We start from the raw sequence: 288,358 nt of genomic DNA on the forward strand, positions 1-288,358 counted from the left end.
GCCCATACACCTGGCAAGTACCGGCTGCTTATACCTATCGAAACGCACGAACAAGATATATAATGGACGTGACTTTGAGTGGTCGGGTTAATTACAGAACTTGGTTAGCTCGTGACGTTGTATCTCAGAAACAGTTCTCCATTTCCCGATGGATATTCGATGAAGCCTCTGCAAGCGATGTCTGAAATCCGACATCTGCAGGGTGTCTAGTAAAAAAGCTCGTTCAATTATTGCTGAAATCAGTCCAAGTTTTGCGTTTATCAAAGTACGGTAACATCTTCGAGCAGCCTGGACGAATCATGATAGCGGTTCGCTGCCGACATTGGTATCGATTGTAAACCGAATACGCCGCCGTGTCGTTCGTTATCGTTTTATCGATACACCCGATGTATTATTCACCTGCCGACTGACGGTGAGGCGAAGTGAGTAATCCGGCTTGGGAAGGAGGTAATGATCAGGGCACGTAATAAGATTGCCTTCCGGGGGGATGCCTGATAATTTTTGTTGATTGGAGACCACCGCCCACCCGACGCTGAGAGCACGTAGCTCCGTTATGCATGACATCGCACCGGGGAAAGAAGTTTTATGACAATGACTCTGCAGGCCAGCGCTGCACAAGCCGCGAGAACCGATTCTTTCGTCAAAGAGAGAAGGGAGGGTAGTAAATTTGACAGAATGGTCACCACCGGGAGACGTGATACATCCTAGCGAAAAGATACGAGTCAAATATCGAGAAGGTGTAAACCCAGGTTTTACGTCGGTTTGTTGCTGATCTCGATCCCCGTTCACATCGTACATTTTCAACGTACACTTTCCGCCCTGGTTCCGCCGCAACTATGCACGTAGGTTTATACAGACGTAGCTGTACTGAAACGAATGGAGAGCGTGACAATTTTACCCAAATGTTACATTTGATCAGACTACTTTGATGCTGGACATGCGCTTCAACTGCTCAAGTTCGTTAGCTTTGAACTCCAGCGCAGGCTGCATACACTTTTGAAATTCGTTAACTTGCGGAGAAGTGTGATGCAATATTAGCGAAACCCACCAAGACTCGAGATCAGAATCCAGGTAGATATCACTCTATTACTCACGTAGTTGTAAATACTTTAGCTGCACTCTCTCAAAGTTGGCGGTACTTTTCCAATCGTAATCCGCATCCAATCCTGCATGGAAGCTCTGACACAGTTGCGTCAAGCTTATTCGTGGCATGCATGAAGATTTTACACACATATACACAGACGAGCACAAACGATTCCGAAAACGGGTTTCAGGACGTGGATATTTCGGCGAACTGGTGCCCTCGGGAAGTTCAATCACTTACCTACAGTGATTGCGCGATGGATTTGAACTATTCAGTTACTACCGAATTGCCAATAAGGAGCTCGAGCCGGAGTACAGCATCCATGCATTTACTTAGAGTCAGGAGTTGATTGAGTTCTGAGCTAAGAATAAGTTGTTCGGTGAATATCGGGTGTCTGTAATTATTCTTATAATTATACCAACGATATACCCATACTGTTAATAAATTGGTAAATATTGTATGCATATCAAGTTAGTGGCACACCTCTTCTCTATCTCGAGAGCAATTTCTCACTATTTTTATTCCTAGTTACATCACTCCGTCAATTATTTCCAGACAAGTGGAATCGAGTTTTGATTCAGTCGTCCGATATAGAGCAATTGCGAGTGTCGCAGCTGACGAACTTTAATCAAGTTAATTGCAGCGGTCTTGATTGAAAATGTCCGGCCCAAAGCATATTTAAAGGACAAATATCGGTACTGACGATGTTTACACCGAGTGTAAATAATCGAGTGCGGTTGGGATCTGTTTACGATAAAAGTGCGGGCAGGATTTTCGTCGGGAGAAGCATGTAGGGTAGGTATATGCGTATAATGTGGGTAGGAGAGGGAGAAAAATTGAGGATGCTGCGACACCCGTAGTGAGTACGGGGGTAACGCGGATCACGAGGACGGGGAAAGAAAGTTTCTCGCCCTCTATTGTTGACTGTAGAATCCCGAATAGAATTATTGTTATTTTTACGAGGGTAAGTTTTCCACCACTAAGCAGAAATCTATAACAGTCAAGTCAAAAGTTAGCTCTGTTCGTTCCTTCCTCTTTTCCACCATCCTCCGCATCGCGGATCCTACATATACCGATATATCGACCCTCTCCGTCTCTTATTCTTCCACTGTTGTTGTCCACCACGCAGCAGTCCAAGTTAAAAACTATCGGGAAAGATAGCGAAAGCTATAGGCCATTAAAACTTTTATTTGCAGACAGTCTGCGCTGTATGATTTTATTACGATTCTAACCTCCAGACTTTATCGAGATATCTCGCTACAGGTATATCCATTATACATATAAATTAGATAGCGAAGAAAATAACAACAACGCGAATAGACGACGGTGGTTGTAATTATTCGCTTTATAATATATCGAAGAAAGATTAATAGGACTTTTGGAAGGAGAATAAAACTCTGGTCTTCAACTTTGCCATCTTGTTTCTATTCTCTCGTATTTTTTCTTCCTCTCTTTGAGGCTTAAGCCGAGATACATGAGATACGGGACGAATCGAAGAAGCGATTGAAAATGGCCCTCGCAAAATGATTCCGATGGTCACGTACGACGAAGAACAAACACGCGATGGACCGACTTGGTCCAAATGTTCGCCAAGCATTCGCTACTCCAAGTGTTTGCGGTTTCAATCGAGGCCAGGATAACTGAAATGTGTTTTTGATAAAAATACATCTCGGAGAAGTTGGCGCCACCGAAAGAGGGTACGCGTCTGCATTCGAGGCGACCGCTGTTCAAACCTGAGGCGATTTGTAAGTAAGGAACTTGTACGATATAATCGGCGATAAGGAATGTATCTTAGTATTTATTGAAGAGAATTATCTCGTCATCAATTTTGCGTGTTAGTTACTGATTAATCAATGATCGGAGCCCAGAGTAAGGCTGAGATCTAGTTCGTGATCAACTTACATCAGGATTTTTAAATCAGATAAACGATAAAATAGCGGGTATAAGTGTACATGGACAAATCTGGTTCTTACTGCATACTGCAGACCTTCGATACACGTACAAGCCGCCTACAACTGGATACTTAATTCTGTTACTTGCGAGTCTCGTTTACCTCGTAATTCGAACATTGTTTATTTATAGAAGAAACTCCGTTTGACGAGACGCGATGGTCAGTTTCCCGTTCGGATTTTAATTAGCCTGCACAAATCGTTAGACCGATAGTGCTTTTGAAACGTTTCGCACGGTGATCTCTGGAGCGCAAAATTAAACCGACCCCGTTCCGCAATGCCATTTTCACCGATACTTGTCGATGCTCTTCAATTCCAATAATTACCTTCTCGTAAATTTTTGTCGAGTGAAAAAGATAATTGACACCTTGTAACTATTACACTTCGTTTTACGAGCCGGAATTCATTACCTCGTACATTGGTGCGTGAAATAAGCACGTAAATTATAAGTGGATTCGATGGCATTAGGAATGTAGATGGATAGGGCATGATAAACAGTGAAACTGAGAGAACTAGGCCGACTGGCGGTTTGTTATACACACATTTACACAGGCGTTTCATCCATAATGAGAAGATGGAAGTAAATATACCCACATACCTATACATATACATGTACACGAGTAAATTCGAGCGTGGACATAATTTCCATATGCATTCACGTGCCGAATAATACGTAACGTGTTATAATTATATTTCACAGATGCGTTGGTTGCACAGGAACTATACATATATGTATAAATACACAAGTATACCACGCTGTATAAAAGCGCGCGGAGCGTATAATTCGGACTATTTATTGGCCCTCGTTTTACTCGCCGTATAGGAGTAAACAGATTCTCGAATTCATTATGACGTCAATAAGGGAATCCCGAAGTTCCGGCAGAGGGGCTACCGAGAATAGGTATACAGTTGGATCTGTTCCGTATACATACATACATATACATATATTGTGCAAAACTAAATTAAATTCCGCGCAAGCTCAAGACAGTCTATCTTTTATCACAAAGAGCGGATCTTGGTCTAGGGGTCTTATTTGCGAGGCGAAGGAGGACCAGGAGGGTCGAAGCTCTGGGCAATGGAGCGTCGAGGAGAGGAGAGAGTGAAAGTGACGGGGCGAGGGAGAGAGAGGGCGAATTTTGATTCCCGGAGTCGAGAAATCACGGATTCGCCAATTTCTACGAGCGCGAGGGATGTTAAAATAAGCAAATGAGGAGAGTTCGGGCGCAATGAAGCTTCCGGTTTGCAGGAAAAGAAAATATAAGATTCCTGACGTCTGTCTGTTTGGAATCTGCGCGGGTATATTATAATATTATATGGGTTCCTGAGAAAAGAATTAATTTCGCTCTCTCCCTATATTTTCGCTTTATGCATAACGTCGATTTTCATCCTTATCCCATCCGTTTAACCGAGTTTTAATTAACAAACTTGCGATTGAAGTCTTATATCGGAATTTTTTCATTTCGTGCCTGATTCATTTGATTCCTGAACCTCGATTACAGTCATACTGCAAACTGAAAATTATACTGGCTTGGATCTTGGTCCGTAGTTTGGCCATTTATGACCTCTGATTGGAACAGTTTAAATGACAATTGCAGATTTCCGTTTCCTCTATGGCTCGTACCATTATAATCAATTCAGTTACTTCTCAACGAGATAAATCATTTTGCAACGCGATATTCTCGTACTGTTGGTATATTCTTCGATCAGTTTTGCTTATACTACCAAACATGAGAACTCAAATAATCCAATTTATAAGTACGGTTGATATACGTTATCCACCATGTTGCAGTCGGTTGAGTTTCGCATACAACGATTACATATTTGATATCTGAAAATTGAACATTTCAGTTCAGTAAACCCGTTTTATAAAACGAAAGTGGAGCTCCTTGCTAGAGGCTATTTCATGGAAACTACAATGGGTATGAAAGCGATTTTCTAACGAATGGATATCACTTGTGTACGAAATATGAACGTCATATATGTATACATATTCATGCTGGCAAATAAAAAATATACAAAGCCTTCGCTTCTCATTCGTCTGAAAGTCGATATTGAAGTTAAAAAAAGAACGGATAGGTATGTACCATGGGCAAACTGGAAAACATGAATGAAATATAGGTATGTGGGTACGTCGTATATTTGGACCTCTGTAGATTTAAGGACAAAGTTACACTGCGGTCCGTGGGTACAAATATGGTATGTACAACTATTGGAGACGAGTGTGAAGAACTAAGTTTGCAACATCGAATGTTTGCAACTACTCTTTGAAGGATTGGTGGTAAACAATATGTGATGAGTTTCTATCTACCGCTTAAAAACGTTCCAGGAGGATAACGACACACAGGAAAGTTCCGTTTCAAACAGAAGTGAACTGTTGAACGAACTGGACACGGATCGCGGTCATTTTATTTATAGATGTATGAGTATATTGGAAAAGGGTGGATTTCCGGTCTATGAGCGAATAGAATGGACTTAACCTAACGTGTCAGAGAGGGTGCTCTATATTCTGTATGAAACGTCTGGAAGATCGACGTCGGTTCGATTACGCCGCTTGAATTACAATGTGTTTGAACAACTCAACGCGAGGTTATTCCCGGCAAAACAGGCAAGGTGAATAAAATCATGTGCCGGGATAAGTTCTGGGAATTTCTATGAATATCCTTGTTGGGAAAAATGAGTTTTGAGGACAAAGAGTTTCATATTTTCGCCGCTAACTCGCGATGGACTGAACTTTTCTCGCTGGCATTGAATCAGTGTCTTAATCGGTTGAATAAAGGGGGATCAACTTATGTGAAGCTCAGACACGTTGCATGAACCAATTTCGAGTTGTATGTTGCAGGGTTGGGATATTCTTGTTTTCACGAATAACTGAAGAACAGTTGTATATTATTAATTGGAGAGCCAATTACTTTGGAATGATTGAGAGCGTAATGTCGGGTCCGTCGGATTGAGACTGGAGGAAGTCCGAGATATTAGTCGCCTTGTGTAGAAGTTTGAATGCCTGGAACTATTCGTCTCAGGATTAGAGTGCAGAACTATTTTCAAACTATTTGGACCCTCGGAAACGGAAGATAAAATACTGAAACGATGTAGAAACCGGTGATCGAACAAATTTTTAAAAAATACGACAAAATCTATATGTAAGATAAATCGATTGAAATGACCTTTCCAAGACTATTTCATCGCTACAGATTGAAGAACATACATCAACAAGAGCGTATAATTGACGGCACAGAAATTGAGACGTGATATTTTAGTTATTCAGCTGGACCTTTTGAGACGTGCTCGCAGCGTATTCGCGTTGTGCCCAATCAATTTCTCTCGCAAAATTACGTCGGAACGGTGCATAAAAGAATTTATTCCAGCACTTTTCAAAATCGCGAAAATTTTCGCCAAAAATGCAAAGGGGTTAGCCTTGCTTTTTTTTGGGCCGAAAAATTTTTGGTCCCAGATTCGATTTGAATGACCCTTTCCTGACCAATTGGACCCCCAGGAACTCAGGAAACGCAGCGAAAACAGCGTGGGATCGACAGGAGAGAAGTTACGACGGAAAAAGCACCTGCTGAAAAATGTCGAAAACACAGGTTCTCGTTTTTCGGCTGTAACTTTTGATGCGTTGATCACAGCGTATTGGGACTGCGCCCAATCAATTTCTCTCGCAAAACTACGTCGGAATGGTGCATGAAAGAATTTATTCCAGCACTTTTCAAAATCGCGAAAATTTTCGCGAGAAATGCAAAGGGGTTAGCCTTGCTTTTTTTTTAGCCGATAAATTTTTGGTCTTCGATTTGCTTCAAATGACCGTTTTCCGATCAATCGGACCCCCAGGAACTCAGAAAACGCAGCGAAAACAGCGTGGGATCGACAGGAGAGAAGTTACGACGGAAAAAGCACCTGCTGAAAAATGTCGAAAACACAGGTTCTCGTTTTTCGGCTGTAACTTTTGATGCGTTGATCACAGCGTATTGGGACTGCGCCCAATCGATTTCTCTCGCAAAACTACGTCGGAATGGTGCATGAAAGAATTTATTCCAGCACTTTTCAAAATCGCGAAAATTTTCGCCAAAAATGCAAAGGGGTTAGCCTTGCTTTTTTTTGGGCCAAAAAATTTTTGGTCTTCGATTTGCTTCAAATGACCGTTTTCCGATCAATCGGACCCCCAGGAACTCAGAAAACGCAGCGAAAACAGCGTGGGATCGACAGGAGAGAAGTTACGACGGAAAAAGCACCTGCTGAAAAATGTCGAAAACACAGGTTCTCGTTTTTCGGCTGTAACTTTTGATGCGTTGATCACAGCGTATTGGGACTGCGCCCAATCGATTTCTCTCGCAAAACTACGTCGGAATGGTGCATGAAAGAATTTATTCCAGCACTTTTCAAAATCGCGAAAATTTTCGCCAAAAATGCAAAGGGGTTAGCCTTGCTTTTTTTTGGGCCAAAAAATTTTTGGTCTTCGATTTGCTTCAAATGACCGTTTTCCGATCAATCGGACCCCCAGGAACTCAGAAAACGCAGCGAAAACAGCGTGGGATCGACAGGAGAGAAGTTACGATGGAAAAAGCACCTGCTGAAAAATGTCGAAAACACAGGTTCTCGTTTTTCGGCTGTAACTTTTGATGCGTTGATCACAGCGTATTGGGACTGCGCCCAATCGATTTCTCTCGCAAAACTACGTCGGAATGGTGCATGAAAGAATTTATTCCAGCACTTTTCAAAATCGCGAAAATTTTCGCCAAAAATGCAAAGGGGTTAGCCTTGCTTTTTTTTGGGCCAAAAAATTTTTGGTCTTCGATTTGCTTCAAATGACCGTTTTCCGATCAATCGGACCCCCAGGAACTCAGAAAACGCAGCGAAAACAGCGTGGGATCGACAGGAGAGAAGTTACGACGGAAAAAGCACCTGCTGAAAAATGTCGAAAACACAGGTTCTCGTTTTTCGGCTGTAACTTTTGATGCGTTGATCACAGCGTATTGGGACTGCGCCCAATCGATTTCTCTCGCAAAACTACGTCGGAATGGTGCATGAAAGAATTTATTCCAGCACTTTTCAAAATCGCGAAAATTTTCGCCAAAAATGCAAAGGGGTTAGCCTTGCTTTTTTTTGGGCCGAAAAATTTTTGGTCCCAGATTCGATTCGAATGACCCTTTCCTGACCAATTGGACCCCCAGGAACTCAGAAAACGCAGCGAAAACAGCGTGGGATCGACAGGAGAGAAGTTACGACGGAAAAAGCACCTGCTGAAAAATGTCGAAAACACAGGTTCTCGTTTTTCGGCTGTAACTTTTGATGCGTTGATCACAGCGTATTGGGACTGCGCCCAATCGATTTCTCTCGCAAAACTACGTCGGAATGGTGCATGAAAGAATTTATTCCAGCACTTTTCAAAATCGCGAAAATTTTCGCCAAAAATGCAAAGGGGTTAGCCTTGCTTTTTTTTGGGCCGAAAAATTTTTGGTCTTCGATTTGCTTCAAATGACCGTTTTCCGATCAATCGGACCCCCAGGAACTCAGAAAACGCAGCGAAAACAGCGTGGGATCGACAGGAGAGAAGTTACGACGGAAAAAGCACCTGCTGAAAAATGTCGAAAACACAGGTTCTCGTTTTTCGGCTGTAACTTTTAATGCGTTGATCGCAGCGTATTGGGACTGCGCCCAATCGATTTCTCTCGCAAAATTACGTCGGAATGGTGCATGAAAGGATTTATTCCAGCACTTTTCAAAATCGCGAAAATTTTCGCCAAAAATGCAAAGGGGTTAGCCTTGCTTTTTTTTTGGCCGAAAAATTTTTGGTCTTCGATTTGCTTCAAATGACCGTTTTCCGATCAATCGGACCCCCAGGAACTCAGGAAACGCAGCGAAAAAAGCGTGGGATCGACAGGAGAGAAGTTACGACGGAAAAAGCACCTGCTGAAAAATGTCGAAAACACAGGTTCTCGTTTTTCGGCTGTAACTTTTGATGCGTTGATCGCAGCGTATTGGGACTGCGCCCAATCGGTTTCTCTCGCAAAATTACGTCGGAATGGTGCATGAAAGAATTTATTCCAGCACTTTTCAAAATCGCGAAAATTTTCGCCAAAAATGCAAAGGGGTTAGCCTTGCTTTTTTTTGGGCGAAAAATTTTTGGTCCCAGATTCGATTTGAATGACCCTTTCCTGACCAATTGGACCCCCAGGAACTCAGGAAACGCAGCGAAAACAGCGTGGGATCGACAGGAGAGAAGTTACGACGGAAAAAGCACCTGCTGAAAAATGTCGAAAACACAGGTTCTCGTTTTTCGGCTGTAACTTTTGATGCGTTGATCACAGCGTATTGGGACTGCGCCCAATCGATTTCTCTCGCAAAACTACGTCGGAATGGTGCATGAAAGAATTTATTCCAGCACTTTTCAAAATCGCGAAAATTTTCGCCAAAAATGCAAAGGGGTTAGCCTTGCTTTTTTTTGGGCCGAAAAATTTTTGGTCCCAGATTCGATTCGAATGACCCTTTCCTGACCAATTGGACCCCCAGGAACTCAGAAAACGCAGCGAAAACAGCGTGGGATCGACAGGAGAGAAGTTACGACGGAAAAAGCACCTGCTGAAAAATGTCGAAAACACAGGTTCTCGTTTTTCGGCTGTAACTTTTAATGCGTTGATCGCAGCGTATTGGGACTGCGCCCAATCGATTTCTCTCGCAAAATTACGTCGGAATGGTGCATGAAAGGATTTATTCCAGCACTTTTCAAAATCGCGAAAATTTTCGCCAAAAATGCAAAGGGGTTAGCCTTGCTTTTTTTTTGGCCGAAAAATTTTTGGTCTTCGATTTGCTTCAAATGACCGTTTTCCGATCAATCGGACCCCCAGGAACTCAGAAAACGCAGCGAAAACAGCGTGGGATCGACAGGAGAGAAGTTACGACGGAAAAAGCACCTGCTGAAAAATGTCGAAAACACAGGTTCTCGTTTTTCGGCTGTAACTTTTGATGCGTTGATCACAGCGTATTGGGACTGCGCCCAATCGATTTCTCTCGCAAAACTACGTCGGAATGGTGCATGAAAGAATTTATTCCAGCACTTTTCAAAATCGCGAAAATTTTCGCCAAAAATGCAAAGGGGTTAGCCTTGCTTTTTTTTTGGCCGAAAAATTTTTGGTCTTCGATTTGCTTCAAATGACCGTTTTCCGATCAATCGGACCCCACAGGAACTCAGAAAACGCAGCGAAAACAGCGTGGGATCGACAGGAGAGAAGTTACGACGGAAAAAGCACCTGCTGAAAACTGTCGAAAACACGGGTTCTCGTTTTTCGGCTGTAACTTTTGATGCGTTGATCGCAGCGTATTGGGACTGCGCCCAATCGATTTCTCTCGCAAAACTACGTCGGAATGGTGCATGAAAGAATTTATTCCAGCACTTTTCAAAATCGCGAAAATTTTCGCCAAAAATGCAAAGGGGTTAGCCTTGCTTTTTTTTTGGCCGAAAAATATTTGGTCTTCGATTTGCTTCAAATGACCGTTTTCCGATCAATCGGACCCTCAGGAACTCAGAAAACGCAGCGAAAACAGCGTGGGATCGACAGGAGAGAAGTTACGACGGAAAAAGCACCTGCTGAAAAATGTCGAAAACACAGGTTCTCGTTTTTCGGCTGTAACTTTTGATGCGTTGATCACAGCGTATTGGGACTGCGCCCAATCGATTTCTCTCGCAAAACTACGTCGGAATGGTGCATGAAAGGATTTATTCCAGCACTTTTCAAAATCGCGAAAATTTTCGCCGAAAATGCAAAGGGGTTAGCCTTGCTTTTTTTTGGGCCGAAAAATTTTTGGTCCCAGATTCGATTTGAATGACCCTTTCCTGACCAATTGGACCCCCAGGAACTCAGAAAACGCAGCGAAAACAGCGTGGGATCGACAGGAGAGAAGTTACGACGGAAAAAGCACCTGCTGAAAAATGTCGAAAACACAGGTTCTCGTTTTTCGGCTGTAACTTTTGATGCGTTGATCACAGCGTATTGGGACTGCGCCCAATCGATTTCTCTCGCAAAATTACGTCGGAATGGTGCATGAAAGGATTTATTCCAGCACTTTTCAAAATCGCGAAAATTTTCGCCAAAAATGCAAAGGGGTTAGCCTTGCTTTTTTTTTGGCCGAAAAATTTTTGGTCTTCGATTTGCTTCAAATGACCGTTTTCCGATCAATCGGACCCCCAGGAACTCAGAAAACGCAGCGAAAACAGCGTGGGATCGACAGGAGAGAAGTTACGACGGAAAAAGCACCTGCTGAAAAATGTCAAAAACACAGGTTCTCGTTTTTCGGCTGTAACTTTTCATGCGTTGATCGCAGCGTATTGGGACTGCGCCCAATCGATTTCTCTCGCAAAATTACGTCGGAATGGTGCATGAAAGGATTTATTCCAGCACTTTTCAAAATCGCGAAAATTTTCGCCAAAAATGCAAAGGGGTTAGCCTTGCTTTTTTTTGGGCCGAAAAATTTTTGGTCCCAGATTCGATTTGAATGACCCTTTCCTGACCAATTGGACCCCCAGGAACTCAGAAAACGCAGCGAAAACAGCGTGGGATCGACAGGAGAGAAGTTACGACGGAAAAAGCACCTGCTGAAAAATGTCGAAAACACAGGTTCTCGTTTTTCGGCCGTAACTTTTAATGCGTTGATCGCAGCGTATTGGGACTGCGCCCAATCGATTTCTCTCGCAAAACTACGTCGGAATGGTGCATGAAAGAATTTATTCCAGCACTTTTCAAAATCGCGAAAATTTTCGCCAAAAATGCAAAGGGGTTAGCCTTGCTTTTTTTTTGGCCGAAAAATTTTTGGTCTTCGATTTGCTTCAAATGACCGTTTTCCGATCAATCGGACCCCACAGGAACTCAGAAAACGCAGCGAAAACAGCGTGGGATCGACAGGAGAGAAGTTACGACGGAAAAAGCACCTGCTGAAAACTGTCGAAAACACGGGTTCTCGTTTTTCGGCTGTAACTTTTGATGCGTTGATCGCAGCGTATTGGGACTGCGCCCAATCGATTTCTCTCGCAAAACTACGTCGGAATGGTGCATGAAAGAATTTATTCCAGCACTTTTCAAAATCGCGAAAATTTTCGCCAAAAATGCAAAGGGGTTAGCCTTGCTTTTTTTTTGGCCGAAAAATATTTGGTCTTCGATTTGCTTCAAATGACCGTTTTCCGATCAATCGGACCCTCAGGAACTCAGAAAACGCAGCGAAAACAGCGTGGGATCGACAGGAGAGAAGTTACGACGGAAAAAGCACCTGCTGAAAAATGTCGAAAACACAGGTTCTCGTTTTTCGGCTGTAACTTTTGATGCGTTGATCACAGCGTATTGGGACTGCGCCCAATCGATTTCTCTCGCAAAACTACGTCGGAATGGTGCATGAAAGGATTTATTCCAGCACTTTTCAAAATCGCGAAAATTTTCGCCGAAAATGCAAAGGGGTTAGCCTTGCTTTTTTTTGGGCCGAAAAATTTTTGGTCCCAGATTCGATTTGAATGACCCTTTCCTGACCAATTGGACCCCCAGGAACTCAGAAAACGCAGCGAAAACAGCGTGGGATCGACAGGAGAGAAGTTACGACGGAAAAAGCACCTGCTGAAAAATGTCGAAAACACAGGTTCTCGTTTTTCGGCTGTAACTTTTGATGCGTTGATCACAGCGTATTGGGACTGCGCCCAATCGATTTCTCTCGCAAAATTACGTCGGAATGGTGCATGAAAGGATTTATTCCAGCACTTTTCAAAATCGCGAAAATTTTCGCCAAAAATGCAAAGGGGTTAGCCTTGCTTTTTTTTTGGCCGAAAAATTTTTGGTCTTCGATTTGCTTCAAATGACCGTTTTCCGATCAATCGGACCCCCAGGAACTCAGAAAACGCAGCGAAAACAGCGTGGGATCGACAGGAGAGAAGTTACGACGGAAAAAGCACCTGCTGAAAAATGTCAAAAACACAGGTTCTCGTTTTTCGGCTGTAACTTTTCATGCGTTGATCGCAGCGTATTGGGACTGCGCCCAATCGATTTCTCTCGCAAAATTACGTCGGAATGGTGCATGAAAGGATTTATTCCAGCACTTTTCAAAATCGCGAAAATTTTCGCCAAAAATGCAAAGGGGTTAGCCTTGCTTTTTTTTGGGCCGAAAAATTTTTGGTCCCAGATTCGATTTGAATGACCCTTTCCTGACCAATTGGACCCCCAGGAACTCAGAAAACGCAGCGAAAACAGCGTGGGATCGACAGGAGAGAAGTTACGACGGAAAAAGCACCTGCTGAAAAATGTCGAAAACACAGGTTCTCGTTTTTCGGCCGTAACTTTTAATGCGTTGATCGCAGCGTATTGGGACTGCGCCCAATCGATTTCTCTCGCAAAATTACGTCGGAATGGTGCATGAAAGGATTTATTCCAGCACTTTTCAAAATCGCGAAAATTTTCGCCAAAAATGCAAAGGGGTTAGCCTTGCTTTTTTTTGGGCCGAAAAATTTTTGGTCCCAGATTCGATTTGAATGACCCTTTCCTGACCAATTGGACCCCCAGGAACTCAGGAAACGCAGCGAAAACAGCGTGGGATCGACAGGAGAGAAGTTACGACGGAAAAAGCACCTGCTGAAAAATGTCGAAAACACAGGTTCTCGTTTTTCGGCTGTAACTTTTGATGCGTTGATCACAGCGTATTGGGACTGCGCCCAATCGATTTCTCTCGCAAAACTACGTCGGAATGGTGCATGAAAGAATTTATTCCAGCACTTTTCAAAATCGCGAAAATTTTCGCCAAAAATGCAAAGGGGTTAGCCTTGCTTTTTTTTTGGCCGAAAAATTTTTGGTCTTCGATTTGCTTCAAATGACCGTTTTCCGATCAATCGGACCCCCAGGAACTCAGAAAACGCAGCGAAAACAGCGTGGGATCGACAGGAGAGAAGTTACGACGGAAAAAGCACCTGCTGAAAAATGTCAAAAACACAGGTTCTCGTTTTTCGGCTGTAACTTTTCATGCGTTGATCGCAGCGTATTGGGACTGCGCCCAATCGATTTCTCTCGCAAAATTACGTCGGAATGGTGCATGAAAGGATTTATTCCAGCACTTTTCAAAATCGCGAAAATTTTCGCCAAAAATGCAAAGGGGTTAGCCTTGCTTTTTTTTGGGCCGAAAAATTTTTGGTCCCAGATTCGATTTGAATGACCCTTTCCTGACCAATTGGACCCCCAGGAACTCAGAAAACGCAGCGAAAACAGCGTGGGATCGACAGGAGAGAAGTTACGACGGAAAAAGCACCTGCTGAAAAATGTCGAAAACACAGGTTCTCGTTTTTCGGCCGTAACTTTTAATGCGTTGATCGCAGCGTATTGGGACTGCGCCCAATCGATTTCTCTCGCAAAATTACGTCGGAATGGTGCATGAAAGGATTTATTCCAGCACTTTTCAAAATCGCGAAAATTTTCGCCAAAAATGCAAAGGGGTTAGCCTTGCTTTTTTTTGGGCCGAAAAATTTTTGGTCCCAGATTCGATTTGAATGACCCTTTCCTGACCAATTGGACCCCCAGAAACTCAGGAAACGCAGCGAAAACAGCGTGGGATCGACAGGAGAGAAGTTACGACGGAAAAAGCACCTGCTGAAAAATGTCGAAAACACAGGTTCTCGTTTTTCGGCTGTAACTTTTGATGCGTTGATCGCAGCGTATTGGGACTGCGCCCAATCGATTTCTCTCGCAAAATTACGTCGGAATGGTGCATGAAAGGATTTATTCCAGCACTTTTCAGAATCGCGAAAATTTTCGCCAAAAATGCAAAGGGGTTAGCCTTGCTTTTTTTTGGGCCGAAAAATTTTTGGTCCCAGATTCGATTTGAATGACCCTTTCCTGACCAATGGGACCCCCAGGAACTCAGAAAACGCAGCGAAAACAGCGTGGGATCGACAGGAGAGAAGTTACGACGGAAAAAGCACCTGCTGAAAAATGTCGAAAACACAGGTTCTCGTTTTTCGGCCGTAACTTTTAATGCGTTGATCGCAGCGTATTGGGACTGCGCCCAATCGATTTCCCTCGCAAAATTACGTCGGAATGGTGCATGAAAGGATTTATTCCAGCACTTTTCAAAATCGCGAAAATTTTCGCCAAAAATGCAAAGGGGTTAGCCTTGCTTTTTTTTGGGCCAAAAAATTTTTGGTCTTCGATTTGCTTCAAATGACCGTTTTCCGATCAATCGGACCCCCAGGAACTCAGAAAACGCAGCGAAAACAGCGTGGGATCGACAGGAGAGAAGTAACGACGGAAAAAGCACCTGCTGAAAAATGTCGAAAACACAGGTTCTCGTTTTTCGGCTGTAACTTTTGATGCGTTGATCACAGCGTATTGGGACTGCGCCCAATCGATTTCTCTCGCAAAACTACGTCGGAATGGTGCATGAAAGAATTTATTCCAGCACTTTTCAAAATCGCGAAAATTTTCGCCAAAAATGCAAAGGGGTTAGCCTTGCTTTTTTTTTGGCCGAAAAATTTTTGGTCTTCGATTTGCTTCAAATGACCGTTTTCCGATCAATCGGACCCTCAGGAACTCAGAAAACGCAGCGAAAACAGCGTGGGATCGACAGGAGAGAAGTTACGACGGAAAAAGCACCTGCTGAAAAATGTCGAAAACACGGGTTCTCGTTTTTCGGCTGTAACTTTTGATGCGTTGATCACAGCGTATTGGGACTGCGCCCAATCGATTTCTCTCGCAAAACTACGTCGGAATGGTGCATGAAAGAATTTATTTCAGCACTTTTCAAAATCGCGAAAATTTTCGCCAAAAATGCAAAGGGGTTAGCCTTGCTTTTTTTTGGGTCGAAAAATTTTTGGTCCCAGATTCGATTTGAATGACCCTTTCCTGACCAATTGGACCCCCAGGAACTCAGAAAACGCAGCGAAAACAGCGTGGGATCGACAGGAGAGAAGTTACGACGGAAAAAGCACCTGCTGAAAAATGTCGAAAACACAGGTTCTCGTTTTTCGGCTGTAACTTTTGATGCGTTGATCACAGCGTATTGGGACTGCGCCCAATCGATTTCTCTCGCAAAACTACGTCGGAATGGTGCATGAAAGAATTTATTCCAGCACTTTTCAAAATCGCGAAAATTTTCGCCAAAAATGCAAAGGGGTTAGCCTTGCTTTTTTTTTGGCCGAAAAATTTTTGGTCTTCGATTTGCTTCAAATGACCGTTTTCCGATCAATCGGACCCCCAGGAACTCAGAAAACGCAGCGAAAACAGCGTGGGATCGACAGGAGAGAAGTTACGACGGAAAAAGCACCTGCTGAAAAATGTCAAAAACACAGGTTCTCGTTTTTCGGCTGTAACTTTTCATGCGTTGATCGCAGCGTATTGGGACTGCGCCCAATCGATTTCTCTCGCAAAATTACGTCGGAATGGTGCATGAAAGGATTTATTCCAGCACTTTTCAAAATCGCGAAAATTTTCGCCAAAAATGCAAAGGGGTTAGCCTTGCTTTTTTTTGGGCCGAAAAATTTTTGGTCCCAGATTCGATTTGAATGACCCTTTCCTGACCAATTGGACCCCCAGGAACTCAGAAAACGCAGCGAAAACAGCGTGGGATCGACAGGAGAGAAGTTACGACGGAAAAAGCACCTGCTGAAAAATGTCGAAAACACAGGTTCTCGTTTTTCGGCCGTAACTTTTAATGCGTTGATCGCAGCGTATTGGGACTGCGCCCAATCGATTACTCTCGCAAAATTACGTCGGAATGGTGCATGAAAGGATTTATTCCAGCACTTTTCAAAATCGCGAAAATTTTCGCCAAAAATGCAAAGGGGTTAGCCTTGCTTTTTTTTGGGCCGAAAAATTTTTGGTCCCAGATTCGATTTGAATGACCCTTTCCTGACCAATTGGACCCCCAGGAACTCAGAAAACGCAGCGAAAACAGCGTGGGATCGACAGGAGAGAAGTTACGACGGAAAAAGCACCTGCTGAAAAATGTCGAAAACACAGGTTCTCGTTTTTCGGCCGTAACTTTTAATGCGTTGATCGCAGCGTATTGGGACTGCGCCCAATCGATTTCTCTCGCAAAATTACGTCGGAATGGTGCATGAAAGGATTTATTCCAGCACTTTTCAAAATCGCGAAAATTTTCGCCAAAAATGCAAAGGGGTTAGCCTTGCTTTTTTTTGGGCCGAAAAATTTTTGGTCCCAGATTCGATTTGAATGACCCTTTCCTGACCAATTGGACCCCCAGGAACTCAGGAAACGCAGCGAAAACAGCGTGGGATCGACAGGAGAGAAGTTACGACGGAAAAAGCACCTGCTGAAAAATGTCGAAAACACAGGTTCTCGTTTTTCGGCTGTAACTTTTGATGCGTTGATCGCAGCGTATTGGGACTGCGCCCAATCGATTTCTCTCGCAAAATTACGTCGGAATGGTGCATGAAAGGATTTATTCCAGCACTTTTCAGAATCGCGAAAATTTTCGCCAAAAATGCAAAGGGGTTAGCCTTGCTTTTTTTTGGGCCGAAAAATTTTTGGTCCCAGATTCGATTTGAATGACCCTTTCCTGACCAATTGGACCCCCAGGAACTCAGGAAACGCAGCGAAAACAGCGTGGGATCGACAGGAGAGAAGTTACGACGGAAAAAGCACCTGCTGAAAAATGTCGAAAACACAGGTTCTCGTTTTTCGGCTGTAACTTTTGATGCGTTGATCGCAGCGTATTGGGACTGCGCCCAATCGATTTCTCTCGCAAAATTACGTCGGAATGGTGCATGAAAGGATTTATTCCAGCACTTTTCAGAATCGCGAAAATTTTCGCCAAAAATGCAAAGGGGTTAGCCTTGCTTTTTTTTGGGCCGAAAAATTTTTGGTCCCAGATTCGATTTGAATGACCCTTTCCTGACCAATGGGACCCCCAGGAACTCAGAAAACGCAGCGAAAACAGCGTGGGATCGACAGGAGAGAAGTTACGACGGAAAAAGCACCTGCTGAAAAATGTCGAAAACACAGGTTCTCGTTTTTCGGCCGTAACTTTTAATGCGTTGATCGCAGCGTATTGGGACTGCGCCCAATCGATTTCCCTCGCAAAATTACGTCGGAATGGTGCATGAAAGGATTTATTCCAGCACTTTTCAAAATCGCGAAAATTTTCGCCAAAAATGCAAAGGGGTTAGCCTTGCTTTTTTTTGGGCCAAAAAATTTTTGGTCTTCGATTTGCTTCAAATGACCGTTTTCCGATCTATCGGACCCCCAGGAACTCAGAAAACGCAGCGAAAACAGCGTGGGATCGACAGGAGAGAAGTTACGACGGAAAAAGCACCTGCTGAAAAATGTCGAAAACACAGGTTCTCGTTTTTCGGCTGTAACTTTTGATGCGTTGATCACAGCGTATTGGGACTGCGCCCAATCGATTTCTCTCGCAAAACTACGTCGGAATGGTGCATGAAAGAATTTATTCCAGCACTTTTCAAAATCGCGAAAATTTTCGCCAAAAATGCAAAGGGGTTAGCCTTGCTTTTTTTTTGGCCGAAAAATTTTTGGTCTTCGATTTGCTTCAAATGACCGTTTTCCGATCAATCGGACCCTCAGGAACTCAGAAAACGCAGCGAAAACAGCGTGGGATCGACAGGAGAGAAGTTACGACGGAAAAAGCACCTGCTGAAAAATGTCGAAAACACGGGTTCTCGTTTTTCGGCTGTAACTTTTGATGCGTTGATCACAGCGTATTGGGACTGCGCCCAATCGATTTCTCTCGCAAAACTACGTCGGAATGGTGCATGAAAGAATTTATTTCAGCACTTTTCAAAATCGCGAAAATTTTCGCCAAAAATGCAAAGGGGTTAGCCTTGCTTTTTTTTGGGCCGAAAAATTTTTGGTCTTCGATTTGCTTCAAATGACCGTTTTCCGATCAATCGGACCCCCAGGAACTCAGAAAACGCAGCGAAAACAGCGTGGGATCGACAGGAGAGAAGTTACGACGGAAAAAGCACCTGCTGAAAAATGTCGAAAACACAGGTTCTCGTTTTTCGGCTGTAACTTTTGATGCGTTGATCACAGCGTATTGGGACTGCGCCCAATCGATTTCTCTCGCAAAACTACGTCGGAATGGTGCATGAAAGAATTTATTCCAGCACTTTTCAAAATCGCGAAAATTTTCGCCAAAAATGCAAAGGGGTTAGCCTTGCTTTTTTTTGGGCCGAAAAATTATTGGTCCCAGATTCGATTTGAATGACCCTTTCCTGACCAATTGGACCCCCAGGAACTCAGGAAACGCAGCGAAAACAGCGTGGGATCGACAGGAGAGAAGACACGACGGAAAAAGCACCTGCTGAAAAATGTCGAAAACACAGGTTCTCGTTTTTCGGCTGTAACTTTTGATGCGTTGATCACAGCGTATTGGGACTGCGCCCAATCGATTTCTCTCGCAAAACTACGTCGGAATGGTGCATGAAAGAATTTATTCCAGCACTTTTCAAAATCGCGAAAATTTTCGCCAAAAATGCAAAGGGGTTAGCCTTGCTTTTTTTTGGGCCGAAAACTTTTTGCTCTTCGATTTGCTTCAAATGACCGTTTTCCGATCAATCGGACCCCCAGGAACTCAGAAAACGCAGCGAAAACAGCGTGGGATCGACAGGAGAGAAGTTACGACGGAAAAAGCACCCGCTGAAAAATGTCGAAAACACAGGTTCTCGTTTTTCGGCTGTAACTTTTGATGCGTTGATCACAGCGTATTGGGACTGCGCCCAATCGATTTCTCTGGAAAAACTACGTCGGAATGGTGCATGAAAGAATTTATTCCAGCACTTTTCAAAATCGCGAAAATTTTCGCCAAAAATGCAAAGGGGTTAGCCTTGCTTTTTTTTTGGCCGAAAAATTTTTGGTCTTCGATTTGCTTCAAATGACCGTTTTCCGATCAATCGGACCCCCAGGAACTCAGAAAACGCAGCGAAAACAGCGTGGGATCGACAGGAGAGAAGTTACGACGGAAAAAGCACCTGCTGAAAAATGTCGAAAACACAGGTTCTCGTTTTTCGGCTGTAACTTTTGATGCGTTGATCACAGCGTATTGGGACTGCGCCCAATCGATTTCTCTCGCAAAACTACGTCGGAATGGTGCATGAAAGAATTTATTCCAGCACTTTTCAAAATCGCGAAAATTTTCGCCAAAAATGCAAAGGGGTTAGCCTTGCTTTTTTTTGGGCCGAAAAATTTTTGGTCTTCGATTTGCTTCAAATGACCGTTTTCCGATCAATCGGACCCCCAGGAACTCAGAAAACGCAGCGAAAACAGCGTGGGATCGACAGGAGAGAAGTTACGACGGAAAAAGCACCTGCTGAAAAATGTCGAAAACACAGGTTCTCGTTTTTCGGCTGTAACTTTTGATGCGTTGATCACAGCGTATTGGGACTGCGCCCAATCGATTTCTCTCGCAAAACTACGTCGGAATGGTGCATGAAAGAATTTATTCCAGCACTTTTCAAAATCGCGAAAATTTTCGCCAAAAATGCAAAGGGGTTAGCCTTGCTTTTTTTTTGGCCGAAAAATTTTTGGTCTTCGATTTGCTTCAAATGACCGTTTTCCGATCAATCGGACCCCCAGGAACTCAGGAAACGCAGCGAAAACAGCGTGGGATCGACAGGAGAGAAGTTACGACGGAAAAAGCACCTGCTGAAAAATGTCGAAAACACAGGTTCTCGTTTTTCGGCTGTAACTTTTGATGCGTTGATCGCAGCGTATTGGGACTGCGCCCAATCGGTTTCTCTCGCAAAATTACGTCGGAATGGTGCATGAAAGGATTTATTCCAGCACTTTTCAAAATCGCGAAAATTTTCGCCGAAAATGCAAAGGGGTTAGCCTTGCTTTTTTTTGGGCCGAAAAATTTTTGGTCCCAGATTCGATTTGAATGACCCTTTCCTGACCAATTGGACCCCCAGGAACTCAGAAAACGCAGCGAAAACAGCGTGGGATCGACAGGAGAGAAGTTACGACGGAAAAAGCACCTGCTGAAAAATGTCGAAAACACAGGTTCTCGTTTTTCGGCTGTAACTTTTGATGCGTTGATCGCAGCGTATTGGGACTGCGCCCAATCGGTTTCTCTCGCAAAATTACGTCGGAATGGTGCATGAAAGGATTCATTCCAGCACTTTTCAAAGTCGCGAAAATTTTCGCCAAAAATGCAAAGGGGTTAGCCTTGCTTTTTTTTGGGCCGAAAAATTTTTGGTCCCAGATTCGATTTGAATGACCCTTTCCTGACCAATCGGACCCCCAGGAACTCAGAAAACGCAGCGAAAACAGCGTGGGATCGACAGGAGAGAAGTTACGACGGAAAAAGCACCTGCTGAAAAATGTCGAAAACACAGGTTCTCGTTTTTCGGCTGTAACTTTTGATGCGTTGATCACAGCGTATTGGGACTGCGCCCAATCGATTTCTCTCGCAAAACTACGTCGGAATGGTGCATGAAAGAATTTATTCCAGCACTTTTCAAAATCGCGAAAATTTTCGCCAAAAATGCAAAGGGGTTAGCCTTGCTTTTTTTTTGGCCGAAAAATTTTTGGTCTTCGATTTGCTTCGAATGACCGTTTTCCGATCAATCGGACCCCCAGGAACTCAGAAAACGCAGCGAAAACAGCGTGGGATCGACAGGAGAGAAGTTACGACGGAAAAAGCACCTGCTGAAAAATGTCGAAAACACAGGTTCTCGTTTTTTGGCTGTAACTTTTGATGCGTTGATCGCAGCGTATTGGGACTGCGCCCAATCGATTTCTCTCGCAAAATTACGTCGGAATGGTGCATGAAAGGATTTATTCCAACACTTTTCAAAAACGCGAAAATTTTCGCCAAAAATGCAAAGGGGTTAGCCTTGCTTTTTTTTGGGCCGAAAAATTTTTGGTCCCAGATTCGATTTGAATGACCCTTTCCTGACCAATTGGACCCCCAGGAACTCAGAAAACGCAGCGAAAACAGCGTGGGATCGACAGGAGAGAAGTTACGACGGAAAAAGCACCTGCTGAAAAATGTCGAAAACACAGGTTCTCGTTTTTCGGCTGTAACTTTTGATGCGTTGATCACAGCGTATTGGGACTGCGCCCAATCGATTTCTCTCGCAAAACTACGTCGGAATGGTGCATGAAAGAATTTATTCCAGCACTTTTCAAAATCGCGAATATTTTCGCCAAAAATGCAAAGGGGTTAGCCTTGCTTTTTTTTTGGCCGAAAAATTTTTGGTCTTCGATTTGCTTTGAATGACCGTTTTCCGATCAATCGGACCCCCAGGAACTCAGAAAACGCAGCGAAAACAGCGTGGGATCGACAGGAGAGAAGTTACGACGGAAAAAGCACCTGCTGAAAAATGTCGAAAACACAGGTTCTCGTTTTTCGGCTGTAACTTTTGATGCGTTGATCACAGCGTATTGGGACTGCGCCCAATCGATTTCTCTCGCAAAACTACGTCGGAATGGTGCATGAAAGAATTTATTCCAGCACTCTTCAAAATCGCGAAAATTTTCGCCAAAAATGCAAAGGGGTTAGCCTTGCTTTTTTTTTGGCCGAAAAATTTTTGGTCTTTGATTTGCTTCAAATGACCGTTTTCCGATCAATCGGACCCTCAGGAACTCAGAAAACGCAGCGAAAACAGCGTGGGATCGACAGGAGAGAAGTTACGACGGAAAAAGCACCTGCTGAAAAATGTCGAAAACACAGGTTCTCGTTTTTCGGCTGTAACTTTTGATGCGTTGATCACAGCGTATTGGGACTGCGCCCAATCGATTTCTCTCGCAAAACTACGTCGGAATGGTGCATGAAAGAATTTATTCCAGCACTTTTCAAAATCGCGAAAATTTTCGCCAAAAATGCAAAGGGGTTAGCCTTGCTTTTTTTTGGGCCGAAAAATTTTTGGTCTTCGATTTGCTTCAAATGACCGTTTTCCGATCAATCGGACCCCCAGGAACTCAGAAAACGCAGCGAAAACAGCGTGGGATCGACAGGAGAGAAGTTACGACGGAAAAAGCACCTGCTGAAAAATGTCGAAAACACAGGTTCTCGTTTTTCGGCTGTAACTTTTGATGCGTTGATCACAGCGTATTGGGACTGCGCCCAATCGATTTCTCTCGCAAAACTACGTCGGAATGGTGCATGAAAGAATTTATTCCAGCACTTTTCAAAATCGCGAAAATTTTCGCCAAAAATGCAAAGGGGTTAGCCTTGCTTTTTTTTCGGCTGAAAAGTTTTTGGTCTTCGATTTGCTTCAAATGACCGTTTTCCGATCAATCGGACGGAAAAATACGTGTATCGTTACGGGCCGTAACTCTTGATCCGTTGCTCGCAACGTATTAGCACCAATTGTAAGATAGCACCACTTTTCCATTCATTCCTTGAATTTATCGAAACTCATCGGTTTACTCTATTCAGCCTATGAAACAAACTGGTGAGATTTCATTTGTAACTTATCGAGATTACGAGCATGTGACATGCGATGCTGGGTGAACTGAGGTACTGGCATTTCCCATGAGCAATTAAGTATGAATTTTCAGTCGAGGATTGTTAGTGTCACCTCAGATGTGTTGAAATCCATCACATCAGGAGTTGTGATGCATATATAATTCACCGCAATTCGGAAATGAAAAGACCGGACACGTATGCTAGTCGCGTCAAAATACCTTATGTAGTCATCTGTCACTCATGACATAAGTACGCGAAATAAATACCAGGTTAATTTTCATTACCGTTTTATCATTCTATTCCAATAAACAATTTTCATCAGAAGTGGGGAAAAAACAACCGCCTGACGCATCGCATTTCTGCAACCTGCGATACACGAATCATCCGGATCCTGCATACACCGACCTGCTGATGATGGCGGACCCTGTTTCACTTGTTGTTTACAATGAGTTTTGACGTTTACACCAGAAATGAGTTTCTCGTGTTACTCGGTATGTGAATGCAGCCAGTATCATGTCGAAATCGGCCACTCTCAGATGTTCTGCAATAAGTTCTCAACTCTACCGTCGAAACATCTCTGGGGGCGCAAGCGCACAACATTTTTCGTTTGTCATACCAAAGCCCATTAGGGAAACTGTCTTTATATTGTTCAGTCAAGGCATGTACCGATCTGAAGATGGCGGACTCTGTCTCACTTGTGGTTGACAATGAATTTTGACGTTTACACGCGAGGATTTTCTGACACCTCCGCTGTTGCAGTTCAGACTTTATAATTACCACGCCATTTTAAACGCATGACAGACGTATAAGGCTCAGTGAGCATAATGTATAGCACGTGTCATCCAGCAGTGAGTACTTATTTATCCGTTGACATCTGGAAATTCGCATGTCAGGTGTTAGAATGTGGTCAGAATAAACATTCGCTCACTTCAAAACCACTTTCTACGTCAGAGACTACGGAAATTAACTAATACGCTTATTCTTTCAGTTTTACGATATAGAAAAACTTGGCTGCACGAATGCTCTGCAAATCACGATTGCATTTCAAACATACATAGAACTGTGCGAAGGTATGGATATACTCATCGACTTGATTAAATAATTGTGATCCAACACATCAGACGAAAACATCTGGTGGCAGAGAATCTACTATTCTGAGAGAGTTTTATTTAGTTATAAAAGTTTTATCTTATTTTTTATTACGACACATGACTTCATGTAACAAAATGATGGTTGTTTGGCAGTTTCTTATACCACAATATTCGTATAATACGAATCTAAAACGATTGGTCCATTTCTCTCTGTTATTTTGGTATTTTATCGCTTAAGCATGCTCATATGTTTACTGCTAATTTGTCTTGAGGACAGAATTAAGAATGCTACTGTAGGTGTAACAGGAAACATTCCTTTCATTTATGAATCTTGCAAAATCTAAAATTTCAAGTAGCACGTTTTATTTTAATTCCTATTACTTGTTTTAGTGAAACGGTTTTGGGACGTACAGTACAAGTATAACAAATCACTTGACTTGATCTATCTGGAAGCTTGTGCAACCAAATCATCTCCATTGCAAAAATACATTCCATGGCCAGCAGTAAATGCCATATCTTTGAATCATATCGAGCAAATGCAAAAGGAATTGAAGAATGAACGGTAACTTTAGAACTTACTGGTACCATGTCTTCAATCATTTACTTGTTGCATAGAATGGACTGACAATAATTTATATTGTTTCTAGATTGACACTGGTTTTCGTAGAGGGAGACAGTACCAGTATTTATTACTGTGTTTCAGCTGGACTTGTAAAACCGGCATCGCCAGAACAAAGCAAAGAGTACAAAAAGAGGCAAGAAAAGAAAATTGAATTGGAAAGTGAAATAAGAAAAAATGCTTCAAATCTCTATGAATTAGCTACTTCGGTAGAAAGTAAAGAGAGTCAAAGCAATCCTGAATTGTCTGCAGGGGATTGAAACGCACAGTTCATACTTGAAATATAAGTCAAGCAGAAGAATTGCTCCATATAAAATTATTTAAAATAATTGCAGTCAAACAGTTTTTTTTCCTTGTATTTATTGTATGCATAATTTTTCTTGGGCATATTATAAGTTTATAAATTTTAGAGTTACCACTAAAAACTACGCAATTAATTAATATAATATTGTATTAAGCTGCCACTGCAATTATACGTATCAAATAAATTAATACTTTAAAATCATCACGTAGGCATCATGGTTATTAGTTGTTTAGTATATAAACTATAAAGTATGAGGCACATAGTACAGTTTTCTTTGTCATACAGGTATGTTGAATATTAGGGATAGTGTAATGAATGCATCACCGAACACATCTTAAGATTAAAACCTAACAATGTTATTAGGTAAATGTATGTAAAAATTGAGTAAGGAAACGTTTTTACTGTACTAGTAAAAACTTTCAAAACAAGAAGTTATATGACTATCTACAATTGAAGATTTATTGGGTATTTCATGCTGTAATTTATGTTATATACACCATACGAATTTGTTATTTCCCGAATACATGTTAATATGTGCTTCTTTTAGAGTCACGTGCAAATTATTTGATCGCGTAACTATACAGTTAAAAGTGGAAGTAATGGAACTCAACATTCAAAGTGATAAATCTTATTACTTGTTAAATAGACAGTTCAGTCATGATCGATAATTATTTAATGCTTCGTAAAATAGTAAACAACGATCAAAAAAATATGATGATTAATAATAATAAATCAATCGAGAAGATACCGTAACGTGAGTAGTTTGGTAAGAATTGCTCTAGCTTAGAAATAAACGGAAAGATTATTTGTTTCCCGGATAAGTGTTCAGTTTTGGCAGTTCAAAGTTGCGTCGATGATATAGAAGCAAAGTAGGTGAACAATGCCTGCAGAACAATATATTAGTATTTAGCTTATCAAGACGTGTTACTGTAATTATCAATAATTGTTGAAATTATTTCAACACGCATTGAAAAATTACAATTTTCTCCATATCAATGAATCGAGGTTGACATTAATACAAAAATCACATATGTATTAGAATAAACTATGTTCTTGGCAACAACTTATACTACGATTATGATTCATTATGTTGGATATGCAGTTAAAATGATTTTTCTTTTTTTTTTTTCAATTTTATTTATATTAAAATTATTTTACTTTTGACGAATACGATCGTAATCTATATCTGATCGTTTACCTTCATTTTCTTATAAAGTATAGAATGTATCCTGTGAGATGATTTCTAAAAAGGTATTTAAATTAGGCCGCTAATTAATCATACCACAGTTGCCTAATCACCGAAGGTACAAAACTGAATTAAAACTCCATAATGGGTCCATCAGATGTTTTTATGATAAAATATAACGTGAGCACCTCCTGATATTGATCAGTGTTGATTATAATATATTATAAAAATGCTTTATAAAATAGTTACCAAATAATTTTTATTTCTTATTTACCATTGTATTAATTTTTTAATGCAATAAGGCAACTATTCATCGAGATTTTCTCGAAACTATCACAAATATTTGCATTATTTTTATCGATCAATTTTTATTGTTTTTATTTACCAATATCTCACGGACAGTAATTTAAGAGAACTGAGCTTTTCGCTCAAGATAGAAAAGCAACTCCGAAATCACATTCAATATTGTTATAGAATATCAGATTGATTGGTATGAATTTACCAAAATAAGTTCTAGTTATTTAACGTGGTTCTTGCATGATTTGTTTTTTTATGAGAAAAATTTTATAACTTCATCAAAATAATCCGTAACCTTGATCATTGCTTTGATTGTCAATTGTGAAAAGTAAAACTGATACCACATAACCTGGTCCAGATTAAATAGCTTAATAAAAAAATTGCCTTTGAAATGAGAAAGACTTGTGTTTGTAACAACTAATTATATTCTCAATTCTTATATTTTATCATACTGCATAAAACATTTCTCAAGCCTGTAAATATTGTCAAAAGTGAATGTATTACATCAATGCACTTTGTAACTATGTTGGCATTTTCTGAATTAAACACATGAAACAAGCATGGACTACGTCGACTTTTTTCCCACAATTTTCGACACCTACCGTTCGAAAGTTCAATCTCCATTTGAAACCAATGCAAGAAAAATAAACAAAGCAAAAAAAAAAAATAAATAAATAAATAATGAGCGAGATTTAGAGGGTCAATTTTTACTTTAGTGCTGTGATCTTGACAGCAAAATTCAAATTGTGCATTGATCAGTTATCAAACAGGCTGTGAGCAAATAGCATAATTATTATAACTTCCGTCCTAACGAGCAAGTTTTCTTTTGGCCAATACAGAGTTTATACACATACTTTCATAAAATTGAATTATACACTTTTGCTGGTAGAAATTTTATCTTTTTATAATTCAAAGGCAATATCTCATAATAATACAATTAGAGGACTTAATTTTTACATAATCAATAATCGCAAATGTGCAACTGTAGTTGAAAAAATAATATACAATTAATTGTTGATTCATGATTGTGTGTGAATAATTATTAATTATGTCGTACACATAGGAAAGAAAACGTGCTGGCGTGGAGAATATTACATTGGAATTACCTACGTGTTGGAAGCAAATTGTATCACTGCAAAATAAATTTTGTGAATGAAACTTATAACTCTTATGCGAATGAACACTAGAAGACTACATAGTCTGCCTCTGTAGCGATTGTAGCTAGCACCAATCGGCCATGTATGTGAAATCTCTGAAGAAGTTTTGTTCTTGATCATTGAGCGGCCGAGGATCCTTGGGTGGTGTTAACTGCGGTTTTTCTGAAGTGAATTCTTCGTCAAAATTACTAACGTCTTCCACGAAATTCTGAAAGAGACAAAACAAAAAACACGCGATTAATGAAAGTAATACATTACTTACTCTATGAATTGTAAATATATTCAAGTGATTAGAACGATGATCGATACATCGATTTTTTGATAGTTTAAAATTCGGTATTGATCAAAGATGCTTACAATAACTGGTACAAACGGTGGTTTGACACGTCTTAACAACAAATCATCCCAGGAAATATTTCTGAAAAATGCCTGTTTCTTAACATCCTCCGCGTCCCTTTCGCTGCTGCCCAATCGTCTATCTGGATTCTTTCTAAGTAGCTATAAGAAAACAAGGAAATTACATCTGGGTTTACACCGCTGTAGTGCGTGCAGGGGTCTTTCAACTGACTCTTACCCTTCTCATGATTGCTATAGCCTCTAAAGATAAGAATCGCGGATAGCGAACTTCGTCGTTCACAATAGAATCGAATACTTCCTCTTCGTCATCTCCAGGGAATGGAGACTGCAACATAGAAATTCGTTAAGCTTGAGCTTGTACAGATGCTATTTTCAACAAAAGCCTTCGGTAATAATTGTCTGTCGAAGCTTACCTCACCAACCAGCATCTCAAATATAAGGACACCCAGACCCCACCAGTCTACCGCTCGAGTGTAAGAAGTCTCGGTAAGAACTTCGGGTGCCAAGAACTCCGGGGTCCCACAGAAGGTTCCTGTTCTATCCCCAAATCCCATTCCCTCTTTGCATAGTCCAAAGTCTGCTATTTTCACGTAACCTTCAGTGTCCAGCAATAAATTATCCAGTTTCAAGTCTCTGAAAGGATCATAACAAACGTGGTGACTTCGAGTTCGAGCTTCACGTATTTTGAGCTAGCCTTATATTGAAAGAAATTATATTACCTGTATATAATACGACTCTCATGCAAGTATTGCAATCCAAGAACAACACAGGCTGCGTAAAACACAGCACGTGGCTCGCCAAATACGTCTGCGTGAATGTGCATCATCAGGTCACCACCAGCTGCGTATTCCATAACGAAACACACGTGTGCCTGCAAATTGAAAATAAAAGATTCAGATCATGAGTTATTACAATATAGAGAAAGATAGTGTTAAACAATTAGAACTGATGTGTTTACCTCAGTTTGGAAGCAAGCAAACAGATTGACAAGGAACGGGTGGCGTGTTGTATTTGCAACTTCAAATATCCGTTTCTCAGAAAGTAAAGACTCCACCTCGTCCCTCGCAATGATGTCTCCCTTCTTCAACGCTTTTATAGCAAAGTATTCCCCAGTATTTCTGTACTGTGATAAAATAACTTTGCCAAAATGACCACGACCAAGAACGGATAGTAATCTGAAATTTTCTAAGGTCATTCCAGTCACTTGTGAGTGCCGCTTTGACTCGTAGGCATTGTCCTTAAACGGCATTGGCCTGCCAGGCAGCTCGTACACAATCTGGAAGTTTATATATTATCATATGAAACCTGTTACATACGTATTATAACATGTAAGTGAAGACAAGTTATTATCCAATATGTTAATTATTATCAGCCATAAGTGTGCGGCTCAATCAGCATAAGTACCTGTTAGTCACATGACAACTTTACACCTTTATTTTATTGAATACTTTGTAAAATAAAAAATAAATCAATTTCGTTCAGTTTTCACGCTATTATGATTACAATATTCTTCCGAGATTAGTAACAGCTCACGAAAAACCGCACGTTCTTCATAATTATCATACAAATGTACAAACATTACGCAGTAAGTATTATCATTGTAGGCGGGTTAAAGCAGTCATCTTTTATTTATAGTATCGGGGAGCTACTAGGCTTAATCAAATGATGGGCAATTTGGTCTGTAGTATCACAAAACTGTTAGAAAAAATACCCGTTAAGTTATTCGAAGAAAACCTATGAATCTGACATTGCAGATTGCTGAATTAGTTAAAAACAAATCCCCTTCAAGATTATTCTGTTCGACTATGTATTTACTTGAATCCGATACCCTACGAATTTATTTAAAAAAATCTTCACAAACAAAATTATTCAGTCTGACAAATTTGAGGAATTACAAAATATTTTCGAAAAATCGCACAAATGTTTTCACTTGTGAACCGTTTTATCCTATACTTGATATGATCTGCAAAATTGTTTGCACAAGAAGAAGGACGAAGAAGCTAAGAAGAAACTCGAACATGTATGGAAATTTGTATTTTACTGAAAAGATAGAATAGAAAACTTGAGCAAAATTATCCGATGAAGTCATCAACACTATTATTGATTTGAGTACTGCAAATTCTGGATGAAAAAAAAGCAAGTGAATTCTCGAACTTGTAAGCCTAGCATGGACATTACTATATATTATTTAAGGCTGTGGCCGATGATTAATGGTAAATTTATAACACATAATGAACAGCATGAATTGTATTGTAAGCAAGGATTTAAAGAAGGCTGGAATACATGCGTCGATTATGAAGAAAAAAAAAACTCTTTCACAACAAGAAAAAAAGCTCAGAAGCAAACAAATCACCCCAGTCATATTATTTACATTTTGCAACTTATCAAAGAAGATGTGGTTTGATACAATCGATAGATACTCTCCATCAAAGTTACTCATTGAAAGTTGAATTTTTCCAGAGTAACAGAGAATAGGTAAATGACGATAATACATCAATTCAATGAAAATTTGTCTTTATAAAGATTTCATCAAGATTTTTCTCATTAGCAACATACATTCCTCATGAATTTTCCATAAAGTATGAACAAGTTGGTAAGTAGTGATGCGGTGGCCTACTTTGCGATAGTATAGAGATAAAATAAAAAACAGGCAGACAAAGCCATGCTGTGTGTAGTAGGAGGCAGGTACCTCATCTTCAGGGAACTCGACGACAGGTTGGGGCGAGGGGGTGCGTGGAGAGGGTGGTGCGATCAGCACGGGGCGGGGCTCTGTCACAAGGGGCCTCAAACTCGCACCCTGAGGCCCCCCCTTCTCCTCGTTGTGCAGGAAATCAAACTCCCTTAACGCACTCTGCAACTACATTACTACCTGCTTAAATCTAATAGGCTGTGTATCGCTATCGTCGACATTTATTTTTTCCCATCAGTTTTTTTAATTTCATACGAAAATAGCGATTTTACTCAAAGTTCATATGAATTGTACGACATTATAGGAAAACATGAGCATTGCTACGCAATGTAAAATTTTATCAAAAAATAATAATATCATTTCATGTTTTATTTTTCTTCTTATTCTTTTGCGTTAATTGGTCGAATGATTGTATTAATACTGTGTTCGAATTAGGTACGTGTTAAGTTCAATAGTAAAAATAATTAGTACGCATCGTGCAGTATTGTGTAAAAGTGTTTGAAAAATAAATGAATAAAAAAAATTTCTTTGCAATATAACAGTAGCTTTGCGTTAAGGTGTAGTAATTTGCATTGGATCGTGACTTATATACAATAGTACATTATAATATGCAACTCTACAAGCCAGTGCTTGAATATCGTAAATAATACACTGTGCTGCGGGTAGTAAATCGAAAATAATTTTTTTTTCTATGCTATACATAACAGCTTAAATAAAAAGAAGATAAAATACTCAAATCTGCATGTTTGAAATCGCATTCGTATCACACGAAAAACGTTGCACATAGAGGCGACCATAAATACCGCATTTATTCACTTATAACTGTCACAATAGCCACATCGCAAACGAAAATTAATTCGTGAAGAAAAACAATCAGCGCTGGATAAACGAGACAAAAAGAAAAAGATTTTTTCCAACAGTTTTCGCATAAGTGAACAAATATCGTAAACGTTAACGATTGCGTCATCGTTTGTACAGACCCATTACAGTTTTCACGGTAAAGAGCAATAGTAAAATACGTATAATAGGCACAAGTGTTAAACTTAAATATGTATACATACCTCTTGATCTAGTTTCGGTGGTGGCGGAGGAGCTGGCATCGACGGTTTCTTGGTAATTAAGGGAGGTGGCGGCGGCGGATGATCCGGAGGATGAGGTAAAACTGGACTACCAGTTGCTATTCCCATACCCAAGGGTCGCGCACCTCCTAAACCTCCTTTATCAGGATCAGGCTGTTCTCCAGGAGTCTCTGGTTTGTCTTCGGGCCAATTTTCGAAGGACAGACGCAGTGGTTGTGGTCCTGAGAATTTTTATAGAACATATTAAGGATCATCGAACATTCGGAATGACAGAACATTATACAGAGAAACAGCAGTAATCATTAGGTGAAATATTAGCAGAATGAGTTATGTTTCTTACCAGATGGCGGACTTTCTGATCTTCTGCTGTTGTGTATCGAAGGTGTAGAACGCTTCAATAGTCTGCCCCAGGTAGCGACATTGATGTTCATTTGATTTGGACGAGGGAAATTCTTGACTTGCTGTTTGAAGATTTTTCGCTGACGTTGCAGCTTTGGCTTTCTTGAGATCATTGGATTCAGGAATTTTATTTCTGCAAAAAGTAGCCCTTGAGGTTCGAGCTGCAATGCCATACCATGCCGCACGTCGTCTATGAATTCTTCTAGACGCAAGAACTTCACTGCACACAGCGATCTCCAATCTTTCCAATAAATTCCTATTTCCAATTCTCGCGACTTGTCTAGTTCAATGGAGAACCTTGAGGAACAAAAAAGAAACAGGTAGTTCCACTGGAAAATCGCGGTAGTTGGTAACAATTATATTAACAATCGTAAGAATAAGTATTCACAATCATTCACCTCTGATCCCAAGCCTGCTGAGAGCATGGGCGCCAGTTAGTTTGAGCTACTGTTTGATTATCCAATTTAATAACTGCCATTATGTCATCTGAAAAATAAACAGACCTTAATAAAAGTTATTAAAAGAACTTTCGCGTTGAGTGATTTCGATTGAATTGACATTTTCCTGCAGTACTCACTGCTAGTTTCATCTTTCACGCTGTAAGATTTGCTCGAGCTACGCCCTGTCACTCCTTTGACAAAGCTGCGCAAATCCGGGCTAGCTGGTTGTTCTCTTCTGGTTCGACCCGGCACTTCCTCGGCCAAATCTTGACACCCCATTAATCGCACCTAAGAGATAAAGTCAAACAATTCAACGATACCTGTCAATTACTGTAAAAACTCAAATACAGTATTTTTCTACTATCGGAGGACTAGATGTTCTTGATAAATCAGACTATTTCTCATTGTCTACATTTGTTGTGATTGTGAGGTAATATGTACCTCCAACTGTCCAGTGACTGCAGCGCATCTTGATACGGAAGCAGGTACAGCTGCTCTACCTTCAAGAGGTCCACGAAAAGGTTGCAGAGAAGTGTAGGTGACAGGAACAGGACTGGCAGCCTGTACACTCGCAAGTTCTCGTTTTAATTGCGTAGCGGTAGCACTGTCAGGGGGTAATTCTTGTCGTCTGAGTTCCAACGACAGTCTGAGAAGATCCAATTTCCTGCTGGACTCTGCGAGACTCGCTTGTGCCTGTAACGAGAAATAAACTGAATATAAAAGTGACATGGCAATGTGAATCTGTACCGCTGATTTGGCAATTAGAGTGTTAACCAGCAATATGCGTAACAATTATAGACTCGCAGTATCCTGTGTAATATTAGTCACCCTATGGTTTTAGAGAGAATGAAACGGAATTAACTGCTCCGAAGGTGTTAAACAAAGAAATATCTTTGGGTTTCACCAAGTCCGATAGCTTTGGAGAAATTTGCACGAAATTTGCTATGAATGTCAATGCGAATTTAAATGAATTCACTTGAATTTCGTGAGGTTTTAATTACACAGACGTGTGGTAGATTATAAGAATGATTGACCCCACACTTTTGATTGATCGTCAATCTTTTTTTCATGCGTTAGTCTCTGAAATTACTGTCAAAGGATACATGTAGCAATATTTACTTACACAAGGTTCAAATTTATCTTGCATTCATTTCGCTATCCTGGTCAATGAATAAACGATACACGGTACTAATAAGTCTATTAATGTTTATTAACAGTATCATTATGATTAACGGTACATCGTATAGCGTGAATTAGTGTTGTAATTTTGTCGGGCGTATGTATAGAAGATCTGCACGATTTCACTGCGTCTAAAAGTTTGTATTTTGTACCGGGTAAAAAAAAAAAATAGAATCAAATAGGAGAAAAATAAAGAAAATAGCGTCAAGGTTTAATAAAAATAAAAATTGTTTAATCATACCCACGCAATTTCAACTTACAATTCGATTCACCGATACCGTAGATCGATCTGTATGACTAAAAATCGTTAGAATTTCGTGTGACTTTGCAAAAATAAGAGTATAAGAAGAAGATAATAACAGAAAATAAAAGGGGAGATAAAAATGGAACTAAAAACTTGATCCGTAAGTAACGTTTCCATGGATTACATCGTAATGGTTAACACCAGATCTCAATTTATCATTATAACACAAAATTTTATACTTTGTATCTATAGTTCGCCGTGGAGCAATAGGAAAAGTGAAAAAAAAAAAAAAAATCATAACAATACTTCTACGAAACGCCGTTTTTCGAGTTACGAGGTGCCTGAGAAATGATATCTTTATTTCTCCTAAACCAGGCTCCGGGTCGCCGTTCGATATCGCCAAGAGATCTGGACCGTCCTCTGGGCCCCGCGTTCTCCTCGAAGAACCTTCTGCAGTGCTCACACGAGCAGGATGGATTCTTCGAGGGTCCGATGTGGTGTCCGGGTTTTCTAAAAGCGCCAACAACCGCGCCAAAGACCGAAGCCTTGATTATGTGGTCGGTCTTCTCGCCCTGGGGCGTCGTAAACGGTGAAGTAACGCGCGATTCGACCTTGTCTTTCGCCGGCGAGGGACTCTTCGCACCAAAGGGTCCGATCTGGTCCCTCAAACCGCAGAAGGTTGTTTTCCCCGCGGTATCGCTCATGCAGCCACGATCCTCCGGCTCCCTGGAAGGGGCCGCCTGAACCCGTTGGGCCTCCTTGCCGGGCCTGCGAACGGTCGAGTCCCTTCTGACATGTCGTGAATTCTCCTCGCTCGAAACGAAGCTCCATCCCAATTCCGCGCTGTCGTCTGACTCAGCGGCGCTCTCCGGGGATGACCAGCCGACCTGGTGCTTGTCGAGGAACTCCTTCATCTTCCTGTTCTGCAGAAGTTGCCGCCTCTCTATCTGAGGCGAACGCCAAGTCTTGGACCGTTTCTCGCGGCTCTCCGCATCCTCGTCCCAGGCAGTTTCGAGCCTGCCGATCCTCTCGCGGTCGGACGAATTAGCGTACTCAAAGCTGTCGCAAGGTGTGAGTCCGGACTTGCTGTTCAGCAGAGATTCTACGTCGGATATCGTGTCCTTCCACGACGTCGCCGTCGCCGAATCGTACGAGTCAGGGTGCGGGTTCAGACCAACGCACGACGAGGCAGCCGACCAGGGCGTTGAGTCCAAGTCCCGGATCGCGCTGTAAGAACTAAATTGCGACGGGTACAACGAGCTTAGAACATCGTCGGTCTCATAGCCCCGGGAACTCGCCAACGACGGCATCCGCATCGGGGCCTGTTTGAAACTCTCGCAACTGAGTTCCTCCGAGCGTTTAAGAAAGGCTTTGTCGTCCTGGAGGCCGCGAGGAAGCCGCGTTTCCTCAGCCCTCGAGTGCGTCACTCTCACTCTATCGCTCTCGAATATCGTCCGCGGTTTTTCCGCGAGCCTCTCAGAGGCCTCGGACGAGTCCGAGTAGCTGCTGTCCTCTGCGTCATCTTCCTCCTCTTCTTCATCTTCCTCCTCCTCCTCCTCCTCCTCGGATCCCGTACAGTAAACGTCGATGTGCACGGTCCGCGATTTCCGCTTAGCTGTGTCCTCTTTACCCGAGGAATTAGCCGCCCCGGTTGTTCCTGATTGTGAGTCGCACGTTGGGGGAATATTTGACTTTCTACTTGTCACGTCCACCGACAACGATGACGATGACGAGCCTGGTACTTCTTTTTTTTCTTGCTAAAAATAGATCAAGGGAATTTGTACACCATTCTCGTATATGTTTTATTTTTATTTTAAACAGTATCTTTTTTTTCGTTCTATCTTGATTTGACTCATTGTCCCGTCAGTTCGACGATACCATTTTGCAAGACATGTTTCGTCAGCAGCTTTTTATACATGTTTTTTTTTCAATTTATTTTTCAAAACTTTGTGTGCTACGGTGTTTGCCAAATTTTGCGTAAAGGTGTTGTTTGAATTTTTTTTAAACCCAAAAACTCGGATCTTTACTCAATGCAGAACGTATATGAATGTCTTAAATACCTGTCAACAAGATAAGTCAGTCTAAATATCAGCTGGTATCGTCTTCTTTATTTAAAGCAATAAGGATGCTAATCTGATTTTTATTCGTTATATCATCATATTTTTGTAAACGAAATTGACTTTGACGGGAAACGTCGATTTTCTACAAAATATCTTCTGGGCGCAATATTTCATACAGAAATTTCACTGAATTGAATATAATTCAATAAAGAATGTATTTTAATAATGAGAAATAAAAGCAAAACGAATCTGTTCAAATTCGTGATTACTGATCGAAAAAGAATGAAAAAATTCTCCACAATATATCAAGAGGTCAAAGTTAGTATCGTTAACGTAAGGAAAGATTGAAAAAAGTCCATTTTGAAACTTTAAAATGATTCTAAACAAGTTAACTTTGCAAAATATGTAATTAAAACGTTTTGCCTTGCAACGGTTTAGAAAATTTCAGGCAATCCTGAAGTTTCTTTTCTTTTGTAAAATTCTTCTAGAAATGTACATCGTTACGTTAGATTACATTACGAACTTCAACCTCACGATATATCTAATCTACCAAAAATCACACTCGCGTGGACGAACAAGCATATATACGAATAAATAACAACAATACAAACAGACCTGTCCAGTCCAGAAATCGCGTTCATCAAACTTCCGCAAAAGACCAGGTGAGGTTTTCCTCCTTGATTCGTAATGCTTGGAATTGGTGCCTTGAAGTAAAGAAGAAACAGAGCTAAACGACGTCTGAGTCTGAACATCGTTAGTCTGCGAAGCAGCATCCCTGCTACTGTTGCCCGATCCAACATAATTATCCGAACAATTAATCCCCTTGCTAGACGGATCGAACCCGTGACTTCTGCCAGGCACTCTGGTGCAAAAGTGAGTAGTAAAAGCTTTCCTACCGGAAGTAATACCCTCTAGACAGTCCTCGCAGGCCTCAGGAACTGGTTTGAAAAATCCGCCTTTAGCGTAATGTCCGCACCAGCGATCCAGGCATTGCGGTTTGGGTTTGTCAGAAACCCGGGGCTCCTCGGCGGTGGATAAAACGATGCTACATGTGCTCTTGCAGCGTCTGTTGTACTGTTGACAGGGTCGTCGATGCGGTAGACTGGAGTAAGACTGAGGTGAAAACTGTTCGCTGTTGTATCCAGAGTCGGAAACGTTAACGCCAAGGTGTCTTGGAGCGGAAGTGGCAGCGGAGGTCGGACCCCCGGAGAACGGTCGAGGAGGCGGCGTCGATGTGAAGAGAATGTTTCCCCGCTGAAAGGCGTAGGAGCCGGCGGGATTCCCGTCGACGTCCCCCGGGTCTCGACCCCACTTGTAAACCATTTGAACGCCCTCGGTTCCCACAGCTTCCGGACATCCGGCGGAACTACTCCTTGATCCCGAAGCAACGGCCTGATCACCGCTTCGTCTTATCGTAACCTCGGCTCGCACCAGCCACGGGGAAGGCGTATCCGGATTCTCAGGTCGGCCGTACATCGCGGCGAGATCACCGGCTTCTATTGACCTTTAGCGGGCGGGAAGACGAGGACGAAGACGATGCTGGAGGTAGGATGATGAAGAGGTTCGTCAGGTGTCGCGCCATGCCGTTTTCTCTTCTTGGATTCTACGATGCTCGCTCCTTCCTTCTCTTTCTCCTTCCCAAAGAGAAAGAAAGACGGACAAAGACAGAGAGAGAGAGAGAGATTGCAGCAACGACTTGGTCCACCACGTCGTGTCGTCGACGACGTCGCGGTAGGTGCGTATATAATTAGCGCGATAAATTTGGATCGATGTGTATATATATATAAAGCAGAGTAGGTGGTAGGTATGATGTGTGCTGAGTCCGAATATTACTCGAAAACGGGACACTTTTTTTCCTTCGAACTTTTATTTACACGTAGGACACGCACGCGCTTGCCACAGTTGTCACTCCCTCGTTACGATGCTCCTTGTTATTATTTCAAAAACTTAATTGACGCGTTGGGTTGAAAGATGTCGCAGGTACCGTTGGTTCGTAGATTGGAAAGAAAACTTTGAATCAACAAAGAAAATTTTACTCCTTCTCCGCTAGTCCGCAGGTCTGATTCATACCCGGCACAGACTCGCGCACACGGACGGACTTGTACAGATATAACATCCTAGGGTGACATCGGACACTGGAAGCACCTGTTGCTCCTCACCGCGAACCGGGTGTAGAGATCTATTTTTGAGATCCGGTATCAGAGATTCACTCAAGAATATATATCACGGATGAAAAGACACTTCACCGAGACGATATGATACCGTCTGCCAACCGGAGTAGCTGATACTTGAACCATGAATCACTCGCACCTCAAGAGTTTCACCCTTGACGTGTATCGGTAGGCGTTGTAGGGTCTAAAAAAGACTCTAATTCTCCGAGTAACGTCGACCGAAATGCGGGTCAACAATTGTCGAGGCAACGCGTCAAAGTATTATCGTTGACTTCCGGTTATTCCCTGCGACTCTTCGCGATCCCGAACGATTCTGTCCAAGGATCTGCGGAAACTTGTGTGTGAGGAAAGAAAAAAAACTCGCGTGATAGAGAGACAGAGAGAGAGAGAGGGAGGGAGAGAAAGAGTTGTCCGTGGCGTTTTGGGAAGGGATGCAGGTCGCGTAGACGCTCGGATGAAACTAACGCGACCTGAAATGGCGTCTTCGGGGAAGAAGCGCGGGGTAGTCGGCCGAGAGTTTATTTTAAGAGCAACGCGCGCATCGGCATCAGCGTTACACGGATCTTCGAGGAGAAATCTCGATTCAGCGGCACAGCGAAGCACGGCTTACCGATATCGTCTCTACGGGCGATTAAAACCGTCTAAAGACCCGCAGACACAGTGAATTGCTCTCGTTCAATGGATGCATTCACGCTTCATGTTTATATGTACCACTCGAGACTAACGACGATCGTCATTCAAACGTGTTGAAAAGCTTGAAATCGACTAGCTTGTACGTAAGCTTCGAGATTTTTTTTTTTTTTTTTGTAGACGGATTTTCTTATATTTTCTTTTTAATTTCCATGCCGAAGAAACATCTAAACTGTGGTATCGAAGTGTAGAACGTTTTATAATATTGCCTGTTATTTTTGTGTCATTCTGCATTGTGCAGTTTACTTCGCGTATACTTTTACACTTTGCGTAAGTTGCTTCGATCAAGTGATTATTGTCAATTTTTTCTATTCGTTCTGTCTCGATGTGCAAATGTTTTTTTTTTTTTTTTTTTATCAAAACCGACCATAGCTCATTTGTTTGTAATAACTTTCGTGTATTCTGGAGTTCTCGAAGCACTGCAGGAAGTCGTGAAATATCTCTACGAAGAATCGCAATAACACGTTGAGGCAAACGAGAATTAATCGTTATTTGGTTTGTTTCCAATCTTTAAACTGTACAAATAAATTGTGCTTTTGATCTTCAATTAACAAAATATACATTTGACGTACATCTGAAAAAAATATTTCCACTCATGCAACGATTTTTCATTGATTTTCATGCCAATCAAGGAAGAATAAAAACATATGCTTAAATTAAATACAGAGCGAAATACGTTTTGTTGATTTCGATTTTTGAAATATTTTTTATGCGTTTTTGTTCAATAAAAAAAAAAATTGAAAAAAAAACCGCAAATATTTTTAGCTCTGCATATGCAGAACAAATTGCAAAGCACGAAACTTTGACGTAAAACTCAACGACGAAATCTATTTTAGACGGTTTAATTTTAGTTACCTTTGTATTGCAGGCTTCGCTTTAAATATTATTTATACTTATACATAATGTCTCGCCTCTTCTATTTCTTTCGCATCGGACGCATGCGATGGGTATAAATTTAGGTTTAATATGTATAACGACTTCAGCTTACCTCGGTCACAGCTTTTTTGTCGGCCACTTTAGCGCTCTGCAAAAGGCGAATTACGTTTTTAGCCCCCTCGACGACAGCCGCTTCGATCAAGAGCCGATGTCGCAGTTCCTCGACTCTCTCTTCCAGCGCTAATTCAAGGTTTGGCTCGTACTTATCTGTGTAAACAAAAATGCGAGATTTTTTATCGATTCGCATTATACAAAGAAACGCCACGCGAATTAGATAAATACATAGAGATTCGTCGCGTATACATTAAACTTGAAATTTTTTTTTACCATACCATTGTCGCAATGTGATATGTATAATATTAATTCGTAAAAATTTTGTTGCGGTGGAATTGCGATGATTTAATTGTTAAACACCTTTGTTTACCGCGACAATACAGACACGAAAGTTGAGAATTCTGACCCGGAGGAAGTGAAGAGGGCAAAAAAAAATATAAAAATAAAAAAATTTGCGCTTCTGTACGTTACTTTGCAACCCGATGTAATTGGCACATGCAATTTTCGCTCGGCAATAACAAAATAGATTATTACGCACGAGGCTCACTTACTGCGCAACAGTTATACATTATATATATATATGTATCTGTATACGACATATTTATAAGTTGAAACAATATAATAATATTATACATACAAAATTTCCGACTGTCACTTTCATTGAGAATTAATAACCCGTTTTACATTAGGTATACTATAAATATGACGAGACGTGAGGTTATTTTGTGTAGAAATGTTTAGTTAATATGTATGTATGTATGTATGTATGTATGTATGTATGTATGTATATATATATATATATATAATATTTCGAAATTCGATTTTGGCTTAATAAAAAAAAAAAATAATGTCTTTCTATCAAATTTTGTCTCAATTTTTACATTTGATAACGAATTATTTTATCATCTTTACCGCTTATCATTATTATCATTATTACTACAAAAATGTATAAACAGAATCACACGAGCAGATTGTGCGCATATTTTGTATATTACAGACGTGTCTTTTTCACCAAGGAAAGAAAGTGTGAAAAGACCTAATTATCCAACAGTTCCTCTGATTAAAGTAGAAAGAAGAGTAAATTTTTTTCCCAGTAGTATAAAGAGTAAAATGAAATTTTCCGGATAAGTTGCGGTGAATCATCATGGCGTCTGTAATTTCGTTGAAAATACGATTCAGTCGAAACGAAGATGTGCGTACATATATATGTCTGTGTGTGTGTGTTACAATATTTCCTCATCGTTAGATGACCTGCGTATTTAACATGTATGTATACATATTATATATTATATTATATTATATACCTATATTCACCGTAAAACGCGGCGCAGGGAACTTTGCGAAGTAATAATAGCCGTTGGTATATGAGAGATAAATATATGTACATATAATATACATCGTAAATAAGTTTAATGTCGACGACGGCAGGTATAAGGTGCGTATGCATACATATACACACATAGTCACGCATACGCACACATTTATATATACCTAAGCGAATAATCTCCCGGTATAATCGGACTGGATGATTTGGATTCAGGTTCTCAAGCGAAATGAAATGCGAAGCATAAGGCATATACGATGAACAAAGAGTCATTGACTCCGAGTAGAATCATGGATATACATACAGAGATACGTAAGTATGTATAATTATCATCTACTTGTTATCGGGGGTCAAGATCGTTAATCAAATCCGAATCGAAAATCGATCTGAAGCATGAAACTTGAATAACGAGTATACCCAACAATTTGCGAAGTATGCAGGTAGGCATTTAAAAGATCGATAAACCTACGATGTTTCTACGCAAATAATGATCTTCTCTACTTGTATACACATTAATTCAGATAAATTATACGATATTAGGTACGTATTTGTAATATTCCATCCTTTACGTATCTTTAATTTTTTCCGCACACCTGTAAATGTTCGATTCGTCTTTTTTTTTTTTGCACAGTGTCGAAAGAAACGAGAAAAAGCTTAAAACAGGACCGCTTCACGGAGTCCGGCGCCTAAACATTTCAGCCAACAGGTTTTACTTGTATAAATGTACTAACTATCCGCTATTATAGCGAGCGGGTAGATTCTTTTAAGTTTATATGCTGCCTAGATGGCACCGGAATTATTCTTATACATATAACGCAAAAACCGCGTTATTAAATAAATACAATGTATCAGGAGAAAATTGATATACATATTGTATGTATATAGGAATTACACGAGTATTAACAGCAATGATAATAAACATTGTAACGAACAATTATTATAATTAATTCTTATTCTTCGCCGTGAAGCATCAATTATGTACCATTTTTTTCCAATTTTTTTTTTTGTTACCTTTGCTGGCAGTATTTTCGCCGTTAGGTGCCGGCGAGTAGCCTCTCGTTCTCTGCTGTTTCCGGACCCGTCTCAGCTTCACAATGCGCATTCTTAAGAATTCGATTTTCGCCCTGGAATCGGCCAACATTTGCTGTGCCTCCTGCAACAACTTTTTGTCCCGATGACCGCTCGTCAAACTTTGTATCATATTTTCAGCCCCTTGTTTCACCTGTGGGAAAAGAATAAAATAAAAAGGTAATTGAAAGTCAGAATGAATTTTGAACGAATATATGTATATTAAATGTAGGTAATATACGAGAGCATAACAAGGAAGTAATAAAATCGTAAAGAAAAAACAATTTTTAGTGTACCGTTATTGTATAAAGTAACTATTATTTATAACAATCGTGTGCGGCGATAAATTTGAAACACTGCAGTAGATTCTATTTGAAATTTGTCGCTTTGTGTCCGCAGTGACTCGGTAAAATTGTCTTGTCGGGTACAATTGGGTGTAAAAAAAAGGAGTAAAAAAAAAAAAAAAAAGAGAAAAAAGAAAAAGAAAATGTGACCGGTCTTTTCTTCGGCTTGGTTTTCATTCTCGTGTTTCTTTTGCATCCACGTGCGACAATGCAGACACAGTGGATATAAACTCGCACGCCGCTTGTTCAGTTCTGTCTTTTCAGGTTTTTACAGTTAAGAGTCCGTTGCACTCGGGTTATACGTATAAAAACGTGTGCCCAGCGATGGCATAAGACGCCTAATTCGTGAAGCACAACATTTTTGCCCATAATTTTAAATTTTGATTTCAATAAAAGTATACAAAAAAAAAAAATTAAATAAATAAATAAAAATTAAGAGTATTAATGTTTGGATACCTTGAGCTCGATGTTCAATTGTTTTTCCAGTGATACGAGACGCAGATCGGTAAAAAGACCCTCCTGACTCGGCGACGATGAATCCATCGGCGACAAGGGTGTGTCTGAAATGAAAAAATGAAAGCAAACGGTTAGAATTAATAAACGATCCACGTTCTGTAAATTATAAAATGAAAAAGGAACGAAACTTGAACTATTAAAGAAAGAAAGAAGCGACAAAAAATAAATATCGATACGACTACTATGTACTATGTCGTTGATTAGTTTTCCTCAACATTCTAGATCATCTAGATCATTGATCAATATTTTCTGTCTCTTACTAGACTCAAGGAAGTTGGTGATTTAAAAACCAATTATTCTTTTGCTCAAAATTTACAAGATATTCGCATATATAATTGATTGTTCACATACTTATGAAATTTACGTATTTGTAAAATTGAGCGGTTACGTTTTTAACAGGAATGAATGTGGGTAAAAAAAAAAAAAGAAAAAAAAAGATCCGAAAATAAAACATCGATATTTATCTGCAGTTCTTGTTTACACTTTTAATGATCTTGGGTGATTCGTTAAATGAAAAAAAAAATCATACTGATTTTCGACTTAAATTTGTTGCAACATTGCACCCCGTAAATACGAGCGCCTATTACGGTGACGGATATCGGCTGCATGCAGTGTCCACGGTCTTATATACCGTGTGTCCATGAGGAAAGTGCGTAACTTACGCTCGTGCGTTAAGTCGTTCGAATTTTATTGGCTGAAAGTTACCGTCTGATTGAGCAGCTGAGGCAATACTAATCGCAACTGTCAGAAAATGTCCCTAGGAGCCCACCGTTACTCGGGAGAGGTTATGTTCGCAAGTTAGGCGCGAAGTTTTGGTAAAGTATTTTGTTAATAATGATTTCCGGATTACAGTAATAAATTGATCGTCGAAGGAATCCGACGATTTGATTGACATGATAAACGTGTGTCAGATTTATTTTACTTCGGATTAACTCCGAATCAACCAACTATTTTTCGTAACAACACCGACGGCAGTTGCAAACAGGTAACGGTGGATTCCTAGGGACATTATTTGACAGTTGCGATTGGTATTGCGTCGGCTGCTCAATCAGACGTTAACTGTCAGCCAATAAAATTCGAACGACTTAACGCACGCGCATAAGGTGCGCACTTTCCTCATGGACACACGGTATATGTATATACATATATGTATTCGACTGTGCCGAAGGGTATCTACTCTTATTGGTATAGTTTCGGTTAGTTAATGACGTCACCGCGACGCGTCGTTGGGATCAATGGAATGTGCGAGAGCGAATGAGACGGATTGCGTGCTTAAACGAGAAGAAGAGTTTCCTCTCTCCTCGCCAAACACTGTCGGTCCCTTTTCCACTCGTACGTTTGCCCGATCGTCGCGCTACGTTTAAATCGTGCCCTGAACTAATTGAGAGTAGATGCCCGCGACAAGAAACTAACCTCCGTAAACTCCGTCGGTAAAGAAGCGCATGGGAGACTTGTACGATAGGTATTGAAGAGGCAGGACAAAACCTTGCTGCTTTCACGCGAGGAGACCTCGAACTTGACTCACGGGACCGTAATAAAACGAAAAATTCCGTTCCTCGACTCGCACGCAATCTTATTTTCAGGGTTACTTCGAGCGTGAATTACGTACGTACGCTATATATATATATATACACATGTGAATACTTTTTTCCATGGGAAAGAACAACGCTGCGGGCTTTTATTCTCAGCTACGCGTAGCTGTAATATACATACCTATAGACAAGCTGTTTCACAGGTACGAAATTTTCACGTTAGGCATACTATACGTAACATTTTTTCTTTCACTTTATATTTATACAATTTAGCGTCGAAAAATAAAAAGAGTATTTATTACGTAGATAAGTTCAAACATTTTAATAAAATTTTTACAAGTTCACTGCATCAGGTACAAGTAAACGAGTTTTCATTTTAATAATTTCTTCTACCGTCACAGGATTTCTTTTCGTCTAAATGCAGATGATCATCTTAAGTTGAAAAATGTGTTCGACAATTTCGCTGTTAATCCTCACAAATTTACTGTACTATATTTTTGTTCATTCGCTTTATGACATAACTTGGAATTTCGAATAAAAAAAAAAAAAAATTGGATGTAAAAAATGTTTAATTTTAGGACATTGTTAGGTGATAACTTGGAACGATTTTGAGAGAGAGAATTTGCAACATCATGAAATATTTGCAGTACATTATTTGGAATTTAAGGAAATTTCGATCAAGATAATGACGGTTTTAGAAATTTCGAAAACGGTTGCAATTGTTGATCCAACATTTATAATATTTATAATATTGTAGCATATACGCCGAGAGCAAAATTTGCGAATGACTTCCACGAGGAAGAATTCAGCCATTTATGCACACGTAGACACGTCATAAGTATAAGAAAACGACCATGGCAAGCGTGCATCAGCGTATAGGCAACCCTTTCTTTTGCTCCGTACAGCTATAAACATTTGCAGAAAATCTCGTAGGTACAGATCTTATATTACGGCTACGGCGTTAACTGCTGCTTCGAGCAGAAAGAGACCACTTGTAAAAAAACACTGCAAATCGTGAGGCTGAAGTTAGTAACGTCAGAGTAACGATACATTGGAGGGGGTGGGGATTACTATTTTGAAATTTATAAATTTTGAAAATATGAGTTACTTTTGCCTTCTTATAATTTATTGCATTTCAGAGAATCCCAAAATTACGAAATAACGGGTTTTTCCGAAATACGAATCGTTGCAGTAACGTTATTAACTTCAGCCTCGTTGCAAATCCGTGTTTACGCCATTAATTAAGACGCGAGAAAAGAAGGATCAAGAGAAAGAGAGTCGGTTGGTTGCAATTTGGACAATAAACAAAAGTTAAAATTCAACTCCACAAACGACCGCGTAAGTACAATAGTACACTGACCTATAACACAGTGTTTACTCAACGTAATAATTGGAGTGAAAAATCAAATGATTATCTACGCGAATCAGAAGTAAACGAATACTTCATTCAATTTCCCTCTTCGACTTTGACTCCTCAACTTTTCCAATAATAATACGCCTATAATTGATTCGCCAAATTATATTATCGAAGGATTCTATTTTTATACAGTTTCAGAGTATAAAAACTTTCATCAAGTTTTAATTCTCTCTCTTATCGCAATCTTACAATACATATTACATATGTATATACACGTACTAAAAACATGACCGAACAGTAAATGTTACGATCTTGAAGTGCCGCGATTTCTGTGAATTTTGTTTTCCATCGCAACAGTTTTTTTTGTTTTTTTCTTTTTATATTAATTAATTCATTTATTTATTTTATTTTTCCTTCCTCAGTTTTTCGATTTTTTCGGGCAATAAATGGTTCGGGGATCCGTAAAAGAGTGGAGAAGAAGAAGGTCTTTGGCCCAGACGGTCGGATAAGTTTCTTAGGGTTTCTCCACATCGTTGAATAGGATAAACCAGCTGCGGTTAGTTTTTGCGTCACATTATATCTCTCGCAGTGTTTTATCCCCCCCTCCCCCCTTCTCTCACTCTCTCTCTCTCTCTCTCAACCATCTCACGAGAGACGAGAGTTACGCGAATCTCGATGACAAACGGGTTTTCGTATGCGAAAAAATTCCGGCGAGTGAGGTTCGCGGCACCCGACTCGACACACACACACACACACACACGAAAATACGATTGCGGTGTAACGTTCGAGAAACGCTTGGATCACGATCATCAAGTTTTATTATACCGCTTAGGTACGCTGATATATATTCATTTTCGGTATAATACACGTCAAGGTATAATATAAATCATACACCTATTCGCGGAATTTGGTGAAAAATTAATACACGCTGCATGTGTATTAATTTAGTAAATCGAGTGAGATTTTGAGTTGGATATTTTTTATTTTTTTTTTTACGTCATTCATTCTTTTCTTTTTCTCTTTAATTTCATTCCACTCGTCGAAAGGATCATTCTAAATTTCTAATTTTATGATGATTTTCACGTTCAAATTATTCAAAATCATATTCAAACTTGAAAGACGAGATGAGATATTGAGTGAAAAAGGCGGATACGTAATTTTTTGAACATGTTTCTTTTTTAACGTATCTATAAGTCAATACGAAAAGGAACATGTTTACGATTATTTTTTTTTTTTTTTTTGTAAAACTCATTTCGCGTTTCGATTTATATTGATCAAAAAAATTACGAGCAAGAAGCATTATACGAAAATTATATTATGACGTAACGACGTTAAATTAGAATAATAATTTTAAACAAATCATGAATTCTACTTCAAATTATACGTGTAGACTAAATACAAGAAATTAATTAAACGAATGTAGCAAACAGAAAATTTCAACATAAAATCTTATCCAGTTACAGAGACAATTCCCAATCTGGTTATATTTTCATTTATACATTATATACAGAAATTTTTTGTAAATATAGATACGCTAGAGTGATTAGAAAAAATCAATTCAAGGCCGAAAATCGCAACGGCTTGACAGAATCCGCACCGCGATTTCACCGACGTTCCAAATCCCCTCTTCTTCCCTGCTTTTTCTATTACACGTCATCCTGCACCGCCACCGGAAGTCGTGCAATCGGACAGATACATCATACCCATATACGCACATGCAGCGATCGCACCGAGACCGGATCTCTAATTCTATACAATAAAGCCTAATTATTGTATAACAACCCGTTACAGACATTCTGCATAGTTTATATAATACATACGTATAACATATGTATTTATAACACATCAGATATTTGCTGCAATTTGTACGATGAAAAATTAACGCGCCTGGCGATCGGAGAATTTGGTATTTTATGTCGTCGAAGTAACAGGATAAATGTGTGTTTTTTCCGAAGCATCATTTATCGCAAGTTGGCTCATATTTTTGTGACAATTTTCAACAATTTGTACAACTTCGTAAAAAAAAAAAAAAAAATTAGAATAGACGCACACATACAATACGGAAAGATAATTATGATCTCATCATCGGTGATTGGCTAATAATTTTAAGAAAATATCATAACGTGTATATTCGGAATTCATTTCTTTTAAACCTTTGAGTTACACATTATTGTGCTGAATCAATCTTTATATCGAGATAGTATTCTGTGGTTTTTGGGGTCGCTGATTAAATCGAATTTAAAAAATTCAAGACGGCGGATCCAATATGGCGGACGAAAAAACTTTACGCAGAGGTGTCCGGAGTCACCGATTGTATTCGCTATACTGAATTTTCAAAATCTGCTCTCAGATTCGTAATCAGTGATTTTTTTCAATCAATTTCTTTGTAACAATAATAATTTACATTATATCGCAATAATTACTCTCGAGTATTGAAAACCTATTAGTAAATACACTGTCAGAAACATCAAAAAAAAAAAAAAAAACCCGCAAGGAAATATATTGCAAAATTCTCTAAACATACAAAAAATGGTAATAAAATTGGTGGTAAGCTTACTTGCGGCTATGACTCAAAGGGTTAAATCGTGTTTCTTACATTTTCATTTATACTGCAAATATCGAGGTAACAAGTTAAGGTAATAAGATTTTGGGAATTCAATAAAATAATCCCGTCACGCCTCTCGGGCGGATCGGCGAGGAGCAAAAGTTCTCTGCACCGACTTGCATACCTTATTCCCTGCACGGCGTATAAATAACAAACTCGAAGAAACTGTGTCATGAATACAACGCACGTGCTCGAGTCGAGGAGCCATTATTATTACATAAATAGTTACCTACATGATTACATGCATGTTCGACTCTACGCAGCTTCACACAAGCTCCATTATCAAGTAACGTATAGTCTGTGATAATTAGCGACGGATGTGTTGCATAAATTTTTCTTTGAACAAAGATTCATCTTTTGCTTCTTAAAATCGGTAATTCTTTGATTTCTTTTTTTTATTTTATTTTTTTTTACTCCGAAAAGAATGAATAAATGAATGATCAGCTGCATTACACGCTTCTTCAGAATTATAAAACCGATCCAGGAAATTTATATGTTGAAAATTGTTGTTCTGTGAAAAAAATCGTTTCATATATATACATGTATGCCCTACATTACATAAAAACGCACAGATGGTTGCTCGTCATCGTTTCATTATTATCGGAAAGAGAAGTTGCGTAATTCGGATTGAGATAAGAGAAAGATGAATACACGTGAACTCGTAATGTGTGCAGTAATTTATCATCGTTCAAAACATACAACGTGACGATGACATTTATGTGTTGTGTCTACACTGTGGTTTTAGCAAAACTAGATCATATCGTCATGGATATTCTCGACATTGGTGGAGGAGGATGCCGATTTTGCAAATTTCGTGATAACAATTGAGAAAAATTAAGACAAATTTTTTTTTTTTGATTATTTTTTTTTAGTGCAGGATCTCAAAGTCTTGTTTTAATTATCCTCTACAATTATTCCGCGTTTTAAATGATGTGTGCATATAAAAAAAAAAGAACAGGTGATTTATTATTTATCCAAAGCGGTAACTGTATATATAAAATAAGAATAATCAGAATTGCACTTGGTATTTTGCTGCTTGCAGTTTCGTATTCCAACAGATTAAGGAAAATAATTCTTATAGACTGCGCGTTTATTTTAGATTTGATAATGAAATTGAATCCGCTTTTATTGTAAGTTGAAAGAATTTGATGCTTAATTGGGAGAAGAAATTCTTTGCTATTTAAATAATAAACAGTATATTAAGTAACGAAGATTGATAATTATTTGCTCGAAGCTAGTAAAAACGGTTAATTTAATTGAATCAATATAGAATTAACAGCGGTTGTATCAACCCCGTATCGAAGCTTGTTTCGTAAATACGTAGTTTTATAATATTTTACGAAAAATATTGCACAAAAGACAGGAAAAATTGTAAATCAAATCTCACATACAATTATAATAATAACGCATAATTCGATTGAAAAATGAGGGAAAATTTATCCACGAATGCGTACAATAATCGCTGCTTTATGATACAGGGGGAAAAAATTATTAATAATGATGGTGGGGACAATAATAAAAATTATAAACAATCGTTTCAGGTTAAATAAAACTGTAGGCTATGATAATTCGTCCGAAACTTGATTCGATTCGCCTGCAGCAGCAGAGTCCGGACTACGCAATAATTAACGGAAAGGGGTCGTCGGCGGATGTGACGTAATACCTGGACCACAAGGCGACACGGAAAGTGCACCAGCGGGAGGATGCATTTATTATACTGTACGTACAAGGGCGGCCACGCCTTGACCCCTTAAAATCGGCGACGAGAATTCTTGTGCATAATATGCGAATTGTTATTCAAGTATGAGAGGAAGTTTAATTGTAAATAAAAAAGGAAAAAAGAGAGAAATAAACAATTATATTGCGACTCGTAGAGTTAAATTCAAATCTGATATGTAGATATCACATATTTGAATGTCAATCTCATAATTGATGAAAAATTTTCCCAGCAAGATTTTTTTTTTTTTGGAATTTAAACATTTTGCACGATAAGATGATTTTCAATTTAAGAAATCCGAAATTTCAATAAAGAATGAATATCGAGGATGAAATTCTGATGAACAAACAATTTTTTCTTTTTCAAATTACTGGTGAAAAAAAATTTTCATAATGCACAATCGAAATTTTGCAGAAGAGAATTATTTGTCAGATTTCTTTCGACAGATTAATTTGACCGAGATAGAAAAACTAAAGACTTGGGAAAAAAAAATATTCAGTATTGACATGTCATCGCGTGGTGCTCAAAAAACACATCTTAAACCAACAGAATCGGTGTGATTTTTTTTTCTTCAGATTTTTAACAGTTTCTTTCTATGGGAATTGTTTTTGCGATTTTATTAAATAAATTTCACCAGCGGTTAAAGAAAGTCTGAAAAAAACTCGCCGGGACCCTTTTTGGTTTACAAGAACATGATACTAAAAAATGATCAAAATCGATGGGGGTGAGTTACGTGGGCTGCTAATTTGACGTGGAACGCCCCGTATAGTACATATGCATACAGCATGTGTATCAGGTATATCCATACACGTGAAAACATATCAACGCGATAATACGTACCTTACACAATTATCTCTACAGCAGGTATATAAATAAATATACTATACACACAACGCGAGTTCATAGCGTGAATCATTTGCAAAACACGTGTTTCCTTTCCGATATAATTGTGACGTAGACCTTTTTATCAGTCGGAAAAAATTCTCACATAGGACGATATTCAATCGACGATATTTATTATTATCCACCACGTATAATGTATAATAATTCTATACTGTTCAGCATGCAGATCTAGTTTCAATTTAGTACGATTTTGTAAAATTGATAATTTTGTTTTTTCTCTTTTGCATAATAGAATTTTCTTTATATATATAATATATGTATTAATTACGTAATTGACGTGAGTTCTTGATGCTCAATCGTATCACCGGATAGAATGACGTTTTGCAGTGTATTATGTCACGTGTAGCAGTAAAGTAACGTTTGCGTACCGAGGTCGTCGTAAATAAAAAAAAAAAAAAAAAGATTCGCACAACTAACGCAAACACTGTGCACTCGTCATTGTATTGCACAATGGATTATTATTATCCGTCCATCCACAAACGGACGACGACGTATGGCGTAATTAAAAAAAAGAATGTAATTAAAATAGATTTCTTTCAATCACGTAAACTTGAAGGAAAAAAAAAAAAAAAAAGATTCAATGAAACTTGAAGGATTCTAGCTGCTCGTGTGAATCCCTCGATTCATACCTGAGATGATGATCGAGAGGTATGGAATCAAAGTACCGTTCTCTGTGTGGCTGGTCTAGTCTGGTCCAACTCGACCCGAGGATAGTGGACCTAACCTAACTTGACCTAACTTAACCCTGATCAAATCTTACACGTACGTACGTATTTCATCACGTTTTCGTTCAAATGCGAAGCGAGAAGCGAACAGCCCGCGAAATTCATTCGTTCGCATTCCACCGACGAAGGCGAGAAAGATGGAATGATAAAAATAAAAAAAAAAAAAAAAAATTACCGGTAAGTGTATCTACGTCATTAGTAATTTCGCGAATGATTTTTATCCAGAGCTTTTTACTCTATTTTCATTTATTATTCGTACACGTGTAAAGATGTGTGACGCGTCATTTTTTTTTTTTTTTCATAATTTTAGCAATGTACCGTTGAAAATGTTTCATATTATTTGGTCTATAACAATATTTAGACAGTACAGGATTTAATACTTTTTGGTACCAAATTTCAGTCAGTTATAATGGTGATATTAAAATTATAAATGGAAAATCGATTTTCGAAATCTTCTCGGATATGTAATGAATGTATTCGGCATATGTATAAATAAGGAGCGGGATTGAAGTCCGGAATTTGAAAAGTTTCGAAAGCGCCGAATTCTGAATTATTTGGTGGTGAAACTTGAAGTGAAGTAATCAAACTTTTGCGAAACAACGAAGTTTCGAATGATCGGATAGCCGACGGCTCAAACTTGCAAGATTTCGAAAATTTAAGTTGCAACGAAACAAAATTCCGAAAATTAATTTTTCGACACAGTGAAATTCTGTAAGTTAAAATATACTCACACAGCGTAGTTTACTCAATGAGTGGGTGTAAAAAACCAGAAAAACCGAAAATCGGAATGACCAGGATTTCGAACGTAAAAATATGGAAAATCCAAAACAAAAGAAGATCAAAGTGGTTAAATTTCAGCAAGCCAAAAATTTACGGAACTGAAAATACTGAAAATCTTCGATAATTCGGAGTTTCGATAGTTCAGATTAAAATATTTTCTCATTTTCGCACTTTCGGAACTTTGAGCGTCGGGTTTCGGATCATTCGAAACTTCCGACGTTTGGTCAGTTCGATTTTTTTACTTTAAAGTTTCGCAACAAAAAAATGCGGAACTTGGCGCTGTCGGAACTTTTCAAATTCGGAATTTCAACCCCGCCTCATAAATTTATAAAACTACTCATAAAAAATGCCAAAATATTTATGCTCCTTTCTCGTTTTATTTCTTACTATTTACAGCTTCGAGCTTTGAGCACAAGTTTAGAAATTTATTACACGTAATTAATACACAATATCGTAATATTATATGCAAAAGAAGGAACGGGTTATTGCTCCTCCCATATATAATAATAATCTTCGACCGTGATCATTTATCCTGTGACGAGATCCGGTATAATAAACGACATTTATACGTTCGATAATTTGCAAAACGCGGGATAGCTAATTAATTAAAATAATTAATCGACCACCTATAATAAACTATGTATACTCATACAACGAATATGCAGCATATCGTATATACGTAATGTCGCTGATAATACACGATTCCTGACGAATAATAACAATAGGAAAAACAAAAACTTGTTCGTTCATCCGTCGTATTTTCATACGTACGCACGTATATCGATATCTGGATATCTTCCTGTTATACGAGACCGACGTCGCACCTTTTCCGGCATTTATGACCAGTCATGCGTTTAGTTTTAGGTCGGAGCATATGGCCAAACACAAAAATAGACAGACGCGTAGAAATATGTTACATATATGTATATATAAATAACATCAGTGTGCAACGCTGTGGTATTGCTTTGAAAATTATTCAACGGTGTATAAAATCATCGGGAGTTCTTTTCACCCTGCGTATCACGTGACGTGACGACAAGAGTGACGGGGGAAAAAATTTTTTTAGTATTCGTATGTATGCAGAATAATGTCGATGAAAGAATCGGTAATTTTCGCACAGAATCTCATATTTCAAGTTATTCCACTATTTCGGATCAAAAGAACTAGTCGCGTAACTAACCGATAGTAAAATCTATATGATTATACGATTGGAAGTCTGTAGCTCAGTAGAATATAATTCAATGAAAACCGACCCTCGAACTGACCTCATTATTACACATTCTTAAATAAGAAAATGGAAAAACAAAAAGAAAATGAAATGCGACTCGTTACGATTATCTTGTCAGTAAACCACTGATAATATTAATAGATTTTCTGTTATTGAAACGTCCGGTTTAGTCGCCTTATCGCCTCGTTGTGATATGCCGCATAAATGTGATATATATATATATAATTACAATTAGTGTAAAAAGCTTTTTTCTCCAACGACTGTAGCGTGATTTTGAGATTCGGAAAACTCTCGCTACCATAAATCGATCCAGAATTTTCAATCATACGAGAGAAAAATGATAAAGTCGTATATGTATAAACCGTTTTTCAAATTTTGTTTTTTCTGAACGATAAAACAGCGTCAAACTTTGAGAAATTGTAGGATCGATGATCAGAACGAAAAACGTGAGATAAAAAAAAATAAATAAAAAATCAACTGTAAAAATTTTACAATATGTTTCGACAAATTTTACGAACTTGGGTTAAAGACTGCGAAATAAAAATGGCAAAAACTTTCGTTATTTTCCCAAGAATTTGTAATGATTAAATTTTCTCTGGAGGTTGAACAAAAGAAAAGAAAAAAAAATGTTGAACGCGATTCGCTTAAATTGTGTATGCATATTACATATGTATACGTTGTTTTACTCGATCGTTACTCCGAAATTATTTCCTTGAATTTCAACAAACAATTTCTCGAGAGTATACATTAGGACATTATAATTGAAAGGTTCAAGTTTAATATATATATATATATATATATATATATATATATATATATATATATATATATATATGTGTGTGTGTGTATGTATATAAATATATACACAGTGTAAGCGATCTCTTTAAATAAACAAGCGTATCCGCAAATGTACACTTTCTATTTCTCTCTCTCCCCCTCTGCCTCTTTTTCCGTCCTTCTTCATCGCGTCGTCGTTGCAGATTGCCGTCGCGACTCGAGTAACGAGAAGAAGCTAACGTCTAAATCCTGCAGACCGAGTGGCCGTTAATCCCGAAGACAAATCGCAATCAAAGTCTCTAAAGAGAAGGAGAGGGGAAGATGAGAAATAAAGGAGATTCGAATTGCACGCAGCATCCGAGCCGGTGATACGGATTCAGAAACGGGTATGTCCAATATGGGGTGACACGGGCGTCTCTCGTCGCGAGAACATGGCGTGGATATAAATAGAAAACGGCGGACGAAGGAGCCACTTACTTTTAATTCAACCACTCGGTGAGCTCTCTGCGCGTAAATCTGCACGAATACAAACCGGGACAATCTCTTGATACTTGAAAATCAACCGCGCATGCGCCAAATGATTAAATCTCATTGGTCGGCGAAATCTTCCAGCAGCGATATTCTTGTCCGCGATGCAGGCGGGCCAACCTACGAAAAATGTGTACGTTTGAATTTTCAAAGAGCGTAAGCGTCAAGTTCCGACCGTTCTTTGAAGAATCAACTTTCCGAACCGATAGCAAATGCTTCCCAAACCTTTCCGAGTCGCTGCCTCAATTATTTGAGATTCTAACCTCGAAATGTCGTATCAATTACATCGCAATCGGAAACAGTTTGACAGCTGAAAACTCGGGATGGCCAGCCTGTACGATCTGACGATAAAACTCGCGCATGCGCGGTTCATTTTCAAGTTTCAAGAGATTGTCCCGATTGAAACGCATTCAAATTTCATTCATATTATTTTTACTAATGTACAAGCAACGTCATTCTCTCGCTCTCTGTTCGTTCGTGCGTGCAGATTCTTTTTTAGCCAACAAAAACAGCGCTGATTTTAATAAATTTTTTCAAAAACATACGATGCCAATTATTTTACTCCATATTATGATTATTCATTACGGTATAATTGAAGAAATTCGATGATTAAACAAACTTTTTAAAAATCGTAGATAACGGATGTTTACGAATTTGATAATATTTTTCAATCGGTGTTATTCACATCGTAATTTGCACGTGTTTGAAAATCGCACCCGTATAAATAGCAATTCTAAGTCTACAAGGGGTCCGTACATAATAACAACAACAACAATGTACGAGCTATGTATAAATATTGTACACAAAACAAGAATAATTGAGAAATAAACGAGCGCGGTTCTTCTCTCTCTTTTTTTTTATAACATACAACTGCAATTCCCGTTACTAATCACTGCTAATTATTATTTCAAATTGTTGTTATTGTTGTTGTTATTATTACTATTATTATTATCATACCGCTGCAGCCACATGAGAGAATCTTTTTTCTCGCTGGCATGAACGTTGAAAGTTGAAACCGTCCGACAAGTTTAATAAGGCAATCAGACAACGCGACATCAATTTCACTACTTCTCGCATACATGCATACGTATGCATATATATATGTATGTATACCTATATATTTATAATCACGTGTATGCACACGAGCGAAATTTTTATTGCCGGCAATGATTTATTTGTACATACAGTGCCGGCCGAAAGTTTCGGTACACAAGTCGAAATTTCTTGCCGCACTAAAATTTAAGATAGCGGATTCAAAAATGAAGATAATAAAACGTTTGAAACGGCGTTTTTAAAGAAGACAAATTTACGTTCATTTTGCATTTTTAGAAAAATTAAAAAAAATTTTTTTTGCCCCTATTTGTATTTTTGAACATGGCCGTTTTTCGACTACTTTTTAGCAGCAGGAAATCAACTCCGAACCTTAGGGAAAAAATTTCCGTCGGTTTTTTATATCGTAAACGTAAAATGGATGTGAAAGCCTACATTTTCGTTTTCTATAAAGTTTCGTACTACTTTTTATCGCCCCAATATTGTATTGTTAGCTAAAAAAAGGACATTGAAAAGAATACGAATCGTAAGTGTATAAAGATCATAAGCGTCGTCTGCAGTTTTACGGATGCACGTATATAATTAGAAGAGCTTTTATAAACACAAAATCGTGTGAACGGAAAGACGTTAAATCACGCGAAATCGAGAGCTGTTTGATGGTTTAGAAACTGGATTCGATTGTTTGAAGGAGAAAAAATAAAAGTAATTTTTTTAAAAATCCATTCTCTAGTTATGTTCGAATTAGAACACTTTAATTGCCCAAAGGCGTAAAAAAAAATAACGCAACCTATAAGCCGGATGTTTACGAAAAAAAGGAAAGAAAAAAAAAAAAAAACACATAGTAGATAAAACGGATATTATACGTATACGTGTACCTATACAACTGTCTCGGATCAATGAGTGAAAATTATTTTTATCTTCTCTTAAATAATACGAATTCTTCGAAAGATGCCAAACTCTTGACTTATTGTCGAATTTCTCAAGGATTTTATCTTTCTATTTTTTTTTTTTTTTTTTTATCAAATGTCTTAATTTCGCAACAAGTTGCAGCTTTTTTTTTGTCAACTGTCACTTCAATTATGCAGCCTCACTGTTCTTTTATAAAAACTAACATTTATTTTTCATTTTTATAATTCACTAAATCACCGTGAAAAATTGTAGAATTTCTAACGCGTAGGCTTTTCTTTCTATTCGGTTTTGACTTCCGACCAACTTGTTTAAATTCTTACAGCAATTTTTGGTGCTTGTTTTTTTTTTTTTTGTTTTTGTAAAAATAAAACCGCTATCAAACATATCATGACCATCGATATAACTGAAGTTGAAATGGCGGAAAAGAGAGGACATAAAATTAGAATTCTTCTTTGTAGGTACTTAAACTTTTTTTTCACTGTTCAGTCTGTCAATTTCGCGACCCGAATTGACTCGATAAAAATTAGATGACAGATCGGTTAGCAAAATAAAAATCTTGAAAAACATCAAAAGGAGTTGTCTCGATTGATGTGCAAGGCGGCATATCGCAATCTTGGTAAATATAAATTTTATAACACGAGATGCTTATTCTCCAAAGCTTTTCCGCACCTGTTCCAGTCTCTCAAATATTAAATTTCATGAAAAATGACGAGAAATCAAATCATCTAAAACTTATTGACGACTCACCTTGACCATTGCAGTGATTTAATTGAGGCGACGAAGGCTGTCCTTGGGTCAGAATAATTTGGCTTTCGAGCTCTTGAAGTTCGACTTGAAGTTCGCTCAGCTTGTTATTCGCCTGTTTCACGAGCGTCGCAACGTGCGCTAAAGCCTTTCGATCCGTAGCCACTAATCGTAAATTTTCCGCACCGGCTTTGATTTTCAGTTCCTAAGGTACGGTGAAAAAAAATAAAAATAAATAAATAAATAAATAAACAAATTACGTACACAATTTAAAATATTTTGCCTGCAGGTGAATGTATTGTACCATACGTAAGAAAATAAATAACAAATGGAAAAAAGTTGAAGTACGGTTTGTAATTTCTTCCGAGAGAAATAAGGGTGTGAAATTTTTTTTGAAGGTTTAACTACAATAACATATGTATTGGATAATTGGAAAGAAAAAAAAAAAAAAAGCTCTCTAGTCTTCCACACTTCCGTTCAAGTTATTTCCAACCCGCGGATTATTCTCTATTTATTTAACTTTCCTATTTGGTTTTGGAAATTTTCCAGACGCTATTAACGCTCGGTGTTGGTTTAAAAAATTCTTACTTTTCGTATCTCCCTACGAATGTGTTCCCGGAGTTCATCGAGCCGTGCTGGAAGCGGCATTTGGTCGCTGCCGCCGACTCCGTATTTGTGGGACAACTCGAAGAGTACTGGATGGCTGATGTAGTCACCCTGTGAAATATAATTGCACATTACAAAAGAGACAGAGATTTCATTTCCATCAATCAACACGAGAATTTCAAGTTACAGCAGCAAAAAGATGTATAAAATTCCATGAATTGAAAATACTCGCAGTTAATTATATAAACAAGTTTATTTGAAACGAAGTGAGTGGAAGAAGAAAAAAAAAAAATTATTTCCATATGCCAGTGAACAGACGTATTCCTTCAAATCGATGAATCATCTGCTAAGGAACATTATTTGAAATTATGATATTGTTTCGAAAGAAAAGATATTGAAAATCGGGAAGAAATCAATTATTAGTGAATATTTCAATTTTTTTAAATACACGCACACACACACCGACACGGATAAACGAACGAATTTTACGAATTAGAGGAAATTTAATCGGTATACGGAATAAAGTAAGTAATATTCAATTATTACAACGCGATATTTTTTACGTAAAATGCGAACCTACCATGCAACCTGTCGGATTAAAACAAGCGGACCAAATGGATTTCCTTCTCGGCATTTCATAAAGAAAAAAAATCGTTCACACCTGCAGCGTTGAGTTTGTATTATCAAAATTGTACTTTAAAAAGTGTTAATTCACAAGATGCTCAGATTGCCTCATCGTAATAATCACCGAATACACCGAAACCGTGTAAATATATAACATTATTACACATGAATATAAATATCACGGACTGCGCGCGTATAATAAACGAATACGACATGAACTACTTATGACGTCACTCTACAATAAGTATCCAATAACGCCGAGTGTCCTACTTAGTCAGGCACTCGGGTGTAAAACGCGGAGAGTGTATAAATTAAGGAATATTATCATTATTATTAATTTACATCTGTACTCTGGAGCGAAAAAAACGAATACGCGAAAGAAAAAGAAAAAAAAAAGGAAAAAAAAAAGAAAAAAGCGGCGCGAGAGACTTTTCGAAAAAATAACATTCACCGGGAGAGTTTTGCCGAGGCGGGTGCGTGTAACACTGTTAGGTAGTTGGGTATAAAATAACAGGAGACACCATGAAGCACCGCCGAGACGACCCAGCTTTGAAACTCGCGCACGACCCGCGATTCGGTGAAAAGATAAGGTTTTATCTGTTATCAGGGACCTCAGATAACACAGGGATTCTCATTTCGGCATATTAAGTAACGTTCAATGTATTTGTAATCACAAAACATGACTTAAATCAATGAGATGTTTGATCAATCCGAATCCACCGATAAGCACGGGTCAATTAGGGTATAAAGACCGATTGATTATAAATAGTTTTACCGTCATTGCTGTGCGCGGCGGTTTAATTAAAAATAACAACAACAACAGCAATAATAATAACAAAAATGACAACAATATGCTTTTATAACCAGCAGAATAAAATGCACGTAGTTGCAAAAATTGCACACGCTCCCACATTTCGCGTTACGTTTAGTCGGTCTAATCGCGAAGCTCTATAATGGGAGCCGATAATCGGCGTATAAACTTCTTCGAGAAAAGAAGGAGGAGGAAAGAATGATGATGACGATGATGATGTTGATGATGCCGGCACGCGAAGGTGACGCGTTCGTCGCGGCGATGACGAAATCCTCTTAAAACTATATAATTTCGAAGCGGTGATAATGAATATAGTAAATATTAAATAATGTCCTCCGCAGAATACCTTTTAAAAATCAAAACCACAATTTCGTATCGTATTTTTCGATTACACGGAGTCGTCGATAATTAGGTATTTTCATGCAGTTGTTACGGGTGATAAAATGTTTCGTTTATTTAAATATTAACCCTTTGCGTCAGGGTGGTAAGTATTCTTATCATCAATTTTATCGTCAATTTTTTTTTGTATATTCAGAGAACTTTTGAACATATTTCTTTGCGGTTCTTTTGCTATTTCTAATAGTATACTACTAGATTTTCAATACTTCAGAGTAAGTATTTCGATATATTGTTGATTGTTATGGTTAGAAACAAATTTATTGAAAAAAATCGTGAAAATTGAAGGTCTGATTCGTTTCCGAGAAAGTTACCCCTCTACGCATGTACATGTTTAACATTAACAATTATAAGACTTCAGGGTCGCTGATAACGAATCTGAGATCGGATTTAAAAAACTCAATATGGCGGACGAAAATTTCAAATCTCATCGAATACGGAGAAAAAAAATTCTGTTCGGGGGTCTTTGGATTCGCTGATTATGAATCTGAAATCAGAGTTTAAAAATTCAGTATGGCAAACGCAATCAGTGACCCCGAAAACCCCTGCATAGAGTTTGTTGACCGTATTCTATCAAATTTGAAATTTTCATCCACCATATTGGATCCGTAATCTTGAATTTTTTAAATTTGATCTCAGATTTGTAATCAGCGACCCCCAAAACCACTGCAATACTATCTTGTTATAAGAGTAGACTCAGCACAATAATGTGTGACTTACAATCAAAGGGTTAATTAACTTCTGCTTAATCGTTCTTCAAAGTTATCTAAAATCCATTCGCAAACGAAATCATATCGTATTCATAAATGGTTAATAATCGATAACAATGTTGAGGATGGAAACAATTGAAAAAAGAACAAACAAAACAACGACGCGATTTTTTCCGCAGCAATTAGCAGCTCAACTTTTTTTAATTAACCTTCCGCGCGGTGAGTTTGAAATTTGCTAACCGCGTGCGCAAAGAAAGAGAGAAATTCTTTCGACAAAATTAGACCCAACAAAACTTTACATGGCTTATCCTCCTTTTGTTGTAACGGTTTTATTAATTTTTTTCACCAGACTCGACACTGTTCAGAAGGTAAAAAAATAGAAGTAGATATACCGACGACGATAATTATTAATAATAATAATAACAAAAGTAATAACAATAGTAGTATAAGTACATTCGGACATGTGAAAATTCACCTCGTTTTAGAGAACACAAAGCGACGGTTGGTTAAATCTGTACTAAAATTAAACTGTCGACGACTGCATGGCGAAGAGAGAGAGAGCGTGAGAGAGAGAGAGATGCAAGCGCGTAGTTTTCGAGAGTTGAGTTCTCTCCTCTCTTCTCATCTCATCGCCGCCCGAGTTACACGCTTCTACACCGTATTTAATGCCAATCTACTACGTCTATGCTGCGTATAGAAATGTGAGAACTGGGGCAATGGTCGTTGCTGTCGGCTTTTCACAATCATCTGTAGTGTGCATAAACTCGACACTGTAACGGAGTGAAAACTATCCGCAGTATGCAAACTCCCAGTATTATTAACATAATGTAGCATTCAATTTATCGACAATAGCACTGCATATACGGAAAACGCCGAGAGTTATAATAATAACAACAACAATAAGAAATTCAACATTCGAGCGAATTGCAAAACGATTTTCACCGACCGTATGTATGATATATATGGATTTTCATTTCATTTACGCCAACGGATTTCAACAAGGATATTTTACATAATTCTTAGGCGTTCGGCGGCGATGAATCGGGTAAACAATTAATTGCGGTAAAAATACACGGGTAATTATACAGACATATAGACTCACGGTTATTTTTTTCATGAATTTTCATGCACGCCTAATGATGCTCGAACATCAATTAAACTTGTCATACAAGCACGTGTTTACAGGTATGTATACAATAATGATGATAATACTGGCGTGAGTCACTTTACGCAACGCTGGTTTGTAAGTTCGATGGGTAATCGGATTTGGAAGAGAGAGAGAGAGAGAGAGAAAAAAAACAAACGTACTATAATTCAATTAAGAGCAAACTTATTGTTGCGTTACGTAAAATTGCCAGACAAATCGCGTGTATGTGTGTTTTTGAATGTGTATGTAGTTTGTGTTCAATAAGCCTACTATATTACGATTATGATGTACAGGATTTGATATTATATACACTGAGAAAAATTTCATTTGTTACAGTAACTAGAAAAATTCCGTAAAACAGGTATTGTTAAAAAAAACTGTTTGAATATTGTTGGAATTACGAAAAACGAGGTACGCAAAATCGGTTTCTGAGGTTTACTCTACTTTTTTAGTTAAACAAGGCTTTAACGTCAATTCATTCTTGCACGAGCGTTAAATTTTCGGAAAAGTGATAGGAAAATATAGTAACAGTGATCGTAACGAGAAAGAATAGTAACGGATACCAGACTTTCCGGCAACAGCTAGAAAACTAATTTTCATTTTCTACCTAGAACTATATTTTTCGATTGTGGTAAAAAATGAAAATAGTTAGGGACTGAGCGATAACTGGAACTAAAAATTTCTCTCAGTGTATATATGTATAAGAGTGTTTAAAATAATTTTTCTTTCCTCCGATGCACGATTTCAACAACAGCAACGGCCTGTATGTTTTTTCATTACAAATTGAGGGAGACAAAAATTATCCCGTCGTTGAACCGTATGTTTCGTGTTACCGAAACACTTTGTTAAAGGGTCATATCAAATACTGGATTGAGACCGAAAGAGTTTGAAACCAAAGACAGAAAACAAAGAATTTCATTGGGTGAGATTGTTTCAAATACCGCTCCAAGACATTTCGTCAGATAACAAAAATTGTGAGGTTGAGACATTATTTAAAAACAGATGTATTTATACTCTGTGACTAAAATCACAAGGGCGGATGTGCCAAAAATCGAGATCTGCAACAAAAGCGCATATATCAATATGACCATTGTATAAAAAGTCGCGTGAAAGTAAAAGGTTTGTACAACTTTTCAATTGTAGTCAAATGTAAAAATAACTAAAACATGGGTCATACGCTTTTTTGTGATTTTAGTCAGGTGTGCCTTACGCCCTTATAATTCTACGATTTTTGCGAATCTTTGAGCCATAGTGGTTAAGTATCCCATCCGTTTTTTAAACATTTAGACAACTTCTCAGTTATGAATCTGAAGTAAGATGTTCAAAATTCAAGATGGCGTATCTAATATTAACTATATGGATCCACCATTTTCAATTTTGGTAATTAGACTTCGAACTCGTCATAAGCGACCCAAAGAACCCCTGGGCTCAGATTTTTGTGTAATTCAAGTCATTTAAAAAAATTTAATTCTTCATATTGGATCCGCTATTTTGAAATTTCCGAACCCGAAATCAGATTCGTGATAAGCAGCCCTAAAATCCCTAACAAAACTATATCGTTACAATAGTTTACTCCGAACAATAATGCATGACTACAAGGATTGATCATCCGTCGAGACGCATACGCTCATATCCCCTTTTGTTATTCAAATTCCAGAAGGGCGTAAAATGACGCACACGCCCTTTCGATTCTAGTCACGCGATGTGACTTATACGTCTCGCGTGTCGTTGGAGCAGCAAAGACGAGTGGCCGTGTCTCAAGTGGCGGCAAAAAATGATGTGAGAGGAAAACAAATCAATGAGAAATTAAGAAAAGAAGAAGATAATCGCGGCACGGTACGACACAGACGTTCGTTATACGTCCATGCGTGTCGGTATATCGTAGGTACGAGACGCTCAGAGAGATCGCTCCTCGCAGTTTAGAATCCCTTTCCTTCCTTTCTTTCCTCCGGACGCACCTTTCGGCTGTTGCCATGCCTCTGTTCTGTACCACCAAGGACCCGTTAGGCCTCCAGTCCTCCTCGAACTACTCGAGAGTGCCTGCATGGGCAGACATAACCGACGGAGGGTATTTTCCTCGAGATATTCAAGGTCTTAACGACTACACGCATCATACGATCGGTCAAAGAAAGCTCTTCGGTTCTTCAATCACAACGAGGTTGAAGTTAGTAACGTTATCGTAACGATACGGAAAAAATCACTATTTTCTTAATTTTATAATGATTTTTAAGGAACTAAGATTTCGAAATATGAGTGTGTTCTGTTTTATTACAGTTTACTCAACTTCAGACAATTCCAAAATGGCAGAATAACGGTTTTTCCTCAGCATGAATAGTTACGATACGTTACCAACCTCAATATGATCAATTAGAAGAGAGTGAAGTTAGTAACGTTGACTTGACGATTCATTTTTAGGAAAATCATTATTTTGCTGCTGTAGGATCGTCTCAAATCGACTAATCTGTTTTTAAAAAGCAAAGTGTATTCAGATTTTGGAAATTAAATTCTTTTAAAGTCGTTCTAAATTTTCAAAACAATGATTTTAGTTTCAATCTTTCGTTACATTAACGTTACTAACTTCAGTCTGGTTCAATCAGGGCGTTTGTACAACATCAATTTCCGTAGTCTCATCAGGTGTGAGACGCTCCGAAATTTCGGGGGAGGGGGGGGTCAATTTTCGAGACAAAGAAACTGATAATCAATTTATATATTCATGTTTTCAAGTTTTTTCAATTCCGAAGAAACCAATCCAGTTGATTCGGTTGAGAATTTTGACCCGAAACGAAGGCTTTCACACACTTTCTCGTACGGGACTTCCGGTTACAGTACGTTATAGGTAAAAATGGCGGACATAGAAACGTTTGAAACAATAATGATTTGGACAAACGGTAGATGAAAAATTGTTCAACGAAGCAGAGTCCGAATGTTTACCGCAGCTGTATCGATACTCATCGTTCTGCTCTTTATCCAGTCTTCTCATATTTTTTGGAGCGGCATTAAATCGCTGGGGAATTTTTGAGGTTAGGCAGACACCGGTCCGAGGATTATTCAACCCAGCGCAAGCCTGGTTGTGTATGCGCATGTATATATAGACAGTAAACACCTGCCTCAAACCGTTGACGATAATTCGAGATCTGGTTTATTGCGGCTTATTCGGAATTAGTCGGTAGGCGTTCGTCGATTAGATTACAGCCATAGAGCGGCCTGGAGCAACGGAGAAGGGAAATAATCGCGGTTGAATGAGTCAAGTAGTAAGAATCGAGTTACGTGTGCTTAATTATTGCGGCATATCGGAAACACATGGTGAAACTGGCGTCCGTCGATTTAAAACGATTAAACGCAGACTTCACAGTGAACGAAGTGATACGCTCCTAGACGTAAGAATTCGAGAGAAAATGAACAAGGAGGAAAATCTTAAATCCCGAAACGGAGGGCGAAGGTATAAATCGGCGGTGAAATAAGGCGAGGGCGATGTTTATGGCGGCTTGCCAGTAAGGCAGGCGTCCACGATTGCCGAGGAGCTGGTACTCACCTGATAATAGCTCGAGTCGGCCATCTTGGCACAATATTCACTCACTTTCTATCCGCCTTTTGTGCACAAAAAACACCAAAATCCATATTTAGGAGGGCGCACCGTTTTCGCACTCGGCCGTAACGGAGAACCGAACCCTCGACTCGACCCCGTGCGCACCTCGATTATCTCGCCGAGAACTATGTTATTGCTTAATCGTCGAACGACTATTGTTAAACGGGATGAACGACGTGCGGACAAAATGCCGACGCAACCGCATTCCTCCGCACCGAACCCTCGACTGATCGGCGAGCCAATCCAAGCGCGCATCATCACGAGGCGCACTTCTATCCCTACCGCGACTACACCATTGGCTACTTCCCCGCGCCAACATATCCGACACTACAATTTGAATTTATTTTCACGTTTCACTTATCTACCGCGTGTAATGCAACCTCTTCCACTTATTTACATGTGTAACATGTAACCTGCTAATTCTCTTCTGTTTACCATTTCTGCCACTTTGCGATGTCGAGCACCGTTCGTTCATTCAAGTATTAGTTTTGTTACGCGTAACGAGGATACTTCTTACCTTTATTTTAGTAAATACAAATAGTTATCTTACATTCTTTATTATTTTTTTTCTCAAACTTCAAAGTTTTCAACACCGAGTAATTTTATTTCGAAATTTTTAATTCTCGTTATTGCAATTTATTTTATTAATCTGGGACCAGGTATATGTATATCGTTACGGACCGCAATAGGGAAATTTCTTGTGTTTTTGTTTTTCAAGTTTAATAATTTGTATTTTACAGTATATAAGGATGGACAATCCATGAATTTTACACACGTATAGGCATACTGTGAAATTACATTTCCATGTATTCTGGATTGGGTAACGATTTACACGGTTCGATCAATAGGACTGGACTTACATACCTGTCTGGTTATAAAAGTGTGGGAACAAATAATATCGAGCTACTAGCTTATGTTAAAAATAATATAATAATGTAATTTCTCCAAAGTTGACGATAACTGAGCTTCTGCTATTTAAACTTGCGGATTGTAGTTTTATTTCGTTGAATTAATCAATGTTCAATCGATTACCTTCCGTTCCACTGTTTAAACTAATCTCACTGTTCTCTTGACTAACAATTTTCTGTACCCACAGGTTTTCGACCAGATTGTACGTCCAAGACATCTTTGACTTCAAGCAAATCCTACGCATACATTTCAAAACAGGATTCTTTTGAAGGACCATTGTGTCTCAAAACAAGTTTTTCACAATGAGACCTCCATCCAACAGTTTAGCGGTTTTAGGGTTGGTTTTTTGGATTGAATTAGCAGGCCACTTAAAAAAATACATCTGCGACAAGTACCTAACTGGTACTTGGAGAAATAAATTACCGACTCGAAGCAAAAATCTTGATCAAAATTGCGTCTTAAGGCCACGGACAGTTTCTCAGGCAGTTCGTTATGATCGCAGTTATAAAATGTCCTGTTTTGAGGCAAATACGTACGTTGTTTAGCAAATTTTTTTAAAACCCTGTATTGAGCAACGTTAAGAGACTAGCGCTTTCAACAGTTCCTCAGGTGTTCTTGTGAATAAGCTATTTGGATTTTGATAGTTATTTTTAGGATCATGACAACCGTCATAAAGCTGTTTGTATATTGCACCAATAACTTCAAACGATCGTCTCTGCGTAACTGTTCGATGCGTATTACTCTGTAACAAGCTGATTTGGGGTAGCAAAAGAATGTCTGGCATCACCAGAAACGCTTCCAGTTTGTTCTGTGAAAAGAAAAGTTAGAAATAATAATTCAGAAATCAGAAATTGAATTTTATCATCGTATGATCATCAGGGAATTACGTGTACCGTGAATTCTTTTACACTCAGTGGATCCATCCCAGGGATCAATGAGAGTGGGCCTTGTTCTCGCCCTTGCAGAATCGTGTATATTGGGCCAAGATTTAAATTTGCAACCAAAGAACTAGCTTGTTCAGACGTCAGAGTATCCAGCTGCGCATCTGCTTGCGCCTAGGGATTATCAACGTTAACAATGTTGTGACTTACGCTTTATAGTATGCAGAAAAATTGACAAGGCATCATTTCTTACCTGTAGTCTTTCCAGTCTCTGATCCATGTACTCGTACAAGGCCAAAGTAGATTGTATTTGATGCATACAGTTCAGAAGATACACAGCCATATCCACGGTTGGTAATCTCGATGCAGTTTCATTAACTTCTTGCAATAACGGATCGATCACGCAGGATACAATCTATCACAAAGAAATCGTAACGATATTAATTGGGTAAAAATCAGGTCTCATATTCCTGCTGTTGAAGCCAATACTAACTTGAAGCATGTCTTTCTCTCTCTCTTCAGCTATGCTGGCAACCGAGAGAACTTCGTTGAGGAGAGAGAGCAGCCTGGAAACCGATGGTGCTGGAACCAGATCGGTGCCTGGTGGCTCAGCGCGATCTCCCAAAGCAGCTCGAGTTTCTCTCTGAAGTCGAGTAACGAAACTACGTTCGCTTTGCTCCAAGAGATCGTTGAGGGTAGTTGTCAACATGCTGTCAGGCACGACTTGCGTTATTATCGCCTGATAAAATCTGATCAATGTTGTTACAGAATAAAAAACTGTTGCAGGAGCTTCCACCGCAAGGATATGTTCAACCCTGGATTTCAACGGGTGGCACAACCCCTCTGTTATATTACCGAGAGCTGTTTTAATCTGATCCGATACATCTGAAAGATTTGAATATGGTTGGATTACCATTAGCAGCTTGTCATGTTTCCAATTTGTATTTTCATTGGTAAATAAAATCTTGTGGTGTGGAGTACTAACCTGTTTTATCGCATGCTTTTACTAGCGTTAATATATTTTCTTTCTCTACCGGAATGGCCTGGTGTAGCCAGGCAAGCATGTCTCCAACGTACCGCTTTGGGTCATGAGCGTGCATTTCTATCGGATTGGAACTACCGCCAAATGCGTGGCCAAGTGTTAGCGCATCAATGAATGATCCAACCAAAATGGATCTCCTGGCAGTACAATACTCGTCTAATACGTATCTGAAATTGGTTTTTACTAGTTAACATTTGGACTGGATGTTCGCTTGACTGAACTATCTATATTATTGATTAATATCTTACTTGTAGAGAACAGGCCGATCCTCCAGCTTGCTCATTGCTTTGATTAATAGGGGAGCAAGCAGCTCATTCTCAATGTGTCTACACTGGCTTTGCGTCCAGCGATATAGCCTTTCCAATGCCGCTTCTTGGAGCAGTGTCATTCTCTGCATAACGTCTAGCGCCAACGTTTGGTAGCCAGATTGCATCAAGATTCGGCAGTTGCTATGTATCTCCTTAAAGAAACAGACTTTTATAAAATTTTCTGTGTCAAATAAGGCACTATAAAAATTGTTCATTTTAATAAAAAACAAAAGACACATTGTGGCTGATCAGTTGAAGAAAACATAGTTTTCTGATACTATAGTCATAGGTAAGACTGTATTAAAAGCAAAGTAATTTTTGCCTCACCTGTACACGATCAGCAACAGCAAAGAACTCGTTGGTAATGGGCGCTTCTCGGGAGGGGCCATGCAGTATAGCGAGTTCAGACGAAGTCAGTTGGAAGTTCTTGATAAATGTATTAGCGACATCTTGCTGCATTGACAATTTTTTGCTGAAATCACATTAATCGTAAAGTAAAATGTTTTTAATACAATTAAAGTGAATCATCACGTTCAACAGTGAAAGTTGAGCAGACCTTTCATTTTGTAACTTCGTAGTTTGATCGATTAGTTGGAGTGTCTGTGTTTTGGTGGTTTGCAACTGATTGGTCATAGTTTGGACAGAGGAGTTCATGGCTACGACATCGTCGTATATCCCATCCAAGGCGGATTTTACTTCTCTAAATGCCGATAAAAAGTCTTCGTTAATGTGCAAGCTCCTGCGCTCTATTTTGCTCCGCAAATTTCTTCGCGCGTTCAGTGTATTGTCAGTAAAAAAAGTTGACAATTCTTTGAGAGCTTCTAAAGTATCCTGGAAATATTCAAGACAAATGGATAAATAATATCGCATAGAGAAATTGGATGGGAAGAATTTTTCAACTGCGTGGTTAGGTTAGAAAAATTCTGTCTACCTTGTCATTTTCAAGTCGAGACTCGAGAAGCTTATCAACACGTTGTATCAAGATGGAGCTTCCCCCCGATACATTACTTGTGTTCATGTTTTTCTATTGAAATGTTCAATCACTTGCGGCAGGCTGTTCCTGCTTTCAGAAACGTCAACATTGTCATCACAGTGCTGGAAATTAAATGAATAGCCACGTGATACCCGATGACGTTTCGAGTCACGAAGTGAACGGAAGGCCAAAGACCGGTTTAGTTTCAGGACTAGCCATCCGTCGGTACAGAGAAACTTGGACTAGTCAATAAGAGCAGTTACCAACAGTCGGTAAGAGTCATGAAAGTATGGGAAAACGAATGATAATACCAGAGACTAAAAAACCTTTCGAATGTTTTAATTTGCCGCCAAGATAGCGACACCAATTGTATCGGGTATTGACGCCACCTTTATTTGAATTTAACGACTAGGATATAGGCTTAGAAATTCTAATGCTGCCATAGTTGGATTATGTTAATTAGGGTTAGGTTCCCTGTAGTAGCGTATAATTATTCAGCAAATTCTGTTTCTCATCAAAAATCCATTTGGGATAATTTTTTGAACAAAGTCCCACTGTCATTATTTTTCTTTTCCTATTTATTCTTATGTAAGGCTAAAACAGCAGGTTTTTTTATCATGAAAATAATATAAGGATTGATCGAGGTTTGCGAAATTAATTGATAACATTATATTTCTTTACATTACAAGTTGATAAAAATAGAATGAACATTACAAGCTCGGTTATACCGTAGTGCATGATTAGTAATCCGACGAAAACATTCACAAAAATATAAATTTACAAATATATAATTCAATAAATTAATCGTTATATGTACGCAGAATATGAATATGGCGTCTCCGAACCATGCAGTTGTGATAATCGATATTATACGTATTTACATTAACAATAATAATTCAAGATTGAAAATCATGTGATGATTCAACACCTTTTCCCAATACCAATTATAAGAAATAACCAATACATATATTATAAAAAAAAAACTGATGCAAGACAAAAACAAAGAACTATGGTCAAAGAAAGCAGACAATGCGACAAAAGCGAAAAATTTTACATCAGCGCGGAACCACGCCACGCGGAATCGAACCCGCAAGCGTTGTCGGAATCTGAATCGTTTTGAGGCGGGGGCGAAGTTACTTCAACATTGGTAACTGGAGGTGGCTGTTGTGTCAATCCGCGTTGCGGAGGATCGGTAACTTGGCCGTGTCCCTGGGGATGAGGATTGTTATTTCTTTGATGCGAATTGAAATCCTGGGCTCGTCTGCTTCGACGCTTCTTAATCGGTGCGTATTTTGGTGGCGGCATAACTTTGTGTTCCGTCTAAACATAAATGAGAATGACTAGATATTGTTAGTAATATTTTTTTTCCACAGTCAGATTCGACCGCGCAAGGTAAAAGAAGCAACGAAATTGAGTTTGAAAGAATTATGAAAAGCCCAAATATGTACGTGGCGAACCAATATGGCGCCGAAAATTTGATCAGCTGATAACTTTTGGCAAATTATGCAAATATAAGGCTGCTCGAATTTTTCTGTTTTGGTTACTATGGACTGGAAAATACTGTAACAGACTAAAAAAGATTGTCTGAATGACAATCGATTACGATTTTTTCTCAGACCCAACTTGTCGTCCGCGTCGTTACCTGTATATTGTCGGCGGATCCCCAACTTTTGTGAATCTTTTCGTTGGTAGCGCTGGCGTTGCTAGTCGCCACACCCAGGAATTGGCTGAAGGCTTCCGTCGTCCGTTTCACGCGGACGTTCAATGAGCCAATTCGTAGGAAACCAATATCTTTCTCTGCGCTCGACCACGTAAAAAGAATGTTTAACAGCCGCAATGGTATAAGTTATTCGTTCATCTTTCCTCATTGGTATGTATAATGTGAATGAGCGCAACAAAAAGCAAGAATAGAGCAAGCAAATGAATTTCAGAGTGACGTACAGCGTCGAAGCATTTGAAATGACAGAAAAAGTTTATGGTAAGTTTTACGGTACGGTAAGTTTACGAAAATTGGACTAATAAAACCGTACGGAGAATTTATGGAATTCACGGAAAAAACCTTTAATCCTTTGTCTTTTTCCAATTACCCTGATTGGGTTGATTCTTACCTGCATGTTTTTTCCTTGCTTTTATTTCTGAAATAGAATAAAAAATTATTTTCACCTATTAACATAGTGATTCGAGGAAAATCGTTAGGTATACAAAAGGCTGCGACACGAGAACTAAGCTCAGGCCATAGTTATGTACAAAGTTCGTGACGATGAACGTAGTCCACGAGTAACATTCAACGAACCTCTCTCTATACACAATACATATACAACCATTTGATGGGAATGATATGTATTAACGATTAAGTCAGCAATAATCGTTATATACAATAATAAATGTTCGATCGATCGTAAAAGAAAGCAAACATGTTATTAACATTTGATCAATTACCAAGATAAAATTTTTTATCAAGCCATTTAGTATCGATCTGTAAATTATAAGCAATTAGTATCACGCTCGCAGTTAATGCGTTAACACTCTTACACGAAAATGAAGAGTTAAGAAAGCTAATTTAGCACAGCCGATATCGCGTAATCACGGTACTAGATACGTGGTATTACACAGGTATAATCTTTCGTGTATAGATTACATCCTGTATTAAACATGTAATATTTGGCAATATAGATGCGGAGATTTACGTCATAGGTGACATGCCTGTTAGAGGATCAATAAAATTATATGGTAGACGAATACCATGAAAGCTGAGAATAAAGAGCAACGCTATATTGATACTGGATTGCATTTGGAAATTATAGAATCGTCAAATTTTTGCTTCCTTTTTCTAATTTTCCAATAATTGAGCGAAGGAAATTAAACAGCCTGCGATTATCGCCGTGCATTATTTAAATCCTGATATTTACACTTGAATTTTATGCCTCACAGTCGCCTCGCGTTATAAAGCAGCATATTTTGCTTCAGGCTCGAGAACTTTCTCCATCTAAGTACCTCGATTCTCGATGAAAATATTGAATTTTTATTTTCCAGAACTCCGTCTTCTACAGTCTCGCAACTGGCTTTATAACGAGAGACAACCGTAACTTTTTTTTCTGCGTTATTTCTACAGATTAGAGCCGAAAGTAATCGTAATTTCCTTTGCGAGAAGGACTCTTTTCGATCACGTAAGAATCCGTAGATTTATTTGAGGAGTTGTTACAGGGGATGTGTGAGGTTGAGTTATAAAAAAGATATGCTCATGCATTACTCTGCCGTATGAATGTGATACGGGGATAAAGTGTATAAGTAACTGATAATCATGCTTTATTAAATAAAATACGCAGTGTTTACAGCGTTTCAAAGGATATTAGGATCACCTAAGTGATATATGCATATATTAGTGCGTGGGTTACATACTACTGCCACTCCAGTGCTCGTCAATCGTATTACACAACACTGATATCAACTATATCAAACGAAGCGTTAAAACGAAACATTCATAACGTACATTTCTGCATCTAATTGCAGATTTGACACGAGTAATAAGAACGGAAAAAAAAACGGAAATCGCAACTACTCACACCGTTGCGTAATGTTATTAATTATGTACACTGTAGTCCGTAGTATTAATACTACTGGTAGCATTATACAAAGAGAAGGAAGAAATGTAAATAAGTATGATAGTCGATAAATCAGCAGCTCTATTGCGGTTTAAATATCAACTGGCTAAAACAAGTTGTAATAACATTATTTTCAATTCTTGACCGTGACTTTTTATAGCTTAAGTCAAGAGTAATAAGTGATTTAATGTTTATTTGTTCACTTTTTGAGCGTGTATACTTTTAGACAACAAGACTTGTAAATTCTTTTAGAAATCTCTTGGGTTTTTTTTTATACTGATTCAATATACTGCAGTATTACATACACTGAGAAAAATTTCATTTGTATAGTGACTAGAAAAATTCAGTAAAACAATTATCGTTAAAAAAAACTGTTTGAATATCGTTGGGATTACAAAAAACGAGGTACGCCTAATCATTTTGCACAAGCATTAAATTTTCGCAACAGTTACAAGAAAATATGGCAACAGTGATCGTAATGAGAAAGAATAGTAACGGATACTAAAATTTCCGGTAACAGCTAGAAAACTAATTTTCATTTTGTACCCAGAACTATATTTTTCGATTGTGGTAAAAAAAAATGAAAATAGTTAAGGACTGAGCGGTAACCGGAACTGAAGGTTTCTCTCAGTGTACAAGAAGAGCGCATAGAGCAGTGCATTATCGAATATGAATAAATAAATAAAAAAATCATGCCAACAAGGAAACAACGAATGAAAAATTGACATGGAAAATAATGACCGACAAGTTGTAGGAGGTGAATAAAAGTATAAGTATTTCTGTATATATACGTTACTTCAGGTACGGGAGCTACTTTAACCGGGTGCGACTCAAGCGTTTTACTACTATAGCAGAGATGCGCTTCTCATAGTCAACTTGCCTGAGCGTGGCCGCAGCAGTAATCCCTACAACAGAAGATTACTATTCCAGAAACCCAAGATACTCACCAAATACCCTCAACCTTTAACAAATATCAAATTAATCATGTAAACTTATTGTATTATAATATAGGTACGTAGATATTTTAGATTTGTTACAGAACTAGACAGCGTTGAAGGCATTATATACAGATATGGCTGCCTTTCGCCAACACCTGGCGTTCCGGATCCCATAAATACCCAGTTAATTACTAATTAAAATATTGTATAATATGAAAGTAGGCGTATAATAATTCGAAAATTGTTATTACACGCGCCCGCATCCCATCCAGAACACCACGTATACACGTATAATATATATTCAGGTATGTAATACTGATCGAAAACATCGATTGCGCCGTGCAGAGAATATAATCGTGTAAAAATAACGTTATACCTATAATAATGATAATACAGGTAGGTGTATAAGCACAGAGGTAGTATAAAAGAGAAAAATATTAACCAAGATCTCGCCAGTGCAACGGAAATTCGGTGAAGAAAGCCGGTGAGCGGTGATAGGTGCATGCGGGCATGGGGCGCCGGTTGTTAGTGCTTGATATATGTATAGTGCCAAGGTGGTGTAATTTACTGGTGCAGGGTGACGGGCTCGGTGCCGATGCATGCGGAAATACGGTGAGCGGCGATTGCCGTGTGTTAGTGACCGTAGGAGGGGGGAGGGAGGGAGTTGTTGAGTTTTCTCGCTTTCGGCGCATGAGACTCGCCCGCGGTAATTCAGATGCCCGCGACCTGCGCTTTTTTCTTATCTTTTCGCGAGGAAGCGGTCGGGCTGAAGTTCTTGCGGAGAAAACTCGGACCCGACAAGAGGGTCGGTCGCCGATTTTGGCGGTTCTTCATTTTCGCCGGTAAGGTAGCGCGCTTCATCATGTCGGCACGGGAGGGGAGGAGGGAGGCCGTTGCCGGCGCACGCATCGAGGCTGCGCGCAGCAGATTGCCGCCCTCCTCATCCTTCCCCCAGAATAGGTACTCACTGCGGAAGGTGTCCTGGCTCACCGCCGCCTCCTGCGACGCCAGGTACTGTCTCGCCTTTTTACCGCTGTAGTCACGAACGTCCTGATTCGCCCCTGAGGAAAAATGGAAATGAATTTATCCCGCTATTCGGATTGTGTTCTCGTCGTTCACATCGAGATTGCCACTGGCGAATGCGCCCTCTGGTGGAAAAAAAATTAAACTAATGCAACCAGGCTGAAAGCTGACACGGTTGACCGTATTTTTTCACGTGTGGATCGTAGAACAGGTATATTATCGATCACGTTTCATTAATGTATGAGACGTGAGTAATTTGAAATCCCGAACATTACGATTTGCCTTCATTAAAAGCAAAAACTTAGGTTACGTGGTGATAAGATGGCGCCAGCAACCAGGCTCTGACGTCATGAGAACATTTTCCAATGGACGAAAGCATACGAGAGATGTAGATAGAGTGGGTGAGACGTGATAAAGATGCGAAAAGAAATAGAGAGGGAAGATCGCTTAGTGCTCTTTATCTGTCTTCTACGCATGCGCAATAAAGCTTCTTCGGTGATTGGCTGATGATGAGTCATAGTGAAGAGAGGCCCATTAGATGAAACCAGACGTCTGTCAGTTTAAACAAAGAAAACGACCGTAGAAATTTGCGCAGATCTATGATCCAGAGATTTTATTATACCGATCACCTCGTTAAGTCCTCCGAGAAAAGAATTGCTGGGCGTAATCTTAACGCGGATAAGTTTTCGCGTTAGGATAAATTTTGCAAAGACCGATGAATATGAAAGAGAGTCTGGTGCTGCGCTAGGCGGCACTCTTTGATATTAATCGCGGGCCATTTAGGATCGGCATAAGACAGGTTCTGCAGCTGCCACGATCCATTGAGGATGTTACAATCTATTTTTGAGTCTAACGCTGGCCGTTGGAGCGGCAGGTTTTAGTATATTCGTGGCCTCCTGCCAAATGATCATTGATGTAATTAATTTATCACTTTTCCTCGGAGAAACGGGCAATCGATTTATATTCTCCATTTTCGTCAAACTATAATAATGGCTGTGCGCCGAATGACGAGACATTTTAGTAAATGGTGATTTCTGTAATAATATCTATATCTAATATACAAGAAATGTATAAGACTGCACTAATTTTGGAAATAATATTGATACAGAGCATAATGTAAGTGCCAGAATTCTAAAGACTGAAACGCACGAGCGGTTTTCAACCTCTGTGTGTACATTGAATTGGAAAACATGTCATGTTTCAAAGCATTCTAATGCCCGTTTCAAACCGTTTCGTTTTGTAGAATGCATTATATCCTGATATCGCATTAGAAACTAGGACAGCCAGCATAACGAAGTATATCAATATCTTGTCGGATCGGAAAACGGAAGTGAACAGTGAGAAAAACGTTTCAAGAGCCGTAAGAAAAAGTCCTTTTACAAGAGTAATCTGTGGGTTAGAGTTCTCAAGAGAAACGACGAGCAAACAATATTTGCTGACAAACGCGGCCTGAAGGCAGTGAGGATTTTATCAGGTTACGGGACATCGACGTTGTAGCGCGGCGCTAGGAGTGCCTCGTCAAATTGATTATCCGTCGACGAAAGGCAAACAGGGTAGACGAGAGAGGTGCAGAGGTGGGAAGTTTGGTGGCGGAGGCGAGGCCCAAAGGCCGACAATCAAAGTCGGGTCTAATGGGTATCGAATAGGTGGACTCGGATATTGGCCGGCGATAAGAAGAGGACGCGTAATCTGTAGCAAACAGTCGGCGAAGCTTTGAGCCAAGCCGGCAGGGCGAAGAGGGGTTCACTCTGTTTGCGCTGGGGCCAAGCCGACCTGTCAATCACTGCAGCAGCTCGCCCTTTGTCCGAGTGATTTTCAACCCGAATCAGTGCAGCAGCTCGCAGCGGTGACTTGAGTCACTTCAACACAGACCGTTGGGATTTTCACCGTTTACACGACGGCGACAACCATCGAACAATAACCATCGAACCCAACGTTTCAAACGATAGCGACGATATACTCACCGTACACTTGGACCAGAAGATTAAAGATGTTCTCGTGGTCGAACTGCATCGCTATGTGCAGCGGCGTGTATCCCTGAAAAGGAAAACATCGTCAGAACTTGGTGTAAAGAATTCACACCGTGGCGGTTCAGATTACAATTGACATCACGCTCGGTGTAATCTGAATTCAAAATAGTTAGACCAAGGTCCGACGGACAAGTTAGACACATATGTGTACGAAACGCACTCTCTGAATAACCAACCTTCCATGGCCGACGCCAACCGGCGTCGGTTCGTAACGAGACGCGTAATGTGAAGAAATGTAAAAGCCTTTTATTCATCAATAAATATTATTCATTTTAATATGAACGCATGTGGGATTTTATTTCGGCCAGACGGACGAGGAGCCTAAAGCTTAAAAGATACCACATATTTTTCATTGACTGATTGATTAAAAGTTTATTACGATCTGAATAAAAAAACACCATCGGGTAAAATATTAGTATACTGTTAGAGGAAATCTCTTCAGCTTCATGCTCATCCTCATTTTCTCTACATGTAACGAGAGTTCTTTTGGAAAGGATCTGCTTGACTATTGCAACTCGTCTAGTTTATAAGCGTAGCCAACTTAATAGGTGAAAGGTTATGGTTAACTATCACCAGTCAATCGGTCGATTCTAGGGAATTTTTTCTCGGCATCGAAGCTTTGCGTCAAGCTGCAAACACGGATGTCATCCAATGAAAATTAAGCACGTTGAATCGCGTGCGCTACGATCATGTTCTTTCAAGAAGAACTCTCGATATAAAACCCAACGTCTTCTGTCTGTCTGTCCGTATGTATTTTCGATTATAACTCCAGAATTAATGAACCGATTTTGATTATTTTTCTTTCTGTGGACAGCTACGATATCAGGTTTTAGGCTCTACTTCGTTACAATCAGATCAACGGTTTTTTTGTAACTCAATTCGAAAGGGGATCACACACTCATGCAAACCCTGACTAAACTCTTACAGATAAAGGAACGTCACGTTGAAGAGTTTACAAGGTTTCGATGAGCTCTACAAAAAAGTTCGCAAAACTAGACGGCTAGGTTTAATAGTTTTGCCACACGAAGTATTTGAAAATATTTGCGTATCGAAAACATCTTTGACACTAGTAATTGTCGCGAAAAAAACAAAAAAACAAAGCGAAATTGGTATTCAAATCGCGTTCTGAACGTATCAACCATTCAAAGGTACCGATAGTTCATTTCACGCACTCCGATATACTCGTATATCCGGATGTGATATGCGGGTGTACGTGACGTAGGTGAATGGAAAGTGAACGTATAATGCCGGAGTGAGAATTTTCAGCCTATACACGATACGCAACAAGGAACGAATGTACAGAAACATTTCTCGTACTACTTTCGTCTCTAATTCCTGGCAATTCCAAGTCTTGTGCCTCGGGGATATTAAGATCACGATATACTGCAAGACGACCGCGTTGCATACCTGCAATAAATGTATTACACATATTGCCGCACACATGCAGAGACAATAACGGCGAGTATCATTAATCCCTAATTATACAACAAATTTCGCAGCAGCACAGACCGTGCGAAACTTTGCATTTCCTCCGGATATATAATAATATCCCGTAAGGTGGGTATGTGGGTAGAAAATTACACAGAAACTCAATTAGAACAGGAAATTGCGTCTGCCAATCCTATCGGCTTTCCATTTTCTTACGCCAAATCCAGTAATCATACCCTAATAAACTTCGCTAATTTTGCACAGTTTTGCTCAAGTATAACCGTACTATAATTAATTCGGTATTTTAATGTTTCAAGAGGCTGGAGTTCTGCGAAATATCTGTCCATTTCCTATCTCTCTCTTTCTCGATCCCAATCGCATCTCTTTCAAAGCCACCGAACGACAATACGGGAAAATTGATATCCTGTCACGCGGATACGATAAAGGTGGGAAAAGATGGAATCGCATTAAGTGTCGTGCGAGTACGAGCAGCTATTGGTAACGATATTATCGGTGGAAGGAAGGAAGGAAGACAGGTGATTTTCTTCGGTATAGGTTACCGGTCGCAGAGTAGCAGCTGCAGTCTTCCGCGTCTCGTTTGACGGGCGTCGTTCGGCGTCGCGACGCTTGTACAAGTCGGTCCGAGAATCGATCGAGTTCAGAAATCGATTCGAAAATTTTCGGATCCTCTGTAAGAGATCCGCGCGTTTAGAAATGTCGCGATGATATTCCGGCCGCGTACAAAGCTCGCGAAATTAAGACAAGCCGCGCTGCTTGGTGCGTAACGCGTAAACCGCAGAGAGACGGGACCGAGATGCGTAGAATGTAGGTAATCCGGTAGGTGAGTTGCGGTTTTGTTCGGTACGCGACTCCGAATTCGTCTGCGGTTTATACCGCCGGTCCCAGGCCGATGTCCTCGGGGTTCAGGGCTACAAATTTTACCCACCAAAGAGATTTTCGACACCGAGACACCCGCGCACAGGAGTGCCGTGGCCTTCAGGTTTTAGGGTATTTTGGGTTTGGATATTTTTACTTTTCCCGAAATGGATGGGGGTCAATATTTGGATAAAAAAATTTAAGGGCTATAATATCGAATTTTTAAAAAAACTAAAGCTTAATTTATAGAATTTAAAAATGCTGAAACAGAAATATGAAGAAGTAAAAAGAATAGAAAGATCAGAGTGCCGAACTGTAGAGTCGTTGGAATTAGATTTTAGACAAGATAGATTCTCGATTATGACGTTCCACGTTCGGACCTCTTCATATTTTGACATACTGTATTCTTCGACTTTCCATATTTATAATTTTCTGTACTTGGACTTTCCACATTTTTAAATTTTATGAATAAGATTTTCCCGTCGCTTATATTTTCTACATTTTAATAACTCTACGAATTAAATGTTCACGTTTATGAAAATTCGACATTCTGGTCATTCTGTAAATCGACAATTCTAGTTTTTTTGTTTATCCCTACTCGACGAAATTGAGTATGAATGGGGCTCACATTCTAAATAGAAAGATAGAAATGATGAAACAGATAAAAAAAAAAACGTTTCATAAAGTTCCTGCGACGTTAATTGCGAAACAATTTGAGAAAATGTTTTATAATTAGAATGTTTGAGATGATCAATGTCCTATTCCAGAATGTTTTCAGGCTCATTTAGTAGGCAGCATAATTTTCACCTAATTTTTTTGTTGGATTTATAAATTGAGAATAATTGTATCTTTGGTATGAATTTATGGAATGAGAGTTGAGCACTAATCAGCTCAACGATAATATTGTACCTACGAATGTGATGGATGAAAAATGAACCCTGATTTTTTTTTCGTTTTCTCACTTATACACAAACTGCGCACATCATTTTTAGCAAACAAAATTCGATATCGGGCTACCAACTGATCGGTGAAGTGCAACAGCAGGAGAAGGTCCAGAAAGGAAGGAAAAGTTGAGGGTATCGGATTTAGCGAGAGTGGACGCGGTTAGCCGCAGACGCGAATGTATCGTCATTATTGGTTTACGCTATACAGGCTCATCGCATTAGAATGTAGTCGCTGGGAAAATAAAAACCTCGGAATCGAATTTTACATTCCCAAGTTTATGATCGACGGATTCGTCACGGGCCGTGAAGCATGAAACGTTTACCGTGTGTTTCTTGTAATTGCGGGAGGATGGAAATTGTTTGTAAGTCGGATAATTCGACGGATTGAATTTCAAACGGGAATGATGATGCAGTTGCAAAACTCACGGTTACTTGAAATATTTGATGCTGAAAATAAGAGATCTCCTTCAGAAGCGGCTGCTGCACTGTTAATTGAAACAAAACTCAATCACATAATAACTAGGCTGCATTGAGAAAAATTTCATTTGTTACGGTAACTAGAAAAATTGAGTAAAACAGGTATCGTTAAAAAAACTGCTTGAATATTGTTTGAATTACGAAAACCGAGGTACGCGTAAACATTTTGCGCTATCGTCGATCCTTTTTTGGTTATTGCAACGCAAAATCAGTTTCTGAGGTTTACTCTACTTTTTTAGTTAAACAAGGCTTAAATTCAACGTCAATTTATCGTTGCACAAGCATTAAATTTTCACAACAGTTGCAAGAAAATATAGCAACATTGATCGTAATGAGAAAGAATGGCAACGGATACTAGAATTTCCGGCAACAGCTAGAAAACTAATTTTCATTTTCTACCCAGAACTATATTTTTCGATTGTGGTGAAAAAATGAAAATAGTTAATTAAGAACTGAGCGGTAACCGGAATTAAAAATTTCTCTCAGTGTATCTGATTCGAAAGGGGCGTAAAACGAAGAATCGTTTGGTAAAAAAAAAAAAAAAAAGAAAGTGGGAAATAAAATTGAAGTTGCAGTCGCATAAGTAACGGTAATTTTTTACGTCCATTTCTTTTTTTTTTTTTTTATACCAATGCAACTGCGGAAGGGTCCCGGTTTCGAAAGTATAAGACACTTACAGGGGTTTTTCAAAGCCGTGAAATTTAGTCAATTTTAAAGTCAACGAGTATCTATATATATATATATATATATGTATATATATAACATCGGGCCTCGTTGCGCTATGGGGTATAATAATAAGACCGTCATCCCGGCGTTGTCGGGGGGTGGGGATGGGGTGAAAAAGGGGTGCACACGCGTATCCTTTTCCGAGTCCAATACCGGCGACACGTGCGCCTGCGACAAGTGGCAAGTGGAAACACCCCCGGGGGTTGGCGAGCGAGAGTCGAACGCGTATAGGGCCACCCCACCCCCACCCCCACCCCCACCCCCACCCTCGCGGGGTTTCATATATCTTTTTATACTTTTGACAATATTTTAAAGTATAGCATTGTCTGCGTTCTAAAGTAGGGGGTAAAAGGGGAGGTGGAGGAGGGGGGAGGGAATATTCTCGCGCGAATCTGGTGCAGCAGCAGCAGCAGCAGCAGCAGCAGTAGCAACGGGGCAAGTGGCACGGGGGTGCGAAAATAGGACAGCTGCCGACCGGCCACCAATATCTCGACGGGCGTATATCACAGCCACGGCAGCGCAGCGGCACCCTGCGCGGTTCTCTTTCACACAGCTTTTTCTACCTCGCTCTTATGTTATATACAGTAACGTATATAGGTATAGGTTATACGTACGCGCGGCCACGACGCGGCTTTCTGGATTTTTCAATTTTAATATATTTCTCTATAATATCTTCCAGGTTTTACGAGCCGCTAAATCATCCCGTCTCTTTCGCGTTTCTATTACCTATATCTGTGTAACCTCGCCCCCCTTTAGGTATAAAACCTACCGACTTTTACTCCACGTCCTCACTTTCGCTTGTTAAATGAAACCCCTTTCATCTACGACACACATGGGGAAAATTGTTACGGTAAGGTTTGTGGATCTGATTGACAAACGTTGTATGCTCACGGAAATTATTGAATATTAATAAATAAATACATACTTGGATGAGGAAATTACGCAGGTATAAATGCGATGTTGCATTTTGTAAATTGATAATCTATTTCTAGTATTTGAGTATTTTTTGAGGCGATCCTGTAAGGATTATTGTGGTTAAACTGGTGACGGGGTGGGGGTGAAAGACTAGAATGCCGGATTGATAGAAGGATCGAAATACCGAATTTTCAAATACGTGAAAGTTTGATTCGTAGAGTTATTAAGATGTAGAAAATTCAAGTGTGATAAATTCAAAATATAGAATGGTAATATCTAGAATCTGTAAACAATTTTATATTACAGAGACGAATTCTGACGATTCTATATTTTGGCATTCTACATTTTTAAATTCTATAAATTAAGTTTTCGCTTCTTAAGAAATTGTCTTAATTATTAAGAAGAGATTATTTCGATAAAATTCCGTCCAGTCATCGCTTTTGGTTCTATCATTTTTCTTTTAACCGAACAGTTCGACGAATCTCACCATTTCATTTATCAGTAGAAAAATGACTTGCGGCTTCGAAAGAAAAAAAAAGCAGCTGAATTTTGTCGAAACATTTTCTCGTTATCTTTATTCTACTTATTATTATTTCTAGCTTGTTCATATTTTTCCGGCATCCTCGCGATTACGAATTTTGTCAGAAATTTTCAAACAACGCGAACGAAGCGTGCGCAGCTCGAAGAAGTTTCCCCGTTCTTTGATATCCTCATCTCTTTTTCTCGAGAAAGTCGAGCCGAGTCGCTGCGTATGGTGCAAGTGCATAAAATACTGGCACCGTATATTTTACGCGAGCGCCACACGAGCGCCTTGTCGGATCTCGTTGTTTTTGTCGCGATTACAAAGAGTTGCCGATGAGCGATAAGTGCAGCCTCGCTGAAGGAATGAAAGAAAGACGCGAAGGCAATCGACGTTCGTCTCGAAGATCGGAGATCGACGACCGTATAAAGGATACCGGGATCCCCGGAGAGGGTGGATAAAATAAGGGCAAAGAAGATCATCCGCAACGAATTTGTCATCCTTAGAAATAGCGATTTATTCGCGACAATAGAACCTACGATTCTTGCGGAACAACTTAAGCGGGTTCATTAATGGCTGAATACGGTTCGAAACAAATGGCAGATTCAATTATCGTGAAAAGATGTCCCTCCAGATCGAAAGGGAACTGTATCGAGTGATTACATCGAGTGAAATCAGTACGATTACAAAGTCACTGTGAGAATTTAAAAAGTCAGTTTTTACAAAGCTTATTTTGGAAGTTCTTAAATTTTTAAAGTATACCGTTTGTAAATTATTACGCAGGACGAGTTTGATCTTCGACTCCTGAGGGTTAATCGGTTGAAATTGTCTCAAATTTAAAAAATAGGTACAAACTATTCTCACTATCAAATAATACTGCTGTAAAATATATCTTTTTTATTCTCACTTCTTCGACTAATCTTCGACTGGGCACTTTTTTCCCCAGTTAAGGCTTGTCGAATATTTCCAAAAAATTCAGGCAATCGGTATCAGGTGTCTAATCGATGTTCCAATAGTTCGCATTGCGAAATTCTTCACCAGTTAATTAGTAGAAATCGTTGGGAAAAACTCTATGCTGTCCAGAGGAGGATTAATTCCGCGGATGATATTACGACGAGAAAAATACACGTGGCAAGGTTTACGAGTACGTCGAGTTGAAGCGGCCGGCTAGGCCGGAGGGATAAATAATGCCGGACTCTAGCCGCATGCACGAGGTTCTCTTATCACCGCCGAGAGATCAGAGATCTGCGCGCCAGAGCGGCCATTATCAAAAGGCCTTTCCTTCCCTCTGGACGTTTTCCCTGTGTGCGTTATTTACTTTTGTACGTTTTTTCTTTTATTTTTTCTTTCTCTCTTTCATCTTCATGGTTTTTTTCCCTCTCGTCGTCCGGTTTTCTTTTCGGATTCCGGTATATTCCATGGTTTGTAGCGCGCCAGCTGACCATCGTTGAGATACCACAAAACGCGTTGCAATAAAGACGTGTTTCACAAGGCTTAAAAATTCCGCGCCTTCTGGCTTCGGGCGTACGCGGTGAATTAATTTTACACCGATTCGTATTTACTGTCACGTATATCGCGTTATTATTATCGAGAATCGGCAGGTGTGGAGGTAGATTTGATTCAAATCTCTGAATTGACACGATTCTTTATAAAATAAAAGTTGATTCTTCTTTTTCTTTTCGTCAGTGCTCGTTTGAAGTACAATTTTACACGTTTTACGATAACAACCGTCGTCTTGCGAATTTATTCCGATGCCTTTCAAAGCGAGCGAAAACTCTCTAAATCGTTAACCAGCTGTGACTGTCGATTACATTTATTAGGAATTATTATATATGTATGGCAGATGTATATTTGAAGAGGAGAATCGTAGAAAAACCACTCAAAGCCTTTGCCAATTCTCCTCTTCATTTAATTGTGGCTCCCTAAGCGAAGTTCTTTATTTATTATGGTAAAATTCAACCTATTCAACCACTCGATTCACAATCAAAATCCTACTTTGAGCAAGTTTTAGACGCTTCAATGGGTTAAGAAATTATATACATAGATGAAAGAATCTTTGTAACAATGTATGCACGGTCGTAAACTTCGATTATTATACGTCGTGGAAATATCCTGAAACGTCAAGAAGCTTCACATGTACGCGTTTTGAGTAAAGAAAACTTTCCTAACTCGAGACAAAATCCAAGGGGTGTTTCGCTCAAACGATTATCGCGTCAATATCATTGGAAATAATTTGTTATATCAAAAATGGAAAAAAAAAAAAATAATAAAAAATCTGCACAAGTAATCATCGGTTATAGTAACGAAATTTAAAAAAAATCGTGACAAATCATCTGGTCGAGGTAATTTCTCGTCATCACTATATAAAATTTGAGTAATCATAAAACATGTAATCACGGTGTAAATTTTTGCTCAAGCTTTTTCACCCCTTCGCAAAAGCTCCGAAAAAGTGAGAGTCCAAGATCGTCGGAAGTTGGAGTAAGACAGGAAAGACGTCGAGGTGTGACGGAAGAATCTCACAGGTGTGAAAATGTGTGTAAGAATAATGATTGGTGGCTGAGGTAGGGAAGAGGGGGGGTGTTTCATCCGTCGGAGTTGGCACCGAGGTGACGACAGCCCGACTCGGATTACCTACAACGGGAAACAGACGAGGCGGCGGGGCTGCTCGTCTCTCGATTCGAATTAGCCGGAGAGCGAAGACAGGAGGAAGACAAACGCCGAGTCGGACAAGGGCGGCAAAAGCGAGCCGGAGAATTTCCTCGGGCCCCGAAGCTCCGGGCTCCGGGCTTCGGGCTTCGGCAGATGCCCTGTTTGTCGCGCGCCGCTAACGAGCCGAGCCTTATATAAGTCCTATAAAGAGTAAAGCCGGGGACCACACACGTCTGATCCTATCAGCCGGCCGCCGCCCCCCAGACTCTCGGGACGACGACGTCGCGACGCCCCCGAGAATCGTGCACCGCGTGCCCTGCGTGGTAACCGTGGTGAACCGACGGTAGGATTTCAATCGGGGAATTAACGTCTCGATGCGTTTTCGACTTCCCGTTTTCCTCATTTTCGTAGAAAAGAAAAAAAAACGAAAAAAAAAAAACCAGTTATTGTAGGCAATCACGCCGAGAATTGAAAGTTTAGTTTTCACCGGATTTCCGCGTTTTTAAGCTTGGACAATCGCCTCCGATCATTTTCAGATGTGCTGTCAAATTTTTTGTCCCACGATGTCTCGAGAAACGAGTTACAGGATTTCAATGATTTTGGTCTACTGGTTTTTACAAACTTCGAACTGATTAGATTTTCGCTTTGATCGGTTCGGTACATTTTCAATTATTTCGATACGAAAGTTTCAAAAAATCAAATGAAAATTATGGTATCTTGAGAATGGATAAATAGATTTGAATGAAAATTGATACCGTGAGGTTTTTTGGGGAATCTAAGGTCCAATTTGCAAAATTTAAATTTGGCGTATTCAATAAGTTGCAAAAAAAAAAAAATACTAAAAAAATTTAGATAAAATGAAAATTAGTACTCGTCTGTTTGTTGGTGGGCTGATCGCAAATCTAAAGTCAGATTGCGAAATCCAATATAGCAATTCAATATGGTGGAGAAAAGTCTAAAAATATTCCGATTTTGGTAGAAATTGGTAGGTGGAGGTTTTTTTGGGGTCACGGATAACGATTCCAAGGCCAGACTTCCAAAATTTGCATTACTAGATCGATTATAGTGGTTAAAAATAAGAAAATCGTCATATTTTAATTATCGTACAACACCATTTAAATTCCAACGATTTTGAATAATCATCGATAATGTTTTCGAAGAATCGATACTATGTTTCATAAAAAATAATACTATTTGATTCAAACTTGTGTTTGACAGACTTACCCCATTCTGCAACAAGATCATCAATTGATTCGATATTCGTGGACGATGAGCGGGAGATTGGAGCGACGGATGAAACATAAAAAAAAAAAAAAAAACACAGAAATCAGGTAAATTGTAATATGTATACATGTATACTAGGACGGTCCGGATGAAGGCCTTTTTTTTAAATTCCCTCTTATCCGAGATTCCTGTACTTTTTCACTAAAAAATAGCACACGCGAAAAGGCTGGGCTGAAAAATTTTTTTTACCAGTGCCTCGAAGACGTTGAAATTTCGAAAAAAGACTATTTTCGGGAATTTCAAAATTGAGATATCCTTAAATCCTTCGATGGTTATTGTTTTGTATTACGAAACAAAAGTTTCTGTCAAACCTGACATGCGTGAGATTCTTTTTAGTGTGAAAAAATCTATGCTAAATTTCGTAAAGACTAATTTTTTCAACAATTAAATATTAAAATATTTCACTGCTTTTTACTTTTTTCGCCAAGCGTGAGCTACTTTTTAGTAAAAAAGTACAAAAAATCTCGAAGAAGCGCGAAATCTAAAACAAAGGCCGTCTTATGAACAGCCCTGATATATATCTACGTATAATAAACAATAAAAAAAACGTCAAAAATTAGAGAAAGAAATAAACAACGAAACAAATTCCAATCGAAGCTCACCGTGGTCTCGTTGACACTCTTGATGTAGTCCTTGTAGGTACCGGCGATGAGTTTAACGATGTCCTCGTTCCCGTGTTTCGCACCCCAGTGCAACGCAGTCTGTAACAATAATAGAACTCCGATGAAACGTCGTCGTATCACCGAATCGTGGTGTGAACGAAGAAAATTCGCGCGGTGGTTTCGTCGCAAGGGACGGAATGCGGTGACTCGAGTCTGTTTCTGCAGCGTCCCGACGCCTCCGACGCCTCCGTCATCGCCGAGGTAGAACATAAACGACGCCTGCGGTGTAACCGCACGGTAAAGACACGCCTTGAGCAGCTGTAGCGTATTTTCAGAAACACGCACGGAATATTCGCGAATTAAGTTATCGAGGACATCCGCGACGGATAGCGATTTTCCTTTTAATCCGCAATTTTTACTAGTCGAGGATGTTTTGTGGCCGTATCAATAATTTGCCAGATTTTGTAACGAATGAAGTACTCTTTTTTTTTTTACCCGATGTAATCGAAGAATAGAAGACTTGCGTCGATTCGAATAGAAATATATAAATATATATATTTGTTTTCTTGTTAACATCCATGTAAAAATGGTTAGGCGTACCTCGTTTTTCGTAATTCCAACGATATTCAAACAGTTTTTTCAACGATACCTGTTTTACTGAATTTTTCTAGTTACTGTAACGAATGAAAATCTTCTCAGCGTTTAAGATCTGTGAAAATAGACATCGTCTTATCCAGTATAACTAAGATCTGAAAAAATTGCAACGGAAAAATAAAGCAAAATACGTTCGACTCGATTAAGAAATTTCCATAAACGTGTAACGCGTATACAGGTATGTACATACATAACGTATGACGCATGTATGCGAGAAAAAGGAATATAGGAAGATAGATACGTCATGTCAGCATCGCGGACCGGACTGCAGGACTGCTCCGTGTCTCATTAGCGGTTGGAAAAACTGGCGTCCTAACGAGGCGACGAGCCTAATCACCGAGGACGGACATCCCGGCAACCAGTGTTTGCAGGGTGCAGAGGAGGGTGGAGGAGAGCGAGACGATCGGCGTGCGTGGGTGTCTTTTGCGACAAAGAGAGGAGAGTCTCTCGACAAATTAACGGCCTTTGCGCGGTCGGGCGAATAATAACCAGGGCGTTTTATGAAGATATGATGCCGGCGCTAATTCGCCGTCCTCTCGTAATCCGGAACACGTTTGCATCCGTCTACCCGATGACGGTGCAAGACGTGCACCGTACACTTGCATCCACGTTTTGCATACATACGTATGACAAAGTAGTCGCGGGAGTTTGGAGGAACGAAAATTGCAATTATAAGGAATTGATTGCGTGGTTAGTCGAATTGACGTAATTAAACCGGAAAAATTTCGAACATTATTATGGAATTACTCGGGCATGTTCGTTGTCGTATCGGGGCGAGACGGAATCGACTGTAGAAATGTTTCCGGATTTGTTTTTCCTTCGGGTACATTTTTTTCAGAGTTCATTGGTACTCCTTCGAGTTTATTGTATTATTGCGGGAATTCATCTATTGATAATACGTTATTAGTGTTGATTAGATACTTCTTCGTTTTTTTATTAAAATTACGAAACTCCTTTATTAACTGATTTTCAGTTATTGAGAAGATACAGATTTAGTAAAGCTGTAATGAACTACCTTCTTGCGTAAAATCCTGATTTTGTAGACCGGTGATAAAAAAATCAGTGACATTAACGGAGGTTTAAGACTATTTGAAAGTATTTTTTAAGGTTTTTTGGATTAAAGAATGACTCTGCAACTTGAATAACGTTTTTATACAAATATTGACAAATCAAGAATTAGAATCGTACAATGGAATCGGTGACGGAATCCGAGTGAATTCTTGCTACATTAAATCGTTTCGTACGAAAATTATTCCGGATTTCAAAAGTGAACACTTCCTGTCAATTAATTATACAATGCTCCAATTTTCTGAGACAGATGAAACGTAGATACTGGTTCATAAGGAGCGTAAGGTTTCTTGCGCTTATATTCTGCTTGTTTCTCATTTTCACTGAAAAATTGTTTTAGCATCTTCCTTTACAACTAGCTAGCGATGCGTCGTATGGAAAATTCACAGACACATTTTCGTAGAAAATTGAACGCTCTATAAAAATTATCTCTTATCATTTTATGATAAAACTACTCGTGCAAATGTTATTTCAGGTGAAAAATTATTTGAGGACATTTAACAAATTACTTCACTTTTTTGACACACCTTAACATATGTATAAAAATTTATTCATGATATTTCAAAAATTCAAAACGTAAACAAGTGAAAAATGAACTGAGTGCGATCTTTCGCATAACGTAAAATGCTCATTTTTTCACAGAGTCTTTTTTTTAACCTGACCAAAGTTTTCACGGGTTGCCATGGTGGAAAATCGCAAATTAATTTTATTTCCGAAACACCCTATTATATACACATACATTAATTTTCATTTTCAACAAAATACCTGTAACTAGTAGATTCTATTTGAAATTAACAAAATACATTTGAAATCACATCAGTTCTACGCCTGCGACGAGGTACGAAATATATGTAATATTTAGTCACGATTTCATCACGTCGTGCTGTCAAATACCTTATATATAACCGGGTTTCATTTACTCCTCGTAAACGAATCATTGAAACTCGGTATTAGCGTCAATAACCTAAATTCCCGACGAAGCTTCCGGTAAGTCGCGGGAAATCCGACGAATAATTTGAAAATACGTAACGCAAAATTGACGCGGCCAATTAAATTTCGCTCGACCGTTTCCTTCTGAAGGAGAAAGGAGAAAAAAAAAAAAATAAATAAAAAAATTCGCATCGCGAGTCGAAATAAAGTCAAGAGGTCCGCAATGCGAGGATAGATGGAGAGAGAACCTTACGAAAATCGTTACAGAGCAGCTGCATCGAGGCGTTCCCTTAATTTGTGAATACCACGTCTTCGAGTATTCGGCAGTCCCGGTATGCGTCCCAGCTGATCACCCCGGGAAATAAGTACGAGAGAATATAAGGGAGGAAGTCGGCAGCACCCCGCGTGCACGGAGGCATCCAGGAACGGTCGTCTTGCGGCGGTCGGCGCTGATTAAGCGAGAGCTGGAGATGTATGCGAGCGATATAGATATCTCGGAGGAGGAATTTGCGTTGAATTAGCGTATAATCGGCGGGCCGATCTGCCCGTGCGGAATCCGGCCTACGGTTCGCTACACGTGTCCCGGGGCTGTATTCTCCACCGCTAACACAATATTTAGTGGTTCGTTCTGATCCTCCCGGCGAGTTGCGGCGGGCCCCCGGGCCCCGATTTGGACCGATACTTTATTCTCCCAGGGCGCGGGTACCGAGTCTTTTCGAAACCGGGAGCCGCCGCTCGGCAGCCCCGCGACCTTTGCGCGGCATATACGCTGCGTTGCTCCGTCGAATATTCCCGAAGCGGTATTTCCTCCGACGAATCCAAGAGATGCCGATCCGCCTTGGATTCTTCGTCGGGGCACGGGAATCGGTAAGCGAGCGAACCGCTCGAGCGGCGGAAAACAACGCTGGATCGCCACCGAGATGCTGTAATAGGACGCGTAATGATCGGAAAGCTCGAGTGCTCGCTGATTACGGTATAGCTTCGAGTTATTGCGGTACGAAAGTGACCGGCTATTTATATTTATATTTATAAGGCAAGTGTACCAGTTGTAGACCTTCTTTTTTCGTTGTATCTGTTTGATCCTTAGTCATGAAATTACCAAAAAAAAAATTGCGGTGTCTAACTCTCTAGCAATAGGTTTACAGTCGTCGAAAAATTTACAATTTGTCCCGTTAATTAGGTAATTTTGGGAAATAAAAGGATCAATAATCGAGTCTAAATGTGTCAATACCTGGTACAGTTACTTCATATCAACTTGTACGTGTACGAAGTGGAGAACAATGACTGATGATGAGTGTTTAAGTGTATTCTTCAATGGACTATAATTTTATGAAAATCCATCACTCGCTACCCGATGCTGAATTTCCGAGTTGACCACAAAAATTGTTCTATAGTAGTTCGACCAGGCTAATTTTAGTCCGTTTCAATATCGCCACTTTTAAAAGTGTAAGCATTGCTACACCGATTCTTCTTCTTCTTATTCTTGTTATTATCATTACATTCCTGGTACCAGATGCAACATAAGAACAATTCGTGATTCAAGTCTGAGTTAGGTGCTCTTGATTCTAGATTTTCGGAATTTGTTGAAATTTCGCATGCAGTTGTAGCACTCGTTACTTTTCAAAATTCGACCAACTTTCGGCGAATTCGATTTAAAATATCGGGAAATGCCAGAATCTTCCACATTACGTAAGTATCGGACGGCCCGTCGTGCGCAGCGAAAAATTGATGTTCTTTTTGCTTCGGTGACCGCTTCTACGATCAGTAATCGGATATCTAAAACATGACACCGATCTTGATTTCTGACGTTTTGCATTTGCAACGCTTTCTTCGACGATTCGTATCCGCGCGTTAATTCAAGATAAAATCGACACCACGGTTCGTGGTTCCATGAAGTCAGATTTGACATTTCTGTAAAAGACAGCCGTACCTACTTCACCGTGTTCTTTGTGTCGTAGGAAGAGGCGATCGTTGGTCGTACGGCATCGTCCGCACGTATTGGCCGGCGATTCAATCGCAATTATTCCAAGAAGTTGGAGAGAGTGGCGCGTGCCTTCCTCGTCTCTTCTTGAGGGCCCGGAGGAAGGACGTCGGCACAGGAGGCACGACCAGCCTCCGGTCACGCGTCGCGTACGTCGCTGTCAGGCCCCGTCAGGCCCAGTCAGGCGCCGCGATGTCAAATCTAGAGACGTTGTCCGTCGTCTTGGAAGGCGCGTGCGGCGGCGCGTGTCTTCAATCGTTGATTAGTCAGTCCGACTCCGTCGAGTCGGTGTTGCGAGACACTGCTCGTCTTTGGGAATCGATCGACGGATCGAACGAGATCGAATCGTCGCGTAATCGAGCGGAGATCGAATCCGCGGTGAAGGAGGACTGAAGTCAACGTCAGAAATTCAACGGCATTACGCATCGATCGTTACCGAGGTTTCCGTAGCCGCGTTTTCTACCTCCTCGGCTTCCGAGACCTTCCCCATCGAAGATCTCGCGGTACTTTGTCGTGGAAATTAGCAACCACTGCTGTCTGACAATGAAATATTGTCAACGCCCACGCCTAGCTGTGCGGTGCAAATTATTCCTGAGTACCTTGACGCAGGATGCGGGATGCAGGATGCGGAATACGAGACGCGGTCTGTGTTATTAGCATGTCCTATCCTCGTCTCTCCATTATTAACGATACTATTGGTGCTTGAAGCAGAAATGGCGAGCGATCAAATTCACGTGAAATTCCCAATAGTTTAGAATTTTTAACGACAATTACGGATCTGCGCATGAAATTATCCGAAACAGTCCGAACTTTAATCGGTCAAAACTTCCAATAGCCGAATTTCCAAATGTTCAAAAATACGAGCATTGAAACAAATTCGATTCATGAATACTCCAGAGAGACGAATGTTCAAATGAATCCAAGTTACCGAAAGAGTAAAATATGATATGGTTATCGGAAAATTTTTAGTAGAACATTGAGGATGATTTATTTCAATTTAGCCGAGCAACTTTTTACTAGATAAGAATTATCTGCTATATACATGTCCGAAATGTCGTCGAGTTTGAATGATGACTGAACGATGTCCCACGACCCATTATTTGCTGCGTAAAAATCGTGAAATACGCATTATTTGACTTACAAGTATCGTCGATCTCTCCTATGTGACTGCTTTTGTGGTATTTTTACAGTAGACTAAAAGTTAAGCGACACTAGGGTGTTCCTTTTATTTAGCGTGTTGACGAATTTTTTCAGATTTTCACCTCAACTCCGCATTCAAGAGACACGTCTTTCGAACACATTCTCGGTATATATTTTATTGTAAAAGTAATAATGTTGAAAAAACAAAAAAAAAAAAAAAAAAAGACCGTAACCGCGAGGTTTTAGTGGGCAATTAGTGCGACTGTCTGAGAAAAAATTCGCTTAGTTTTTAGTCTGCTGTAACATATTACAACAGAAATCAAATCGGAGAGATCGACCTGGGATACCTTCGTTGTCGGAGATGCATGTTTGAGGTCGGAAAACGATTCGCAAGACATATTTTAATCGTATTTCTGACGAATTTCAGTGTAGCGGTGTCTCGGACTTCAGACCCTCCCGTACATAACTTCAAAAATGTTCACGCTGCTGCGTTTTCCCCGCGTAATTGTTCCTACCATCTTTTTTCGCAATTTCTGAATGGTATAAAACCAGCAATGGCCCCGCCTTCGTTGGGTCAGGAGGAGCCATGTTTTAGGCACGCTGCAATACGCAGTTACACGGTAGAGTGAACTCGGTGTCGGAGGGAAGCAGCGGCGTAGCCGTACATCAAATTACACAAGATCGCATTGATCGATCGGGGGTTCGTACAATGTTATCCGACAGGATCGGTGCACGGTTGCAAATTTCGCGGTGTACGGATAGCTGCAACTGCCACCGGTATCAACAACAGCCCGGACTTTGCCGTCTGTATTCAAATTGAATAATTTTCAACGCCAGGTTACCACCGACGCTGTTGTTGCTCCTCCTGATCGCGATCCCACAACGGCAGAAGCACCCGCCACTAGAGGATGCCCGCGTAATATGCGGATTCGCTTGGTATTTGTCTGACGTGGAGGCGAACCGTCACGCCTTCGCCTCGCTTCGACCATTGCGATCCTGTCGCGATAAAAATTATCCTGTATGGGGTATGCGCTTGGTTTCATCGATGGCGGAAACATTCTGATGAAAATTTTCTCGATGCAAATTGCACAGCTAGGTAATGGGACCGAATGCGTCGGTCAACTTGGTATCATTATTTTTGAAAGAATAAGTCAAATTTCTCAGGCTAGGGAAACCGATATTCAGAATATATTGAGCTTAAAGCCGTTTGAGAGATATTTTAGTTTCTTCGTTATTAGCAAGCGAAGAGAATCACGCGAGAATGAACAATCCATCAGTTTTCAGCTGAATATCAGTTGATTTCTATTGCTAAATTTTATCAGGATACTAGATTCGATCATTTCTCTCCGATACGTGTATACATTTCAACTGAAATCTCATATTTTTTTTTTTTTAAACTCGTAAACAATTTGACAAATGGTGAAGTATCTTCGGTAGACAACGTTTCGTTGAAATATCCTTCGATCGTGAGAAAACGGCTTCTTTTTCGAAGTGCTAAAGTGGCTGATGATTCAATTCAAACTAAATATAATCTCAATAACCACGCGACAACCGAGTCATTTTGTCAAGGAAGTAGTAAGTTGTTAACTTGTGTACAATTTTAACAAACTTCCGTTGATCAACGAACTAAAATTAATTTGAAAAACGCTGAAATTTAGTCCGTTACGTAGCAGATGATTTAGTTTTTCATTTGTATGGAAATTCCACTTGTGCACACGACACTGTAATCATATACGTAGAACTTGATATGAACTTCTGTACTAATCGCGGAATAATATAAACAACGAAAATAACCTATCCATGGACATGGATTTTGAATTCTAAACATGAAACTTTCCGAAGCCTATTACCCGAGCCAAAAGAAGATCGAACAGACATGCAACTTCCACCGGTTTATGTAACGTCGAACCAAGTTCCGGAAAGCCACTATACGACTGACTAATCTGCAAGCATTAACGAGCGTTTCGAAAGAATGACTCGAGAGACAAAGATATATTTCCGTAATGGAACAAACTTGTCGACATTTCCTGCAAGTAGTACGTCAGGTGGTTCGTCGCAGGAAGAGCGACGTTGATGGCAGTGGTTGGCGGTTTTCGTGACTCTTCGCAAAGCGATAGCTGTTGCAACGCAATGCCGTGCAGTACGGATTCAAACAACTTCTCAAGCAGGTGAGTGTCGGCCTTACAAAGTGCTTCCGAAGGAGAAGGGCCCACGGAGCAGAGAAACTCGCAGGTGGTTTCCGCACTGAGTCGAGACGCGACAAGGCATTGCCATCAGGATAGACAAAGTCCCGGTGGCTACTGGACAACCACCATTACCGATGGGCGCATTAGTAACGGCCATTAGCCGAACGGAGTGCAATTTAGCGACCGGATGATCATCGTTTAACCAGACTGCGCAGCACCGCCGCATCTAAATCCTAGCGTTGAGTACACCGGCTTCGGCTATGACCGTTCAAATCCTCTTCATTTATTCATCTGTGTAGAAAACGTATAATAGAGGTACCCGCTACGAGGGGTTTTGTTGCCTTTTTCAGCTACTGCGAACCGCCAATCTGTTATGCTCCAGTCCCGCACAATCGACCTCAAAAACCAACCGCAAAATGCCTATTAAACCGTGCTTGCTCCGCTCCCACACTTCGCACTCACCGATAAATTGCGGTCTTTGTTTTTTACCTGTTGCAAACTCGATGCGACGGTTCGCCACTTTAATAACCCCCAACCGCGCGCACGTTACAATTGTTAGAAAATGTACTGTGACGAATTCGACTATTTTGCGGAAAGGTATACCAGATATTCATTGCCATATTAAATGTGCCAATGAAGTGAAGAATTGAAACTATGATACGACTCACGGGATATTCGCCGAAAATCGTTACAGCATTCAGTCCAAGTTGGTTGTCGGAACCAGGATTTGATGGACAGTGATAGACGAGACGTGGAAGTGTATTTATCCCTCACGTGACCATAGCTAAAGATTCCGTCTTTCAACAGTAGACGCACAATGTTCTGCCTCAACAGCTGATCGCGATTTTTGTACCTTTTTGGGTCTCGAATACATTGTTTAGCGTATCTCGTCTCATTGACTTTAGCTCGAGAAAGTCAGGCGGTACAGTTGACCTACAACGCAAGGGTTGGATTTAGCGTAGTATAAGGTCCAGAAAGGAAGATCAAGCGCGCAAGTAGTAAAGTTTAGAAGTGGAAAACGGATTTCTCTGCGTAATTCGCATCACGACGGATTAGCCAGGTCTTACAATTAGCCGGAACTCGAACAAGAGATCGAGGGAAGTAGGTACACCCAGCCGTATAAATTCTAACCAGCAAGAAAATTCCCTAGAAGTTATACGAACCCGTCGTGGAATATCAGGGGAGACCAAGACCCGGCCGATCGGGGGTTTTCCCTGGTCCGCACAGGGGATCCCATCCTCGGTACCGTGGTAGAAGCTCAGTTTCGAATCCGGCCGGAGCCGGCGAGGGATGAAGGGGTGAAACTATAAGCCGCTTTCCAGCGCCCCGGAGGTTGGGGGCGTGGGGAGGACGAGGGCGAGGAGCAGCAGGAGGACGATTAGGTAAACCTAGGATTAGTCGGGCGTCACTCTGTGCCCACTCCGAAAGAGAGAGTGAGAGAGAGAGAGAGAAAAGGGGGTGGGTGGAATGATAGAGAGAGACGGCGGGTCTCAATTGCCACCACTAATAATGTTCCCCTGATTTACATGATTGGATTGGCATTACGAAATTGAAACTAGGGACGAGGAGGTACTCTGAACACACACCCACACTGCGGACTCGAGGAATTGGCGAGTCCTCCGCTGAATTTATAGCAGCTATGCGAGCTGGGGTAGCAAGTCTGCGGTGTTATGGGTGCATCTTCGTGTCTACCGGAGGCTTAGACCGTCACATGCGGGAGCTGCGGGCTGAAACGAGGTAATTAGTGGCAGGTGTCGTTACCTCCGATGGATATTCTGATACTTTTTCTAGCCGTGCTCTTCGGCGGCTGTATAATTAACCGCGATTAAAGCCGATTAACAAAGGTCTGCAGTTGTTTAATTGCCCGAGATGGATTAACCCGCTAGCTTCGATCACGTACGAATGATTCGAAGACGATAAAATGGTTGATCGTCAATGACGTGAATTTTTATTATCCTCCGATATATCAGTTGCGTTTCAATTTTGAGATTATTTGAATGCACGCTGTTTCAACAATGTCAGCAATTGTTGTCGCGTTTCATTTTCTACAAATCTGGATTTATGTACATTCACTGGTCGACAGCTTTGAACACTTGCAATTTTGCTGTAATTTCTTCATTTTCACATCTTTCTTCTACTTCCATTGACGGGATACCGAACCTTTAATTTTTTTTTCTTTTTTTTTCTTAAAACGATATAACTTTTTCAAGAAAACTTTGAAAAATGGTAAAGCTTGCAAATTGTGCTTACGCGGACATTAAAAAAAATAACAACGAAAAACCGGGACTCAGCCAAACGGTAACGTGCATTAACCTCAAAGCCAGAAAAAATCAGCTGCGAGTATATATTTACAGTGCTTCCGTCAATTTTTCCAAAATTTTATTAATCGTCATAGAAGAACAATTGCAAGCTTTCAATCCAGGATTTCATTACTCAAACGAGTAAAGAACTGTAAAATTCCCCAAGTATTTCAAACGGTTAATTTAGTACAAAATTGCAAACGTTATTGAGCGCGAAACTTTCTGTCAGATCTGAAAGCTCGATTAAACGGCTAAAATACTATTCAACGATAATTCTTGTTCTCAAAGTAAAATATACTGCACAACCTACGACTGTATCTTGATCCAGAAGATCTCTAAATCGGCAAGATTAACCGTTCCTAAAAGATGCTCAAACTAATGTCTTACAGGGCTAATAAAGTACGTATGAATATTGCTATCGCAGGACATTTGTTCCCCGTGAAGTCGACGGGCCCGTGAATTTTTGCCGCGATAATAATTCATAGATCGAAAGGAGTTGTAAAAACAAAAAGAGGAATGATTGAAAACAAACGAGAAAAAAAAATGAAAAAAAACCAACCCAAGTTACAAATAAAACTAAAAATACAGACATTTATGAAAAAAAAAACAAAAAAAAAAAAAGAAAATAAGTTGCAGTTTTCTCAGAGCAGAGGGGCCCCCTAGAGAAGTTTAGTATAAATTCTTGTATCTGCCGCACATCCCGTATAAGATCGTATCGTATCACCCGGAGAGACCGCGCGCTTGCCGTCCTTTGTAGCTTCTTCTTCTTCTTCTTCTTCTTTCCAATTTTTATTTATTTTTTTCTCTCATCGTCCTGCAGGAGTGTCTTCTTCGCGTATTTATGCCTGTCCCACGCAAAGAGGGTGAGGCCCTCGGAGGGCACGGAAAGAGGCAAGAAAGGGAAAGGGGGGAAACCGCGACGTCTCAGGAACGACCGAAAAAATTTGTTTTGCGTAAGGCATGTACGAGCAGGAGAGTTCAGGATGGGTTTGCTTTGTTGCTCGACACAACACGCATACACTCTGATTATACCTTACACACCAACTCGAATCGGAATTCTTTTCCAAAGCGTAAGCGATCGAGATTGACGAATTTGTCGATAAGTAAAATTTTAAGTGCTCCGATGCATCGGAAAAGTTTATACTCGTAATCGAGTGTCTGCTTTGTTAACTCAGTTTTGTGAAGAAAATTGAATGCAATATCATATTTTGTCAATTTGGACAAAAATTTGGTAAAATCATTTCCACTGTATTACTTGTGTGGGAAAATCAATTACCAAGTTCAAAAAGCTCCTGAGACGATTTCACGATTCTCACAGTCTTAATAGTCATCAAAACTCTCAATTTTCTAAAGTTCCTAAGTTTTGTTTTCAGGTATCCAAGAATCACAAATCATTTTTGACTCAAGGATACTTAAAAATTGTCAAAAATTAACGGTCAACTTCGCTACGAGCCCAAGTCATAACCATCATTCTTATCTGAAACCATGTTTGCAAAATGTCCCCTCCTCTTTCATAACGTCAACATTTAGAGTCAGCCTATCTAGAATCAATCGATGACAGATTATCTAAGGTCCCGCATATCCACGGTCCCCGTAATTACCATGATTAGAATTAATGCCGATTCCGCCGAGAGCCTGTGGTGTATAATACTTTGTCGACGAAAATTAGTCGAGAGGATGAGTGTAGGCCGAAGCTCGCGTGTCTGTCACAAGGAAAAAGGATTCGTGTACGAGGCAGCCGCGTATAAGGACTAATTCGAAACGTTGTACACCAATTACCTCCGACTCTCCGCGTGTCCTCTCGTTGCTGGGGCGCCTCGCAAATTGGATAATTCGGAAGCGTTCCTTCAGCACGGCAAAGTCCCTGCTACATCCGAAACAGGTCCCAGGCAACAGTGCGGCCGGTTTTTGCGGTGACGGAACGACCGCCCTGCGGGTCCGTGCGTTTCATCCCCGATTGTGAGGCGCGGTAGGTGAATGCGGCTGTCAGCACATTCGCACACTTTCTCGTCTTTGTGTCCATGGCGAGGAGAAGAAGCATGCACGGAGGGTCCGTAAAATTAGGGAAAGAGGCCCCTTTCACCTCCCTCCCCCAGCCCCGTTAGGGGGGGATGGCGCCTGGACGGTAGTCGTAAATCGGCGACAATGCGACCGGCGTGCCTTTCCTGTGGGCACAATGGAAGAGACAGCCGACTGAGGTCCGAAGAGATACCGAAGGAGGGACGCCAACCGAGGAGTTGGTAGGTATCGTTGTCACACAGAGACTGCCCTGGCACAATGGGCGTCCCTGACGGTAATCGCTTTCGTTTACCCGGGATTTAATGGTTTATTAAACGAGAATCGAGGATAAATGGATCAGTGGGCCCGTTTAGCGACATACCCAACAATGGTAATCTGGTTAGGCCCAACAATGCCCCGCTTATACATGCGCCATTTAACCTCAAGCCTAGCCAACTTTGTTCCGTACTTCCGTTATTTACCCTCCACGACAATGACGGCTCGGTAATCCGGACGTATCGGTTACCGAAACGATCTTATCTTTATTTTCTAAATTCCTAGGCTGATCGGCAATAGCAACCCAACTAACTTTGGCCTTTCAAGAATATGTTTAAGGTTTTGGATTTATGGTTACACTTCCGATGAAATCATTTTCGACGACTGCTTCTTACTTCGTTCCATGATTTCGTATCTGCGCGAAATTTGGTGAGGATCGATGATCCGTATCCGTCAGGTACCGCGTGTAACGTGCCTACGAAGGTGCATCGACAATCGTTCAAGGTAACGGGCTGAGCTGGGGCATCCGGTAGGGATCGATGGGAAAGGAAGGGGGTCATTACATGGAGGATTTTTTCGGCCTCATCTTCTGGGGCAATTAAATCGGCCCGGGCCATGTCGAAGGTTCGCCTCGAGTGGAAGTCATTCCCACGAGGACGACGCAGCAGATAACACTCAACGGTCTTCTTGCCCTTCGGCCTGATACTAAATAATTCAACGATCACTCGTGCGGATATCATTGCCATTCATCTCGATCTCCTCGCTATCACAAAGACTACGAATGATAAAACGAGTTCGTTGAATTTCACCTAGCGTTGAAAAATACAGCGTGTCAGCAAAGAATGACTTATTTGTTACCAAATCGCGAATGAATGACTCGACATTACGCCGGGTGACCGAAGCGAGTCACGGACCGAGAACGGACAGGTGTCCTTTTCGTAAAGCCACGAAGGGGAATTAGCAGCCGAGATTCGCTGTCGAGGCGCACTGGCGCTAATTGAAAATCACGCACGTCGTATTTGTTCGCGAGAGACCTGCAGCGGCACCAGCAGCTCGGCCAGTGCCGACGTATCGCGTAGAGGTACGACACGACATGGCGAGAGGGATAAAGAGAGAAAGGGAGTTTATTCTATTATTTCCATTCCACCACTCGTAGTGTTCGGCATTGTCCTCCGAACAACGAGGCGCATACGTGACCAGCTCATTTAACACAATTACCTCGGTGCGGGTAACGTGACTCAAATATCAATTCGTCCAGGTAGACTTTACGTTCGGTAAGATAGACTCACCTAGGCGTCTCACATGCCCGACACTCTACACAAATAAGTTCGTACATCGGAAACTTTTATGGGAACCCCCATACGCGATACCTTGAACGCACACGACGCATTGTGAAACCAGAATTAGGGAAAATGTCGGCGACATGGAACACCCAAGAAAAAGTAAAAGCTGCAGCGAATCGTGAAGGGACCATGGAAAAGCATTTCTTTATTCTTGTGAAGTGAAATTAATATTCAATGTGGTATGAGTTTGTTGAAGAGAAATGAACTTGAAATCTGCAGAAAGTATTTGGTTACAATTGCGTGGCGTGGATTATAGTACTGAATGTACGAATCGCACTTGAAGTCAGATGCCCAATTGGGAAATCTTCGGAAAGTCAACTGATGTCGTGTGGATATACTTGTAACCTTTGAATTCATGAAACCAAACGCTATTATGGTGTTTGAACAGTTCCTAATGTGATAGTAACAATCCTCCACTTTCTACAACTCTTTCCATCAAGAATTTAGTCGTTACTTACAATTAGAAGTATGGTGTAGTACTTATCAATATTACCCGAGAGAAAAAATCACGAAAGTGCTAAACCATCAACATGTCAGAAGATCAATACGGTTCAACTATACTACACTGCATGATTAAATGTCCTGTAACATATTGAAAATCCAGTCAACTTGACCGGAAGTCAATTTCCATAAGGATTCCGCGGGGTTCTGTGGTTTGAAAACTCGAGAATTCTCGACTGTTTAGCGCAAGCCGATGAATCTACGGGCATCTTTCAAACTTCCACGTACCTACTCTGCGATTTGATCGTAGAATCACAACTCCAATAATGTCACAGGATGCGATTTATCGAATAATTGGTCGAACGTCAACGTTGAAGTACGTCGTGCAGAGGTTGGATTCCGGCCGCAAGGGTGAGGCGTTACAGATTTTTGTGGCTGATGATGGTTGCCCCTTTGCCGTGGCGAAGGGTGTCCAGGGGTGGTTTCCCGGTGGTGAAGTAGTGGGCAGCAGGCATCTGGCGTGCGGTGAGCCGCTACCCGCAGGCGCCGCGTATCCCGTGAATCACCAGGATCGTATTATCCCGGAATACGCGTTCGCTTCCGCAGCCACAGCCGCGACAACGACCACGGCCATCGCCGTCACCAAGGGATGGCCGACTGTGCCATACGAGGCCATCGAGGCCACGGAATGGTTCGAATAACCGCGCTACGGCGAGATCCCCTGAATTCTGCGACCTGGGTATTGCTTTTGAACCTTAATCCGCGAGACCTGAACAAGGTTTTGTCTCGTTTGATCACGTGGGTGAACTCTTTGTTAGTACTTCTGAAACGTACCCAGCGTTTCGTCACTTTTAAACAGGTATAAGATCGAATTTGGAGCATTTTTTACGCCAAGTACTTGCTTGATTGCACTGCTGCAGACGAGTTTTATGGGGAAAAACGGTGAACTGATTTAAGACGTGGGATCCACGGGTGATCTACGACGGAGGGAGGGTTGAAGTACCCGTAAAGAAGGGGGGAGAGAGCGGTTGTACGCGATGATTCGTATAATGAGGTTGGCGGAAGGAAGGCTACATCACAGAGGCTGTGCCGCCGGGTAATTGAATCGTTCAACTAAGCCCGAAATATCCCGATCAAAACTGCACTGCAGGGATTAAACGTTCAGCTTCGATTACTTATATTGTATAACCGCAGTATCACTAATAGCTAATATTACGATCACAGGGGGCCGCGCGTATTCGACCGATCAATCGATGGATCTCCATTTTCTCTCTCGTCTAATAACCGTAATCACCCCGTACGTGTCTCCCGGCACACTTTTAACATGTTCAATTAAAGAGCGTTTTGCAAAGTGTGAGTATCATGCTTGGGAATCAAATATTTGTTCAATATGACGGTAGTATACGTATTTTCATGGATTCCGTATTAGAACCACACGATTGCTAACAATCTATCCGTAAAACATAAGACTCCTGATACTTACATACTGGATTCCAGTCCATGGCCATGAAAACGAAGTCAGTTCGTAAAGATGTCGAGAAAACCAACATGAAACAAATAATTGAAAAAAGTTATTAACCATCAATGGTAATTTTTCACAACATATTGGTTATTTTCGATTTATATGGTGCCAAATGTACGACTGAAGTCCTTCTCCAAAAGGATTTCAGTTGAGTGGAACTGGTTTGCAGTGACTGTTCTTGAGCAAGTAGTTTGAGACTATTGTCATTCGGTAATGGAAAGTATCTATCGTAAAAATGTGACTACAGTGAGCATCTAACTGGGAAAATTCATTGCACACGAATATAGTTCTTAGAAAAAATAGTAAGACTAGTCAAATCAGCCGAGCAGGCTCGTCGATCGTGCATTTTCCCGTTTGATTTTTACCTACAGATCGATATCGACCTGTTCCAGAACGTCTTGCTGCTGTTCGGACAGCACGAAAGTTTACGATTTAACACCGATATCAAGAACAATAAGCGAGATCAGCTTTTACAAAAACGAAAGAAGAGTTTTTCCACAATGTATATACCAAGATGGACGTGCGGCGTATGGAGACCAGCTCGGAAACCTATATGGAGTGAAAAGTGTGTTTAACGATCCATCATAGTCCTACAGGGTCGACTGAGCTATGATTTAATTGTCACCAGTCAGTCAAGACGTGTGTAGAGAAAAGTAGTTGCCCTTAAGTGGTTCAAAAGTATGCGTATCGGTGTTGATCGGAGTTCTCGAAGTTGTGAATCGAGGCGTCTGATGACCCTCAGGGGCTAATGTTCCGACAATGAATGGTTACGATGTACAAATGAGCTACCTCGCAATTATGAAACACGAAAGTACCGTTGTCAAACTTCCCGCGAACACATGTCGCCATAGTGATATTATTATATTACAATTTTTATACGGAATATAATTATACGCCTAATGTTACACACATGCCGTGGGTTGTTCGGCCACTCGCACACACACGCGTCTTCTTAAATTATTGTTACAGTGTCTGCGGTACCGTGTACAACGCGATCGCGTAGAATGACGGACGAACGCTGACACGCACCAGCCCGCCTGAAGGAGGACTCGTTCTCCGCCGTCGCTCTGTATAATTTGACATGTTGTCGTACACGTTATTATTCAGATAGATCTTTAGATACCTGAGTGAGTCCACCACCCCTCACCTTCCTCCCTCCCTCCCTCACCGTCAACCTCACCCTCGTACGACCCTCCTCTGCATTCGTCCCCCCGCCCCCGGATCCGCCATTGGTCTTTGAAACGAGGTGCTTATGCACCTATGATTGCCCATTTGCACGAACCTGCATAACGCAAAGACATGTGTACAATTTATAACGCTACAAGATTTCCTGCAGCAATCTCCAACCCCACTGGTTCAATCTACACGTACGTCCAACCCTCCTTTTCATTTCGATCCTCAATCGAACCCGCGATTTTTGCCATTTTTTGCAAAAATTCAAGAGTCTTTGATGGTTGAGTGAACCTTGTCTTTCCCGTTGCATCGATTTTCATTATAAGATTTTAGTCCATTTTTAGGACAATTTGTGATTCATTTAGATAGTTTTTACAGGGGAAAGTTTTCTTTATTCTGTTGAATGAATTTGGTTAGAAGGAAATATCACTGACTCGAGACATTTGATTACTAAAAGATCACTCGTAGGCCAATTTATGTGAAATCTGAACAGACAATCAGGCATTTCGATCAACTTTACTGCACATCAAGTATTTGTGTAATTCAGCCGTTAATAGTATATCGTGTATCACGGAGGAAAACTCAGTCTTTTCGGGCTGAGCGTAAGCTTGCAATATGAGTCGCAGGTGAGCCGAATAGGAATATTGAAAATACGTGAGGCGAAAAGGTCCTTGTTACAACAAGAGTATGTTACGCTTTTTTTCACGAACCACGATATTGAGGTTAGGGTCGCGTAACGTAAGATTTGTTAGCGCCAGCGCATGCGCGCAGTACAGAACAGACTACTTTCAACTCCACCGCGCATGCGCATTCGCAGACTCACTCGACCGTCATAGAAACGGATACTTGGTGTACGGAAAACACGCATGTAAAAACATGTAAGACATGCTAGAGTTATATAAATAGATTTTATTAAACACAAGTAATTTACTCCTTTATTCTTAATAGTTTCTAGTATTTGTAGAAGAATAATCAAAGGAAGTCACTGAATCCTGTAGCCAGTGCATAGATCACAGTTATCTCAAGTAGGTTAAAACGAACAGACAAGTATCAAAAAGTACGTACTCAAGTTTTAAACTATCAGTAGCCGAGGAGGACAATTAGCACAACATCCCGGGACAGTTGGACAAGGGTAATACGAGAATTTGGGGGTTATATGGACACGAAATTTGTACAGCAGTGGACTAATTTCGTGAAACGATGTAGAAGCTGGCAGAATGGCGGGTAACTCGTTATCCCGGAGCAGCTGCGCTGACAAATCAGTAGCGGATCGTGCGAGCCTTTGATCTGGCAAAATTTTCTTCACTCGTACGAGGGTTCCGATGGTGCGTGTCGTTCGAGTTGAAGATTTCTATCGCTTTTACGCATACGTGCGCGGTACGTACGTGTATGTGCATTTCTCTCGAACCACACGTGATGGGAAAGTGGTTCCCGTGTATCTTTTCGCGATCGTAAATTAATATCCAGCTGAGGAATCCCGGACTCGAGATAAACGCGGGTATTATCGGTATAACGCGCCCGGGGACAAAGCGAGCGAAGAGTTTCCGTAAAAATAATGAGGGGTAAGTTGGGAGTAATTAAGCCCTGCCAGATCCCACGTTCCTCTAATTAGCCTATGTGTACATAATGCCGTACGTGTCTATGGTTACGACTTCATAATTACCAGCAACGATTATTACCAGACGGATTGGTATACGTATGCTTATGCAGGTATTTAGTACAGTCATGGACATTTGCGTCACGAACGCTACTTGACAGATGACGTTTATCACTTAGCTGTAGGTACTTTTCGTCTCCCTTTTCGTTTCGTCCTCTTTCCTCTCAACCGCACACGATATTTCTTCACTCATACAGCCAGTACATTCCTGATAATTAACCTGTAATTAAGCAGTTTGTTAAACGAACTCGGAAGGTTCGGTTCGCTAGGACTGGTGTCCGTAACCAAGACGGATCCACCTTTTCACCTACACGTAGACCTGTCCATCCATACTCTGGACGATGCATCGTAACCTGGGTGGGATAACGCAGTGAAATTTTAATTTACGGTCAGCTACTCGACGCCGTTACGACTCCTCGTAAAGTAGAATAAAATAACTGAAATAAGCTGACTGGGATAATTCGAGACACTATTTTCATTATTTCATCGCTACCTGGGCACATGTGCGATGGATATTATACCTATAGATACCGATATGCGATGCGATCGTCGACTTTATCTCTATAGAAATTACTTCGGAGGATTATAGTAAATGGATGAAGTATATTATCCCACTTATGCATAAATATGGACACCCCGGATCCTTCCACCTGCCTCAAGATACGTCGAGGTTACCTAGCGTACGCACATATTCACACGCGTACACAACTCTCTGATCGAATCGAAGATTCGAGAAGTCCAGATGCGAAGAACCAATTATTTATTACGGTCTTTAGTTGCGACTCGCAGGTCGCTGTCAATCCAATTTCCTCCACAATCCGGGGAAGGATTTACAGTTTATAACAAGATCCGAACGGATATCGCGATCTGTGTCCTTTTCACTCCATCGCATTTCTCGTTCTCTTCCCCTGGGAAGTGGCGAAAAAATCAGGAGACGAACCAGCCAACGTCCACCTGCTCGTGTCAGTGGTAATGTAAATATCCGGTCGGACCGGACAATCGAAGAGGTTCGAGACATGTGAAATTGGAAAATGAAAACAGCATTTGCACTTTTGTTGTCGTTTGTTAAAATTACCGTACGAGAAGATCGAATGGTTGAAATATCTGGTCCGTTTCATTCGGCATCATCAATTTACTTGTGTCTTTGTTTATAACGATATGGATATGGTTTGAATGGAAGCGTCGCGACGCGGTCATCGCTCCAGGAAATCAACGCAACGCGCGCGAGGTTCCTCAGGTGAAAACATAAATTAAAATATATTAAAAGAGCGATTATATCCATCAAGGTCTGGCAGGTGGGATGAGACGAGGCGCGATGATGCTTCGTCATTAAAGCCACGGGACTTGCTCATCGCCAGTGAACCCCAATCCCAAGAGGGCACTTTGAATTGAAGAGGGACGCAGTTATGCCGCGCAGCGGCGGCCATCCGACGTCCTGGTCTTCGGTTAGAAATTTAAATTGCCAGTTTAACGCTCGAGTAATTAATAACCGACGGTCTATGCTCCACGGCTCACGAAAAGTCCAGTGCCCACCTTGTGCTTCTATAATCCACCTTCGATATACCTACTATACCCTGGTTTACAATCTTAAATGCACCATAATCCCAGCTACACGCGTTCTTTCTTCTCGTAATATACCGTCGAATATCTGTTACTTCTACAACGCGCAATCATATCGCTTATAGTGTTGCTCAAATATCTGTTTGCGATACATCGCGATGCTCAAACCTCCTTTGGATGTAACGAAATCACCTCGCATGTAGTTTATTTAATTTTAGGCATTGAAAGATGTTTCCAACTTGGTCTGTTCTCAAGTAGCACGCTGTCGACGGACATTAACGTGATCGATTTGATAATTTATCGATCTTCTGAAGAAATGGAACATGGTCGTTCCGTACACAAAGGGACACTCAATCGAGACTTTAAATGGACTGAAGGTTGACCGTTTCGTTCGAAGATCCTTAAATTCATTGACTTCGATAAGTAAAATTATGGGGCCGGAGTGTTACAGCTTTCGTATCACCTGTGCCAAGGAGCGTTGAATTGATTTAACCGTTTTGGAAACTTGTGAACGAAATTACATAGGTAGAAAATCTAAGCTGACGCGAGGCATCGAGATTAAAAAGAAACTGGCGTAGGGACAGGTTATGTATTCTATTGACGCAAAGGGCGTGGACCTCTGCACCTGCATGATCCTGCAGCAGGAGCAGAGAGAAGCAAGAGTAGCAAGCCGAGGCAAGGCGAAAGATCTCTTGGAGCTGATAGAGGAACCCCTAAACATCCACCATTATATTAAATTGTGTATATTTCCCTTGATAATTACTCGAATTATAAGCATTATGTAAATCGTCATACTATGTTAATGCTACGGTGTATTATATGGAGGAGGCCGTGAACAGTCTCCTCTTATCCCTTTTCATAGGCTCCGGGGTACACATGTATACAAGCGGCACTACGCTATGCTTACATATTAACTTCTTTTCGCCTTCCTTCCATTCTCGCGGGATTACAGCAATTTTGTTTAAGCGTGTGCTAAATGTTATATTATGCGGTTTTTATACCCGTTTGTATAAAGGTAGGCAGCCTGTCCTACCAAGGGACCAAAACCATCGCGTATAACGAATTCTCAACGCGCGTGGATCCTCAGCTATACCTACGCTTTATGAATGCGACACCTCTATTTACATAATATTTTAGATCCTTATCCGCGATACGTGTTAGTTCCAGACTATCCTGATAATTTGTAATTTTCTAACCCTTTCATTCCTCGGTCCATTCCACCACCCGATTTGACTCGATCGTGCCTCACGGTGTTTGTTCCTTGGCCATGTAAAATTCGGCATGTCTCATCAAGTTATGTTGTTTTTGGTCTATTTCGATGATTCAAAACGTGTAAAATTGATTAGAAACACACACATGCCTGGTAGCATCTAACAATAAGTAGTCTCAAAAAATTGAGAACAATTACTTTCAGACCTGTAAAAAGTTATTCGAAAGTCACCGACCAGAATTAATTGTTTATGTTATTCATCTCGCTAGAAATAACCTTATTTTCAATTACGTCGGAGTACACGGATTTTTTTTGCTTTTCATGTCTTTTTCCACATTAGAAAAATGCGTCACTATACACTGTACACGATATTTGTTAAATTAATGACATAAGTGAAAAGTGACTCTGATTTAGGACTTTATTGTCTTTTCGGGTGAAACATTTCGATACACAAACAATGAGAAAAGTGATTACAGTTGTTTGTCGGAAATCAATCTTAAGGTGATTTTCTCCCTAAAAATAGTATAATACTTAATAAACGAAATCTTGTCTAGTAGATACCTCGTGGGAAAAAAAGTGAAGCCAAATTTTTTGTGAACGAAACTGAATTACAAACGAAAAAATGACTCAAGTGACTGAATAAAAGCTCCGTTAGCACACTAAAAGTAATCCCCCCCCCCCCCCTCCTGCGAGTTTGAAGATTATTGCAAGTATCGTGTTCACCTAGATTCAACCCGTTTACAATGAACTAACGCACATTATACTTGTGACGAATAACAGTTCAAGGTCCACGGGATTTCGTATCTAACGTACAATTTTTATTCAAATACATCTTAAACACAGTTTCACGATTTCCCCAAAACCACTAGCCGTGATCCTTTATATCCCGGTTAGAAATAATTCCCCACGTAGCTGGGGAACAGAAATAAAAACGACGACACGTGTAATCCGTGGACATAATGTTCTGTTTGCGTCAGGAACATTTATGTACGAACACGGGCGTGTATAATGCCGGAGAGATGTAGTGAATGAGAGAAAGAACCGCGTTAAGAATGAACTGGAATAAATGGTGCTCTCCGGGAGTTTGACATCTCCCAGGATCGGGCGAAGCTTGGTTATAAACGCGTGATCTTGAATGCAAATGAAGTTGTTCGCCTGTCATTATGCTAATATAAATAATGACAAGGCGTTATGGCTTGGGCACCAAGATATATACGCCTCGAAAAGTTGACTCCGCGTACCTGAATCCTTCTGTTCCAGCCTTAATTTTATCGAAGTAAATCAAGTAAAATGTCGAAAAATCATGGATTTGATAAACTTACGAGCAACCCTTCGTCCCCCACTCACTATCAGCGAATGAATGACTTAGCTAAAGCACCGCTTAGCTAAAGCTCGTCATATTTCATAGCCGCATTTTTGTATCATTCGTTTCACCCTGCGCTTCTGTTCGCAGGTATCAGAACAGAAGTATCTTCTTTTTTCGACCGTTTCGCTAAGTCGCAATGTAAATTTACACGTGTTATATCCGCCTACTTTGTACTCACTTTATCTGGTAATCTGTGTCCCTAAGGGACTCACGGCGGCAAGCCGGACACTGTTATTTTCGTATACAATATACCTCTTGAATTTCAGTGCTGCTCACTGCAGATCCCGGAATCGTATGGTCGAAAAAGTTTTGCCTTTTTTACATCTCTTTTTTGCTGTTGTAAATTTTGTGCTTTGCTGAGAAATAGATATTGGATGAAATAGAATGGAAGAAAAATCTGTCTCAGTATTTATTTCGTTCTCGATGTTCCGAAGAAGTTGAAAAATCACATGAATTCAGCATTGTCTCTTAATAATCAATTACAAAATCAAGTACAATTTTGCTCAAATAAAATTTCTCGACTATTCCAGTAAAAAGTTCATAAAACCCTGACGTTTTCCCACAAAGCTTGGGTAGGTAATGTTTGGCAGCTTTTATCGCCAAAAGCTCCAGAAGTTGCGCTTCTTGAATATATAAATTTAAATTTAAAAAACACACAGTATTGCTTCGTTTTACAAAAATAATTACAAATAGAATAACACAATTTGCGAAAGTTAGTTTAAGGGGAGTTAAGCATCGAAAAATTTGGAAAAACTTCGTTTTTTTTATTCTGTTACTATAATCTCTTGCAAACATTTCAGCCCAAGAAAAATTGAAAAATTCGCAAAATTGAGCTCCGGGGGATTAGGGTGGCTTTGACGGTTCAAAATATGGTAAAAGTTCAAATAACTTTTGTAAACTACTGAAAAAACATATGATATTTTCGTTATTTCTAAGTTGTTTGTCACACTTTTGGTGATGAAAATCAGTGGAATAAGTAAAGAAAATATTCGCAAGAAATGAAGATGTTGAGCGTTGAATACAACCATGTGATAAATATGTACGCGCGTTTTTCTCCAAACAACGTTTGTCGTTAGCTTTGCCACGATAACTCAAAAACGCTTCAAGATATCGCCTTGATTCTGTTTTGTAAATGAAGATATCAACTTTTTTACAAACTGAACCTACGTCCAAGTGAATCAAAATTTTATTGATGTTGTTATTACAACAAATGTCATTAATTTTTCGATGTTTTTAAAATTGTAGCCGGTATCTTTTCAATTCTCATGCTTTTTAAAAAACTTTAGGTTCAGCCTGTAGAGAAACATTCCCTGAAGAGAATGCCGCGTGTAAAATTGCCGACAACTCTAACCCGTTCACTCGTAATCGTGGCAATATGTTTATCCGCCCATATCTCCCTTAAATATTTATATATTTTTTAAACTTTAACCACTGAATTTTATAACCAAAACTCCAATAAAAACGTTGCACGAAAGAAAATGCATGCAAGTTGTTTCGGTTCTTCATAAATACCGTTTGTATTTTATTATCTTTTGGCTTACTTTCGCTGTCCACTCTCCTCAACTGAATTTACGAAGCACAGCTGAAGTTTCAAAACAATTCATAATAATAAAAAAAAAAAAATAACGTTCTTCTCTACGGTCCATCACAATTCCCTGACTATTGCCGATTTTCCCGGCCTGTCGTCGGCACCCTGGATAAAATCGTTAGATCGGTGAATATGCGTGATATTCTTCGCGTGGAAAACCGGAAAGGTAGGGAAAAGGAGGTCAAGGGGTGGACGTTGGGTATGAGAAAAGAGCGCCGCGACGGCTGGGAACGCCGAGACGTAACTTTACGAGCTGCGGATTCAGCACGCCGCCCAATTACACCTTTTTCTCAGTTCTCGACGAAGAGCGCGCCGCCGTCTTTTAATGGGCAGTTAGTTCCTGCCCGGCTAGTGTCTCCGTAATCCGGCCTTTTAATTGCCGGCACCTATTGTGCCCGCACCTTGCCCGCCCTCCGTTCTACGAACAAGGGAAACTATGCACGGATCCCGACAATTCTCCGTGTAATAATTACATTGAATCTACGGTAGGATGAAAAGTGAGCCTTGAAGAGGCTGCAAAATTAATACGAGAAAGACTGCGTTGCGGAATAACGCGGGTTGACCAAGAAAAATTTGTTTTTGTCTTTTTTACTTTATATTTGAACGGATTAATTTTCCTTCCTTACATCGAATAATAACCAAAATCTTTATTTATTACCTACTTAGAAAGTTTGCTTTTGTCTTTTTTATATTGATAAGTAACAACGGTCAACAAGAATTTTGAGTCTGGGTTCTAGATCTTAAATTTTGATTTCTTCCACGTAACTAATAACGGGAAAAATAGTTTTGTTGGATAAAGTGTGCTTTTTTAGAAGCCGGTAGGATATTTCGGATTTTAAGAAAACTTACCCATTTTCTCAAACATTTATTGTAAATAACAAATAAACAAACTTCAGTTCTGCAAATAAGTAATATAATGAATTTTTTTTTAAATTTCATTTTTATTTCTAAATTCATCTTCTTCCCGTAAAGATTTTTTTTGTTTTTGAGTTAAGCCATTTAAAATTATAAGAAGAGTATTTTACTGTTTTTAGTGCTTGGAAACCGAGACTTTTTCAAGCCTTAATTTCATGTGTCACGGTGACTCAAATTCAACCCCATTACTCTATTCGTAATATGAGTCGAGCGATCGAAACGTGTGGAATTTACTATTCTACTCTGCTTTTAGTCAAGCAGCTATACATGGGATCTTTTAAGAACCTCTTGAATCACATTTAAGAAGGCTTTACTGATTTTTTTTGTGTAAAAGAAGTAAAAACAAAAACCGTGTAAATATTTCCGTATTTATTTCGTCTTTCTTTAGATTGTGCAGCATTATGGAAATTCGAAATTTTTTGATACTGATTGACCAGATGAAAGGGCCTAATTCCATCTTTCCAAATTCGACATATATACATTTTTCATACATTATAATAGAACCGTCGTAAGTCGCAGCGTAGGTCAATTTTTCAAAAATACAAAGCTACAAGTTTCAAAAGGTTGGGAGGTCAACAATTAATAGTATTTCACTTATTTTACCATGAAATAGTCACACATTGTTGATTCGTGAAATCACAGATTCTCATAAAAATGTAATAAAAGAACGTAAGACTACTCAAAATGTAGACCGAAGATTTCATTTTACAATGACATATTTTCTCGAAAAAAAAAACAAACAAACTATTCTCTGCCCTGTCATTGAATCGTTTTTTATTATCACATTGGTTAAACTGATTTTGATTAGAAAAAAAAGAAATATTATACTTGACGTTGCCAAAAAAAAAAAAAAAAAAAAAAAAAAAAAAAACAAAACAACAAAAATCTCGTCGCGTGAATTTATCGGAAATAATTCTCTTATCGATATAATATTGAATTTCTACCTATCAATTAAACCTTATCGTAACGAAGAGAATGGAACAAAATAACGCGACGGTCGGAGAGCAGCCCTTGCAATTACACCAAAAAAAAAAAAAGGGTGGGTCGGAGGCAAGAACGACAAGTTTACTCCGAGCTACGAAGGTACACTTGAAGCGACCGAGGTTGGGGTTTGTTTTACAAACGGAACACGAACCCGTGTAAACAAGTTATAAAAACGTCGCTTGGTTAAAATGTAAAATATTCAACCGTTAGTTTATCGCTTGTATTAATCAGCGGGTTGCGGCGTTGCGACACGCCATATTCCTCCCCCCCGGCAAAGTGCCCCCTTCACCCCCCCACCTCCCCCCCCCCCCCCCCCACCTTCGACCCACTCACCCCTCATCCATTTACATTCATAATTTATACATTTGTTTGAGGTGCCTCATGTGCACGAGGATAGGAAAACCCTGGGGAATATAAACCCGCGGGTGTCCGCCATGTTTAGGGTCTAGGTTTGACTTTCGAGGTGCGTATGCTCGTTGAAAAGAATTTTGTTCTTTACGGTTACTGGAAAATCATTGTAAAATGGGTGCTGGTGCAGTAGACTTTACGAGAAGATAACTGAAATTTAGTTTTAGTCAGTGTTTCCAAAATTTTCGGGGTTATTCGTACGTTAAATCAGCTTCCTTAGTTGACTAAAATTTTTTAAATAAAATACAAGTAATTATTATTAATTCGTCGACGTATCTGGATCAAATTTTCGCCGAATAGTATAATGGAAAGATGTAGTACCAGTGATCGTAACCAGGAAGGTACAGGATTTTCTGATTAGTGGAAGGTGAAATTGACTTTCACACTTCACTCGGAACTATAATAATTTCTCGGTTGCTGTGACGAACGAAAATAGCCAAACGATCGTAACGAGAAATTTCTACAACAAGCTCTGTTGTTATTTCGAGATTTCGTTGCGAGGACCCCGGCAGGTAGAAATCCTAAGCCTGTGAGGAGGATAACGTTGTCCAGTGTCTCGTAGGAGTTGGAGGAAAGAGCCGAATCGCGTATAAAAGTTATTAATTTTTGTTCGGGGGTCCGCGACGGGGTTCGTCCGCGTACATAGTTTGGGCCCCCTCGGGCGTGTCAGCGACGGCTCGCGTCGTTTAGTTTCGAAAGAAGCCTGGGCCTTACTTGTGAGACAATGGCCGCCCGCGGGGATGATGTCTCCGACGACGTCTGGGACCCCCGTAGCGACGCGGGCGCCGTACATACCTCCCTCCCTCTATAGAGACGTCAGTTATCATTCCATCATTTGAAATTAATAACCCGAGCCTCGGGCAGGCCACCGTTCTTCGATTTGCAGGGATTTTTTTTTTTATTTAAGCATTTGAAACCTACAACAAGGGTTTGTTCAGCTTTTCGGTGAGGCAGATTGCAATGTTATTGTGTTGCGTTGTGTTGAGGTTTTCTATTTGCATTATTTGACAATCAGTTTTTCATAAGTCTAAATTGTAAGATCGCGCTTTTTAAGGTGATTGAGGATTATTGTGCAGGCAGGTGGGTTTGGTTCGTAGATTAGTTCGTCAACTTTCAAGGGTAAGTGCAATTTTGTTTTAGCAAGCTCGTGGATAAGTTTGATTCAAAGGGTTAAACAGTGCTGCATACCTAACGATATTACGTGTGAGTAGAAAAAAAAAAATTAAAAGAAGCTAATTTGACGAGATAAAAACTGCTCGCACAATACAACGAATGTTTCTTAAAGAGTGGATAGTTCTTTTTTTCCCCTGCTTTCGAAATATTGTTATAAAAATATAATATGTATATAAAGTCATTCAAAGTTGCCTGAAGTTCTGAACAAGTTACTTCAAACCGCTTGATAATCAATACAAGAAATAGTTTGAAGAAAGTCGAAATCAAATGAAATTGTTTGAAAAATCTTTCGAAATCTTTATCAAACGTTACTTGCATTGAATTAAAAAATCAAGCAACAATTGAAATTCTTTCAAATTCGTCAAAAATCAATTCTATATTATAAATTATCTACGTTTGCTTGCGGCGGAAGAATTTGAATCTAAAAAAGAAAAAAAAAAAAATTGCGACCACCTAGTAAAAATTCCGAACGATGCTTTATTCACACGCTCAAAGGCACAATGGCAGAATGGCCCGAAACTCGACTTGTTCGTTGCTTATTATACGTATAAATTTTGTTGCACGAAGTGACGACCATTGTATACTTAGGAATAATTCAAACAGCTGGATATATATTACGTGTACAGATATTATCCGTCGCGTTTTTTTTTTTTTTTTTTTTTTTTTTTTTTTTTAACTTCTCTTCTTTTCATTACATATCTTACATTTATGCGTCGCTTCGTCACTGCCCCGTGATAAATATCAATAACCACGCAAGCTCGCTCGTTCGTTGGCGATAAGTGCCTAAACGATTGCGTGGAAAGACGATGATACCGCGGCTGTTAAAGAGTCAAATTCCGTTCCGTTACTCACCGAGTCCTATTCGAATCCCGCACTTCAGAGATATCGTTTTTACTACCCAGTATACGGAGCACTGTTTTATCTAATGGGCATATACAAAGCGGGATAACTTCATGCCTGACTTCGTGATTATATTATGTACATATATATTATCAATCACGGAGTGAGATTGTGTAACGAGATTTTAAAGCTTCGACGTTACTCGCACTTCGGAATGTCTTGCGATTCAATTTTTATTTTCATCGTCGAGGGGTTGACTAAAACTGGTCGGCTTTTTTTTTCTCTGGGAATTCCAACAGTTCAAGATTACGTCGTTCGATGAAATCGAGGATTTCGAATTACATGGAGATGTTACCGAAAATTTTTTAATATATCTGAAAAAGTTCCAAAAAATTCACGAATTTGAATTGGCCTGATCAATTCCTTGATTTTGCCTTTAAATTGGAACGAATTGTTAATCATTGTGTGATACAAGGGCTTTGAAAGACAGAATGAACCGATTTCTTGACGCTATAATGTAAAAATCTACAAGTTTCCCATTTTCGCCTGTTACCTTATTACATAAGAATGAACAATTAGATCGTATTAAAAAAGTGATTGGTACTTACGCCCTGCGCCGATTTCGGATGATGGACAAGAATTTAGGGTCACGTCCAATTCGGCGAGTCCGATATCCGACCGATGAGATTAATCGCAGAGGATGGAATATAAAAAACAAAGAGAAAGAAAAAAAAAATCGGAATAAAAAACTTCGTAGGAATGAAAATGTTTTTAAAAAAGATACACTGGGTAGGTTCCGTTCATTTCACTTACGGAAGATGGATCCTGGAACAGAAAAGAAAAGGAGAAAACTTGAGTCAGAAGAATTTTTGAAAGAACGTAGGAATCTTGCAGCTTATATACCGCATGATCGCATAAAATATCGGCGGCGATCGGTTCCGTAGAAAATTACATACATTCCTGTACAAATATAATGCAGCGTATAGGAAATGTTTGAAAAATTCGTTTGGAAATAAATAAATAATAACATGGTGAGTGATAAAAATGAAAATTAACCCTCCTCGAGGACTCATTATCCATAAGCAATAATTAGAATGTAATTGTAGCGCCGGTTATAGAGTCGGAGTCGAGATTCCTGGCGTCCATGCATCGCTGCATAATGCGAAGAAGACGTTCCTCCTGCGATCAATAATTTGCTATGCATGCCTCGATCCGAAATTGCATTTAATTTGAGACAGGAGTTTCAGTCTCGCGATACCCTGCATAAATATAGATGTACTTGTTAAAAAGCGATTTTCGCCTGGCCGTGTCTTAATACCGTGCATATAGTTGTTCACGTATATACGTCACGATATAACAACATTCTTAGAAAATTGCAACAAGCGTTATTCGCGTGTATAACAACGTCGGAACAGTTTGTATTTTTACCACCGACTTCGGCACGTGTCGCATAATTACCGCCGCATTCCGTCGCACATCGCTAGTGCCGCTACGGCAAGGATTAAGGATAAATTTCGTAGCCGTATAATAATAAAAGGTTTGCATTTCGGAGCCGGCGTACCGCAATTAAAAGCGTCGAAAGCAGTGCTGCGCAATAAATCATAAAGCTCCTCGAGTATGGAACAAGGGTGGAAAATAGGGGTGTAGATTAGGGGTGTTTAAACACGCACTGGGAAACCGACGGTTGATAATTGCCGCGGGGTGACGATCGATTCTTGACTGTCGATTAAAATCTGTACCGCGTTCATCGTCGCACTGAGAGAAATTTTTAGTCGCGGTTACCGCTCAGTCCTTAACTATTTTCATTTTTCACCACAATCAAAAAATATAGTTCCAGGTGGAGAATGAAAATTAGTTTTCTAGCTGTTACCGGCAAGTCTAGTATCCGTTACTATTCTTTCTCACAACGATCGCTGTTGCTATATTTTCTTGCAACTGTTGCGAAAATTTAATGCTCGTGCAACGATAAATCGACGTTGAAGCCTTGTTTAACTAAAAAACGTAGAGTAAGCCTCAGAAACTGATTTTGCGTTTCAATTGCCAAAAAAGGATCGACGATAGCGCAAAATGGTTAGGCGTACCTCGTTTTTCGTCATTCCAACAATATTCAAACGGTTTTTTTAACGATACCAGTCTTACTCAATTTTTCTAGTTACCGTAAGGAATGAAATTTTTCTCAGTGCGGATATTGTATCATATTTCAATTGCCGCAGCTTCTATTAGAAGTCAATTCTTTTTCATTGACACATCTGCAAAGTCGCGAAGCGTCGACCGAGCGGAAATCATGCAGCGACGATCGGGAGACTCGCGATCGGACCGATGAACCGATTCGCCGATTTTCCTTTATCTCACTCCTACTGTAACCTGCCAGATCGCGAGATGGCTTAATGATATTCAAATTTATACGCGGTCGTTTATTGCCCACGATATGGAAATTTTATCGCCAAGGCATGGTTTATAAATATCCCGCGATCCACGAGCACAGTCGACATCCACGTACCTCGCGGCTCACGGATACTATTCCTCTTTTCATTCTCGTTTTCATTTCATCACGGACATAGATATTTCCTGCGATTTATTTAATACCTGTGCAGCAGTTTTAATTGAGCCTCTCCGTGTTTTTCTTCGGAAAGACAATTTGCCTCGTCGATCGCGTTGATGAAAATCCAGAGCAGAATTGCAATTTCCAATATAGGTCCAATTTTGTAGCTCCGTAGTCTTTTATTTCATACTACGATTAATTTAAACGGAGTTTGTGTTTTATTGGTTGAACCAAGCTCAGAATCAAGCAGCGGATGATTAGCCAATTGCTGCTTCAATGAAACTTTACGTTTAAACTCGAAAGCTTGATATGCGAAAAAAAGCGGTTGTCAGAGTAACAGTTCCGCGATGTTTTTATCACATAGCAGTGAGTACAAAATAACTTGAACATTGAAAAAATCAAGTATACCCGACGGGTATAATAAAATCTTACATACGACGGCATTGATGAACTTATTGATTTTAAGGTCACGGATGTGTTTGTTTTTTGCTTAAATACAAAATGAGAAAAGAAAATTATAAAAAATGTGTGCAGTCTTCTAACTTGCATAATACTACCAGTGAATGTGATTTTTCTTATGAAATTATGGATGAACGAGGACGCATAGTTTGCAGGTCTTTGTTTCTTAATTATAAATTGTATCGACGTATACTTTTATGTATCCGAAGCGAACAAAAGAAAAAAATGCGCGATATACTTTGACAAAAGTCGTAACTGTTCGTAATACAACGAAAAAAAAAAAAATGGATGGAAATGAACTACTCAAATCAACGATCATCACGACTAAGCGTCAAACGAAAAATTTAGTCACTGCAATTCAATCATCGAAATTTTTACTCAAACAAGTTTTCAGTCACGATATAATTACCGACGTTTCAATCGCAGCTATTCACCTGATTCCATCGATCATTTTTCATCCGAAAGCTATTCAGCAATGCAGACCGTTTCGTAGAGCGTAAATCGGAGTAGGTATTATACCTATTACACTGTGAAACATGGTTATAAATTTACTACATATTGAGTAATCAATTTAGTGTCGTAAATTGCTATATATTTATCTTGAACTTGTAATAAAAAATTTTGATTTTACTAAAATTTGTAGAGAAAATACAAAAAAAATAAAAAAATAAAAATTGATTTGAATTTACTGAATTGTGTATTAAAATGATTGTACTTATAAATTGAATAAACAGTGAATGTATGATGAATTCACTGTTCCGTAACCGAATAAAACTTCCAATCCACACTGAGAGAAATTTTTAGTTTCGATTACCGCTCAGTCCGCTTAACTATTTTTATATTTTACTATACTGTAACAAATGAAAGTTTTCTCAGTGCAGTGTAGGAAGATCCGTACAGAAATTTTTAACAGTGCAGCGTAAGATATCAAATCTAGGATGTCCGGGCACGTTTTTCAGGTCCAGTAGTGTACCGCAGCTGCACTGTGCCTAAAAATATATAACATCTCTGCGCGATATAGGTGTACCTCATCTGCCAACAAACAGCATGATCTCCTCGTGCTACAGCGATTAAAAAATCCATCATTAGGGTAGCGATCAGATTTTATAGGCAAATCATCCGCAGGGCAAAAGCAGCAGCAGCGACCCAAAAGAAGGTGATTTGATCAGGGAGAGGTCATCGGGCGGGTTCAGAGCGTGTAAAACTTATAATCAATCAAGACCGCAACGCCTTACCGGGTCGTATCAAGGTCGGCGGGGCGGTTTTACAGTGTAAAAGTGAAAGATCCCGCGCAATTACGCGCGGTTGCGCGGTAGTTGCAGCATCTGCGGTCTCAACTTTTGCCGGCGATTTTGCGCGCATCGTGGTTCGCGACTCCCTCGCTTTGTTATTAAAAGTTGAGAGAGAAAGAGAGAGAGAGAGATAGATAGAAAGAGAGCTGGATGTTAAAACTCCCGTGGGAGCGGGCCGACGCGATCTTGCGGCTTGAGTTCTCCCTTCCTTCCTTCCTTTATTCGCATCGTTTATAGCTCTTCCCCCGATCCTCGCCGATTCTCTTCCTCCGCGTGCTTTTTCTTTTTTCTTTTTTTTCTTGCTTTTGCTTTATCTTATAGGTGTGTATATACCTCGTTGCCGGTAGTCCCGGTGTTCAGCGGCTTCGGGGAAGACGGAGAGAACAACAACCGCGGGACTTTGCACAGGTAGCGGTGAACACGTAGCTCTACCTCTATGTATATACATGTACGTATGCAGGTACCTCGATCCTCGTTCTATCGCGTAATTATCGTAATCTTCTACGGGAATAATCTTCCTCGATATCCGGCCGGGCTGCCAATTAGCTTCGCGTAAACGTTTGGAAAATTCTTCCAAAGGCGAAACTACGGCCAGCCGCCGATGCATCGAAACGTTGTATCAAACGAGCACGCGACTACTGTCAAAGATTTTATAATCCGAATGGATAACGATTCGTTCGACCTGAAGGAGAATCCTTTTCCAGTGTATTCCGACCTCGCAGGTGAAACTGCGAAACCCCAACGAAAATATGCCAGGATTAAGAGTCGTTGCGACGCGATCGAGTTTAAATTGGCTGTTTAACCGTCACGTTGATCCGTGGCCGACCAGTCGCCAAAGACATGACGGTAATTTGTTACATTCTCGTGCAGCGTCACCTGACACAAACAATCTTACGCGTGTGAACCGAGGTTAAAAATGTTTGGCATAAAGCGTAATATCGGTAATATTACGAGGGAGTTATACCGCAATAATACAAGTCTCGTCTGGGAGAGATTTTACGAGGAGCGATGGTGACCCAAGGAGACTTTACGATCCTCTAGACGTCGTCGTGCTCTGGGCGGATACAGGCGTCTGCAAGGTGAGTTCTTTGACTGATTGAGAATTGCAAAACTCGTAAGAAGTGAAGTATCGCGATAACATTGGTACGATTATTTTCCAGTACACGAATAACGACGATTCTGCCAAGAAGACAACGCTACGGTAACGATTTTCTCCGGTTTCTTCGGAAGAGTCGATGACCCGAAGGATCGGAACCGAAACTGAGTTTAAAAATGGTAACCCGAAGTAGCAACACAAGTCCGTTCGACGCGTTCGCGTTCGTTCCCATGGGAGAGTATCTGGCGGAAGAAGTAGCAGGTGGTAGGGATGAGGGAGTTTAAGATTCATCTCGCGACTCGCCGAACCTACTCGAGGCGCTCGGTCGCGGGTTCGGTTTTTACCGCGTGGCACGACCGGCCCGCGGAGAACGGTTGTATCATCTCGAGGATGCAGCCTAGCTCGGAGGTGCAGTGAGTGAATGGCTATTAAGATAGTAAGGCAGGCCATTAATAACGTGAGTAATGAATCGTCCTGCACGGAAGTGCGGGCCCGAGTTGAGATGGCATCGAGATAGGCCGAGTCCTGGGTCCTGGTGTCGCGCGTCCGCCTCGCTCCATTCATAAGGGGCCTCACGGCCCAAAGAGTTGAGACACCGGACAATGAGCACAATACGGTTTCGGAGGAAAGGACGAAAGGAAAGGGGATACGGAGACTGGCCCGAGAAGAGAGACTGACTCTCTGACCTCCTCTTGCTCTTGCTCTTGCTATTTCTTTTTCTATTTCTACTTCTATTTCTCTTCCTCTTGCCGCCATTGTCAGTCCCGGAATGATAGACGACGCCTGCCGCCACAGAATTTTATCAGCTCACCGTTACATGTCGCGGACGAACGGATTTCTCGCCGCGGGTCACATCGCCGCCATTTATTTATCACGCACGGGAGAGGATTACCATCGAGATGGGGAAATCGTCTCGTGGAATCGGCAATTACACCATTTACGACGCGATCTCAACATTTTTTTTTTTTATTCCTCATTTTTCGAACGTTACAACGTGCATCGCAAAGTCATTCGCTCGTTGTTTCGTACCATCGGAATCGGGATGTGGACAATTTCAACAGGTTCAAGTTGGTAACGATACTTTAACGATGAATGTTTAGGAAAATTGTTACTTCGCGGTCTAAGGATTGTCTGAAATTCAGCTAGTAAATCGTAACAAAGAAGATATGTTAATATCTTGAAAAGTCAACTCCATGAGACTCCTAAAATTGTACAAGGATTTATTCCATGATGTTTCGTTACGTTAACGTTACTAACTTCAACATATTGACAATCACCTGTCGGGTGTATACGTTGGGCTATTTTTTATCCATATATTCCAAGCCGTTTACATCGCACATGCGGTACTAAGCGGTGCTTCCGAAATACTGTAAACGACGATTGCCATACTTGGGGAACCACGCTTCCCGATCATTGCTCCAATACGGCGATAAATCGACGCTTCTCACAACGGTTTGTAACGGAAAATTGATCGACGTTTACTTTCTCTCCTTAGCAGAATGCATTGTAAGTATATACTCGGTTTCTTTTGCACAAATCGTATATTAGAACGATTTAGTTTCAACTGCGGTCAGTGGGCAATTTTAATTTTTTTTTTATAACACACTGCAATTCCGAATTTCCCTTTGTTAGTGCCTCAGTTATGCGTTGACACCGGATGTGAAATCGGGGTTAGAAAAATACCGCAAGCTTGCAATTGGAGAAATGATTTTTCCTTTCTCTCCTCAGGGAAATGCAAGCATTTGTCGTAAAACTCGAACTGATGAATTTATTTTCAGGAAAAATTGTTTCGAAAAATTGAATCGATCACGATGAGATTCAATTGGACAATCAAATATTCCATGAAAATACCAATGAAAATTTTCAGACTTTGAAGCTGATCGAATCACTTTAAAATGGTTAAAAATCCAAAAGATTTGTTTGATTTTGCTTCACAACGGCTTATTTTGCTGAGAAAATTTATATTCATTACAATTCTACAAATGAACTTTTTGTCATCGCGTTAGTATCGGTAAATGTATAATTTTTCGATATTGCACGAGTGCGAGAATTTTTATTGAAGAACAGTAATATCAAATTTGCTGCTGTCAAATCAAAAATCTGTATTAGAATAAAATGAGTGAAAAATATTGTAAAGTTTTCGTAACAAAACAAGTAATCGCGGAATGCAACATCGAACAAATCTACCAATTTTTAAACCATTTTAAACAATTTAAAGTGAAAAAAACGATATCGGACGTCTCGTTTATAATTTTGGTATTCGTTTCTGGGAAATTTTTGAAAAAATCGTGATTGTACCATACATCCGAATGTAAAAATCCTTCTTAAAAAAATTGATATTTCGTGAATTTGTTTACGATAGATTCGAAAGTTACGATTCATTGCGCGAACGAGTTTATCATAATTTTTACCGATCGTCATCGCGATGCAAAGTCGCAAGGATCGCAAATTTTACAGGTATAAAAAATCGACTAGCCGTAGAGCGACGCGGTATATAATTCCGTGAAAAAGGATGCTGACTGAGGGTGCGCTTAACCATTCGGCGAATAAAATTAGAATAGAACGACGAGAGCAGCATGGGGTAGCAGGTACAGGGGTCAGAAGATCGGAGGGTGAGAGTGGTCGGAGAGACAATATTCGAGTAGCGCGTTGAAACTGGTGCAGAGTTATCTCGTTTCACTCTCGTGGGCGGATCCACCGCGGATGGAGAGCTAATAAATTGTTTGTTGTAATTAAATGAGTTTCGGGTAGTCTCGTGTAGGGTGGGCGAAGAATGGCCGGGGCGAGTCGGTCGTCTAGGGCACGCGGTGTGCGTGGCGATGCGCGAACGCGATGCGTAGGTGTAGCCTGCGCGCACACCGACGCGCGCGCACGCACTCGCGGGTTGGGTCTACCTATATAAAGGAATAAAGATGAACGGCCTATGGACGGGCCGCTATCTGCGCCGCTGGAACAGAAACACGCTCGCGGCGCGACAGCTCCTGACAAATGACGGGCCGACCCGACCGACCCGGGCGCCTGCCTCTTCCCCGTCGGTCGCCCCGCAGCCGCAGCCGTCGAGGACGAGGACGAGGACGAGGACGAGACCCGGCGCATGATTAAACGAGGAAAACGAAATTGAGTGGCGAATAAAACGGGGCGAGGACCCCCGCCTATTAGCCCCTCTTACCCTCCGGCTCCCGCGGGACCCCGAATTTAGGCACTTGCACACCTCCCCCCTCCTCCATCACCCTTCCTTGCAACCTGGATGCACTGCATCTCGACCCCTGGCCATGGAAACGGGGGGGATGCGTGGATGGAGCGGAGAATGAAAGGGTCGCTGTATCGAATTTTTACGGAGGGGCGAATCTGTTTCATTGAATTTCAAAATTTATAAAGTCGAAATGTAGATGATGAAAATTATAGAATCGGTAGGATGAAGGGTCGGGGTTGGGATATAGTGAGGTCGGAAAATAGAAGGGAGACAATATTATCGAATTTGAAAAATCGCCAGATTCTGTTTGGAAGAATTTCAAAAGGTAGAAAGTCGAACTATAAAATAGACCATATGTAGATAGATCTAAGTGTAAGTACAGAGAGCCAAAATCTAGAATCTTTGGAGTAAAGGGTGGAGGTTAAAATGTAGTAGGATCGGAATGTAAAAGGGATACAATTTAATGAAATTTTCAAAGAAATGAGAATCTATCGTAGGATTTCAAAATTTAAAAAGAAAAAAAATATTTTGACCATTCAATATTTTCCCTTCTTTTGTATTTTGACTTTCTACATTTAGAAATTAAAACAAATAGATTCCCGTAAATTGATTTGAAAATTAAGTAATAATAACCGTGTCACTGCGACATATTTCAGCCTTAAATACTGTATTTCGACGATTTTGCCATCCGTTCGTGTATAAGATACCTCCGTAAAACTTTTACAAACTTCTAAAATAATAAACATAAAAGAAAAAGAGGATTAAGCGGAACGACGTTAAATTAAATTAAAGAAACAGTCATTCCAATAGAGCTTCAAAAATTTATTCCAAAAATCGTTTTTTTTTTTTTTTTTTCAAAATTAAGAATAATTTTTCCGACAGTCTGTTACTATTCATCCGGTATACTGATCAGTGTTTTTACAGTACAAATTACACTTGTTGACCAGTTTTTATCAAGCTTCGAATCTAATCAATTAACGATTGCCAGTCGACTGCAGTTACAGGTACGTGCAATATCACGCAAGTCTTGTAGGTCACCGACATTGTTGTCGCCAAGAAACATCAGTAATTCCAAATAATTGACCCGTAGTCTATACGATCTGCATTTTAAACCGGAAGGTATACATCTACTCCCCAGTCAAGGATACGTAATTCGAGTGCCAATTGCGGTGAATGCACACACCTGTACGTCGTGGTAATACGTGAAAGTCGTGGCGCCCGCGAGGGTTCTACTGGGGGGAGAATAGCGGGTACATACGCGTTGTGTTATAAGGAAGGTATAGGCAGAGGTATAACTGCAGATGGGAAAAAGAAGCCGGGCTCCATTTGCCCGCACACGCGCATTATTGCGCGCGGCGCATCTTTTATTCATCCGACAGAGTGGAGCCTTAATTTGAATTGAATAGGATTTATAAATTATTTCAAATTATAGTCGCGACGCACGGACCTGAGTCGAGCTCCCTCAGTAGTTACTAGCCTCCGTATGGGACCAGAACCAAGGCTCCAGGTTTGTCGGACCCAGACTCGAGAGGGCCAACCAAAGGCAGGTGCATTCTCTTTCGGACCCCGAAAATCTTGCAATTGTTCGAAAATTCGTCGTAGCCGGTAGTACCTAGCTGTCGGATATGAGAAGTGGTTCTTCGCAAAGTTTTCCACATGTCTTGTAGATCAGGGACCCCTGATCTTGTGACCCTCAACTATCGTTACAACTTGAAAGCGTTCGTTATGAATGGGGAAAATTGGACGGAAAGATTAGAAAATATTAGGAGTAATGGACTGATGTACGAAGACATCGAATAATAGAATGAAAGAAGAGAAATTTTTTATGACAAAGCTTGAGAAGCAAATCACAGTATCAGTAAGTCATCATTACAGTTGGACTTTTCTTTCTTACTTGGCAAAATCAAGTCAACTGATTCAGTCAATCAAATTCGATTTTTTTTTCTTAATCATGACAAGAGGGTACACTAAATGGATGCTTCGTAGTATTACGAATTTCATTTCTTGGCGCTTAACTGACATTGTCTACTTGTTTTCACTCGAAGAGGCACCAATAATGACTGCAGCAAGATAGAAAGAAGAGAAGTAAAAATTCGTCAAGCTACAAGTTTTACATCTTACTATTTTCATCAAGCATCTTCGAAAGTCGAAGAAACATTGCCGTGGCTGTTATTGTAAAAGGAAACTATGTCCTCCGATGAGATTCTATTCTAAGTCTACTATCGACAAGGCGAGATATTCAACACTGATTGACTACCAAGTTGGTTAATTTTAACAGTTAGGAAACTAGTTCGGAGTCTCTATACGTGAATCGGAGAGGTAGTTTATTGAGCCCGGAGCCCACGTAGAGGAAAGTTGTGCGTTATATAGTCGTGCAGGGGTGACGAAAAGGGGATTTACCAAGGGCCGCGTGTGGATGTGGTTCGGGTTGGGGTCGGGGAGACGCAAAGGGTGACGGGGACGTATGTATCAACGTCGAGGGGAAAAGAAGACTCGAGTAATTCATCCTCGCTCGGCAATTAGTTTAAACCCAACTTAAACGGCGCCCCTGTTTAACCAAGAGTTGTTTAGACACGTCGACGAGATGAGAGGAGAGAAAAGGAACCGGAAGACGGCTTTATCTCCTCATCAAATCCTCGTAGGTTCAATTTTTTCCACCAAGTTTTTCAAGCTTCCCAATATTTTCACCAGGAAATAGACCACCTCGATTTTTCAAATTTTTAAGCAACTAAAAACAAGTTAGAAAATCGAGTCTCACTGCGTTGGTTACCAATTAGGCAGAAGAAGAAAGAAGCCTGCACGATATCAAGTTGCGTACATTTTTCAAAGACGGGGTAAAATTAATTGGAAAGTACATCTTCAAGGATACCTAAGTAGTATAACATGGCGAGTTCTGCGTACAGATCTCGATACCGACAGTTGACTGACATTTTTAACCGCTTCACAGCTCAGACACAAACTGTTTTTTCTCCAATGATAATCAAGAAAGTTGACCAAAGTGGGGATAACCTCCACCCGAAAAAAGGGTTTGCGTCTGAACTGCGAAGCGTTTAAAAATGTCGGTAACATGTCGGTACAGGGATCTGTACGCAGAACTCTCCTCGTTGTGATACTTATCTAAACAAATTAATTCGAGTAAACTTCCATGGTTAAGAATATATTTACCAGCAATATCAGAAATGTTCATATCGTAATCGCAATTCAATCGTTGGGATCACTGTTGTTCGCATTTTTGAACGAGTCTGCAGCATCGATCCTGACGTGACAGCGCAATCACATCTCACGACTGGATAGTTTATATATAACTTGATTCCGGCGTGTCTTGACGAAGTGAGAAGGAATCTTACTGTTTTCCTTTTCTTTCGATTGTCCTTTTGAAATTCTTCTACTTTTCCCCCGGCGGTGACACGAAGGCGGCAGAATATCCTTTGAGATTGACTTTTATATCGATATTATATTGTACTATATACACATAAGCATGCAGAGAATGCTCGAATAGCATCGATGACATCCGGACTGAAAACGTTGATAATAAAATACAGAGCGAGGCTGTCCGGCCGGAGAGCGTAAGGTCAGGTTTTATTCCCACGGGATTTCTCCTCTTCCCTTGGAGACCCGCAGCGTCGGCTTTGATGCAAGAAGTTCGCGTGGCCGCGTTTGTCCTCCGGGGCCGACATCCGTAACATCCGTTCTTGACGGTCGTCGTTCGCTGAGAACGGCTGTATATAATGAATTACGCATTTGTCAATGCCGTGTGCGATAATGTCATTTTATTATAACGCTATACGGTGTTTTGTGACGCTGCCGAGATGCCTCGCTTGTATTCTTTACACGAGACGCCGACCTTTTCCAGGTCACACAAAGTGAACCGCTTCGGAAAAACTTTAGCAGAAATGATAAAACACGTGCGAAAATACTAACATGTGTATATATGTATATATATATACACACACACGTACAACTCGATTAATTTGTCGTTAGAAAACAGGTTGGCAAACTGCTGATCGGCTAGCGGACCTTCCACAAGACAGGATGCTCCATCGTGCAAGTATATAAACGAGAAGCGAGAGAATCCATTTATTAAGGTTCGCTATAAAATAAGACTCCGTGGGCGGAACGGTTTACGAGGACAACAGGCGTGTAAGATCCTGATCCTGATGCAGGTAGAGGATGGAAATACGCAGGGCGTTTTATACGCGCCTGAATGGATGAAACCGAACCGCAGCAAATGATTCATGCACTATGTAATTAAAAATCGATCAACGTATGTGAAGAAATGATTTTGTTTAGAAGCAAAAGCGATCATTAACTGTACCTTAAATTCTCCGTGTCCCGTTTATTTGTAGTAGAAGAAGAAAGGGTGTGTATCGAAAAAATTCAAATCCCAACATGGGAAAACTCTAAAGTTACGCATGTAGCACTAGAAGTACCAGTTTGTTTCAATTTTACTTCATAATGGGCTACTATTAACAAAATGAATAACATGACTAGAGAAGGGTCAAGAATAATGGTAGTGGCCAGAACGGTCTGTAAAAGAAAAGAAGCTTGAATCAGATACTTTTTCAATGGCATAATGAGACGGGATATTTGTTTGAACGCAGTCGAGACATTATTCCGAGTGTGAATACTGGACAAAAGCATTACCTATAATAATTCACCCTCGTTTCCACGGTTTGAAATAATTACCAATCGGATAGTTGCCGCATGGGATCCGGCGGTCACAACGCGGTATAAGAACCTACTAGATTCCAGAATCTAGTAGATAAGAATCATGAATAAAATAGCAGACGTGTATAAGAGAGCTAATCTTGTAGAGTGGGTACAACCGCAGCAACGAGAAGGAGGCGAAGAAGTAGGAGGAAATAATAAGCACCATCATGAGCCGTACTAATAACCGAGCTCTAGGTGTAGTAGAAAAAAAAAGCACCGTAGGAGTAAGTGAATACAGACGTGAATATGCGCGTACACAGATAGCTAAGGGGAGGTACAACATACCTAGACTTCATCAGGGAAACACACGTACAGACCAGTGGCCACTTGCATGGTGGAGGGTCTCCTTTCACTTGCCGCGCATATTACGCGGAACAAACAAACGTTTAACAAGAGGATAAAATACGCCTGTATATTGCGTTAGTTACACTTACAGGTATGTAAATAAGTGTGCACGAGGCAACACGAAGGTCCGCACTTCTCCCTCTCGCTCCTCTTATGTCCAACTGTTTCCTCTATTAGTACTCCGTTCTATCCGATACGGTGGTGCTCTCTTCTTCACGAGAAAGAATTAACGGTGCGAATTATTAAGGAAACGCTGTTTCTTTTCTTTTCTTTTTTTTTTGTTTACTTCACGGACTCTTGCAGATGCCGCAACAGCGCTTCACAAACATTTTACCACGTTGGGTTTATCCACAAACTGTCAGGCTGTGTACACGAAGCTTCGCATCGGGCGCTCATTCATATTCATATCGTACCCACTTATAGTAATGCAATATCGGACCCTCGAGCGATGTCACTTGGCTTCTTTTCTCCCTGCATGGTATCGATATTGTACCTCGGATTTTAATTCAATTCACCGTAAGCAGGTGTCGGCACGGTGCTTTATGAGACTGGTGAATAATTCATGGGTTTTTATTTGTTACAAATTACGGACAGGATAAATTTGTCGTACAATTTCATTTTTCCCCCTCGTCATCTCGTCTTATCTCCGAATGGTTTAATTGCCCCAAAGTACAAAGGTACCGTAAGACTTCCGTAGTTTCACATGCGTCGCGTTGAAATTTAGGGATATACAATTATTCGCGAACATCACGAACGCGCAGTACATCATCGAGTTGTACCGTAGGTAATTCCGAGTTTCGAAAACTTGCGGAACGTCGAGGTCCCACCATTCACCATTGGACAATTTATCGTCGAGGAAGTACCGCGCGCTACAGACCATCAACCGAATGGAGCACGAAGAGGATGCATAATGAGGATGCGGTAATAACGTGTCGACGATGTTTCGGTTCACCGGTATATGTGTAACAACTGGGTTTATACTCCGTGAAAAGCTGACCATGGCCGTGGCTTGGCGTCCCGCAGCAAACGTCCTTCTTACGGCAAGCCGATGCCCACGCAAAGCGAAATAGTAGCACATCGAGCAGATCGACCAGAGTCGTCTATGGATGATACAGGCGTTGGTGGTTGGTCCCATGCTGGGCTAGGAAGCATATATCCTCCGCTATCTCAATAATTATCGCGGCCATTACCGTCACGTGGCGCTGTCGCTGTTGCTAGTGAAGCCAGCAGCAGTGGCACTGCACCAGCACAACCCGCACTCACACCAAGATTCTTGCTTACTACCCACAACTTCGCTCTTCCTACCCGCCTATTGCGGTTATACATCCACACTAGCATCCACCCCGTTGCTGCTCTACGAATACGGTCATTATAACATGCGTGCAACGACGTCGTCGGAGTATGGGTGCAATGAGCGTACCTTGTGCACATGAGGTGAGTGATGTAGGTATGCGCACTATTATAACCGATAGCCAGTTATCGGTTTGCTCGTTTAACCGTCTACCATTAATGTGCTTCATTGAAAAACACTCGGGATGCCAAATCCAACGACATTGACACGGTGAGACGTTGAGGTGTGGTACTGCAATCAAGGCGGTAGCAATGAAGATTCTAAAGGTCCTGTGATGACACCATCCGACTCTCTTATCGAGACGTTACTTATCATTCGACATGTGTACAGACCTCTGGCAGAATCGTTTCATCAGTCCAAATACCGTCGATGAGGAACTGTAGGATATCGAAGATTATGACCATTGCTGATGTTTCGGCAAAGTTTTCCGACAGTTTTTCATTAAAATGTCAGTAGATTGAACCACGGATCATTGTTGCAGGATGCATGATACAATATCATTTCTATTATAGGTACCTACTCATTTCCGAAAATATTGAAGCACAAGTACCGCGGGGACAAAACATGATTCCAGCTCAAAGAGGGTGACTTTTGCATTGAATTACATTTTCAATTATGTTGAAAATTTTGAGGAGCACGTTTCCTCAGTAATCACTGGCTCATTCTCAACCTCGTCATCCAAGCTTTCCAAAGTGTAACACGGATCGGACGTACATCAGCAAAATCTATCACGTGTCTGTTCGTATGCGTACGTGCAACGAGTACCCGGCGGTAGAGATTTGGGTACAGGATTTAGGATGCGTAACTATCGAGGTTAGCGAAGCCTCGTTATTGATGGTGGCACTTAAACCGTCACGTGGTAACGATCGTGATCAGTAATTGGTAATAAGTGATTATCCATACACATGGTACACGAGAACCGATAAAGTGTTGAGTACCGAATTCAGTACTGATCGTAACATATTTTCTCAATTTACGGAATCTCGATAACGTTTTACATTACCAAAATGTGAACAAAAATCTACCAGTGCCAATTCTTTTTACAACAACTGGTGTTTTTAGTTCGTTCAAATTTCCTCGTACGTAAGTGTCCAAAATTTGTATAGGTAGCAAGATGCATGAATTATTTTGTTGGAAAAAAAAAACACCTTGATCACGCTCGATTTTTCTTCTACCAAATATTGAATAGCTTACAACTTTAACATGCATCCCACCGCTGAACGATGCCGGGGAATTTTTTTTTAATCCACCGTCAGCTGCCGCTGGATGATCGCGAGGTCAAAGGTCACCTCAGGTGAGCGAGTATATTTGGGGGCACGTGCAAAAGCTCCGCGCACGAAGAAAGCTGATGAGGCCAAAGTCGGGAAGGGAAGGAGGGTCTGGTGCTTCTGGCGAAGAGAGCAAAGATGGAGCGGAGAAACGGGGGAGAGAAGAGGGCGAGGGGGAAGCGGCCAATTAGCTTAAAATAATGAACATGTTTCGGCGTCTTTTGTTTCCGCCGTCCGCCTAGACGGAGAGGACCGCCGGGTTAGCCGCGAGCTAACGCTCCACAATGGAAGACTTTGTTTTCCGATTTTACCACACCCCGATCCGGGCTTCAGACGATGTTTGCGCCGTTTTACCGCGATACCATCATTTTACGCCGGTATAATATCGCGCTTTTTTCTTTTCTACACCTCAATTTTCTCCGTCCGGTCAGACAGAGAGAGAGAGAGAGAGAGAAGGATGAGCATCGAGCTAACAAATCGAACATCGAAATCCCATTCTCGCATGAGGACAAGAGTAAGAGAAACAAAAAAAAAAAATAAAATGTAAGGCAAATGTAAAACTTGTAGAAAAAGGAAAATAGAATTAGCTTACGTGTTTTCTTTTTTTCAGCATATTATAGTGAATCTACTTAGTCGTGAAAAATAATCTAAAATCAATTTTAAAGGAACTATGTCAGAATTCCATTTTTTATAAGAGGCACTTCAGGTCATATACCATGACCTTTATCGTTTCTAATTTCATTTTTTTTTTTACATGAAAAAAAAATTAACTTTGTGATTATTCCACGATTGGTGAGATCACTTTCAAGCATTCTTGATTCGGACAAAATTTATACAATAAACACTTTGGAAAGACAAGAATTCTGGGCTTGTAGCAAAGATGGGCATAAATTTCCATTTCGAAAGGTACGATACAAGCAACCCGATTGAAAAGAAGGTAATCCAATTTTAACATGGACAAAAAATAGTCAGCATGAAGAAATCGTTCATCGGAATTTGAACACGTATGCAACAAAATGCGGACGCTGAAGTTATTTCTACTTCTTCTGCTAACCTTTTTTCCTTCATACATAATTTACTGGTATCTTCCAAAGTATATACATCGTCCATTTTCGATATTGGTTAAATTTTTTAGCCTTCTTACAAGGAATTTGCCGTGTTAATTTCATTAGAATCAATTATGGTTGGCAACAATTTCGCGATTCGTATGATTATTAAAGAGGTAATTTGAGAAAAAAAAAATGATCTCGAGTTTTGTGAAACGTGTACTTTTTTTTTTATTTTACCACACGGAGAGAATAAAATCAAAAATGGCAAGTCATAGCCAGATAAAATTGATCTGAAACATTCCACATAGAGGCATTAAAAAAATAATCGCTCTGAGAAACATTTCAAACTTATTGAACTTGTCTTAGTTCACCATTTATAAAGTACTCGAATAATAATGATGTGACAATGGAAAAATACATGAAGTTTTGTATCAAGGTTCACTGCAACGAAATTTGCTCCCTACATATTGCAGCCAATTTTCCCAGTTGAGTTAAAAATTCTTTCCAAACACAACGTACACAATCATTTCTGGTTTTACATAATTTGAATCGAACCCTTTAGACATCAACGCGTGCGAATCAAAGAGTAAATTACAAGGTTCGAAGATGAGACAAAGTTCACAAACTTCTCGGCTCGGCAAGAGGGTTAAGTAAGTAAGCAAGTAAGCAAGTAAGCAAGTAAGTAAGTAGGAAGGCAGGCAAGCAGGCAGGCTGCAGGTAGTCAGCGTGGATAGGAGGATGGAAGGAGGAGTCTCGGAGTAAGTAAGGACTGCGTGGCAAAAAGCGAACGCGGCGATCGAGTGAGAACGATTCAATCAGGAGGCACATAAATCTCTCTTGCCCGCGGACATCGGGTCGAAGTCTTTCGTCCCGTTCCCCATTCGCCTTCTCTCATCCCGCTCCGTCCCCCGGCTATTTCTGCTTCGCTCTCGCTCCTTGGACCGCGATCCGCGATCCGCGACCCAGTATTAATTATGCGCGATGCGCGCCGGCGGGCATTCCGCGACTGGTATATGCCCGCGTCCCCCTTTTGCCCGGCAGTATTTGCGGGCATTGTTAATCCGAACCGCTCTCCGTCTGCCACCGAGTTTCGCCCGGTTCTTCGTTCCTCTTCCCTGCAAGCTCCATCCTTCCCCACGACCCCCGCAGCGGTACATATGCGTCGTCGATTCCTGTTCCCTTTTTACCTCCCGCTCTTTTATTCGCCTTGTTTCCTTTCTCATTTTTCCTCTTCCCCTTTTCCTCACCTCGCTCTCTGACTCCGTTGCCTCGTTTCTCTGATCATCAGCCGGACTCTCGAGTCCCGGATAAAATGTCAGAGTTTACAGGACACGCGAAGCGGTTCAAAGCGGGTCCTCCGGGGCTTCCGCACTGCGGGGCGCGTCCTGATTGGCTCTGTAAAACGCGCTTCACGGATCCGACGTTCGGGAAAAAAGCTCGATTTTATACCGCGCCGTTGGGTAAAAAAGCGCGGATGTGCAGCGAGGGGTAAAACGAGGGCCGGATATCTTTGGATAAACGAATGCGGCGACGCTGACACGTTAATGCGTCGCGACGCCACTTCTTTCGTTCGCCCGGGCATCATCGGCTACATAATTGTTACGCCCACGAGACGACTATAACCGAAGCCGAAGGAAACGAAATTTTCACCGAAATACCAGCCGCCCCTTCTCCTCCGCCATCTCCGACGGCTGCCCGACGATGATGCAGTTACGAAAGCTTTACTCACGAGGACGCAATTCATTCCTAATGTTCTACTAATGACGTTATTCCTGGAGTTATTAAGCCGAACGGGACGCGGAGGGACGAGTTTATTGCCACGACGGTAAAATACAACCGACGCAATTTACGAACAGCTATACTTCTTGTCCGTACATCAATTTGCGCTTGCAAAAATTTCACATTCTTTTGCTGGGATTATTCTCATAACCTTTTGCAAACGCGACAGGCAATCGTGGGTAAAAATAATTATCGTAAGTAACAGACAATCTGGGAATGTCCTTACAAACTTTTTTACGTTAGGCAAAAAGAAACATACCGAACGATAAGACTTGACTACGAAAATCACAGCACGTCGTTTTTCATTGGCTTCCGAAATGCAGAAAGCAAGCGAGTTTAATCTTTAAAACTCATTTTCAGTTTCTTAAAGCGCTGCATCGCTGTAATAAAAATTTCATCGAGATGCGGGACAAGCGGTTCTGGAGATATCGGTGTAGTGATGAAGAGCTGCGTTATAAGCTGCGTGAAGTTAACCCAGTCTGACCTCGGGGAGATCTGTAGGGGCCAAAGATTCACGACACGTCTGCTGAATAAACAAATGAAAATTTACCCTAAACACTCGATAAATTAAAATTAAAAACACGTCCTTGAGGGACGCTGGGTGTTTTCTCAAATAATGGGAAACGCTTCTTTTTTCACCTTTCAACGCTGAAGATAAATGCGCTTTCTCAAGTGATCCTTCCTTTTTTTCTTCCACTTTCAAAATAAGCATGGATTACACGCTACAAGTTTTGTGTTAAACATATATGAATAAACGACAACGTGAAATATCTGACCATTGTATTAACTTGTTTTTTCAACAAGATCAAATCGCCAGCAGCTTGTACTTCTATCAAAAAAGGTCAACACTCTAAGTTCAACATTGACAAATGACGAAAACATGGAATATTTCGAAAAAAAGACCAGTATTTCCAACCAACGTAAGGAATTATCCATGATAAAAATGACGGTTCAGATTTTTTGAGATCCAATACGTTAGTTGGCTTATCATTGTTAATTGGAGGCAGTCTTTCACAACACCAGAAACGACTTATTACCCTTATTTGAAAACTCAACTCGGTTATCGTAATGATCCAAATTGACCGTTTCTCAACTAAATCCGAAATATCGTTCCAAGAAATCTTACATTTGATATGTTTCTTTTTTTTAATCAATCAAATATTGCTGTTCGGTAATAAAAATCAACGATATCGGGTGGTACTGTAAAAATGACCGAGCCAGTATACCTCGTTCATAAGTCAAAGTTGAACGCCAGCGTTTTCAAAGCGTGGCTCGATCACTCACGAAATCACAATACACAAGGATCAGGAGTAGCGTTGATCACAGTGTTCCATGCAGACACGTTGCGCCCATCATCCAGGCATCCACACATACACACACGCATCTTATATCTTCATAGATACGCAGGTACAGACTTAACGAGCGTGAGGCAATACTGTTATTATATCCAGCGAAGCGTTCCCCACGGCAAAGTAAACAGTGTTAAATAAATGGTACTCTTAAACCGATATATTATTAAGCGAAAGCCTCGAGGGTGCCGAAGAGGCAAAGGCAAGGAGGACCAAAGTGCGGGTCCTTCGCGACGGAGTGATGGACTGCCTCGCGGCTGATCCTCGGAGCGGTTGGGATGGATGTTGGATCGCGAGGCGAAACTTCGAGGGCGGCTGCCGTGTAAGTGGATGTTTTGACAGCGCGTTGCACTAATCAGTCTTTGCACTCGTACGTCTGACGAATGCGCGCGTGCATCCAACGGTCGTCTCTTCCCTTTTGCTTCTCCGATGCCATCCTCGCTACAACTGATCTTGACGACCGAGAAGTGCGACCCACACGCACCCATCCTCTGGATACGTGTGACACTCTCTGTCTTTCCCGGAGGAAGCGCGGCTCCCGACCGAGAACGCTTCTAAGTGATCTAATTGCGGACGCCGTTTAATCTCGGTTAGCTATATCATTTTCTAAAAGGTTCAACCCGACGATAATTTATCTACGTCGATTCAGCAACGGTATTAGAGAGTTTTTCCTGCCGACTTTGGATTTTGAGAAGACTTCCGAGCTGTGATGTGATGTGCGTTTCTTTTTTCTTCTTCATTTTATTTCACAGGCGATTTTCGAAAAGGAAGAACGAAAAAAATTGTTTCATTTCCGAGGCGATTCACAGTTAAGATCCCGCGATTTTGTGGCTCGGTTTTGTCTGGTGTTAGACGCTTGTGTACGGTTTTGTATAGTTTGTTAGTTTACTGTTTCGACGTCCGTCCTAGTAGTTTGCGTTGCGTTCAGCCCAGACTAGACAGCGACAAGAACGTTTGATTCGAGACACGAATTCAGCATTGTGTATCGCTTAATATTATGAACTCGGTGTCAAACTGTTTCCGTTGTAAAACACAGCGTCGAGTAAAAATTTCCCTCAGGATTAACGGCCGGTCGTTTATCAACCTGATTTTCAATTCCCCCTCCGTGCATCGACACAGTCCCGTCTGTCCGTTCGAATAAATTCCCATCCAACACCCGAAGGCGATACTTATTTTCCGCAGGCTGAAACGTTTGGAGATCGCAAAGGTCGAGAAATACGAAAAGACGAGAGAACGCACTCTGAATTCAGGGGACAATAAACCCGTTGGAAGGTAAACTCGTGGGTTAAAATTTGCCGTTGGTACGTTGTAATAAATCGCCAGTGGCGAGAATATTACTGCGGACAGTACGAAGACGTGTACATATTTTGTAGGTATAATACGAGTATAGAAAAGTCGAGTGTGATGTGTGGATGCGACGAGAGGATTACACGTTTGTTTTCGGTGAATTTGCCGGAGGACTGTAGCGAACTCTGCACACGTGCCAACGGGGGTTGGATGTGTGTGCCAGAAGTGGCGGAGTTTCGGTATCAACACACAAGCTCGAGGAGGCTTGCCGCGAGAATATTGAGCGAGAAGACAAGCCGAGACAACCCAAGACAAGCGGAGACACGTGTAGGTCGGAATGGAGAACCACGCATCCTCGAATCCACCGATCCAGCTCAGTCATGTACCGCTGCATACTCAGCAAGCGCGGGCTTAAAAGTCGAAAGTTAAATTTCTCGCGACGTTCAGCTGCGCTCGGTTCGTCAACGCGGACCCTCCGCGCGAACTGCGAGAGACAAAAAAAAAACAGGAATAAATAAAATAAGAGTAGCGAGAATGAAAGAAGCACGAGGGTGAAAAGGATCGCTGTTTTTTTTTTAACATCGCGAAAAAATCGTGCTTTTAACAAGAGTAATTCTAGTCAAAGCTCTCCGAGGCTTTCTTATACATAGTTTTTAAAAATGTTCAAGGCGATCCGAAAAGAAATCGGAAGACAATATTCTGATCAACCGAAATCGATGTCGATGGACTGATAGTCCCGGGTTCGAAGTGTACCAACGTCAACTGGACGGAAGTCACGTTTAAAGTCACGCGTCACTGATTCTCTTGAAATTGTATCAGTGCTAGTCCGCGTCATGCGAGATCCTCCTCCTTAATCTTCTCGCAATCGTGATAATTATGAATATTTTTCGAAGACCTCGGCAGTGAGGGACGTAATCAAGGAAGAGGAAACCGCGGCAGTTTCGTCGTTGCCGTACCGCCGAAAAGAGCTATCGTTGTCCGCCGACACGAAGACAGCGTGGTTAATGGCGACTATTACTCAGCGGATTGAATGGGCCGGAGCCCTGCGCGTGACAAGGCGGTAACGAAATACCAAAATAACGTCACCGATAAATATATATAGTTACGAACTCAGGAGTGGGTGGAAGGGTGCCAGGCGTCGCGTATAGGTATCTTTCCATACTCGCTACTGCAGCCGACACTAGAAGATTCCAGATTTAACCACGGGAGCTGCTCCGAGATACCAGACGCAATACGATCGCTCTGAGATCAACTTTCGACTTGGTATATCGTCCCTACGACCCACCGACACCTCGCGCGTCACGAGGGATGAAATTGCCCGGGGAGTGAGTGGTTTACAGGGGAATTTTTCATGCTCGTATTGTGAACTACTGTCACGAAGAGAGTCTAGTGGGCACCGTAAACGGAAAAGGAACTGTGCCACAGTGGCGATCATGCACTAGCCATGAAACAGATCTTGGAACTAGGGTCGATCAAGGTTCGTAGACAGGCGACTATAGTGTGGAGGTTTTATACTACAATCTGACAATGCAATCGCAATTTTTGTTACCTTCCCGCGTTGAGTCATCTATCTACGGAACTTGGGATTGACGATGTCAGAAGATGGTCAGAAAGTGAGAACGAATACGGATACCTGTTGCTTCTATTGTAATGGATTTAGGTGAAAACTGTGCTTTTATGCTACAAGGATTGAACCGGTACCTGTAAACAAACCTAGCCATGAAGCAGTAGAAAAATTTAAACATACCCACTACACTGGGATCTCATCTTTCATTATGAGCGCACCGCAGCTCAGCAGAAACGAGACATTTTGAGATTAGTGGGATCTACATGGAGCAAGATACGTGACGTATCCTATTGATCGGGACACTCGATGGACATTGAGAAAGATTCCTAATGTCCAGGTTACCGCATGTGCCGCGTGATTCAATCGGCATGCTGGTAACGGAGGTGAGTTCCAGTGGTGGGTATCTGTCGAGGATAGAAGAAAGAGCTCGTTTCGCGGCAGTTTAACGAACGGGCTTACGATCAGTTCCCGCGAGTGCGGAGATGAGTCCTGTCCTAGTCGAGCGTTTTGCAGCGTCCTGAAGAGACAACGGAGGCTCTAGATTCTAGACTCTTAGAATCCCGGGGACTTCGGTCTTCGAGGAGTGATGGGCTCCTGGGAAACGTAAATTACTCCAAAGGGGGAGTTGAGTTATGCGACGGAGTGACGGAGCGCGCCAGCTGAGCAACAGCGCCACTGGATAAACACCGCGGTGTGAGTCCCTCTCACTCTTTCTCCTGGTCTCCTCGCTTTCTGCCGGTGCTCCCGATCCCACTTTTCATCCTCTCTTTTCATCCAGGCCGTTTCTTCTTCACCGACAGCGAAAAAGAGAGAGAGGGAGAGAGAAAGAGAGGCGGAGTGTGACGCGCGAGGAGCCCGTATCTTTGTAGGACCGCTAAAACTTAACCGCCCGTGGACGCGCCGGCAATTACCCAATCATGTCAGGGAATGACGGATCGCGCTTGGTCCAGCAAACGAGATTTAGGTTATAACATAAAAGTAAAGAAGGGAAAAAAGAAGGACGCGGGGAGAAAGAGGCGCGGCGATTTAGCCCCCGATTGCTTGTCATCGAGTTCGGTTCCATCCTCTTTTACGCTTCCTTTTTCTCCCCCGTCTAAAAACGTCGCGGAACTCGAGTGATCAACGCTGCCGAGCAAACAATGCCGCAGAGGCTTGTGATCACAGCATTTTCTCTGAGAGAAACGAGGCTGGCTGCAACGATTGAACAGCTGTTACACCCGGACAATAACGATTTAAGAGGGTTGAAGATGAAAGAGCCACTCCAGTCACTTTCAGCTTTTATCGTCGACGAAATAGACGCGGTTTTTACCTACCCGCGCCTCCGGACGAAGCAAAGCTCAAGTCGTCGCCATGGATGGCGGTGGCTCTTTAAAGCGAAGAGCGACAACGATATAAAACCGGAGTAATGGTTTTCGATGCGGTGGTTTTAGTGGGCATTTCAAATTTAATTCCGTCATCGACGACTAGGAATTTTCTACGGTGTCTCTTTCTTTTTTTTTAACCGGTATCAGCGATCTTCCCCGTTACTTTTCACCTCCGTTCTCTCTTCGAAGGGCGCAAGCTTCGACTTTGAGTTACTGTACGGAGCCTGGCTGTTGATCTGACGAGTACTCGAAGAGGTATGCCGAACGAGCGGGTCCTAATTACGCGAAAAATTTTCTGGCGCAGTAGCCGGAAGCCGGTTTGACTCGAAGAGGTGTACCACTTCGTTACGCCGCTAATGGGTTCATTAATTAGTTTCATTTAGTCTCGCGGGGTAGAGTAGTCTTGAAAATCTCGTCCCTGCACGGGGAATTAAGTGAAATAATTAGACAAATTAGGGCTCTCCCGATGCAAGGAGAAGAAGGAGAAGAATGAGAGGGCATCGCGGAGTGCGAAGCCCAAGGAAGAAGGATAAGGAGCGAAAGAAGAAAGACGGCGAGAAGAGGCCAACCGGCAAGGCGGGAAGCGGGAGCCGACTGGAAGGGAATCATTTGTCATTAGGATCCGCTATTAATTCCTCGTTAATTCCTCCTTTCCTCGTCAAGCAAGATAAACGAGTGGCTTCTCGGCGGATGCAGCGTAGCGCGTCGGCCGCCCGATTCGTATTAGGTGTGTTCCTACGTTACTGAAGTACCGTAGCCGGCCAAGGAGGACCTAACGAGAAATTCATTAACAATGCAGAGCTCGAGAATTTACATCCACCGAGGGGAATTGAATGATCAGGTGATAAAACGGCGGAAGGAATCTATGTAGAATCTACTTATTCGTGGTGTCCGATAAAAAATCAGTTCAAGAACAATTTCAAGGACATTGAGAATAGAATACTTCCAGGACACAAGAAAAATTCAACGATAGTCTCGAGAACTTTTGAAGGAGAAGCAAAATTCAATGACACTTCCAGGACCATTGGACACCGTGTTCCTATTTCGTCCGATCCAAAAGCGATATTTTGGTTCGCCCGTCGATTAGGGCCTCGGTTTTGGTTTGAAGAAAAAATATGTCATCAAGCGTGTGCCTCACTCGAAGTCTCGAGTGCGTGAGCCAGCGAGTGAGGACCCTCGAACCTACTTCAGCGGCGAAGAGACCCTTGGAGCCTGACCCTCGCCCCTTGCCAAGCCTTTGCTTATATCCTCTGCGTGCCTCTGAGTGCCTATCATATCTATAACGGCTCAAGAGTCTCAACGTTGATAGCTGAGCTAATCGAATTTATAATGTATAAGCCACACTCGTCTTGCTGCACCTAACGTCAATATTTCAATATGGATATACGAGTGACAGTTCTGGAACACTTTCTTCCTCACGTTTATTGCTGCTGACTATTCGCACCTATTAAGTTATTTCCCTCTTCAAAGTACTGCCGTACCTTCCGACCACACCTCTTTCGACGTTGACTGAATTATGAAGAGAAGTTATGGTCTGTTACACTAAATGGAAATATCTGTCATAATAATTCTCAGCAGATAATTTATCGATAAAATAAAGAGAAATGTGATGTTATGAAATGTTTGCTGGGAAAAGTGTACATAAATACTCTCAATAACTTTTCCATATTAATTTTTAGTGTAGAAACACACTCGTGAGAAACTACTTGGCAAAAATTTACTCGTTTTAGAGTCAAGTATGGCAGCAATGATTCTCGTAAAATTATTCCATATGTCATTCGACGTTGAAACTATTGGCATTTTTTTTTCTGAATTCCCGTTCGCAGATTTTCTTCATCGTTTTAAATTACATAGAATACGGTTTTGGGAAACTGCGAGTATACACTTGACCCGATAATTCCAGATCTTGGCAAGGAAATTTCATTATCAAACGGACGTATGGAAGCTGAAGAATGTACTAATCACTTCCGTGAGTGGTTGATTCGCAAGTGATCAGATCTGATGAATATGTTTGAAGTTTTGCAGTGATTTCGAGATCCAACATACTCTGTTCTAGAATTTTTTCTTACAACAGTAGCATTTTACAATTGTTTGCGTCAACAGTGCCAAAAAGATGAACGTTGAATGCTTCGCGAGTGAAACCTATGTGTCAACTTTTATAATCAAAACTTTTGTCAAGCCTAAGAAGAGAATATAGTATATTGAATATTGGTACTATTCAAAGAAGCAAATAAGTTAAACATTCCGCAATGCCAATTCTTTCCATAGATTCAAGACAAAGAGACTTCGGAAGACATGATACCCGAACGATTCTCGTATGAAGCTGAAATTCTAAAACCAAAGTAAAATGGTCCGATGGTGAGTTTTGAGCCGACTGTTCCATGCCTGGTAAAAACGAGACCATCCAGACAAGGCATAAAAGATGTTGCGCGCGAATTGGGTATGAAGACATCAGTAGCTCACTCGGAGGACATCAGGAATGACTATCTCTATAAACGACCGTTACAGTGGTTGACCAGTAATTACCCCTGGGCCAAGTATCGAAATGAATGTCTTTTTCTTGCTGGTACCAAGTAGCCGGATCGCGGCGCTTACGGAGCCATAGATCACCGAGGCCGTTTTATCCGAAAAAATGCCTTCTCATATTCCTCTTTTTCGTGGGCCGGAATACGGGGTAATAATTTCTCGTTCTGTAACCAAGCGGTGTCGCGTGTGTGTATATTACACCGAATTATGTATACTGCACTCGACTGTGTAGCCAGCTTGACTGGGCTTGATGTGGCGCGACTAACCGAGCTACGGTTCGTTGACGCTGTCACCACGGCCCTATCTCACTCGCGCCTGGCATACCTCGATACACATTCACTGTTTATCCCGGTGTGCGTAAGACGCGCAAGAAAGTCGTGCCAACCGAGTCTCGGCCCTGTTATAAACCATATGAACCATAAACTCGGTGTCCGTATACACACGTCGTGGTGAATAGGTCGAAAACGGTCGGTCAAACTGATAGCGCGGAGTCTTTCATTCGGGGCCCTGTGTAATAACCTCTCTATTTTATTGGGTGTTGCAGCAGTGTTGACAGTTATGAGACGCGTTACTTCTTACTTGTTCGGAGAGGCGCGCGCGAAGACCGAGAACGGGTCGAATGAATGGATTGAACGAATGAATGAATTGACGAATAAAGATGCTTATCGTCTTTCCAGAATTTTTATAAACTAACGCCAGATCGCCGGGTTTGCCGGGTGAAAAATAATTTCCCCGTCCTCACTCTCTACCCGGTTGGCACTGCACTCTTAGTTTATAACTCCGACCCGGATGCGGAGGTTTTGAAATGCGAGACTTCCGGTTCACTTTGATTCGATCTCGTACCCAGTTGCCGGATTTAATTGGACGGCACTTGAATTTGTTCTCCTCCCCTCTCTCTCCCGCTTCTGCTTCTTGTTTTTAGTCGTGGCCAGCTAGCCGGTGATCGAGATCTAGAGTAATTAAGATGGCGGAGTATCTCAGTCGCACGCGGAGTCTCTTGCCGTCATTTTTCGTCCGCTTCTCTCGCTCGCGGATCGCGCTAGTCCGAGCGAGACGCCGCGAGGCGAACGCGTCGCGACGCCGTCCACCCTTTTCGGATCGGTGGTTTGTCATCCGTCAAGACTGAAGAGCCTCGCGAGGCGGAGGTAGATTGCCGGACGCGAGAAAGACACCTGCCGTCGGGACGTCCCGCTCTCAAAGACAAACGGTAACTCCAACTTAGGGGCATCAATTATACCTCCGTTTATACACCCTGCCTGCCCCACTCTCTCTCTTTTTCTCTTTCTCTCTCTCTCGCTCTGCACACATCCGACACCTTCCAGAACCACGGACCACGTGTTTGTGGGCACAGGGTGCTACAAGCAGTGGCGTAACTTAAAGGCGTGCGACGTTTTCCCTTTTTTCTTTTTTGGAAATCATATTTAAAAGGTTATTTTCTGCTCTTCAGTTTTTCAAAATGAAAACTGTGAAAATAGTGCTCGGTTTCAGAGCAGTAACTGCGTTAGTTTCGGTAGACAGACTGCGCAACTGTCTTGCGCGATAACTTCTCGCTTGGACCGCATTTGTGCTGACGCGCGAGCTACGGGGCGGAAAGTTATGGAGAATCGACTGTGACCGCCCAATCTGTGATTGATTTACACTCAGTTGGAGTATTCCATTAATTTAATGGAATAGAATAGGTATAGTTTTTTATATACCGATCCACTTTAAGTGCTAGTCGCAAACAATATTGATGTACGTTTGAATTGGGAATTTAGATTTTACAAAAAATCAGCGGTATGCTCTGAGAGAGAAGAAGAAAAATCTAAATCGTCGAATAGTAAACATAAATCTGCGGGCTCAAAGATTGATAACGAATTTTATCGTCACAAACAGTGTCGAATTCTATACTGCGTCGGTTGAAAATCTGTTCAGCTATTTGTTTCTTTCTGAAAACGTTGTCCAACCACAGGATATATAAAAAAAGCGGAATCTATGATCATAAATTCACCTTTTTCAGCCATTCCTACTGACTTTGATGTGAATTTTTATTCGACCAATTCCTAGCACGTCGAACATTGATTTCGAAATATATAAATCAAAGAATCGCAGACTTTCATTAGCATTTTGCAAAAATAACGAATAGAACAAAGAACCGCGGGGCTATAATCGCGAGAAGGTGAAAATTCTTACGAAGCTACACGTCGTTTGCCTTCCGATTAAAACAGGCTGCAGGAAAAGAAGCTAAAACCTCTCCGCGTGTGCGTGAGGGTCGGAAATTTCTGGCAAGATTCAAACGTCGGATCGTTCTCTCTGCCCTTCCATCTCTGTCTTTTTCTCTCGTTTTCACTCGCGCAAGTGATATTATTAGAATCGCGGCCACAAATAATTCCTCCTCTCATTCTTGCTCTCCGTCTCTCTTTCCCTCTCGCGCCGGTTCGGGCGGGTTGTCTATAGAAGCGGGGATCATCCCCGGCTTAGAAGAGTCTATTTATGTTTACCAAATGCACGGATAAAACTAATTTATACACGTCACGGGTTGACAAATTCTCCGAGCTCCGTTCGCTCTCTCTCTCGCGCTGATGGCCGCGTCGGAATCGTTTTCTGTCCTCTTCTGCTCAGTCGCTTCAATCCACCGGATTTTATTATCCATCGGCGGGATTATCGGGGGCTTCGAAGTCGGTCAGGATGGACCTGCCGCTGCACCCGGAACCCCGAGCGATTGAAAGCCTAATAAATTATCACGCGTCTGGGGGAAAAATATTTCGCCAGAGATAAATAAACCAACCAATCTGTGCAACGGGAAACACTTCCGGTAATCCGGTTCGTCTACCCCGATTAAAAAACTCATCGTCTCTCTGTCCATCACTCCCCTTTTCATTTTTATTTTTCAATTAAAATTGAGGGAACAGAGAATTGGTTTTTTTTCGCAAATATCTGTTACGTGTTTTAGACTGTTACAATTTTCGGAGTGATTGCTAAATCTTCCTGTCATTGGAATTCGTTTTTAGAAACAGTTTAAAGAGACTGGTATAAGAGTCGTACCTAATTTTGAGAAATCACTAACGCTTTGAAAAAGAGACGGGGAAACGAAATTTTTGTTTCGGAAGAAGTACGATTTGTTGCGAGTACTTTTAACTTCATAAAATTGAATATAAATACTCACTTTTTGAGTAAGAACGACTTTTATCACAATGTCTTTCACCTCATACGATCAATCGTAAGATTCCTTTTGTGTACAGTCGACAAGGCTGTTACAAGTGTAATCAGAACTAGGTATACTGTCAACCGATTTGTAATTTGTCCACGAAAATTCAGTCCTCAAGCTCATAAACTACTGCCGAGAATAATTGAAACGCAACTGGATAGTCTCTCGGTTTACCCCATTTCTCAAATTGAATGAACACCCTAGCAGCATCAGAGTCCTCTAAAGATCAAAAATGGTGAATGGTTGAGCAGAGTGAGTTGAGAGAGGAGGAGGAGGAGGAGGAGGAGGGCGCAAAAAACGCGCGAGGCATCCACGGAGGCTCATTAACCGAGCAGGCTTTAAATTGGCCCGGATAGCTGGGGCAGCTTCTGGAGCTACTTTTTAGCCGGGCTTCGGTATTTATGCGTGGCCGGGTCGGCGCGGGCGGCTGCATCTCAGTTGACACGAACCGTACAGGATCATCTTCACGGGTCGCAGATCTCCTCCACCTCGGTTATAGAGGCCTTCTATAAGTGATCGCAGTCCCGCATCTGGAGGAACATCGTTAACCGTTCAATTTAGCCGTGATGCGACACCCGCGAAGCACGCTGGCACCAAAGTATTCCGAGAACCTGTCGCATACTAGACGAGGAAGTATATTACTCGGCTCCTATTTCCCGGCCAATTTTCGACCCTGTGAATCCTCACGGCGAACCGAAAGCCCCGGTCTTCTCACGTCTGCTTCCACTCAACCGCAGCAGTCATTGATTCCGAATGTGTTGGACAACAGCCGAAGCGCACCTTCCTTTCCTTTCCATTTTCATCTTTATCTCCATCTTTTTCTTCTTGTCCTTCACGTTGCGGATTATACCTGCCTGCGACGTTCCAATGATTTGGTTTCCAATTACGTCCTGACCCAATGTTCCAAATAACCTGAACGACGGACCCCAGCAAAATACGGGCGATTCAACCACCTATACTTGAAACAATGAAAGTACACGAGGGTTCAGAATAGAAGAAACGAATCTGTCCGACAGATCCGAGTTTGTTGCGTACATACATAATGATGTATACGCAACGAGCGAGTCTTACGGAATCGCAGTTCCTACCAGGGTACAAATCTGTGCAGCAAATGGAATTGGCCACTTGTGTGTGAACATGTTACATGTTACATGTTACATGTGAATTCCATTTAACGCGTCTGTATTGCGTGCGGGTGTGACATGCATGAAGGAATTGCACGAGCGCAACATAATGCTGTATACGTGGAAGAAGAAATACTCGTTGTTCCGTCGTTACGGTGTAGACTTGAAGAAGGATTCGTGGAGATACCTCGGTGCTTATGTGTGCGCGCGTTATACGGACGTACACCACCTACTTTAGCGCGGTATCCGCCGAATCGTAAATATATCACTCGCTATCCAAGGGATCAGATATATACGCCGGTGCATAAGTTATTATTACCTTCACCGGGGAAATGGATAGGCACCATTATTTTTAAAAGGTCATATTCTTGATTTATTGCTCGACGAAGCAAGCCGGGGTGCACCGTGGTTGTAAGGTATATATATATGTATACAGTATGTGCCGTACGTACTTGCTTACTCTCATGACCGTGACTCGCCAGCCGTTGCACCGACTTCCAGATGCTCGGCTAACTGTCCTCGATCCCGATAACGGTATTATCCGTACTCCGGTCTCTTACGGGTTAACGCGGGCACGTGACCCCGTCGGAAATTTGAGGGAGTCAAAAAAATTCAAGTTTTTCACCTCATTTCACTGCCAGGAAATATTAAAAATCCACTTGTATCGTCATGGAATTTAGATTCATAGAGACAAGTTTAATGGAGTTTTTGATTCAAACTAGGGAATACAGATCCGTCACCACAGATATGTGTGTGTGGATATGTTCTGAAATCCATGAAATTTTCAACTGGTTTGAAAATTTGATTCGATCTCGGGAGAGATAAATATATATATAATTATATATATATGTAATTGTTGAAAATTTCATGGATTTCAGAACAACTGTTCGAAATTTCGAGTATCTAAAGATTCTAACGATGAGTTGACTCCATTTTTTCCCTCCTAGATCCCCAGTGCAACTGAACATTTTGAAAGTCTGTCAAGAAACCAGCTTTTCAAAATATCATTCCGTGGATAAAACTTATATGTTGGTGGTTTAAAATAGGTTTTTTGTTCTGATGAGATAACTCTTGCACAATTAATTCTTTAACCCCATTTGATACAGCTGAAATGAGTTTTCGAACACGCGTAAGTTGATTTCGAACTTTTTTTTTTTTATTTTAGGGAAAGCATAACCTGTTCAACAAGAACAATTCTTTCGAGGTATCAAATTCAATTTAAACACTTGCCCGATGAACCAAAAGAAGAGTAGACGAATTTCGATGTTTTGATTGTTCAGAACGAGGAAACGAGGACGTAAGTCGGCATCCAAGCACAGCGGAAATAAGAGTAAGTATGAATCGAGGTATGCAAATCTCGGACACGCGATTGAAGCTGACAGAAGCCGGTGCGGTGTAATTTTGAGAGTATCGCGTGTGCCGGGTAGCGCGCGTTGCAGAGGTTCATGGATGGCCGATGTTGGCACGCAGTTTGTAATAGGTGTACGAGGAGAGAAGGTGAACGCGTAAGGAGAATAAGAATAATAACAACAACAACAACAACAACAACAACAAGAGTTGCGGAGGTATAACGAAACGAGGAAGAACCCGGAATGTTGTAATTGGCGGCAGAAGGCGCCGCAGCCGCGGGCCCGATGTCCTCGATTGATAGCACCGCGTTAATGATCGGTTTATGCCGGTCGGCAGGGCTGCCGTTTCTGGCATCGAGGGTGCGGACGAATACCGATTCTCCTTCCTCCTCTTCTTCTTCTTCGTCTTCGTCTTCGTCTTCCTAAACGTCGTCATCCAGCTGTGCCTTCAGCCTCGTGGATCGTGGACTCGGCTGGTTGTGTTCGACGAGTGGAGTGGTACTGCACCCAGAGAAGACCGCGTCAAACTATGCAAATTGTATCTCGTCGACAGGTTCAAAGGAGGAACAAAAGGTCCTCGCCGAGGTCATTTTCACCGCGGGGGTTGACGCGGCTGACGCATCGAGATTTGGTCCTAGCTGCCATGACTCGGTAAAAGTTACCCACATTGTTCGACGGAAATTGATCGACTCGCGGTAATCGAGTACGATCTGCCCGAAGGAAACGACGCGTTTTGGAGGTTCGAGAGTAAGTCCCAAAACTGCATTGGTACCTACGTCGCCGCTGGGGTTGTTGCACGATATGGATCAATGCTGCGGGATGCGGTGCACAGGCCAAACTGTGCCAGAGTGTGATAATTGGACAATCGCTACTTCGCTATTTCGCTCCACGAGAGAGCCGGGTATACGGTGTAATAGGGGTCCGGTGCAGCAGGTGATAATTATCACTATGCCGCGCGTGCATCGAATGACACGCACGAAACGATATTCAGGGTTGAGGATCCACGCACATACCCATAATACCCGTAATACCTATAAAACGGTATGAAAAAGGGCTCCGCGGCAGGGAATTTTTAACGAGCCCGCAATTTTCTTGTCGGTTCCGCAAACTTCGTTGGAAAGGAAACGATCGGGTCCCACAATGTTGGGCTGGCAGAGGAGTCGTGGCGAAAAATCATGTTTGTAACATTTCTCGGTGAAATTTCGTTACTTTTCGTTGCTGGTTACTTGACAACAGGCAACATTTAGTGGAGGAAAATTACGTACCCAGGACCGATTACGAGGACGGTGAACAATGCCAGCAAATACTGCCGCATGCGGCAGCGATACGGTTGGCTCCTCTAATTAATTTATGTACAAGAGGAATCATATGTTGGAATTTTAACAGGAAAGGGGGGAAAGATAGGCGCAGGTTGTCCCTGCGAAGGAGGGGAACGCCCGGGTGACATATGTGAAACACATTGTAGGTGCGCCGGTATCTCCGTGTTATACCTACTCTCGGTGCTGGTTGATGTTGTGTGCGCCGATGCCAGTTTCACCGCGTTACCGTCTTCCCTCTAATTTAGCTGTATAGTGTCATGCGGAGACCCGGTCTGGCATGTTTTGATACAAATTAAGCGGGTAGCGAAGAGGTTTCGGCTTCAGGGGCGCCAGGAAGCAACCCGCCCCACACCGAAACCTTCGTACCGACGCACACACGCGGACTTGTAGACATATCTGTGCAGTACACGGGTAACCAACACCCTCACGGTCTTATGGCTGCACGGATTTTCGAGGAATGATTTGTTAAACGTCGTTAGGATAGCGCGTGACAGGCGGCGAGGGAGTGCCAAACCTGGAAACGATTTATAACCCCGTGATACTCGAGCCGTGCACACAGCCTCTTCTGCTTTCGGGGGATTTCAGATGGAGGAACGCGCGCGGGCAACGATTCGTAAAATTAGCCCATCTGATTTTCATTTGATGCAAAATTTGTCAGGCCTGTGAAACGGTGTTTGAAAAAATTGTGTCACTTAATCATTTTCTCGAGTGGGTACTGATTGATACGCATACCAAAGTGAAATTTTTCCATCAGCACGTGATTCGGCTGGTGATCTCGAGTCGTTTGGATTCCAACGCTATTCGTCACAGTCCTGGTCTGGGATGAATGGACTCGGGCACGTATGATGGGCCAGCCGAAGTCCGCGATTTAATACCGAATACTTGTCTGGTTAATCGCCGACTCCACGGGGCGACCTCGTCGAGAGGGTGGAGCAGGCCGACGCCGGCTAGGCGTCGAGGCGTCGAGGGCTTCGAGGGCGTCCAGGAACGCGTTGCAGTCAATTAATCAAGCTCTCGTTGATTGGTTACCTCCGTCGCGTCTTCAGCTTCCTGGTATACAAAAATCTACGTCCCCATTTGCAAACCTACCCAGAATACAAATGAATGCACGTTGTATCACGTACTATGAAACCTTTTCGCTCAGTTAACAGTCGTTTCATCAAGAAAAGTCGTAGATTAGTCAAGACCGCTGTTCTTGGATCGTAAAACTTTGCCAAAAGTCCGAAAACCACGACGTTGTTCATTGAGTCCGCAAATCTCGGAAAAAAGATTCAGCCGTGACAGTTCGGGATACATAACAAACGGTTTTTCTCGTCTATTTTAACCCTACGTCAATTTTTCGAATCCATTCAAAGCCTTCGACGAACTTCTCGAAGCTTGTTGTTGGCAAAGTCAAGTTCGCAATGGCGAATTTCATTCCGGCATAGTTTAAGACAAGGGGCAACAATTTTCGTGTCACCAGGTACGTGGGTGAACCGAACTGCATGCAATGGGACGCATGTCATATACATGCGTATATTTGTATACCTACTCTTGGTCTTCGGGATAAAATGTCTGCCTTGGTAACACTACACCGTAGTGGGCAGTCCCGGGATCGACGTGTGGTGGTCAATGTTTTGGGTGACAGCTAGCGTCCCGTGTCCCGGACGAATTCCCGAAGGAACCAAGAGGCGGTCCCGGGTACAGAGCGCGGCTTTGCAGCAGTCCAAGTCTCTCTTAGAAACAATTCAACCAAGCGCACACAAGCGTAGCGCGGCAGGCAGTTTACACCAAATAGTCAACTGGATGCCTTCGCGGTGACTCAGGAATTATCCTCGCGTAGAGAAGCTGCACATGCTTCACGCACGTGTTGCGTTTTGTGTTTCACAAAATTTTTCACATTCTAATACAAATTTTTCACTTGCTTACACGCTTCTTCCTTTTTTCTTCGTCATCTTCTAGTTCCCCTTCGTTTCTTTCTTTCGTTGCGACATCTCTGCTCAACTAGATCATAGCAGATCGTAAAATGAAGGTATATGAAGGTGCTGTTTGATTGGAAGTATTTGCCACTATCGTAGCGATGAGTTTCGATGGTTTTAAGATGATTTGTGAAAAGGTAACGTTGCTGAAAATTCAGGTTGAGAGACGAGGGGCGTTGAAGAGGCTGGCGCTAACCTCGGTGAGTCCCGGAGGACCCGGAGCCTGAAGGATCAGTGAGGCTGAAGGATGAAGGGGAAAGACTCGGTGACAGTTTCCAGAGCCTAGCCCGGATACACCCGTCACCCGAGACGAGGTTGTACGTCGTGCTGGTAATTAGGAGGTTCTCCGCCTACGTCGTACTACCCTAAACCTCAAGACCGAGACCCCGACCCTAAACCTATTTAGTTGTTATATACTTCCCAACGTTCTTTACGCCAACCCCTCCGTCTTCTCAGTCTTATTCTCATGCGTCGCTGTTAAGAGATGCCTCTTCGTTCTAAGGCATAATAAACACTCCAGGTTTATCTCACTCTTAATGTCCTTCGGCAAAAGTTGAGCCCAAATCAGACCACGAGGTGTCTTGCACAACAAGTGAGAAATTTGATAGAAAATAATGACGTCGCTGGTTTATCACCATGGATAACTCGCTTTCATTCCTGAACTGGTAGAAAAATCTGTATGGTACCAAATGAGCGTCTAGTTGAATCGAGCATCATCTACTAGACGCAGGTAAAGTTGGTGTATAATTTAATATCGATACCACGACATCAAATAAGACAACGAGATATTAACACTTCCCGAGTAACCGTTTACTTGGATGAAGTGAATTTCTGTCTCAGGGTAATGCCTCGAATTTCTTGAAAACTTTGGTGTCGTTTCTCAGAAAGTTAAACCGAGTTAGCAGGAATCCTGTTGTAGACGCCATGTACTATCGTTGAGTAGTGTGTTATACCTCCCGAAAGCTAGACAAGAAACGCTCGCGTTAGTGAATTAGGAAAAGCACATATATCGCGGCGTCGAGTGGGTATAAGCCGCGTGGAAAGTCGCGGGAGGCGTTACCGTGGGTGGGTATGCAGCGTCCGCCTTCCTCTTGGCGAGTCCTCAAGAACACGGCGGTATATAACTGCAGAGAGCCGAGGAGAGGCGGCGGAGGTAAAGGAGGAAGCCATGACGTCTAGAGCCGGCGGAAATATACCCCGCATACTGCTAATCACCATAAAGCTTCGAGCTACACGTGTTACGAATTCCCACCGAAGAGAATTCCCCCATCTTCTTCTTCTTCTCCTCCTCCTCCTCCTCCTCCTTCTCCTTATCCGTATTCGCTCTCTGGCTCTCCATCTCTCTTGGTCTCTCTCTCTTTCGGGAAAACGCCTACCGCCTTAACGTTTCAGAGGTGCGTATCTTTCCGCACTATTCTCAGCTTCCTCGCAATGTGTAACCATGTGTACTTATTGCAGATAACGAACGAAATGTGGTTCGGGTACTTAAGTCGTTAACTCTTTAGTTCGTATGCGAGATTTTTGCTTTTCTATCTTTCAAGTCAAACGACAACAGTTGACAAAATATCTATAACAGACCCAACGTATATCTAGAATTACTTGCTGTTTTCTTGTGAAAAGCTTTCCGTCATATCACGATATCGATAGAATTGGACCAAAAAGAAGCGAGAATGGAATTTAGTCCAAATCCAAAATCGTCGGATTTTTTTTCAAATTTCTTCATCATTGAAGAGAACTCAGATATATTCTTGTTTCTTAAATTCAGTTCCGTATAATCGCGACAAGCTTGTGACATTAAATCCATACTATATAAGGAAAGTGACTTAGGACAATTGGAGGTGTGCGAAAGTGCAATTTGAAGAAACGCTTACTACTTAGTTCGAATAAATTTTTGATCGACATACGAGAGACTAGGTCCAATTTGTGACGCTGGTGTAGAATGTACTACAAGCTCTCGACGAGGTCAAAGGGTGAAGAACTTTCATCGAGACAACGAAATGGTCAGAGAATTTCACGAGCCGTCGATGCCTACCACCTGTCCAACAACAATGTCAACGCTAATAATTTCAGTACACTACAAGCGAAGGGTTCTCGGGTGAATGGGTTTCGTGGTTGGAGCGAAGTAAGAGTCCGGTTAGAAAAAGAAGAAATGGGGAGATCCAAAAGAGCGCAAATCGGTCGGCATCGAGTGTTGAGTTTTTAGAATAATCGCACGCCTACGCGAGGTGGACGTAAGACACGGACTTTAGAGATAGAGGAGAGGCTCGCTGGGTTCTCTGCCCAGTGGAGTATTGGGGTGGCGGAGGAGACATTCGTCTCACATTAGCATATACACGCCGCGAGGCTCGAAGCCCCGAAGCTCCGAAGATCGGAGTCCCGCAGGAGCCCCACCCAGTCCTCCATCCTCTCTGTTCCACGGCGTCGGTTCCCTCTCTTCAGCGCGTTCCTCATTCCCGCACCAAGGGGTCCTCCTCACGGGGATCCGCCATCCGCTTATGGTGGGCATCCGAACCCGCGGCTGCAGGGTTTTGGCGAGGTCGTGGAGAACGACCATCGAAACACTGATATTATGTGTCGAGTGTTGTATGCGGGGTACCTGGATATGTGTAAACGCATATCGACATTCTCCCAGCACGCATGTATTACACCCCGGTCCATACGTACCTGCATACGTTTAAGGTTGAATAATTATTATTATAGTTTATGAATCGCGGTACGATCAGAGACCCTCTTTATTCATCGACACTGTCAAATTTATACACGCCTTGTGTTAGTAGTTCGCGTTGGGGATTCATTCCACGCTTTATACTTTTTACTCTTTTATATGTTTATTCGATACAATATCATATCTGCTCCCAACCCGCGGTGCATGCACCAGAGCATATTTACGGCCCCTGCACACAAATATCTTCTCCAATTCGAACCGGCTCCTCATACACTCTCTGAAAGAATTACGCGAAATCTGATTCAAGATGTTCAGAGATAAAATTGAAATCGGTGATTAAGGTTTTCGAACAGCCTTGAACTTCTTTCAATCAGACGTAAAAGCAGCCTTCATTCCCTCGCAACACCAAGTAATGTTGAAACAGTTGTGTCAATTCGAAAACGTTTCATCGATCATTTCAGAAACACTGCATTCAAAGTTAATGAAAAATCTCCCTCGACTAATCAATCGAAAATGTCTTTATTTTCAAACTGAAAACTCGCTTCTACGCGCCAACGAATGGTGTAGAATAATGGTGAGTTACAGAGCGTATGGCAATGACAAGAGGAATCTTTGGCCTTGGAATGTAGTTAAGTGTAGAACTATGTGGATAGAAAAACAGTTTCCAACAAAACTTGTAATTTTTTCTGGAGAAACAATGACGAATGGTCCAAATCATGAAAACTAAGGTCCGAGGGAGAATAGGAAGGAGATTTTGAAGGTGCACAATAAAGCATTTAATCACATATCTACGTCTCGGCGAGTCCTCGGTTGGCGATATCTCAAGCGTTTAGTCGTACACGGTGTTTGGTGAAGAGACCCGGTCGTATATTGATAGAATCTCCGATGATCGTAGGTCGGTATGTATTCAGGAGGTCAGCCTGTGTATCCCGGAGACAAAGTTCCCGGATCTCGAAAAAGGCGTCAATGAATGGTTCTCGCGTCGGTATATTTACGGCCGTCCAAGACTCACCGCTATCGCGACACTTTTACCGTAGCGATAACCGCACCGTCCCGCTGCCGAAGCAGGTCCCGTGGTTGCCAGGGATCCAGGTTTTGTTTTAGGTAGATGCAGATAAGCGGATATGAGCATATGGGCGAAGGCGAGGACCGAGCGACGGATGAAAGCGTACATAAGTAGCCGGTGTTTAATTAACCGAACAAATCCTCGGCTGGTAAAGATAACAAGAGAAGAACGAGCTTTCACTCCTCCATTCCCCTGCAGTAAGAAGAGCGAAATGAAATTTTGTCGTCATCGGTATGACTTTTGATCCGGTGGAAAAAAAAGAAGTAAAAACTCGATAAGAAACAAAGAGCAAACTAGCGAAGAGAGTTGAAGCGATGGAGGGGGAGGAGAATGGAGAAGAGAGGAGTTGAGCCAATTAGGTCGGTTTGTGCGAGCGGGGGCAAATATATTCAAGTGGATGGAAAAAAAGCCCAATTTGTAAGTCTCGGGACGAGAATTGAGACCCCAGGCTGCTGGTCCGCGCCTAGATCCAGAGATATGAACCGAGACAAATAGATGCATCTCAGTCGAAAGGAGATGAGAGACTTTCTCACCGGATTGTTTCTTCTTCCTCTCGTTTCACTCCACACGTTCCCTTCTGCCTCGCGATACACGTCTCACTTGGCAGTCGTCACTTGCGTGCACGTATAACCTAAGTAAGTCTGAATTGACTACAGGGAAGAGGGAAAATTGTCGCATCAGCCCGTTGCAGAGTGAATGAGAAGAAGCGAAAGAGCAAAAGCTACGGGTAACCTTGTTCTAATCTAAAACCCCCGCCCTGCAAGCAACCACGAGTCTCTTGGCTAAGTGCTGAATAATCGAGGAGAAGTGGAACGACATAAAGAGTCGGGGCCAAATTAAATCTTTGGATGTCGAAGCAGTTTGCAGAACGGATAGGGAGAAGAAAAAAGAAGAAAAAAAAAAAAACCAACAACCCACTCCCAAGGTGGGTAAAAAAGTTTACGAGGGTCTACCGTCGGCCGGAGAATAAGAGAAGAAGAGGGTGTGCAAGTGTGGACTTGTTCGTGTGCTAGCTTGGCTGTAAGTAGAGCGAGGAGAATGAAGGGCGAAGGGGGATTCTTGCAGCACTCGGTCGCAGATCTTACGGTTGGCTCCTCGGCGATGGTTGGGTCCGAAATACTTCTTCGGGGCCCGAGGGGACACCCCAGACTGCTGGCTGGCGCCGAGAAGCACAAAGTCACGAAACGGGTAGTTGTTAAAGTTATATTGCTGGCATAAAACGGCGCAAATGCCACAAAAACAATACAACTTTATTGAGGGGGTTTTTAAAATTACCGAAAGGAAGGCTGTTTGGGAACGGCGGCAACGTGTTGGGGTTTCGTTTCGCTCCGTTCTCTCGACAGTGCGATGTGCCGATGAGGCAGCGCGGCGCAACGCAAGGCAACGCAGCGCGCCTGCCTGGCATTTGTCAAAACGCGTGACATTTTTACGAACGACGTGTTTTTGAGGAACGACGCCAATAAAACGTCGATAAGTCTGAGATGGTGCTTAAGAAATTTCCGTGGAGCTATACGTGGAAGGAGGAGAAGGAGGAGGAAGAGACGGAGGCTGCAAAGCCTCTGAAGCAGGTATCTTTTTCCCAAGAAACTGCTACCCCCCTACATCCATCTCCACATCACCCCTTCAGAACGAACCCTCCTCGGACTTTTAGCTAAATATACAAAAACCCCGTTATCCTCATCAAAAACAAAACCACCGTTTCATTTCCTAGTCACGTAGTGTTAGATCCCGGGTATCACTGTTTGAAAAATTACGCGTGTGTATCACAATTCGGACGCCATTGTCGTATACGATAGAAAATACGTACATCGATGGCGGATGGTAAACAATTATTTACAGTCAACAACAACGTATGTAAGCAAGAACTCGATTGTAGGTATACACGCAAGAAACCGCGTTACGTGAGTAATGGCTTGGCACTAGTGTACAACGGTGCTTAAAGTGGTTGAATAAAATTTGAATAAAATGTCGGCATCGTTCGGATTAATTTACTACGAAGTATAACCGGACGGTGAGCTTCATCGACGGTACGATAATTCATCTACCACACCTTGAACGCCGCCCAGTGCGTAAGACCGATTCCAAGGTTTGACGAATTTCTCGAATCCGAGAATACATCGCGAATGAAGATCGAAAGGTGAACAATAACGAACCGATGCACGGATGGATCGATCGGTGTACGCGAATGAATTTTCATTGTATCTTCCGACGATGATGGAAAAATTATTACACGCCAGAGAAGAATCGGGGAAATAATACAACGGGCCGAGGTGTTGCCACGTCATGAAGACGTAAAATGCTCTTGGACACTTACAGCGACGTATTTACCATTCATTAATTCATTCGGTCCATTGACGATCGGGTTACCCCATGAATGGGCGCTTCTATATACTAACGTAGTAAAGATAGGATCATCCGAATGAATTCGAAGGGGGTTGAGCAGTCAGGTTATGGTGTTGACAGGGGGGAAGAAGCTGCAATGGTCGGGTTCTTCTCCCAGGGACCAACGACTAGCGGAGTTAACGCGGGAGACCATCGAGGCGGACCTCGTTCACACCTCCGCCTCTCACCTTTTCTTTACTTTATTTTTTTCACGACTCGCCTTCCCTACTCTGCATCCTTCTCATTTCATTCTCCTACTCTTTTCACAGAATCACGGATCCCTGCTTGTCTCTTCTTAATGGCGCTCTTGGCCGCCCGCATCTTCAACTAATACTTCAAAGTGTACAACAGTTAATTCTCAACTCAGGTTAGATAAAACGTACTTAACTTCTTTTGTCCCCCGTTTAGTCAAAATTCGTGAATCTTGTACGGACGAAGACAACCGAGACTGATGTCTGGAATACAAAATCGTTACCAAGCAAACGATTTTTCCTGAGCTAGTCTCGTGAAACCAAATTTCGTAACGCTTCTTCAAAATCGGTCATGAGAAGCAAAGTTCAATATGCATGGCGGACAAATTCCCGGATACACGGGACAACTGGGAACCAGGCGGGAGGTGAATTCGGACAATTTGTGAGAGGTGAGGATGAGATGCGGACAGCGACGGTCCGACGCCGTGTACGTAATGGGTACGAACAAGGTGCTTCGCGTGCCGCCATTACTCACGTTTTCTATCCTCGAATTAGAGCTGGATGCGCAAGTTTCCATGGCGTATAATTCGACGGGGATGTCGTCGCTGTGGTCAGCGCACTCTTCCAGGAGGGTGACGCGCGGGGCTGGCCAAGATTTTAACGCTGGACCACCCAGCCGGTGTCGGCAGCGTTAGCATAACGCGTGGGCGTCATTCTTTCTCTCCTCTCCTCCTCTCCCGATTCTTTCATTCATTCTTCCTCTCCTTTTTTTTCGGTTCTCGTTTCTTTCTTCTCTGCCATGACCCCGCGCTCTCCCTTTTTATACACTCGAGGTTGGTCGCATCGACGCCGCCGCCATCCTCGTCCTCCGCGTCCTGATCCTTGGCCCGAGACCTGCCGCCATTAGACAAAGGTGTATAAAGGGTGAGCGTGCGTCGGGCGCCGCCTGCGCCTCGGCCTTTCGGGCTCGAAGACCTTCGTAGGTAGGTATCATTAATATACGGTCCAGTCACCGTGTAACTGATCCGCCATTGTCTCACCGGATGAATAAATTAACCCCCGTTCGCCTACACTACTCCAGGACGACCGACCCCTTCGAGGTCCTCCAGATATCCTCTCAACGCTCTCAAGGACCATCCTATTTCGCCCCACCCGCATATATGTATATACCTCCATCTCACGGTGTTCAACGGCACGCGTAATCTATGACGTATCGCCTCATTAGGGACCGGCTATTCAACCTCGGTCATTGACGAGCCGTAGGGCTGTTTCCTGCTTCAAAAAGTAAGAAATTTTCATCAAGATCCTTGTCTGGAAGTGATTGCAGCGATCTCAAATCCCGCAAATGTTTTGTTACAGGCTTTCTTCCGCGAGCTTGTTTCAAATGAAGTCATTCCAACTTGGTCCATTAACAATTCAACCCCGCCGTTGGAATACCACGAACGTTCCACCCGAATATATACCAAGAACCGTGAAGGTAATCACTCCAGTTTCGGAATCAAATCGAACAAACACCCTGAGCGGATTTTTTCCGCAATCTCGCAACTGCCAGAAGAGCCGCGGGTATTCCTCTCGGCTTTATATTGAGGGTCGAAAAAGCACTCGATTCTTCTTGACGGAACGGGACATTAGCCGGAGGTTGGTGCTGGGGGTTGGGAGGGTTGGTGGTAGAAGCCAGAGTCTCCGTCCGCAGGCGTTCATTAATCAAACGACACGCGCTAATGAACCAGCCACCGCGAGGAAAGCCCAGTTGGGCCTTGAGCGGAGTCGGTAGCCCCTCTATGTGTGCAACGGTTGATCCTGCTCGTATGTACAACATACGTCTCCGGCGGCATAATGCTAACTTCGAATCTGTATCGCTGCGAGGCGATTGTTCGGTTGATTTCGAAGGACCTGTTCGAGCTGACTCGTATCGATACCGTACCATAACGTTGATATACACGTCGATTCATCCATCGGTGTTCGCCTCTATACCTGGTGAACCGACTTGAAAGGTTGACCAAAAAGCTTTAGTGCAAGATTCGAAACATTTTTAGCGACGATCAGTAATCATTTTGAATCACTGATGTTCCTGAATGATTTGGTTTACATCTGCTACTCAATCCTGTACATTTGGAGAGTCGGCGAGTCTTCTTCCAGTCGTTGTTTTCCATTTTAAAAACTGAATCTTGTGCAAGTCTGTCTTGTTCAATCCTGACGGCAGTGAGGTTGATACTTTTTTCTTTGAACCTGACCGAAACGCTCGAAATGACGTGAAGATCTCAATATACATCAAAGTGTGATTTTCAATACTTTGTAATGGCTCGAAGTGACTTCAAACGGAATAAGATGACTCGGAACGGATTTCAAGCTAGTTCAGAATACTTTTTGTCAAGCTGCAACGCAATTCCTAACTGCGCTAGTGATTAGCCTCGCACATATTCAGGAGGAACTTCTACTTGTGCTGCTTGAACGAATGTCCGAAGTGGTTTCAGTTCCATGAGATACTTTGTCAACGAATACATGGTGGAGATGAATTTGCAGCACGAACACACATACAGGCAAGAAAAAAAAACACGCATTGATGCAAACAAACAATACACGAGACACGGCTGTGAGTTAGCCGGCGCTTAGCCGCAAGAGAATAATTATTTTGAGCCCTGGACTAAACAAATTTCACCATTATCGGATGACACAGGCCTTCGCTTTTGTGTTTAATTGATATTTTTTGTAATACCCAACGACCCCTCGGCAACCATGCAGAATATCGTTCATGATCCGTGGGACCTAGCGATGCCAAGCCCCCCCGCCTCCCCCCGGCCCTTCCCTCTTCACTCTTCGCCGTCCAATCCTATCGCCCCTTTCGCCGTAACCCCCGCTTGGATTCAATACGGTGAACACGTTGGCGAACAGAAGCGCATGGATATAATCCGGGAATCGACATCGGACTCCTGTTAAAATATTTCGTTGGAAAATATCGTCGACAAAAGGGGGAGGGAGGCAGGGCTGCACGTTGGGACGTTGGCTTCGCTGATCCGTTCCCGAACTGCCTCTCGACGATTTATATACCGAAATGTATATATATATATATATATATACATGGAGAGCGATATTGGATTTTTTACGCAACTCGACTCGCGAAACCGTCGCAGTTTTACACCCTAAAATTTTTTATTCCGACGTAGGCCGACACAGTGTTAGTAGTACTTCAGCAGAAGTTGCGCATCTATTCACCGAATAAGTTAGACGCATGTTTTGTATTCACTGTAGCATTTGTGGCCACCTTCGTAAAAATTTTTATTCAACAATTCAATTATTAATCTTCACAATTAGTCGATTCATGACTAACAGCCGACTATGAGCGAATTTTTTACACAAATTTTGAATACATGGTTTCCGTAGTTGAAAGCAGCCATTTACCATTTATGGTCATATCCTCAGATTACACGTAACGAACGTTGATAAAGACTGATGCATTTATCCTACCCGGAGCATTTAATCGATGGAAGATGAGCTTGAATTTTGACTGTTTCCTTGAAGAATTCTACAACATTCGACAGCGCGTGGGCACCAAGCGAGATTCTACTGGCTAGCGGCCATCTTGTTTTCCTGTATCTGATTGCGGAGGAGCGAGTGTGAGAGACGGGAAGAGACGAGAGAGAAGGATGAGGCGGAGGGAGAGGGGAGTCGGGGAGAAGGCAAGAAGATGGGTGCCACAAGAATTTAGCGAAATCGGTTGAAACTACGATCTGCGGCCGCGTTGCTGCCGGATCAGAATTGGAAGGGGGCCAGGCACGATCTCGTTTGAAACTATCGTTCAGATTGCACGAAACCGCGACACGATTCCCACGCTGAACCTTTTCATCGGGCTCCATAAGAATGCCCCGCAAAAGTTTGCTTCCGCATTCCCGCGACCGTCACAGGTTGCAAAATCTGACGCGTTTCTTCGAGGATCTGAAAGAGCGATCGGTTAAGATAAACCGATCAATTGAATTACGAGTGAAGTTACGATGTCGCAGCAAGTATGACGCTGTTCGTACGAGTTTCCCGAAAAAACGACAAGGCACGCAGGTTGAAAAGCATTCAGATTCATTGTCCCCGAGAAAAAATGGTCTCGCAACTGCAGGGGCTGATATTTTCTCCATCACCATCACCGATCTGATCTACAGTCCTCGCCACTAACGAGCGGCCAGGACGATCGGCTGGCAACGGTTTAGCCTGAATTTTTATGAGTTTCACCATTTGGACCTGCTCCTTCGGACGGACTTCCGGTCGCCTGTATACCCAATCACTTATGATCATGACGAGCTGTGATTCAAGTTAACCATAAATATACGATGATCAGATTTCAGCTGGTAATTGTTACATTCAATCGGGCCATCTTGTTGGGAGAGAATTGTCGGGATGAACAATGTTTCTACTGTCTACAGAGTCAGAAATTCAAATTTTGGATTAGGCGCTGAGAAAATTTGAATAATTTTTTTTTCCGGGTATACATCGCCAAATTGCATCCCCCCTTCAAAACGACGATGCCTTAACTTGTCAGACGACAGACTTCCATCAACCATGAGTCGATTTTCTTTTCCCCCATTATACTGACACCTTAAACGCTTCAAATTGGACGTGTGAGGTACGTCGACGTATCGAACATCGACGTTAACGAGATCGGTCAAAGAGAAGACGCGACGTAGAGAAGAAAGGAAGAAAGAAAGGAAAGTCCGAGGGAAATCGAGGAAAATTAAATAAGTGAGGGAGTTTCGGTTGGAAGTGAGCACTCAATGTCAGCATTAGCGGTAGGTCGTTCCTCAGGAAATAACATCGCGTAATCGAGACTCGTCTAGGCCGTAGTTGCGCAGTCCAGGGCCAGTGTGCAGCAGAGTAGCCAGTGGCAAAGAAAAGGTGCAGGACATCGAGGCGGCACTCAGTGTTCACGATGACAATAGCGCGGTAATGACTCTGTGACTCGCATTAAAAATGAAACCTGGATCCTTATCCATGTCCTTATCTGAGCCGGCGTGACATGATACCACACCGCCTCCCGGTTTATATGATATACGATCAACTGCCTTTTCGTCGCAGGCCACGCACCCGGTACCGCGTAATTACCCTAAAAAATTCGACCGGTTCACCCAGTCTGCCCGCAGTCTTGGTGCCTCTCTGTCCTCCCCTCCTTCTAAGCCCCACTCACTGGTACCTACCTCTAACCGCTTTATACGCCGGCGGGTATAAATGACAAAATTGCTCCCCGTTGACATTGAAATATTAATGAGGTTTTTTAAATTCATCAACCCACTTGTATGTGTATAGTATTACCGAAAAAAGTTCCTCCGCCACCCTGCAGACGGACGGCTTCCACCGAAACTTGTAGAGTCGTACCTCCGAGCACGTGGGCATCTCCTTGTTACACGCCATATTCGACCATGATACACGTGAACGTGCCTCGTTCTGCCCGCGGGACGGCATCGCCTCTCATTACGTCACAACGACTCACGCCCGTCTCTCCACGTGCAGTTTATTATCTATTTATTATTATTGTCTTGTTGTTATTCAACGGAAGGGATTGACCGCAGGGTAATAAAATATACGATTATTCAAAAACCCTTCCGTCTTTGACGTCGGACCGTTCGAGAGGATCGCTCGCTTCCTTCCAGGTGCATACTCACTCGACGAACGAGCTGCTTAACCACCCCGATCAGATACCCGCGACCCGGGATCAGGCGTGAATAGGGAATAGCCAAACGACGTCTGGAATTACCGTTAAGATCTTCAAAAGCCCACACCGAGGAAATTCCGAGGGTCCGTCAGCTTCATGAGTCATCGTCGTGATCGGAGGATCCCTTCCGACTTCGCGTTACTTGGCACTATACGTTTTCAGGTGACAATTCGGCTATTCGTCCGGGACACAAAACCGGGTGTCCGGACACCCTGGACAAAATTCGAAGTCGAAAATCTAGGTCGACAAGGTCCGATGTCGTCATGAGTTTCACGTCCGAAACTTCGAGCAGAACGGAGCCGTGTTGAAGAGAGTTATACAGAAAGAAAGAAATGGACATAAGCATGAACCGGGAGGGCGCGTAACGAAGAACACAACAAACAATGGCTTTGTTTTCTACGCAAACGTGATACACCTGTAAAGGTAAAAATATATCTCCTCGTAGATCGACACGCGATCCGCGAGGTTTTTCCCTCTTATAATTCACCGCAGCGATCCGTGAGCGTGTAGCACACAACTACCCGCCTAAATGTACCTACGCCGGCATTACGCTGACTGGCAGACCCGTATTTCCCAGTTGTGAAAACAGACCGAGGAAAGAAAAAAAAAAAAAAAGGAAAAAAAAGAAAAGAGAAACTGTGGCAGTCATTCGGTGTTTCCTTTTCTTTTTTTTCGTGCGTAAATTTTTGAGATATCCTGTTGGTTTTTTTGTTTTTCGTTGTGATTATAACGGCCATGCGGATACGGCCGTGGATCGATGCACTGAGAAAAATTTCATTTGTTACAGTAACTAGAAAAATTCCGTAAAACAGGTATCGTTGAAAGAAACTGTTTGAATATTGTTGGAATTAGGAAAAACGAGGTACGCCTAACCATTTTGAGCTATTGCCGATCCTTTTTTGGTAATTGCAGCGCAAAATCAGTTGTTGAGGCTTACTCTACCTTTTTAGTTGAATAAGGCTTTAACGTCAATTTATCGTTCCACGAGCGTTAAATATTCGCAACATTTGCAAGAAAATATAGTAACAGTGATCGTAACGAGAGAGAATAGTAACGGATACTAGACTTTCCGGTAACAGCTAGAAAACTAATTTTCACTTCGTACCTAGAACTATATTCTTCGATTGTGGTAAAAAATGAAAATAGTCAAGGACTGGGCGGTAACCGAAACTAAAAATTTCTCTCAGTGTGTAAAATTCTCAAGGAAGCAAAAACCGCAATTGAATCCGCAACGGTTGACCCGTTGATCGAAGAAGCGAGAGGCGAGATAAGGGTGGCTCTATATCACTAGGTGTTTTGTACTCATTGTCGGTAAATTACCATCGCAGCGATGATGATTTACATAACGAGAGATCGGGGCTGATTGCGCCGCGCCGGGGCCTGAAGGCCCTGTTTTATGTCTAATCTTTATGCCCTCTTGATTCACTTATTTTGTAAAGCCGCTCTTGCGTGTGTGCGGTGCGTCGTACCTACGTTCACGCATACGTCGATCCGATCCAAGGAGCGGGGAACAAGGATCTCTAGTCGGTGTGTTGAGCAAGGGACGATGATACAGCTTGGCGATAATTCAGCCAACGGATGAAGCGAACGACCGGCCGACCGGCCGACCGCGGCGTGTCTCCTTAATCTTCGTTTAAATACCAAAAACTTTGGCGGTTTATAACACAGAAGGCGTACGGGGAGTAGCTTGATACGCGTCCATCTACCTGTTATACAAACTCGGCCGTGTGACACGCGAACGGACAAACGTCAGGCCACTTAATAAATATATAACAGTGGCTCGTTAGCCTGTCCCAAAGGCACGATAGTCGGCTATACACACACGTGACAAAATCGAGAAGGTAATAATTTAAAAGCACTTATGAAAACCGCCCGGTTGCTTTGCGATTTGACAGCAACTGCTTAACACGACGGCTCGGCTAATTTTGTAAATTATATTATATACAGTTTATATATTGGATGTATACGTATGTCAGACCGGCTGTTCAGAAAACTGTTTGTGCGCAAAGTTGAAAAATCTTCGGTTAACTTTGAAAAAAGAAGATCCTGAAGGTTTCAATGCTTTATCTTATCATTAAGGGGTATCCGTAATTTTTTTTTTTTTTTCTTTAAATTTTTCATAGACTGATTGCTAGGCTATATTTTTCTTTTTTTTTATCAACGCCATGTCGAATATTCCATAATGAAAAAAATAATAATGAAAAACTGAAAATATTGCGTAAAAAGTATTTTCAATCTCAGATTTATTTGTGTACCATTTGATTTTTTTGAATCGTTATAAAATTCGAAAAGATCAGAGTCTGAAAACAAATATAATCTTATTTTATAAGGAAAACAAAAATTGAATTGAAAATTGAAAGTTTGAGAATCTTATTTTTCTAAAGTTAACTTAAAATTTTTCAACTTTGAGAATAAACATTTTTTTTTTGAATGGCCAGTCTAATATATGTGAGCAAACTGAAATACTTAATCTTTATTTTCCATAAAATATCTAAAATAATGGCAATTAAAACTCTCCGAATGCCGTACTATGCATTTTTCCATAGCACAATAAGCTATGGGATCGTAGCTTGTGGAGGTATTTATCCTGACAATCTAATGTTGTAACAACGATTGTCAAATAGAATCTTAAATGGTATAAAGAAAAATCAATTCACGGTGCTCAAAATTCCCTTAAACCTGAAGCAACTCTTTGTTCTTGAATTTTTGAAATTTCATTATCATAAATTAAAAGATAAATTTTTAAACTCTGACAGTATACCCAAGCATAAGAGCATTCAGATTACAAGATTTAAGACTGTGAGTAGTAAGAATAGTTATATTAACAGGCAATTTGCTGGTTCAATGATTTACGTAATGATATTAAAATCATCAATAATGAAACGCGTGTTAAAAGTAAATTAAAGCGATAAATATTGTCATTAATTACACAATAAAAAGCTATAATCCTATAGATAAATGACAAATGAAACATCGTGCGCTGAATTTTACATATTTTTGGTAACTTATAAATATATTGAACTGTCATCAATGGATGTTGCACTAGTTCAAATTTGTTTGTACATTTCAATAATTATAGTTTCTCAGTTTATAGTCCAGTCCAACAAACACGTAATAACATTTACCTCTGTTGGAATTTACTGTATTTATACTTGTAAATTTAATACTGAAAACGAACAAACAAATGATGAATGAATGAACGAATGAATACCTACGTAAAATTCAAAGCAGATGTCGAGGGTTTGTTAATTCTTTCTGGAGCACGGGAAAAGGCGCTAAGAGATACGGTCACCGGATGTCGAGAAAGAATCACAAGTTTCAAGGTGCGCTGGTTACGCGGATGCGGTCTAACTCATTACGCGTGTCTAACCCGGCTAATTGGCGTCTACGAGTCAAAATTGTGCGAAAGCCTGGGACAAGGCAGCTGAAGGAGAGGCGAAGTGCGATCAAAAAATAGGAAAAGAAAGGCGGCAGAGAGGGTGGGGGGAGGAGGAGGGGACAACCGGGGAAGAAGAGGAGTTTCGGGGATAAATTCTGGCAAAACGACACTTCTCGACAAAGTCTTTTGTTTTTTACCCCGGGGCGGAAAGGGTCAGCCATGCCACCCTTGGCGCGTGGGGTTTTAGGGGGGGAGGGGGGACCGGGAAACGGGGGGCGGAGAGTGAAATTTTAGATTTTCTCGCAACAGGCACCCTTGCGAGCTGATCCCGGGGCGAGATGACGCCTCTCTGGCGCCTAGCTATGTGCCACTCGTAAAATCTATTCTTGACCGAAATATCTCGTTTCTGGGTCCAAGGACACGACTAATCTTCCCCCCTTGCCGATCCTGTTTCGTTAACTCGCCGACACGGGTGCGCAACAGTCCTGAACGCCTACGGATGCAAGTCGACTTCCAAAAATTTTTAAAACCAGGTTTTTTTTCCTCTTCCGCGTATTCTTTCGTTGCAACTTCTTTAAGGGGACCGTAGAGGTTCGAGATTTTGAAACTTTGCGGGACTTTGATTGTTTGTAACAATGGTAGAAATGGGAATCATTATGTTGTATGATGGCATGGTTCCGAGGTCAATGATATGGACGGTCCGACGTAATTATTTCAACGAGGTGAAATTGGGTTGTCCGACGATTTCAAACGAACAGATAATCCAATCCGGAGTCTCTTTGTTTGGATCTCTTTATTGGACCCCACTCTATAGATCCCCCCTTGAAATGTAATCCCTAAAAAATGTTGTCACGATTTTATGATGACAAATGTCCGGATTTCTTCTTAACGCTGCGTTTTTTCATCACCATTTTTGTATTTTTCGTCTGATTCTCAATTTTTCAGGAAGGATCGATAGACATGGGTTTAATAAAGAGATCCAGACAAAGAGACCAAACATTCAAAGCCGCGTAATTTAAGATAATTATCAAGAATTTGAGACAGTCATTTTTTGGTTCTTCGAAAACCAATCACTAAATTTACCATTTCTCGTCAAATTTTTGGATAAAATTACTCTTACTTCTGTGATTCTTTATGACAAACTTCAGAGTAAAAATAATTTTTCAAAAGAGTAAAAAAAAAAAAAAAATTGCCTTTCTGAGGAACTAGTGTGTTCAAACTGACAAAGCAGGATTTCTACTACAGAAAAATGAGAATTGAATACCGTAAGAATTATGTTTCAGAATTTAGTATCCTGCGGAAAGTATGAAACCAAGCAGAATAAACTAGTTCAAAAGAACATTACACTCTACTAGACTCTGAGTCCAAACATCTGTACCTTGGAAATTTATCGTCGGCTGAAATAAAGAACAAAGCATCGAAAACGTGTAGCAAAATCGATTTGATCTTTTCTGTCAAGGCGGCTGATTGATCGGAATTACCATTAATTTCAGAAGCTAAGATTGCCAGACTCTTCTAGGATTTTCCAACTCGGCGAGTGTAAATGTCCAGATAACTTTCGTCTCGTTATGATTTAAAAAAATGAAAAACGACAAAAATTTCAATTAATCGTTACGAATCTTTGAATCTGCGGGTTTTTTTTGCGGTTACTTGCGCGTCGTTTTTGAGGCGAGATCGAAATTCCGAATTTGAAAAGTTTCGAAAGCGCCAAAATTTTAATTTTTCGGTGGCGGAACTTAAAATAAAGAAATCAAACTTTGACGAAACATCAAAGTTTCGAATGATCTTAAAAGTTCAAAGTTGCGAGAGCGCGAAAATGAGAAAATTAAAAAATCTGAAACACCGAAATTCCGACTGAACGAACATTTTCAGTCCCGTGAATTTCTGGCTTAGTGAAATTTCACCACTTTGATGTTTCTTTGTTTTGGAATTTCGATATTTTTACGTTCGGAATCCCTTTAATTCCGATCTCGTGTTTTCTGATTTTTTACTCTCACTTGTTGAGTAAGCTACACCGAGTGAGTATATTTTAATTTACAGAATTTCACTCCGTCGAAACTTTAATTTTCGGAATTTTGTTCCGTTGCAACTTGAATTTTCGAAATCTTGCAACCGTCTTGAAACTTTGAGCCTCGGTCTTTCCGACCATTCGAAACTTGGTCCTTTCCAAAACGCTTTCATTTTCTTTACCTCAAGTTTCGCCATCAATTAATTCGGAATCAAGCTCTTTAACGGAACTTTTCAAATACGCAACTTGAACACCGCCCCGTCGTTTTTTCCAGTACCTACAGATATCCTTCCGAGCCAGCAGGAATACGGCAGGATCACCGTCTAGTGCCCCGGGGGTTGACAGGTGAAGATGAATAGAAAGAGCGTATTTAGTCGATTCGTTAGGGGGGAGTATTCGGTAGTTCGTTACCGGGGGGCCATTAGCGGGCGTAACGCCTATCGTAGGAGCGACGAAGGACTAAGTAAACCTCGCTAACAAGGAGGCGGACCATCGGGGCAGAGAGAGATGATCTACGGAGGCTCGTTCCTATTATATTCCATACACCGGATCCGGGGTATCGGAGTTGCGCGCAGGAGCGAACGCCCCCGAATATTAACACCCTGATTTATGCGTGTAATTATCTTTTCTTGCTTTTCTTAGCTGCCGCCGAGTTTCTCGATCATCGTTGCGTGTACGATCGCGTGGAATTACGGAAGGCAAACCTTGCGGCGCCCGCGGCAGCGATCTTCGACGAGCCGCACAGTCCTTTCGACAAATTAACCTCGTCCTTTGATTTATGCCCTCGGAACTTATCCTTACGATTCAAGTCTTTACCGGACAATCCGGCATCAGGGAAATCGATTCATTCAATTTGGTAATTACGTTCTTATTCTCCGATCATTTTTATGACTCCTATCCTCGAGGCTGAGTCGGGAGGAGGTATAAACGAAGGATTTTTAGAACGGCGAGTACTTGGCAAATTTGAATAATAATGGATAAAGCACAAGTTTCACAGTGCCGCGATTTTGTAGATTTCGAAAAAAAAATGTGATTCGTTGTTTTTCAAATTGCGATTCAAATTTTATCGACAGTGCAACGGCGGTTTTACCGTTGTTATGAAAAAACTGCTACAGCTGTGCAGAAGTCGAAAAACGAATCGAATCAGATGAAGTTCCAAATCGATAAACTGAACTGCTAATTACTTCTCTCTAGTCTGTTTTGGCAATTACACCTGCACGTGAAAACTGGTAAAAATTTCACACGCTTGTACGGCTGAAGTTAGTTTCACTTACAAAATAAAGATCGAATGAAATGAAATTTTTTTCTTCGATGCAGTGACGAATAATTGAAAGAACGCATGTATTCTTATCGTTATCTCTCAAGTATATCGCAACCGACGTTTAAGACCCGTGACTTTTAAACCAGGGTGATAAATAAGAAAAGCGATGAAACGCGGCGTTAAGTCATCTTGTTATTTGGTACGGTAGTTGGTTTGTTGAAATAAAGTTTATAGATCGATAGCCATGGTGGGCGGTCCGGCACTCCTTAAATCAGCCGGTGGCTTGTTTGAAAAACGAAACTCTTTTATGTTTGACTATTTCTCTCCGCGTTAGTAAAGTCTTATCCTCTCGCTTTATCACTCTCTTTCTCTTTTCGTATTGTTTATTTGTTTGTTTAGACCAAGTAATTAGAATCCGATACAAATGGTTATTATTTATCGGGGCAGGGAGAGACGCGGAGAAACTCTCCTGATTGCCTCGCGCGTTATTAAAACCTCGAAGGTAGCGGCACAGCAGCGATGCGACCAGATAAAACACACGCTTATAATATTCTCGCGGGCATTTCGAAACCCCGATACATCATCGCGCAGAGTATTTTTCTCCTCTCGAAACTTATCTTACAATTAACCCCAGCTTATTGTAGATTCAACAACGAGCCAACGGAGAGTTCCCGTACCGTAAAGTAAGAATAAAAAAAGAAAAAAAAAAAAATTTATGATTACGTACAATTAACGCTGTTCAAATAAGATTTCGCAGGATTATAATTGTAACAATGAGATTAAAAAATCATTTTCCAATTTCGGATATAAATAAACGAACAAATTCGTTCGACGGTTAAAATCGGTACAAATGATTTAAATTTTTCGTCAAATCGATCGTAGGTATTTATTTATTCTTCATCGTTCAATCGTCGAATAAGGAATGAATTGTTGGTAGCCATAAAAGCTGGAGGTTTTTTTAAAACGGAGATTATTTGCCTGGCTTACGGGGGTCCCACAAATACCAGCCAAATCGGCGATGGTGTAACGATCGGAATCGATGAATATGCAACGTTTTAAATGATGAAATTGCCTGATACATATACATATTACTATATGTATATATTAGAGCTACTGTACATACCTACAGTTCTACACCTATATATATATATATATATATATATACACGTATAGACATGTTGGCCGATAATTAAATTAACGCCGCTGTTGATCGGGGACCTTTACTCCGGCGCGTATATACCGGGGTCTGCTGGTGTGAATAAATAATTTTCAGCAAGCCTGCTGCTGCTACGGTAGCAGTGTTCAAACTTCTTCAAATTTCAATGTATTTTTATAACCTGGGAAGTATTAGATGTATTCGATGTTGAAAGTAGGATTCGACGAATTTCCACCACGGAATTTGTAATATTGACGAAAGATCTGACCCGACGGCAAATGTTAACGAAACAGCCGAAAACAAATATTCCTTAAACCACCGATAAGGACGATTGATTTTCTCTGCCATGTTGAGAAATGAATTAGATATAAATAAGCTCTCTTGCTTTTCTATAATTTTTCAGCTTACATCTGTACATGAAAGATCTAAGGATTTTGAGAAAACTGCTTACCTAGACAAAATTATTCAATTTTAGCTTCAGATACGGCGGAAAAATTTGCAGAATTATAATTCTACTGCATTCAGATCTACGAGAAGAAGAAAAGAACACTAAGTGAATGCACGATTATCAAAAAATTGTCTTTCATTCGTTTTTTCTCTGCTTCGAACTACCGAAGATTTCCTGATAACTCTAAACAAGAGAATTGAAATATTGGATTTAATTCTCTTCAAGCTTCAGGCTATCAGGCTGGCCACAAATTTTTGAGAAAAATAATTCCATGACATTTTCAGGTTTTCCAGAACCCAAAACCCACTTTTCCCTGACAATTTCCCAGTTCCAGTTAGTTACTAAAATCTAAATCATTCGCCTTATCAACTCTGTATTCGTTTAAAATTCAAGTCGAATTGACAAAAAATATAACGTGCAAATAAGAAAGTAAATTTGTCACATCAAAAAATATTTTTCAATTCCTATGTTGGAAAATTGATATTTTCAGTTTTGCTCAGGACTGAAATAAAAATTTCCTGATATTTCCAGGTTTTTCAGGTTTTCCAGATGCTTGGCCACCGTGACACGTACATATGCGTGTATACGCATGTATGTATATATATGTGTATATATACATATCGGGGATTGTGTAATAAAAATGGCACCGACGCAGATATATGCTTATCGTTGCATGTAATCCAGAAAACACGTTTGGGCTCGGCCAATTTATCCCTGGAGGCCTTGTGCAGCCGAGTAAAGCCGAGAGAGCTGGAAGGGGTGGCTTGTACGTTGGAATGAATTTACCCGGTGTACCAACCCTGCCTGGCCCTGCAGTGTACGGAACCGAGTATATATCCGGAGCCGCAGTGGCTGCTCCATACCCTGTTTTAGGCGTCTATAGGAGTGCGATATTCGAACGGATCCATCCGGGCGAGCGGATAGGATGACCGGACAACCCCGTCAGTCCGTCGCCACCGCCGCCAACCGCCAACTCACTCAATTCTACCCCCAACAACACGAATCCGAGAGAATACCGTGCCGCGTTTCCGACACACCTAGTTATATAATTCACCCACCACCTACCGTTGCTCGTTACAAAATATGCTGATGAATTCGCGCTGCGATGGCTCGGATCGACGACTGATGTCGAACGGTTCCTGTGGCCGCTAGGGTCGTTCGCCGAAGTAATAAATAATTTTTATTTCACTCCTGATTTATCGTAAAACTGTTGTTTGCGATGAAAAATAAATCCCCTGCAAATTTGAACTAGATCGGATAAGATTTAGAAGGTTTGCTATCGAGTTTTCGTATTTACATTGACAATAACATGTAGAAAAATGCTTGACTCAACTCACCGTCAATTTTGCGTGAAAATATAGACGAAAATGACAAATATGAAGAGACTGTTTTTGTAGGCAACAATATGTAGAATATTTTCTTCCGTTTAGCATATTTTGAAAATTATTGTAACTTGTTGTAAAATTCTCTATATTTTCACGCAAAATCGACGGTGAGTCAAGGTAAGTATTTTTTTTACGCGTTATTTCAAAGTAAAACCGAAAACTCGAAAGTGGGACCTCTAAATCTTATCCGATCGGGCTGAAATTTGTGGGGGTTTGTTCTTCACCGTAAGCAACAGTTTCATGAGAAAGCAGCACTGAAAAAGAAATTTTTTTTTTTCTGGGTTTATTACCCCAATGATGACTTGAGTGTTAGAACGAGAGAATGAAAGAATGGAAGAACGGGGCTAAGTCCAAGAGGACAAGAGCCAGATGTAAGTCTGTAGACATGGAACGGATTGTATCGTGGATGAGAGGAAAATGAAGATTGTTTATAAATATCAAAAAGTATGCGATGGCAAGTTCTTTCCCTGTAACACCACCACAGTTCTGAATTCGGAAATTTTCCACCAAGTAACGGTAGAATTGGGAAATGTGTTCCAGAAACTCTTTTTCCCATTTCTTGAGCAACGATTTAAACTTTTCGGAGTTTTCATCGTTCGTACCTAATAACGGTCAATCCGAATTCTTTCTTCATCTTTCGGAATTTCGATCCGCATCAAAAAGTAGCAAATCTGTTGTGTCTGAATTGATTTTAAACGTACGTCAAGGTTTTCGGAGAGCGTAAGAAATCGGGAAAGCTATTTTAACCCTTTGAGTAATCGTGGTATGCTCAGCGTCTCACCTCAAAAATTTCCATATCCCAGCCTTATGACAATTTATTTACAACTTTAAATGACCTTTATAACTTCGCATGGCAGTTAAAATATGTAAAAATCTAATTTTCGGCTGGAATATACAAATTTTCATATTTTTTTCGATTTTACATTCGGCGTATTGTATCCGCCATCTTTGATTTAAAAATGATCAAAGTCGTGATCAGCGACCCTAAAAACTCTCGAATAACGAAATTCAGGTCAAAATATCGAGTGACTGAAAGGGTTGAATACAATCGATGGTCATGTTGGAAAGCAAAACGCTTTTACGACACAATTGGCAACGGGTTTTCGAAACGAGAGATTTCTTCATTGTGCGTATAATTTGAGCGTTAAATTACAACCGATTTCAGGAGAGTTATTAAAAGGTTAATCGACTCACCCTGAGCCTGGCGAGACGTGGTTCTTCGGCAGCAAGTTTGGCGAGTGTCTGGTAATCGCCCTGAGCAGCACGTACGAGCCATTCCCTTGACTTTCCATCCAATTGCTGTGGGTCGAATAAATTTTACGTTAATTCATGCGTGTCACAAATATCCACTCATCATACGTGGCGCAATAACGAACTTTAACAACGGACCAATTAAGAAAAATTAATTAAACACACCCCTGGTGATATTCGCCAGTTCGTTTCAATTCAATTCAATCCAATTACCATGTGTTTACGGTATCTACGTGTATAGGAATGAAAAACTTCGTTTCTTTCGTGCTTGGTGTATTCAATTCTAATTAGTACATGTATATGTATGTAGGACGCGTTTCGTTCACAGTAGCGTTGTTCTATCGGCCAACAACAAATTACACCTATTATTAGACCTAATAAGTAGGTTGAAAGAAAGTCGAATGTATATTTTGACGAATTTAAACGCGGAATCGTTCGTCCCATCTTATATTCTTCAATTACTATCTGCTATTATACGATTTCTCGAGGAGGTTGGGTTAAGCGTTATAAACTTTTTTCTCTCGGCTGACAAAAATTGATTGGAATTGATTTTAAACTATACCACTGCAGCAAGGTTACGTCCAGAAAAAAAAACACCGATTATTTACTCAAACATCGGCAATTTTCATTGTTTGTTATTTAATAAAAATTTGTATGCAATATACAATATTGAATAGTAAAGGAGAAATATCAAAATAATCAATCTAATCATTCTACTCCGCGCAAAACTTTTTTCTTAACCCCAAAAAGGTACATCATGTCAATCCATTTGACATATGTGATAAATTGCACCTTTAACAAAAATACTGAAACGAATGTATGCGTAGTTTTTCTAAATGTCCATTGAAATGCGGTTTACTATTGTAATTGGATTGTTTGTATCAATAGTGACGGAATATAATTATATCATAAGGAATAAACTTACCGAAGCAACGGAGGCCCTGTCATCTTCGTCGGTTCCCTGGGGAGAAGAAGAGAAAAAAGGATATTATAAAAAATTCTCCAGAAGCATCGAGTTGTTCGAAGTCTAGTTATACTAGTTGTACCATATCTGCATGTACGGTGTATTACCTGTAAGCTCTTCATTTATAGGCGTTATAACGAACAGACTTTACGGTTTGTCCGAGATAGTCAATTCCTCTCCCTTCCTCCCACCCTTTCTCTCTGGTCATCACGAGCCAGCCAGTGGCATTAAAACTTTCTTTACAAGTCACATGAACGCAGTCATACAGAGAATGGGTATGAAATGGTAGCGTTTGACCGGCAGAGCGTCGTAACGTCTTCGTGAAGGATATGGCAAAGGAGTTCCACCATACGCTGCTGGCTGGCCGAGCAAGATCCAAAGCCGAGAGGAACGGACGGAGTAAAGGGGGCGAGGGATCGACGTAAAACAGCGGGATACCGCGTAGCACAATCGTGCTCGACCATCAGATTGATATATGGATCCAATAATTGATTCTCCGAGGCGAGGGCGCGAGGTTAAGCAAACTTACGCAACCTTGCTCGATCACCACTGTTATACGCACACGTCTACAACAACGACCAAACTATGCGTGTAGTGTCTAAACTGTGCTGTAAGATGCAGAGAGAGAGAAGAGGATGAGGATTGAAAAATCGGTTCAGTCTAATCGTCTGCAAAAGATGCGACGAGCAACGATTTCTTGTCACGACTGTGTTTTTTCGTCGAAAAATCCTTGACAAGTTGTCTACGAGTAGACTTTGCGGGAAAAGGTGAACGTGTGCAGATTTTAGGATCCCTGAAACTCAGTTCTAATCCACTCATCACGAGCAATTCAAGGAAGTCACTTCAAAGGAAGAACGGATAGGCAGATAAGTGTACGGTAAAACGACTCGGTTGTCTTAATTGGGCTCCAAGTTGATGGATGGGACTGATGAATCTTTCACGGTGAATAGCATAATTTCGTGGATTCGGTTGAAATGACCGAATGTTTAGTGGAATGAACACTACATAATTGAAAGTGAAAGTTTGGACTCAGTGAAGATGGTAATTTTACCACCATCATTGGGTTCAATATGCTTGCGTTATGACTCGATGCCGTTGGACGCGGAAGAGTCACTTCGTATCAGGTTAAGGAATCGCTTTTTACTTCCTGCTTTTAACGATGAACTCACCCTGTTCGAGAGAGACGGTGGGGGTTACGGAAGGGGGGGGGGGGGGGGGGGGGTGAGAGGACGGCGGCATAATGATAGATATGCACCGTGCTCATAGTCGCAGCGATAACTTGAAGACAAAAATATGCATATGCTTGGGGTGGACGCACGTGTGTAACCTGTAAGAATCTTCCTACAGCGGGTGCACAGGTGTGTTGCGATGAGAGCAGCAATGGCGTCCGGTGTAGCAGTCGTTAATTAATGTTTGTACTCAAGAGAATAGAGATAAGATAAGAGAAGGACGAGTCTTTCATTCTTCCTCTTGCCCCCCTCACAAACCCTTCCGTACCTCCTTGACGTCTCCGTGAATCAGACCCGAGGACTGCCACGTTGAACGGCACCGTACGATCAGCTACGGCGTTACGAGATGCGTTCGCAGATTTTTTAGAGTTAGTTTAATTAAAAGCATACACACCACAGGTATAAAGGATGAGGAGAATGGAGAGGGTGGTTGTATGGAATGAAACGCGAATACGAAGATCTTCGCTCGTTCCGCTTCATCCGCGATGGACTTCATAAGCGAGAAGAGGTGCTCGTTGCATCGTTGGGGATTGAAAGACGCGTCGTACGATCCGGAAAAAAAAACAAAAAACCGTCAAAAGTTCTTCGCTCCGGGTTACGTCGGTGTACAGAGTCTGAGTCGGCTACGTGAATGATCCGGTAGGGTGGGGAAGTAGGGCCCGCGGAGTGAGGCCCCGAGGTCCCAGGAACGCTAAACGACTACTCATTCCTGTTAAACTGTTTGTATTTTCACTCGTCACGGCTTCAAACGCTCGGGTTCTCAATTTCGACCCGGAAGATGACGGAATCCAGCTTCGACGATCAAGGTACACTGGTTCTATCCAACTTCGTTACCGTCATGTCTTTTGTAGCAACGACATCCGATCTGCGATTTGTGCAAAATAGCACCCCACATCCCGTTACCTCAACTTCTACGTTACTCGATGCATCGAAGCAGTTCACTTACGATGAATAAAATCATCCACGACTGTCACGATTTGTATATTAGTGTTCCGAAGACTATGCTTCGGTTTGCACTTTCCAATGACTTAGTAACCCAACCTCGATTTTGTCCTCACATAACCTGCCAATTGATACCACGTGGCGCCACCAGCGTCAGTTTTCATCGACGTGCAAACGGAGGTGGCGCCATCTCGATATGCGTTCCTTGTTGCTCGATTAGATCGTTTAACAATCGATACACGATGTAGATCGCGCAGTGCTACGAAATGGCTGGAACCAGCTGCGACCGAAGCGATGTTTTGGATCAATTTTGAACGACTTCAATCATCCTGACGTGGTTCAGGTGGTTGGTACTAAATTGAGGACCACTGACCCCCCGTGGCGCGTTCCCAGCTATGGGTGTGCGACGCCTAGCACCACTTACACACACAATCCCACATCCGATGTTTCGTGGTGTATCGGTACGTACGCGTGTTGGAGGTACGGAGACAGGGAGAGAGAGAGAGAAGGGACCGGGGAAGAAGGGAGAGAGAGAGACAGGGGGGTCGGACGCAGGTCTATCCTACATCAGTGATTCGACATTCGTATTTTTCAATAAGCAGTTGTTATTGCCTGCCCCAGCAAAGATCGAGCCGGAGATAGAGTCTGGGCTCTTGGCACACGGACGACGAAGGTAGGTCGGTAGGTATACCTCCAACCGTTCGAGATTGGCTCCAATTAAATACCAATCGAAACAAATTAAACAACAACCACATAGCCCGCGCCGTCCGACCCCTCGCCGCGAATTAGTTTAATCTTTGTACAAAGAAAGAAAGAAAGAGAGAGAGAGAAGAAGCATAAAAGGAATAGGTCATAAAAGAGTGCCGTCAACGAGTAACTAACAAACAAACGGACGAGGTAAAAATTAAAAGAAGTCAATCATCGTTTTCAGTATAAGTGACCAGATGAACGGTGAACTCGATTTTTTAACACTAAGCGCCTAGGTGTGTATAAACAATGATCAGTTCCAAAACACGGCGTTCTAACGAGCCTGAATGTTAGTCTCAAGTTGGATGAACGGATGATTGAAGGCACAAGTATCCGCCCATCGAGCACAAACCCCATACTCGGGAGTTGGGGTGAAGAGGTATCGGGTAAAAACGAAGGGTCCTCCTGAGCACGGTTCGAGGTGCAGCCGGAGCGTACACGCTGATTGATTTTTAAACGATCCCCCAGATGCGAGCCGCACCGGGGTTGAAGATCCGATGGGATCGGTACCTACGTATGAGAGAGAGGGGACACTTGTAGAGACGGTATCTCGATCGTCGGTGAAGCGAGATATGCAAATGCGGAGGACGGCAGGAGTGCATCGTTCCACGGGACCCCGACACGCGGGTATTATGGACCGTGAGGCCCCAAGCGCGGACGGATCGTGGGCCCAGAAAGAGCGGAGCCGTCCGTGGCACGGGCTCTCGAGAAGGTAATGGCGTAGTTATCAGATAAGCTTATAGGACGGGGTTAATCCTAATGGCATCGCGGTGTTGTTCCCTGGGGCCTTAGGCCGGGGCCCGTCGAGTCGATCGGGCCTTACACCGTCGCTCCAAGGATCCTCTTCTGCGCGTGTGCGTGCGCATAGAGGACGTCCCGTCCCGCAGAGCGTGAGGCCGTTGAGCGCATGCGAAGATCCGGCACCTTTCGAACACTCCTTCGTCTACTTTTTCTTCTCCTTCTTCTTCTTCTTCTCCTTCTTCCCCCCCCCCCCCCCCCCTCCCTCCCTCCCTCCCTTTTATCATACACTACTATAATTAATATTTTAATTGAGATCACCGGGAATTAATTAAGCCTCCACGGACGCTGCGCGCGATCAAATCCTTACGCTGCAGTGCTGCGGGCTAGAAGGAAGAGGGACGGTTAATCGGCGCTGAACCTGCAGTCCTGGGCGACAACGCACAGGTGCAACGGACAGGATAGGGTGGTATCACCCTGCAGCCACGGCGCATTCCGAGATCTCTAATTAACTTGAAAAATTATTACACTCAAGATCTACCTGCTGACTGAGTTCGGGTAGAACTCGGGTGCGTATTATACGTATGTACGCACGATTCCGGCGCCAGGGACGATGGCGAGGATGAAATTCATTCCTCGCATTAAATCTCGACTTTGGGGTTAGGCGGACCGCCGAGATTTCGAGCGAGAAACAAATTACTATTACTGCCTTGATCTTTCCAACATTTTTCAAACAAAGCTAGGACTGTCTGGTAATCGATGGTATAAATTGAACTCCGTTCGTTAAAACTTTGATTGAAATGAATAAAGATAATTATTTTCCGATTACTCTGAAGGATCGTTAACGCGAATAAGATTCTTGAATTTTTAAATTTGTTTTTCTGCACAACCGTATTCCAATTCAATGATCAATTCCTGTGAATTTTATAGATTACGTACAATCGATGTTAGAGCTTGAGGTGAAAATTGGTAAAAAAAAAAAAAAAAATCGCAGTTTCACTTGTTACCTTCTATTCCCTTTACAATCGCAGATTTCACCTATTTTTGGAAAGTCATTCTCATTGCATGATCAAGTTTTTCTTTTTTTTTAACGTATTCGATATTTTTTTTTTTTTTCTTTCCTTCCCGCAAAAAATGTGCCGCAATTGACAAATTGGTTCGCACGCATGGACAAAGGTGTCGTTTCGCGTGTAGTATATCCAGTCACGGGACACACGTACTGACGCGCAGGATGAAAACGCGTGTTTTTAAAATAACGTGCAATGTTCCCGGTTCTCGTTATTGTACGACGAGATAATTCAGCGACGAACACACTGAGAGAGAAAGAAAAAAAGAGTGAGAGAGGAAGACAAGCTCGAAGGTGCTTGAATTAATTTTCCAGTATATACATACGCCTGTAGTACGTAACGTGTGTACGTATCAGAGACTTGGAAAATTTTGTACACCTACGTTTTGAGGTGAGCGTTCGTGGGACACGGGCCAAGAGTATGAGTATAAACACCCATGTGGTCGCGATCTCGTTGTGTGAAAGCGAAGGTGTACGTATGGGGGGTAGGTCGAAGGCGCGTACAACGAGAGACTGGAAGAGAGAAAGAGAGGGAGAGATAGAGGGACGTGGGGAAGACGCGGTGAGGATTCAACGGCAAAAACCGACAATTAAACGCACGTACGTCTGCAGCAGTCAGGAGAGGCGTGGCCCCCGCACAACGGGGTGTTAAATGCCTGATTGTGCCCTCTTCCTGGTCCCGAGACGCGTTTAACTCATGCCAAATTGCGCGTCGACTGCGCTGGATGAAATTAAACATCGTTTCCTTTCTCGGTTATATTTTACGATACCAAGTCGTATTTAGGGTAAATGAACCAGAAGGTTTTCACAACCATTTGCATGAGCTTTAGAAATTTTATGAAATCTTCTCGGTAGGTGTACCGCAAAATCTGTTTAATAAAATTTTACAAAGTATCGTATGAAGTTACGTGTATAAAATATTGAGCAAAATTTTGGAAACTAGGCAGTATATTGATATCCTTGAAACCCCTTCCAAATAACTTTCCAAATCCTAGCCGTCACGATTAACCCGTTGAAAAAATGATGATCAAGAATGCGGCTTCGTCCGCAATCTGATCCCCGTGTCGTATCCTTTTACATGGAGTCTCTCGTTTTCCATCGATCGCAAATTTTCCTTTTCTAATAGAGCAGCGTTTTTCAACGTTTACGAATTCGCGACCCCTTTCCAAAAAAAACAAAAAAAAATCTAGCGACACCCGAGGTCCATAACAAAACTATGTCAGCGATTTCAAAGGATTTTTAAAATCAACCCTCCTGGGTTGAAAAACACTGGAGTAAAGAGTGGCACGTAAAATGTAACAATCGGTTTCGCGAGTCGGAAAAAAATTAGAGTAAGGTCGAAATCGATCGGGGCTAGAAGGTCGGAACAGGAGAAGAGAACACAGAGTCCAACCCCGAGTCTTTGGTTCTCGACGAGTCGGAGGAATCGTTTTAATAAGCCGACACGGACGGGCGGCGAGCCTCGAGGGGGCGTATAAATACATTCGGCTGTTTCGGATGCTGGAGAACGGAGAGAGAATGGCGAAAGGGGGGCGTGTAACAAGCTGGAGGTACTACTAGGAGCACGAGGATCCTCGAGAGGTCTGAAATTAGCTTTATTATAACCAGGGGGCCATCCATACAAAACCAACATCGGGCAAACACTCAGCATCGTGCATAGACACACATATAAGTACACCATATATGCATACCTAACAAGGGAAAACATTTCCGCAGTCATGAAATAGGGACGCGGTTTCAAGCCAGTCTTTAACCCACCGTGTGATCGCTGGATCTTTTAGGGAACAGTCGTTCTCCAAGTACCAATTTCTACAAACAATACTTCTAAGCTTTTCGGATAACGTGGTGAACGCTTTGATAAGAAACCTCGATTTTTCTCCCGAGTTCTCGAAAGCCTAGAACAGTTCGAAAGAGTTAAAAGAAGAGACAAAAGGTGTAAGTAACAATCGTTCGCACGGAGGGTTAACTCGACGCGCGCGATTCGAACGGATCAACCCTGATGCACGGCTTTTCTAGCGGCACAAAACCATTGCTGCAAATGGGGCGAATAGAACGTGTCCGGTACGAAATTCCCACAACGCGAACCGATATTGTGATAAATGCGTTTTACGCCGTGCTGTATACCCGGTATTCCCTTGAGCAACTCGACTCCCGAACAAACCTCAATTGTTCCGAAGCCGTGTTCATTCGTTATAACTCGGTATCTGTACGATGCAACGTTATGCTGCCGCAGGGTGAAGCGGCTAATTAAGTGTTATGCGAAACTGTGTTTGTTACTTCGGGGATTCTCGAATCCACTCGGTTTTACCCGGTTTTGAAAGAAATTCGAATCTAACGATGGGATGTATTTGAGTTTTGTGTACACGTCGATGTTTGAAAAACTGTCTCAACCTTTTTGGTAATTAAGTTGATACTCTATCCGACTGTTATGTTCAATCTTGTACTCATAGGTTCCATTTTTGCCAACGGAGTGGTCGCTTTTGTTCGTCTGTATTTTTCTTATGCTATCCTAGAAACACTTACAGTTTTGCAATTATTGCAGGCGCAGTGAACACTCGTCTAAAAGTGCGCAAAAATGTATGGGTTTTACAATTTGTGTAGTTTGAAAAAAATGTCGACAATTTCTTTTCAACTCTTTTTGTACTTTCTAATCCTTTGTCAAAACACGAGAAAAGCTTGTTTTCCGAGTCTATAGATAGAAAGAAATGGGCGAGCTGGCACGCACGAAAATACAAATATATCCGTTAAGCCCTTCGGGGGTGAAAAAGTCGGAGTATTATTGACTAAGGTGAAAATTCGTCAAGTGGACATCGGTCGGCGTTTCGAAGTGAAAGCAAACTGGGGTTTAAAATTTGATATATTTAAACGTCGCGAGGGATGTTAAGTCACGTTCTACCTTGCAGAGAAAATAAGGGAAGTAAGCGTTGGAGGAAATACTCACACAAGTCTCTAGCCGTGACGTATAATATTTTCCGGGTAAAATTACACACGCACAGAGCTACGCATACGTCTTATAACTCGGTCGTTGTTTCCACCAGATGCAGAGATTCTCGTTACAACAAGAATTCGGGGTTTTATTCTCTCGAATAAAACACGGCATAAATCAGAAAATCAAAAGACGCGATCTGGCTACGAGCACGCTTTGTAACAACTAATTAAATTCAAAGCCATAAACTCTGAAAGTGTTGCCGTGAAGTTTACGAGCTGAGAAATTACAACGTCGCAATTTTCATTTGCACGAAAATGTTCGCTCGTACCTTCCGTTTATCTGTTCAAATGCAAAACAGTTAGCCAGCTGCTTTGACGCGGTTTGAAATTTTCCACACGTCGATCGGTGAAAGGACAAGGACCAAAAGAGAACTTAAAGAATTAGAAGAGCATTAAGCTGAGCTTCTTTTTTCGGAATTGAAGAGATTGACACTTCGACTCTTGCAATAATCGACTTGTCCTGTTTTTCACGCTTCTGCGAAGTCCCTGCGAGTCGGCTGTGCTGTTTTTGAGTGATATATTTGATTTCAAGTCTCCCTTAAAGCTTCGTAATTCGAAAAAATCGCGCGATCCATAGACACAAAAAAATCCATCCACCCCTGTTCCGAAGCCTGTATCTTGAAAACTGCTGATTTTTGGGACTTGTGTCCGTGAGAACTTTTGATCGGGAAAATATCGACGGGTCCTGTGAAAACAGACGTATTTCGGCGGGCGGTTTAGAACCAACGTATCTAAAAAAAATACCACAGCAAGTGTATACAGAGCTTTGCACACAACTTGTAGCATCTTTTGAGACACGTTCGTTTTATTTGGTTCCAAAAATCCAACCAATTTGACAGGGAGCCAAATTCCATTAGAATGCTGCTGGGTCCTTTCCCAAACATTCAGTGACTCTAGTATCGACCTCTTCGATAAAATGTAACGGTTCAAACCGATTATATGTTCCGTTTTGGTGAGAACGCGACGCCATTTGAAGAAATTTGTAATCCGAGGGAAGTTTCGCTTCTGGAAGAACGTGGGGTTATTTACCAGGAAGGCGTTGTACGGTGGCCCATGATGTGGAGGCGGAGGGCGTCTACGGTAATAGATTATGCAATCCGAGAGGAGAGAGATAACGGCTCGCTGATTTATTCGTCGGGTATGGGCGTCGTCGAGCGTTCATTCGTTCGTCCCGCGTTGCTGATGGCAATTCCAGAGGTCCTCACGTTGGAAGTCGGGCCATGATGCTGCCGATGACAGGAAAACTCTCTTCGGGTGATTCAGAGTTTAGTGAGCGGGGGCCCCGCCTCGGCCTCGGATAATGCAGCCCTCGGAATTCGCGTGTCATTATCGTCGTAGGACCGATACGAGGAAGTTAATCAGCGTTCGGCTAACAGCGAGTCCTGCAACGGGTCCGAAAAACAGTACGCGAAGTCCAATAACTCAGTAAGCGGAGAACCGTTTTCATATTTTCATGTTTTCCGTTTTCTGTTTTCTATGTAAAACACGAACGCGTGCGAATTAGGGTAGTCAGGCACTCGAGAAGAGAGAGAGAGAGAGAGAAAGAGAGAGTTCTAGTGTGATAAATTCGAACCTTCATCATTTTAACAGCCTCCGGCATAGTTGTTGCTTCGATGTTGAATCTTTACCACCATGCAGTTTTATTACCACGCTCTCGACTTGATTCATTGCGCGCAACCGATGCTCAATTTTACACCGCTGCATATCAGCAGTTTGTTCCGCAGGAATTATTTGAGAAAAAAAAAAAAAATTTCATATAATTTTTTGCCAAATATTCACCGCTACTTCATACACGTCCACTTTATAAACAACATTTAACCACAATGTACGGCGTCTGACTTCAATGGGATATCAAACTTTCCAACATTATTGCACTTCTTAAACAAAAGTATTCATGATTTTTACCCCACATTTTTTACCATCATCGTTACAGTTGAACTATAAGTTTAGTTTTGTTTATTTTCATAGGCATTTTAGGTTTAGGAAGTTTTTAGTATGCAAAGTTGGTTTACACAAGAATCGAGGGATATTCTAAATACCGAAGCTGGAAGATTGAAAAATTGTGTGCAAAGATTTTTAGCGTTTATGAGGCATTCCACCCTGAATTGACCTTCGTTTTACCTTAACCATTCGCGATTTTATTTATTTTTAAGCATGGTGTAGTGTAAGAAAAAAAAAAAAAAAAAATTATCCATCACCGAGTTTTAGATTTTTTTGACCACGGTTTTGATTTTCACTGTTCCCAAAAACACGAAACCCCAATTTTCAGACGAATAACCCTAATCGATTGGCTTGAGAATGTTTTTCTCGTGAATTTTTTATTGAAAAAACGAAAATTTTGAAACCAAGATGGTAGTGGGCAAGCTTTTGGTTAAGAAGCTACAGGCGAAACAGGTAATTGAAAAGTGAGAGAAATCGAATTGAATAAAAATTCGTATTTTTAAAATTTTCATTCAATTCGATTATACGTTGATTTAGTGTGGAATGCTTCACATATAACGTACTTATGTAACGACGAATTGCGTACCGTACGCAATTTTTCTTCTTGCGATTCAGAGACGATGAAAAGATTAGATCGACTCGAAGATACACGGGGATAAATTTGGCAATCGTAAATCGATATTAGAGCCGGCTGCAGGGGGTGAATTTCGTATGATTCATGCAGGCGTTGGGCGATACACAGAGATCACGAGGTTCGGTCGCATAATGTCGGTGAAATTTTAACCGGCGATTAAACATCGACCGGGTTAACATCTACCGTCGAATTATGCGAAACATGCGGCATGCGGAGTCGTTGCTCCCGCAGCCGCCATGCTTCGTCATCGTGTCCAAGCGCGATATAACTCGGTGATTTCATCCCCGATGATCGCGACTCGCGATATAACGCTCTCCGCAAACCGCCTAATAACTCATCCGTGCCGCGGCAATGTCCCAGTCCAAACCGAATCTACAACGGCACTCGATTCCGTTCATGCTGCGGAATTGTAGGCACAGCCACTTGTAATGTCTACGTGTCTACGTGTTTCGGGCTACGCGGTTCGGCCGGGAACTTACAAGTGAAAATTTACGTGAAATGGGATGTTGGGGGTGAACGTGCAGAGTGATCGGAATATTTGGGGTTTCTGGTCGAGAATTTTCGGGGAATTCGGCTTTGCTCAAGACGAGAAAAGAGTGTCGAGAAATCGGGTCTTGACTGTATGTAACTTTAATTTGAGGATTATTTTTGTGAAGATACTTCAGGTGCCTGCTATTTGTTTAATCGAAAGACTGTGCGTTTAATATGTTTACTCAACTCGGGAACGAAGCTAACAATAAGTTACATGTTCAAAGTATCCACTTTTAATAAAAAGAAAAATTATATAAAAGTTTTCCTAGGAAGATACTCAAAGTTTAATTATTCAGTTAGCTTTCTTAGAAAAGTGTGTAAGTAAATTTTCTTATGGAAACAAAACTGGATGAATAATTTAATCAACAATTTGGTGGTTTTTGAAAAGTTTTGGAAATTCCTTGAAAATTCAAGAATTCCCGTGAATTCCTGAAAATAATTGGTTCTAGAAGCACCGCAACGTTTCCAATAATCACATTCGCCGTCAATGTCTCGAATCGAGTTTACGGTGAGTTCGAATATAGCGGATAAGCGGGAGTCAGAAAAGCTCAAAGCTTGCTGCACGTTGACTCGCATATGTATACGGTTATACTCATTGTGTCTCTGACGATTACGCAGGGTATGGCAGCATCATGAACCCAACGATGTATCAAGTGTACACTTGGCCGCAACGATTCTAAGATGGGTGACTTTTTCGACCAGTCGGTTACGTTGGCAATGCCGAATCCGCCCGCAGCACCACCGCCGGCCGGCCCCGAAACATAATCAATCTTTGCAGACATAACATAACTCGTGACCGTCGTTTCTGATCCAAGAAAAAAAATTCGGCGGTAATGGGTTATGTTACGGTATGTTTACAAAGGTAACTCAACCGAAATATAGAAAAATTCGACAGTCATCGTTTATGTTACGTTTTCAGAGATAACGTGCCCCAAAAATAGAAAATTCTACGACCATGGGTCAAGTTTACGAAGATAATCTCATTGAAAAATACAAAATTCTAGTCACGGATTGTGTCGTGTTTAGAAAGATTGAGGCTGTTTCGCGGCCGGCCGGCGGCGGCGCTGCGATTCGATCGAGCATTGCCAACGTAACCGACTCGTCGAAAAACACATCAGTTTCAGAATCACAGCGGACAAGTGTACCGACAAGTTAGAAGAGATGCGAGAGCTGCGCGAGAGCTTGAGGGGAATTTTGTTAAGGTAACGAGTTTATTATATCCTCTTTAACGTTATTAACACGGCGCTAACGAACTGGAACCGCAGAGTCACTCCCAGATCCCTCAGGATCATCTTGACTCGCGGCATCGCGTCACGTCGCGTCGCGTCGCAGACGTGGAAATGCTCTCTCTTCTCGTGCATCATGCGCTCAACCGGCGTGTAAGTATAAAAAGGAGATCCGGCCCCCTCCGCGCCTCTTCGTCGCCCGTCCGCTGAACTAATTCCGGCGCGTAATCTGCGGCCACCATCTCGACGGATTAGCATTTAGATAGCGCGCACCTCCGCCGCTGTGACCCTGTTTATACCCATCCAGGGATCCCCGTGAGTTCGATTTTCAGTCCCGAGGGTTTTCCCCGCTACCCTTAGACAAACACCGACCGACTCCTTCTGCATCCCCGTTCAACCCGAACGGCCGGCTCATCCCGCGGACGTTTTTTGCAATCTTGCGCAGTGGCGAATGCGCTTTTTCATTATTTTCTTTTTCTTACTCGTAGCTGATTTACAATAATTGAGATCCGGAGAGGTCGAACTAAGCTCGACTTGTTTCTACTTACAGTTTTTTGTTAAAAGAATTGTGTTCTCTCGCGTGAGAATTTTTTTTTTACTTCAATTTTGATACGAGGATAAAGCAGAGACAATCAAAATAATCAGGTAGTATTTATTCTCTTTTGCCAAAAAATCATAATTGCGAATTTAACGTGTAAACTGCGATTGAATGTCAATGGTTTTGTAATATATCTAGATATTGTAATCTTAGCACAAATGAGGTTAGAAATTTTTCGAGTTTTATGCTTACTGGACTTTGTTCAATTCTATAAATATGCCCGATTATTTTCGTGGTCGCCGCTTTGTACGCATTTAATAAGTTTACGATACGTTATGACCAAAACTTCTTGTATCTTCTAATACGTATAATACAAGTTGTTGACATGAGCCTGAAAAAAATATCTCCCAAGTTGATAACATTTGATCGCTATTCAATCAAAATTTCTTGAAAATTCAGAAGCTTTCGTCATTCAAATTATTACCCATACGATGTTTTTATAAATTGAACAAGATATTTGGAAAAAAAGTACAATAAACAATTAAGAATTCATTTTAATGAAATCGCAAGAAGTTCGTTAGCATTTATTTTCAGACTTTCTTTACATTTCTAAACCGTTTTAATGATTTTTAATGATTTTCAAGCAGTTTACAAGAAAATTAACTCTAATGCAGGTTCAAAGCTATCTGTTTATTTGACACTTAGGATATTTTTGATTATTTGTTGGACCGTTTCGGCTATTTGCCAACTTTGGCCGATCGGATTATACTTGTTCGAAAACATTAATCTTCATTCTGTATGAATATTTATACTGTCAATTTTTGGTCACAGTCTAGAATGTTAGAAAGATTTTTATCGGTGACTTGTTTCTGGGTCAATCACCCATTTTTGAAGTCTGACTTGTTTCAAATACGTTCAAAATCACTAATTCTGGAAAGTTTTTTTTTTTTTTACCAAATAATCTCATAAATATTTAGACTTGTGATAGCAACCCTTTTTTTCAAAAAAGTTTTACAAGTTGTTGAAAAAGTACGAATCGAATCAAACAGCCATTGCATTGATCTGAAATAAATTGACGATGTTCCGGCACGTCTTATTCGAATATAAAAAATCACAGAAAGCATAATATGCACTTGAATGTTATTTACTATTACAAGAAGAGACGTCTACTTTTTTCCCCCAGTGTGTAAGGAAAATTCCCTAATCTCTCGAGAAACCCTAACTTGCCAAAGTTACGCAAATTCAAATAATTGCGCAACTTGCTACAGTTGTACCCGAGATTCAAGAATATGAAATGAAAAAATTGAAGAGAAGAGAAAAGAAGAGGAAAAGAGACGAGACGAAGGAGGAGAGGCGGAGGTGAAGCGAAGTGATTCGGTCGCAAGGTAATTTGTGCTCACAGCGGGGTTGAGCAAACACGCGCCCCGGGGGAGCCAACGAAAAATTAAATAACCCGATGACTATTCACATTCTGTTTGACCGCGGAGGTTGAACGGATGCGGCCATTCCTCGACGCCGGATGACGTAGCTGGGACTCGGGGACCGCGAGGACGACGAAGTCGAGGACGAGGACGAAGACGTGGACGAGGACGAGGACGAGGACGAGCGCCGGCCTCCTGCTGACTTATGAATACAAATAGCCGGCGTGCACCGCGCGACTTGAAGATCAGCCCCGATAAGCCTGCGCGGCTTTATCCGCTCCTCGAGTCCGAGAAGCGACTCGGTCTAAGAGCGATTCGGGCCTCGGCGGCGTCGCGACGCCGTTTGTGAAACTCCGGCGCAGGCACGCGCGCCACTTTCGAAATCCACCGTGCATACGCCGGCCATATTTGGCGCGTATCAACGCCGGCTATAGGCGTGGACATAGACACGCTATCACAGATGCGTGTAAGATACCGTGGAGAAGGACACCGTTGTTCTTATTTATTTGTTTATTTATTCAATTTTTTTTTTTTGATTCTTGTCGGTACGAGTTGCCGCGTAGTAATTAACCCGGTCACTTTAAGACGAAAATATCGACTCGGAATGTTTTTGTTCGAGTAGAGAAACGCGTTTTGGACGTGTTTGATAAATTTGAGAAAGATTTCATTTCTTATAACAGCTGAGAAAAATTCTGTAACGCAGGTATTGTTAAAAAAAAAAACTGTTTGAATATTGTTGGGATTACGAAAAACGAGGTACGCCTAACCATTTTGATTATTGCAACGCAAAATCGGTTTCTTCGGCTTACTCTACCTTTTTAGATAAATAAGGCTACAACGTCAATTTATCGTTGCACAGGCATTAAATTTTCGCAACAGTTAAGAGAAAATATAGTAACGGTGATCGTAATGGGAAAGAATAGTAACGGATACTAGACTTTCTGGTAACAGCTAGAAAACCAATTTTTATTTTGTAACTATATTTTTTGATTGTGGTAAAAAAAAAAAAAAAATAATAATAGTTAAGGACTGAGCGGTGATTGGAACTAAAAATTTCTTTCAGTGCAAACTAAATAGTGGCAATCGATTCGGCAGAAGATTTAATATACCTGGCAATTATTTAATGTAAAATATATCTCGAGATGATCGTAAAAACGAAAATCAAGATTGAACATTACAGTGTACAAATACCAAAAATTTAGAGCAGCTGTAACGTTTCCACGATTATTTGAACAACGATTAGGATCATTTTTATGCAGCAAATATTGGGTTTAACGAACGCATTTTTTATTACAATTCGATCTGGGATGAATACAGCAATTTTCAGTTTTGAAAAATGTATGATATGGATTTTTAACAGGTATGAAAATAGAAAAACCGATAAAAAAAAATAGAAGAAACCGACGTCCCACTCTGAATCTTGTGTGAAAATGTTTTCAATTGGAAACGAAATGTTTTTTTTTTTTTTCTCCTTCTCGTTTCATAAAAATCAATTTGGCTGTTTTTGAGATAGGTTTAAAAAATCATGAGATAAAAGCGAGTAATTAGATGAAGTTGAAAACTTTTTTAAAAGCTTTTCAGGGGTCGTACTAACGTAGGAAAAATCCTTGGTGAATCGTTTACCGAGTTGGCGCGGAATGTCCGATCTATACGATTGACGAGACACGTGAAACATCGATGATCGGTAATAAAAATTCGCGCGAAATAGGAGAAAAAAAAAATAGGATTGGTTTCGAAGAGGAGAAAATCTGAAAATACATGTGTATATGAAAAAAAAAAATTTGTATATATAATTTGCTAATTTCCGCCGTTCCACCCCCTAAAAAGTTTGTTTATGCGAAAAGACGAACGTTCCACTTTACGTGCAATACGGCGCACAGTTTTGATTTTTCACTCATTTACATTGCTCCACATCTCTCTATATTATTACACACAAGTATGTGACCGAGAATTAGAAAAAGAAAATTAGAGGCCGACACCCGCGGAGAGAAGAAGCAGACGTATCGAGGTTGGTTCGCCTTGCAGTTAGTTCGTTGATCGTTACTCGCGTGACTTGGGCATATTTTGGTCCCCCGCATATACCGCCGGCAGTCCCCAGCTCGAAGGAATGCCATCGCTCAATCACTCCGCTCTAGCCGGCTTTTTGGTTATACTAACGAGAGATATATCCACGCCCCCCTTTTACCTTCGACTAAAAAATACAACATCCCCCCTCCCTCCCCGCGTCCTTCTTATTTTTATTTTTATTTCTTTTAATTTTTTTTTTTTTCACCCCCAGCGCGCTCCTGCGATTCCACCAAAGACCCCCGCCTCCTCTTTTCACAACGAGAGATACTATCTTCTGGTCATCTGTGGCTAATGTCGTGTAAAGGATGTCTCGAGTCGCGACCCGACAGATGCAATTGACAGGTCTGTGTCTGACTTTACGGCCCTAGTGTCAATTTTATTTATGGGACCGTGTCACCGGTTGTATTGACACGTTGGCTCGACATTATCGCCCGAAGAAATAATTCTGAAGCAATTGGTCGAGTTTCGATGCGATTTTCAATATTTTGTAGTTTTCATTCCCGGCTCGACCGTAACGTTCAATTTCGTTTACCTGAAAAGCGGGACGAATACGGCAGATTATTACTTCTTTACTTTGTTTCCCTCATCTGTGTTAAAAATAGTACATTATGTAACAAGGGAATAAAGTCGATTTTTATTCCTGTCTTACGTATAAGACTTTATTTCCGACTCAACTCTGGTCGCGAATTTTTGTGATTTAAAAATGAATACTAAAAATCTAACAAAAAATATCTAGGTATTATGTAAAGATCCTAACCAAAACAGATTCTTTAAATATTGTAAAACATCGGTAAAGTTAAAAAAAAAAGTGTCAAAATGTCGAAAAAGGGCCTTTATTTAGCACGAAGAATGGCGCCACGAGGCCCATTTCCACGACAAACAATAAGAGCCTTAACGAAGAGTTTGAAAAATGTTCGGGATGAAATTCACCCAGAGCGACCGATTAGGTTGAAGTGGTCAACTGTCCAACGAAGAGTAGTTTTCTGCGTTCAAAATAATCGTACGCCAGCGATGAAGAAAATACAAAAAACTTCCAGGACGCCTGCAAATTCCCTGACGATTCCCGGTTTTTCACATTTCCCTGACAGTCAGACACCCCGGAGGTCGCGGTCCCACGACCGGACCACCGTGGAACCTCGAAGACGAGTCGAAACGGGGCCGCTACGAGCTGCGGAACGCGCCGCCTGACCCAGAAGAAGAGAACGGGCCCCGCCCGTCCTCCGTTGGCTCTCCGTATACGCGTTGATGGCTTATCTCGCACCACGGGAAACCTTTCAGACTCCCGTGGACAAGCCTCGGGAATATTTACCCCGGTAATAGAGCCGCACGCCTCGCGCACCCACCGCAACCTCCTTTTTTCCCACCCTTTCCCTCCCCCCTCTCTCTCTCTCACTCTTTCTCTTTCCTTTTTCTCTTTCTATCCTCACTTGCTCAAAATCCTAGACTACTCTCAATTTGTTGACTAACAAGTCAGGGTTCGTACGGTTCTTGGGGTTTTCTGAGCATTCCAGCCTCAAAATAGGATTTTTCCAATAACCTTTCGAGAAATATACACTGAGACGAATTTCATTTGGCATATTAACTAGAAAAATTCCGTAAAACAGGTATCGTTACAAAAACTGTTTGAATATTTTTGGGATTACGAAAAACGACGTACGCGTAAACATTTTTGCGCTATTGTCGATTCTTTTTTGGTTATTGCAACGCAAAATCAGTTTCTGAGGTTTACTCTACTTTTTTTTAGTTAAATAAGGCTTTAACGTCAATTTATTATTCATGTATGAGATGGAATTACACGTCACAGGCGTCATATTACATAAATAGATATGATTATAGACCGTCGAAGCTGCCCCCCCCCCCCCCTCCCCCCACCCTTAAACCAGATTAATTTGCTAACATTTTCAGAATTCAATTGAGTTGCAAAATTCTAGGGTGCAGAAGCGCAAGAAAAGAGTAAAGACCGCGGGACACGGGCGTCAGGATCCGGGGTAAAAAAGAAGGAGTTTCAAACGAGCTGGTAACGACACCAATTTAAATGATAATAACACACCTCGAGCTTGTTACACTCGCGCCTTGGAAATGATCTTGCATAATGAGAAACGAGAAATGCCGCGCATCCTGCGAACTCAGCTACGGGTAAATAACATAACATATATTGTGTAACGTATATATATATATATATATAAATACTCATATGTACAAACTTAAAACCCAAAAGAGCGAAAATAAGAGCATTTAACGGCCGAATGACCGGCACCCAGTTTCCTTATTATAATTTCAACCATTTTACGCGGCACGCGAGCTGCCAGCACTTACTTCGTGCCATTTGGCAATTTGCAAATACTCCATTTTTTCCCTTATTTTTATATTTCACTTTGTATCCGGATAACGGATTGAAAAACTTTTGTGACAAGTTTAGCGAACTTTAATGGCATAAATTAGATCCATGTGTTCGACTTTTTCATCAGGTAAACATCGGAACAATTTGTTTGCCAATGCCAACCAACGCCTTGATCCAAGTAAATTTATTAGTTACATTTTTCAAGATTGGATTTCAGTGCGCCTTACTTGAACAAATTAAATCATTTAAATAGCACAAAGCAAATCAGGGTAAACGAATAATTTCTCATCTCGGTAATTACGAATTTAAAAACAATTCCCTTCTTTTTTTTTTTTGATAATGAGTGTTTCTAAGAATCACGGCAACACGATAATTTACGCCGTAAAAATATTAGGAGAAAAGTTGAATACATATTTATTTTTCTTCGCTCAAAAAACTACGAGTATAAAGAGGTTGGAGCAAAAGCTCCCCCCCCCCCCTTCCCCCTCTCTCTTTCTCTCTCTCTCGACGCTATTAGGGAGTTCACCTGCTCTCGAGGCAGAGGTTGGCACGAGGCGGGTAAAACCTGGAGCACGCGGGTCCTGATTAATGACCGAAATATTTCTTGAATAAACAGGAGCGATGTATGTGTACACACGGCGTACACCTTCGTACATTATAGGGACAGCCAAACCCCCCTCGCATAATGGGAAAGACTAATTGCCGATTCGACAACAACAAAACTAGATTTAGATTAAGAGATAAGGTAAAAGTTATCCTATAACAGAGGGATATCGGTTATCCGCACATTGAAACGCGATTAGCCAATCCTCGGCGAATGGATGATATAGGCGAGGTAATTATTCAACATGATTAACCCTTCAAGTCGTGTTGCTAAGTATTTTTACCATCTATTTTACATCCATTTTTTGCATGTTTAGAAAACTTTGAAAGCATATTTCTTTGCGGTTTTTTGCTATTTCTGATCGTATGTTAACAGGTTTTCAATACTCGAGAGTAATTATTGCGATATAACGTGAACTGTTGTTGTTAGAAAAAAAATGTTTACGAATATGAAACAGGATTTCAAAAATTCGAGATGGCGGATCCAATGTGGCGGACGAAAATTTCAAATTCGATCGAATCCAAAGAAAAAACTCTGATCAGGGGATTTTGGGGTCGCTGATTACGAATCTGAAATCAAATTTTTTAAATTCAATCAAGTTAGAAATTTTCGTCCGCCATATTCGATCCGCCATATAGAATTTTTAAAATCCGATTTCGGATTCGTAATTAGCGAACCCGAAAGCTTATAATTTAGGTGAAACATGCACACGTGCAGAGGGGTTCGGAAAAGTATTATTCCTTCGATTTAAAAACACTCAACAAACAAAATCTTGTCTAGTGGATACTGCGTGGATAAACAAAACTGTGCAACCAAATTTTTTGTGCACGAAACTCAATTAGGTACGTCCGAAAAACTGATTTGTACTGAGAGAAATTTTCAGTTCAATTACCGCTCAGTCCTTGACTATTTTCATTTTTTACCACGATCAAAAAATACAGTTCTACGTAGAAAATGAAAATTAGTTTTCTAGCCGTTACCGGAAATTCTAGTATCCGTTACTATTCTTTATTACGATCACTGTTGCTAGATTTTCTTGTAAGTGTTGCGAAAATTTAATGCTCGTGCAACAATAACTTGACCTTAAAGCCTTATTTAACTAAAAAGGTAGAGTAAGCCTCGGAAACTGATTTTGCGTTGCAATAACCAAAAAACGATCGACGATAGCGCAAAATGGTTTGGCGTACCTCGTTTTTCGTCATTCCAACAATATTCAAACAGTTTTTTTTAACGATACCTGTTTTACAGAAGTTTACTAGTTACTGTGACAAATGAATCTTTTTTCAATGTAAGTAACGAAGTTTTCAAATCAGTGGAAAGTGACTGCTTTAAAAAAAAAAAAAATAATAGTGCGAAGAGTGACCGACTACCAGCCTTGTCAGAATCGTACTTACGAGAGGGAAAAAAAATGGATGAGAATCATCGAAGGAAAGTTTCGCATCGACGAATGATCCGAAGTGGCTGCGGAATCGGGGTGGTCGGAGGTCGAGGATCGGTAACAAGGACCTTCCTCCTTCCGCAGACAGGGAATATCGGGAAGGTGAACGACACGGTCAGGCCTAAGGTCGATAGCGACAGGGACCTTAGTCCTTGAACCCGGCACATCGAAGGAAGTTGGGTCCGGGTGCAGATCGCGCAAGCTGTGCGTCGTCTGCTTAACCCTCTTTGCATATACATTCTGTAAGATTACTTTGCGCGGTTTACACCCTCAGCCGGCAGGCAAACTACCCCCAAGTATTCGCCTCCCTAATGTATGCGGAACTATGCTGAATTCCAAGTTCCGCACGGCGAACTCAGGGAGCTGCTGGAACCGCCCGACAAGACAACTCGAGGCGAACACGCGTGATCCTAATTAGAAGGTCCTCCCGCCTCCCGGTCCTACGACCTTACCGACCCCGGGAGCGCCGATGGGAACGGCTGCGAAAATATTCAGGGAAACGGGAACCGAGGTGACGGATTTCCCGAGGTTATGGATAACCCGCGGGTTACGGGACGCTGAAGGGTGCTGTTACTTGTCATTTTACAACACACCCACAGGCCTTGTCGAACCAAGTTTCCCACACGCCTCCACTCGATACGTAATTCGAGCCTTGCGTCCTTGTCCGGAGGTTCGTTTCTCCCTCAAGACGAGGTCGCGAATTCGACGTCGGGCGGGGTTGATATTTTCAATTTGAAAAGTTTCCAATTTTTCAACGCCCAAGCTCGATGTGAACAAGTCGAACTTTGACGAAGAATCGAAGTTTAAATAACGCTCAAAGTTCCGAATGGACAAAACTGATGCGTTTTTTCAGAAGATTTTTTTAAATTGACACGCTCGTTTTTGCGAAAGATGTCGAATGCAAAATTACAAAAAATAAATATGGTACAAATTGTTGTCTGTGACACAAGTGATAATATTGGGAATTTTCAATTTAGGACTTTCTCAATTTAGATGAAATTTCGCATCAAACGAATATTTATCTTTCTTTCTTTTTTTTTTGTTAATTACCTGTTCGGTATGTTCGTAGAATTTTAGATTCAAATAACGTTAGAAATTGATGTTTCTTTAATCAAAAAGCTACTTCCGTCCGATATTTATTATTTTTTTTTTTTCCCGCACATATGAGTTTGAAACAAATCCATGCCGCTATCCCGGTATCGCGGAGCTCAAAATTTGGCACTTGATTTGAAATCCAGAGATGATTGACAATCAAATGATACCATTCGTTATCCGGATGAATTTTACATTGAAAAATCAACTGATAAGCTCAAGGGATATTAAATTTCAGAATTAATTTTGACACCTTTGTTTCAATTTTCTCATTGAAATTGCAATTTTCGCAAATCGGTAACACAATTTAAAAGTTAATCACAGTGTTGCAAATCGAATTGCAGTTCCGACCAATTCTTTCAAATTTTCAAGAAAAACGATTTAAAACAAGTCCGACATGGTGCGTTGAGTAAATTGTAAGAGAATGAAATTCTGTACAAGCAATAGACGGAAAAAAAAAATACACGACATGTGTTAGCAAAACAAAAAAAAATAAAATTCTCGCAGAGCCATACCGGAAATCGTCGGCGTCGATATAAAGGAGAGACCACACGTGTAAAAGAGTGCGGACCGGATCTACGTATAAATTCGTCGAGTAAAACCACCCGCAGTTTTTTCCCCATATATGCGTATATGTATATATATATATACACACCAGATATACCGATTACCATAAGAGTTACGATCGAGAGAGTCGTCGGAGCGCCGCAAGTTGCCTGGGAATTATCGCATTACAGGTGAAGAAAGAAGGTGGCGTATAAGTTGTAACAGGGTTTGTAATACCGCTCATTGTTCGTCACGAACCTTGTTCTGAAAAGCCGCAGTCGCAGGTGCTGCTTCCTCGAAGAAATTAATTACGAAAAATGGGGAAAAAAAAAAAACAAAAAAAACTTGGAACCACACGAGAAGAAAAAAAAAGGAACCAAAAAGAACCCCAAGGAAATTAAGGTATCGATGATAGCCATGGTTGGCTTATTTCCGAAACTTTTTTCGACTAGTATAGTATAATGATTGAAAAAAAATAGAACACACAATTGGTACAATATTATACGTAATTTCAACTTGCAGAGCCGTGCGATTAATCGTAGATTTGGAATGTAGATTGTTGTTTTTTTCCCACAACTGATCGGTCAATTCAGCCATCGAATTGTAGATAAATCGTGTTTCTGGATAGTAGAAATTAATTCGGATGAATCGTTCTTCCGATTGATCGATTAATTCGATGATTTTGATCGACTAGAATTATTATACAATAATTATGCGTATTTTACGAATCAAAATAACGGAAAGCCTCGGAAATCAATTCTGAATTGAAACGAAAATGCATGTGAAATAGTTTTATGCGAATTTAGAAAATAAAAAGAAATACAACGAAAAAAGAAACAGAAAAAAAAGTGAGTCTGTTATACCTAGTCTAAAATTTCGAACATCTGAAGAAAAGGAATCACACAAGTATTTTTTTTTTCTCTCCCGTACCGATGAGTGGAGTTAAAATTTCGAAAGCGCCTAATTCCGAATTATTTGGTGGTGAAACTTGAAGTAAAAGAATTTAACTTTCACGAAAAACAACAAAGTTTCTAACGGTCGGAAAGCCGATGGCTCAAAGTTCCGAAATGCAATATTCCGAAAAGTAAAGTTTCGATGCAGTACCTAAATATATTCACACTGTGTAGTTTACTTAACGAATGGGTGTAAAAGACCAAAAAAATGAAAAATCACAATGACCGGGATTCTGAAAATAAAAATATCGAAAATTCAAAACGTTATAAAGATCAAAGTGGCGATTTTTACCAAATTAGAAATTCAACGAACTGAAAATCTTCGAGTTTTCAAATTTTTACATAATTTTCGCATTGTCGGAACTTTGAGCGTCGGGTTTCGATCTATTCGAAACTATGATTTCTTTATTTTAGGTTCAGCCGGTGAAAAATTGGGAATTTGGCGCTTTCGGCACTCTTCCGATTCGTAATATCAACCCCGCCCCGTGCCGATGAATCGTATCTGCACGTAGTTCGGCTACGATGCAATTAATCGATTCTTAGTAAGCGGACAGGTATTATTGTAATAAGGCAGACGGCACGCGACAGAGCTACCGGTATAATCAAAGATGTATCCGCCGGTTGTGGGACGATCAATTATGCAGGGGAGCGCGTCTAGGAGAAGACGCGAGAAGACGGAGAGCCGGGGGTTCAGGGGTGAGAGTGCATCGCGCATATAAATTACGTCCACTAAAATTAACAGTGAAACACTGCGATCTCTGCTGTCCGGGAGGATCAGAGGCTGCACACGTTTAAGAGAAAGAGAGGATGTCCGGAGTTTACAAAAGTCGCATCCTTTGGTCCCTCGGGCTGACTAATTATAACCGATTCCCGGTTACACGTTGGCATATACAGACAATAAAAAACTAAACAACGTGGGTCCAAATTTCCCTCACAAAGTGAAAAGAATATACGAGGATTTTCTTCTTTCAACAATACGTACTAATTTTCATATATTTTTATAATTTTTGATTTTTTTAAAGCGAAAGAATATAAATAATAATATAAATAATAATATAGAAAAAAAAAAAAAAAACAATTGGAACTTTCTCATTTCGATTTTGTATCGACCGAATGCTTGTTAACTCTGGAAATTTCGTTACGACGGGAAAAATAATCGTAATTGAAGAAAATGCCTCGCGTCAACGGTGTTGCAAAGTTGTTTACAAAATTGTGAAAATTTTATAACCAAAATCTATTTGAAAAGCTTATTATTTCCAGTTTTAACTACACACATGTGCATGTATACAATGTGTGAGGAAAAACGAGAGAAATTCAAACGCGGAATACTTACACGTTTGATCAAACATACGATTGTAAATACATGTAGAAATAATAAAATAAACAAGCGACCAGTAAATAATTAAGCGGAACGTATACGCAGACCGTGGGAACTGATTTTAACTAGACAAGACGGTATATAGAATATATTTCTCCATATTATACATATGCATAATTTATAATAAATGCATATATATTTGATTATTTGAGCTGTAAAAGTGAAGGATAAAAACCTGCCCAAAGATAACTAGAAGGGGGAAAAAAAAAAAAATAAAAACGGTAGGAAAATTCAATAAATAAATAAATAAGTAAATAACTGGTTAATACAAAAGTCCAAAAATGAGTCACACAGTTACCGAAATTTCAGTTTTCCGCAGCGTTAAGAATCTTCAAATTCTTTTCGCAGTACATTTGTAAAGATAAAATAGTCACGAGTGTATTTAAATGACTATGATATTCTGTATAATTAACTAATATTTGAACGACTGTGATAAAAACAAAAAAAAAAAAAAGAAAAAAAAACAAGGAGAAAGAGATTCTTCGCCGCTGCGGAAGAATGTAAAATTATAAACACAGCACCGGCAATTTGTCAATTCTGAAACTCTCTCGTTGCATCCTGATTTGCCTTGTTTCCATTTTCTTCTATCTTGATATTTTATTTTCTCGATTATGACAAACGCAACCGAATGAAATCGTCTGATCCTCGCGTTTAGCCGACCAAATCCTGATCACGTATCGGCCGCTTCTCATACAGGCAGATTATGCATTGTTAAAATATTTCTTTCGTCCGCTTAATCGGCATGCAAAATAAGCTTCCGGTTTGGTTTTTTTTTTTTTTTAATTTTTCTCATAGTTATTTCGACCCAAGGAAATTTTCTCTTCTTCTAGGATATTTCAAATTTTGGCCAAATACGTCAATTGAACAAACAGAAAAATAATGACTGCATGTAATATTTTTCGACGTTATTTTTTAGCTTACGTAACGGTTTTCAAGAATATTAACATACGGATGTGTGATCTTCAATGATACGTGTAACAAAAATTATTCGTACGATAATTATCAAAATTTTATTATTGTCTGGTGAAATTAAATAAACTCTGAGTGAGATAAAAATAAAAATAAAAATATAACTCCACCGAAAAGAGTTTGTCATTCGTGGTTTCAATTTTCATTTCTTTTTTTTTTTAGTTTCTTTTCTTTCAACAGCTCGGAATCATGAACGTGAGACCGAACTTATTCGAAAATCGACAAATAAAACTGTAGTGCTCGTGTGAGAGTAAAAAAATTCACGTCCTTTTGTTTCTCTCAAGTTACGAAATTCCTCCTTGCAGGACAATAAATATGGTTGAAAATAATTACCTTGTCGGAGCGTTTCTTATTTGGTGTGGTCGAGCCATTGACTGGGCCCTGAATATCGGTCTCGCTAGCCATCCTGTTGAATCGCTGCATTCGTTCGCGGACGCTCAGCTGTTCAGCCGAGGCTGTCGAAGAAGCGGGACCACCGTCCTCCTGAGTTTCAATCAATTTTCAGACTTACGCTTTCATTTGCAAAAGGTGTTTTATGTATTTCGGCGGTGAAAACAAGGCGATCGTATCCACTCTCATGAAGGAAAAAAGTGAAAGTATCAAGTTTCAAAATCGGTTCAGACCGGTGAAACGGGGTTGGAATTCTGAATTTTTTGGTGGCAAAACTTAAAGTAAAGAAATCAAACTTCGGTGTTTCGATTGGTCCGAAACCCGACGCTCAAAGTTCCGAAAGGACAAAGTGCTGAAAATAAGAAAATGTAAAAATCTAATACGTCAAACTTTCGAATGATCGAAGATTTTCAGTTCCGTAAATTTCGGACTCGGTGAAATTTCACCGCTTTGATCTGTCTTTGCTCTGGACGTTGGATATTTTTATTTTCGGAATCCTGGTCATACCGATTTTCGGTTTTTCTGATTTTTTACACCCACTCTCGTTGAGTAAGCTACGCTGTGTAAATATATTTTAATTTCGGAATTTCGCTCTGTCGGAACTTGGATTTTCGGAACTTTGAGACGCCAGATTCTAACCATTCGAAACTTTGTTGTTTTTTAAAAGTTTGATTTATTTACTTCAAGCTTCGCCACCAAACAGTTCGGAATTAGGCGCTTTCGCATGCATTGTACACATTAAAGCTGTCGCAGGACTATCTACGTAAGATATTGAAACAAGGGACACAAGCACTACAGTACTAATATTGCGCATCTAATACGGTTTAGAAGACGAAAAGAAATTTAAAAAAAAAGTATTTTACATCGCATATTATTTCTCAGAAGCAGTAAACAATAATCAGTGCTAAATGATGATTTTTACGCTTTTCTCATATATTTGTGGGCGTAAAAAAAAGAAGACTCAGAGCACTTTCACCCGAAGCTCTTCACCCAACGTCTTGAATTCGCAAAATAATTCAACACTTACACACAAACGATGAATCGTCGCTCTATTCTTAATTCCAAATATTATATACATACACTATTTCGCAATGTTAACACGTCGTCTCAAAACGTATTCAAAATATCCAAGAGATTTTGGAAGTCAAATGAAAATTCGATACGTACGATACTGCAGGTATATATGTGTGATAAATTTGTACATTGTATAATACAAATACAATGGAGCAGTGAAGGGTGTATTATGACGGAAAGTGGAATTCGTGACCGAGGCATATATTCCACAGCGTATCTTTTTCCACCCCTCGTCGAGGAAAAAATAAAAAAAAAATAAAAAAATGAAAACAAAAGAAAATAAAATATATCCCAACAGAAGCACGTACAAACGGATCGATCGGCGCGCATGCAGCCGCATTAAACTTTGAATGAACAGAGACGAAAGCGAAGCGAGATAGACAAAAAACAAAAAAAAAACAATGCAATCAGAAACCAGATGAACGCAGGAATAAACAAGCGGGGAAAACAGTTTTTTCACGATACTTTTCATCACCGTCTGTCGATCCTTGCGACAAATTTTGGCGATGATCCCGAAAACGGCCGAGTGAAAAATTTAAACTTGGCAATCAAATGAAAAAGTGTCGAGAGAAAAATCAGTGAAATAAATTTCTGAAAAAAAAAAAAAAATCCTACATTTTTATAAAAAATTAATCTATAAACTGGGGAAAGTATAATCGTTAATTTAGAAAAAGTAACGAGGTGGAAGAAGTATATGTTTTTCGATAAAACATTTGAAAATTGATTAATTTCCGGTGGAACGAGAAGTTGAAATTAAACGGGATATGGAAATTTTTCATGTTCATTATTTGATTGTAAAATACTGCAAGTTTCAAATTTTTTCATTCAACCATTTTCGAACTGATCGCGCAATATTTTCTGAAAAACGTGTTTTTCGGATTCCAGAGGTTCGAAATCGTGAAAATTCGTTGAAATTAGCAAAAGTGATCGTCGACCGAAACCAATACTTGTCTTGCATCACCAATAGGTGATGAAAAGTAAGAAATCGCGAGACATAAAATACGAAAAATGACTCACCCCCACGGCGGTTTCATCGTCGACGATTTTCTCGCCTTCCGGCAGGACGTTCTCCTTGTTGTTGTTCTCGATTCGAAGCTTGTCCTGACTCTTACGACGCGGAGGAATCGGCGGCGAGGACACGGACTGATTTTCCTCGACGACTTTTCCCGATCCATCATCTCCTCCCAGATCCTGCCGATCCCGAGGATCCGCCGATCCTGAAGATGGACTCGCTGCGGCCGGTGGCGGCGGTCTGTAAGGAGGCGGCTCGCGAAGAGGCGAAAGAGGCGTCGAAGGACTGCTTGGAATCGGAAGCCCAGATTCGGTCAGGGACGAGGACGACGTCGAAGTCGAGAGCGGAGCATGTCGGTACTTTTTTTTCAGGACTAGGTACTTTTCACCCTGCGGCAGAAAAAACGTGTTCCGATGTATGTGTTTTTTTTTTGTTTTTTTTTATTAATTTTCTTTTTTTGGTTCTTTTTTTTATTTGTGCCCGAACGATCGTCGGATGAATAACGAAAAGATGTGCGGTATTGAAATTGATTATTTCATAAACCACACGTGTTACTTTTTTTAAATCCTTTTGTGATATGAGGAGGCGGGGCCGAAGTTACGAAAACGCCTAATTCCGAATTATGTGGTGGCGAAATGTGAAGTGAGGAAATGAAATTTTGAAGAAACAACAAAGTGTCGAATGGTTAAATAAAGTTTTGATAGATTAAAATTCGGAAAATCAGAATATATCGACGCAACTTAGTTTACTCAACGAGTCGGTGGGAAAAATCAGAAATACCAGGATTCCCAAAGAAAAAATATCGATAATCCAAAACAAAAAAAGTTCGGAATTTCGCCGTTCCAGGTTTTTAAATTATGTCATTTTCGCACTCTCGAAATTTTAACTTGTCGGAGTTACGCCCTTTCGGTATTTTTCCCTTTTTGAGCCTCTCAAATTCACAATTTCAACCGCACACCGCTGTGAGAAAAAATCGTGTTAATTGGTATTTGTACACAAGTGCTTGTACTACGAAAGGAACATTTGATCACAACGGAGCTTTTCAACCAACAAAAGTGTTAAAAACTGAACGACGTCTCGTTATAATTGAAACCAGTAGACGCAGAAGCATATTACAGTTATTATCAAGAATTGTAGTATCGTTAGCCGTAATCAATGGAGGCCACTACCATGAGCCTGCTCGAGGTGGTAGTCCTGAGAATCTGCAGCTTTCCGCAACGCGTATTACTCGATTTTCCTCACGAGATAGGCGGGTCGCTGATCGTACCGTATTTTTGATATCTGATCAGTGATCGGTTCGAGGTGTTCGGTTGAAGGTGCGAATTACGCTGTCGCACGCGATTCTTTGTCCGCGGTGAAGTTTGCCGCGTAAAAGAACTCGCCGAGTACAAAGCGCCGAGAACGAGCGTTTGTAACGTCGCGTGAGTCATGAGATACGCCGAGTAGGTGCGGTTCGTATGTTATGTATAACGTTACGAGTGTAGAGCGTCGAGTGATTTTGCCTACATGCCACCCAATCGCTGTTGTACGTATAATATACATCGTTGCCGAGTTCGTTTGCTTGTGAATAAGCCGAGGGAAATTTCTAGTTCCGCTTTGCAGTTTCCTTACTTCCCTTTTTATTGTTTACTTAAATATACAGTTAAAGGTACAAAGTAAAAGTCAATTTTGTAATCGTAACCATTAAATCTAGCGTCTGTTTTTGTGTATTCCTTTTGGTTGTGATCATTCGCGTACTGGACTTTTTTGTAACTATCGCTATGTAACTATTGATGTTGGTGTAACGATAAATTTTAAATAAAAAAAAAATTTTCAAGTAATACCGATATTTTTACTGAAAGTAGATCAGGGGAATAATTTCATATTTTTAGCGACCGCGATACTGTTTTAACCGATTTAGGTTTAATGTTTTTACGACAAATTGAAGTTAAAAATATGTGTTACCTAAAGATATAGAAGTAAGACAAGCAGAGTAAAAGTTTATAATTCGAAAATGGAAAAAACGAGTATTCGAAACTGCCATTAAATATTAGAGAAAATTTATGTCCAGCTTATGGGCTAGAAAAAGAATTTTAATTCCGACACCTTTGAAAATCGACGCAAAATCGTGATACTATCTGCACAGTAATAATTAAGTTTGTTTCTATGCTTCTTTGATATCTACTGGGTACTATGAAAAAAACATTCCAAATAATTTCCAACAACATGCCTTCTTTCTATGACGATGACCGTACGATTTGTTATTAAATTATTATCGCATCGAATGAAAAATAAAATGATTTTACCAATTCTCTAAAGATTCATGTAACCTCGTGAAAACTGTCGCAATAATTTTTCCACCGTCACGAATATCGGTCCTAATTATCGTAGGTATTAGGGTGGTTCTTATTTTGGTCAAGTCGAAATTTCTTCGCGCCACTCCCCAAAAGTAATCAACGAATATAGAAAAAAAAAAATCTGGCTAAGTCCCCGAATTTTTCCGATAACTCTAACACGCACAAAAAAGATCACTTGTAAAATTTTCGTAAATCTAACATTCATCACGTTGTCAGCAAAGAACTGTCTTAATTCTTTCGCTGATAAGAGCATTAAATTTCCTACGAAATAGTGAAAGGATTTTTTTTTTATCATACACAGTTCTGAAGTAATAAACAATTTCCTTAAAAAAAAATTTCAAATGGATGCAATTTTCTGTATCCAAATTGGACTGCTTGACGGGGCGCGTTAGAGTTATCGGAAAAATACCGGGATTTAGCCAGATTTTTGTCTAAATCTGTTAATTACTTTTGGGGAGGGGGAGGGGGGGCGAAGAAATTCCAACATGACGAAAATAAGAAGCAGCTTGGTAGGTATGATAATCTGAAAAATGGGTAGTGCCGAATCCCCGAAAACCATACCGTAAACCAATCCGAGACAAATTTCATCCGCGTTAGTTTCGAATCACGCGGTTTAAAATCTGACTGTTAGAAGAAGAGGCGGCAACGCCGCTCGCGGCGCGAGAAACGCGCGTGCAACAAGTCGCTGCAGGCGTGGACGAGGAGGGGGGGGCGGGGGGGAGGTGGAGGAAGGAAGGGCATGGGAGGAACTGTCAAGTAGCAAACGGCTCGGGGAATAACTCACCTCCTCGTTCCTGATGGTGGCCAGGGAGTTGACGTACTCTTTGAACTTGTTGCGGGCCTCGACTGAAAGCAGAATACCGAATTGTCAAGACGTTTCGGGGTTCCGAGGCGAGTTTAGAGAGTTTGCGCTGCTCGTCTTTCCCTGACGGATCGCCTCGCAGTTGCCGGTGAACAAAACTCGGCGGCGCGATGCTTCTAGAAACTCACCTCGCGTCTCGGGGTCCGTCAGGAACTTCTTGAAGTGCTTGACCAGGTCGTGGTTACGGGCCGTTCCCCCGTTGTCCAGCAAATACTTGCGAATCTCTTCGAGCGACAGCTCGCTGGGCGTCGCCATCTTGGATACTGCAGCGATCGCAGCGACGCCAAGCGGACGAATCTCTCCCTAGTCGACTCGCTCTCTGTGGTCGATAGTCGCGTGTTTTTGAATACCTACGCAAATCTAGTATTTATAAGTAGATTTTAGCGTTTGTTACGAAATTTTAAGGCTGCGGGTGATTCGAGTGCTCGAATCTAGTAAGAATCTGGTATTGATAATCGGATTTTAACGTTCATAACCAGATTCTAACGCTCCGAGTAATCGGAGTACATACTTCGAACGCACCTGTGGAATAACAACGCGCACATTGTTTCGTAAGTTTTCCAAGCTGCCGTAGTGATTTCAAATCTCAACAAATCTGAGCTCAGATTTATGAAAAATCTATTATTCGTAAGTAGATTTTAGCGTTTGTTACTAAATTTGAACGCTGCGGGTGATTGGAGTGCTCGAATCTAGTAAGAATCTGGTATTTACAATCAGATTCGAGCGTTTATAACTAGATTCGAGCGCTCCGAGTAATCGAGGTGCATACATATTAGAAATCTGTAGAATGATAATAAATAAAAAAAAATTTGACGCTCACCGCAAGACTTGTAACAATTGCCGTAATTTCCTATGTTTCTGCCACGGAATTTCTTAAACATTATCATGTGATTTCCACTGACTCGCAACGATTCCGAATAATTTCAGCTAGCTTGATCGATTCCTCGTTATTTCAAAGAATATTTCAATCGTGCAAGTTCCTTTGATTGTAATTTTTTTTTAAATTTTAACCCAAGGAATCAATCTATCCAAGTATAATACAAGTTATTCGCGATTTTGGCTGATTTCGAAAATTTGAAACGTGAATCTGTGAACGCATGATCAAATGCAACTTATAAAACTAATGCTTAGCAATTAAACAATGCAATAAAATTTCGTTTACGAGAACACCTGTGTAAAGAAGCTAGTAGAGAAACAATGTATATTATTTATAATTGGATAATAGCTGGACTTACCAGATTCTTAATTTCACACCTCCTAGAAGCGGTTTCTTCTCCTATAACTGCATACCGTGCGTTAATTTTTAATAACAACTCAATTACGTACATATTATAGTTTATTATTATTCTCTTTTCATTATACTCGACGTGCAGTTGTGCAGGAACGCTGTAGTAAGTGGGTGGATATCATTATTTTAATCACTATATCAAACCACCGTTTCTTCGGAATTACCGCGGCCGCGTTGTATACATACCAAACGTACATACTACACCTTGTACATCACACCCATTACAGTATATACCTACATACCTGTAACATATGTATATCACGCACATGGGTATATTTTACACACGCAAAGTATGCAGCGAACATCGGATTTAGCCCCGCGCTCGTATAACACGCCACATTCCAGCCAGCGAGATCTAGACGTTGCGATTCTCGTACTCTATGTCCATTTCTATGCGAATCTACGTTCGTGAAGATCCTCGCTGTACACCTATAATCAAACACCTCAATCCGAGAACGGTTTAACTCGATTCTACTCCTCCTTAAGGTGGTACCCTGGAGTCGATGTATATATCTCCAAATATCAAAAAGGGTTCAACAGCCCAATTATACACGAAACTCTGAACAGAAACACTCCAACACGTTTTCCACAGATGAAGAAATAAAGAAATGGCCTGGATTCGACGAAATCGCAGTTATAAATTGGTAGAATTTATACCATTTGTTTATTCCTGCGGCAAATAAAGGTGTTTCGAAGTGTTTTTGTTCGAAATTGTGTCTAGAATGGGGCTGTTTAGCCTTTTTTCACGTTTGAGTTACGTGGACTTCGATATTCGGAGATATATACGTCAAAGTCAAAATCGACCAGAGGAAACCTTAAGGAATGGTCATACTTTCATTACAACTTGTGCGGACGAAAAGCGGCGAAAGAAAAATGACAACACAAGCTCTGAAAATAGTCTATTTAATTTCAGGTTAACACGACTATAAATAACTCAGGGAAAAATGAAATATGTATAGAGGGATGAAAATAAGCCTGTGTGAACTCTAAGAGCAATTATAAAGGAATGATTCGGATTCGGCGGATGGGGGAAGCTGGAGAACCGGCTAATCCCAATCTGTCCCTGCCAGTTGGCGAGCATTCGCGAGCCGAAGCAGGAGGACAAGAAGTAGTAGAAAGAGGAGGGTTGGCGGACGACTCGTCGGAATTACGCGCCTATATTTATTCAACGCGTAATTACTAACTGACGCGATAAATTTTCCCCATAATTTACAACCGGCAATATCTTCACCGGTAGCATATAGCCCACGCTTCCCGGCGAAATGAAGGTGGAAGATGCAGAGGCGATGAGGAAGAGGAGGAAGAGGAAGAAGACTCAATTTATTAACACTCCGCGTGCATGTACGTTATAGGTATGACTGTATCGGGGAAATGGAGAAAAGTGGACGGCTGAGCAATATCGCGTTTAAAACTGTATCAGCTGATCGCGATGCAGCCAGAAATACGCAGTTATTACGACGATTCGAACCTCGTGCAAGCTTTTCGCTCATATTTTATCTTGTTTGATTAGTAACTCGTGGAAAGTACAACGATGAACGATCTTTATAAACAAAAATAACTACCGAGGAGCGTAATGTCGTACCTATACGATCGAAAAACAGTAGCAGACGGATATTAGGCGGCTAAGCAATATGGCGGCGAAAACAAAACCAGCTGATCGCGAGTCAGCCAGAAATACGCAGTTATCACGACGATTCGAACCTCGTGCAGGCTTTAAGGCTCATATTTTACCTCGTTTGATTAGTAACTCGTGGAAAGTACAACGATGAACGATCTTAATAAACAAAAATAACTACCGAGGAGCGTAATGTCGTATCTATACGATCGAAAAACAAAAGCAGACCGAAATTAGGTGACTGAGCAATATGGCGGCGAAAAGAGAATCAGCTGATCGCGATTCAGCCAAATTTACGTAGTTATCACGGCGCTTCGGATTTCGTTGAAGCTGTCAGGGTCATAATTTCGGGTATCGAGTTGGTACGAAGCGAACAAAGCGATTTTCGTAATTAAATACCACCGTCGAAGATCACGCAGACGTAGTAATTCCTTTCGAATATCGGGCAAAGACCGAGGAGTAAATCTGTAACGAGAGAGAAACCGCACGATCGCTCGCGTACTCGCGGATCGGGTAAGGCGGCGGTGTGGGGAGTAACAAGTCCTATTATTATACCCAGTAATTAGGAAAACGACCTTACTAATCACACCGGCGAAGCACACGTCAAGGACCGGGAGTGAATGCGTGTTGCACGCTCTCCCGCGGGCTACGGGTATAAGTTCGTTCTCGTGTGAGTGCCTCCGCGTCTAGGCTTGCCTGCCTTGCCTGCCTTCCCGGCTGTGGTGGAGGCCAGCGGAGGCAGAGAACCCAGGGGCAGGAAGCGACGTGGTGCCTTTGTAATTAAACTGTTTTCATTAAAATATTCTAATGAAATAATGAATAATAATTGCCCCACTTATCGGCGTTAGACTCGCACACGCAGACGGACGTCTGTAGCGCAACGCACGCATGCAGAAATATGGAAGTAAATTTCCGTCATCCCCCCAACTGCAATTCAATCAGCCCTGTTAACTTATACTTTCACGTTGAATTTTCAATTTTCTCAACGATTAGAAATTCATGCGGCAAAGTCTCCGACGCTTACGTCTCGGCGAAATTTTAATATTCAGAATACTGACGGTGAAAAATATCATAGCTACCCTCGACATTGCATTATAAATTTTCCAAAATAAATTTAATATCTGATCGTGGTCCACTGTTGTTGCAGCGATATATCGACTAAAAATGGAAAGTGATTTTTAGTCGAATCGATTATTCTTCTGCCTTTGTGCATTTGGTAGGAAAAATTCGACACAGGTTAAATCAAAGTAACTATCTTATTGTTAAATATATTCACAGACCAAACTATTACTAGATAATTTATTGATTATAATTAACAATTGAATTAGTTTAACTTGCTTAAAGTACAGTTGTATAAATGTGAGAATATAACATTCGTCCAGTATTCCTAAATAAAATTGAACTCAAAATCTGACAAACACGATGAACTTCAAGATGCTTTTTATACAAGAGAAAATGTCAAGTTGTGGCAATATTTATCTCTTGGAATACTCCGCAGCGTCAATTTTATTTGCATATACTAACCAACAACTGTGTTTAAACAATTTGAAAGATCGATCTACAAAATACGTATAATATAGTTCATTGAATATAACTAAATCGAAAAGTCTATAAAGCGTATGAAAATGGCAGCAAAAATGTGGAGAAAACTGAGCGTCAAATAAAGAAAGAAGCAACAAAAGGAGAAGTTTCCATCGACACGACGGCGAGTTTCTCATCGCTCACGTCGCTAAGCTAGAGGAGGAAAAAAGGGTGAGCCGAGACGAGAGAGGGGTAAAAACGGGGGGATGAGAAGCGGGGTCAGGCTTTGGGTCAGGCCGCGAGGAGCGGAGAGTCAAAGACAAAGGGCCGCGGCGCCCGGAGGTGCATCTCCGCGGTCCCGATATCATCTACCCGTGTTTCCCGTCTTCCCGTTTCTCCGCCAGCGGTTATGCTCGCGCTTATGCATACGTAAAACGAAAGCGAGGTTGGCTTATGGCTCTTGGTCCTGCGGTCCTGCCACTTGATCTTCCGCGTCAGGATTTCGGTTGATGCACTCGCCGCAGGGCGCGAGATACCGCCTGCAAAATTGTGCTGCTGCTGTTCCAGGTTGCACGCCTTTTACGAAGCTGCCGGTCTTGAAATTACGTGTGTGGAGAAATTGCCAGGTGTCTCGAGTTCGAAAAATATACTTAACATCTTGAGGGTCTTCAGGGTCGTGCACCGAGAGAAATTTTTCGTTCCGGTTACCGCTCAGTAGTACTTGAATATTTTCAGTTTTTACCACAATCGAACAATACAGTTCTAGGTAGAAAATGAAAATTAGTTTTCTAGCCGTTACCCGAAAGTCCAGCATCCGTTACTATTCTTTCTCATTACGATCGCTGTTGCTATATTTTCTAGCAACTGTTGCGAAAATTTAATGCTCCTGCAACGATAAATCGACGTTGAAGCCTTGTTCAACTAAAAAAGTAGAGTAAACCTCAGAAACCGATTTTGGGTTGCAATAACCAAAAAAGGATCGACGATAGCGCAAAATGGTTACGCGTGCCTCGTTTTTTGTAATTCCAAACGATATTCAAACAGTTTTTTCAACGATACCGGTTTTACTCAATTTTTCTAGTCACCGTAAAATGTGAAATCTTTCGCACCGCAGTTTCGCGCTGGCTCGATAGGACTCGACGGCACAAGGTACACACCGCCGACGAATTTCGCGTTCCGTCTCGTTGAAGAGAGTCACCGCGGATAAGAGGAATGCGCGAGAGACGCTCCCCCACATCGCATCGATGCGAAACATTATCACCGTCTAGTTTTTTGTAAAAAATTCCGGTGCGCCTGGAGTCAGTGGTGCAGTACGTTGTATATAGAAACTGCGAATGGTGCAGCGGAGAAATCTGGTTCGAATGCCGGGGAGATCCGAAACGCCTCTCTCGTCTCTCTCCTTCTGAGATACCGGGCGGATCTTCTGCACGTTCGGATCGCCTCTTAGAAACCGCGGCAAGGATCGGTTCCTTTTTTTTCCTCTTAATTAACTGATTTATGCGGGCAAAAAACGTGTTTTGCGATATATAGCATGGCAGTGTACGCACACGTCTGTTGGTGTATACGCGATCGGCGCCGCAGCGGATGGATGGACGAATGGACGGTCGAATGGATGGATGGACGGACGGACGGATGGATGGATGGATGGATGAATCCCTCGCGCGCGGCCGACGGTTAATAAGAGAAATTACGATTTTTAAGCACGTACCAGCCACTCGCATTTCCACACATATACACACATAGATGCAAAAATGCGTGTAGTGTATACAGCTACATCACCTTTCATGCGACGCGGAAACAATAAGAATTAACTTCTTATTAATCGTCCTGCAGGCTGGACATCGAATCCTGCTCAACTCTTTTTCTCCTGCAGACCGCCGGCTGTCCTCTCCTTTTTCCTTGTCGTGTGATAGAGACAAATTTTTACTTTTTGAATATGAAAGCGTGATCGAATTGTACAGCAAATTGACGGGGTATTTATACGGTTATAATCGACGAATTGAATGAGTTCTTTTTTTTTCTTTGTCATTTTATATCTTATTGTTAGTATTAATTCGTTGAGTGAAAAATTAACTGGCGAGTTTTTGTTTTCAATTTGATCTAAGAAAATTGGAATCAATATGACAGGTTGAATTCAATTGAAATTGTATCTCCATATAATATGTAAAAAAAAAAAAAACAAGCAAAAAAAGAAACAGTGAAATACGACTGCATAAAACGTCTAACGAAAAGGAAAAAATACGACACAATTATTTCAAGTTACGACAAGATGTTTCTTACAACCGAACCCCATGTTTCTCAATTATTTCATCAATCTTTCGACCTCTTCTTATATATACCTACTGAACACCATAAACTCTGATGCAACTTCTCAGAGCTTTTCGTAATTTGAACCAAAGTCCAATACATGCGATTCGAAGAACTTGAAGATACGACGTTCCCTGTTAAGCCCCGATCCGAGGGGCTAATCACTCGTCGAATCCGGTGTAGGTTCATCTTTCCGTGAATCTTGTAAAGTCTCTTGAAATCTACTGAAATCCACTGAAATTTTTGAAATATTTAAAAATTTTACCAATCTTTGAAATCTTTTGAAATCCCCTGAACTCATTGGAAATCCCTTAAAATCTTTAAACGTCTTTCGAGCTCGTCCGAAATCTTGTGTAATTTTTTGAAACCTGTTGAAATCGTTTCAAATCCTTGAAATCTTTTGAAATTCTCTGAAATCCTCTTGTAATTACTTGAAAATTTTGTGAAATTCCTCGAAGTCATTGGAAATCCCTTAAGATCTTGAAATATCCTTCGAACTCATGTGAATTCTTTTGTAATTTTTTGAAACCTGTTGAAATCGTTTGAAATCCTTGAAATCTTTTGAAATCAGGCGTAAATCAATTCGACATGGGATTAACCCCCCGCCCCGATCACTGACCCTTTAATTTCCCAAGGCTACAGCCCGTTTTGTTTCATTTGCCTGTCACACGCAGGAACCCGGGTCCTGTTGTCCTGGGAACAAGCTTCCGCGCGTATATCATAGCGTGTAGGGGAAGCCCGTACGTATACATGGGTACACAGGCATGTAATAATGCCTCGACATTCGAGCTGTGTCTTCGTCATCTTCTTCTTCATCTTCCTGCTGCTGCTGCCGCCGCTACTCATTTTCAAAAGCGCCGCTCGAGCTTTTCGTATATTAACGTCACTCGAGGACTCGAGGTGAACTCGCCAATGACGGGAATCGCGAATACGTACACTTTGCACCGAGGCGTGTGCAGTGACGACGAGATTTGTACTTGTCGAGTAGCGGGGACACCGCGAATTAGCCAATGCACACACACACACACACACACACTCGCATACACGTACACCAGATGTCGACTGGATGCTCGCGCATTATATTTAGCAGGTTAAATATTCCCAACCATGCGTGAGTGTGTATTACGAGGATGGGTGGAAAAGAGGCAAGTCGATAAGTCCCAGATCTCTGCCAAATTTCGAACGAAAATAAACGCCACGTGCGTTATAACGATGCTTGAAAGGCCACGAATCGCGTCTCTCGAAATCTCGATCCGGGACAATTATTGTTTCCCCGGTTTAATTGCATCGCGTGAAGTTAAATAGTGACAAAATTACCCTCATAAATTCCCCGGTATATAAGGTCTGTTATAAATTACATAATAATCTTGGGAGAATCCCGCGAGCAGCTGACGATGAGATTAGACGCAATTTTGGTAATTACACGAGCCAAGACAGAGATAGACAAAATTTGTGACTGTAAGAGACCGTTGCTTAATACACAAAATTAACCTCATTTAAAAACGCAGACAATAGTTTGCACGCTTGTACCGGAATATGTTCGCTTTCAGCGCTTGATAATCGAGTGAAATTAAAAAACAAAAAATTAAATAAAAAGTTTGAAATTCGGTACTCTCGCGACGTGTATCCATATTTCCCACCTTGTCGCCTTGTTAGCAGATAAGGTAAATACTCAGCGCGAACAGGGCACATAAAATACACTAAAAATCACACTTTCAAATCCGCACAGTTATATCGCGTACCTTATCTGTGCGAGCATCTCCGTAAAGCCAGCAGCTGTGCCGCTCGAAAGTATGTACGTCGCATATAAACCCCATCTGCAATTATTTAACGAACAATAAAATGCACGCAAACACGCACACGCGTGACTTCGGTCACACATTCTTGCCTGGAAAATTATACGACAAATGTGAAAATATACAGGCTACGTTACAATACTCGAAATTCAAGCTCAGGTAAATTTTATTCGTCGAAAAGGTCCGAGAGATCGATTTGCAATGCTAATTTTTCACAACATCGAAGTTCACTGTCGTACGTATAAAGGATAATACGTGTTGTTTTTTATTTTTGCATCGAAATTTTTCGAAGGTCGCCGCTGCAGGCAAGAATGTTGCTAAATTTAGAACGCGATTCTTTCTTCTTCGTATAATTTGCAAAAGGAAAAATGTCGGGATTATTTTTTTCTGGGAAATTGCAAGAGCGGATCGATTGGATCGTTCTTTTCTCGCCTAATGAGTTTAATGGCACCGATCTATACGGATCTAACGATTGTTAGCGATCGGTCATGTCGCCGATTCGAGAACCTTTTATGCCGTTGCACTCTCCGCGACTTTGTGCTGTGTCGATCTGCAAAAATGATACCGGTAGAACAGCTCGGGCCTTAATGAAACGGGTCCGTTTCGCAATTTATTACCACCAAGAGTCAATTTGCGTCAACCTACCTCCCCGGTGCACGTGCAGAGGGACTATTACGGATATTTATTGATTTTTAACCCACCCCGATATATTGCTGCGCGCCGACAGGTAGAACCTGACCGATTAAATGCGACAGAGTCCCAGCTAAATGCCCTGTGTCGATAATGCGAGCAGCTTTGATCATCGTTCTGCTGGGATCGTTTGTATTTCGATGCCTGCTGCAGGGGCTTGGAAATCATCGAGAAGAGGAAGAGCCGGGGATGTTTATTTATTTATTGCATAATCACTGGAATACGCACTATAGTCGACACTGGGTCGGTCCTTATTTAGAATGATGACGAAATTTTTCCGCCCCATGACCCAAATTAACGTCAAATAATTAAAAAACAATTGCCTCATTTTTTCAGAGTTTTACCTCAACTCTAAACTCTCTCTCTTATAAGACAGTCAGCTTTGCGATCCAAGTTTTTTATAATGGAAAAACCGTTTTCTTCTCAGTATATATTTTATTGTAAAAGTAATGATGTTCCGAAAAATCTGTAACTGCGAGGTTTTAGTGGGTATTAGTGGTACTTATATCTAAGAAAAAATTCACATCATCATATTAATCTGGACGAATTGCACTTTCTTTGATTAAAAAGAAAGAATCAGATCTCGAGGGTGTGCAATTCAGGAGTGGACTTAAAAACTAGCTTGTTGCAAACAATTGCATAGCGAAAACTAAAGTGAAGAGAAAATTATTCACAATAATATCATTTACCCTTTTATCTTGTTGCGAAAAAACTAACAACTATATGCTATTGGAATTAAACATCATCGGTGTAAATCGTTCGGTTCTCGACACTGAGTGGTCTTAAAATCAACACCAAAATGTTGTGCACTGCGAGAAATTTTGAGTTCCGGTTACCACTCAGTCATTAAATATTTTCATTTTTTACCACCATCGAAAAATATAGTTCTAGGTAGAAAATGAAAATTAGTTTTATAGCTGGTACCGGAAAGTCTAGTATCCGTTACTATTCTTTCGCATTACGATCGCTGTTGCTATATTTTCTTGTAACTAACTGTTGTGAAAATTTAATGCTCGTGCAACAATAAATTGAAATTGAAGCCTTGTTTAGCTAAAAAAAAGTAGAGCAAACCTCAGAATCTGATTTTGCGTTGCAATAACCAAAAAAGGATCGACGATAGCGCAAAATGATTAGGCGTACCTCGTTTTTGGTAACTCCAACAATATTCAAACAGTTTTTTTCAACGATACATGTTTCACTCAATTTTTCTAGTCGCTGTAACAAACGAAGTTTTTCTCAGTGTGGACTTCTACAAGTTATTTTCGCCATATCTAACAACGTATATTCCGATTTTTCTATTTCTCTCCATCGGCCGGCTTCAACCCTTTGCATTTAAAAATTCTCGAAGCAGAACAATCGCTTCTTCAAAAATTCGTCGTTTTGTCCCTCCGACTTTCGTCTTTCCATATTTTCACCCCCACCCCAATTTTCGAAAAACCCGTGACACAAACGCCGCCAGGTTACGATTAGCGAGTGAATCCGGGCCCCACCACCGAGTCTACTTATAGGTTAGAGCGGGTAAAAGCAGGCGGAGCCGCCACCTCCCAGTGGGCCGCGTCGGATCGCGTTGTGTGAATCCTCAGGCCGTATACATCCTCAGGTTAACCCGGGTTCCGCGGGGGGCGGAAGTGTCCGCGCACTTTCGCCGGCGGCGTTGGCGGCGGCGTCGGCGTCGGGAGCGGAGAGATGCCCGGTTATTGGTACCCGCACGTGGCCCCGGAGGCAAGCGTCGCGACGCTCGGCCGTCGCAGTGACGCAGGCACGCCGACGCGGCCCGCACGCGCGTTCAAAACGACCCGGGCTAATCACGTCATTACCAAAAAGCCCGAGCCGCACTCGGTTCCCCGGATCCGGCAGACTTTACCCTTCGAAACACAAGCTGCACCGCAGCTTCGCGTGTCCGAAGAAACATCAACCGGAAGAAGAAGAAGAAGAAGCAGAAGAAGAAGAAGAAGAAGAAGAAGAAGAAGAAGAAGAAGAAAAATCAAGATAAATAAAATTACCAACGCTCAATATATGTATATATATATATATATATATAAAAGGATAAAATTTCAAAATTCAACGGATCGAAGAAATTGATTCTTCGTAACGGAAATACGGGTAAGAATTTTCGCGGTACGTCGTAATCGTATATAATCGAGCGGAATTCCGCGGCCTGCGGCAGGATTAAGGCCCCGCGAGGAGGGTCAGGCGAGTCGCGTCGGTCCCCCGAGTCCTCGGGGCCCGGTCGGTCCTCCCCACCCCCCCCCCCCCCCTCGCGCCATCTCTCTCTACGCCACCCCCCCTCACCACCCGCCGCCCGCCACCCGCGCCGCATTTCCCCTCCCGGGGCGCCCCTAATGCCGCAACTCCATTGGGTCCAACCTAACCCGGCGACGCGACTTCATTCCTCGCCGGCTGACCACCACCCGTGGGTCACCTCTATAGCCGGTGGTTATCCGCGCTGCACCACCAGCAGCAGCAGCAGCAGCAGCAGCGAAACGGTGTCGCGGTGCGGTGTATAAACTGCAGCGATTTCGGGATTTGAAAACGAAAGAGATAAAAAAAAAAAAACAAAACCATTGTAACAAGAAAAAAAACTGCGGTAATAATCGTATTATACCTATAGACAATTTTACGCGGGCAAAAAAGTCCGTAACGACTGTATCGTATCATGCATATCAGTGATTGTAAAACTTGACGATTGCGGCGTTTTTTTTTCCGTTTTTGTATTTTTTTTTTTTTTTTTGTTTTTGTTTTTTTGTTGAATGCTTGTGAAGTGATAATTTTGAATCGAATCGCCGTCACGGTTTTGTGCACATCCCCTGTTGTACGAAGATAATATTGTTCTGTCTTCATTGGACGGTTGTTACTCGGGGCATGTATGAAAGATACACACAGACGGCCAGTGATCGCGGTGACTTCCGTGCACGTATCGAAGGATATTGATATTGTTGATAAACAGATTGTGTCGACGTTCGTCGAGGCGCGTTTTCGAGGGAATTTTTCTTCCGATTTCTACTTTGGTACAACCACCGGGCAGCATGGACATGTCGGAGGACTGTTGGGAGCACGTGGGCCTCCTTCAAGATGTCGCGAACCCTGATCAGCCACCCCAGCAAACCGGAGCTTCGGAGTACCTTATGCACCAGCAGGAGGTGAGTCAATTCCACCTTGTTGGAAGATCGTCGATTTGCGAGAATTTCGAGTTTGTTGTTTTTTTTTGTTTTTTTTTTTTTCTAATAAACGCCGGTCGAGGGTTGCGGATTGTCACGGATTTGACACGCGGTGCGGTTTTCTAGGCGAGGACGTTCAAGTGCTGTGAAATAATAACGAGGTCGATGTTGGTGGATAGTAATAAACGTTACGAGTGAACGATGCGTGTTTTGGAAATCACGGTATTTTGCAATTTTACGAAGGTCTGGAATTCGGTGAATTGTAATAAAGCAAGGATCAAGGTTTGTATCCTGAAAAGTCAACGTTTTTAGAGTTATTGCAAAGTGGGAAATTAGAGTTTTTTTTTTTTTTCACTATTAACGTGTACAATTTGATCAAACTGTTTTATCGATCAGATTTTTCAATGTGATCTTCATCTAATACGTAAAGACACACGATGTTAGAATGATTTTTTGTTAAATCGGTTCTATTCGGTGACGTTATTGTATCAAGAAAATAATCTAGGTACGCGATTTGCTTTGGCTTTCGATTTGCTGATGCATTTTATTCCAAAAATCTTGATTCGATAAAAAAAAATTAGGTTTCGGAACGTGGTGAATTTTTTTACCGTCTATATAACAAACAAGAGCACAGCGTCTACGTCACTGTTCGAAGATATCAATGTTTCGTTACTCTTGGCCAGTGTTTAGTCATCGAAAAATGGAGTTTCGAAGACGAGCGCTAAATCTGAACAAACTTTTATCGACTAATCCAATAAAAGTTCCGACAGAGTAAATTATGAAATAACATCGTTCTAACAAATAAAGTTGTATTCCGTCGCCGAGAAATAAAATACATATAAATTCATTCGAAACACACTTAAATTATTTAAAAACGTTTTACATAGTCTTCAGACTGAAATCGTGGTTCGATTATGAGCGTATGAATCATGCGATTAAGTTTTCAAGTTGAAATTCTAACGTTCGATTTATCACGTTGTCATTTTGACTAATTTCAAGATTAAGGAGTTTCTAAGAACGAGGCGTTATCCTGACGGGCATGAAATAAAAAACGAACTGCATTGGCACGAGACGTAAAGTTCAGCTAAATATGAGACGTATGGAATATGTCGAGTGTTTTCTAAAGCCTGCGATGCAGCAACGAGGCTAAAAGGTTTTGGCGCGGGAAAGACGTTATCGTTGCGCAATTTACGCTGCAAAGCACGCAACGAGATATCGGAAAGCAATGAAACTAGTGCATTGCCACGTATCCGAAGCGTTGTGCACGTATAACGCGTGTATGCGGAGGGAGAATTATGCGAACAAATGTAGACGGCTCTATATTTCCGCGATAATCGGAGCTCGTAATTTTCATTCAAACAAGAAGGGCAACCGTTCATTTTCACCTCGTGCTTCAGTGTATTTATTACAACCTTTGTACAACAGCGAAACGCGTACGATGATACAGTAAACGATGTTTGCAGGTACTCGTTGTTGGACTCGAGCTTTGCGGCCTACATTTTAACCGCAGCGCACGAGTTTTGCATTTTCGATTCCCCAACGCACAGAGAAAAATTCCATTTGTTACGTTAACTAGAAAAATTCCGCAAAACAGGTATCGTTAAAAAAAAAAACATCGTTTCGGAGTGAATATTAGAGATTTTTATGATAATCAGGTGTGAAATATTATTACTCCAAAATTTCAGTGAGCTCTTTCACAGACACGACATGTTCTAGGAATAACAAAACCACGCACGGAAGCAAAATAGAAGCCTAATTAGTAATATACGTAGGAGAATATTGAAAATTGCCACTGAATTTCTAACCGCAAATTAAATCTGAATTAGAACGAATAACGCACGTTTAAATTTTATCCGAATAACACGATTTTCAGAACGTCATCAAATTATAACCGGGCAGAATTTTAATAATGATCTTGATACGCGCGGTGTAAATATTATCTAAATAACAGGCAGAGATAGATTCGAAAGATGGCGGCGCACCTGTCGGGCAAAACACCGTGTATCATATCACATCGGAGTGCGAAAAATCTAGATAGATTCCACGAGCCGATCCTTCGAATAAAATGAAGTAATACGACGAAGTGGGGAATAAGTGTTGCAGCTGTGGCACGCGCGGTTGATTCCGAGTGTATATTCCGTTCGTTTGCCCAAGCCAAACAGCAATAAAAATAATTATACCTATCGAGCCCTCCCGCGCGGAAGGATTTAGATGTCATTACATGGATCAGAGTCGAGGAGGAAATAGAAATAGCCGCTGACGAGAGAGTAAACACAGTAATTTCGTTTCAATTTCGGGGATTTTTGTTGCGCCCCGCATATCGCCGCGGAAGAAACATAATGAGGAATAAAAATTGAGATCAGAAAGGGTCCGACGGACCCCGAGGTTCGAGGTAGGGAAAAGCTCGTTGTGTAGAGAGACGATAAGACGTGGAAATACGATAGGAAAAAAAGTTACCGCGCAACCTGTAATTTCGCCCGAAATTATAGGCATTTAGGCGGCGTGTACACGTTTAAATGAGCGGATAGGAAAGCTGTACGGACGAATACGATACATCGATACGGGATCGAAAAGAATCGGAGGCATTAGGGCTGGGCGCGTGGTCAAAGACGCGGAGCATCCGCACCTGCCTTTAAGTACTTGAGTTCAGATTCGCCCGCGATAAGGTTGCGTTCGGACGATATATGACCACTCATGACGGCTGGACACCTTTTATATCGGACGTAACGCTGCGAAGAATTTCAATTTTTGTAGCAGTGAAACGTGTGTGTCGATGTAATGAAACGGTTCAAGGGGCTGAGTGAGTTTCGAAGGTGAAGAAAAGTACGTCGTCTCTAAATTTTTTTTTCAATTTAATACAACAATTACTTTACTCAAACTATTAAGAATGGAAAATAAGAATGTTTGAACAACGTTTTGAAAATTCAGATGTTCGTCCCTTGGAAAAAAGTATCTTTGCGGTGGCCGCGATAACTCGTGATAGTTTCCAAAAATTCAGAATTAAAAAAAAATCCAACATTTTCTGTTACTGAGCGAGTATAGCTTGTGATTGGACGAAGGATTTAAAAAAAAAAAAAAATTGTAATTTGAAGTTTTGGTAGAGTTTTATGCAAGAAATCCGATATTCGGTAAAATCTACACCATATATTGCCTTGTAAATTAAGTAGTGATCTATGAAAAAAAAAAATTCTCCGTTCAATCGCGAGTCAATTCTATCTAGAAGAAGTGTACAAAATTTCAATTCGATCGGTACATTTGTTTTTGAGAAATCGTAGCCATGGGCTTCAAAAATACAGTTTTGAGAAAAGAACGATAAACCTGCGACGCTCTCGGCCGGTCGAGCCTGATGAGAGGAATTTCCAAAGTCTCTCTCTCGTCGACTTTTACTCTAATTGACTTGAACCTTTGGGAAAATATTTCCGACATGTTGTACTGTTGCATAAAAAAAAATTGTATAATAGATTTTTTGTTTCTCTCTTTCCACGGTTTTGAGTGAAATCTGCTTTTTTTTCTTCTCTCCGTGCAGTTATCGTTATTTCAGTTTATTCTTATTATTGCAGCATTAAATATGTTTGTACAGTTTACCAAATTTCTTTTAATCTTACAAGGCCTTAACGTCGATTCATTATTGAATCAACATCAGATCATTACGATAGTTACAAGGAAATGTAGAATCAGTAAAGTTCATCAAAAGAATCGTGACACGTAACGAATTTTCTGGTTAGAGCTACAAAGTTAATTTCCACTTCGGATCTATAATTATATTTTTCGGTTATGGTGATAAGTGAAAATAGTCGAAGACACCTGTACTTTCTACATTTAGAAACTTCTATCGGTGCGTAGGAGTGTGCATTCGAAATGCCTTGCTTCATCTACTGATAATAAAACTGCAAGCTTGTTTTCCTTTGCCGGAGATAAACGTTCTGTCGGAATTTTAAGCAATACGGAGCATTGTTAGACTGCAATGCTTCCGAGTATGGAAGTGAATGTATTTTCTTTCGAAAATGGTTCATTTCGCTATTTTACAATCATCCGAGATATTCAGTATAAACGCTAAACTCGTAGGTATTTTGAAAACTCGAGAGAAACTTTGCACGATCATTATAAGCTTGCAAATTAGCGATTGTTTCGATCAATCTTCCGTTTCGTTAACGTTACTGACTTCCGGGTAATCATTCAGAACCAACGTTTTCAAACGTAGCTGGTAGAAACGCGTTAATCGCTGTCTGCCAATACGACGTATCTCTCGTACTTTGTAAAACTTGAAAGCTTTACATTTCGTTTGAAAGTGAAATAGATAAGCGAGCTAATTATTGTTAAAGTAAAATTCTCAAATATATTCTCAGAAGCGTGCCAAAATTCTCTGGATACAGCTCACGCACCCAAATTGTCCAGTGAATTACTTTCTAACCCAAGAATGATCAATTAAGCCATATTTAGAAGCATCGTACGCTGTATTTACGTTAATACTACTCTAATCGGCGTCAAACTTTGACACAAGGTTTATTTCCACGTAACAAAGACATTGAATATGTGATACACATGGTATTGAATTACAAGGACAGGATACTAACTTTGGATAACTGGCAGTGTGCCGTCCGTTTTACCGAAAGTTTAATTTTTTCTTTTCCATCCTCTGGCATTTGTTCTCTATTTTTCTCTCTTTATTTCCCGAGGTGATGCGGAAGTCGCAGTTTATTTCCAGCATTCCGCTTCCAGTTCCGCGCACATTGTTTTAATTAACCACGTATTGTTTCTAATCTCTGCCATATTATACTCGTAATATACGCGTATCATATATATATATATATGTATTCACGAGGTGCCGTCAAGCGTTTGTTGATCCATATTTCATTCCTTCCCTTTTGGGACTCGTTATATTATTTCCTACGGTTACGGATCTCTCGAGCGGAAGAGAAACAAGCGACGCCGCGACGTCCCGAAAACCCGGGAGGAAGTGTAACGTGATCGTGTTCCATATTTTATCGCTATTATTAAACCGTGATCAGTGAGCAAAATATACGCAATTGATTAATTAGCACCTCTCGCCGCGATGTTAATTATTAACAAGCCATTCATCGTTTCCCGGTAAAACGCTATAGTAAGAGTATAAAAATCGTGATGAACATAAAATCCGACCGCGCTGGTTTTAAATTCTCTCGGGTATGAATTAACGGTTGTCCGAATAACAAATTTGTAAAACTTATGCTGATATTTGTACGATTTTAACCAAACGAATTAATTATCCAAAAATAAGACGTTATGTAGTATTTGTATAGTTTGTAACTCAAAGATTGCAGCTCGTCAAATTTTATTGGATAACGAATTTAGTCTACCGTCGGTATTTAAACGGGAAGGGAATATAATCTGTACGGTATTTATAATATATACGTATAAATATATGTATAATGAAACAAGTCCTCTGACGCTATTACGTCACGGTAATAAATTCCACGGAACACGAAAATTTCCGCTAAGCTTCCCTCCCTCCGTTCCTCTCGCCGAGTGAAACCCCGTGTGATATAGCAGTGTCTTCCAAACTGATGAATCAGTATAATTGATGGTGTACCGTCAAAAAGTGCCAGTCTACGAACAGCGATAAATTTCAGAGGCATTCTAGGATTTTTCTTTTTCTTCTTCATCTTCTTCTTCTTCTTCTTCTTCTTCCGTAGCTCGAGAATTGTATCCATATACAGCTGTTGTAGGTATAAATCGCTGTTTTCAGGCAAGCAGCGCGAGATGTGAAACTCAGGCGATGTCACAAAATAAAGAGATAAAAAATAAAAAACAAAAAAAAAAATTAATAATTGAAAATTCGATGAATATCGTAATTCTAACAATAAGCGAAATCTCATGGTATGGGAGAAGTTTGATTTGAAAGCTTTTTCAAATTTCCCAAACTTGACCTGCAAAATAGATATCGTGTTTCATAAAATTATCCTATATTTTCTTTAAGGTTTATGTTTTTGAATAATTTTTTTTAGAATTTTGAACCGTCAGTACTTGATTTCTTAGATTTGCAAAGATTTCGCGGATCTAAACGAGTATCGAGCGGACAATTTTGAAAGCTTGCCAGTCTCTTATCGGTGATTGAGAAATGTTTCTGAAATTTACTTCGAATAAAATTATAACATTTTTTAAGAATCAATCTTACGCTGGACCGAGAAAAATGAATCGAATGAAGAAATAAAAAATCAAGAATTAATAATAATAAATAATGATTTTTTTTTTTACTTTAACATAAACTTTCCTAAAATATATTTAAAATCTACGTATCGTCACTGAATTTCCAGTAAATTCGTATCCAACGAAAAAAATTCACTTTTCTCTGTGCATACGTGAGTTGTCCGATCCAGGCTGTTAAATTCATCGAGCAACGAACGGTCAAGCGATAAGAGATGCGTAAGAAGCGGTGCCGAATGGACGCGTAGGAGTTATAAGTTGAAATAAATAGTTGTAGGCGTAGTGAACGAGAGGCTGGTAGTTAGTTAGGCTCACGTATGGTTTTCCCACGGCGACATGCACTCCTTCACCTGGTAGTAACAGCCTTGTGATGTGGCCCCGTGGCGCACATGGGGACACGGAAAAAAAAAAGAAAAAAAACCGATAGGAAAGGAAAGAAGAAGAAGAACAAGAGGAGGAGGAAAAGTAGTGAGAAGGAGAAACTGTCTGTGGGAACCGAACTGCAATTCATAGACAAACAAACAGACAAAGTGTAATTCAGCCACGGTGAAGTTTGGTAGAGTCTGTGTAAAAGCTCACGAGTCGCGATGATCGGCTCGCGTTTACTCGCCAGCAGCTGATATCTCTATTCATATATTCCTTGGGCGTTCCGGCTCTCCATCTTCATTCGGACTTATCGGTATACCTGCATTATAACGCGTGTGGCTAGGTGCCGCGTATGCAGACAAGTCCGGTCGACTTATTGGTCAGAAGCTCGCGACATTCCTCCACGTCCTCGTCGAGCCTCGTCCGGGTCACGAATCCCGATAATCGGCCCTCGGAAATCCCCGAATTTTAACATTTTTCTCATCTTTTGTCATCCCCTTTTCTTCCTTCCATTTACCTTGCTAATAGATCAGCGAAACATTTTCGCAACCCGGATCCGATTTCGAAGTATCTCGGCAAAAATACGAATAATGTTCAATTTTTCAGTCCACGCTTAACATTAATTGTTTGAATATTTCTCGTCAAGGTTCGTTTACAAATTACTTAGTTCAAAACGTTGTATATGCAGTTGGGGCGTTTCATTCGTTAAATATGTTAACAAACGTAAACCTTTGCAACAAAATCTAGTGTACGAATATAAATGAACATAGAAAATGAATCCACTTGCTAATCTGTGTTAAGAGTACATGTGCATCAAAATTTATTCAAGTCAATATAAATCTGTGTTATATACATTTTGGTTGCTTAGAACGGCTGAAGATAAGATTTATTCTAAAAATACAATTTACTTAAAGCAGAAACGTAAAAACTTTGCCCAAAAATCTCACGGCACATTTTGAAATAACGTTGACGTATTTTCGTTTTATACTCTCTCACGCTTTTCGCTGGGTGAATAAACGGCTAATATTGAGTCATATAAACGGGGAAAACGCCCCCTGACATCGAGAAGGTACTCCGAAGTACATATATCACAAGGGCGCTGCAGAGCGCGGCTGCAAAAGGTGTCGGAGCTTTTGGATGAGAAGGGGAAGCCGGAGTGACGCTAGAGCAATTAAACGAAGTTTTAAAAGAAATTTATTGACCGCGATAATGAAAGAGCGGACGCACCTGTATGTTGGTTCGGTGTCCACCTCGGGCCCGCAGATAAAACCGTTTCCACTTCCGGGCGACGCGACGGGTTGCGCCAAGCAGCTAGGAGGAACCAGCGCGACTGCATGGTTTGATGGTTTAATAGGAGAGTGAGAAACAGAGGCGAGCAAAGGAGGAGGACAAAAATTAAAAACAAAATGAGAAAAGAGAAAACAGTGAAAGTCTACTGTTATTAGGGGTGTGCAAAAGTTCCCGGCGTTGCACGTGGATAACGATACCTGACGTTGGTTCTGTTCAAGACTTTGCTTTTCTATCTCAAGCATTTCTGTACTGTATACTCGATTGGGAGTCATCTCGATCCAGCAGTCCTTGCAAATCATCGGATTTCAGCTCACGGGGTCTTCCAGAACGTGTTTTGTCAGACAGATCGAAATTGGCATGGAAATTTTGAGAATCACTCTCTACGCGTACTTTCACTCGTGCCAGTCCATTTCCATTTTTTGCACAAACTTTCAGGATAAGAACATCCTATTTTCTTTCTAGATTATGGTCAGTTTCGTACCACGAACGATACAGAAATGCTTGAGATAGGAAAGCAAAGTCTCGGACACAACCAACGTTACGTATCGTCGTCCACGTGCGACGCCGGGAACTTTTGCACATCCCTGATATTATCGGGATCGTATCGCGATACTGCGTTGTTGTCACATATACTGCCCACCCTTCGTTCAGGTCGCCTTGTAATTCAGCCCCGATTCTGATCCAACAATACCAGCTGTGATCCAGCTTTTAATTCCTCGGCTGTCCCGTGGAACTATATGGTCTTAATTAAAAAGCAACCACCTCTTCCCCCCTTACAAGGTAGGGTTGGGTAGTATCCATGGTGTATCTCTGTATCGGTTCACGATGACCGGCAACTTTGCGAACTGATCGTTACCGGAACAAACGATTTTCTGGTCACCCATTTTGTCATGGAAAATTAATACAAATACATAATAATTTACGTCGCTGCACCGTATTTGTAAATTTGTAACCTGATTTCGTAAATTGACAAATCTTTTGCACAGTAAATGTGTAGTGTATTCACGGTAATTTTTAAAAGTGTGCATCTTCACAGCTGTACAGTTGATATTTTGCTAACCGAAGTACTTTAAACTTGTTCTGAATATGCAAAACAGCGATTTTTCCGATTAGTGTTTTGCTGATACTTGAAGTGACTAAATAATTGAACCTCGCAGAAACCACGCAGTGTAAGGAATTCTTCTGCTGAATCAGGCTTCCGAAGTTTGCGGCTTGAAACGAACAACGCGAACTTTGTCTCCGCTCGAGGATCGCGAAAGCCTCTGGTTAATCCGCGAGATAGGGGATCAGTTCGTTTATACCTGGCGGAGTAGCACTAAGTACAAGGCACACCTTGGGTCTTATCCTCTGAGGCGTTAAATCAGATCGCGCTCACCTTCCGTCTCCGCAATGTATAAAAGTCGAGGGTCGTCTAAGATCTGGTCTGTGATCGAGTAATCGGAGGCATATTGTATAATATATTATATGAAACGGACGTAGAGACAATAGATAAAACCCGACGTATAACGCTCTCTAATAAGCGGCTGTCTTGTCGCCGTTTACGGTAACACCACGTGAACCCGACGTCGCACGCGATCTTTGCATACGTATGAATATTAAGAGGAACCCAGTCAGCCGGCCGAGCTCTTGTATACTGCCCGCTTATTATTCCATACACAACGTTGAAAATTCTCTCGTATATTTTCAACTCCGCGCAACGATCGTTTCGTGCGAAAGTCGTAATCGAAAGAGTAAAAATTTACACGAAGAAAATCTCACACTGTGTATAAATCCCCGCAACACGAAGTGAAAGTTGACCAAGTTGTCTAAGAGGATTACAAATTTCGGATGAAATGGAGTTGCCAATTTTGTTGAACAATTCCAAGTCAAATGATCGGTCAAAACCAGTGATAAGATGAATATACTCAGGTATTGTTTGTTGCCTAGGAAGTGAAAGAATGATTTAAAACGTGGGATTCTTTATATGAGAGTTTTTTTCCCTACCATTTTCGAGAGGTTGGACCCCTTTTTCTTCTTCTTCACAGAAAAAGAGAGACTTGTTAGAATTAATTTGCCTGACGTGTTTTCATTACATTTCGACTGCACGTGCAGGACGCAGGACACGATTCAGGCACCCTAGAAGCTCTCCTCACGCCTCCTTCGAGTACTTTGATAGCGTCACTGGGCCGCTGTGTAAGTTCGCACGGTCATTTCCGCAGGGGTTTAAGGGAGTGACATTTATAAGGCCGCACTTGTCAAGCGCCTTCCACCATCCCCCTGCAGGCCGCCATGCACTTGTCACACGTGGGAGTCTCCTTCCTTCCGAAATGTACGCGGTACATGGGGGTACACATTGGTCTGCGAAGTGGTAGTGCGGTGTAAGGCACACGTGACACGTGTCCGGATCCCGCATGGCCCGCAGGACACGTGCGCCATTAGGTGTAGGTATACTCGTACACGTAGGTTTATAATACGACAAAGTCTTGGGGACGCGCGTCGATCGTTGATCACTTCTCTGCAACAACAACAACAACAACAGCGGCAATGTCAGAGCCCTGCATCCCTGATGCACGCGCCTTTCGTATGGTTACATTAAAAGTCCGCGGGACACGTGGACTTCGACAACATCCCCGTATCCAGTGTAGTCATAAGTCAAACGTGTGCACGTTGCTCGATGGAGCTATGTCTTCGTATCGAGGTTTCGAACCCCTGATCACTGAGCCGCCGGTTATGCTTCGGGACTTCGTTCCCCCCGTCCATCATCCGTGATTCTCTCCCTCGCTTGGGATTGAAGGATTTTCTTGCTCGGAGGAATATCCAGTAGCGAGAATCCCGAAGGATCCATTAAGGCGAATGGGTACATGGTCGTGTCTACTTCGATGCAATCATTATCGCCTTCTCGTGGTCTTTTCTGGTCTTCTGCCCGCTTCGACAGGCCATTTATGATCATGGTGCGTACATTTATTCTGGAAATGATAGATCTGTCGAAGAGATCTTTCAAGAGATACCTTCTCAAGCTTCCGGATGAGAATGGTATCCGTGTACGTGTACGGAAAGTTACAAGCACTATAATAGGCATTGTCCAAGTTTCCGAAAGAGATTGCCAAACATGCATACGCAGAGTTATCCGTCTCCTAAACGTCTTTACGTGTAGAACGAAATGCCTTCTACATCCATAGTTACACATCCTGGTGAGAATCGTGAGTAGATCGGTGTTACTGCGAGTGTCGAAACTCGCGCCGGATGGCTAGATACGTACTGCAGGCACTCGGGGAAAACTTGTAACAAAAGCTTTCCGTGAAAGTTTCCTCGATTTTCGAGCGTCACGCGAGGGATTCGGGGTCGGATACGTCGGAGGACAAGACGAAGGAAGATGTTCTCCGAGGTTGAGGGAACGGGAGGGCGAAACGCAGCCTGGTAACAACCGGGGTCTCGCATAAACTTTGCGTATACAGTTCTCGTCTTCATTGTCGGCACGGAGCTGGGACAACGTTTGCTTCGCGGTGAAAACTTGGGTTGGGGTAAGTTTTGAGAGCATGGGAGCATCGTCGTCGTTCTCGGGAATAAGGAGAGCACCCCCTTCGTACACACCGCAAACTGTTGCTCAAGGCTCGTCACCGCCTCCGTTGCAGGGCTCCGGGCTAATGAACCAGCGGAAGGTGGAGGCGGCTCAAAGATCCCGGGGATGAACCTGGCGCACCTAGTCAAGGGCTGCGGGATAACGCGCTCCCTGATAGACGGGTAGACCCAACGAGCGATACACACGGACGTCGGCACACTTGGGCAACTCGCCCTGCAGGGTTGGAAACGCCGCCCTCCTCGAGTGGAGCGGCGTCCGTTCGCCCGCCCCCGCCTCCGTCCTTCAATTAGAACACTGAGCCAACTTAGTGTTTATGCCGCTGGGCTAAACTCCGAAATGGGGTGCGACGCCCGCCGCACAACCCCCGGGGTTCCTGCGTGTGCACGGCCTCTTCTCGCAAATGGGGTTCCACCGCGAAGAATGGGGCATAGAACAGCGGCCCGAGTCACCCGGATCGCGGGCAAGTGCCTCTGCCGACCATCAACCCCGATCCCCTCGACACACTTTCAACTTTGCCATCGCATTATCGGGCGCCGACGATCCTCTGGGTTCTATCAGGTTTCGCTTTGTTTAAGAATATACAGACGTGTAGGTCAAAATTGTTTCAGGCAAATGAAAATCATACAAATTGGTCTCGTTTTCGTTTTAAACACATGTGTAAAATTTGAAAGCGATTGTTCGAACCATGTCGGAGTGATCATACTTTTGATTTTTCGTGACTTTACAACTATTCTTACGGGAAATCGTATGGATCGAAGTAAAATCATAAAAAATTAAAAGCAAAATAACTCCGGTATGATTCGGACAATGACTTTCAAATTTTATACTGATATCTAAAATAAAAGTGAAAACAATTTGTATAATTTTAATTAAATTGGCATGATTTCGACCAACACGACTGTACATCCTTAATACTCAAGCATTTTATGTTACCGGTTCCGATTTATTTAGGTACTCCAGATTGATAGTGAAATCTTTGTCCTCAATTTCTTATTTGTGATTACTGTATTACTGATTTTGAGGTTGATTTGTTCGTTTGGGAATCAATCGAGTGGAAAAAGACCATCGTTAGTAAGATCATTTACTGTGGAAAGATATTTCGAACCTTGACTTATGTTAGCGGTCTTTTTACATTCCAATCAGGAGTAGAGACCTTCAATTCTGCTTACATCACGATCCAATTGCAACAAAGTATACGGATTTGCATAAGTTTACAATCACGGTCTAACATCGAGTAAACACCGCTAAGGCAGTGACACAGTTTCTTTAAAATCCCCCAACAATTACCCGTCGAATCGAACTCCTAACCACAATTCAGGCTCCCAAAGTAAAACGAGTGAGATTCAAAGTCTGGACGGAAAGAATACAGAGCTACCTGTTACCGCGAAAAGCACAATTGGTATAAAAAAAAGAAAAAGAAAAGAGAGATGGAAGATGCAGGGTATAAGACGTTTGAGGTGAAAGCCGGGGTCGCTGGGGTGAGAAAAAAGGGAAAAACGAAAGCGAGGCGAGAAGGAAAGGAGGAAAAGATTCGGGGTGCGAAAAGCCGATGTCGTCGGGGTTTTCCCCCCTCGGCTCCGCCGGGCACTTTCCCGCTTATTCAGCAATGATTCAATTCGGATGTGCTTTTCACGCTGTGCGGCAGTGGTAGCGGCTCTGCGGCGTGTGGCTACGGTGTGTATGTATAGGTATACACGTATAGATATAATACCTACCCTCGATACCGAGCGCTCTGTATAGAGGCTCGAAGGGAGGGCGAGGGACGAACAGATTGCCTGGTATTCAACCACCCTCGCATTGCCCGACCCCGGATCCGCCATCCACTCCTCAGCGAACACGGAACGAAGGGAGAGGAGATGGAGCTGGGAGGCTGCGGAGCCAACTAGCCGACAAGTCGTTCTTTTAATTCCACAGCTCTCTTTATATAGGTATATACCTATACATAGGTATAGATGCGATCTCGTTCTTTCTCACAGTTACGTTTACCTACCCTCTCTTATATTCCACCGCCAACCTCCGTCGGTCGATTATTATCCTCGCTCGGAGAGATTTATCGACACTTCGTGCAAAACTTTCAATTATCTTTCGAGCTCTGATAGAATTTTATACACAACGTCCGCGCTCTTACGCAGAACTGATGATCGCTAACGAGTGACTTGCGACTGCGGAAGCGATACGGGAGCTTTCCAATAATACACGGTCACGTGAATTTCGAAATAGTTGTATCAAAGTGTGGTTTAATCAAATTTATCGAATCAAATTTAGGTTTGAGTTCTCTCGGACCAGCTCTGCCAACAGGTAACTTTGTTTACTCCTGCAGGTTTACTCACGTAATCTTTATCCCGATTGAATAAATAAATAAGTAAATAAATAAACAAATAAAGGTGAGGAATTTTGTCGAAAATTTACAATTTTGGCAAATCCTAATCAACGAACGGTTTTGTTTTTGCTGGTATGAATATCGTAGTTTATACGGTAGATTCTGTATTAGCGCCCGAAAAAAATGACGATATAGTTTTTTATTTCAAAATTTTTTAATTTTTATTACCTTTAATTCGTCGAATATAGCCGTAACCTTTTTGTTCTAAAATCACAGTTAGTTATTGGTGTTTCATGTCAATTTTCAAAGCTTCAGTCGATGAATATTTTGCAAAATGGTCTCCACGTTATATCATAAACACTTTTCTTTGAGTGAAAAAATGACTTCCTTAAACATGTTCATTCTATAACTTGTAAAAAGCAAAAATTAAATAATTTAATCGATGCTGTCCGAGTTGAGATACAAGCAAAACACTGTTCATCGTGATCTACATCGTCGGATCACTTGAAGAAATTTTCGAATCTGCAGAACCAAAAAAAGAATGATAAAATAACTTTCGACCGGTACCGTACAAAGAAGGCAAAAAACGTGTACTTTCATGCCGACGCACACATCAAGGTACCGTGTGCGCAGCGTGCGTGACGCAGACTGAAAAAGGTACAACATCGACTAATAAGAATTGAAAAAGCTGAGATATGACCCGTGATCGTTTGACCCGTGATAGGATGCGCGTGGGTATATATACCGTATCACTACCGGGGGATATTACATCGTTACGCGAAGCGCTACTTAAAATCCGAACGGAAGGGATCGATCGAAATACGTTACGAGCGGTTAAGGAATACAGCTGAGGTTGAAAAAAAGGTAGAAATCAAAGGCCCCGCGCATAATATGCGCGCAGATGCGGCGAGCGCGAGGTGGTGGGGGTGCTCAAAGGGCCCGGCGGGGCCCGGGCCCCGGAAGATTAGACCGCGCGGTCATAAGCGCGGGTACGTTACGCGAGGAGGACCGGGGCCCAACTTTGACGCCAAGGAAACATACCGACGAGGTATAATGGCGCTTTACACGTCCGACTCGTGCATCGCGCCCTTCTCCAGGGCCTGCAGGAAGGTGCAGGAAGGGTAGCCGCGCTTATGATACCGTCGATGAGGACGCCCGCGGCGTTTCAGGATCGTCGGGCAGCTGCGCCTCTCGACGACGGCAGCAGCGGTGGCCGCACGCGAACACGGTGCAGAGGCTCTCTCACCTGCGGCAGATCATGTCTCATGTCCTCGGAAATTATTATTCCACAGCTCGCACCTCCGCGATACAGTGCCCTTCGCTCGATCCCTCGATCGAGTCGTCAGAGGCGCCTCAACTCGTGAGGAGAAATCGTACGGACGCAACGGCGACAACTTTGCACGTCGTATATTCCTGCGCCGTGCGCGGTCGATCGATGCGCATGCGCCGTCGATCATCGCGCAAGCGCGGTCCTTCGCCTCTCGGCGCGCGAATCTACCGAGACTCTCGATCCTCGCATTGGCCACCTATTCGCGCGTTTCGCCAGCTCCTGCTACCGGCGCGTAACGGCGAAACTTTCAGCACTCTTCTCTCCCTCGTCGAATCGTACAATCCGAGTGTGTACGCCCGTGCACGCGTCTCTTTGTGTAGTTACGAACGAACCCGTGCAGGCTCGTCTGTCTTCTTATTATACGGGAGCTGTCCGTCTTAGGAGTTAATTAGTTCATGCCACTTTTCCTGCAGTGATACGTCTGTTCGTCGCAAGTAAACTCTTGCTTATTCTATTAATTAGCGGCGGTACGTGCTACCGTTTTTCTCCATCCCATTCCCCTCCTTTTGTCATCTTTCCCACTCCTCTTTCACCTTATATGTATACTCGCATAATCGCAAACCAGATCGTAATCAGGTTCAGCGCAATTTGTCCTGCGTTAATTTGAAAAAGTGGTCGATTGTCGTTGATTTTTTGTCTCCGACGTTTCATTATCCAAATTTTCTCACGATAAATTTCAAACGATAAGTTTAGAGTTAGCTACTTTTTTCTGCCTTTTTTTTTTTACCTGAATCCTTTTGCCATGATTATCCGACTGCTTGTAGTTTCTTGCGATTCGACAACAACCGGATGCCGTCACTGCAGGGGCAAATGTTTACCTAAAACAGGATTGTTTACACTTCGTTTCATGTATGTACACCTTCCCGTAATAAAGCGGCACGAGCAAAATTGATTAGTAGATATGTTGGACGATTACATACGGCTGTTAATAATTCACTTAGCGCTAATAGACGGGCTAATATTTGCCCACCTTTATTTTGTTGGAATATCCTACTACGCAAGTTGTACAAGTGTATCTGCGTATCGAATTAGCGTACACGAACTTCACGGAGCTAGGCTTGTACAGTGGTTCAAAACGGCCGATACAGTATCAGCTGAAATTCCGGAAGAATCATAGTTCCGTCACAACCGTTAGGTCCAATTTGAAATTCCTCCGTATTGCGATGAAATTTTAACGAACGAAAGCTCGCTGCACGTAAATAGATACAATTAAGCTCTGCGGGTTACGATTGGCGATGCTGGAATATAACTCGACATTGAAACGCGCGTGCGGTGGCTGTTGTAGGCATATTTGAAGCAAACATAATACTACCTCAGGCTTGTTAGCATAATAAATTATCATAAATATATGTTAACCAGTCGGTTGTATTTGTTAACAGAAGTAACGTGGGCGGGATAACATTTTCCCCCCCACCTTCAGGTATCTTCTGTCTGTATTATACGCGTCCTCGTACATCCAATACCCATCCGCACACCCACACGTTCACACATGACTCGTCGACGACGATGACGATAATTCTGCACGCTCGCATTGCCGAATACACAGCTGCGTATCGTCATCGCCAACGTCCGCAATTATTGGCACGTTTTTCTTCGAGCCTTCGAGCCTGTTCGATTCTGTAATTCAGCCTGCAATTCGTCGTCTCGCTTTTTTGTTACACGCACAATTCGTACCGGTATTTTTAAATTATCAGGTGCACCCGTATACCTGTAATAACCAACTTTGACAAGCGTGGTGATTCCGTGCGTGCGGCACGGAGACGGGACAGGCGCGTTTGCAGGGATCGTTTCAAGTTTACCGGGACACACAGAGAAGCTCCTAATGGCTGTTTCGTGTAACTAAGTTCATTAGCGTATAGGACACATTAGAGCTGCAGGAATTCTGCTCCGGCGTTTATCAACCTCGCTTTCAGCTCCCTCGCCGCAGCTACTTCTCGACGGATAGTCGCTTCCCGAGTCGAAATTTAGAACCTCGTCTGCGCCTGCCAGTCCTACGTTTGATAGGACGTTGTGGAACCTGCAGAGAACTAACTCTGAACCGAAAAGAGAACCTATTCTAGACCCAAACTTTCCCGATACTTTCGTTCCTTCCACGTTTAGGTTCAAAGTAGGACATCTTCGAAAGCTCTACAGGTCCTTTGCCATGGAATATACATACAATTCCAGTCACTGAATACTAGGATCAATACTTGATTCAAGTGTTAATGTGACAATCATCTCTAAATTAATAGCGATGAATTATAGACCCGGTTATTGATAATGAAAACTATACGGAAGATTCATCTGCATAAATTTCAGTCTAATTGCAAGTATGAATCTTATGAAAGAGTACTTATTGTGCTCATATTACTCTATTTTGTCATGATACCTTAATTTAATCCGCTTACTGCTAATGACTTTTACAGCTTAACGCATCTAATTATTTGGAGTGAGTAGAGTAATATAATCACCAAACCAGACATTACTGCAGTACTTTTTGCGGACCTTACGATAGTAAAGGGGCTCTTATACGAAAGGAGAATCACGTAAAGTACCAGAATAGGTCATAATAAGGGGTTAAGGTCCACAAGGGGTCAAACTATTGAAAAGATAGCTCTCTCATGGTTCTGAATAGGGCGTGAGGACCCAAAAGTATTAAACGAGGCTCTGCTTAGTACCTGCAGGCTTATGGTAGGGTCTAAATTCCGACTCTGGTCCGCCTTCGAAGACTCTTGTTCATATTGACGAAAATATTCGAGATGCGGATTTTCAACCAATGAGATCATTCTTTTTATTTAAGAATCGCTTCATCCATGCGATAGATAAATTTCGTTGCATTGTATTTGTTACACTAATAAACAAATTTCAAATGTCAGTTTTTACATTCTTTAATATATATATTAAATTTTTTTTGTAATTTCCTTGTAAGGAAAAAGGAATCGTGAATATATATGAGAATATTCTCTAGATCGACAAGGTATCGTGAAACTAAAAGATCCTGCAAGACATTTGTAATCACTGACGTCTTGTTCGTTTCAACGAATACTCCAACTCTTGAATTGGGAGAAACACTGCAATGTTAAAAAATGATCTAAAAGTGTATGGAACATGAGAAAAAAGAAACTGTTACTCGCAGTTGAATTTGACTGATTCTGCATACGATCACTTTTCCTTCTCTCTCCAATATCCTTCAGTGTCGATTTTAAAAAATCAATCGACATGTACGCGCGCTTTCAACGCAGCATTTTAAAATGTCGGAGAGGAGGTTAATACACCATCCGCAGCCGACGGATCGTAAAAAGCGAAGTATGGTGTACAGTACAGTACAAGCATACCGCGGTATTATACGCGATGGGATGAAATTGAACAAAAAGACGATGAAAAGAGAGTAAAAACTGTTAAAAAGAAAAACGACAAGATTACGATCGTAATAATAACAATACGATGAAAAAGTAATAATGATTAAAAACAAGCAAGTGCTTCCCACGCGTGTTATACGCGATGGATGCGTGACGCCAACGGCGGCTCACAGAGGCGAATTTCCTCCGCCATCCATCCATCCGTTCGTCCGCAGACCATGCAAAGCCCACCCCGACTCGATCTGGGATCTTTGCTGCACCTACCCTGCACCTCTCTCCGTACACACGGACCCGTAGGTACGCAGACCCTTGCGCCCAGCAATTTAGCCGGATCTGCATATTTTAGCACGAACACTTCCGCCGATCATTATCATTCCGCGAGTCGCTCGATTCGTTCGAGCAGCCCATGAACCGCGGCACGATCACGAGCACCATGTGTACCTCGTCTATTCGTCGAGCGGTTGGTTTTTAACCCGCGAATCGCGACATTTTCGCGCAGTTACTCGCAGGCACGTCTGCACTTTCACGGGTTGTGTATTACAATGTCGTTCCTACAATTTTCACGAAAATGAGGATGTATCATACGATCTGTCGTTTATCTGAACCGTACGTCTTGAGGGAGCGATCGGTTCTTATCGCGAATCTAAACCATCGCCCAAAATTGAAGATAATGATAACCTTCGCTCGAGTCTGTGCGTCTTTCGCACCGTTTGTATGCACAGAGACTGAAAATAATGCGTAAATTTTGCCGCATTAGCAAGCTGGTTCAACCCGTTAACTTTATATTCTCATCGACAAATCGGTCAATTATTTATACATATTCAGCCCCACGTTGAACGGGCAGGCAGGTATAATGAAACGATTGCGAAACACGAAACGGAGGGTAGACCGGTGCCCTCGTATAATCTAGATTTTCAACGTCACGTCACATATTTTATAGATCCATCCCAGAGACCCCGCAGACACGTATGCTCGTACGTGTAGCTTGGTTTGAATTATTCATCCGTGACCCACCGAGTGCGCATTGAAATTTAGCACTGCACGGAATCGCGTCATTATTTTTGGATCTTTCATTAACTTTGCCTTTAAATAATCATTCGCACAACACATCGAACAAGTCCAATGTCAACTGGTGATGAAAGCTTGTGCGCATGCCATATGACTGTTCTTACGGTACCATTGAACTTGGGATTTGGAAACTTGTTTCGTCCGTTCGTACGAACCTTGACCTCCACGATTCATCCCTTACGAATATCGCTGGTTGAAGATACCGAGAACATGCATCGCGGATCGAGGATGTGTACGATTGCGTGTGTAAATTGAGACGCGGTTTGACCGGGTGGAATTGAACCGGTGTTTGCGAGTAGCTCGCGAGGTACATAATATGCGGGACGACCATTAATTTAATTTGAGCGCAAACACGGCGAGTAAATAAAGTACACGGAGATAAGTTCGGTGAGCATATACCTGAATAGTAAGGTAATAAGGTCCTCGGCTTCAGCGATACCAGCAGCACCACCTAGGCACGGGGTACGGTTTCATTCTGAGAAACAGCATCGTTGCACGAGAGTGTTGCACAGGGTACCAGGTCTCGGACCTAACATACGTCCGGGCGTCCCGACGGCGTCCCGACGTCCCGGCGTCCGGACAGGCACGTTGCATTATGGATGCGTTTGCAATAATTATTCGTTTCCTATAGGAGCACGTAACAGCCGACATCGAGGCCTGCGGTTCGTGCGAGGCCTCGTGTTTTGCACCTGATTAAAGATAAGGCCTCGTACCCGTATTCACCTTCGTACCTCTGTCATAACCACGTTACACACGCCCATCGACACACCCTTCGTCCCACTCTTCTAACCCGTATCGCGCATTACATACCCCGATACTGATCGTCTATGGTAGGAACCACCTATGCCAACCTCCTAAGTGTCAATACTCACGGGGGTTGCGCCTCTAACGACGATACCGGCCATGGACTAGCTTATATTCCCATCGTTTTATACACCGGGATTATTATACCTTGTGCACCCGTGATTGTGCGCTTAGCGAACGAATGAAATCCGCGCAAAGTACCGAGCGGTGTAAACAACGAAATTTTGTAGAAATTTCGAAACTCAAATGTCGATATTCACAGTCCGCGCACGTTTTCCATACAGTGTTTTGGATGACGCACAAAGTTTCGATTGGGTGGGCCCATGCAGATCACGTTCCCTGCTTCGACACTATTTGCTGATAAATTTCTTCGACGTGGTCCATTATAAGACCCGGTGATGACCACGTGAAAACAATTCGATTCTTCGCTTCTTTTGGGTTGCCAAGTGTTCTTTCACCCATTGGTAACAGTTCTGGGTAAACTTGGATCCGGTGACACTCGAGGCGGTAATTTGATTGGAGAGAAATAACCATAAGCTTGCGGTAAGTAGAAACAGCAAGTGTTCGTCTCTTCCGAACTACGGTTGCAAAACATGGTCTGTGTACTGGGAGAGGGCAAATAGTCACCTTGACCTCGAAGACTGGGAATCTTTTGGAAACAAAAAATTGCGTTTCTTCGTCCTTGTTCCATGAAGTCCTGAATTTCTTACCAGACATTAAAACTGACAGCGATTTCTTTTGTGGAGAAATGGACTGTCCAACAATTTTTCCACCTATTAGTAACGGTTGCAGAAAAACTAAGAACAGGAAAAGCTCATGGCAATAATTGGACAAAAAAGAAATAACCAGAATGAGCTCGCTTCTCCTGGTCGATGATTGCAAAGGGTGGTGACCGTATTGTAAAATGGTACTTACATACCTTGACCCAAAAGACCGAGAATCTTTCAGGTATCCCATATTCCGTTCGTTCGTCCTCGTTCCATAAAGTCACGGTGTTTTCCATTCGAAGACAGAGCGAAGGTTGATCAACCCTAGGGCAAAAGGGTGATGCAAAGTGACGCAATGACCTCCCGCCGCGTTCCTCTCGTCTCCAAAACTGGCACACGCTGCAGGGTTAAGGGGTTCCAGTGGTTATCACGCAAACTACAGCCTCCGGGGGTTCCCGAGGGTTCGGAGGTTCGCTCCAGGGGCGCCACTGGCTTTCCGAACCGCAGGGTTTCGCCGCCTGCTGCCAAGCATTTCCATTTTACCCCTGCGGGACGGACGCGTCGCATTATTTTCGTTGAGTACTTTATACGGGAGACAGAGAAGACCAAGAGCCTCGCTTCCAGACAACGGCTCACCACCGTCCACTCGCACACATCCATCCAGCCGTATCCCGACGCTCGGTTTTATATGCCGTCGACGTCGTTCTACCCGGTTGGACACCTACTGACGCGTTACTTATTTATAAATACCGTTGGCGCCGGTAGATACAGACATCTGCCGTCCGGGGAAAACGCGCGCGTCAACTCGCCGGGTCTCCGCGTGCTCGATTCCGTTTCAAAGGGCCCAAGTTTTCCGTCTGATCCACACCGCGCACACCGCTAATTGGGTGCATAGTTGATAATTACTGATGTTTCTCAATTACACGTCGACTCCTTTCTTTATAATTGTTTTACTTTGTTCTTTACGTGTTTTTTTTTCTACCTTTTTTTTCTTTCTCCTAGTGATAAAGGTTCGTTGATAGGGTTTCAGGTGAAAAGTTACACGCGTCATTCTGACACTGTTTGAATCGTAAAATTTCCGAGAACGTGATTACAGGCACGATAAGGGGAAGAGAAAAACTATGGATCGGACAAGACCATCACGGAGAACGGCCGGTGATTGGAACACCATTCGATTATCGGAAAACGTTTAGTTGGACATTAATTTTCAATTTAGAACACTATCTCTCTCTCTCCCTCGCTCTACCGTTTTCTATCGATACAATTATGGCTAAAGGTTTAGTTGTAGTTCTAAATTAAATTAGGCTGAGACTGTCACTTTTTCCCATTCCCATCTCTGGCATATGTATTTGTTCTCTTTACTCGATTACTTTGTAATATTATGCAACATGTCTATGGATGAAAAATATGAATTTGTCCATCTATATATTTCTCTCTCTCTCTCTCTCTCTCTCTCTCTCTCGCTATGTATATACATATCGTGTGTATATTACATTGATTCTTGGTACTGTATATCGGCTATATTTATCAGCAGGCTGAACTTCACATGCGGTCATCGACCGCGGACCATTAATGGTGTTACGAAGCGGTGAAACGTCTCTGTACTCTCGCACCGTACGCCATTCTTATTTGAATTATTTTCCTGCGGGAAATGGCTAATGCAACGTATCGCAAAGAGAGCGTTCTTCGGCCGCCACGATATCGTTATTCACCGAGTTTAGCCGTGCGAGGCAAAGCAAGACCTGCGGTTTGTTCAGTAATTTCGTGATACTTTCCTTCAATTACTCTTCGCAAAGGATAATCCGTTCGATTATAGGATGATTTCTTGCGGAGGATGACCACAGGAATCCAGTTTCACAAAAACCCGAGTGAATTTCTCTCCGTACCCGCGATCAATTAGCAATTGCAACAACCACCTGTCCCGGTACGAAATCTTACGATCAGGCGCGCCACGCTTCACCGCGGCATCAAAATTGGGACTCAAAAAACGCGCGTATACCATCCGTATTACGGACATTTCGGGGTCCCCGGAGGCGCCGAGAAGAAAAGAGGAGAGCGAGCTGGCCCGTCTGTGGCGTTTATTTCAGGCGGGCTAATTAGTGCTGCCTCGCGAGGTTTACGGTTGACATTCGTTCGACCCGGGTCGGCCGGCTCGTTGGTTCGGTTTCGTTCCCTCGGAATGGGAATGGGGTTTTACTGCGGCTACATGACGCATACTGGACCCGGTGATCCCGTCCGATCCGATCCGGCGTCCTTTGCTAAGGCTCCGTCAGCGAAGGAGCGTCTCGGAGGAGAACCGGAGGGAACTTCTGTCCAATAAAACTCCCAGCTGAGGCGCCGGCCGAGTTTCCGGCCCGCCGTCGGCTCGCTCAGGATCACCTAAAGGTGTTCGCCTTCCTTTTCTTTCCTGCCGCCGCTCTACCACGTTCAACAATATTCTTTTGTCTTATACTCGAGAGCTGCAGGGTGCGGTATTCACACCCTTTTATTGCTCAAATTAGCCCCTCCTCAATCGCTCGCCTGAGATTCGTCCTCGATGTCCGGAAAAAATTTTCTCAACGCGAGGTCGTAAAATGATTCCAAGGCAGCAGCCTGCCCGAGCCAGAAACTTGGGATTGGTAGTGGCGAGACAATTTTGGTTGATAAGAAATTTGCAACGGTTCGGTGACAATTGCAGTGTACATTCCTGTTATCGTTAATCCGGTTAAAACTGACCCAACAGTGAAGGTGTGAAACCACGAGGAGTGGGATTTCTAAATTTTTGGATAAACAGAACGAGCGTTACTTTGTCGGATGATGGGCCCGGGCCCCGCCCTCGTAAACAGTGAACCTTGCGTCCAGACACGAGGAGGACGGTATAACCTGCGCTGGTTTCTGGTCGAGGGAAAGAAAACCTGAAAAGAAGGGAAAAAAATGACAGTCGACACAGGGCGGAAGACGAGATAAGACTGGCCAGGGAAGGATGGATACCTTTACTTAGTGCGTGCATACCTGCCTCGAAACAGACGGAGAGAGAGAGAGAGTTAAAAAGAGAGAGAGAAGGAGAAGGAAATAAGAGAAAAACAGTGAGAGAGACTTTCGAGAGACGGACTGTCCGGGGATCTTATTAAGTGTCCTTATCGTAACGAGATGCTCGGGCCCCATGGTGGAATAATCGTTTAACTTTTACTCGGCATGCAAACGACTGCATCGCTGGACACATACCTTTACAGTTACGGAGATTATGCGTTGAGAAGTTGTTTCGAAGTTGAATTCGGACCTGTTTTCAAACCTTATATGTGTAGTTGCACAAGCTGCAATTGCTGCAGTAACGATTAACAGTGAAACGCGCATAGTACTGGACTCTTAACATGGCCTAACATTAAGATTTGATAATAACAAGCTGTAGTAAACACCAAAAGTTTCCCGAAACCTTTCGTCGATTTATCGAATGGATCGGACAACCGGGAACGGTAGTTTTATACGTGGGGAATGTTACCGATTTGTAGAAATTTTTTTCGTTCTGGAATAGAGGAAAAAATTTTCAGCATCTGAGTTTCAATGGACTTCGTTCGTCATGAAGAGTTTATAGGCCGGTGTAAAAATTCCTTCGAATATTACGTCACTTCTTACGTGGAAACGGAACACAAAAGTGTGCGTGTGCGGTTACGTATACATACCTGACTTACCTGCGCAGTGCAAAGTATCGAAGGCAATGGCCTTCGCTGGTCATAGAAAATATATTTTTTTTATGCCAAGAGAGAGGTCTTAGGCACCATGGGTATACTTGCAGGTATTGCTGCGGCACTGGTTTATTTTGAGGGGAGAAAAGTGAAGCAACACCAAAGCCCACCGGCTACCATATTGTTTGAGGAACACGGACATGTGACGAACATGGAGGACGTAGGTACCTAAATTACCGTTAAACCAGATTTCACAGCCATCTTGTGCATCCGTAGGTGGGGCTAGATGATTTTATAACGTTGGGCAAGATGCCTGCCCGCTTGATAAAATATCACAGATAAACTCTCAGCGTCGGAAGACTTGACACTGACTGTAGGTATTATACTGCAGCGCAGCTGGTACTTCTCTCTCTCTCTCTCTCTCTCTTTATAACCGCAACTATAACTTTTGCAAGCACTGCTCACGCGCAATTCCAAAAGCTTCTACCAGTCCGACATCGATACTTAAAGGCACTTCGTTCCGGGGTAAAAACACGCGGCTTATCAGCGGACCGAGATCTATACCGCTTTCAATAAATCAAAGTCAGAAATCAGAGAGCAAACTAGTGCCAGTTTCGAGCGTGGGTGAGATGGTAATCGGGATGGGTAATTTTGGAGAAAGCTAAATAGGAAATACTTTGCTTTACGACAACGGTGTCTACTTCCTGAGCGATAAGCGAGCCCGGACCGGAGTCAACACCGATCCACGGTGCAGGTATCAAGCGGACGAATAAGCATCGGTAACTTTGCGACCGTGAAGAAAAACAGTTTTGCAAAAAACATGATTATCCGGAGGGCGGTACAATGGCCGTTTAAGACGAGGGAAGGATTGACAGGTCAACGGTGGGCTTCGCCGGACTGCCCAGCGTTTATTAGGACTGGATGAACTGGATGGGTCGTAAATCATACCCCGGGTGCTCGACGATCCTTGTGGTAGCCAAGGCTTCCGAGTTCAGGTATCCGTACCGTGGCCGTGCTCGTGGTCTGCGGGAATCGGACATCCACAGTCGACATGCAGACCCTATTTGCTGTCCGCGCTTGTACCCTCCGCAAGGGTCCTTATCTGGTCCTGGGAGTCCGGGCGCACTTACGGATCTGTCGGGTAATCCCATTAGAGGCATTAGGTTCAGTTGCCAGTTGCATCGGAAACTTGGTACTGTGTAGAGGTCCCTGGCTGACACGGTTTCTCGGCATGGCCTCCGGCCGCAGCTTCGTATGCGGCATTCCATTCAGGTTTTACCGTCGCAAATTTAGGTACCGCGGTAATTCTATCTGGGACAGTTCAATCGGTCGGAGGGAAGCGCAACGTCGCGTGGTCGCCACACCGCAAGGTTCGACCTTCTTCCGATGGTCAACGAGATCATCACGGCCGGTCCGTGGCATGAATGAAATTGCTCAAACGTGAGATGGAAACGTCGTAAATTGGTCATGGACGCTTTTACGTACGGTTCGAATGTGGATGAAGCGAAAAAAGAAATTTTTAGTTCCGGTTACCGCTCAGTCCTTAACTATTTTCATTTCTTACCACAATCGAAAAATATAGTTCTAGGTGGAAAATGAAAATTAGTTTTCTAGCTGTTACCGGAAATTCTAGTATCGGTTACTATTCTTTCTCATTACGATCACTGTTGCTATATTTTCTTGTAACTATGGCGAAATCTTAATGCTTGTGCACGAATAAATTGACGTTAAAGGCTTGTTTAACTAAAAAAGTAGAGTCGACCGAACAAACTGTTGCAATTACCAAAAAAGGATCGACGATAGCACAAAATGGTTAGGCGTACCTCGTTTTTCGTAATTCCAACAATATTCAAACAGTTTTTTTAACGATACCTGTTTTACTGAATTTTTCTAGTTACTGTGTCAAATGAAATTTTTCTCAGTGTGATGTTTACTGGAAAAGTGGCTTCGATTAGCGTGTTTATTGCGAAGCGTTGAATTTTGTCCGTCGAACTCGATCAATTCGTCCAATTTATGCACTTCGATGATCGTCGGTGCATTGTTATATCGATCCACGCTAATTGCTGCTTGTGGCGTGGGTATAATTTGTCAATGATCAGAGATTGATGGTCGGTTCAGGGGGGCCTGAAGAGTTTTCGTTCGATGATTACGGTTCGTAAACGCAAATGCAAGCTGTGGGTATTCTTAAGTGTGTACAGTGACAAATATAAGCTGCGACGGCGCGTATACTCGCAACGATGGTAAATCAAAAGGAAGGCAGGAGTCGTATCCTCTCTTTAAGCATGTCCGCTTGCCCGCGGGCGGACACGTTAAGTATATTACTATCCGGGATGGAAAATATAGGAAAATAAACTGAACAGAAAAAGTACCTAATTCCCCTAGGTTTATGACCCACTTCGTTTACTTTATACGAGTTCGTAAAGTTGAGTTTATTTCAAGATTTACACCGAGACGGGACGAGGACGGCCTCTTGATCTGACGGAAGGTTGAGCGTAGGAAAGAGCGGAAAAAGAAGAAGATACCGAAAAAGTGGGAGGCTGGTGAAAAACGGAAAAAATAATTGATAGGGTTTTAATGTCGAGAGACATGTGTACGCACACGTACACGTACCACACGTATGTGTATTCCAATCTCAACCGCGGTGCCACTTAATTCTGCCATAACTATTTTTGCACGAGCGTTTAAATACGCAAGCAGGTATACCCGACGCCAGCTTGCACAGCGTACAAACAGGTGTACCCGATTAGCCGACTAAGAAATTCAAGATAAGTGCTCGCAATTACGTGGTACATCGTTAATTAGAGGTTATACGTAGGTACACACAATACGAACGCTCGTTTAATGCCCAGACTACCTGCAGCTATGATTATAGAATGAATTTCCATGAGATATGATTCGCGGATAGACAGATACGTGCTGTAAGCTACATGAAAACCTGCGAGGTATAGGTACCAGAGACCTGTAACAAGACGGGGACTCGCAGCGAAATGCGTGCGGAAAGGAAGGGGTTGCCCATTGGGAACCTGTGCATGCAGTCGTTAATAAGATGAAACTAGTGCGGTAACAAAGTGCCAGCCATCATCCTAGGCGCGTCGTTAACGCTCGTGCCGTCATGGGCCGAAGGTACGAGGCTTGTAACACGGGAACTTTTGTTATCGTGGGTAGCCGGAATCGAATGGCGGTGGTTGGTTGCGAGGTGAAACGGGGGTGCCCGGCAACCCGAAAGTGCGCTGAAGCATTGGGCGCTACAACCGCGATGTGGGTGGAAAGAGGAGGCGAAGGGGGTGTGTATAATACACAAGGGGAGAATTATACCCCAATTTATGAATTGAGATTGATCACCGCCGCATGAGAGTGAGCCAGGCGACTTAATAACCATGGCAATAACATAATATCTGGATTTGTGGTTGGGCAAAGGTGCGGGGGGTACGCGGCATCGCTCGTTGTTACCTACCTGCGCTGGAAACTCACGTTCCAATTATACTGATTACCTCCCCCTCCCCGCCCCTTTACGCGAAAAAAAAAACGTTAATTATTGTAAAACTCCTTCAAAGACGGCAAAGACGCCGTTTCTATGACCCGCGAACGATACAAGTCTTAATCAAGTCCCCAGATTGTTCTAGAAGTCAAAAATACATCGTCGCCTTACTCGAGTTTCAAACTCGAAGCAACTCGGCTGTTCATATCGCGTGCGTGACGTTGAGCGACGGTCACCGTCGCGCTGATCGAGGAGTCTGGAATTGGGTCGTCGGTGGTGTTTTTTTATTTTTTTTTTTCACTACTGACCTGCGATCGGCGAATCGCGACGGTATCGCGGAAGGTTTTTCTAAATTTGGACACCTTCGAAACCGGTCGGTTGGAAGCTTTCTTTTTTCTTCATATTTTCAACTCAAAATTGGAGGAGAAATGTTCCTCGGAGTCCAGGCTCGGATCGGGATGCTGGTCTGTTGAAGGTTCGTGAGTAGATATATGCGATGTGTATACGAAAACCGATGTCGTGCCGAAAGAAATGGGTATTTTTGAGTGAATCGGTCGGGCCGCGGGATCGGTCTAGGTAGTTAGGGGGAGGGAGAGAGCATCAGCATCCGTGCGGCGGTGCGAGAAAAAATAGTGAGTTAGGATGAATGGTACATATAGGAAAGAAAGGAAAACGGCAGAGATTCAAGTCCTTTGCCGTCGAGTTGACAAGAGTCGACTCGCGTAAACATTCTCGTTTCTCCTTGTTTGCCGTTGATGTTTACTGTCGAGTGAAGTGGATGGAGTGAAGGGGCCGTCGCACACCGCGCGGGGTGTGCGGGTCGTCGTTTTACGGAAAGCCACGGTCGCCGATCTTCGCTTCGACGAAGCCGTGCGCCTTGGCCGCCTTGGCCGAGGAAGAGGGAGAGAAAAGAAGGTGCCGTTTTCCGTGGGCGTGGCCTCCGTGCGCCACGCCCACAGAGTAAGGCTCTCATCCAATCACGCGGCGCGGCTCCGCCCCCACTGCGCACCACGTGACCGCGCGCTCGACCGCCGATTGGCCGACGCGGATCGGCCACGCCCCATCTCGCCCGGGAAGGGGCCGGTGCTTTCGAGTTTCGTCGCCAGAGGGGGGATCAGGACGTGGTGGTGGAGTGGCAGCGGATGAAGTGGTGTGGGTGGAAGCGAGTCAGTCGCAGGCTGGAGGGCTTTGAGAGCAGGGGACGGAACGAACGAACGAACTCTATCTGTCTATAACTAATCGCTTGTTACACGTCTGTCCGATTGTCCGTACTGTCCGTCCCACGAGCCAGTGAATATCCTAGTTAGTTCCTCCACGTTTTTACACCTTCCTTTGTTTTCGCGAGTTGTTTTGTTTTTTGTTTTTTTTTTTTATTTTGTAAATTTCTTTTTTATTTTTCCTCCCTCGTTTTTGTCATCATCGTTGTACCGCGGCGCTCCCCGTTCATCCGACGCAACGACAACCGCCGCGTATGGAACTCGGCGATCGTTTTGACGGTTCGACTTTTTTTTTTTTTTTTTTTCTCTCTTTCCGCACCACTCGTTGCCTCATCTACACCAACCCCTTGTGTTCCCTGAAACGTGCGATCATCGTTGTGCGGGTCTAGTTGTTCCACCGCTCGGACTAAAGTGATAAAACGTACCTACAGCACGATCGATGGTTCGAAGACGGACTGTAATTTCGTAGGTGAAGGGGGGCCTCGCCTCGGCCTACCAGCATGTGGCCGCCCAACGGAAAACATCATCTCAGCGACGAACAGCCACGGTTATAGTCTTGGAAACGGCTATTCGATTCACCTGCAGCCTGCAGTGCTCGCCTACTGCCAGTTGGAATTAAGGAGGACGGATTCCTCCTTTTTATTGTTACGTCGTATTGTTATCCGTCGTTGTTATTATTTTATTATTTGTTCGTCCGATCGGTACGTCGTTTCGACGAGAAGACGGTACTCTCCGGCATTGTGACAGTGTGATTAGTGCGTGCAGGTGGAAAGATCATATTTTTTATATCGTTGTATATAAAAAATAAATAAATAAATAATAATAATTGTGTAGTTCAAAATCATCGAGTTATAAATAATTCGGACTAATTGTAACCTTACCTGCTGCCGGTTGTACGTGCAACGATTATGTCCGCCTACGCGCAATTCGGATACTCATATCCGTCGGCCTCGCAGGTAAACACAAATTGCACATGTACATTTACCTCTCTCTCTCTTTCTCTTTTTCTCTCTCTCTCTCTCTCTCTCTCTAATTTGCTGCTACACACTCAGAAAACTTGAAACGTACCGGCCAGCACGCCAATTGTGATTCAAATTGTCGAAATAAAATTGTGCACGTAATTGGACTGATGGTAAAATTTTTTCATCTGAAAAATACATACCTTATACCCGACGAAGGGTTCTTGAAATATTCGATACACCTGATAACTTCACCTGCGAATCGTCATTCGAATAGTTTTTCTGACGTTTCGCGTTTTACTTCCACTCACCTGTCCCTTTGAACCGTCGGCCGTCGCTGGTGGAACTACGGTGTAAATTTCGTTCCGAGCTTTAATGGCGAAAACGTAAAGTAGGCCAATCATTTTGAGATTCATCTCCGTCTCCAAGCGTCGGCCGTTCTCTGAGATCGCCGAACCTCGGCTCCAATGATCAATTTGGCGATAACGTTTCGCCACGTCTGACGATGAGTGTCCGTCGACCATCGCGTGATACTCGGACTCAGTGTGACGTTACTGTATTCGTAGAAATGAGGGGAAGGAAAAATTTATCTGGCGTGATTTGCGAGGCGAAAAAATTAATCCGAATCCGTCGCTATGGATATCTGATCATATTTTATACCCATAACTACACGGTTTGATAGGTGCAGTTTATCTGTATATCCACCTATATACGTGATATACGTTTCAAGCACGCACCTCTGTTCACCTGGACGTCGGTTTTGTTGATAATCTGATCACGCCGCGTCGCGACGATCGATACTACTCGCCGTTTTTCCGTGCATTACTGATTTCGCGGGAATCTTGATTCCGTTTCGTACATGAGCAATAAATCAAGAATCGATTGTTTTCAATAATGTTAGAAAACCGCGCGAGCAGGGCAAAAAAAAATTTGGTGGCTTTTTGCGAGTTCAAATATTCCGCTTAACGATTCGAAATTGAGCCTAGCCGTGTAATTAAAATTACTCTATCCACCTGCCTAGATCGATTAATTTTCAAATGACGCAGGTGCGTATACGATAACGATAGTCACAAGGTTCACTTCCTATCGTCGTTGACCGCAAGTCGAGTGTCCGAAATAAAAAGCAAGTGTTTTCTAGAATTATCTATTAAACTTGCAATACGTGCCACGCGTAATTTTTCTGCAAACGTTCCGTCCGTACGCGTTTGCATTACATTACAGAACCTAACTTTGCGGGAAAATTTTCACCATCTTACGCGTGTGTTCAGGTAGTGTGGATACGTGTACACAATATGTATATATACATATATATATATATATATATATATATAGTATATACATGTACACGGTATGTTTGAGCGCCATCGCGCTTACGAAAAGTTGATATTGCACCCCAAACTTTGCTCTTATTGTTCGCGGACGTACAGCGGGCGGTGGAAAAGTTCTCTAAACTGAAAGTGCACGACCCGGTGTGCCAGCGCCACGGTCAGGGTGTAAAAGTGGCATTTGCCGAGCACGCTGGCTGGAGGCGAAAGGATGAGAGGGGGGTGAGCGGCGGGCGCAGGCGCTTTGTGCTTTGGAAAAAGTTCCTACCCAACAATTCGCCCCCGTGCAACGATCCCGGCTGTTTGTTTTATTTTTATTAATACTCGTAGTTCCCACCTTTCGTAACCAAAACCACCCTGACTTAGATACAACCTCTCTTTCTTGAATGACAAAACCCTTCGTTATATCCGTCACTTCAAAGCGCGGTGAGAAATCTGAGAAACGATTTGTCATATTCGTGACTAGGAACGTAGCTACTGGAATGAACTCTTGATGTGTGTTTAGAATCTGCATCATATTAAACCCGAACAAGCCAAATGATATTGTAATTGAATACCCGTTCTGAAATAATGTTACTTCTGCTCCGAGGATTTGAAATTAAATTCACGTTTTGCAAAAATTTATCGTTTCTCTTTTTTATTTTGCTCGTTTTCGCTTGAGAGCCGGGAGCAAGTACCCAACGTAATGTTGAATCAATCTCCGTAACTTGTGCTGAAAAATACGCCTACGGTTCATATTATCAGAAAATTAAATTGACCCTCTTAATGATTCTCAATACGTATATTTCGGAACTATTTTTAACGTTATACTTGAAATCAGTTCAATACTTCGAGTTAATTGTACTGTTCGTACATCGACGAGGTCCACGTCTAACTTCCGATGGCTCGACGATAACCTTTTGTTATGGTCATCGTACATGTTTATTTCAAGTGTGATTATGCACGTGGATGATACAGCGTGCAATAAACGTTGCCAATTTACGATTGAACTTGCTTTATTTGGGTATAATACGAAGTGAATATACATATTTGAATAGTAAATGCGAATTAATTGAATCGTTTCAACCGGTTTCCCGGCAATAGAATTTGAAATAAAACGAGGCAGTCACTCCGCTTCGTTTCAAGTATCCGCAAATCGTCCGCACAGTCGTATCCGAAATTTGTCGACACGTTCAAGAGTGCAGATGATGCTCAAATATACGAATACGTATCCTTTCAATTTCCTTGCACGATGGAAACAGAAATGGCATTTTATATACTGGATTTCAATTTTATACTGGATGGATCTAACCGAATTACCGCTGATTATATCTGCCACGCAGCCAGGTTAATTTCGCAATCATTCCAACTCGAAGCGGATTTGCTCTCGTTTAATTCGCCCTGCCCACATCGAGCGATTCGTATCACACGCCTGAAAAATGATTCGTTAATTATTCGCGTCAAATCGCCCACGATCTTGCGGTCACTGCCTGCTGCGAATCGCCCACTTTTCCTCTAACGAAGAACTTTCAGACACGCGAGAAAATTTCTTGCCAAAAAATCAATCCCTCCTCGTTTCGCGTTAGAGACGAAGTCGAAACGTCCGGTACAGTCGGTCCTAAATCAGTCGATAGTATTCGACAGGATCTTACATCCGGTTTCATCTATTTTTAATTCGTCATTTACGCATTTTCAACCTCATATTATATCATCTTGCCAACTAATGGCAATAGTATTATTATCTTTGTCGTGCTTTTGACTCGAGCTGTTACAGCCAGCCGCCGTATTGGTTAACGCATTTTTCTCGGTAGTTTGCTGTTCTAATTTCCAGACAAAATATTCTTGATACTGAAATACTAGGCATAATCAAAAAATTTCTAGTACGGAATTGATCGGGAAAATTGGCTCTGTTAAAAAGAACTGCGCATTGATAAAATTCGGAGGTTGCAGTCCTTCCGTCCAACTGAGGTTTCACTCTTCGCACGCATACTCGCAATCGGTTAATCTGATTCAGCGAGTAATTGTTGAGTAAACATTGGCGGTGTGGGATTAGCTCGAGTTACACTGATATTTGCAGTTTGAACGAAACCGAGAGGAGTTTGGAGAGATGAAGGACGGCTTTATAAATCGAGTAGCATTCAATCCGGAGGTTTTCGATCTCGTTACTCCGAGAGCTTACAATGCGAGATGCATAATAATAGCGGGTTAATTACCCGCCTGGGCGAAACAAAACCCGTGCACTTAACGCCGAGTGTTTAACCTTTTCAATCACATATTTTTCAACTCAATATTTTGCACTGAAAAAAATTCCATTCTTTATAGTAACTAGAAAAATTCAGTAAAACAGGCATCGTCAAAAAAACTGAATATCGTTGGGATTACGAAGAACGAGGTACGGGAAACCATTTTGCGCTATCGTCGATCCTTTTTTGGTTATTGCAACGCAAAATCAGTTTCTGAGGTTTACTCTACTTTTTTAGTTGAATAAGGCTTGAACGTCAATTTATCGTTGCACGAGCGTTAAATTTTCGCAACGGTTACAAGAAAAAATAACAACAGTGATCGTAATGAGAAAGAATAGTAACGGATACAGGACTTTCCGGTAACACCTAGAAAACTAATTTTAATTTTCTACCCAGAACTATATTTTTCGATTGTGGTAAAAACTGAAAATAATTAAAGACTGAACGGTAACCGGAACTAAAAATTTCTCTCAGTGTGGCCTGTATTTTGTTACTCGATGGTATTTCGGATAACTGATCGCGACTCCAAACCCAGAACATAATTCTAATAATTTCTAAATCCAAGATAGCGGATACAACATGGCGGATGTAAAATCGAAAAAACTACGAAAAATCCTAAACTTGTTACTCGAGAGTTTCCGGGGTCATACAAAGTAACGAAGATCACTCTAAGTTGCGAGTAAACTGCGATAAGGCTAGAATGTTAAAATCTTTAAAATGGCACGCTGAGTATCCCACTGTGGTTGAAAGGATTAATTAGTGTACCAATCTGCTCACCACGCGAAGCTGGTCCAAACGTCTTACTATAATCGGTCGCAGTCTGTTAGTGGGGTGAATTTGTGCGCAATGATCAAGGGCCATCCTGCAGGTTGTATAATCAACATCGCCAAGACGCGTGCATATCAACGCGTTGCCGAATGAATGGGGTTATCCGCCCCCGGGGTGCAGAAGCGCCGAAAATTGATATTCACCGTGGCTATTGGCCCTCCAGCACTCTCGGCCTCCGCGAATGCATAAAGCCTCACCCACACTCACCGTACCCTCTTTCAATACACCGACACACCACCAATTCGCATCGCATTCACGGACGAAAGCGAGCCTCTTTGCGCATGTGTGCGGCTGGACCCATCCCGAAACTCTCTGCAGAGGTCCAGAGTCGTCTCTCTCTCTCTCTCTCTCTCTCTCTCTCTCTCTCTCTCTCTCTCTCTCTCTCGGCATGAATATAAGCGAGGGTGCGGCACTGTGTGAGAATCCAATGTGCACGCCACACACGGGCGTAAAAGTCGAGGCATTTATTCGTGTTTTTTTTTAATTTTTCTTTTTTTTTTGTTTTATTTCACCAAGCCGAAAGGATCGAGTCCTTTTCCGCATCCTCTGGCAACATCGGTATATATGTATAGAAAATAATAACACTCGAGCGTGGCACTCAAACCCTTACACTAACCATTCGTCTAGCTTGTTTTCACACGATTAGTTATATCGCGGTAAATTTTTAACGATATCGCAGTGTCGGGCTTATTTAATACAGGATATGAGACACTCGACGAGTGGATAACATCGAAATTTAATCAATCTTAACGCCAGAATGATACACCGGAGTTGTACGTTTGTACCCGGTGATTTCACATCTTCCGCCAATTTTCACGATTTTCAATTCTTTTCCCCTTGAGGTAAAATTTTGCTACACTTTTCGAATTCTAAAAAATGTTTAAATTGTACCATCGTTTGCCTCGTTAAAAAAAAAGATAGATAAGAAAAAACGATGTTGTTTTAACCATTTATAACAATGATAGTCGTGATTGAACGTGTGGAAACACGTGTTTGTGCGTCAATGTATAGTTAAGTGGTAGAAAAAAAAAATAAGTTCACCATTCCAGGGATAATAGATCATCGAAAAAATACTGATAAGCCGTTGACGGGGTAGTTTATTTTCTCGCAACTATACGAAAAATGTGAGATCTTTGTAAAAATAAGAACAGAAGCTTTCAGACTATAAACGAACCTAGAAGTGAATCGAGAACATGCAAGAGATAAAGAAAGAGTGTAAAAAAAGACCTGCATTCTTTAAAGAAAGATAGAAATTATCGTGACCAACACAATTTGGAAATCTCTCGCAATACAATAACGCAAAACAATGAATCAAAGTTCTATAAAAAATGAGATGCTTGCACTTTGCGATGAGACAAAAACTCTGAAAAAAATCAATCACAACCAAGTTGATGAGTTAATTCGTTTTGAATAATAAAAATGCCAAAAAGTTGAGAGTAAATTGTTTAAACAAAAATTTGTTCAACAAATCTGCAGTGAAATTTGTTTTATGTTGAATAAAATGAATTCACTGATTCTTCTGAATGCCTAGATGCCAGTTTCGAGAATTATTTCAATTTTGAAATATGGATCAAAAGTCCTGAATGTTTTTACGATAGGTTTTCGTGAATGGTTATACATTACACTCGAGAAGTTTTAGAGGCACGGAACGAATAGTTTCATAAATGGAGCGTTAGGAAATTTATGAAAAAGAAATTATTCAAGATCGGCAAAAAATTCCGAAAAACATTGTCAAGTATTCAGAAAAGTCATTGAATTCATTTTACATGAGATAAAACAAATTTCACCAAAGATTGGTTGAGCAAAGATTTTGTTTAGACATTTTGTCAACAACATTTTGGCATTATTATTATTGAAAACGAATCATCCCATCAACTAGCTCACATTTGATTTTTTTCCAGATATTCACGTCATCGCCAAGTGTTCGATATTCTCACCGAGAGTAACTTTTGGTTGGGAATACACGTCGAATGAGACCTTAAATACCTATCCAAGGAGACAATCAGTCCCATGGGAGAAACGTCATTAACCTTTGGTCGTTGATCCTACTTCACGGTACGAGGAGATTCATTTTTCTTACAATCCGAAAACGACGTTACGGTAACAGATAAGTCCTCGTTGCTTGTCGCTCAAGCCTCGTAGGTATAATAATTACTGAGACGTCGAAGTACCGGTTTTTGCCATTCTACTAATTAACAACTGCCGTTAAACTACCGTCTCACCTACAACTGTGTGGCAGGTTCCGAGCCCCGCTGATACGGTACAATTAAGTGTTATCTATTCGGACGAGGCACAGGTTGTGCAGGGCGTAGGGTGTAGGGCAGGCAAATCAGTACCACCGAGTACCTTCTCTCCTAGGATTGCAGGAGCGTACGTCTTCATTGTCGAGTGCCGGTTTTACAGACAGATACTCGCAAGACCGATTACAGCCACTTATTCGTATTTAACGAGCCACTTTTTGCCATTTCACATATCTAGTTGGACACGTAAGGTTATGCGCATCGTACGCGACATTCTCCTGCAATTATTCTACGCATGGTTGTTGCCGCGATTCGAGGTTCGACATTTTCGCGAAAATCATTATTGGAACTCACGGTGAAGCTCGTTTTGCATCATTAACATATCAGAGCAATTCGGCGCTGGTCGTGAAAAAATCATTACATTTTTATCACCGTTCCTTATTCGAATAAATTTGAGTATCGGATAAGATCGAAGATTGCCGATATCTCGTTATAACGTTCGTTTGGTATCGGGGATAATTAAATTAATAGAAGAGAAATAAAATGAACCAGTATTATACGCTTGCGAAATGGCTAATCAGCCGAGAATTTGTGCAGGTCTGATAATTTTCATGAATATTCATTCTTGTACGACATTAAATACGGTCAACGTCGGGCAATCAACTTTGACGTACGTCGACGATCTATTTTTTCATTCGAATTTCAACGCGACGACCTGTTTCTGCCACGTGCGAAACGCATCGTAGGTAGCGACATTTTTTGTCGTCGAACTTTCGCGAGACGAATCATCATCTTCCTTGTGAATTTTACCACAGTATAAATTTTGTTCTCCAAACGTGTGCTGATCTACATCCAGATTATACTTGAAATAAAAATGCGAAAAATATCAAACGATTTTTAAAATTACTGCAAGTAATTTATGATCGCGATAAGTAACCGACAGGTTTCACCTTTGGCAAGTTAAACTGACTCTCTTTTTTCACTAATTAGGTTTAAAAAAATTGTAGTGACTGTTTTCATTTGTTTGTTTGTTCTTTGAAATTTTTTTATATGTACGTTATATATATATATATATATATATATATATACATACGTAGGAACATAATACAAAACTATCCGAGCCGGTCCGTTTGTGTTTTTATTCCGACAACAATATGGCACCGTCCCAGAAAAAGCCGTTATTTCAGACCTTCGGTAGATTAAAATCCGCGCGAAACTAGAAAAGTTGAAATATATGCTCGGGTGATCAAAGATATTTGACTGATCAAAGCTTGTCGCGGAGAATTTAATACGATTTTTTTAAGGCCGTGTTATGTAATTGCTGCCTTGGTCCGACGTGCAGACTTGAAGTTAACGATGCCCGAAGATTTTGTTAACAAGCGGTGCTTCGTCGTGTATTGCTATGAAATTTTCGTAACAGCTTGATCCAAGTTGACCCTTACGCTGTACAACGGGGTCAAAATGAACACACAGCATCTTTGCCGTGAATTCCGGAGGAAAAACATTCGTAATAATCTGATGTGGTCCAAGATAAATAATAAAATATCTTCCTGTTTTAAATATCTGTGTCTTGAGAGCTATTCAGTTAATTTTCAGGTAATAATTGAAAATTCATTTAGCTGTGATTTTTTTAGTACAATTATCCATTTACCGCTATTTCCTTGTTTCATGAATATTTTTTTTTTCACATACTAAATTTCGATTTGCTAAAAATAACTAATTTGCCTTGAAATATCGTACCGATAGAGTTTCTCAGAATTTCTTCAAGTTATTCGAATCGATGAGTTCGTTTCTACGCAATGATTTTTATCGTGTTAATTGATACACGATGTAATTAATGTCTATAAACGAAAAAAAAATATGTATAAAAAAAAATCGAATAAATTCATCACTATAATTCAACGTTTTTTTACATTTTTCGGAAAAATGTCATTTCTAAATTATCGCGACAGGAATAAAATTTGAATTCATAATTGCCGGTCCACTATATGAAAAACTTAATTATCCAAATTGTTTTCCAACTACAAAACGTAACATCGAGAGAAATTTTTGGATCGTGGTTACTTTTCACGTATCTCGAATATTCTATCGCTTACAACCATACTTGACTAAAAAAATCCAGAACTGTATACGAAATGAAAATGAATGTTTTTAACCTTAACGAAAAGATTCAATACACGTTACTATTAATTTTTACTCTATGGTAACTCGTTCTATAGGTTTTAGTAAAATATTTTCTTCACCCAATACGAATGGAGAAATGTATAATTCAACCAAAGAAGTCTAATTTTGCCAACTTGGCAATGTGCAGTATCAACGATGTACTAATAACGACAATACTCTTCCACCAACTGCAAAAAATGAAACTTTATCTCACGATGTTTATCATAAAATATCGATTTACGTTTCAGCTTTTGGTTAGCGGTGGCCAACCAACCACGGCGACGTCGCCAGCGATGTCATCAGGCGGGGCCCTGAGTCCCGGGGCCCTATCACCGTCATCGACGGCAACGACGACGACGGGCGCCGGGCCCGGAACCACCGGTGGAGCGACTACGCCGGTCGGTGGATCGACGGGGACCAGCACAGGATGTTGCGAAAACGGACGACCGATGATGACGGACCCCGTGACCGGGCAAACGGTCTGCTCCTGTCAATACGACAGCGCGGCCCGGCTGGCCCTGGGGGCCTATCCAAGGCTGGCCCCGACGGCGACGTCGTACTCCTCCTACCCGACGCCCACGCCCTCCACCACCGACCAGGGGCCTTATCCCAGCATCGGGATGGACAGCTCGGCCTTCTATTCGCCCCTGGTAAGTCCGAATTGTTAACGATTCGACACCAGGATTTTAGATATCGATACACTGGGAAAAATTTCATTTGTTACGGTAACTAGAAAAATTCAGTAAAACGGGTATCGTTAAAAAAACTCTTCGAACATTGTTGGAATTACGAGAAACCGTAATTTTCATTTTCTACCTAGAACTATATTTATCGATTGTGGTAAAAATGAGAACAGTTAAGGACTGAGCGGTAATCGGAACTATAAATTTCTCTCGGTGTACCTTTTACCATTCATGCCCGATATTTGATATGGCCACACTGAGAGAAAAAAGTCGTTGATTCAACTAAATGTGCGAAATGAATATTTCTTTGTCTCAATTCAACGTCTGTTAGTTTATCGAAATGTTTAGTTGATTTAAATAGTCCAGCTGCACATTTTCTTAGACCGACAGATATTGAATTGACACAAATAAATATTCATTTCGTCGCCAGTGATCGCATATTTGGTTGATTCAACAACTGTTTTCTCTCAGCACAGTTGCGATTTGTAGAAAGATTTTATCGAGTGAAATGTCACTTTTTTTTGGAGTGAAAACTGATTTACCCTTGCGGAGAAGAGTGAGATTTGACCCGAGAAAATTTTGGAAAGCTTTCTGAATTCTCTACATAGTTTTGCAAAATTTCTGTAGTAAAATCTCAGTCCTGTCAAAGTAGCTCGGCTTTCATTCCAAAAAATTTTAGAAAATAAACGAGGCTGCTTATTTCAGTCATATTTCATCAACTGGTTCAGATATCTTGCGGAAATTGAAATTAGGCATCTGATCCAATTATCCATAAGAAATCCTGAAATATGTATCCTACATTATTATTTGACTGGGATTCAATTGATCCTCCAATAAATCGGTACACCCAGAAAAAAAAAATATCCATACGCGTAACACGAATTTATCAGAATATATTTTCTTGATCGTAATGACTATTTATTAGTACGAACTGAGTTCAATCGAGTCGAATAAAATTTTCTTGCGTATGCCAAGTGAATAATTTAACAGGTGCGTAGGTATATAAATAAAATCTTTTTTCTAAAAGCGAGACGATGAGAAGCGTGTAAAAAAGTTGACATAGAAAATGACAGCATTCGTAGCGACTTAGTCAAGTATAGAAATTAATACCATCATTCGATTAATCCTGATGGAATTTTACTCAAAAAGCGAGTTTCCGTCGATCTGCTCTTCGGTAGATTGAAATACGAGGCAACAGCTTCGTAATGTAAGATAAACGCACTAGTTGCGACTCGACGCTTCTGCGCCTAGTTAAAAGCAATATTACGTCAAGTTACTAGCATTTAATACTCCGTGATTCTCGCAAAAAATATATCTTAATGTATATCATACGGATAAAGTGAATTGAAAATAAAATTTAAGAAAGAATTAATAAATCTTCACCGTCTGCAGATTGTCCTCGTGCCGAGGACGTGTTACGCTACTTCGATACTTTATTATTTCATTTTTATTTCCGTTTGTAATCGCTCAATTATTGCGCTCGAAAATATTTATCGCCTTGCGTCTTATAGGCGTGTCGACAAGCGGTTGGCTAATAATACGGCTACTTTGTTTTGTGTCTTATTTTCTTCGTACTTACAATTTTATTATTATCTTTTTACTATTCGGCCATTTACAACTCTGCTCGTATAAATTTGACACAGTGACATTTCAATGTCGTCATATTTTTACTCGATGAGAATTTTTTTTTTTAATTTGTGTGTCGCGACTGCTTCTTTGTTGCAATGCCTATTTGCAATGCCGTTAATTGCTCAAAAACAAACAAAAAAAAAAAAAAAACCCGTTAACCAAACTGGTAGAAAATAATATCATTACGAAATAGCTCTTTTCACGCGTTGGTTAAATCGTCAAAATTTTTTTCATCCTTGTGCAAAAGTATCGCGCAAAGCAAATTAATCGTAATATTTCATACGCTGAGTGAAATATAGTAATCGGATAAATCGTATTTTTTGAGGTAACTTTTCCCCAGCTGATTGTTTTTCTTGATTTTTTTATTTTTTTTTGTTTTACCACCGGCACGCACGCCCAAAATTTAAATGGCTGAAACAATTCTGAATTTACAATGTCATCCCGTGCGTATAAATGTGTTCTCTGTAAAAGACGGTATGCGTTATTATATTGAGCAATGCTAAAGAAACGAGGCGGGCAAAGGGAACCTTATGCCTTTGCGACAGATGCCAGAATTCCGATTCTCCGCGGGATGCAAGAGAGCCGGGCCAATTAAATTTGAATTTATCAACATAATTACACTAATTGGCTGCCTTTAGTCTGAGCTGTCAATTAATTCATCTTCCGACAAGCCTCACCTTTTTCTCTATTTATCGTCTCTCCTCTCAACACCTCTACTCTTAACCGATCTCCGCGTTCGTGGCGGTAAAGGAACTAAAAATCAACCGAATTCCGGCTATTCTCAATCAAATTAACACTCTCGCATTTCCTCAGCCGCGAGTAGTCGATTTATTTCATGAATTTCATCCTGCGTCTCGGTAGCTCCCTGAATTTTTATTTCCCTTGATTTATTTTCTCTCATCTTTGTTTCTGATATTCTGACCTCTCATCCTCTCACGCAAGTGTATAATTTGACGTAGATCGACTAATCGAAATAAAATCAAGACGCATCGATCGTTGATGAATATACGATTTATACGATGGTTTGCTCTAACCGTTAAAGGCAGAAAAATAAAACTGTCGCCGTCGAGCAGGCGAAGGGATTTCTAACCTAAGGCAATCCGAACGCTCGACGCGGTCCCGATTTCGAAAATTAAATCAGCAGCCATCTGTTGGCGTGAGAATTGTTTGTCGATATAGAGCTGATAAAAATCTCTCCCAAGGGGGAATCCTGGGTGTGTATAGTAGCTGCTGTTCATGGAACAGAGGAAATAATAGAGATGGAGGGAAGCGGAAAACCCGTCGCATTGAAACGGCAATAGAGTTATTTCGAGGCTAGCCAGCCGTTGTTGCTACCTTTCTAGCCTGCTTGAAACGGGTGTAATTATTACATCCGATATCTTGATCCTAAATACACAATAATACAAACGTTGCGTATTACGCCTTGTTTGCGTGAACTGCGCAGTGTATATTTCTCTGTAACTCTCGACGTCCAATTAACATGCAAATCTTTACTCTTTATTTGTACAATGAGAAGGAGAAAAAAAAGAAATACATTTTATACGATGTGGTAAATATTTTATACAACGCGAGTATATTTTACGCGTTCCCTCGCGCATGTTTTCCGTACCCGATGTAACCGTTTCTGTGACGGTAGAGCGAATCTACGAATGCGCATGCGCGGAGGAGTTAAGAGCGGTCTTTTCTACACAGCGCGCATGCGCTGTCGCGAACAAATTTGACACTACGCGTACCTAACCTAAATTTCGTGATTCGTGAAAAAACGTGTGCAACAAAGAGGCGACGGTCTTTTCGCCGCGCGTATTTGCAATATTCGTTTTCGGCTCACCTGTTACTCATATTACAAACTTACGCTAGGTCCGAGAAAAAAAAGTTTACCTCTTTGTCACACAATATACTATTTTACCGAAATTCTGCTCCGAGATCATTCCCAATAACGTGTGTCAATTGACAAGCACGGTGATCGCGACTCGAGATTCTGTGCAGAGGCTCTTGATTAGTTCGTGAGATTATTCTGCCGGTATTAATTTAACAGAATTTCTTTTATGGTAATGGATTCCCTCTCCGTTCCTCATTCCCCCGGGTTTTCTCGACACGCGGAATCCCGCGGGGGCTGAGAAAAAGGCGTCGGTTCGTCCGGCGAACGGCGTCGCGTCGCTTCGCGTCGCTGCGGTATCGATTCCGCGTATGTATTATACCTAGGTGTATATATAGGGTATACGTATGTTATAAGCGAAACCACGGGACCCTTTTTCTCTCTCTCAGCTCGGCGTTCCATAGAAAACCCGAGGCACGATATTACATATATGTATGTAGGGATGACGGGAGTCTCGAAGGATATACATTTATTTCTCTGCCGCGGAACCGCCGCCCCCTATATAAGATTTGTTTAATGTTTTTTCGCTCCGACGTTACGGCCGTTGCTTTTGCCTCACTCCATGTAACGTTATATACACCGAGAAGAAACTAACCATGCGACAAATCCCGGTGTTTTAGCTAGCTCCGCTTTATTATACAATTCCACTAGTGTGCGGAAACGAGCAAAAAACTTACCAGCGATCGATCGAGATCTGTCGGAGATTTGCGCGATTCGCGTTCGTAACACATTTATCGCTGTATTGCGACTTGAACTGCTCATTCAAAACGTTGGTAATTAAAGTATTCGTCGTTGACGAGAAAATAAGGAAAAAACTTAATTGAGCCATCGATGATAAAGCCGGCAGGATTAACTTTTGCCCATCCCATCACCCTGTTTTTGTTTTTTTTTTTTCAAACTCGTTTTCAAATTACAAAGAGAAAATTAGATTCGTTGATTTGGGCATTTTCATATCGTTAAATATTCAAAATTGTTAATTTTTTCACTGGATTATTCGTAATCACGTACGTACAAGATGTTTTCAACGAATCTTATTCTCCTCGGTTCGTATGCTTGGTAAAAGAAAAAAAAAAAAACAAAAGAAAATAAGTTGAGTAACAAGTAAAAAGAATTAACGGTGTTTGAAGGCATAAAAAAAATTGTACAACTGCTTACTCGAAGGAATAAACCAATGAAAACAAGCCAATACATCATTCTGGATGTAATACAATACTGTATGATTAGTGTGATCTATTTTCAGTGTGCATGACTGGTAAAGTCGGGCGTACTATCGTATTGTACTAGCTTGCGTGTGCTTATTTAATTGCCATTGTTTTTGTTCCGATATACAAGCGGTCGCGAGTTATTACTCCGTGATAATAATTACCCACCTTGTTATTCATTCGACGTTGTTGTACAAATTCAAATTAACACTGGCCATTCGTGTAATTTACGTCGTCGATTAGATGTACTTTCGAGTCGGGATATTAAGTCGGTGTCAATTTCAGGGACCGTAAGACAAGGTTCCATTCCATTCGCCTGTCACAGAGAAGATTAAGTACCTACTCTGCGGTCAAGTTTTCAGGTCGGATTTTAGTTTTGCAAGTACATGAATGGAACCGGCAAGTAAATCGATCGAATAACCGGTAATCGTGTTTGGAACAACCACTGGCTTAACCCTTGTTTGACACACTTCTGTAGAACCGCGTACTTGACATACTGGGGTCATTTTACCCGAGCGACAAAAATCGTTATGCAAAGTAAACTGTTAAATAATTTTCACTTGAAATTTTTTTTTTGCATCTTCTCAAATGGCTACTTTTTGAAACAAATTATCAAAACGCCAGATGGCACCACAGAGCCGATTTTTTTATAATCTGGTACTTCAAATTCACGAAGAAATGGTGCGGGGTCGTTTGTACCCCAGGGATTGAAGCAAGGGTTAAAGACACCGTAAATAATCTTGGTAAAGATACGAGATGTGTACCGAGATTCCACGCGGCGTTAGCGATTTCTTAATCTCGGTTCGTTACGCCACGGCAGGAACGAGTTGAAAGTTTGACAATGCAGATAATGCCCGACGTGGGAAGATCCGTGGCCGGATGCTTTCGGTGCGTGGCATACCTTGCAACCTACGCTGCTTTACAGGCTAGATACTCGAGGGGTAATGGCAAGTTTCGATGACGAGCGTTATAGGTTAGTAAGAATCGGATTAGCATTAGCATTGAATAAAACGAACTCCAGGGAGCGAGAACAAGCGCAATAAGAGTGCGCGATACGGCCTCGGTGGTCCCAGGGTTTAAAGAATAAAATAATGCCGGTCGGTCTGACTGGAAGGGCCTGGCGACATCTACGGACTCGGTTGCGAACACACCGAGTACGGAACAACTCCGAGCCCACGAGGACTACGGCTTCACGAGGGGGTAATTCGATTACCTCGACTTTGCCTTTCGATCTTGTCTACTTCTCGACACCTCTGCGCAATAAGGTGCACCGATACACCAACCTACTCGCCCTTCGCACTGCTTCGGTACGCTGAGAAATTGACCCTTTTAAAGATTGAAAAACGGACAGCGGAGAACGAGAATCGCATAAATTCTTCAAAATATGTACGACCGTTGATTATGGCTCCAACATTTGTCGACATGGCGAGAATGGGAACGATTTTTAGGGCGCTATTCGTACTTCGTTGAGATGGTTGTCCACATCCACAAGGTGAACCTGAAAAATTTTTTCCACGGTCTTGGACTCGTTCTGGCACCGTTCGAGATTCACCCGTTACAAATCGTACTTTGTCGGAGAATCGAAGGGCTGCATTTTTGGTGAGAAGTCACGGTAGCGAAACGGTGAAAGAGAGACCGCAATGCGTTTCAACGTCTCATTCGAACCACGCACGCTTATCAACGAGTTAACGCGCCGAGGCCTGATCGGTTATTGTTTTCAATATCTATCCAACTACCAGGCAGCAGCTCTGTCGGACCTCCTGGACCTCGGTGACCACCCGCAGCTACCCGTTAAAACCACCTGCCCGCATCTCTCGGTCCTTGGTCCAGGACCCTTGTCCTTTGGTGAGAAGAAGAATGGGAAAACGGACGTGCGGATATTTAGAATCGAACATGCTCCCTCTGGTTCACAATGTCACAGATTCACCGATGTCAAGACTACACCGATCGATTAACACCGTCGAAGATGTCCTCAACTTTGACCCACATATGTCCCTGACCTGTCCTCGTGGTCAAGGTGAGACTCTTTCGATGGATAATCCCAACGTCGTATTGAAAAACTCTGAAGCTAAGGTCAAGAATCATTCCTCGGAGGCTCTTCTTTGGAATATAGAGTAATAATAATGGATGGTCACTCTCAATGGGAAAATGGGGAATGGATGAAAAGAATCAGAAGCCAATAAGGTTTGAGGTGCAAGTCAAGCAGCGTCGCGACGCGTCGGATGCCGTCGGTAATAGCGCGGTGTAATGCGATGCCTGTTGGCGTCAGAAATGTGACCTAAGCTGGCCCATTTTCTAATAATAACCCATTGTGTCGCCATTAGGAATCTCTAATGCCTAGCTAATGCCCAAATCTAACTCTAGGAGTTTCGAAGCGGAGGAGTGACCTGACCGCCCGGGTCCCAAGGATTACGAACCAGGCTTTTCCAGTGACACGGTGTGCTGGTATTTCTGAAATTCGATTCCATTGTGAGGTTCTAATCGCCGGGTCACGCTGCGGCAGGTTTTCGTCTTCTTTCGTTTTTCCCCACTTTGTTTTTGGTACTAAAGGCGGAACGGATTCGTCCGGGGTGGTAGATCACGAAGGTACCTACTGGTATACACTGATAGAAAATTTTATTTCCGGTTACCGCTCAGTCCTAAACTATATTCATGTTTTACCACAATCGAAAAATATAGTTCTGGATACAAAATGAAAGTTAGTTTTCTAGCTGTCACCGGAAAGTCTAGTATCCGTTACTATTCTTTCTCATTGCGATCACTCTTACTATATTTTCTTGCAACTGTTGCGAAAATGCATTGCTTGTATGCATTGTTGTTAAAGTCTTGTTTAACTAAAAAACTAGAGACCAAGAGATAACCAAAAAAGGATCGACGATAGCGCAAAATGGTTAGGCGTACCTCGTGTTACCTCGTAATTCCAACGATATTGAAACAGTTTTTTGGACGATACTTGTTTTACTGAATTTCACTAGTTACTGTGACAAATAAAATTTTTCTCAGCTTACCTACCGGTATCCTACCCGCGGGATGCGAGACGCGAGCAAGCTTGCAGCCAGCAATCAGAGACCCCGCAGCACCTCTCCTTTATTCAAAAGTCTCCTCGGTCCTCGTATAGCTATAAATCCCAACGATTTACCGCCACACGTTTCCTTATATATTATACACACCAGGCTAATCGCGCGAACGAACCTTAAGCCTCCGACTCTTCCTTACGATATTGCCAATCGCTCGAGATAACCTAACCGTGTCTTACACGGCTCGAACGTTTTGCTACGGGAGCGATCGAATCAATCTCAGGACAAATCGAATCGCTCAACTTCTTTTTCGCTCCTCGTTATATATCGCCCTTCCATCCTATCATCCACCTCTTTCACGTTTAGACGCTCCATCTGTCCCCGATAAGTATTGTTCACACGGCAGTATTCCCGACGAGGACGACGCGTCTCATCCGCATCGTTTCAAAGCCCCATGAACTATTGATGCCCGTTAAAATTAATTTGTTATTCGAGTATAGGTCTCGTCGCTTCGTCGCGTACGAGTCGGTTGAGTAAGTAATGGACACTTTGAGTTGCTCATAAATTATTACGAACAAATTTCTGACGTCATTTGTCTGCTCACTTTTTTTTTTTTTTTTCTTTGCCCCTCGAAATACCACCACCGCAGAGTATCCGTATACGGTACTTAAAAACCCATTTATCTTATCTTATCTTATCGTCATTCTCCTTTCGACGAACTTCTTTTCGACTTAAGCGTAGTATAACGTGTGGTAATAATGAGGTAACGATTGCGACCGAACATCGCCGAAATCTGTAGCATAAATTTCTCTGTGAAAAAAAAAAGAAAAAAAAAAAGAAAAATAAAAGTAGAAATAAATAACAATTCAATTCCTTGCAACGTGAATCCTGTCCTCTCCTTCGGACTCTTGGTGTAATATAGTGCACGGGCACTATAACCAATGGCGGCGGTCCAGCGGTCTAATGAAAATGAATATTTGAATGTGTTTCAGGGTAACCCCTACGGGCTGAAGGACGCGACGGGGATGGGAATGACGCCGGACATGGGCACCGCCTGGGGCACCGCCGCTCTTCAACCCGCAGCCACAGGCTACTATCCCTACGATCCAACCCTGGCTGCTTACGGGTAAGTCTTGCATTACGCATATTTATTCACCTTAATTAATATTCATGCACGCCAAGGCGTACCCTGCCGCCTCTGTCCCTCTTATTGAGTGGCGGGCATTCGGCCCAAAGAGAAGTACGAAGGGAGAGTTTTTTTTTTTTTTTTTAGAATTTTCTTCCGAATTGTTCTTTGCACGCTTCGCTTGGTAGCGAAGAGAAATCAACAAATTTTTTTTTTAATTTTTGGCGCATGATACAGTCAAGGCGAAAATACTAGTTTTTGTCATTCGTCAAAACATAGTTTTTGAAACGATCCATCGGTGCCGCTTTAACTCTTTGAGTCGTACATTGTTCTGCCAAGTCTACGAATCTGAATCGGAAAGTAAAAGTTTCAAATGAATGATCCACTGTAGTGGACGAAAATTTCAAATTTGATCGAATACGGTCAAGAAACTCTATTCAGGGGTTGTTGGGCTTGCTGATTCGATTGGCTGTTCTGAGTTTTCAAAATCTGATTTCAAATTCGTGATCAGCTGCCTCGAAAATACCTGGACAGAGTGTTTTCTTCGGTTTCGATCGAATTTGAAAGTTTCGTCTGTCATATTGGATCCGCCATCTTGAATTTTTTAAATCCGACTTCAGGTTCCTAATCAGCGACCCCAAAAACTTTTAGTGTATAGGAGTAACCTTCACGGAAATGAATTTTTCTTTCAATTTTCATGATTTTACTCAATCAATTTGTTTCTAACAATAATAATTTTCATTATCTCGCAACAGTTACTCTCGTATATTAATAATCTATTCATATATTATCAGAAATAGCAAAAAGTCGTTGAAAACTTCTTTAAATATACAATATATGTATATAAAATAGGTGGTAAGAATACTTACCACTGTGACTCAAAAGGTTAAAGAAGAAAATTAGTAGCCTCAAAAAGTAGAGCCAGAATCTTAGCGAATAATTTATAGTCCAATTGTGAGCTCGCACAATCCTCGGAATATAACATGCAAAATTAGCATAGTTTTTGATTTTACGTGTACGTGTAAATATCTACGTCCGTTCCGGTTTTTGAAAAATGTGCAAAAAAGACTGGGTATTTTTATTGTAGAAATTTTTTTCCCCTGATCACGTTCCGGTATATTATATATATATATATATATATATATATATATATATATATATATATATATATATTTGCAATCGAAAGATGCGATAGAAGACAAGAAAGCTTGAAAGAGTTGGAGAAAAAAGAGTTTGCTAACCGTTTTCCGACGACGAGCGAATATTTATGGTTGTAGAACTTTCCGAGTGTCGATCTGAAAACTTGTTTTCTTTTTTTTTCCTTTTTTTTTTTGTTTTCTTTTTTTAAACGCATAATAACACGAGGATGACGCGGTGTCGAATCAGGTATCCACCTATAACCGAGGCGCGAGTCGAGCCCCGAAGCAGTAGCGGTGACTAATCAACAAATTCAATTGGACGTCGTCTATTAATTACAAGAGTAATTAGTCCCCGATAGCCGATTCGAATCTCCTCACGTTGTCGATATACATCGACCGATTACGCGTATAAACCCTTTAATTAAGGGGCTGACGATGCTGCCATTATCCGCGTTACACACAGGCAAGTACGATCTCCTTGAGTAAGCGGGGCACGGCGGCAGCTTTCGAATGGAGGAGAAAGTCGGACGTCCAGGATCGTTGCATAGGTGGGCTTTGGGTATTTCGAGATAAAATTGGGTGGTGGAGAGATAAGAGAGCCGGCATAGGCGGGCCGTCGACTCTCGGGGCGTAATCTTCGACGCCGCCGACTCAAAAATAAACGGTGAACTCGAAGGGCGTGGATTTACGCGGACAGGCGAGTCGGGAGACGGCTCATTAGTCATTGGCAAGCCGGGGTTAAACTTAGACACTTTTTGGAAAGCCGTTTCGTGTACTCCGCGCAATGTACCCGCGTCTCGATGAAAAAATAAAAAATAAAAAATAACCGTGTCGACGCCAAGGAGAGTCGCGGTGACCCGAGTAACCAACTAATATATTTCTTAATTCAATCCTCTCGCGAAGAAAGCTTCACATCGATAAGCGCTTCCCGTTCGTCCGACTAAAATACCACCAATTTTTTTTCCAATCGCATCACACCGCAATCTGTCGTAACGTAATTAATGGAAATTCAATATTTATTTTCATGGAATTTTTTCACTCTGGTTACGAATTCTCAAACATCGCATTGAAAGAATAACAGGCCAATGATAATCAATAATTTTTAACGAATACTAAAGTTTGAAAGAACTGGAAATTATTGTTATTATTATTAGTACTGTACTAAATTATAAATATATGTCTTTTAAATCCCTGCCAAGTTTGTTTTTTCTCTTTCGTTCAACTAATTAAATAAAATTTAATTGAATTGCGCTTCTGCTCGCAACGCTAATTCATAATCAGTAGCTACACACTCGAATCGTGCACACACGGCCTTACAGAATTCAAAAATACATAACGTGCAATCTAAAGTATACTTCGTTTGGAAATTAATTATTTGACAAGAGGTTTGACCCGTCGGAACCAGCGGGCGACGTTGTGGTTTTATGCTAATTCAAAAATCTCACGATTAACAAGTCAAATATTTCGATGGATCGACACGCTATCCTATGGTACAACTTCCTCTTTCTGTGGTTTTCTCTCCCCGTTGAAGTGGGGGGAAAAAAAAACGAATAAAGAAAGAGTAAAAAAAAACAACCGTGAACAGAAGTGACATAACTCCACGACGTGGCTTTGACATCGGTAACAGGTTTTTCATAATACGAGTCTTGTGACGGCGTTGATGGAACGCGAAAGCCGCGCGGTGTTTTTAAAATTCGTTCTTTTTCATTCTCGTCTCTGAAAAATCGTCGTTATAACTCATCGTAAATCGGTATTTCAGCGGATCGTTGTCAAGAAATTAGTAAAAATTAAGCAAGTTCGAACATCCCGAGTCTTCGTTACCGGTTCGAAAAAAAAAAAAAAAAACGACAATTTGTCATCCAGATGTTCAAGCGCTAGGTATACCTGTACAAAGTAGTTTTCTGATTTTCATCATCGCTCTGCGGACGGATCAATTTTGAATCTGGGCCAAGAGGGTGCGGGAGTATCAGAGGGTTGGTTGGTCGTTACATTCGGTACACGTATACGTATATATATATACAAGTATATACGATCGGAGGGAGGCGAACGATAGGACAAACGAAAAGCAAAATGGCTGTAGGCGGTTGAGCGTTGAGTGGGTGTAGAAGTAATGGCGGTTATTCCGTTGGGTATATACTCCGCTGCATCACTAACGCAACTACGTAACGTAACGCGACGTAGGTACCTATACCTAACCGTCGTACAACGTAACGCGCAACGCAACGCGACGCAACTCGACGCAACGTATCGGCGGCTGGTACCACGGTGCCGGTGTCTATAGACACGGAGGAGTCGGAGTTTATCGATTGGGTTTCCACCCGGGGGTTTTGCCGCCTCCCCCGGCGCCCCGGCGCTCAGCCAGCTCTCACAGGTGCTTTACTTGCCGGTTGGCAACCCTGCCCGACGCCGCCTCCGCCTCCCCCTTTCCCCTCCACCCCTGTTTGCTTTACAGGCATGCACGTGCCGTGCCTAGATCTGTGTGTAGGTGTGTACGCCCAAGCGTGTGCAGCGGTGGGGTAGGTAGGCATTGTTTATTACGGAATCCACCCTCTCTGCCAACCCCAGTTTCACCGCCGCCACCGACTGAGCCTTTACGAGCCACTATTAATTTACTTGCTTAATAATACTACCGTCCTCCTCCTCCTCCTCCTCTTTCTCTTCCTCTTCCTATTCCTATTCCGATTCCTCATCCACTTCCATTTTACCTCGTGTACCATTGTCGTTCCGTGATGTATAAACCACCGTCGCTTTCCATCGCTTTGATCCATTGTCTCACCCTGCCGGGGTTCTCCAACTTTTCATAGTTAACCCCTTTCAGTTTTGACTGCCGGATGGATTGGACCTCTTTCTCTACTCGTCTTTTAATTCCTCTTGTACGGTAGTCGGAAACAAACTAACTCTCGGCTCGATTTCAAACTCGAAGGACAAGGGTTGAAGGATTCGGTACGTCCAGGGATGCTGGAATTGAAAATGCTATTCTTTTAACGGGTTAATTTCAACTGAAAAATTCACTCTCACTGATTCACGATGTGTGACAGAATCGAACGTTCGAACGAACTTGACATCAATCGGATTCCAGTTCTGTCAAATCCACCGTTATACCCTACGTGTAATTACTGCCAGTTGTTTTGACGTTTTGATGCGATGTTGCGCCTCGCGATTACAATCTTTCGAGCTGGTGAGAGATGCGTGAAATCAGGTGCTAATTCAATTAGTACACGTGTCACCATCATCATTTGCTTACATAATTAGATTGTCGATTTGTATGCTTTGAATTGAATTATCATTCCAATTTAAAAGGAAATTCATGCTCCTCACGCGGAATTTATCTCATATACTGATCTTGCTCCCAAAAGACTCATTGCCAATGCCAGACAAGTTTCGGATGACGTTTGTATGAATATTGATCACCACTCTCCTAACGATGTTACACGTTAGATCTAGTAAATTATAATTATTATTACTATTTTTATTTTTTTTTTATTTATTTTTTTTTTTTGTTGTAATAAATTTGAGCGATCCTGGCTAGACATTTTTAGATTTGTACAACAATTTCTCGGCTAGTTCTGATTACGTAAAATTTGCAAATTACCGGTTTTCACTTACCGTTTGACCGATTTAACGAAAAATCAACAATATCGCGAGATCGAAAAGCAAATTTAAAACGTCCGGGTATGTAAATTTAACAAAAATCACGCTCAACAGTATCGTGTGTTATTAGATACTAAAAAGGAGTGTACAGTAAAAACACTTATTCTTGCGATAACTAAACGTGGAATAAATCATTCTTCTGATATTTTTATTTCTTTCAGTCAAGTCAAAGTGATTACATTCCGCGATATTTTAACAGTCCTTGTTAATTGTTTCCACTAGAATTAATTAAGAGTCATGCGTAGTCAACGGAAGCTTTAACGATTGATTAATTACACTGGACAACACGAATCTTGAGTCTGGATTCTAGATGTGCAAATTTTGATTTCTTGCACGTAACTAATAGGCGAAAAATTAGTTTTATTAGATAAAGTTTACTTTTTATTTCAACGTGCTGCTACCTGCTGCGTATAACATCAACCAAAACTTTCAAGACTTATTTATCAACTTAAAAAAAACGACAAAAGCAAACTTTATAAGTATTAAATGAAGATTTTGGTTATTATTCGATGTATAGAATGAAAATTCATTCACTTAAATACAAAGTCGACGAAAAATAATTTTTTTGTTCAACTGTGAAAAGAAAAAGAGATTAAAAATTTGTAATGTTGGCAAAAAAAAAAAAAAAAACGAGCGTGTGAGAAATATCAGCGGATATGCGTTATGCGAGGTATATAAATGTACGTAACGTACACATAAATAAAGAGTGCATCGCGGAGTGTCGTCTAATGCAGCGAGGGGGATAATGGCGAGGGATTAAGGAGACGTTAATAGAATTGATAAGAGCCATGGGTGTTTGCCGTGCAGTGCCGTAGACGAGTGGCGCACTCGATACATTTTGGGGGATGGTTGCGGGGTGGCTCAGGCGTATACCCACCTCGGAGCATTGAATAAAGCTCTTTCGCACCCCTCGCCCACATGCAGCCCTCGAGCGAGTCCCACCCTCGCGATCCGCGTCCATAATGCCACCCCTACCTTCCCTTGGCTCCGCATGTAGGAATATACACACGTTCAGTGCGCGGGGGCGGTGAATCAAATCTGCGAAAAAAATACCCTCATAACTCGGCGTTTCGCCCTTTGATACACTCGCAGACTCGGGGAGCAGATTTCGTACGACACACGGTATAATAAATACAAACGCAACCACTCGTGCCTGCCGCTACACGGAGACGCGGGGAAACACCTGCGGACAAACCGCAGCTGCGGATCCTGGAGGTCGGAGTACTTTTACTACGGGTTATACCTAATTATAGTAATAAAATCTCATTTCATGTTTCGGCCCTTTGAGAGGGACCCTCCTCAGAACTGTAAAAGCATATTTTATTTACAATCAAATTTTAAGTATACAAACTGTACAACGATGCGAAAAAATGTGCAAATCCTTTATGAATACTTGCATTAAGTATTCGTGAAACTTAGTTCGGAGAAAAAAGTAACCGTCAATCGAAATCAACTTGTGTCCGGAAGAGAGAAGCTAGGTTAGGTTCATCATTTTTGTAAAACTGCTTCCAACAATTACAACAACGAATATAAACATTAAGTGACAAAACATTTCTATTTTTGTGCACTGAGAAAAATCTCATTTGTTATAGTAAGCAGAAAAATTCAGTAAAACAGGTATCGGTAAAAAACTGTTTGAATATTGTTGAAATTACGAAAAACTAGGTACGCGTAACCATTTTGTGCTATTGTCGATCCTTTTTTGGTTATTGCAACGCACAATCAGATTCTTCGGTTTACTCTACTTGTTTAGTTAAACAAGGCTTTGACGTCAATTTATCGTTGCACAGACATTAAATTTTCACAACATTTACAAGAAAATCTAGTAACAGCGATGGTAATGAGAAAGAATAGTAACGGATACTAGAATTTCCGGTAACAGCTATAAAACTAATTTTCATTTTTTACCTAGAACTATATTTATCGATTGTGGTAAAAAATGAAAATAGTTAGCGGTAATCGTAACTTAAAATTTCCGGTTTCCGAACTCTTGCGTGGTCTAAGAGAAAAGACGGGAGCCAGGAAGAAGCAGTTTGACGAAAACGATGAGCCAATGTGCGAGCTACGCTGACTTGATGGCGTCAAGTTCAAGTGTTTTTTCGTAGCTTTGATTACGTCCGCTTCGTTAAACGACGGATGGACGGAAGCCAGGACAACAACCCCTCGTGCATGGATATGCAGGAGTCAGCCTGGACCGCATCGGCGTCTAGAGCTAGGCGAATCCCGAATCCGGCGTACCTAGGGCAGCGGGCACTTACACAGCAGCCGAGGGGGTGTTTGCCCGTCGGTGAAGGGGGGGGGGCGGCTATTGAAGCCCACCGAGCGACGATGCGGGCGACGTAATTACGGGCGCTCTGCCAATATTGGTTAACCTTTCCAGGTTGACGTCGCCATATGCAAAGCCCGTAATGAGTCGCTCAAGAGCTTCGCTTCGCCGCTCGCAAGCTCTCGGTCTATTGCTAACGCCCTGCTGCATAGGCACTCCCTCATATCCGACACCGCTTATAGGAGAGGAGACTCACCGCCTAGTTCCAACCTGCGCCGTATCGTTATTACAATATTCCAGGAGCTTGCGGATATATGCCGAGGACTCGAGTACCTTATTAATACACTCTCGGTCGCGTATGGCGTGCCACAATTATACGGATCCAAGTTTATGGGCTCGAAGATTAATTTATGGCTTCAATGGAAGATCTTTCGGTCAGGTAATCTCGAAAGCTCGAAATTATTCTCCGTATTCTTAGTTTCTTAATTTTTTTCAAAGTTGAAGCTAGAACCGAAACAACATCGATCGTTGTCCAAATCTTAAAACGTATCAATTTTTCCAATTCTTTTCTCACAAATCCACAATAACGTCGAATTTATTCTCGAACGGTACGATTTCGTACTCATTCCCAAGAGTGGAAAGGAAAGGAAAATAAACCAAGAAACGATAGTCGCTAAATAGATGAACAAAGAAGGGTTAACACAAAATGTCCGTTTCATTGGCTGTAGAGAATTTCGTGGTTGTAGATACCTCTTCAGCCATGTTATTTCTGGATCGTTGATTTTCCACGGAGTTTACGTCGAGCCGAAGCTACAATGGCGGCGGCCAATCGACTGTATTTTTTCTCTCTTCTATCTCTCTGCTTCGCCTCTTCTTCATCTCCTTGATGGGTGTTTTTTTTTTTTTGTTTCTATTTGTTTCTTCTTCGTTTTTTTTTTTTTCTCTTTTTATTCTTTTTTTTCTTACCACCTCTTCCGCCTCGACTCTCTTCTCCCGCGTGCCCGTACCTTGACGATTTTTTGAGAAGTGAGCGAACGGTGGTTTTATTGGAAGAAACCAGAGCCTCTGAGAAAGGCTCTCGGCCTAACGCCCCGACGCTTGGACTGCCACCGCATTGCGCTGTACGAAACCGTTGCCGCCGCCTTTTTTCCCGTCTATAAAGAGGTATAGACGGCGGTTTAATAGGGGGTGAAACGGGCTTTTTATTTTCTCGCTTCTCACCCCGGGTGCCGGGGACCGAATCCTGCAGCTTCGCTCGCTCTCTCTCCCTCTCTCTCTCTCTCTCTTCGCTATATCGTTTCTTTCGTCTTACTTTTTTCTCCTTCCTCCTTCTTCTTTGTCTCGCTGCACGGCGCGGAGGATAATCACCACGGGGCTTAAACCGCTATACCAATCCTCGTAAATGTTATACTTATGTACGTTATACCGTTTGTCGAGTCGTTTGGTGTAAAGGAAACGACAACGAACACGTGAAATTAACTTCTCTCGTGTCACCGTCCCACAATCTCGGCATATCGGAATTTTCTCTCACAATGAGAGAAATTTTTACTTCCGGTTACCGCTCAGTCCTTAACTATTTTCATTTTTTACCACTATCAAAAAATATAGTTCTAGGTACAAAATGAAAATTAGTTTTATAACTGTTACCAGAAAGTCTAGTATCCGTTAATATTCTTCCTCATTGCGATCGCTGTTACTATATTTTCTTGTAATTGTTGCGAAAATTTAACGCTTGTGCGACATTAAATTGACGTTGAAGCCTTATTCAACTAAAAAAGTAGAGTAAACCTCGGAAACTGATTCAGCGTTGCAATAACCAAAAAAGGATCGACGATAGCGCAAAATGGTTAGGCGTACCTCGTTTTTCGTCATTCCAACGATATTGAAACGGTATTTTTAACGATACCTGTATTTGTACGTTATGCCGAATGCAGTCGCCGTGAACAGTATGTGAAAGCGGTTCGGCGCTCGTCAATTTCGGCTACGAATACATCCACGTCGAAAACCTGACGAGAAACTTACTTATCCTACCTCGTGTTGAATAAGTAAGAAGGTCGTCGATCGCTCGGCGAGTGGATCAAAAACTCGGAGACGGGATCACGCTGGGATACGGAGTTTCACTATCTATACCCGTTACACGAAACTGACAATTTAACGATCCGACGTCTATCAGCCTCGCCGATCTTGAATTAATGCCCGATATTACCCACGGACCAGAGCTGTAGCGACGAAATTTCAGCCACTCGAGACCGAGTATAATCATAAATGGACATTGTCAGAGAAGTAACGGTTCACCCGGTCCGTAAGATATGCAGAAGCACAGCCACGAACGCCTCTCGATAAATCACGAGGATAGAAATTCTTGATGAATATTCGTGTCACCACCGTTCGCGTAACGTCACAGAGGCGCAGCGAGTGATTCGGTCGATAAGTTTTTAAACAGCTCAAATGACTCGTGCGAAGCGATTATGTTATACCGTTACTGCTCCAAGAGAACCGATTTGTCCGACATCGACCGTCGTATTCTCGATGAATGGATCGTATTACAGCATTTCTGTAATAGGTGTACGTAGGTATATGTGAGGAGAATTAGGAAAAACGAATGACTGGACGAATGGATCGTTGGTCGGACAAACGAACGGATAGAGCTTTGACTGAGAAGAAAGGCATTAGGAGTTGGCCGAACCGCGAGGGATTTTTTATTTTTTGTAAATACTAGGTCTCCTTAACAGCACCTGTTAAATCGTGTATATAAAGTAGAAAAGAAATAGAATAGAAAGAGAGGCTGTAAACCTGTTTATTTTATTCGGTTTTGAGGTGAAAGTTTATCTTGTCACAATGAGGTATCTATGGGTTTATAGCGTTGTCACGAAGCGAGGTTGCCGGCCTGGGCCGTTTGACAGGGCCGTTTATACCTCCTGGCGTTGCGCAGGTGTATGTTGTAGTCAGTGGGTAGGATCGTAGGTATCGTAGAGAGGCATAGAAGCCTCGGCGCTGAGAGAGGAGCGAGGCTGCCTAGGCAGGGAGAATTATACTTGCAGATTTCGATTGCAGAATCTCGTTTAGCCTGGATCAGCCTGGGTCAACGTGGTCGTGTATTTGCAGGTACGGTGCAGGATACGATTTGGCCGCCAGGCGCAAAAACGCGACGAGGGAGTCGACGGCCACGTTAAAGGCGTGGCTGAACGAGCACAAGAAAAACCCGTACCCAACCAAAGGCGAGAAGATCATGCTGGCCATCATCACCAAGATGACCCTCACCCAGGTATCGACTTGGTTCGCCAACGCCCGGAGACGGCTCAAGAAGGAGAACAAGATGACCTGGGAACCGAAGAACAAGACCGACGACGACGACGACGCCGTTCTATCCGACTCCGAGGACAACAAAGAAAAGGACGAGCTTACGGGCGACGGACGGGGGGACAGAATCGGGGACGACGCCAGGCGAACCCTCGACGACGCTGGTGAGTTGTTTTTCCCAACAATATACCTTGGGGGTCGTCCGCGAACAGCGTTGCCACCTCCGAGGTGGGAGCAGGTTTAATTTTTTTTTTTTTTTTTTCTATTCATTTCAAAATAAAACTCTCCTCGGAAAGATGTTAACGTTACTTTAGAACCAGGGCAGCTTTGGGCGAAAAAAAAAAAAAAGAAAAAGGTCAGAACTGGTAACGCAGCGTACGGACGACCCTCCGTCATCTTACCCGCTACCGGTTACAGGGGTAGTTTCGGGTTTTCCGCTCCACCGACTTATGTTCTTATACATTTATTTCATTTCTTCTCGTCTTACGTCGTCGGACGAAAAATTTCGAGTCCCAAACATAATGCGTTTGTGGATATTTCTATTGTACTTGACCGATCGAGTCGGTCATTTGAGCCGCTTGAGCTGGGGATGTCGCCGAAGTCATTTCCTCATCGGAGTATTTAAGAACAGCATGTATAATATATGCTATTTTACTGCAGCGCGTGGTCGTGAGACGGTCGGCACGGTGAAACGCGAGAGAAAAAACCGGTTCTCGTAAAGTTTCTTTAGAAATTATATTCGTATCAGTTTTATCGAGGTTTAAATTCTCGGATTGTTTTTTTCAACTACGCAAAAACATGAAACGTAAAAACCGCGACTGAATTTCAACGTCACACGTTACGTTGACGTCGCGACGGCTTCGGCTGGATACGTTTTCGTATCGCACCTTGTACCCGGCAATCTATACGCCGCGGTTAGCTATTCCCTCTAACTACAGCTACGAGGTGAAAACTCTTTGTTCGTTTTATTAGAAAGGATGTATAAGAACGCCGAGCGGCGGTCTTGTGAGGCGTGAAATTTTTCAACCGACAGTAAAATAATTAAGATTCGTTAATTCGTGACTGTCTTGACGGCCCGCCTCGAGCTTCTAAGCGTAGGTTCCTTGTACCTACGTCTATCTCTTCCGTACACGGCTGTTCCTTATTGCGTACGTATTGCCACCTGCGGATGAATTACACGACGAAATTGTACGGACTCGGACGACGGGAATCCGATCGGGGACATATGTTGCCCGCGGCGAATCCGCGACCACTCTCTACGTCCAAGACGCCGTACCGCAATTAGCCGGATGGACACCATACCTATGTCAAATTTAACGACAAATTTTTCCGGACCAGTTGCGCTACCGCGATTCACAAGTTCTCAATTTAAGACTCAATCCAGAGCGAAATGGGCCTTGCCCATTCCAAGCCACGGCATCCCAAAAGTCCCAATAACAATTTGCTGTAACGATCTTTCTTTTCGGTTTTTCTGTACAAATCTTTGCGCTAGTGAAGTCACGTCTTTTTACTCATCAAACGTTCACTTCGACTGTCCGTTCGGTTGACTGCTCACAGTATTCCGAAACCATTCGTACGAAATATTTCTACCTTTTCGTAACAGGTGCCTGGGCGTATACTTATTTGCAGGAGTATCCATTTTGTTTGTATACCGTTATGAGACGATGACAGGCAGTTTAGGAATTGGTTTTGCGATCTGAAACATTGAACTTACCTCGCTACTGTAGATAATTTTTCTGTTTTTGAACTTAAGCGAGATTCAGTTGTATCCATATATTAATCAATATCTGTCAGGAAAATTTCTCTGGTTTCAATTCGTCCAAAATTAGCAGGAAACCTCGGTAAAGGTATTACTGGCGAGTAATATCCAAAACGAATTAGGCTTGTCTCAAAAGGAGTGTGTAAACTCGTTTCAATGATTGGGGGATAGAATTGGGCTGTCTAGGTTATATGGTACAATATCGGGTGTATCGGATGGCACGAAGATTATACGGTTAACTACGGATAAAAGAGGGTCAAAAGTTAAAGAGCCACTTGTGGACTTGCGGCGGTGGTTGGTGGCAGTATCTATTTAGCGGAGCCATAAGGTTCCCTTTATAAGAGCGTCGAGGGTGAGGAAAAGGGTGTGGGCGCCAGGGGAACAGCGAGGCAACAAGCCAAGCCGAAAGCAAAGTTGCGACGAGCCCCTTCCTGGGAATTATCGGTTGACGACCCATCAACTAAACCCCTCTGCCGACTCGTTCGAACCTCTTAATGAAATTCTCACCCCTGACTGACTGGGAGGCTGCAGGCTGGCTGCCCTGCCTGGGGTGACGAGGGGGTCGAAAACAGCTCTCTCTACGAAATCTCTCGCGCCCCCAAAGTGGTCGCAGTTTTCCCCGTTGCCACCGACACTCAGCCCTCCCGCCTCTATCCGTTTCATCCCGTTATTCCCTAGCGACTCCCTTTTTTCGCGGCACTGCAGGATCCATCGCCCTCCGCACGGAATAACCGGCGTGCTCCCCATCCGCGGGATTTCACCCTACCCACTACGATGACACGCATATCCCGTGCGTCTCACTTTCGCGCCCCGGGGATTCCCGGCATTTTTTTTATTTTCCTTTCCCCGGGGGAAGGGGGAAGGAGAGAGGAAACCGTGCACGCCGTTACTCCAGCCCAGCCGTCTCGACGATAACTTGAAAATCGTTTTTTCTCCACTCCGGTTTTCAGAACCCATGAGGCACGTCAAGGCCGAGCATCTCCAGCACGACAAGGACCTCGACGACGACGACGACCTCGACCTCGAGGAGAATCCACGCCGAGGCGAGCACTCTTTCCACCATTCTATGCAGCCTCACCACCACCACCACCACCAGGGCTACGTCGGGGACGAGCACCTCAAGGACGAGGGCATAAAGTCGGACTGCAGCGCCGGCGGCGTTCCCATACCTGCCACCAAGCCAAAGATTTGGTCCCTAGCGGACACGGCCGCCTGCAAGACACCCCCGCCTCCGAGCCACCCCCACCACCAGCAGTACCTCCACCACCAGCAACACTACGCGCAGCAGCAGCACCCGGGTCACCTCGCCGCCTCCCAGGGTCACCACCATTCCCAGCAACCCTGGCTAGGCGGGGGCGGTGGAGGCCTGACCTCGTTCGCTCTTCCGTCCTCGGCGTCGATGAGCCCCTCGGCTGCGGCGACGGCTCCGTACTCGAGCGCGGCCGCGAGGTACGGTGGTTTCCTATCGTCGTCTTCCGGCGGTCAGCTTCACTACAACCCAAACTCGTCGGGATCCTCGTCGAACGCTTCCTCGGCAGCGGCGGGGTTTCCAGAGGTTGGGACGGACACGCCGCCCCAAACACCACCCAACATGAAAGTGGCCACCCCCAACGGGGTGATCCAGGGCCCTCCTGGGGGGTACATCCCTGGTGGCAATAACGGTAACAACTCGGCTGCTCACTACCCCGGAGGCCACGCGGCCGGTTATCTATCCTCCAGTTCCGGATCCGCCAGCAACGGGTTCAGTCCTCGGCTCCAGCACTCGCCTCACAAGGACTTCTCGCCTATGTCGCAGAACTCCCTCATCCACCAGCAGACCACCGCCAGCCTTCCCCCTGTGGAGGCAACCACCACCGCCTTCAAGCCCTTCTACAAGGGGTGAGTCCCTTAAGATTTCATCCAAGTATCGGATTCGGGGCTCCCTTCGGTCTAACACCATTCTTGCAATTTGTTACAGGTCGCAATCAATGGGCAGCGGGTTCGTTTCACCTGTATAAACTCTCCGAGGTCTGAGATGCGGGGGTTCGCCGTGTCAGAGGTTGGTACGTTACTTCCTACTGTATTACAGACCGTTCGTTGGCAGCCCCAGTTTCTCGCCCTCTGCATGTAAGAGGAGGATTTTCTCATTCGAAAACGACAGAAAAAATCCTACAAACAAGGCTACAAGTCCGAGGCTCTGATCGTTAGTGTCACACGTGGGACTTGAGTCCGGTTCCCAAACCGTACAAACACTGGCCCAGAAGGTACTCGGGGGCCAAACTGGCGCGGACTCGAAAGGTGCGGGAGAATCGATAACGAATTAATATCCGGTAGGTCGATTGGTCGTTAGTCGAGTCTCGCGTCGAAGTAACGCAACGGGCACGTATCGATGGGGCCCGTATTGAAGAGGAGAGCTTCACGAGCGCGTGGGCAGTCTGCGGAGAGCGACTATCGCCACCTTCTTGACAGTGACAAATGGACAGAGATTTCAATCGCTGAATGGAATCACCGCTCCGTCGCTATAGCGCTTTCCTTCTCGCTTCGACCGCTATTCCGTACCCTCGATTCCTCTCGCTCATATCCGCTAGTCGCACCACGGGAGCGCGAAGACCACAAACTCGCGTTTGGCTCTCTCGAATCTGGTTTCGACTAGCATCGCGCCACCACGACCGGCAAATCGCCTACCGCCGCTAGATTCATCTCGCCTTATTGCCTCCGCTTGGCGACAGCCTTTCGGACCACATTTTATTCGGGTTGTACACGTACAACAGATCCAGTGGAATAACTTTTATTTCATTTTGTTTTTGGACTTTAATTCCTTTCTCATCAGCTGTACTTTTCTCAGTGGGATTCGTAGATCGACAAGTCGCGATGCAAACCCTTCAGTGATTATCTTTCTGGTCAAACCTCATGAAATTTCGAGCCTGGTGCGTCAGTTTCAATTTGAAATTATCTCTGTTGTAATGGATTTTTTTCCACCGCACCGCGGGCCAAGACGCTGACCGATTGAATCTTTGGACGCGTGATCAGGGTCCGAAGAACGTTATTTCGAACCGTTCATGTTCGGCTCAAGAAACGACAGAGGTAGTTGAGGGTTGAGCGCAGGCTCCTGTCAACGAAAACGTAGAATCGACTCCTCCAATGATCAGTGTCTGGTAAAATTTGACAACTTGAGAGTTTTTTCGACGTCGGCAATCGGACACGTTCTACAAAGATTCAGAATCTCCGGAAGTTGAACGGTACACAGAAATCTCCTTATCCCCCCGAATTTTTCTCTCTTCCACGCCCGGTCGGGGTGGCTCAAAGTCCGGAGGACTGCTCGACGACGGGGGGAGCCGAGAATAAAATGGAAATAATGCAGGATCTCTTAGCGCCAATTCCCGGATTCGAAAGTTTATCCCGGGTCCGTAGTCGAGCGAATGCAGCCGGGTGTGGTGGAAAGACGTCGTGAGTGCATCGCGGTGGAATTTCGCACGGGTGTAGGTAAAGGAAAGAGGACGAGGCTCGGAGGCTCGGATGGCATTTGGAATAACAGCGGAAAGCACTGAGAAGCTACGCGCGTCGCTTCGGTCCAGCCGGGTGTTAGCCGCCTCCCTTATCTCCTGGCGATCTGATCCTAATTTATAGTCGAGGCCCAAATAAACTAGTTTTCGCTGTCGTCACCTCGGACCCCGTCCTCGGGCCCGGCGGCCACTCGAAACTGGAAGTGTCGAGAGTCGGGCCCACGCAGCGCCCGGCCGAAGGTTCGTATGTACGTACATAGGCGACACCGCTGCACATATGTGCTCGGGTTGGATGGGGACCCTTGGCTCGGGCCGATCGCTACTCGCAGGACGAAACCGGGGACCAACGGCGCAGCCTCTCGGCACCGGCAGAATTTCAAAAAGTAATCCTCGATGCCGAGGTAATTGCCAATTAGCGTGAGGATATTTAATTGCCATTAGCCGGCAGCCCCTCGATCCTCGGGGAGGCGACTAGCCCTCGTCCAACGTGTGGTCCTTCATCCTACCCGTTGCAGAAGCCTTTCCCCAATTTTTCCACATTCGCTGATTCCCGGTGGAAAAATTACCCATCGAAGGAAAGACCTCGGATAAACCGTCAGCCAAAGATCAACAGGTGCTGCTGCTGGTCGGCGCTTTCTCGCCACTAGTCAAATGAATTTTCATTCACTGGGTATAATATCTTCGAGTAAATGAGTAATGAATCAATGAATTCTATTCCCATTGTTTTATCATTCGATTATCGGATGAAATCCACCTCACCGATCTACACTCTCAAGAGAACGGGAAAGCTATTTCGATTCTGACGTGTTACCCAGTGTGCAATTCACTCCGGGTAACGGTACCGGAAGTGGATACACGCAAGGACGTTTCGCGGAAGTCGGGCACCACGATGCAACAGGTGCTGAGATCAGGCCCATGTACCGCAGGAATGGACGGCCATTTTGTGATGTGAATTACCGCGGCATGGCGAGGTACCGTTTGAACAAGCGTCTCAAGCCCGTTGGCTGTCAGCCATATAGGTATCCGCTCTATTCGTACCCTGCGGAGCGAACGACACGATTTTTTATTAGGTACATGCTAGACGAGAAAACGTTGAAAGAAAGAGATGCCGTTCGTAGAAGTGGACAGAAAAATAGATAGAGAGGAATAAGAGGTCGTTATATCAAACGATGGCTCGAGGGCGATTTTTTGACTTCCTTTTTTTACACTTTTTTTTTTTCAAAACATCTTTGTATTCGTTTTTCATTCATTTTGCGCAGAAGTCGTAGCTGCCAAGCCCGCTTGTTAACAGTTAGACACGTGTATCACGGGCTTTTATACCGACGCGTAAGGCGAACGGGTTTTCGAATTATGCAACTACACGAGGCATGGGATCGCACGTAGTTCGAATAGCTACACGACGATGCAAATGCGTGTAGGTACGAACATCCGGATACTGAGGGGGGGGGGGGGGGGGGGGGGGCGGATATCGGTAAACATTACCCACCCGTCATCCTAGAGCTTGCCAATTAGGGAGAGATCGGACAACAGCTTCCGCTTGACCGAACTTCCGGAACAGCTGATACATCTGTCACGTGTACAAGAAATATCAGTTTTCCCACAACATCACATATTTTCATCGATTTAGCATGTATTAGATATTGCCAAAATCAGTGATGCGTGAAATATTTTTTATCGACTACTGGCTGCCTCTTCATCTTTTAAAAATGTTTCATCGGTCGTAAAATTTAATCTGATTAAAACGAATCTTGGGTAATTCGACGATGGTTTGAAAGTCAACTCTTAATCAACTGTATCGTTAATAACGTCGGATATTGAGTACAGTCGTTTTCCATTGTGGCTTTTTACGATTAATTTACTATGCATGGTCGTACGAAAGTGGAGTTATACAGATGCGGGAAAAGTAAAAATGGCCATTTTCCTCCTTGATAAATTTGTTTTGTCTCGACGGTTGGAAAAGGTCTCTTGAACAAGCTTTTTCAAGTACAAGTCACAATCTCCGCCACACATCCTCACCGTGTTATTTCTGCTTTGTCGTTTCAGTGGGCAATTGGAATCGTCGTTATCGTCTCGTACGGATGGATTAACCTCGAGGACAAAGACGCTGGCACGATTCCACTGTCGAACGCCGAGCTTCGAGCAGCCTTCGAAATCATCTCGGCGCATGGGCAAAGTGCATTATTAATAAACGTGGCGTGACAAAATGCGCATAAAATACCTATCACGTAAAACTACGCGGGGTGCAGCGTGTTTCGGGTGGTCCCCGACCTCTGGCCTTCCTTCTCCCTCTCCTCTTCATCCTCATCATCTTCATATTCTTATTCTTCCTCTTCTTATTATTCGCGGGTTTCTCTCCCTGAATATTTCCTCTTTCCAATCAATTTTCTCGCCTCATGTTGTACATAACGAGTACCTAGTTATCGGAGACCGACGGTTCACCCCCGCAAACGAATAAAGACACCGATCGTACGTCTACAGATTCTACAGTATCGAAAGGTCTGTCTATCCCGTGTATCTTCGAGTGCGTCACTCGCACGATCACTCATCTCCACCCGTTAACAATACCTACCTGTTAGAGTATATAAATAAATGAAGGAATAAATAAATATACACATAGGTATATCATATATACCATAAATGAATTTATATACATAAATATAAATATGAATATATATATTAAAGAAGAAGAAAAAAAAAAATAATTAAAATATACATAGTAGAATATAAATATAAATAGTTCACAATTGTCACTACGATTATTAATATTATTATTATTATTATTATTATTATTATTATATTTACCATTTTTGTTTATCATGATTATTAAAATTTATCATTATTATCATTATTATTATTATTATTATTATTATTACAGATTATTATCGCAATGATTGAAATATATCAACGTATATTATATGAAATTGTAGTGGTTATAAGATGTGTTCGTACGTTAACTGTACGATACTTTTAGCCCCTCCCTCCCCGCCCTTGCCCCACACTTCTCCTCTACTCCGCCGACTATACGTGCTATTACATCTTACCTATAGATTTGAATTTATAATAAAATTTCTATAAATAAACATGTACGTAATAAGTAAAATTGTATAGGCGATCGTACAATTTTCAATTCAATATAAGTATAATATCTCTATACGTATATACGCACTGCCGTTTACTCGCGATACATGTCGTATATATATATATATATAAAAAAAATTTATTACGTACTCGTATATCGTGATGATCCTGGAGAATTGTAGCATATAATTAATAGCGAAGAATATCAATATTATATACCTTATATACAGAAGGCAATAGCGTCGTTACGTTTTGTTCACGCGGAATAACCGGTAAAGAAAATAAACTATAACAGGTATCGCAGTAAAGAGATAACATATTTGTTTTCAAAATAAATTCGTACACACACACACACACACACACACACATACACACACACAATCTATAATGTATAATTATCGATCACAATGACAACGCAATAGATTATTCGTACAGTTATGCAATACGTATTATATCCTACTGTTGTTATTATAAAA

At 41.8% G+C, this 288,358-nt stretch overlaps 6 protein-coding genes and 1 long non-coding RNA gene across 20 annotated transcripts; 3 read left to right on the forward strand and 4 right to left on the reverse strand.

Moving 5' to 3' along the window:
- Nucleotides 1-24,054: 24,054 nt before the first annotated feature.
- On the forward strand, nt 24,055-27,587 carry LOC124176521. Of its 2 annotated transcripts, none has more exons than XM_046557922.1 (4): nt 24,055-24,284; nt 24,425-24,506; nt 24,918-25,089; nt 25,231-25,368. In XM_046557922.1, exons 1-4 carry the CDS (start codon nt 24,261-24,263, stop codon nt 25,298-25,300), a joined length of 348 nt encoding a protein of 115 aa, XP_046413878.1. In that variant the 5' UTR covers nt 24,055-24,260; the 3' UTR covers nt 25,301-25,368. The 2 variants fall into 2 exon arrangements, with proteins under 2 accessions (XP_046413878.1, XP_046413877.1); XM_046557921.1 differs by having other exon boundaries at nt 24,063-24,284; nt 25,175-27,587.
- LOC124176515 (serine/threonine-protein kinase N) lies at nt 26,532-66,612 on the reverse strand. Of its 4 annotated transcripts, none has more exons than XM_046557907.1 (18): nt 66,322-66,612; nt 59,084-59,212; nt 58,499-58,700; nt 43,581-43,684; nt 42,724-42,934; nt 40,387-40,541; nt 33,496-33,747; nt 33,192-33,342; nt 33,013-33,100; nt 32,556-32,911; nt 32,198-32,436; nt 31,137-31,298; nt 29,406-29,723; nt 29,167-29,318; nt 28,861-29,080; nt 28,665-28,772; nt 28,448-28,588; nt 26,532-28,298 (listed from the first exon to the last, which is right to left on the reverse strand). In XM_046557907.1, the coding sequence occupies exons 1-18, from the start codon at nt 66,343-66,345 to the stop codon at nt 28,155-28,157; spliced, it is 3,156 nt and encodes a 1,051-aa protein (XP_046413863.1). In that variant the 5' UTR covers nt 66,346-66,612; the 3' UTR covers nt 26,532-28,154. The 4 variants fall into 4 exon arrangements, with proteins under 4 accessions (XP_046413863.1, XP_046413862.1, XP_046413864.1 ...); XM_046557906.1 differs by having other exon boundaries at nt 31,137-31,304; XM_046557908.1 differs by lacking the exon at nt 31,137-31,298.
- Nucleotides 34,244-39,565, reverse strand: LOC124176516. Its single transcript, XM_046557910.1, has 2 exons — nt 37,153-39,565; nt 34,244-36,234 (listed from the first exon to the last, which is right to left on the reverse strand). Exons 1-2 carry the CDS (start codon nt 38,011-38,013, stop codon nt 34,786-34,788), a joined length of 2,310 nt encoding a protein of 769 aa, XP_046413866.1. The 5' UTR covers nt 38,014-39,565; the 3' UTR covers nt 34,244-34,785.
- LOC124176523 lies at nt 65,915-69,088 on the forward strand. The gene is made up of 3 exons (XR_006869402.1): nt 65,915-66,040; nt 68,688-68,860; nt 68,952-69,088. It is a non-coding gene; the product is annotated as an uncharacterized LOC124176523 (long non-coding RNA).
- Nucleotides 67,085-70,653, reverse strand: LOC124176519 (conserved oligomeric Golgi complex subunit 6). Its single transcript, XM_046557917.1, has 9 exons — nt 70,447-70,653; nt 70,072-70,346; nt 69,843-69,987; nt 69,456-69,667; nt 69,151-69,374; nt 68,659-69,050; nt 68,419-68,580; nt 68,178-68,339; nt 67,085-68,092 (listed from the first exon to the last, which is right to left on the reverse strand). Exons 1-9 carry the CDS (start codon nt 70,531-70,533, stop codon nt 67,862-67,864), a joined length of 1,890 nt encoding a protein of 629 aa, XP_046413873.1. The 5' UTR covers nt 70,534-70,653; the 3' UTR covers nt 67,085-67,861.
- Nucleotides 70,654-71,142: 489 nt separating this feature from the next.
- Nucleotides 71,143-214,212, reverse strand: LOC124176520 (ankyrin repeat domain-containing protein SOWAHB). 5 transcript variants are annotated; one of them, XR_006869400.1, is made up of 18 exons: nt 214,208-214,212; nt 209,061-209,067; nt 208,369-208,495; nt 208,163-208,224; nt 205,048-205,431; nt 202,900-203,049; nt 177,139-177,174; nt 176,157-176,261; nt 118,029-118,040; nt 104,303-104,305; nt 88,503-88,601; nt 87,841-87,846; nt 78,016-78,088; nt 75,997-76,089; nt 74,971-74,995; nt 72,597-72,623; nt 72,131-72,285; nt 71,668-71,808 (listed from the first exon to the last, which is right to left on the reverse strand). XR_006869400.1 is itself a non-coding variant. In XM_046557919.1 (17 exons), exons 3-17 carry the CDS (start codon nt 208,493-208,495, stop codon nt 71,539-71,541), a joined length of 1,602 nt encoding a protein of 533 aa, XP_046413875.1. In that variant the 5' UTR covers nt 209,061-209,067; nt 214,208-214,212; the 3' UTR covers nt 71,143-71,538. The 5 variants fall into 5 exon arrangements, 3 of the variants coding, with proteins under 3 accessions (XP_046413875.1, XP_046413874.1, XP_046413876.1); XM_046557919.1 differs by lacking the exon at nt 74,971-74,995 and having other exon boundaries at nt 71,143-71,808; XM_046557918.1 differs by lacking the exons at nt 74,971-74,995; nt 104,303-104,305 and adding an exon at nt 117,824-117,826 and having other exon boundaries at nt 71,143-71,808.
- A 6,005-nt stretch (nt 214,213-220,217) lies between these two features.
- Nucleotides 220,218-287,505, forward strand: LOC124176518 (homeobox protein araucan). Of its 6 annotated transcripts, XM_046557915.1 has the most exons (8): nt 250,834-250,893; nt 257,173-257,326; nt 259,923-260,324; nt 269,074-269,207; nt 279,318-279,727; nt 282,273-283,200; nt 283,280-283,360; nt 286,848-287,505. In XM_046557915.1, the coding sequence occupies exons 3-7, from the start codon at nt 259,968-259,970 to the stop codon at nt 283,317-283,319; spliced, it is 1,869 nt and encodes a 622-aa protein (XP_046413871.1). In that variant the 5' UTR covers nt 250,834-250,893; nt 257,173-257,326; nt 259,923-259,967; the 3' UTR covers nt 283,320-283,360; nt 286,848-287,505. The 6 variants fall into 6 exon arrangements, with proteins under 6 accessions (XP_046413867.1, XP_046413868.1, XP_046413869.1 ...); XM_046557911.1 differs by lacking the exons at nt 250,834-250,893; nt 257,173-257,326 and adding an exon at nt 220,218-220,597; XM_046557912.1 differs by lacking the exons at nt 250,834-250,893; nt 257,173-257,326 and adding an exon at nt 220,220-220,597 and having other exon boundaries at nt 283,280-283,364.
- Nucleotides 287,506-288,358: the final 853 nt, after the last annotated feature.

The sequence above is a fragment of the Neodiprion fabricii genome, chromosome 2 (assembly GCF_021155785.1).
Source record: "Neodiprion fabricii isolate iyNeoFabr1 chromosome 2, iyNeoFabr1.1, whole genome shotgun sequence".
NCBI classification, from domain to species: Eukaryota; Metazoa; Arthropoda; class Insecta; order Hymenoptera; family Diprionidae; genus Neodiprion; species Neodiprion fabricii.

What these genes read in the sequence shown, in the direction of transcription:
- LOC124176521 (XM_046557921.1), top strand. Translation starts at nt 24,261, where the DNA reads ATGTATAGCACGTGTCATCCAGCA. An exon ending in ATAGCACGTGTCATCCAGCA is followed by an intron (nt 24,285 to 24,424) that starts GTGAGTACTTAT and finishes TTATTCTTTCAG; the next exon opens with TTTTACGATATAGAAAAACT. An exon ending in AAGGAATTGAAGAATGAACG is followed by an intron (nt 25,090 to 25,174) that starts GTAACTTTAGAA and finishes TATTGTTTCTAG; the next exon opens with ATTGACACTGGTTTTCGTAG.
- LOC124176520 (XM_046557919.1), bottom strand. Translation starts at nt 208,495, where the DNA reads ATGGCGACGCCCAGCGAGCTGTCGCTCGAAGAGATTCGCAAGTATTTG. An exon ending in ACGATGAAACCGCCGTGGGG is followed by an intron (nt 203,050 to 205,047) that starts GTGAGTCATTTT and finishes ATTGAAACTCAG; the next exon opens with GAGGACGGTGGTCCCGCTTC. An exon ending in GAGCCAGGACACCTTCCGCA is followed by an intron (nt 72,624 to 75,996) that starts GTGAGTACCTAT and finishes ATTCTATTTCAG; the next exon opens with AAATAAAAGCAAGGAAAAAA.
- LOC124176516 (XM_046557910.1), bottom strand. Translation starts at nt 38,013, where the DNA reads ATGTACGGCCGACCTGAGAATCCGGATACGCCTTCCCCGTGGCTGGTG. An exon ending in GCGATTTCTGGACTGGACAG is followed by an intron (nt 36,235 to 37,152) that starts GTCTGTTTGTAT and finishes ATCTATTTTTAG; the next exon opens with CAAGAAAAAAAAGAAGTACC.
- LOC124176519 (XM_046557917.1), bottom strand. Translation starts at nt 70,533, where the DNA reads ATGAACACAAGTAATGTATCGGGGGGAAGCTCCATCTTGATACAACGT. An exon ending in ACGAAGTTACAAAATGAAAG is followed by an intron (nt 69,988 to 70,071) that starts GTCTGCTCAACT and finishes ATGTGATTTCAG; the next exon opens with CAAAAAATTGTCAATGCAGC. An exon ending in AAAAGCATGCGATAAAACAG is followed by an intron (nt 69,051 to 69,150) that starts GTTAGTACTCCA and finishes CAAATCTTTCAG; the next exon opens with ATGTATCGGATCAGATTAAA.
- LOC124176518 (XM_046557911.1), top strand. Translation starts at nt 220,484, where the DNA reads ATGGACATGTCGGAGGACTGTTGGGAGCACGTGGGCCTCCTTCAAGAT. An exon ending in CCAACCCTGGCTGCTTACGG is followed by an intron (nt 269,208 to 279,317) that starts GTAAGTCTTGCA and finishes TTTCGATTGCAG; the next exon opens with AATCTCGTTTAGCCTGGATC. An exon ending in TTCAAGCCCTTCTACAAGGG is followed by an intron (nt 283,201 to 283,279) that starts GTGAGTCCCTTA and finishes AATTTGTTACAG; the next exon opens with GTCGCAATCAATGGGCAGCG.
- LOC124176515 (XM_046557906.1), bottom strand. Translation starts at nt 66,345, where the DNA reads ATGGCCGACTCGAGCTATTATCAG. An exon ending in AATTGAACATCGAGCTCAAG is followed by an intron (nt 42,935 to 43,580) that starts GTATCCAAACAT and finishes CTTTTCCCACAG; the next exon opens with GTGAAACAAGGGGCTGAAAA. An exon ending in TTGCTTGCTTCCAAACTGAG is followed by an intron (nt 29,319 to 29,405) that starts GTAAACACATCA and finishes TTCAATTTGCAG; the next exon opens with GCACACGTGTGTTTCGTTAT.